Source organism: Lepisma saccharinum, chromosome 16 (assembly GCF_977018435.1).
Source record: "Lepisma saccharinum chromosome 16, izLepSacc3.1, whole genome shotgun sequence".
In the NCBI taxonomy this organism is placed as follows: Eukaryota; Metazoa; Arthropoda; class Insecta; order Zygentoma; family Lepismatidae; genus Lepisma; species Lepisma saccharinum.
Window position 1 is genome coordinate 50,373,942 of NC_139244.1, and position 277,737 is coordinate 50,651,678.

Consider the following 277,737-nt stretch of genomic DNA (forward strand, 5'->3'; position numbering starts at 1 on the left):
GTTTTAACGATCGGAAATTCGAATCTCCCATAAATAGTTCGAGAGACCATTTCTCAGCCCACATGTACTCAGAAATTTATCGCGTGAACAGTCGTTGCCGCCTCCGATTTATCTGATTATCAATTGTTATGTAAAGAGTTACCACGGGAGTTGCGCTATCGAAGTTTATTTAAGAAACGGACCTAGTCGACTGATTGAACGAGACCATCAAGTCTACATGATACCAGAGGTAAACAAACGTTCCTTTATCCCCTTTCTATTACTCTCACCACCCGGCCAGACGAGTCAACCGAAGTGTTAGTAATATCGAATGCTAAAGTGTTGTTATTTCACAGGGGTGAGCCCCCTTTGCTTCTTTACGTGTTACTGTTGTTTCTCCGGGGCACTACCCCAAGTCATAAGTGTACCTCTCCTAAACCAAGCTAATAGCGTTAGGCTGGGATAGCCTAGGTTCGATCCGAAAACTGAGGGTTTTTATACGATTAGAACAAGTTGAAATAAAAGAACGTAAAATCAGACAATTGAAATTTTGTGGCACGAAGTTGGCGTCAAAAAATATTTCTGCAGTGACAACGAACTCTAAATCATGAAAATTCAATCATACCTACGTATTTTCGGATCTTGGATGTCTTGTACACAGTCCGTCCAGTGGGAAAGGTGACTAATGAGAAATGAAAGACAAGACGTTATGGACTGGTAGTTTACAATAACGTTTATACCTCATGAGTCAATACATGCACTGAAGCGGTTGTAGAACTTTGTGAAGCAGTCTTGGTACTCCTGTTTCGGAATTGCCTCCAAAATTGCAGTCGAAGCCTTTTGGATGTCTGGAATGGTGTCGAAACACCTTCCTTTCAACGCCAATTTCAGTTTTGGAAATAGCCAGAAGTCACATGGAGCTAAATCTGGAGAATATGGGGGTGAGTGAGCTCGACTATCCCTTTTTTTGGCCAAAAACTGGCGTACCAACCTGCTCTTGTGCACGGTTGCATTGTCGTGCAACAGAGACCATGAGACCTGACCGAACTTTACGAATCCTAGCCAATAGACGATGCCAAACACCCACGTAATACTCACCGTCCACAGTGTGACCGTCTGGAGTGAATTCCTTCTGGATGATGCCTTTGCAATCGAAGAAAACCGTGATTTTGATTCGGCTCTTCTGCATGCGCACTTTCTTCGGTTTTGGAGAGCCTGGACCATCACGAAATCTTGCATACCACTTAAACACGTTCTTACGGCTCAATGCCTCAATACCGTAAACAGTTTGAATCATTTGAAACGTCTCTGTTGCACTTTTACCCAACTTGAAACAGAATTGAATGTTGGCACAATGCTCCGTTTCCGACCGACGACGTTCAGCATGTACTGTCAGTCACGTATGCGTCGACAGTCGACGCTAGTGCTTTGCAAATTTGCCGGAAGAAAGTCGAAATGTGTCGCTACGTGGTACATATACTTCTCCATAGATGGCACTGCTGGTTCCGTGGAAAAAAAATCAGTCACCTTTCCTGCTGGACGGACTGTGTATTTAGACCATGTCTAACATTTACCTAATCATGATATAAATTAAATGAACAATATCTAAATCAATACACAATTTTAGATTTTTAAACCATCCATTGTTGAGTTAATGAATTCCAATAACTGAAAGGAACGTAAAATATTTGAGCGAGGAATTTTCAAATCCTAGTATTATCTTACAAAAGTCACAGGTTTCCTTTGAATGCATCATAGCTTGTGCTTGAAGATAAATTTAAAATTATTTTTCATGGGTTATGGATGTTCTTTGTGAGTATCCCTTTGTCAATTTCATCGTATCAACACCCATCGTCGCGATTGCCCAGAAGTGACAGAAAAGCGACGTAAAGTAGCCAAAGTCAATCAATCAATCGAAAAATCAAATTGATATTCCAAATTCTGAGGGCTTCCAGGTTGGTGTAGTGGAAACGCAGTCGCATTGTAATAAACAGGTCCCAGGTTCGATACCCGGTGGAGGGACATAGTGGTTCGGATCTCACTTTAAATTGTAGGTCCAGTCCCGATTAGCCTATTTGTAAAACTCAAATATGTAACTCAAACAAGGTCGAAATTTTGAAAAAAATATTACATGATTGATTGATTTGATTTATTTTACTTCGCGTCTTTGCCACTTCTGTCTAATTGCGAAGATGACGATGAATTTTTACATGGTTATGGTAAATATAGGATTATACTAGCCATTAGCCCAGACGACAGAGCCTCGTCAGTATACAAAATGCAGTCCAGGGTGTACTCCGTGGAGATGATATTGTCATTTGGGTTTCTTCGGAAAGGGTCACCCATCACCCCCCTACAAAATCTCATCTGTACTTAGAATCCCTAATAATTCCCCTTACAGTTTCCCAACACAGTTTTTCTTATTATTGTTATAAATCGAGCTCCAATCTGGGTCCACATGTGGATAAAACACGTTGCTGCTTCTCTTGTATCTGTCGCCACGATATTTATCAGGTCAATGAAATACCACGTGACCCGCTGGAGAGAGTCTAGTCCGAGGCTGGCCAGACGGTGCTTCGTCTTGTTGAACGGGCACTACATCACCCCGAGAGAGGTGAAAAACACGAGACCTTTGCGAGAGATCAAAAGAGGCCGCTTCAACCCTTCCAGTGAGAAAAAAAGGCGCGTTTTCTTGAGATACGATTTGTTCTTTCGTTGATTCTCGATTCAAGGGGAGAGGCGCCGATCCCGATGGTTGACTCTTGATGAAAAATCTTTTGATCACTTATAAATACGGTGTTAATGGTTCTCTTAGCTTTTTTTTCAAATACAGTATAGCCCCGATTTTACGTTTCCGGCTTTTACATATTTCTCAGTAATATACATTCAATTTTGATGCTCCCAAGAAATCTAAATGTTACAATATTTTTCCTGATTTTACGTTTTACCCAAATGTAATTTCTATTCAGCATAATCCCTTGAAAGACGTAAAATCAGTAAGTTTTACTGAATAATATTTTGTAAGTATTTATACCAAAGAAGATGTAGAGGAGAAGACTGAAATTCATATAAGGTAAATGTAAAGTTCCCTTTGCACTTTTTCACCATGCCATGAGGCATATATAGGTGGATGCGGGAACAAGGCAGGAAAAATTCCGACCTTAAGTGACCCACACCTGGAATAGAACCCAGTTCTCCCACGTGGAAGTCAAATGTCTTTGAAGGGGATAAAAATATCCCTGGCAGGGATAAAAGTAATTTTCTTTGGCCGGAGATAAAATTGTTAGTAGGGGGAAATCCCCGGTATCCCCCGTTAATTCGCACACTGTTTGTAATCAAGGGGACCCAGGTTCGATACGCGGTGGAGGCACAGTGATCCGTATCCCAATTTAAACTGTGATCCAGTCCCGATTAAAGTGGACTAAAAACCAAAACTCAAGCAGAAACATAATTATGAGATGGGGATTACATGTGACTTGCAAGTTGCGAGGTAGTGATACGAAACTTAAAACATGGCTGCATGTAACCTTCTGAGAATGTGACGCAAGTAGCTACGTGGATGAAGTATATTTAGACCAAGGTTCATTGAAACCTTATTTATAATAATGCACTTAGTTTTACAACAATATCAACATAACGATCTTTGTAAATTGTGTTTCGTCTATTGCTGTGTCACGCTGTATCTATCTGAATTCAGCAAACGCCATCTGTTGATCTTCGACGACAACGAGAATAGGCCTAGTCAGAACTTTCTGATAAAAGCCATTGAAGATACTCCATTCGAGCAGGAACAACCGATTCTTACAGGACTTGCAACTTCGTTCCGAGTGCATTAGTGTATTGCAGCTAGCTATGTGTTCGAGGTGTGTGACTGGAGAATCGATTATTATCGATTATGAGTAAGATTTCATGATTGATGTAGTAGTGAAAACTTGCGAAATTCAATGTAGGTTTCTTTGAATAAGCTCGATTATTATATTAAACAATTTTTTTTTTTTTTTACATTTTCAAATACTATTGGAGTGTAGTAAAATCATCTTTGTTTCACATTTCGTCGATTTTGGTTCATGAAATATATTATTGTGAAGGGTTGCATGTCGGAAATGGCGAAATAATGTAAAAGCAATGTTCCGTTTATTTTTTTAAAGGAGTTTTAATAAGAATATGTGGAGAGCAAGTAAGTGGTTAACTTGGCTTGCAAAATATGTCAGATTGTAGAGGCATATCAACAAGCATATACTGTCCCGTATTTTCGTAAGACATTCGGTAACAACTCGGAAGCTGAAATGGTTTAATGTAGGGCCCGGAATTTTATGTCCTATAAAAGTGTAAAATATGTATGTAATTATGTCATATAAATTGGAAAATATGTCATGAAAAATTACAAATGAAACGCCCCGGGTTCGACCACACACACACACACACACGCCCTCGGCACAACGTTGCAGTTGCGGTAGCTCAGAATAGTACTTGACTGCAACGTACCGGGTTCGACGTTGTGTCGGGGAACATTATTCAGTTTTACCCCTGATGTTAGCTCTTTTCTAGCCGGAGATATGATGTTCTTATACAGTCAGGGTTCGGGTATATATATATACGTATATAATGAAAGTCAGCTTCGACTTAACCAGTTTATTACACTGGGGTGAAATTAGATATTCGCACAAAACAAACTGACACTATCTCCTGATAAGATTTCACTGCACCTTTTCCCTCTTGAAGTTCCAGGTTCGAATCTCCTCTGCAGACATCTTGAAGAGGGAGGACAGGGACCATTCAATTTTTACTCCAGTGGGGAATAAGGGACCTTATTTTTCTTTTAGGGCATTGGGTCGTCGCTGTGCTGACATGGGGACAAAAGGGAATTAATTAAACGACTCAAGGAACATTTAATTCTGCTTTTCTAGTAAAGAGTAATATCAACAAAGCAACGGAAATTTACTATAAGCTTATAATAGATAAAGCTTTGTTAACGTTATTTACTCTAATTAATTACTTGAATAATGCTAAGCTGAAGACAGTAATTAAACACTGCTCTAGTGGATTCTCGTGAACTACGAGAGCGCTGCTTAACATGGACTGCCATCTATACAGGTTAACAATGAACTATTTGAAACAATAACGCTCCCTAGTGAGATATGGTAGAACTACGTTCTCTACCAAGCATAGCAGTGAAATCCTATGCAGAAGCGATAACAAAACCGATAAGATTATACAATGCTATTCAACAATGACAATAAAAAGAACAAATGCGTAACTTTGTAACGATCAAGCAGGATCGTTGCACAAATATGTCAGAAAAATGCAGAAATATTTCCAGTAAAGCCAAAAATATGCACAACAGTATTCTCGAATTTCTCCCATAGCCGATAGAGTAGAGTAGGGGCTGTAATGTATCTAATGTTATTTTTACTTTTGACTGATTTTTGTGAAAAGCGAAAAAGACAAAGAAATGAGAACGAGACTTCTTTACTTCCCGTGCAACAATGAGAGAGAACATTTTACCTCAATAATGTTTGCATGGCTATCAATTGTCGGCGGGATAAAATAGTGGGGTATTATTGTTCTGTACTAAGAAAAAACGGCATCTTTCTTCGTCCGTAATTTCCATATCCTGCCATCGACAATATGAAATATCCGTTGTGCTAAAGCTACGAAGAGAGAAATATGAAATAACCTATTATGTGCGAGAGAATTACGAAATTATACAGAAATATGTCTTATTACAACAAAATTGAAGAAATATGTTGTAAAAATGCGAAATTGGTGAAATATGTCAAAATATGCTTTGTCAAGTTTGTCTATCTCGGCTGATTTTCATTAGATATGTAAATATCTCTCCCCAATAATAGATCCGAAGCTAATTGAAAAATATGTTATAACATAAAGTCCCGTGCCCTAGTTTAATGTAAAATGCTGAAATGATATTTTGTTCCTAAGAGACAGAATTACGAAAAACTGAGCCCCTTTAAAGGTTTTAAGAGCAAGTAGAATATGTCGAAACAGCGAGCATAAATATTTTTTGGACCATTTTTTCCCTGTGTAACTCAGTTTTTACAACAAAACACTATATTGGTTTGCAATACAGATGTAAAAACCAGTTACATCACGTGCGCTTTCCGCCATATTGTACATATGATCGAAAATGCGATACGCGGCATTCTTTGATACACACATACATCCAGTACAAAATTTCAAGTGAGATTCTAGTCCCGTAGGAATCGGTCGTCCCTGATTCGAGAAACTTCTAGAAACCGGAAATGGGTTCAAGTGCAAATGCACTAGGTAACCCCACTGTCGGCTTGACAAAGGCCTTTCAGTACGTGGTTGGGTCCATTAGAATCATGGTGCGAGGCGCATATAACTAAGACATCTAAAGTGTAAAACATGGTAAGTAACATTTTGGTAATTTTTTAGTTGTAAAGTAAAATTTTCCATCCTTCAATGTTCGAGTGAAATTGCCATGACATACAATTTGCATTGGACTCAGTGAAGCCTTGTGAAATTGGTAAACAAAATACAAAATAATTTATCTACAGCATAGCTTCTAATAACCTTTTTTCTTAATGAACTCAAAAATGACCAAAATGTCATTTACCATGTTTTACACCCGAGCTCTTCAATTGATTTATATTAATAGAAAGCAAAACCTACTCAAAATAATAACTAATTCAACTATTTTTGCAATTTATTGACGTCTTTATCCAGTCTAAAAAATAACTAGTTTCGCTACTTAATAAATATCTGACATATATGAAAGTAACAAATTAATATTAATTCCTTTAGTAACATTGTAAATATGTATATCATATAATAATGATACATACGTACATGTGCGTGTGTGTGGGTTAAGATGCTCGGTCATGATTAACACTCAGTTGCCTTAACAATACTATAAGAGATGGAACAAGTTCATCATGAACACAAACACAAAAGTAGTGATTGGGGATAAAGAAAGAAGGTAAATAAATTACGAGACAATAAGAAGAAACGTAATAAGAGATGGAAAAGAAAGGAAGGAAGAAGACAGAAATGAAGAAGAGAAAAATTGAAGGGAAAGTGGCTGAGCAAGGAGAAGGAAAATGTACGGGAGTGAGAAAGCAACGTTAAAAAGATAGAGAAACGAAAAAGGAGAAAAAAGAACTCAAAAATTTACTGCATCAAATATGCAGAGGAGAGTGAATAAACCTTTATATTTGAGTCCAAATGCGGGTTGACTTTTTCGTTTTTTGGAATGGGCACAGCCAATTTCCTGATCATGTCAACAATCGAACTATTCAATGTGTATTGATTGTTGGACGAAGACTATTACAGATACAAAGATATAATTTCGAGGATTGAAAGAATACCAGGTGCTCTATCCGTGACAAAAATATTGAGCCTTCTGTTTACGTGAATATAAATTGTACTCCGTCGGTGGAAAAAAGTCAAATATTTAATTTTAAAATTTAATTTTTATTCCATGCTCATCAATTGGATATGCTTTGCATTGCCATTGGACTGAACATACCGAGATTGCAACACTGTTGTTAAACATTAATTATGGCTGTTCCACAAGTGATAGCAATATTATAGTATATGGCTGAGATATTTCTACATAAACAAGCTTCAATCACAGAATATTTCATATTTTTACAATTGAATTCGACTTACATAAAAACACACGAAAAAACTACACTTTTACGAACATTTTTGTCTGAATAGAGAACAAACAGAGCTAAAATAAATTTGTCTCGCCTTTGTATACAAGTAGACACTTCTGGCTTTCCAATTAGGTATATTTGACTTATTTCCTCCCACGGAGTACAATTTTACAAACACATAAACAGAGGATTCAATATTTCTGTCATGGATAGTAGTACTAATGGGATATTTAATATCGGCATTAATCTGTCCATTTATTAGACAATAGAAACAAACAAAAATGAACATCGGCATCATAGCGACATATTCATTACAAATTATAGCAGATATTGAAGTGACAGTCAAATGAGTTAGTGCCTGTATACCACAAGAAGGATGTTTGGAATTTATGTGCAGTCACTTATGAGCCACCGCGAAGGTCTTTCCACCCATCTGCGTGCCATTGTCGAACTTTCTCCTCTATTTGTAAACTTGCTCTCATGGTAAGCGTGCATAGAAACATTGAATTTTCATTTGCCGAAAAATGTCTATAAGTTTTTGACTTCCAGAAGGCAAGAAATAACTGTTCTTCGATGGTGCATGTGTATGCAGGAGTCGCCATCTTTAAAATGACAAAAATAGTGATGTGAAGCTCACTTGATCAGTGTTGCAGCCTTGAGGTCGTTTGGTAAATAACAGTCGATACTTCATGTAAATTTAAGCAGTTTACAGTCTGTTCTGTAATTTTTGTCGGACTTTTAAAGTTCTTATTTGATTCTCCCTCGCATTTGTGGGAATAATGCCGATATGAATAACTTTTGCAATGAAAACATATTCAAATTATCTGTAACAAATTAACCGTGAATATTCCAGTGTTCTGATAAGTATCCGTGACCATGAGCTGCTCGAACTAGGTTTTCGTGCAAAATATGTTTTCAAGGAGTGTTTCTTCGTTAGCGTTTTGTTTAAATTTTTGTATCTCACATTGTATAAAATAAATTGAATGAACGTGGTGGTAGGTACTGACATAATATTTAAGCATCTCACTTAACGACGTATATTTACCAGAGAATGATGTTGGTTCCTGAAATGCGAGTAAATATCAAGCTGTACCTTTAACATAACTAGCCTCAAATGTTAAAGCAATGACGTTCTTGGCAAATATTGAACGATGATACATTCCCCTTGCACGGAAATTGTCCTACCAAACTTCTGTGTTGTGAAGTTAGCCCCCGTAACCACTTTCCAGCGCAAACAAGTGGTACGCCTGCGCGATTCCGGAAGGAAGGAAGGGAATGAAGCTGCAATGTGAGGGAGGGAAGGGGGAAAAAATCAGAGCAAAAATTTTCAATTGGGTCAGCTTGCGGCAACAGGCCACCTGACGAGGCAAAGTTCAAATGGCAAAGGTCGTCGGCCAAAAAGTCAATAAACTCAAAGAGGCGAAAAGCAAACAACAACCTGTTCCGTTCTTCCGGACAGGCCGGGAAATGGTTTCGACAATGTGGCAGAACCGCAAAAACCGAGGTTTCGGTGCCAGGCGATTGCAATTAAAATTTTAGCGTTTATTTTTCCCTGTTTTAAAAACATTCTCTGCAGTAATGAACCTGTCATTGAAGAAGGCGGTATGAAAATTATTCATGAGTAACAGAAGTTATGTGAAACTGAAGTACAGTCACACAGTGGCATATCCCAATGTCAGATATACCTGCCACGGCCCATTGACGGATCTAGCGTGAGGGACACGTGCCCCTCCCAAAATGGAAGATTAAATATTTTAAAAATTATTGATAGCATTGTTTGAAAACGAACAATGTTTGAGCAATCCTTTTGAAGATCCCGTTTACATTAATTAGTACAAGGCCTCCTCGATGGCGCAGTGGTCGCATTGTAATCAAGGGGTCCCGGGTTCGATACCCGGTGGAGGTGCATACTGGTTCGTTATTCCACTTTAAAACTCTAGGTCAAGTCCCGATTAGCCTTACTGTGCATAAAGTAGACGTAAAACACCAAATCAATCAATCGATAAATTAGGACAACATTTACTGGTCACATAAAATAGTCGACACCGGAAATCAAATCCGGGACACAAGACAAGGGATCAATAATTCCCATGTTTCTGGTAATTTAAGCTCATGAAATGAATTCTCACACTTATCCCTTTCTGTAATCATTGTTGATACAAATAACTAGGGCTCCGAATGAAGACCTATAAATTTCCAAAAGAAAAAGACCTAAAAATATCAAAGAAGAGACCTAAAAACGGAAAAAAGGACGTATAAATGTGATCCGAATTAATTAATAACTTCAGTTTTAATTACATATTTAATGAATAAAAAATACAAAATTCTGGTGATATTGAACACACAGTGCGAAAAAACTATATGAATGAAATGCATATTCTTTGAGTCAAAAATGTTTTTCTCTCGTATCAGGGATGGTTCAAATATAGCTATTTCTTTCTTTTTTTTATTTCTTTACTACAGAAAGGATGTTTAAGAGGTGATGAACTGATGATAATTCTAATTGAGAATGGGCAGTAGTCGAAAGAAGGTGAAGTTGCAAAAAAAGCCGTTAAGACCTTAAAGAAGGCTAAAAAAGGACCAATATGCCAAAAAACGCCGAAAAAGTAAAAAAAGGAGAAATAAAACCCACCCTTTTCTGGCCTACAATGACCCAAAATGAACATATATTGGGCCTCCTCTTCTGACACTAGGAAAACAAGGATTTTCCCTCAACTTCCGAGCACTACAAATAACTAAAAACTAAAACTAAAAATTCGCACATTATATTTCCAGTGTTAATATATGTTGCTATCTTATGTTTACAGCATAATCTGTACCCCCAGAAATAAATTCTAGATGTTACTGACCATACTTACCATTTTGAGCTGTATCAATTATTAGGAATTCCAACGTGAAAATATAAGTTCTGTTGACCTGATGGCGCTCTACACCAACGGTTCTCGAACGTTTTTCTTATTGTACCCTTTAGTCGTAACTAAAGGTCTAATGTACGTTGTTTTCCGAATAGTGGGTTGTGGGGAATTTTTTCGGCTGTCTGATTGGTGGGGCGCTTTGATATGTTGGAGGCGAGAATCTGCAATAGAGCCAAATGGTATTCGAGCTGTATGTGGAAAGATAGTAAGCAAATAAACATTAGTCTGAGAAAATATTAAACTTTATGATTAATTACGATAATAATAATGTGAAACGCGTGTGTAATCTGATAATGTATAAAAACAATATTTCGTTATATTTTTTACAGTTATGAAAAAAAGGAAAGAACAAAAATAAGTTTGTAAACAAACTGTCAAGTACAATTTTTTATTGTAAATCCTCAGAGTTTCTAGTGAGAAGGATGTACCTGCATACCCTGAAACAGTTTCTTGATGTCTGGTTCTGCACTTGAAACTTTTAAGTGGAGATTCGGCTACAAATTTAGTCTATTTCGGTACGTGTTTTTCTAGGTACCTCATGGTTGAAGGACCACTCTTCTTGATTGCGTACCCCTTTCGAGTAGTTCATGTACCCCTGGGAGTACGCGTACCACAGCTTGAGAACCACTGCTCTACACGTTACGCGTTTTCAACCTATGATGAATACATCTGTATAGTCGGAATGATCTGTTCGGTTTTCTTCTTTGTATTATGTATTCGCCCTGTACTCTGCTCATCGTCACATAACACTTGAGGTTCTGTTTCTTTCCTGATGGTTTTCCTATCTTGGAGGTTTTCATTTATTATTCTTTGATCGTTGTCTCACTTCTTTTTATCCCCATAAGCAAGAATTGCACATTATTCTACGTAATAAATGTAGAATAAAGTAATTTATTTCCCTTTTATCTATCTTGAAGACTTTTATTTTAGTAGTTTTCTTCTTTTGTTGATCTTTCTTCCTAAAATATTGGAAGGGGCGAGGACGGTTTACTTTTTCTTGGTAGATAAGACTTAACATGAAGAGGCCATTGGGGAGGTGAAAAGTGGCACAGTCTCCCCCACCTAATCTCCGCCATTGTTCCTAATCATCACTATATTGCAAATATTCCACATTCTCTTTTTCTTATACTCTTATATCCTTAGTCTCTTTGTTATTCCTGATTCTTCTTTGCTTTTTTCTCCTTGCATATTCAGGCTTTATGAAGTATATTGTTCATTGTTCTGGTTTCCTTTTAAATCTTTTCACAACAAAAGTTTAATGTGTATCATATTCTCAAGTTCTCTTTTTTTCCTTGCGATTCATTCTTTACTCACATATAGATATTCTCGTATTATTTGGCTTCTTTCATTAGTTCATCGTTATCTCTTCACCGTCTGTGACAAAGGCTTTATGGCATATTAATTAATTCACCGCCAATCTGCTGGTCTTTTAATTCTCATCTCTTTCTTTGTAAATTTTGAAAGGCAGTGGAGTTTCCTGATACCAGGGTACTTCACTAGGGCTGAAGATGCGAAACAAAGCCCTTTCTCGTTCGGAGCCTTCACGCAACAACGACAAAAACAACAAAAATCAAAGCGCGAGGCTTTCAGCGTTGCCTCGCTGTCAATCAATATCTCCCTGACCTTTCTGCTTGACCCCGAGTGCTTCATCAGTTTCCACGAAGGAAGGAGAAAAAAAAGACGCTTTGACGTAAATTAACGCGGGCCGTAACAAAGGGCGTGGAAACAGGAAACGGCCTACTTTGGATGTTTGTGCGGGGAAATACGACTCGCTCCGTGCTCCGTAATTGCTCCGTCGACTCGCTCCGTTCTCTTCCGTTCAGAGAGAACAGCGGTTGATGTTTCCAATCCTTCTTTTGCCGTTATTGATAGGAGAGGAGCGTTTGAGAACAAGCGAGGTATAAAAAATTTTCATCATCATCATCATCTCCTCTTTCATTTAATTCATGAGCCACGGTGGTGTGACCATCAGGGTGTCTGACTGCCAGGCGGGAGACCCGGGCTCGATTCCCGGGGTAAGTCGGAATTTTCCCGGCATTTCCCCCCTATTAAGCGGCTCTGGGGCTCACCCAGCCTCAAATCAAAGGATACCTGGGGAGAACTCCGGGGGGAAGGCGGCCGGAGCGTGGTGCTGGTTACATCACCCAAATATTTGATTGCATTCCTCTGCTCTGGAAGACATCTTATTTTCGCTTTTTTTCAACAATTGAGTATTTACATTATTATGTGTGTCGTTCCGGTCTCTCAGGAATGCACAGTTTGACCATGATAAGAATGCTCCTGTGGTGCTGTAGTTGCAAAGCTCACGGGCACACATAGAGAAGAAAGATGAAAAAACAAATGGTCATCATGTGTAAAACAACTTGAGAATGTTACGGTGTTTCCCTGGTTTTCTTGCACTGCGTTTTCAAAACCAAATTTCTTTAAGAAGACTCGAGGGAAGGAAAATTATAACTGATTTGGCAGTCCCAATGCAGTTTCTTATAGCAGAAATTCCGAAACTATCAGGAAATTGCAGACATTTGGTCTGCAGTCCCATCTAGTGTGTGGAATTACGTAATTCCCTTCCCATCCGTATCCTGTCCTATACGTTTTGAATTTAGTAGACTAATGCAAGTCCATTGTTTTTATAAAGAAGTGTATAGAACAGGTAATCTGGTAATTTTACTGAACCAAAGGGGGGGGGGCTGTTGGACCCGTTGACCCTTCCCTTAAATACGCTCACGGGGACAGCCCATTTAGATTCTTATATAACCGCAATGCCACATGCGACAAATAACTCTCTAGCATTCATAAACCCAATGGTTTATTACTGGAGAAACCTATGTTTTCTATCTGTGCCTATTCTTTGCAAGATTAATCCATCCTTAATCATCCTTACCAATTTCCTTCAGATCCATTTTTGTATTGATTGATTTGGTTTATTTTACTTTTCTTTTTTGCCACTTTTGGCAAATAGCGAAGATGAGGATGAGTGATGATATTGATTAAGGGACAACTACAAAGATCACCCATGCCCAGACTGTGATTGCAACCCGGGACCTCTGGTGTCGTAGCACGGCGTGGTAACCTAACCATTTCGCCACAGACAGATCCATTTTGATGTCTTGGCCTTCCCACAGATCTCTTGCCATCATGCTACCCAACTAGATTCAGTGGTACATTTTTCAATGTACTACGCTACCAATTTAAGTATGACAAATCTGATTTTCAAGTAGTTTTGAAAACTGTAATACAAATGAAACTTTGTTTGAAGCTCACTTTATGCTCAGGTAGAGTGATTTTGTTTTGCAGGAATGACGCCACGATGACGAGGTAGCATCTCATAATGGATTACATCCGAGAGTTTGACATCCGACTGGAGAAGGAGATGTACTATGCGGGGGAGACGCTGCAAGGTCACGTGATACTGGACACGGTAGAGAACTTCAAGTTAAGAGGTAGGTGCACCATTACATTTTATGTCTTTATATAGAGTGTCTGTTTTGGGGGGATTTTTCTGCCCCCCTCCAAATTAAAGCTCTCAGTTTGCAATGCTAATTTTAGATGAAAGCATCCAATAGTGTGGTAGACAATTTTAGTGTGTTTAAGCTTTCGGAGTTATAGGAGCTTGATTGGAGTAGACTGTTGTAGGATGCAGACGATCTCATCTTCGAAACATTGTTGTGATGGCTGTGACAACTCGTAAGAAACTCTTTCGACAGGTAGAAGATTAATATTTGCCGAATCTGGTTCTTTTTCTGCGCTCCATTTTCACACGCCACTACTATTTTGTTACTGGATTCTTCCAGTTGGCGCATGCGCACTTTGCGTCATTCGTCGTAGATAACGCAGGAAGCATGGGGTACGCGGCTGCTACTGCTTTCTTTGAGCCCCGTATAGTTAGACAACCCTTCTTACAGTTGTAATCGGCGGGAAGGCATAAAAGCAAGGATAAAACTTGGGATACCAGGATAAACAGTCATTCGAGTCTCTCACCGTCGAGCGTTCTACGCTCTAGGTATCATACTCGGTCTTGTCCAGGAGCGGCGCCAGGGGCTGCGAAGGGGTGCTTGCTTAGCCCTTAATTATCTTCCGCACCCCCTTCAGCACCCCTTTTTCAAAACCTATGATCAACCGAAAACACTAACTCATACAATGTCTCATGACGTCGTCCTATCAAGCATTGAAGTGAGACAGCTATTAATGTATACAACAGGCAAGCATTGATCTTACTGTCACGAGCCAGAATAAAATGCTGTGTAATCAAAAACGTCAGCAGTCCCCGGGTAACGAGAGGTCGCCGGGAGAGTCTAGATCGAGAGAGCAAAGCGCGAAGTGTGTTGCGAGTGACAGTCGGTCAGTCTAAAAGGTTCTGGGCGAACCCACTGAGGACACCTTCGATGGACCGATAGAGCGCCACGTCGTGACTCAGCCGAGAAACATTTGAAGGAAACCAGGTACAGTGGTGACACTTTAAGTTCATCATTATCAGTGTTTAGATATCTTGCTGGCTCGTGCGTGATCTCCCCCCCCCCCCTTCGCTTGTGCGGATTCTATTAAATATTGGTAAAGGGCAATGAGCGTAATTTATTCCACTCCTCATACACACATCCTCTTGCAGCAAAGCAGTTTAAACCGGCTAACAGCCTAAAGGTAACATGGTGGTTAGTGCGCCGGTTTTGTCGTAGTATAGGCAAAATAGCTACCGGTCCCCCTTCAATAAGTAAATTAAAATAATTACGTCAATTGAAACAATCACTATGTTTTCTGAAGTCACAAAATTTCCCAACGAGGAGCTCATTAAAACAGCAGAAGAAGTTCTCAGGGATTCGCATGCGAGAAACAATTTCACCGCCCTCGATACTTTTAGTGCAAACAATCCGTTTTTGCAAGTTAGAGCTATGCCTAACACAGTGCTAAGAGACCCTGCCTTGACGTCACATATATCAGAATCACAAATTGTTCACAAGCAGCTCTCTAAAAATCAACAAGTAATTTTTGGTGCGTTACAGGGTAACGTATTTGTCTTACAAAATTTAGTCTCCATGACTCTAGCTCTCCGTAAAGATCACGACGATCTTAGAAATCAGGTACGTAGGGAATTGAACTCTAGGCGGCAGTCAGCACATTCCAGCCCGCAAGCAAGGGGCGTTCAATTTTTCTCTCGTCAGCACGAAGCTCAGTGTTCACAGACCACCGAACCGAGTTCGAGCGATACGCCTCCCGTTCCAACCGAGAGCAAAGTCCAACACAAGTTGTCGTCGCACACGAGCAAGATTAAGATCATAACAGCTGATATCACAAAATGTTTTGGTTTTACCTTGCAACCCTGATTTTCTACCTATCGGCGGAGTAGCTTTCGCTTTTTCTGGAGACTGCGGACAGCAACTGGTCAAGGAACTCCAAACCTTCAACAAAACACAACCTGGTGACGTCAGAGTTACCCCAGCGTACAATCTATCTGCCAATTATATTTTTCATTCCGTCACTCCAAACAACCAAGATCCTATTGCGAAAATGCTATGTCAACTGCCTAAATTTGCTCTTAACTTAGACAGAGATCCATTGCTTTCCCACATCTAGCCACAGGCGCTTTCGGCTTTTATTCAGCAGCCACAGCCAAAATAGCCCTTTCATGTGCGAAGCAATTTTCAGAATATTCTAATGAAATAGACGGTATCACGTTTTGCACTCATTCAAATTCCGACACGGAGATATTTGAAGATGAATTCAAACAGCTGTTCTCGTTTTCGGAACGTAAAGATGAAATGGAAGGACGACATGCAAGAAAGAAGAAACCTAAACAAAAACAAAATAGTAATCTTGTTACTCAGTTACTAGTGCACAGGAAGGTAACGCTGGAATTTCAGAAAAATTCAAGAAAATCACACTTCCTCTAACGAAAATCAACAACCTTTTCTTCGTTGACATAACTGTAGGAAACAAGCAAATACCAATGCTTTTAGATTCAGGTAGTACAACAACTGTCATGAACAGGCAGGACTTACCTCGAAATATCATAGTAAAACAGAAATTTCGTGTCTTAAGTGCTTTTAATAATTCAAAATTTTCAATAACAAACGAAACTGTCTTACACTTCAAATTGGCCGATCAACCTTTCTGCACACGGCACTTCTGTATGAAGGGTCAGGAAACCTCAACATTTTGGGAAATGATTTTCTTACAGCACATAGAGCCGTCACAGACACAAACAGACGAACCTTGCAAATTACTCGTTTTGGCTCCCGGAAATTGCAAAAAGAAAAGAATGCTCAGCAACAAGTACACAAATTATCCAAGATCGCCACGGAACATCTAGAACAGTGTATCCAACCCACCTACACAACACAGGAGGAAGTAAAACTAAATCCTAGAGAACAAGCGGTGGTAAAAGTTCAGCTTATAAATTGTACATCCAGCGACGGTAGCCATATATTAAACCCCATTCCCAGATATTCACCCCCTAAAGGAACTTGCATCCCTACCTCCCTCATGAGTGAACATTACAATTACAATTTTTTCCAATGATCCAGTTACCATTCCGACATTCACGACGATAGGGAAAGCTGATGTTGTCTTGGAAATAATTGGCCAGCAAGAAACGGGAGACACATACGGTCCTGCTAAGGTAAGGACCGAACCAATCTGGAACCCATTAAAGGAAAATAACAGCGACGATGGGAAGCCACATCGATATTTTTTTAAGGAAAATTCTGAAGAACTCCAAAAGCGCATTTCTGAACCTCGGAAAAACTTCGACAAGGCGAAGATCGACATCAACCCAAGTTTATGTGAAGAAGACCGAGATAGAACTGACGCACGAGTTCCCCGATGTTTTTAGTTGGAAAGAAGACGACATAGGAGGTTGCACCCTGTATGAACTGGATATCGATACAGGATATTCGCCACCAGTTTACACTCGACCCCACAGGATACCACCTCATACACTTCCAATCATGCAAGAAGAAATCAAGAGACTGTTACAACAGGGAGTCGTTTCTCCTATTTTAGCGCCACGCTGGAACTCTCCTATCCTGCTTGTGAAGAAACAAAATAACACGTACCGCGTCTGCTTCGACGGTCGTCGGATCAACGCCGTCGCCAAGAAGATACGTTTTCCGGCACCTCATCTCATAGACATCGTAGAGAGGGCGGCAGGTTTCAAATATTATTCATCTATGGACATCCTCTCGGCTTATTTTCAGATACGCCTCACACCAAGTAGCCGTGAAAAAGTGAGTTTTCAAGTGCCGCAGATGGGGACTTACGCTTTTAATTATGCCCCACAAGGATTTGCCACGTCGGGAACAGCGTTAGCGATACCACTGAATTTAGCCCTCAACGTCGTTGACAACCGCCATTTGTTCTTCTATGCAGATGATCTCTTGTCAGTCTCTGACGACGTACCCACTTCCTTGAAGATATTGCGTCACACTTTTGAAAGACTTGGGCTCGCTGGATTAAAATTGGCTCCTAAAAAGGCAAAATTCCTGTACGATGATATTGTCTATCTTGGACACAATTTATCCGAAAAAGGATGCGCTATTTCACCTAAGATGATAGAAACTGTTAAGTCGTATCCGACACCTACAAGCAAGAAGACTTTACGTCAAATTTTTGGCCTGGCAAATTTTTCCCGTCGTTACTCTCCACATTTTTCCAAACAAGCATCAGTTCTTACACAACTGCTGAAGAAGGAGAGACAATTTCGATGGACAGAAGCACAAAACGAGGCATTCAATGCTTTAAAGCATTCACTAATCACGAGCCCAGTATTAGCCAGATACGACCCCTCCCTTCCTATTCACATATACACGGACAGTAGCAAAATAGCTCTAGGGGCTGTCATCGTTCACGAAGATCCCCAAGGAAATGTCAAACCGATTGCATATGCAAGCAGGATACTACATGATAAGTAAAGGGAACAAGACATAAACATGTTAGAACTCTCTGGCATATTTTTTGCTTTAAAAGCATTTCGACACTACATCATTTTCAAAAGATTGATTTTACACACCGATTCCAAATGTATTCAAAATTTACGACAATCAACTACCCTAAAAGGCTGCCTTTGGAGTTTATCACAATTTCTGTCCGACTACGATTTCATTATTCAACATATAAAGAGAACCGACAACAGTGTTTCTGACGCCATTAGCCGTAATACGAGGATCCAAGATGAAACCTTTTCTCCTCTCCTGGAAGATGAAATTTTGTCTGTTTTGAGAACACGTGAATTTGACCTTGCCAAAGAACAACAAGAAGACCTTTTTCTCAAAAATCTTTACCTACATTTAATTAGAAGTCAAGAAGCCGACCCTAAATATGATAGAACCAGCCAGCAATTCCGTCTCATAGATGACATTATTTACAGAAGGACACGAACTTCGGACAAACAGGAAAGATTGCTCACATGCATCCCTCAGTCATTACAAGATATATGGTTTGAACAAGTGCACTCTTCTTCACATGCACTAAATCACTTTGGCTATTATAAAACATATGCCTATGCGAAGGACCGTTATTACTTTCCTTCTCAGAAATCCTTCATCTACAAGAAATGCAAAGAATGTGAACAGTGTGCACGACTTAAGCAGTCCCGACAACCAAAGCACTTCGAACTACAAACAAGGACTTCTCTGACACCTTTCCAAATTATCGCCTTGGATCAATATGGTCCATATGTCACATCAGGAACAGAGGGACATCGCTATGTGATCACGTGCACTGACGCAGCCACGCGTTACGTAATATCTGCACCGACATATTCTCTCACTGCTGAAGTTTTGGCGGATTTTCTGTACACGAAAATCATATTACCATTTGGCTTTCCAGAAAAAATCATTGTCGACCAACTACCAAGCCAAACTTCCGATTTATTTAAAGAACTGGCCAACAAATTCCAAATTGAACTAAGCTTTGCCAGCCCAGGATTTCATCAGAGCCTCGGTTTAGTCGAAAAGACGCAACAAACGCTGGAAGGAATGATCAAATTCTACGTCAAAGCCAAACACACAAATTGATCCGATTTCTTGTCAACAGCGGTCTCAGCTATCAACAACATGCCGCATTCATCTGCTCGATACTCACCTACATATTTGCTGATGGGTTATCATCCCCGCACCTTACCGGATTCTATTTTTCAAACTCCACCGCAGCACGTGAGCAATTATGAACGCCTGGAACATATGAAGCTTTCGCGCCGATTGGCACAAGAAAATCTCCTCAAACGCCACAGAACGGACAAGGCACGACTTGATCCTAACTATTCTCAAGCAGCGCTTAAACCTGGCGATCAAATACTTTTGTGGAACGATCGACGCTTATCGAAGACGTCCAAAGGCAAGTACGAAGGCTCCTCCGTGGTAATCGAGAGACTTGATAAGAACCATTACAGAATCGAAGGAATCAAGCAAGGAAAACGGTTTGAACAAAAGGTAGCGTCGGTCAGGATGAAACTTTACACACCACGAACGGTAACTCTCGATCAACGAGATACAGAGGAAGATAATGTGAATGCCTTAGATTTACATTCAGGAATACAAGCGGATATCCCTCATATTCTAGGAGACCTTTATTTGGAAAAAAATCACAGCTAGTGAACCCTACATATCAGAAGTTGACAACACTGCGACAAACATTGAAACACTGGCAACATAGAACAGCTACTTTCTAACGAAGACGATCATCATCATCATCATCCTTCATAGTTCCTCGCCGCGACGAAATTACGAACAGTGATAGTAACAACTCATCAACTATAAAATCTACCACGCTGAATATTACGTATAAACTATGCTTCTTCTTATAAATTCTGCTATTTTTCATCTTACGGAGGAAACTCTGCACCAATAACTCACAGAACAAGAAGAAAATTAAATATATCTCGTACACGCGACAGCACTCGCCACATACAAGATTGTGCCGATCCTTGGACACCGTGATAACACTTTATGATGTGATTTCACACAGAGTAGAATGGACTTCTGAAGACGATACCGTAACAACACGACCCTCTGCTTCGCTAGCATTTTGTGTACGTAAACAAAAAGCACGTACGAGATGAATATAGCTACTGCATATGGGAAGAGAGCTCACGTGTTCTCACTGTTGGCGAAGAAAATACGATATCCATATCATTCGCTGTAAAATTCTCATTCTGTGACTTTTTAATAATTCATAACTACCTTCATCACGCCAAAATGCCTTTACATTGCATGTATGTACCAACGTCTTATCCACTCTTTCTCTTCATATTTCTTCAATTCATAAAACTTCTTACATATAAACGGCAATATTACCAATATAATTAATATATGACAGCATGTTAACTTCTAAATTATTATCGTGCAGATGTGTCCCAGCTATCGATGAAGAGAATTGAGAGCGCTGCATCGTTAAAAATCAACCAAACTCTCACACAGAAACACATTTGTTTTACTCCTACCGAACACAACTCAACGATTTGGACAGAAATACCATATCAAATTCCAAATTTCTCCTTATTACATCTTCCATTTTCTGACCTCATGCAATATAGTCATTCAAACATCTTTACATTAACTGTTATTACATATTTGATACTCACATTTCCATTTTTTTCTGAAGCCTTTTCATTACATGTTCTGCTATAATCGAATGCATACTATGTGCCTAATCTTATTATTACACCCTGATTAAATTTACCAATTGCTCCTGTTCACGCTCAAAATTTTATTTCATACTAAACATACTAAACACTGATAGTGATCATCATTTGCTGTGTCATCACTAATGTACCTTGTCATAGACATAGGATGAAACCATTTCTCCAGAGTACATCGAGAAGTCATCCATAAGTGACAAGAAGATCCCACACCGAATTAATATTGTTACTGAACTTTCCTCGCGAATATAATTTTGTCACCAATCAACTTTCCAAAATTTGAGGCCTACAAACTTATCTTTCAGATCCAGTGTTAACAGTGATTTTCTTTTTAAGTGTTTTCAGTGTCACATACATGTACGCCAGGAGATGAGATGCCGCCGAGACTAATCATAATTGCCAATTTTGTTACACTCGCTTCGATATACACGACAGAAGAGTGCTACAGTGTTACACTTCAATTCGTGTATTATTATTATCATTTGTAACGTTCTACGGTGCATGTTGATATGACACTACATACAAGCCTACTGCCCTACGACGAATTGTGTTATATACGGGGTGCTTTTTTTTTGTAAATAAAGAAATGAGCTTGCCCCTGGTCAAACTCATTTCTTTTCAGCGGGAGGTGGCATGTCACGAGCCGGAATAAAATGCTGTATAATCAAAGACGCCAGCAGTCCCCGGAAGACAAGAGGTCGACTGAGAAAGTCTTGATCGAGAGGGCGAGGAGCGAAAGTGTCGCGAGTGACAGTGTTAAGTCGGTCCTCTTAAGAGGCTCGGGCGAACCCACTGAGGACACCTTCGATGGACTGACCCTGCGCCGTGTCGTGACTCAGCCGAGAAACCACGAAATAAACCAGGTACAGTGGTGACACTTTGGATTTATCATTATCAGAGTTGAGTTATCTTACTGGCTCGTGCGTGGTCATCTCCCCACTCGCTTGTATAGTCTCTATTAAATATTGGTAATGGGCGATGAACTTAAATTATTCTGTTCCTTATATACATATCCTCTCGCAGCCAAGCAGTTTAAGCCGGGGAACAGCCAAAACTTAACAATAATTTAGTTTCAGTTACAGTAATTTATGTTAATTATTATAATAGCGTTGCAGGAACATGATACTTCAATCTGAAGGGTTTTTTTTAGAGAGAGATCAACACTATTAGCGGGAAAAATATACCTAGTTTGCACGGATCCTTTCAAATTACCAAATATTTATGTTGTGCTAAAATCAAGTGAGAATGAAGCAAGTCGCTGGTATTCATCAGTTTCATTGTCATATTATCATGGATGCCTACTAATATTTGTTTGGTACTTGGTTTAGTGCCTGAAATATGCATGCATGTTTCATGTTCTCTTTATTCTCAAAATCGCACCCCCTAAATTTCATTCCGCACATCAATCCCGGCGCCGCCGCTGGAGTCGAAGGACCTGTCTGGTTCTCCTCTTAATTTTTACAGGGATGCTTCGCTATCATTCGTACTGTGAGTTCTGCAGTAAGTCTAATCCAGTCAAGCGCAGCCCTTCCGTTCCAAAGTCTTCCACACAGACTTGTCAAGCTCCTTCTACAAGAACGACAGCAGCGACTCAGGCCGCGTCAGAAATGTGAAGTTTCTGCGAACAAGGGAAGCTAAGGGGGGATGAAGCTGTTCCCCGAACACATTCAATTTGGATGGAAGCCGGGGGAGGGGCGAACAAGCCCAGACGTGGCAGGGAAAAACTTTCTCCACGCAGTTAAATTAGGTTCTGAAGCCCCCATTCAAGGCAGCGGATCAGCTAAAGGAATGCTTAGGACGAGGGAAAAGCCACGCATAACGAACAGGGAAGTGGAAGAGTTTGCTAAAGCACTATACAAAGTGCTCTTCAGATGCCTGCACGAAGCACAATGAAGTTAGCCCCCGAGAGACTCAACCAAACTGAATCCACTCCAGCAGCTTGTAACTTTCAGCCCTGTACTTTGGCAGCGTCTTTTTTGTTGTAATTTTTACTCACATTCGCAGGGATTTTTTTTTAAATTTCGTGAAAAGATCATTGCGCTTCAGTAAAACTCTAATTAGCATAATTCTTGTCGGAAATATAAAGGAAAGGCGATGAAGTTAGCCACCAAAAATCTCAGCCATGCAACTAATTCAAAAGTTTGCTTCATTTTAATTTTCAGCCTTTACATTGCAACGGTACATTCGGGAGTAAATTTCCTGAGGCAGGATGTTGAACGTGACGACACAACGCACATTGACAACCCGCAGTTCCCACGGTTTAACGGACATCGCTGTAGTCATGCGGTGTTGCCATGTTAAAAAACGTCTTTACTTCGTCGAGTAAAAATCTGTATAAAATCGGTTTTCGCAATGTGAATTGAGCATGGGTTTTGGAAACAGCTGCAAAGAGTTTTACAACAAGACCAAGATCTAATTTGTAGAACTAACCAGCACTAAGAAAAAGTCGTTCCACAAAATACATAAAAAAAATTTGGCCGATTAAAAAAAATGTGAAAATTAAGAATTGTATTTAAATCTACCTGCACTATATTTAAATGTCATCACGATCGCACCACAAGTTTGTTTTTTTTATTTAAAGCATTTCAAAGAGATTGGTCGTTTGGAAAACACCATGAAACGGCACTTTATTGTTCACACGATGATACAAAATCGAAGGCATACTAAAAAACATTCGGTTATCATAGCCTAACGCAGAATTGAATCAGATGTAACAAATTTTTATGTAGGTTAAATCTTAATTGCAGTCCAAACTCGAGTAGTAAGCTTTTGTGGGTGCCCACTACTTTCTTTTGAAGCCCAAAAAACGTTTCAATTTACTATCCTTGATCTTAAGCCCCGCGACAGGTTAACCTTGCAGCAACTTTTCACATATATAGACCCAAACGTGCGCGCAGAAAATAGTTCCGCTGCAATACTGCGGATTTCCTCACTGTCTGCGATATGAACAGCTCAGCTGTTAAGGTGAGACTGGCACGGGGATGCTGAATGCCGCTCTAGAGTGGATTGATACATAAAACCTGCTGCAAACTTAACCTGTCGCGGGGCTTAGAAGGATTTATAAGTGAATTTTCTTCAGGGTTCTGGTGATGAATAAGACGTAAATAATTAACATATGATATGGTACCGTACATCCATGCGTGCGTTCCAGTACAGCAAGACCAGTATTACTGGTCTACAGTACTGCAGCTACATCACTGCAAAATGCCTTTCTAACTTTTATTTCTCATTAATTCTTCCTGATAACCTGAACAGAACCAACCTGTAAGCTCCCAAGTTTGTTCTTTTCTGATATAGTACCATCAACACCCTCTTGTGGCGCGTTGACAAATCATCTTGGCCAGAATATGTCCAGGGAAAGCGCAGATCAACCAAGAGTGTTATACCGTTAGGCTCGGCCTTGCTCCGCAGATTCCTGGGACTGAGTATACATTTAGGAGGAATGGGCTGTGGAGTCGCGGGTTCATTGTGTTCTGGCCATCGCTGAAAGCCTCATAGTTGGATGCATTCGTGATATAGGACTGGTGCTTCAAACACCAAATGCAAATCAAGAATCGAAAGCTAGTCTCACAGATTTATTTATTTATTTATTTAAGCAATTGAACGCGACAGGTATATTACCCATTTATGGCGTTCATTGTACAATAGTTGAAATGCATTTTAACTCAAATTAATGCAATATATATGCATACATAAATATACACATAAGAATAGACACACACACATTTAATAAACATGCAATTCTCATATTCTATTGTTTTTCATTGTTTTAAAATTGTTCGTTTCAGTTTTGAGGTCGAAGAAAATAGATCCACATTGTTTTCACATTTAACAATCTCGTTAAATACCATACGCATACTCCAAATTGGCGATATTTCAAGTGCACTGGTTCTACTGCTTTGGAGGCTAAACAGTTGCTTTCTTGGTCGTAACTTACTTGAGGGGACGTAGAAATCCAGCTGTGACAGGGCGAATGGAGCTTCAGTGTGATTATTTAATATTTTGTGAAGGAAAATGAGCTGGTGCATGATTCGTCTGCTGCTAAGTGTGCTAAGTTAAAATATCTGAGGAGGCTCTCACGGGATTCCATTTGAGGGTAACTGCCATCTAATTTGTATTTTACAAGTCTCAAGAATTTAGTCTGGATTCGTTCTATTTTGTTTACGTCTTGCTGGGTTTGAGGGTGCCATACTACACATGCGTATTCGATTTTGGACCTGACATAAGCATTATAGAGCATCATTAAGCTTTCGACACTTTTGAATTCCTTGCATGTACGCATTATAAATCCCAGAAGTTGATAACCCTTATTTGTTTCTTAAGACTCCGATTGCTTTCTTTAAAAAACATAATATTAGTAATGTCACAGCATATTATTTTCACATGTAAATTCTTTCACAATAAAAATATATCACTATAATTTCTGACACACTTTTTTATGGACCAATAACATTCTCTAAAATTTTGATCCGTTAAGGCAAGGTAATCGTAAAAATACAATTCCACAAAAATTTCGTCGGAGCTGTAAGTAACAATGCCATCTATGTTTCTTTACATGTACTAAATTATATCACCACCTTTTCGTATCAACATAGTGGGAATTACAATTAGTGTGAAGTTCTGAACAATCTAAAGGTGAATTTCAGGACATTCTAAGTGATTGTGAAAGTGTATGAGTTACATAGTTATTCCATACCATTGTTGTGTTCCATACCATTATATTGCACCGGGTTTGTTTTGTGTTGCCCCTGAATTATCAGACAATTTATTTCTGTGTTGTCAGTGCAGAAAGTCACCACGGTCTATACGATGCAGTTGCTGGTACAGTGGGATCCCTGCAAATTGTCCATGACTATTTTTATTAATTTTTTTCTTACATCCTATGTGTTTTTAAGATATGGATTTTTATGTATGCTGGTGCAGAAGTTGTCAACAGCTTGTTTTGAGTTTTCTCTTAATTCCCGAAGCTCTTATTGGGTCAAATAAAGTGCACGAACATGGTGATGGACAATTTGCACGGTAATACTCATGGATCCCACTGTACATAAGATCTCCATGATCTTTTCGTAATGCACCGAACTGTCAACCTCCCTTCCATATATTGCACCCTGGACTCTATTTTGTAAACTAACGAGGCTGGACTGTACAGGGGTACATTATACCCCCCCCCCCCCAACCCGAGAAAATTTGATAGACCCAAGGTGCCTACTGTTAAGAGAACATATTTTCTAATCGCTCAATACAAAAAAGTGTATATTGTTTATAACCATTATCTTCCTCACTACAGAATTCAAACCATTGTTAACCTATTCTACTACATTGTAGTACAGGGTCAACGAAGTAAGTAATAAAGTGTGTTTTATACAGCGTATATTGATACACGTGTAGATTTAATTGTATCTTCTGCAAATATGCTGTATAAGGAAACAAACTGCCGGAGTACTTGTTGAGGCCAGTGTTCTAGTTAGTTCATTGACCTGTGTTCTAGGAAATCCCTTCAAAATGTTTAAAATGTGTGTGGAACGATGGAATCAGATAGTTTACTTTCAGAAAATCACGCTGCAGACGAATGTTCCTCTGTGTAAGGGGGTTACACTTTTCTAAAGAAGTTGTCTCGCGAAATTCGAAGATAAGATATAAATTTGCATCAGCAGAGTATATGGCTGACCTTACCTTTTGAATTTTTCAAATGGAATTTTCCGAAACGAAATACTCCTACAATTCCTGTCTCGTCTACTTTTCGAGACGAGACACGATAGACCAATTTGGGTGGTATAATGTACTTGTACCTCACGTCACGGGTGTTCGAAAAACTACACTTAAACCTCTAGAAAGCGATTTGTTGCAAATAGAGATGGTACTGAGACAATAAAAGTGTATTTCCTCTCAAATTTCGAGACTGAAATAAATCTCTGCAAAATCCAAGCGAGACGATACTTGATGTCCGAGACGATCTCGTTCGAAACTTAGGTAGCATAGGAAGAATTTACTTTAAATAAATTTAAATTGCTGTGTGTTTTATTCAGACATACCATGCATATATATTGTTGATTTTTCAAATACGTTCAAATCCGGGAACTTTTCTAACGGTGGAAGCGGCCCCGGCGCCCACCCAGCGTCGAATAACATGAGTACCTGGGGGAAACCCTGGGGGGTAAAGGCGGTCAGGGGCGTGATGCTGATCACATCACCCCCACTCACGACCGGATCAAGAAAGTGTGGGGCGTTACCCCCACACCCCCTATACGCCTTCATGGCGTGGTGCTATGCACAGAGGAACACTTTACCTTTTTTTGTATATATTATTTATTGTAATCGCAAAGTTAATCCATTACTGATAATTGCGAACCTGTGCTGCCCGGTTTCATCTATTCAGGATAAAATTCTGTATTTCGACAGTTCGCAGCATCGAAGCAAGATGTAAAGCAGAAAAACTTTATTAAGAAAAGTTTTTGCTTTAATGACATGTATATACGTTATGAATGTTTGAGCGGTGATAATGTACGAGGTGTTGCAGAAAAGTAATGAGACATTATTTTAGCCATTAATATTATTATCTATACAAATCAAGGTTTTCTCCTTTAAAATAGTTCCCTTGAGCAGGTACACGCGACGGAGGCCTTGTTTCCATTGTTCGTAGCAGTGCTGGAAGGCTTCTGCTGGAACACCCTTCAGATCGTCGGTTACACTCTTCTGGATATTATCCAAAGTACCAAAATGGCTCCCTTTCAAGAGCCGGGGAAATAAAAAGAAGTCACAGTGACTGAGATCCGACGAATAAGGGGCCTGAGGAACCACAGGAATGCTTCTTTCTGCCAAAAATTCATTGAAGGAGACTGCCACGTGACATGGGGCATTGTCGTGGTGCAGCATCCAAGTACTAAAATTTGATGGACGGTAAACCGGTTCAAATTTAACTCATCACTGATCATTCTCAACGTCAATCGGCGATCTGACCTAACAAGAGACCTCACTCTTTCCACACTGTCGTCCGTTTTTGAGGTTGAAGGTCTTCCCGCACGAGATTCGTCTTCCACTTGTTCTCGGTCTTCTAAATAGGACTTGTGCCATGTGAACGCTTGTGCCCTGGATATGGAATGTTCTCCACGAGTCCTTGGAAAGTGTTTATAAGTTTTACTGTGGAGATTTGCACTCTACTTCGACAGACGGCTGGGTGTCGTGTGGTCTATGTAAAAAGTGGTCACACACAGTTCGTGTATTGGTATAGACAGTGATGACGACGAAGCGGTACTAATATGTGATTTGTGTGTATCTTTAACTGAATTTTTACAGGGTACCCTTTCTACCCCGGTACAAAAGAGACAGTTTGCTTTGTTTGATACATTATTAAAAAATAATAACATGTATTTAATATTCGTAAAGTTTTTCAGTATATTGTAGTTATTAAAGGTATATACCAGAAATCGACTAGTTTTTTATACGTGGGTTCAGTCATAAATTATGGCAACTGTTGTTTTTTTCTCGCGAACAGGGAACATCACGAAAAATCTAAGATATGCGTTTGAAAGTGTATGGAATGTACTTTTGAAAAAAGCCACCAGATCGTGCATGTGAACAACGGTGGGGTAGTAAGCACGTACGCAAGTTCAGTCGGTGAGTGACAGCGTTCGAAAATTATCCTACACGATAACGCGACAGCTCACACGGCGGATATTGTTAGGCGTCGCTTACAGCGGTGGGGATGGAAGGTTCTTCCACACCCGCCTTATTCGCCTGATCTAAGTCCATGTGACTATGATCTCATCCCCAAAGTGAAGAAGCAATTGCGTGGGAAACGAATTGCCAACAAAGAAGAGACCTTAACAGTAATTTGGGGAGGTTGCACATGCAACGGGCAGTGGATAACCAGGGTGAATACTTTGAAGGTTGTTAAACAGTCTAGTCTTGTGTACTTGTTCATGCCATAATAAAACACTGTTGTCGAATGTCCTGTGTTCTGACTCTCCCCTACGAGAGTCTCCTGCATCCAGACTTCATCTGGTGGCTTCATTCGAAGCTACATTCCATACACTTTCAAACATATATCTTAGATTTTTCGTGTTGTCCCCTGTTCACGAGAGAAAAAAAAATAGTTGCCATGACTTATGATTTAACCCTCGTAGTTTAAAATTTAATAGTGTCCTTTTTAGTTACATTGAAAGTTACGTGCCCTATTCTGCCCGGGTTTCCATATATTTCATATACGCGTCTGGATTGGAATTCTTCTCGATGAGGTTAGGTTCACTCATACCCGTTGGGCACGTCTTTGTAATGTGATATATCACCCGAACGACAACGTATGGAATTCCGCCAGAATGGTTTTAACATCAGCATCCGTTGACAGCAAGTGGAGCATAATCTCCCAAGAGGTTTCCAGGCCAGTTAGGAGAGAAGAGACTTCGCCAGTTCCAGCTTTGAGTTCGGGCCTCTTGGCTTTGGGGCGCACACGATCTGCGTCACAAGAGAAGATGGGGAAAATCAACCTTGTCGATTGAAGCTGACGTGACTGGAATGTGACAGGATGGCCTTCCGGACCGAGTCGAGGTAGGTCCTCGGGTTTTTACCTCATTTATTACCGTGACTAAGGCCTGCTTTAGAAGAAGGCATTGCCTTGCTTTCGCTAGCATAAATGCTGCGTAAATGCTTCCAAAAAGCTTATAATACATTTATAGCAAACAGAACTGTGTACGGAAGAATTACCTGTAACATTCCGGTTGGTCGAGATGCGGAGCATTCAGAAAACATTAGATAATACGAGGGATGAACGGAAAAAATAATACAAAATCTGCAAACTCTAGTAGGTATTCGTAAGACGAATACAAACAGACTCACGTGAAAGTGCACTTCATACACTACTTTCCAACCCTTGCTTCGTGCTTGACATCATCCGAGTGAAACCGGCGTCATTGCTGCGCCTACGAACATATCTTGGCTCCTTTGAAGAAGCATCTCGGAAGACGTTGGTTTCACTCGAATGATGTTGTCAAGCACGAAGTAAGGCCTTGGCTTCTACAACAGGACCGCGAGTTCTATGAGACAGGCATCATGAACCTCGTGAAGCGCTTGGATAAATACTTTAACCATTGAGGAGACTATGTTGAGAAGTATCCTTTCACGTGAGTCCGTTTGTATTCGTCACCTACTGGAATTTAGACTTTGTATTATGTTTGTCAGATCATCCCTCGTATAGCTATACAGCAGGAAAGGCATACGTGTTCACGGTTTTCCTTTCATAACTAATAAATTTGGAGAAAGATGTGTAATTTAAGACGAAAGTAGTTTTTAAATTAGATTTAGCCTCGTAAACAATCTGAAGCTCTACACATTTTATTCCAGCACATATTTTTTAACACATTAGTAACCAGTACATATTGATGAGGTATAATGGGTGAAGTTAGAGAAGAGGCTCGATTAATGCTCTCTTCCACTGTTCATTAACCTGCCTCCATCATCGGTTGCCTCCAAGTTATCCCAGGAATGCTCTGCATTTCATATTGCTTCAATACTGAAGTTATACGGGAGTTTACTAAAGTAGCCTCGCCGATAGGGGACTGTTGGAGTAACAACCTCTAGTCCGGCAGGAGTATAAATGCGAAGTCCGGAAGTAGTAGTAAATACCCTATTATAAACTCAAGAAAGTATGAACCCCCCTGAAGCAGATTTGGCTACACTTAAAACAAGCTCAACATGCCCATATGAGTTTTTTGCTCAAGTGTGGAACCCTGTCTAATCCATGATTTTTGTAAAAAAGCCCTCATGGATTCCATGAGAAAGTATGAACCCCCTCAGATTGATGAGGCTATACTTATAAAAGGCACATCTGTGAGATTGTTGTCCATAAATTTGTTAAAAATATGCTCTTCTTGATATTTTTTTTGGCCACACCTAAAACAGCCAAAAACCCACACCCACTCATACATATTTATGTCTGGTTTAAGTTCAATTGGGCACCAGGCTCAATTTCCTTATCTAATATTGAAACAATTCAATATGCAGAGCCCCTCTAGAATTGCTCCGTGACTCTCTCATTTCTTACATCATAAACATATGATTTTTCTCCTATGAGAATAACACTACATATGGTGTCAACAGGTAAAGCCTCATGGAATTCACAGATAATTTTAATGTTTGTCCTGTCATTCACCACAACTTGTTTTCTTTTTGAAGTGTTGATTACAAACATGGGTCTCTGTGCTTTGAATTCATCTGGTGTGTAATACATGTCAGTATTGCCCGAGCCTGGCTGATATTTCAACAGCACTGATGAGAAGGGATTTGGAACTGCATGTAAAACAAGACAGGAAATTTGTTACACTGATGAGAAGAGCCTATTATTGTAGAATTGTTTACTGACAAGAATAATAATTATGAAGAAACACAGTCCCTATCTCTGACAGAGCTATGCTGTGATGAGGTACAGGCTTCAGAAAATTATACCCAAGCAGATTTCAATCTTGCCTCTTCCTGCATACACACAGACCCGAGCCATTTCTATGCAGATTTAAAGTATAATTTTGATCCCCAAGAAATTTTATATAAATACCAAAGCCAAAAATATTAACACACATACACATATACACACACAAAATATACAAAGCACACTGCTGAATCCAATTGATATTTTGTATTAAGCATATAATTTTGTTTTGGACCCCAAGAAATTGTATATAATAAACAACAACAAAAATGCCAAAACAAAAATATTGCAATCAGTGTAATAAGAATATAACCAGCCCCAATTGGGATAAGCACCAAATAAATTGTAATCCAGATAAAAGCAGAATTCTCACAAAAATTTGCCCCAAATGCCATAGAGAATATAGCATGAAATACTTCACATATAAACATACAGATACTTCTTCTGCACAGTCATCAATATTTCCAAACAAAATTGATTGGAAATATTTGTGTGATTGCCCTGTGTAGCTTGGATTGCAAGGCTAAGTTTTGCAATTTTGTAGACCAGGAACTTGACCCTGTGCACCAGAAACAGGCTCTCCACAAATTATGTAAACATCATGGAGCACACAATATATTTTACAATTTTGAGAATCTCAATTTAAATTCAGGAACAAGAGATTTAGATTTGATGTATCTGGAAATATTGAATCTTGAATCAACCTGCAAACAATATTACATGTTAGGCTGGGCTATTTCAACAGCAGTAAATATTTACCAATGTTAAAAAACAATCAGAATAATATCTTCCAGGAAATATAGATACCTGAACATGCAAACATATTTTGAAAGAAGAAATATTGCAAGATACATAAAATCAGACCACCTGTTGGATTGTTTTAGGGAAAAATTTGAAAATCTATCAGAGTATGATTTTTTTAAAGTGCAAAATGAAACAGAGGCAAGATGGGTACTTGACAGTGATGTTGGGTTTGGATATGTGAGCATAGAATTGGGTTCTGAATATGATGATTTTGAATCCAATACATACTGGCATAGAATTGATGCATACCTGTTGTATTGTTGTTGGGGAAAATATGTTGCTTTTTTTACAAAAAGTACTTCAAGTTTAGAAAAATTTAGGTTTTACAAATTTTTCCATGATCATAGAATTTATACAAACAGCAGGTGGCCTGTTGATGACACAACAATTTCCATACTTGATGAGGCAGGAAAATTGGATGTAAATTCTGGTTTATATTTTAATAAGTTGATTATGTACCTGCTTAAAAACAATATCAATTCTGGCTCCTTCAATACAAGATGGATTTAAATAATTAGAGTTTTTACACAAAATATTTTTTATAAATGGAACCTCTACCAGATTATAATCTATTCTATGGAGATTATGTTTATACAGGCCCATATGTTGCAGAGTATCGATACAGGAACAAGATTGAAGTGTTTGTAACAGAGGAGCCTGAAAAGTACAGACACATAAAATCCAGAAAACATCTCATACATCCAAATTGTTGCAGGTTGTCTTATCTTATAGAGGTTTGTTCTGAGTATCTTATCAATTATGAACAGCTCTGCTGCATGTTGTGATGATGAATATCTAGTCCCTAAACCTAACAGAGCTGTGCAGTGATGTTGTTATTGGGAACAGGATTCAAATCCTACACAGATTTATGGATAGGAGTGATTGCCATGAAATTATATCTAGATCCCTGTGCAATAATGCTGTTATTGGGAACAGGATTCAAATCCTACACAGATACAGATTCTTGCTGAGCTTAATAAGTGATTGTCATGGAAGATACTCAATATTTCTGCTGTTATTAGGTACAAAATTCAATTACACAGACACAGATATAATATCTAGATGCATACAGAACTGTGGTTTCTATAAATCTATACTCAATATCCCTATACCTGACAGCTGTGCGGTGATGCTGTTTTTGGGAACAAGATTCAAATCCCACACAGAAACAGATTTTTGCTGGGCTTAGAACTATTATGGATAGGTGATTGCCATGAAATAATACCTGACAGAGCTGTGCAGTGATGCTGTTATTGGGAAAAATTTTAACAGAGCTGTGGTTTCCATACTCAATATCCCTATACCTGACAGAGCTGTGCAGTGATGCTGTTATTGGAACAGGATTCAAATATACAGATTCTTGCTAAACTTAGAACTATGCCATGAACAAAACTGTGCGGTGATATAATTATTGGGAACAAGCTTCAAATCCCCGCACAAATACAGATTCTTGCTGAGCTTAGAGTGAAGATACCAGTGATATAATTAATGGGAACAGGATTCAAATCATGGATAGGTGATTACCATGAAGATACTCAATATTTTTGTTATTAGGTACAAGATTCAATTATACAGATACAAAAATATTCATTAACAGAGCTGTGCGGTGATGTTGTTATTGGGAACAGGATTCAAATCCTACACAGATACAGAGTCTTGGAATTATTATGGATAGGTGATTGCCATGAAGATAGATACTCAATATTTTTTTACATGACAGAGCTGTGCAATTATTGGGAATTGGAACTTAGGTACAAGATTCAATTACACAGATACAGACACGGAAATAATATCTAGTTAACAGAGCTGTAGTTTCCATAAATTTATACTCAATATCCTATACCGTGCAGTGATGCTGTTATTGGGAACAAGCTTCAAATCTCACACAGATATAGAGCTTTGGAATTATTATAGATAAGTGATTGCCATGAAGATAGATATTAGACACAAACACAGTATCAATAAATTTATAATTTAATAGAACTGTGTAGTGATGTTGTTATTGGGAACAGGATTCAAATCATGGATAGGTGATTGCCATGAGGATAGATATTAGATACAGACACAGAAATAATATTTATCCATAAATCTATACTCAATATCCCTATATTTAATAGAGCTGTGTAGTGATGCTGTTATTGGGAACAGGATTCAAATCGTGGATAGGTGATTGCCCTATACCTAACAAAGCTGTGCGGTGATATAATTATTGGGAACAGGATTCAAATCTTACACAGATACAGAGCGGAATTATTATGGATAGGTGATTGTCATGAAGATAGATATTAGACACAAACACAAACAGATACAGAGCCTTGCTTGAAACTGCTGCTGAAATAACATCTAGATGCTTCGACCCTGACAGAGCTGTGTTGTTATTGGGAACAAGTTTTGGAATCTAGATATTTTAATAGATAAAAGATACATACTTAAATCTATACTCAATATCCCTATCCCTAACAATTACAAATCACACAGACACAGAGCCTTGCTCGGAACTGTTGCTGAAATAACATCTAGATGTTTCATCCCTGACAGAGCTGTGCTGTTATTGGGAACAAGTTTTGGAATCTAGATATTTTAATAGATAGAAGATATATTCTTAATTAAATCTATACTCAATATCTCTATACCTAACAATTACAAATCACACAGATACAGAGCCTTGCTCGGAACTGTTGCTGAAATAACATCTAGATGTTTCATCCCTGACAGAGCTGTGCTGTTATGGGGAACAAGCTTCAAACTTGGAATCTAGATATTTTAATAGATAGAAGATACATACCTACTTAATTAAATCTATACTCAATATCCTATCCCTATCCCTAATAATTACAAATCACACAGACACAGAGCCTTGCTGATATTTCTACAAGCACGAAATTGTTGCTGTAACATCTAGATGTTTCATCCCTAACAGAGCTGTGCTGTTATTGGGACTAAGCCTCAAATCCCACACAGATACAGAGTCTTGGAATCTAGAAATTTTAATAGATAGAAGATACATACTTAATTAAATCTATACTCAATATTCCTATCCCTAACAATTACAAATATTTCTACAACATTTACATGTTTCCTATACATAACAGAGCTGTGCTGTTATTGGGAATAAGCCTCAAATCCTACACAGATACAGAGCCTTGGAATCTAGAGATTTTAATAGATCGAAGATATATAATTAATTAAATTTATACTCAATATTTCTATCCTAACAATTACAATCATGGAACTGTTGCTGGAATAACATCTAGATGTTTCATCCCTGACAGAGCTGTGCTGCTTCACGTTCCACACAGATACAGAGGCTTGGAATGTAGATATTTTAATATCCCTATCTCGAACAATTACAAATATTTATACAAGCATGGAACTGTTGCTGGAATAACATCTAGATGTTTCACCCCTGACAGAGCTGTGCGGTGAGGAACAATCTTTAAGTTCCACACAGATACAGAGGCTTGGAATCTAGATATTTTAATAGATAGAAGATACATACTTAATTAAATCTATATTCAATATCCCTATCCCTAACAATTATAAATATTGATACAAGCATGGAACTATTGCTGAAATATTTCATCCCTAACAGAGCTGTGTGGTGATGCTCAAATCCCACACAGATACAGAGCCTTGTAATCTTTAATAGATAGAAGATACATACTTAATTCAATATTCCTATCCTTAACAATTACAAGTATGGAACTGTTGATAACATCTAGACGTTTCATCCCTGACAGAGCTGTGTAGTGATGCTCAAATCCCACACACAGAGCCTTGGAATTTTTAATAGATAGAAGATACAAACTATATTCAATATTCCTATCCCTAACAATTACAAGTAGGGAACTGTTGATAGCATCTAGATGTTTCTTCCCTGACAGAGCTGTGTAGTGATGCTGTTATTAGGAACAAGCTTGGAATTGTTATGGATAGGTGAAGTTAAAAATTGAATCAATATTTAGAATGGAGCCTTGCTGATATTTTTACAAGCATAGAATTGTTCTATGTTGTGTATAGTGTCTTGTTTTGTTGATATTGTTATTGAAATAATAGTAACAGAGCTGTGTTGTGTTTAAGATAAGAATACATACCTGGATCTGTATACATATTTAATAATGTCCCTATCCTTGACAGAGCTGTGCTGTGATGCTGTTATGAGGAACAAGCTTCAGGAAATTATACCTAAGCAAATATCAAAATTTTATGTACTATTGCAGGTGTCATGCTTGTTCCAAGCTTGTTCCTCATAACAGCATCACAGCACAGCTCTGTCAAGGATAGGGACATTATTAAATATGTATACAGATCCAGGTATGTATTCTTATCTTAAACACAACACAGCTCTGTTACTATTATTTCAATAACAATATCAACAAAACAAGACACTATACACAACATAGAACAATTCTATGCTTGTAAAAATATCAGCAAGGCTCCATTCTAAATATTGATTCAATTTTTAACTTCACCTATCCATAACAATTCCAAGCTTGTTCCTAATAACAGCATCACTACACAGCTCTGTCAGGGAAGAAACATCTAGATGCTATCAACAGTTCCCTACTTGTAATTGTTAGGGATAGGAATATTGAATATAGTTTGTATCTTCTATCTATTAAAAATTCCAAGGCTCTGTGTGTGGGATTTGAGCATCACTACACAGCTCTGTCAGGGATGAAACGTCTAGATGTTATCAACAGTTCCATACTTGTAATTGTTAAGGATAGGAATATTGAATTAAGTATGTATCTTCTATCTATTAAAGATTACAAGGCTCTGTATCTGTGTGGGATTTGAGCATCACCACACAGCTCTGTTAGGGATGAAATATTTCAGCAATAGTTCCATGCTTGTATCAATATTTATAATTGTTAGGGATAGGGATATTGAATATAGATTTAATTAAGTATGTATCTTCTATCTATTAAAATATCTAGATTCCAAGCCTCTGTATCTGTGTGGAACTTAAAGATTGTTCCTCACCGCACAGCTCTGTCAGGGGTGAAACATCTAGATGTTATTCCAGCAACAGTTCCATGCTTGTATAAATATTTGTAATTGTTCGAGATAGGGATATTAAAATATCTACATTCCAAGCCTCTGTATCTGTGTGGAACGTGAAGCAGCACAGCTCTGTCAGGGATGAAACATCTAGATGTTATTCCAGCAACAGTTCCATGATTGTAATTGTTAGGATAGAAATATTGAGTATAAATTTAATTAATTATATATCTTCGATCTATTAAAATCTCTAGATTCCAAGGCTCTGTATCTGTGTAGGATTTGAGGCTTATTCCCAATAACAGCACAGCTCTGTTATGTATAGGAAACATGTAAATGTTGTAGAAATATTTGTAATTGTTAGGGATAGGAATATTGAGTATAGATTTAATTAAGTATGTATCTTCTATCTATTAAAATTTCTAGATTCCAAGACTCTGTATCTGTGTGGGATTTGAGGCTTAGTCCCAATAACAGCACAGCTCTGTTAGGGATGAAACATCTAGATGTTACAGCAACAATTTCGTGCTTGTAGAAATATCAGCAAGGCTCTGTGTCTGTGTGATTTGTAATTGTTAGGGATAGGGATAGGATATTGAGTATAGATTTAATTAAGTAGGTATGTATCTTCTATCTATTAAAATATCTAGATTCCAAGTTTGAAGCTTGTTCCCCATAACAGCACAGCTCTGTCAGGGATGAAACATCTAGATGTTATTTCAGCAACAGTTCCGAGCAAGGCTCTGTATCTGTGTGATTTGTAATTGTTAGGTATAGAGATATTGAGTATAGATTTAATTAAGAATATATCTTCTATCTATTAAAATATCTAGATTCCAAAACTTGTTCCCAATAACAGCACAGCTCTGTCAGGGATGAAACATCTAGATGTTATTTCAGCAACAGTTCCGAGCAAGGCTCTGTGTCTGTGTGATTTGTAATTGTTAGGGATAGGGATATTGAGTATAGATTTAAGTATGTATCTTTTATCTATTAAAATATCTAGATTCCAAAACTTGTTCCCAATAAGAACACAGCTCTGTCAGGGACGAAGCATCTAGATGTTATTTCAGCAGCAGTTTCAAGCAAGGCTCTGTATCTGTTTGTGTTTGTGTCTAATATCTATCTTCATGACAATCACCTATCCATAATAATTCCGCTCTGTATCTGTGTAAGATTTGAATCCTGTTCCCAATAATTATATCACCGCACAGCTTTGTTAGGTATAGGGCAATCACCTATCCATGATTTGAATCCTGTTCCCAATAACAGCATCACTACACAGCTCTATTAAATATAGGGATATTGAGTATAGATTTATGGATAAATATTATTTCTGTGTCTGTATCTAATATCTATCCTCATGGCAATCACCTATCCATGATTTGAATCCTGTTCCCAATAACAACATCACTACACAGTTCTATTAAATTATAAATTTATTGATACTGTGTTTGTGTCTAATATCTATCTTCATGGCAATCACTTATCTATAATAATTCCAAAGCTCTATATCTGTGTGAGATTTGAAGCTTGTTCCCAATAACAGCATCACTGCACGGTATAGGATATTGAGTATAAATTTATGGAAACTACAGCTCTGTTAACTAGATATTATTTCCGTGTCTGTATCTGTGTAATTGAATCTTGTACCTAAGTTCCAATTCCCAATAATTGCACAGCTCTGTCATGTAAAAAAATATTGAGTATCTATCTTCATGGCAATCACCTATCCATAATAATTCCAAGACTCTGTATCTGTGTAGGATTTGAATCCTGTTCCCAATAACAACATCACCGCACAGCTCTGTTAATGAATATTTTTGTATCTGTATAATTGAATCTTGTACCTAATAACAAAAATATTGAGTATCTTCATGGTAATCACCTATCCATGATTTGAATCCTGTTCCCATTAATTATATCACTGGTATCTTCACTCTAAGCTCAGCAAGAATCTGTATTTGTGCGGGGATTTGAAGCTTGTTCCCAATAATTATATCACCGCACAGTTTTGTTCATGGCATAGTTCTAAGTTTAGCAAGAATCTGTATATTTGAATCCTGTTCCAATAACAGCATCACTGCACAGCTCTGTCAGGTATAGGGATATTGAGTATGGAAACCACAGCTCTGTTAAAATTTTTCCCAATAACAGCATCACTGCACAGCTCTGTCAGGTATTATTTCATGGCAATCACCTATCCATAATAGTTCTAAGCCCAGCAAAAATCTGTTTCTGTGTGGGATTTGAATCTTGTTCCCAAAAACAGCATCACCGCACAGCTGTCAGGTATAGGGATATTGAGTATAGATTTATAGAAACCACAGTTCTGTATGCATCTAGATATTATATCTGTGTCTGTGTAATTGAATTTTGTACCTAATAACAGCAGAAATATTGAGTATCTTCCATGACAATCACTTATTAAGCTCAGCAAGAATCTGTGTCTGTGTAGGATTTGAATCCTGTTCCCAATAACAGCATTATTGCACAGGGATCTAGATATAATTTCATGGCAATCACTCCTATCCATAAATCTGTGTAGGATTTGAATCCTGTTCCCAATAACAACATCACTGCACAGCTCTGTTAGGTTTAGGGACTAGATATTCATCATCACAACATGCAGCAGAGCTGTTCATAATTGATAAGATACTCAGAACAAACCTCTATAAGATAAGACAACCTGCAACAATTTGGATGTATGAGATGTTTTCTGGATTTTATGTGTCTGTACTTTTCAGGCTCCTCTGTTACAAACACTTCAATCTTGTTCCTGTATCGATACTCTGCAACATATGGGCCTGTATAAACATAATCTCCATAGAATAGATTATAATCTGGTAGAGGTTCCATTTATAAAAAATATTTTGTGTAAAAACTCTAATTATTTAAATCCATCTTGTATTGAAGGAGCCAGAATTGATATTGTTTTTAAGCAGGTACATAATCAACTTATTAAAATATAAACCAGAATTTACATCCAATTTTCCTGCCTCATCAAGTATGGAAATTGTTGTGTCATCAACAGGCCACCTGCTGTTTGTATAAATTCTATGATCATGGAAAAATTTGTAAAACCTAAATTTTTCTAAACTTGAAGTACTTTTTGTAAAAAAAGCAACATATTTTCCCCAACAACAATACAACAGGTATGCATCAATTCTATGCCAGTATGTATTGGATTCAAAATCATCATATTCAGAACCCAATTCTATGCTCACATATCCAAACCCAACATCACTGTCAAGTACCCATCTTGCCTCTGTTTCATTTTGCACTTTAAAAAAATCATACTCTGATAGATTTTCAAATTTTTCCCTAAAACAATCCAACAGGTGGTCTGATTTTATGTATCTTGCAATATTTCTTCTTTCAAAATATGTTTGCATGTTCAGGTATCTATATTTCCTGGAAGATATTATTCTGATTGTTTTTTAACATTGGTAAATATTTACTGCTGTTGAAATAGCCCAGCCTAACATGTAATATTGTTTGCAGGTTGATTCAAGATTCAATATTTCCAGATACATCAAATCTAAATCTCTTGTTCCTGAATTTAAATTGAGATTGTAAAATATATTGTGTGCTCCATGATGTTCACATAATTTGTGGAGAGCCTGTTTCTGGTGCACAGGGTCAAGTTCCTGGTCTACAAAATTGCAAAACTTAGCCTTGCAATCCAAGCTACACAGGGCAATCACACAAATATTTCCAATCAATTTTGTTTGGAAATATTGATGACTGTGCAGAAGAAGTATCTGTATGTTTATATGTGAAGTATTTCATGCTATATTCTCTATGGCATTTGGGGCAAATTTTTGTGAGAATTCTGCTTTTATCTGGATTACAATTTATTTGGTGCTTATCCCAATTGGGGCTGGTTATATTCTTATTACACTGATTGCAATATTTTTGTTTTGGCATTTTTGTTGTTGTTTATTATATACAATTTCTTGGGGTCCAAAACAAAATTATATGCTTAATACAAAATATCAATTGGATTCAGCAGTGTGCTTTGTATATTTTGTGTGTGTATATGTGTATGTGTGTTAATATTTTTGGCTTTGGTATTTATATAAAATTTCTTGGGGATCAAAATTATACTTTAAATCTGCATAGAAATGGCTCGGGTCTGTGTGTATGCAGGAAGAGGCAAGATTGAAATCTGCTTGGGTATAATTTTCTGAAGCCTGTACCTCATCACAGCATAGCTCTGTCAGAGATAGGGACTGTGTTTCTTCATAATTATTATTCTTGTCAGTAAACAATTCTACAATAATAGGCTCTTCTCATCAGTGTAACAAATTTCCTGTCTTGTTTTACATGCAGTTCCAAATCCCTGCTCATCAGTGCTGTTGAAATATCAGCCAGGCTCGGGCAATACTGACATGTATTACACACCAGATGAATTCAAAGCACAGAGACCCATGTTTGTAATCAACACTTCAAAAAGAAAACAAGTTGTGGTGAATGACAGGACAAACATTAAAATTATCTGTGAATTCCATGAGGCTTTACCTGTTGACACCATATGTAGTGTTATTCTCATAGGAGAAAAATCATATGTTTATGATGTAAGAAATGAGAGAGTCACGGAGCAATTCTAGAGGGGCTCTGCATATTAAATTGTTTCAATATTAGATAAGGAAATTGAGCCTGGTGCCCAATTGAACTTAAACCAGACATAAATATGTATGAGTGGGTGTGGGTTTTTGGCTGTTTTAGGTGTGGCCAAAAAAAATATCAAGAAGAGCATATTTTTAACAAATTTATGGACAACAATCTCACAGAAGTGCCTTTTATAAGTGTAGCCTCATCAATCTGAGGGGGTTCATACTTTCTCATGGAATCCATGAGGGCTTTTTTACAAAAATCATGGATTAGACAGGGTTCCACACTTGAGCAAAAAACTCATATGGGCATGTTGAGCTTGTTTTAAGTGTAGCCAAATCTGCTTCAGGGGGGTTCATACTTTCTTGAGTTTATAATAGGGTATTTACTACTACTTCCGGAAGGAAATCGCTCTCATTCGCTTACAGTTTTACTCTGAATCTACTTCGATACACTCAGCGCGGGATAACGGAGGACAAGTTGGTCAGAGCCAAAGTACGGACTCTTGACACGTTATGGACACGACGTAAATCTTTATCTAGGATAGGACTCTACAGGAACTTCAGGCAGGTAAGACAGAGTAGAGAGAGCATTAAACTAGCCTCTTCTCATACTTCACTCATTATACCTCATTAATATATATATTTAAACTTGTCTCACATTTAGATAAATAGATTATAAATTTCGCGGCTCGGTGGCCTAGCGCGTTATATTTGAGCGTGCCGCCGAAGTTGTCGAGTTCAAATCCCGATCTGGGCATGGATGTGCTTTATGAATATCCCTTCATCAAATTCATTTAGCCGACCTCCGTGGCTTATTGGTAATCACAGCGCGCTACGACGACAAGAGCCTTGGTTCGAAATCCTCGCTATTAGCCGAAAGTGGCAGAAGAGCGAGGATAATAACAAAATACAAATACAAAACACGATAATAAATTGCACTTATGTGGACAATTAATACATTCTAACAAACTGTATCATTAAAGTTACGTTAATTCCGGTGTGTAATAGGCGGTAGTACTTTAAAAACGGTCATTTTTATAACGGAAGTTGAATTACAGAGGAAACGAACGGTCTTAGACAGACCGCCATTTCTTAGTCAATGTTCTACAATGCAAAGAACAGTCATCGCAGTGAATTCACTGAACGAACTCTCGTAAAGGGTAAAGCTTAACGACCACTCAGACGCCGGAAAGGCGTCTGGTCTGTTGCGTTCTGTTCCCGCGTCTCAGTGGGCGTGAAGCTTTATCTCTCAACTATACGGTGATTCATGTAAAACTTACACATTTCATTATGAAATGTATGTGAACATGAATAAGGCTAGCTACAAGTTATTTAATTTGGGATGTAGCATGTATGTGGGAATTCAATAACTTTTATGTCAGGGTTGCTACGCGTCTGGAAAACCTGGAAAACAGGGAAATGTCAGGGAATTTTGCATATCGTCTGGAATTTACGTACATTTTGGAATCTGCAAGAGAAAAAGTTGCAAATTGAACAAGCAGTTCACTTCCACTTCTGGATTCGGTTCTTGTGATTCCACTTCCAAAAAAAGATTCAGTTTAGAAACTTGTTCCTTTCGTTCTTATGATTCTCAGTCTTGTGCAAAATTATGGTTCCTTGGAATTTCTGTAATACATTTTCACTTGTATAATACTAGATATTAGAAAGAATATCAAAGTGAAACTTGCAGTCCAGATATCTGATTGATAACTAAAGTACGTTGACAATATGATCATAATTATCGGAAAGATTGGTGAAGATGAGGTTATCGTCTATTATTTTCCTATAGAATTCCTATATGCAACAATAATTTCTCCAGATGACGTGTACTTATAAAAGTGAGCAAAAAAGCAGCATTTTTTACGACACTATAGATCCGCCAGAAAATGAAAAATTGTGTATGGTTTATGAACTTTTTCTGTTGTTTTTATATTGTGGAGATCTGTTAATGGTGAAATAATGTACCTAGCTGTTACCTTAGCCCGAAGGCTAGATGCACATGATTTGTAGCACCCTATACATTTGATGCCGATTGTAATTTTACATTTTACTCTTCGAATTTTCACGTGTTCTTGTGTGTGTAGAATGAAATTTTGCTAAAAAGAAAAAGTTGTGAAGGTGAATATTCATAATAATTAACGGATTATGTAATTGAAAAATACAAGGTTCAAAAGCAAGGATCATGATGATAAACATGTCTGGAAAGATTTTATTTTTGGACTGGAGAACCTGGAAATGTCAGGGAATTTCATAATAAAAAATCGTAGAAACCTTGTATGTCAAATGCTCAAATTTTCTTCACTCCTCCTAAAGGCACCACGTCGTTCCATGTTTCTGCCTGTTCCCTGGAGTATTTTATTGTTCTACTGGTCACATTTCCAGCTGGCGGCTGACCACCATGGCTATTTCTGTCTTTTTCTGTCCCCCAATCGCCTTTGGAGGGTGTGGCTCGATGGGTGGCAACAAACTCGGTTGCGAAGTAAAAGTTGCCCTGAAGCAACGTTGCCAAACGTATTGTATAGCAATTTGTGAGTGATCGTTTCCGAAATTTCATTGTCCAGGACCACGTGTGCAATAGTACCATTAACCCACGTTGATTTCTGTTGCTGATGAAATCGTTATTCAAGAATTCTCTCATTTTAGAGCAGGGTGGATATAAATAATGATTTTTATTTTTTAAAAAAAATCATTATTGTTGATTTTTTTATTTAAATCGGATCCCTTTTATTTAAATCGATTCTTTTATTTTTTTAATTAAAAAAAATGCTTGCATGGTTTCTGGCACCATGCACACAGATATATGTTTCTTATAGAAAGGCTGTTTCTAGTAAATGGCCCTGTAAAATATTTGAACAGTTTGATTACAGCAAATAAAAAATATACGTAAACATAAATTTTTCTGGTTTTGATACTGTAACTACGGAAATGTTTGTTAAGTTTGTTAATGCAACTAATAATAATTTCATTAACGTTTCTTCAAGTGAAATTAAAACATTCTGGATGTGCTATATAATTGTAACTTGAAATATTAACTTAAATAATTTTATAGTCTTTGTACGTGAATTTTGGAGATTTTTTTAATGATAGCTCGAAAAATATCAGCTGCCATGTTTATTTACAGTTTAATGATATTGACACTAATTATGGTTTAACATGGTTAATATTTCGTATATTTTTCTACGCAAAATGTTTGCTATTTTTGCCCATAAAATTATTGAATTATAAATCAAGAGAAATCCTGTGTTTACATTTTGTTTCCTATGAGCTACACACCATCAATGCATATATTTTATTTCCTTTATTTTCCTATCTTAGAACATAATAATCACCATTCAATGATTACGAGAGTAATGTACCTTCACCAAAAGTGATTCTGATATCTAAAAGATCCTTATGTACATTATTCTATAAACTATTTATTTAGAGTGATTTAAATCAGTGATTTTTTCTCCAAGTTATCACTCGACGCACTTTTGTTTTCTATCCCTTTGCATCGTTAAACGGATATCATCATACGAGGGTGCGGAAATGTCCTTACATGAAAACATCCAGGGTGGATCATGGCGGGGCCGCTAAGCGGATTACACATTGCATATCAGCCGGCTTACAGGAGCGGATTAGTTGGGACCGCCCTTCGTGAATTAGCGGTTGCACTGCTTTCCCCGCCACGGAGAACTTGTTTCCCAATTTGCATCCGCGGGCGCTGCGTTTAATAACATTAGCCCAGGGCTGAAGTTATTGGCGTGACCAAGGGGGGACTTGGTGGGGTTCATAAACCCCATCTTTTAGGTTAGTATTCCTAAAAAACGCCAAGGGCAGGTAAATATGGTAAAATGAGGGCTGATTACTACAAAAAGGATAATTAACAACCCCGTTTCGAAAATTCTTGGTACGCCACTGGCTATAGTCGAGGGTATACAGCCCGCTGATTAACCTTATTATATAGCGTATACCTTCAGCTTCAATGCCTGTACTTCAGCTTCAATTCGTGTACTTCAGCTTCAATGCCTGTACTTCAGCTTCAATTCGTGTACTTCAGCTTCAATGCGTGTACTTTCAGCTTCAATTCGTGTACTTCAGCTTCAATCCGTGTACCTTCTGCTTCAATGAGTGTACCTTCAGCTTCAATCCGTGAACCTTCAGCTTCAAGGCGTGTACTTCTGCTTCAATGCGTTTACCTTCCATTTCAATGCGTGTACTTCTGTTTCAATGCGTGTACTTCTGCTTCAATGCGTGTACTTTCAGCTTCAATCCGTGTACCTTCTGCTTCAATGCGTGTACCTTCAGCTTCAATTCGTGTACTTCAGCTTCAATGCGTGTACTTCTGTTTCAATGCGTGTACTTCTGCTTCAATGCCTGTACTTCAGCTTCAATTCGTGTACTTCAGCTTCAATGCCTGTACTTCAGCTTCAATTCGTGTACTTCAGCTTCAATGCGTGTACTTTCAGCTTCAATTCGTGTACTTCAGCTTCAATCCGTGAACCTTCAGCTTCAAGGCGTGTACTTCTGCTTCAATGCGTGTACTTTCAGCTTCAATCTGTGTACCTTCAGCTTCAAGGCGTGTACTTCTGCTTCAATGCGTTTACCTTCCATTTCAATGCGTGTACTTCTGTTTCAATGAGTGTACTTCTGCTTCAATGCGTGAATGTTATTACTGCTTTAAATAAGTTATGCACCTAATTTGAGTTTGTTATGAATTACTTCCTGGATGTAGATACATTTCGTCCAAAATGACTATTACTTGTATATCAATAATCTTTGGTTGAATTGAAATATAAAATACAATCACAACAAAAAAGTTGCACCTACAACCAATTTTATTTATCAAATTAACAATTGATGTTCTTTAGAAAAATGCCAAGCACTTTATGTTACTAAATTCAATTAATCAACATATATTTAAATAGATATAACATTAGATCTGTGCAAGATTAAAAACAAACTAGCTATCTCTAAATATATTTGATAGTGCTGCCATCTTTGAATGTGTAATGACAGTCATCTCAGAGTGCTGTAGTATTTCATAATGCATTGTCAGGTTCTCGTTTTGGTGGAAACTTCAAATTAAATTTGACCTTAACTACATCCACGCTTTCCGTAATTAATGAAACTTTCAGAAAACATCTGGAACTTCTAAAATTGGGTTTCGTATGCAGAATATTCGACGGAACTAGGTTCCAAAGACTGCCAACGAGGAACGGGAAAATTTGCAATTGCAAACTGGAAGACAAGATGAAGTTTCCTTTGCGGGGGAAATGTTCGGAAGAAGTTTACATAACTGTCCATAAAATTGTTTCTTTTTGTCGATCGAAGAATGGAAATATTAAAATTCGCAACTGAAAGAATCCAACAAGAAGAATCACTACATATTAACTATTTTTACACAAATATTTGAACACGATTTTCATGTAGTTGTCTACTTTGTTTAGAATGTGATTTCCGTAATTTTGTACAGGGTGACTCAAAAATAGGTAACCGAAAACACAAGGAACGATTCTACATTTCGGTTACATTTTTTGGGTCGCCCTGTATATGTTTGAGTATTGGATGGGTACAATTGACGTTCCCCTACTGAGAGTCCTCTGGAGTCCGTTTGAAGCATCGGATTGCGATGAAACTTGGTAGAGATGTTATGGAGACAATGGGGAAGCGAATGCTAATGAAAAAATGTTGAAATTTTCACCACCAGGTTGAAATGTGGCGCTGAAATCTGGTGCACAGTGAACAACATCGCGGGAAACCTCTTATAATGTTTTATGCTTCCAAAGCTTCATTCACGTTGACGGAGCGCATACTGAACACTGCTGTACCTACATAAACTCAAATTACTGGTTTCTGTTACTGCAGCACATCAGTGTCACCTAGTGGTAATAGTTTGAACTATTTTTCGTCGAAATTCGCTTCCTAATCGTCTCTATACCAGCGGTTCTCACACTGTGGTACATGAACGACTTGAAGGGGGTACGCGATCAGCTCGGAAGAGAAATGTCGAGACTACCCACACGACATTTCTTGCTGCGGGTGTGTAGAGGAGACTTAATTGTTTCAGGCTTCATAGCTTTAACACTCAACAGGAACACAAGGTTCATTTTATTAATGACACCCTTATCTTCGTTTCATATGTTTTGAAATAACATACTCGTTCCAAGTCTATAATAGACTAAATTTGGAGCTGAATCACCGCTTAAAAGTTTCAAGTACACAACCAGACATCAAGAAATGGTGTCCGACTAAGCAGGAACATCGTTCTCACTAGAATCTCTGAATATTCACAATAAAAACTCCAAAATTGTGCTTGCCAGTTTGTTCACAAACTTATTTTTGTTCTTTAACTTTTTCAAGAACTCCGGAATAAATATATGAAAATTTAATTTTTTTATATACAGAGTCACTCGAGGGAATACGCCCAACTTTTTTTTTTTGAGGTTTATAGCTTCGCTAAATGAAGGAGTGTCGGAATAAAAAGGATGTCAAATGAAAGCTACATGTTTTGTTATTGTTACCTATACGTTTTATTACTGTAAGTCATATAGCAAAAGAACCAGTGAGAAATAAACAGATGAACGTCAGTTTGGGCAAATCACTCCGTGTTCAGGGTAAAATGCCCACCCATTAGGGGTAAAATGCCCAATACAAGGAACAATTGTTGTAATACTTGACATGACATATTTAAAGGAAAATAATACACAGCATTAACTGGAAGATTATTAACGTTTGTTTCGTAAACAGAACATCATTTGTACAGACAAGCATAGCGTTTCTAACAACATTTATTTTGAATTTACCATAGCCTCTTTTACTGTTTACATTTGTAAGAAATTGCATTGCACTTTGGACACATGGACGTGAATTTGATAATCATTTCATGCATCCACATACTACAACGAATACACTGGATCCAGTCACACTGTGGTCCTTTCTTCTCATAATAATGCCCATGGGCATATTGTACTTAATTTCTGTGGGCATATCACCCCACAGTTACAAGCAGAAAATTGAATCACTTGGTTGGGAACTCTGAGCACCATGCGCCACTCTGCAGATATGTTTCCCTGACTCTTGATCTTTACACCAAATATAATTCAGTTTCTCTCTCTTGGGAATATTATTGCACACTGTTAATACAACAACGTCCAAAAAATATTACATCAAAAATTGTCATCTTACCTCGTGAAATTAACCCTGAATGGCTTCAGAATCTTCTCACAAGCTCCAAACCTGCTGCCTCGTCTCACCACGGAGGGCGCTATCAAACAGAAATGCCACAACATTAACGATGCGAGGGGGTGGGTATTTAACCCAGATGCTCATATTCCCCCGAGTGACTCTACCTCTTAGCATGTTTGACATTTTTATTCTTGAAACTAATTACAAAGATTGTCAACGTAGGAACACACAATAAAATAATAAACGTAGGATTCAAATTCGGTACTACGACTTTAACCAATGTCACAAACAATTGAACACTCCTCAATATTATTATGCAATAATTAACACAGAACATTATTATTGAACACTACAAAATAAAATATAATAATCATGAGGTCTCATTTGGAGAGTGAACCCTCTCCCTCTTGCTATATGGGAAAGTTGCTCACTTATTTTGCCCTTCTTTCATTTATTTGTATCTCATTTCCTATTTCCTTGTATCTCCTTTCTATGTTTTATCAGTCCATTCTAACTTTCAGAATCTACTTCCTGTTGTGAGCTACCTCTCGTGTTGATTATTTCATTTATTACCATTTCTCTTTTGTTTTTTTCTTTTGCGCGTGTTTAACACAATGCCTCTGTAGTATTGCTACACTAATTCTCGGGTTATTTCTTTCTGACTCTATCTTCGGAAAGTTTCCTTATATCTTTCTCTCTCCAATTTTTTTGTATAGCTCTTTGTGTTTCTCTCCACACATTCTTTTTATCTCATTCCCTCTCCTCAGTTTTTTCTCCCTCTCTATCTCATTCCCACCTTCATCGTTTATCTTTCTCCCCGTCTCTCTCTCTCTCTCACTCTCTCTCTGTTCATGGTTTTCTTTTTTCTCTGTCTAGCATTTTCATTTCTCTCTCTCTCTCTCTGTCCATGGTTTCCTTTCTTTCTCTGTCTAGCATTTTCCTTTCTCTCTATCTGCACAGCTTTTTTCTTTCTATCCTCTCTCTATTTCTCTCTGTTCACCTGTTTCCTTTTATCTCTCTTTCCACCTGTTTCTTTTCTCTCGCTCTCTCTCTCTCTATCCACTTGCTTCTTTCCTCGCTCTTTCCAGTTCTTTCCTTTTTCACTCTCTCTCTGTCCAGTATTTTTCTATCTATCTATCTCTCTCTCTCCCCAGCTTTTTTCTATCTCTCTCTTTTTCCAGCTGTTTCCCTCCTCTTTCCAACTATTTCTTTCCTCTCTCTTTCCAGCTGTTTCCTTTCTCTTTCTCCCTCTCTCTCTCTCTCTCTCTGTGTGTGTGTGTGTGTGTGTGTGTGTGTGTCTGTCCTGCTTTATTCTTTCTATTTCTGTCCAGCTATTTTCTTTCTCTCTCTGTCCAGAGGTTTCCTCTCTGTCCAGAGGTTTCCTCTCTGTCCAGATTTTTCTTTTCTCTCTTTGTCTGTCCAGCTTTTCCTTGTCTCTCTCTTTCTGTCCAGCTTATTCCTATATATATATATATATACTATTTTCTTCGGCTCCCTTTCTCTCCCAGCTTCCTTGTATCTGGTTTTTTATCTCTCTTGTGTATCTCCCAGTTTCTCTCTCTGTCTTCCCATAATTTCTTTGTAACAGCTAAATAGTACACTAATATAGTCACGTTGGTGAGACGAGAAGAGAAATGAAAGGAAAAATACAAACATTTAAAATAAGGAACATATTCAGATGAAGGTGAAAATATAATGCTAGGTGATGCTCGTGAGTGCTTGCACGCCAGCGACATCTAATGAGATTTTCTCCCCTCCTGAGGCACTCGAATGCGGGTCCTCGTAAGTGAATTTCCGGAACATGGCCGACACGAGGCCAAAAGGCGGATAATGTCTGGATAAATCTAAGCCTGGGCCGTCGGCCGCGGGATGGAGGCTTTGGAAACCCAACCTCCGAGGCTTCCTCCAGTTCCAAGCGACATTTTCTAACCTAACCATCTCGTTACTCTATCGCAATAACATTTTAGAGGCCAGGTTTGTTGACGACTACAAAAGGGGAGACGCTTGTTTGCAGGAAGATGATGATTGGAGCAAGAACGTGTTTACCTCAAAGCCGAAAAGTTATCAAAAGGTTTTCCTTATTGCTTGTGCATTGTGTTAGCTGATCGGGTGAGTCTGGAGATCATTATGGTGGAAGGGGACAAAAGTTGAAACTGCGACCATGAAAGTTCGTCTTGTTAGTACAGGGTCGGTGGGAAGTAAATATTGAAAAACACTTGTAACTTTTGTAAACTGTGCCACATTCGTATGAAACAAAAATTCATTGTAATCCCTGAAGTGGTACAATTTAATTGCTAATTTGTGCTTTCTCCTCACGATGACAAGAGAAGCCCACAATTCTCGGATGTCTTACACTGAGTGAGTGTGTCCAGCTGGCATCCCGTTACAAAGTGTTGCAGTCCATGGTACGGGTGTTTATGGACCTAGTGTTACAGTGGATGCCAAGATTATCAGAATCTGCCATTTCTTGTGCGTACATCCTCCCTCTCTCTCTTTCTCTTGTAGGTATAGAGAGAGAGAGAGAGGGAAAGAAAGAGTTAGAGAGATATTGAAAGAGCAAGAAAGGGAGAGGGAAAGAGAGAGAAGCAGAGAGATATATATACAGGGTGTCATTTTAATGGCGCCCATGGACCACGGAAACGTATAGAGAACATCAAAACAAACAAATTTTCTCAGTAACATTTTTCTCGTTGGCGCATCATTTCGGCGCTACAGTCGTTCAAGAAAGCCCGTTTTACCTCCTGAATGCTGGCAACCCAACACAACATTTGATAGCATTTGTGACGACATATCCCGTCGTGAAGCGATGCGTTCCAGGGCTGCCAGGAACACACATATTCTGTGAAAAATGACATAGCTACAATCAGCCACATTATGTACCTTAAAACAAAACGAGAAAACACGTTCTGTAACCTAACAGGAAGTAAACAAACGATACGAAAAATGGTAGAAAGAAAATAGAATTCAAGTGGAAGTGGTTATATCGAATTTTTGTCTCAGCTTGAATGTCAAATATTTGCAAATCTAGTTACAAAGTTGGCATCTACAATTTCGTCTATCCACTTCGTTCTTCTGATACTAGTTTTCTGTGACACACTGAACAGATGACAAAATAGAAATGAAAGAACTCAAAATTCCAAAGGTAAGCAACACATAATATAATGTATATTCAGGGCATTATGAGGCAAGTAGTAGTAATACAAGCTCCCCGACGTCTGTGTTTATCTACGCACCAGATACACATGTAATAGTTCGCATCTGTATTCACTACTGATTCGTCTTTAAGTTGTTACTGTTGTTGTACGTGTTTTAGCCGTAATGTAACAACGTGAACCTCGGATACTTCCCTTATCAGCACAAAAGTAGCACAAGGCATCTGGACACAAACCTGTAGATATCAACCTTGCAACGAGATTTGCAAATATTTTACATGTAGCTGGGCGTAAACAGCCACAAGTAAGCTGCAAGTCCAATAAAATTTATTGTTGTTGATATTTGACATGTAGGCTGAGACAAAATCCGATATTGACACTTCATTTTGAATAAGTTTTTACCATTTCTCATATCGTTGGTTCACTTCCCCCTTCCCCTGAGATGACTGTTGATCTTCTGGCTGGTAGGCTATGATGTTCGGTCTACTGGACGCGTTTCTTGTTTCGTTTTACAGCTAATAGTGTAGTTGGTAGTTTGTCATTTTTCACAAAATTTGTGTGTTCCTTGCAATCCTGCCGTGCGCTGTTTCACCGCAGGAAATGACGTCACAGATACGATAAAATGTTGTGTTGGGTTGCCAGCATCCAGGCGATAAAACGGTCTTTTTTGAACGGCTGTAGAGTCGAATCGACGCACCAACGAGAAAAATGTTACTGAGAAAAGTTGTTTGTTTTGGTGTCTTCTATACGAATCTGTGGTCTGTGGGCGCCATTAAAATGACACCCTGTATATATATATAGAGAAAAGAAACGCCAAGGGGGGCCAGGAGCACTTCTTCTTTCTCTCTCTCTCTTTCAAGTATTTTCTCCTTCGCTCTCTCTCTCTCTCAAATCCTCTTTTCTCTCTCTCTCTCTCTCTCTCTCTCTCTCTCTGTTTCTTATATTTTCTTTTCTCTCTCTCTCTCTCTCTCTCTCTCTCTCTCTCTCTCTCTCTCTCCCTGTCTCTTATCCCTCTCTCCATGTCTCTTATTTTTCTTCTTCTCTCTCACCTTGTCTCTTATCTTTTCCCTTCTCTCTCTCTCCCTGTTTCTTATCTTTCCTTTTTCTCTCTCTCCCTGTCTCTTCTCTTACCTTTTATTTCTCTCTCCCTGTATCTTCCCTTTCCTTTTCTTTCATTCTCCCTGTTTGTTATATTTCCTTTCTCTCTCTCTCCTTTTATTTCTCTCTCCCTGTATCTTCCCTTTCCTTTTCTTTCATTCTCCCTGTTTCTTATCTTTCCTTTCTCTCTCTCCCTGTCTCTTCTCTTTCCTTTTATTTCTCTCTCCCTGTATCTTCTCTTTCCTTTTCTTTCATTCTCCCTGTTTCTTAAATTTTTCTCTCTCTCCCTGTCTCTTCTCTTTCCTTTCATTTCTCTCTCCCTGTATCTTCTCTTTCCTTTTCTTTCATTCTCCCTGTTTCTTATCTTTTTCTCTCTCTCCCTGTCTCTTCTATTTCCTTTTATTTCTATCTCCCTGTCTCTTCTCTTTCCTTTTCATTCATTCTCCCTGTTTTTTATCTTTCCTTTCTCTCTCTCTCCCTGTCTCTTCTCTTTCCTTTATTTCTCTCTCCTTGTCTCTTCCCTTTCCTTTTCTTTCATTCTCCCTGTTTCTTATCTTTCCTTTCTCTCTCTCCCTGTCTCTTCTCTTTCCTTTTATTTCTCTCTCCCTGTCTCTTCTCTTTCCTTATCTATCTTTCATTCTCCATGTTTCTTATATTTTTTCTCTATCTCCCTGTCTTTTCTCTTTCATTTTATTTCTCTCCCCCTGGCTCATCTCTTTCCTTTTCTCTCTCTCCCTCTCTTTTCTCTCTCTCTCCGTCTCATCTCTTCCCTCTCCCTCTCCCTCTCTTTTCTATTTCCTTTTCTCTCTTCTGTCTCTGTCCGTCTCATCTCTTCCCTCTCCCTCTCTCTTCTCTTTCCTTTTCTCTCTCTCTTTCTCCCTGTCTTTTCTCTTTCCTCTTCTCTCTTATCTCCCCCTATCTCTTCTCTTTCCTTTTCTCTCTCCCTCTCTCTTCTCTCTCTCTCCGTCTCATCTCTTCCCTCTCCCTCTATATTCTCTTTCCTTTCCTCTTTCTCTCCCTGTATTTTATCTTTCCTCTTCTCTCTTATCTCTCCCTATCTCCTCTGTTTCCTTCCCCCCCCTCTCTCCATACAAAGACTCCACAGGGTGACTGAAAGTAACTTCCTATTGAGTTGCTATTGAGCGGATGTTCTTAATTGATATGTGTCGCTTGTCACTTCGCCCTTAGGGAGAATCCACACCGAAGAGACGAGCGACACGCGGCACGTGTCGCTTGAGGATTTCACCAATCGAACGCATGCTTGTGCGACCTGTGATGCCGCTAGGGTGTAAAAGGTTGTTGCTGATTGGCTCGTTGCCATGTATCGCCTGTCGCTTTTTACTTAAAATTACTGACTTCCTTATTCAATGTAAACAGAGAAATAAGTCATTTTATGAGCAACTTCATTGCATAGTCTAGTAGTAACGTCATCGACTTGTAATCCATGGTTCCGCGTTCGATACCCGGTAGAGGCGCATAGTGGTTCGGATTCCACTTTCAACTTAACGTCCAGTCCCTAAGTCAACGGCCTAAACTTGACTTAAAACAAAAAGTAAGAAAACTCACATCGTATTTTACGTCAAAATATGTGCTGTACACATTAAATATGTAATACACCCGGGTTCAAATCCTGGCTTGGGCATGGGTGTTCTTTGTGAATGTCCATTCAGCACATCATCACTCATCCTCATCTTCACCATTAGCCAAAAAGTAGCAGAAAAGCGAAGTAAAATAAACCAAATCAATCAATCAATCGCTGGTGTTTGTCACGATGCCTTGGTTACATACAGTACAATGGGAAAAAAATAGAGCTCAGACGATTGTTACGGCTTAATTTTAAATACGAAGTTGAGAAATGTAGCGTTGTTAAATTACGTATTTGTTGTTCTGCGAATCAGCACTTAAAGTAAGGAAGCGATTAACCTGAATGTAATCTGTAAATTAAAATGTATTTTTCTGAGAAGCAAGATAAAAGAAGGAAATGTATAATAACTCAACTTTTAAAATTTATAACGTTTAATGAATGTATTCATAAAAAGCATCAATGAATGTAACTTTATTATGATAAGAAAATTATGTAACCAACAGGGGGTGCAGAGTAAAACGTTAGGTAAATACCTCAGGTTTTCGTTAGTAAGGGATAGTGAGTTTTTGCACTTCCTGTGTGTAATAGGAAGGAGACTGCCTGTGTGGAACAGGTGTTAGGGACCGTACATCCTGTGTGTAATAGGAAGGATACTACCTGTGTGGAACAGGTATTAGGGACCGCACTTCCTGTGTGTAATAGGAAGGAGACTGCCTGTGTGGAACAGGTATTAGGGACCGCACTTCCTGTGTGTAATAGGAAGGAGACTGTCTGTGTGAAACAGGTATTAGGGACCGCACATCCTGTGTGTAATAGGAAGGATACTACCTGTGTGGAAAAGGTATTAGAGACCGCACATCCTGTGTGTAATAGGAAGGAGACTGCCTGTGTGGAACAGGTGTTAGGGACCACACGTCCTGTGTGTAATAGGATGGAGACTGCATGTGTGGAACAGGTTTTAATATAGACTTTCCTAAATAAATTAATATACCATTCAGTGCCCTTTGAAACTTCGTCGTAGAACTTGAGGTTAACACCCTGCTTCTCTCCCAAACCAAAGTGACTGTATTAACCCATTCCAATAAACAGTTTAAACTATACATCAGTGTTCATGATTCCATGATCCTGAGATGGCTTCAGTATAGGTCTGAAGAGTCCTTGCTCCAGACAGAAAGAGCAAAGGGTTACAACTGTGCAAGGGAAAGTAACAGGATACCGATGCCGATGTGTCTGAAAGTATCGGTTGATATTTATTTACCGGTACCGACCGATACTTTCACAGCATTTTTGGTCTTTCACGGTCTCAACAAAAATGCCTCTCTACGCTTTCGTCTAAATATCCTAAAAACTATGCAAAATTAGAAGATTCCCATTATTTTGCACCAATTTTGTGTGAAAACAATTTTGATGACGTGAAATATTATTTAAAATTCTAAAATGTGTATATTTCAAAGCAAAAATTTGGTCAATTGATGCATACAATTTGAGTGCAATACTTGCACACTATTGTTAATGAATATATTTAATAACTTTTAATTATTACAATTTTCAAGTATTGGTATCGGTATCGACTTTTAGTGGTATCTCTTGACAAGCCTCGTTTCGATACCATCCTTCACTTCTAAACCACGCAATACATTTCAAAGATTTAGGAAGCACCGCACAGACCTTAATCTCCACAAACACACACTGACACAATACGTATAAAGCGCATGCGCACATGGCTGTATCTGGACAACGTAAATGGAGGAAAAGTGCAATATATCAGATCGAAGCCTTTCTCAATACGTCTCTAGGGTTGATTGAAGTCTCCTGGTTGCGAGATCTTGTCCTTGTTACCTTGGAAACCAAGAGAGTGAATCCAATGCGTCAGACGCACTCTGCCTTCACGCTGAGCTTTGTGAGCTGCCTGCCGCTGTCAGAAGACCTCGTACGTCACTTCCGGTCTCCCTTTCCTCAGAGAAGCAAACCCAACTTCCATCCTACTTTGTCTGTGCGCATTAGGCTACGATTCAGTGTTGCCAGCTGACGGAACATTCACTGAACTTGAGTGATTGATTTGCATTATTTTAGTTCGCGTTTCGGCCACTTTTCAGTAATTGCGAAGGTGAGGATGAATGATGAAAAAATGAAATAGATGAAGGGACACTCACAAACACATATGGACAGCACAACACAGGTTCCATATAGAATAATACTGGACATGAGTGCAGACGCCGGAACCTCGTTAGTCTGCAAATTGCAGTGCAGGGTGTATTACGCGGAAGTGATATTAACAATTGGGTGTCTTGAGAAAGAGTCACCCCTTACAGCCCAAGTTCAGAACTTTTCCCTCCAAAAAGCAAGCTGTAATATTCCCATCTCTATTAATGTGCGTATACGAGGGGTGTTCAAAGAGTAAGGACCTCTTTCTTAACTATATTTAAACACACAAACGGACAACACACATTAACTTTTACATCTCATAAAGGACACTATAATCAAGGGTTTATCCAAAAGTTTCCATCTCGGGGTGTAGTTCGTATTTTGGGGTGTAAGAGTAACTTTAGAGCCAAAGGGTCCAAAATTTGTGCCTTTGTGAAAATTTTAAGGGGGTGTTGCGGTGTGTGTACAAATCACTGATCAAAATCAGCAAGAGACCAATAGTTTGATTTTCATAGGCAAAAACAGGGGCGGGCCAATAGCGAGTGAAACGCCCTGTATTATGCAGACAACTTGAAATTAATTAAAGAAGACGTATATTAATAAACTTTATGCCCATGAAGCAGTGTGTATTAGGAAGGCACAACAAATAGTTTCGACTGAAGGTATTCGCGAGGACAGTTCGGGCTAGTTTTTCTAGCCTGAGAGGTTCAGTTCGCTTAGAAACGGAAGGCCTACCACTATAATACAAATAACAGCGTCTGGTGAATGTGTGCGAGATTCTAAATGGCAATGGACAGTCTATAGATGAACTTGACGTGTGAGATACTGTTGCCTTAAAATACAGGTTGTTCTAAAGTCCGGTAACACTTTCAAAAATGTATTATAAATGAACTATTACCATTACAAAGTGACACAGTACATTACTTAAACGAGTAAAGTCGTAATTTGTTTTCGTATTGCAGGTATTTCCTGTAGTATTCCTTGCCGCTAGATGGTAGCAAAGTCAATATGGCACTTTTTGGAGCTGAAAACAGTTTTTGTCTGATACTTTTGATAAACTCTTTGTTGCATCAAAATGTATCAAAACGCAATACAAAACGAAACCTACGACTTTTTTACGTTCAACTAATATACTGTGTCACTTTGTAAAGCTATTGTTTCTTTACAATAACATTTTGAAAGCGTTTCCGGACTTTATATAAACGTTGTATTGTCCAATTGTCTTGCAAAGTATAGCGAGTTCTGTATTCCTCATATCTGTTTACATGTACGTTTTTGCAGTAAATGAAGGAACAATATTTAAAAAGGTAAGGTGTTTTCGAAAGTGAATATTTATTTTTATATTTTGTACCTTTTTAGTGCATATTTGCATGCATACTTTAGTAATTTTAAGTGCATGACTATCCAGGCCTGGTTATTTGTTTCAGAACTTAGAGCTGAACAACGAAAATGTCTGCTGATAACACTTTTGTTTTGTCTTATGTCGCATTTTTAAAAAAAATCTCAATGTCTGAAACTTGCAACAATGGATCACACTGCCTTTGTACTTCTATGGAGGCTGCCTGTACATTACAACATGTCATGGAAGCATATTGGAGGAGGGGGGCGGTGGAGATAGAGTTCCATACATTCACAATCTCCGCCATTGTCGAGATGACGTGATCGGCACCACTCTTCGGTCACCTTTAACTCCTCCCATTTTGGGTAAATCCCAAAGCTCCTAATGTAGGAAATATTCCCACCTGAGAATCGAACCCGGATCTTCCGCATGGTAGTCAGACCCCCTATCGAGTGGTAAGAGAGGAGAAGGAGACCATAAAGACGATAGAAATGCAGAAAGAGTAATCGAGATGTAGAGAAAGGAACAAAGTGAATAAAATGATAACTTGCATTTTCGTGGAGCAGGAACGAACAGTCTGGTTCAGGATACTGATGTCAGACGCGGTCAGTTCTCTTTCATAATCATTCAGATCACTACGATAGTAACAACGAATTACAGTTTCACCTTCTGGAACCAGTACATGATGAATAATGCCTTTGCTGTCGTAAAAAGAACACAACATTGTCTTCACCTTTGATTTTTGAAGCTACATTACCTTGCCTCTTGGTAAATTTAACGAATTCCATTCTGCGATTTGTCGCTTCGTGGGAGGACCGTACCGAAAATTCTCTCTCTCGTCTTTCACAACAATGGAATTCAAGAAATCTTTATTCTCGCAACTATTATTCAGAATTTCGTTCATGAAACTTGATGTTCACTCGCTGCTCCAGTGAGGACACGCTTACACATCTCTCACGACATGGTGGCATAATTCCCAGCTTGCCCATTGCAAGTTCATGAGGTGTTGTCAGGATGTAGATTATGGGCGACACTACACGATGAACACATTACTTCACATATAGAATGCACAAGTGGGACAGCATAAATTCAGTCTCATTACTTAATTGTTGGATGTATAGATAGTGAATAGTAATACGAGGCGCATCCAGAAAGTAAGTTTCCCTATTTTTTTCCCGTGAAAGTAAACATAATGAGCCGTGTAAATTGCGCATGCGCAGCAGAGCTAAGACGTATCAATCATATGCCAGGCGGACAGATCCCGCCCGGCGCCAGTAGCGAGGCAGCTGTGGTCCGAAATGGAAGCTCATATTCCTTCTCCCGCCGCATGCGAGGTTCGGTCGGTGATAAAGTTCCTGAATGCACAAAGCATTGCGCCAATTGACATTCATCGTCAGCTCTGTGAGGTCTATGGGCCGAACATTATGAGTAAGCAGATGGTGCGTCTCTGGTGTCGGCAGTTTTCGGAAGGTCGTCAAAGTGTCCATGATAAAGAGCGCAGTGGGCGTCCGTCCATCATCACTGATGATCTGGTTGAGCTGGTGCGGCAGCGCATCGTAGAGAACCGTCGCTTCACGATTACGGAGTTGAGTAGCCTTTTTCCGCAGATATCGCGATCCGTGTTGCATGAGATTGTCACGCAGCGCCTGCTGTTCAAAGAATTGTGTGCCAGGTGGGTGCCGAAAAACCTGACACCCGAACACAAAATGAAACGTTCAGGAGCAGCACTGACATTCCTGCAATGGTACCATGATGACGGCGATGATTTCCTCGACAGGATCGTCACGGGCGATGAGACGTGGATTTCGCACTTCACCCCGGAAACCAAGCAGCAGTCAATGCATTGGCGGCATAGTGGATCTCCGTCAAGAAGGAATTCAAACAGACGCTGTCGGTACAGAAAGTGATGTGCACCGTGTTTTGGGACAGGAAGGGCATTTTGCTCATTGACTTCCTCCCCAGAGGTGAAACGGTGAACGCTGACCATTACTGTGAAACACTAAGGAAATTGCAACGTACCATTCAAAACAAGAGGCGTGGCATGCTTACTGCAGGTGTTGTGCTCCTCCATGACAATGCTCGTCCACATACGGCTCGGCGCACTGCAGCTGTTTTGACGGAATTTGGCTGGGAGTTGTTTGATCATCCACCTTACAGTCCTGATCTGGCTCAGCGATTTTCACGTTTTCTTGCACCTCAAGAAATTCCTGTCCTCCGGTGAGCGTTTTGGCAACGACGAAGAGCTGAAGACGTCTGTCACACGCTGGTTCCATTCACAGGCGGCAGAGTTCTACGACAGTGGGATCCAAAAGTTGATACCACGATACGACAAGTGTCTCAATTCTGGTGGTTGCTATGTTGAAAAATAGCTGAACCTTTGCTGTATCTGTTGCCAATAAATGGTTTCTGAAACTATGTTGTTTTTTTTAAAAAAAATAGGGAAACTTACTTTCTGGATGCACCTCGTAGTTAATTGGAGATAGTGCAGCGACAGAAAGATAGTAGGTATAGGACAAGAACAACAAGTGACACACACACACACACACAGAAAGAGGGAGGGGCTGGTGAGAGGAAGAGACACCTGACTGTGTTAGAACGTCATGTCTAAGCCAGAGAGACAGAGGGAGACACAGGTAGATAAATAAAGATGAGTAGCGAAAGTCAGTACCGAGGTTGTGAGTTTAACACTGAACATGCTATACCACCGAGGATGAATGATGAAGCACCGAGATAAATGATCGGCAAAACACCCACACATATCTTACTTCGAACTCGTAACGGAGAACGCTAACCACTCCGCCATAATGGTCGGATATTTTCTGATTGTGAATACCGTTCACGTAATCGTTTCCCTAAGCATATAAACATTATTATGTTCCTATATTGTCGTCTCTTTATAAATCCCATCTATTCATCATTTATGCTGTTCGCCGCGATTAGTCTACGAAGATAGAAAATGGCGTCAAATAATACAGGACGATGCAAAAGTCTTTTGACATTTTCCTTATATCACTAATGAATGGGTTTCAGGATGGGATAAAATACACTGTTGTTTTCAAGCAAGATGGTGCACTAGCCCATTTCGCCAGAATCTTTTGGGATTACACTCTGTCCCAGCTAACTGTGGAGCAGGCAAACGAAAACAAGTCTCTACGCAAGTAGTGACGTGAAACGGCTCCACCAATGAACACGTGAGGGGAACGGGATTTTGTGGAGGGGGATAGCGACTGCACTTACCAGCCTTCCCAGCAGCGTGTACTGCCTCGTTCTGGCCACTCGATTTGCCCCACTTCTCTGACGCTATGCGTGACTTTGCGACAGAGAAAACTGAGACAGGGTATACCTCGCTGACACCTTCCCCGGTAGGTGGATCGGCCGTGGCTGATCAAGACTTTGGGAGGCTCGCTCTCCAGACCTGACTCCCCAGGACTTGTTTTCTCTGGGGTTCCATTAAGTCTAAGGTGTACCAAGTAAAGATTAACACCATAGAGCAACCGACACAGTGAATAGCTGAAACAACAGGGGAGATCATGTTGTTGTATGTGTTCCGATCTATGCAAGAGAGGTGGGTGCTGTGTGTAGACTTATAGGGCCACAACATTGAAATGTACTAAGTTTGTCTTCCGTATCGTACCCAAGGCATTGGATAAGAAGTGTCAAGTCTTAACATAGCTGAGAAAGGAATGCTGAATAAGTAATCAGGCAAAGGTCGGGTGATTGACTTGGAAGGCGTATGTGGCATGAGAGTTGGAACGGAGAGAGAATGGACAGTTGGCGAGAATACGAGAAAGAGCAAGGAAGTTGGAGGGACGATTATTGGACAGTGGTGCATGAGGAAAGTGAACTCTAACTGGAAGGTCAGATGTGTGTTAATTACCATTACTGAGAGGACAATCTATGGAATAACATTCATCTATTTGTGAGGCAAGTATTATCCTCTTCTTATCAATATCCATATCGGTTCAGTCGTGGAGAGTACAGAAGCTCAATTACTGTACGTGTGAATTCTTGTGCCATAACTTTGGATGTAATCTTTCGCATACATTATACTTTAGGCTAAGCGAGTGATAACCATCTGAAAGATGAATGATGAGTAACTACACCACCCAATACAATCTAAAGGTTCTTGCTTCCATCCCAAACGCAGAAGTAACATTGAGTTACGGGATGCAAGCTGCGTTACGGGATGTAAGCTGCGTTACGCTTCTATCCTAGAGTACTTTTCATCAATAATGTCAATAAAATGTTTTTGATTAAAATGTCAAGCTACTTTTGAATCACCCTGTATAATACTGATAAAAAATACTGTGCAAACACTGAATTTCATTGATTTCATCATTCAATTTGTTTCGAGATTATACCAGTGTTTTCAAAAATAGCAATTTTCAAAATGTATAAAGTGTTTTGCAAGCTGACTTACATAATTATTTCAGAAGTTTCCTAAGAATCCATAAGAAGAGAATTTGAGCCCCAATTCTACAGATTCGCTATTCTTCCTCTCGCTTCCACATTTACTTTTTTTTTTAAAATGAACACCCTTAAAATAAGAACGTTGCGCCACTGATTTGAATTTTCCCTGTCAGTTGTACACTTACTGATTTTCATTGTGTAACGACGTCTACCTTATTTAATGTGCCGGACGACGTTCTGGCTCTACATTACATTGGTAATGTCAAACCAACAAAAACAATTAAACAAATAAACAAAAGGCAATCATTAACAACATATTTACCTTTTGTGCCAGGGTAAGTGCCATCAGTTGGAGCCCAAGAGATTACATAGGGTAGAACAAATTACACACCACAGGGTTAGTTCTATATATGATGTAATTGCTATAAAAGAGCACATGCATAAACACTTACATTATTGCCCCTTTCATTCATACAGTCACTCACACATTCATATCTCGGCAATCCAAAAGACATGATTAATAAATACAAAAGTAGTTCGGCGTGATCATTTAGAGATAACAACATTGATTAAAACTGTTCTTGATTTTACATATACTCTCCCTTTTCGGGAAACCTAAGTTCGGGTAGGAGCTTAAACCTGTACGAAAAACGCTACTCCTTTTATGTTGTTGTAATTGAAAGTTAATCTTTATATTGTTACTTTTGAGGTTAACTTGGATCACTGTTATATAATTATATAGACAATTTATAGCGTCGTACAATCTGAATGTTAAGTACTTTGGGTAAATGAATAATTGAAAGCTGTACGGTTTTAACAAGATAAAATTATCGTTTGTACAAATTAATCACCGTAATAAGCAATGTCACTTGGTAATTTTTATGTAATTAAGCGAGTTCATTGGATGCCACGACGGGGCGAACGAAGCTTATCCATTTGCACGTTCCATTCACGGCTTACCTTTATCGGCTCTGATTGAAGTACTCGTGCTGGAGATGTGGATGCTTGGCGGCGTGATAAATAGATGGCTTCCGGGCGATAAGATTGGATCTCAGCATCCTCAAGGGTGGCAACTAGGTCGGACGCCTCCCCCCCCCCCCCAGCGAGGCCTTTCGCTGTCTCCACTCCATCGTGATAGTAAACAACCACGTGCGAAAAAAACACAACACGGATCGGTCAAACACACGAAGCGGGTACTTTACGCGGGTGGTTCGCGAGAGTTGTCAACGTTAAACGTCAAAGAAAAACTGTGTGAAAAAGTCTCTCCGCTCGTCTATTTATTTGCTATTCAAAATGTTCGTTAAGGTACCCTCTCTGTCCAAGCCTTGCTAATTCGTCCTCAAATCGTAGCCTCTTATCCTGCTATCTTCCCCCGTGTAATTGGAGTTCTTTGACCCTTCTCCAAAAGCACCTCGAAGGGAGATTACTCTTAGACCGGACCCATTGTAACCTGCACGTTCGCTCCGAAGAGAGCGCCAGGGAGTCTGTAGTTATTGTTATCCAGTCTCGTTGCTTAACCTTTAATATGTGGCTTAATTCATCTCCTATCAAATTCTGCTTTTGGGATTTTGTCGATTATAATCTGCTGCTGGGCTGTCTTAAATTTTCATCGAATCCGATCATTGCTTCCAAAGTTGTATTTTTATGTTTTTTTACCCGAGGATCGGCCTCTTCTCTCGGGAAACAGGCTAGTCCTCCTCACTCCGCAGTCCAAATCTCGGTGAAAAGCCACCATCCAATGCTTGTTATTGCTTATTACGGCGATTAATCTATTTGCCTGATAGTCAGCAAGATTTGATCGTTATAATTGATTCTACTACTTTTCGCTAATCATGATTTATATCAGATCTACACGGAACACTTGATTTTCCTACAACAGTTGAGAATAACGCCTGGTGTTCCGAATGCTCTATTCCTACATGAAGCTGTCTGGCTTCAACAATTCCAAACACTACATAACCCTTACAGACGGTAATGAAATATTAATGAAACTATTGCGAGCAATGCGTAATTATTGATCACAATAATGGCATGTTGAATTATACAGTACAACAAACTCCACTAATTCCAATGTCTGCTATTCCAATTCCTTATGTCACAACATTAAGGCGAATTGCTCTTCAATATAGGTAACTCTTGGATTACCTATAGATGTCGCAATTTACATACAAACGAAGAAACTGTTACACAAGGATCATTAAAATTTCATATTAAATAAGTATTACTAATTAATATGTATGACCCAGGTTTCGTATCACGGTACATTATTAGACCCCATATTTTTGGACACTAAAAATCACCCAAATAGGAAAGCAAATAAGTCACTAAACGTTTTGAAATTTAGTATAAGAACAGAACGCCAAAAAAATCGTGAACGCAATACTAGTACAATAGCATGTGAGGGTCCTCCATTCACAGAAATACTACAATATATTTGTCAATTATTTATTCATTTTCAAAACATGAAAAAGACGTTCGAGCAGTGGTGAACACTGCGCCCAAAAGTGGACAGCGGAAGCTTGAGGACAACCACACACCCACCCCCTCAATATCCATATTATGTATAACTTATCATCGCATTTTTACAATTTTTGTAAATATGTTATTACAAAACTCCTTTTACCTTTCTTCTGAAACCTTTCTTTGCATTCTGAATACTTTTTCAGAATGTTTCAAGTCGAAATGTGTTATATCTAAACCCGGTCTATTCGGCAAGAAATTTTGTTACTTTGTTACTGATATAAAGGTCAAAATGCTCAAAAACTACTCCTGAGCTGAGACCCTTGATAAAATGCTGCTTTTTCACAATGACTGGTATGCCTCTGCGAAGTGGCGGAGATTAGGGTAGGCGTGGAAGAGGCAGTTGCCCTCCCCCACTTTTTACTATTTCTTGTTTCCCCAGTATGCATTTTTAATGCTAAGCCTTGCATAGCAAGATAAAGTAAACTATACTTGCCCCCTCCCATAATATTGAAGCCGAATCACCACTACTGCCTCTGCCGGAATCCTCATAATTACACATGACCAGTGGCGGCGATTTGGTTCTAAACCTGGGGGAACAAGGTGCCAAAATTGGGATTGGGGGGCATGGACAGTTTACTTTCCCTTCGTAGATAGGTTTACCATAGTGCGGGGACAGAATTAGAAAAAATAGAGGTAACAACTGCCCCCCCCCCCTCGTCGCTGCCACTGCACATGACTGTCACCACTACATTCAACCAAACATCTCAGTGTTATATTAAATCGGAAAGCGTAACAGGAAAAGTTTCAATGATAAATGGGTCACTCCATTCTAGGCCTTCCTAAACTACGCACGATAATTCTTATTGGTAGCTTGTAGTGCAAGTGGTGATAACATAGTCCCGGGCTCAGATTCATCATGAGCGTCTATGCGATAGTGCATTTGCCTTTAGAATACACGCTTTGTAGTTTTTGTATTATTCTTACTTTACTGCTAGTATGCCGGGACTAATCGCGACTGTGGGGATGAATGGTGAGTAGATAAAATTGATGAATGGATACTCACAAGGTGTCCAGTCGAGGACTCTAACCTGGAGTTGGCCGCTTAACGTGCTCGGTTATCCAGGAGGATGAAGTATACAGACTGGTTACAAATTTGGCGTATCCGCATTTATTTTCGACACTACGATGGTTATGCCGTTACCCCCACACCCCCTATACGCCTTCATGGTGTTGTGCTAAGCACAGGGGAGCACTTTACTTTACTTCACTACGATGGCTATGGTTGAATGCTTGATATTCACAAGTACCTGGTGTCTTTAGAGTCCAGAACATCAATATGGAGACAGTCATTTTCGTACCACAGACTAATTCTGCGCCATGTTCTGGCAGATGTCTTGGGGAGATTAATACCGGGTCAAGTGGGCGAAGGCATTTTCCACAGCTGCTCGTAACTCTTTCAATTTACGATAACGGTTATTTCTGACTCTGTCCTGGATGAATTCCCAGAGGTGAGGTTGGGATTTATTGGAGGCCAGGCTAAGGGAGCTGGGTACTCTTGCAATCCGCCACCCGGGAAAGGTCTTATTCAGGTAATGACACACTTGCAACGCGTGCCAGAACATGGGGCAGAATTCGGCTGTACTAAGAAGATGACTGTCTCCATACAGATGTTCTGGACTCTTAAACCATCAGATATGTGCCCATATCATCAATTCAACCAAAACTATAAATTAACGGGGGTACGCCCACTTTGTGATCACTCTGTACACTAAATTGTTATTTGATCATCAACGTCAAAGTTTCGGCTGAAACCGATAATGGTTTTACAGCATTGTATTTTTTATCATTACTAATTGTTTCTCAAAACATTGATCTGTTACTCTACCTATCTTACCTGCAAGGATGTATTTAGGGGGTCCAGACCCCCTCCCCGAAAGACTTAACAAGTAAAAAAATTAAATAATTAAAATATGCGTTGTTTAACATTTGTGGTATAATCCAGGACTTCAATTTATTTGAAGGAAGTAAACATTTAGTTTTTATAATTCTTTTATTTAACATTAATTTGATCTCTGTGTGTGTCTAAACAAAAAACTAACGCAGTACAATGACTCTTTTGTTGCATAACAACAACATAATTATTATATTGGGAGACGCTTGACACTAATCTATCCTACCGCGCTGTCAAGGTTCCGGACCCCCCTCCCCCCGAAAGACTTACAAAGTACTAACATTAGCTAAACAATGAAAACGATACGTGTTTAGCATTTGCTGTATAATCGACAGTCATTTATTTCCGCCAAACTTTGAATGACAGTACCAAAGATATTAATCTGAAACTTTAATTTTCGTCAACTGAATCTGGCATTCGCTTTCTGTTATTTAATAAATATTCAATTCTTTATCCATTTGGCACTGATTTCCTTGCCAGCGCACTTGCTTCCATACAAATTTTAGTGATCTTAACTACACGCTACATAATGAATACATGCTTTTATATATCTATTCTTACACCGCTTTTTACATATTAATATAATAATAGCAGTACAATATTAATCTAATATTTATTCATTATTTTAATTTTATGTAATTATAATATAATTATTTTAATTTAAACATTCATATTATTTATTATTATTATTTCTGAGACACTTGGTTCGAACCACCCGCCGAAATAAATTGACCTGTTAATATTCGACTTTTACACTAAAATTCATATCGATATTTGTTTCTGAATCAAAATGGCGACCAAAACATCATGTGATTAAAATTAGTCAACGATGTTCACCTGTCATCTTTAAACACTACAGTTCAGTTGAAAAGGAGCGTTCTGAGAGAAAAGGGATGTTGAACCACTCCATTTGAATTTTAAATCAAATATGAGGAGATGCTCTTCTCAGCATCACATATAAATGAGCAAGCGTCAAGGAACGAAGCAGAAGTAATTATGAATATCAGAATCCCATTATTAAGCAGCCACCGGCAATAAAGTAGGACACCTATATCCTGAAATTCTCCCTTCCCTGCAATGCATTATGTGTGTTACGTAACTCAAGCGCAATGACAGAAATTGCCGTTGGAAATTTCCTATTAAAATCCACTAATCGTCGTAGATTCAGGCGCACATATCAGGGAAAGATTAATTTCAGGATAATAGGTATCCATTTTTATTGGAAAGCACAGCAGGAAAAGTTTCAATAATAGCATTCATCATCATTATTTTGACGTGATGTAAGTTGGCGAATTTCAGCCTTCTTGAATGATTGGTATGGTTAATTTTACTTTTGGCTAATTGCGAAGATGAAAATGATATGATGAAAGGATATTAACAAAAACACCCACGTCCAGCCCTGGATTCGAACCCTGGACCCATGTCGTCGTAGCTCGATGTGCTAACTACTATGCCACGGACGTCGACTACTTTCAGCTTCGTTAAAGGCTATGCTCAATATATGCTAGTGGTTTGTTGTCACCGTGGTATAATGTCCTCTGCAGCTGTCGCAGCCAGCCAGTGAGAGTGGGCTGCTTAAATTATTCATATTATTATTATACGTTACTCATTACTATGGATAGAATTTTTATGACTTAGCATATTTATATTTCATAATGTGATACGGGAATCACATTAGATGAAAAACACCAGAGAGATCGCATCCAGCAACATATTTCCAGCTCTAAGCATCAAAAGAACAAGAATCTGCAAGGAAGTAAATCTCGGCAGCCTCTCTTATGTAGTAGTTATGCTGTCGAATGTGTTTCTGTTTGTCTTGTGTAGTATCGGTGGTGTGTATGTATGTGTCTTGTGTTGTAATTGTGCTGTCTAGTATGTTTGTGTAGTAGTTGTACTGTCTAGTATGTTTGTCTTGCCTTGCGTAGTAGTTGTGTTGTCTAATTTGTTTGTGTTTGTCTTGTGTAGTAGTTGTGGTGTGTAGTTTGTTTGTGTTTATATTGTGTAGTAGTTATGGGGTGTTTGTGTTTATATTGTGTTATAGTTGTGATGTGTTTGTGTGTGTCTTGTGTAGTAGTTGTGCTATCTAATGTGTTTGTGTTCATCTTGTGCAGTAATTGTGCTGTCTAATGTGTTTGTGTTTGTCTTGTGTAGTAGTTCCTCCATTCATATTGGGGGTTAGGCGTAGAGCTGACAACTCTGCACTGTAAAAAGCCATGTCAAGAATCAGCAATATAAGGCCATGGATGTTCCCAAGGTAAAATATTCCGGAGGTAAAATAGTCCCCCGTTCGGATCTCCGGGTGGGGACTACTTTGGGAGGTCCCTGGACTAAGGATAAGATCTACGTTAGGAATAAGGATATTAAATTAGGCACCTGGAATGTTCTGAGCCTTTACCGGCCTGGGGCATTTCAGTGTACAGTTAATGAGATACTTAAGTATAAATTAGATGTAGTAGCTGTCCAGGAAGTTAGGTGGCCAGGAGAAGGGAATTGTAAAACTAAAAATTATACTTTTTTCTATGGTGGTACTGAAAATCATAATTTTGGAACAGGCTTTTTTATAAATAATAGAATTATCTCGGCTCTTAAAACAGTAGAATTTATTAATGATAGGATATCATATGCAGTTTTACAGGGTAGGTGGTGTAAAATTATTTTAATAAACATACATGCACCAACGGAAGATAAATATGATAATACTAAAGATGATTTTTATACAGAGTTAGAACAGGTCTTTGATAAATTTTCTCAGTATGATATGAAAATTCTGTTAGGTGACTGTAATGCACAGATTGGCAAAGAAGAGACATTTAAACCTACGATTGGTAAAGAAAGTCTTCATGAATTAAGTAATGATAATGGTATAAGATTGATTACTTTTGCAACCTCAAAGAATTTAATTGTGAAAAGTACCACTTTTAAACAAAAAGATATCCATAAATATACCTGGTCTTCTCCAGATGGTAAAACTCATAATCAGATAGATCATATTCTCATTGATAAGAGAAGACATACTAGTATAATTGACGTTCGTACACATAGAGGTGCTGACTGTGCCAGTGACCATTATTTAGTAATTGCTAAATTAAGAGAAAGACTCTCAGTGTTAAATCATAAGCAACAAAATCTAAAAGTTCTAAAATTTGATACAGGAAAGTTTACTGATGAAAGAATTAAGAAAGATTACCAAATTAAACTGTCAAATAGATTTGATATTTTGCAGGATTTAAATGATGATGAAAATATAAATGAAATAGACGTAAATAAGAATTGGGAGCACATACGTAATGCAATAGAATCAGCAGCTAAAGAAAGTATAGGATACCATAAACCGATAAAAAGTAAGCCATGGTTTGATAATGAATGTCATAATCTAATAGAAATAAGAAATCAGGCTAGACTTAGGTGGTTAAATAACTCTGATGATACAAATCTAAACAATTATAATAGAATAAAGCGAGAAGTTAACCGAACGTTTAGAAGTAAAAAAAGAGATTACTTGAAAAGCAAAATTAACGAAATTGAAACAAACAGCAAAAATAAAAATATTAGAGATTTATATAAAGGTGTAAATGAGTTTAGAAAGGGGTGGCAACCTAAAGTAAACTTGATAAAAGATAAAGACGGTGATTTTCTTGCTGACCCAAGCGATATTCTAAATAGATGGAAGAACTACTTTAATGACCTTTTAATGTCCATGTAGGAGATAAATCAGAAGTGAATGAAGTACACACAGCAGAACCTTTAGTTCCAGAACCTAACTTGACTGAAGTTAAAGATGCTATTAAAAGGCTAAAGAATAACAAAGCACCTGGCATTGATTTAATACCAGCTGAGTTAATTAAATATGGTGGAAATTCATTAATATGTCAAATTCATAAATTAATTTGTTTAATATGGAATAAAGAAGAAATCCCTCAACAGTGGAAAGAATCCATAATTGTCCCTGTGTTTAAAAAAGGTGATAAAATGAACTGCAATAATTACCGTGGAATTTCTCTACTCTCAACAACATATAAAATATTATCTAACATTCTTTTAACAAGACTAACCCCATATGCTAATGAAATTATAGGTGATTATCAATGTGGATTTAAACGTAACAGATCAACTACAGATCAAATTTTTCACATCAGACAGACACTTGAAAAAAAGTGGGAATATAATCAAAATGTCCATCAACTATTCATTGATTTCAAAAAAGCATATGATTCGGTCAAAAGAGATAAATTATATAATATATTAGTAGAGTTTGGAATACCTAAGAAGCTTGTTAGTATGATAAAAATATGCACCAGTGAAACAGAAATTAAAATTCGTGTGGGTATTAATATGTCTGACAAATTTACAATTCATGATGGGTTAAAACAAGGAGATGCATTATCTCCATTGCTCTTTAATTTTGCCTTAGAATATGCTGTTAGGAAGGTAAAAGAAACTAAAGAAGGACTAAAATTAAATGGTGTGACTCAGTTGTTAGCATATGCAGATGATGTAGACTTACTGGGGGATGATGTGAATACAATTAAGAATAATGCTAAAATATTTTTCAAAACTGCTAAAGAGATAGGTTTGGAAGTTAACAAAGAGAAAACTAAATATATGCTTACAGGCCGAAACCAAGTGTTAGGTAATAATCAAAATCTAATTATTGATAACAACTCGTTTGAACCAGTTTCCAAATTCAAATACTTAGGAGTAATATTAACAAATGAAAATTATATTAAAGAGGAAATAAAAAGTAGGCTTAATTCAGGAAATGCATGTTACTTCTCTTTTCATAAACTTTTGTCTTCTCGTTTAATATCTAAGAAACTAAAAGTTAAAATATACAAAACAGTAATTTTGCCTGTAGTATTATATGGGTGTGAAACGTGGTCCCTTACATTGAAAGAGGAACATAAGTTGAGAGTATTTGAAAATAAGATCCTTAGGAAAATATTTGGACCTAAAAGGGATGAGGAGACAGGTGAGTGGAGAAGGTTACATAATTTAGAACTACATAATTTGTATTCATGTCCAGATATTATTAGAATAATTAAATCAAGAAGACTTAGGTGGGCAGGCCATGTGGCACGAATGGGAGAGGAAAGAGGAGTATACAGGATTCTTGTTGGGAAACCTGATGGTAAGAGACCTGTAGGAAGGCCAAGACGAAGATGGAGGGACAACGTTGAGATGGACCTAAGGGAAATCGGTAGGGATGGAAAAGAGTATATAGATCTTGCTCAAGATAGGGAAAGATGGAAGGCCTGTGTTGCTGCAGGGATGAACCTTCGGGTTTAAGAAGGCTAGAGAGTTAGTTAGTTAGCATATTTATCTTAGTAAGGATGATGTGTTCCCTAAATATGTAGAAATTCATATTGTGAAGAAAGGAATTGAATTAAGGTGATTTTTAAGGGCATATTTTGGCACATTTGGCCATTTCTACGTGATAGAGCATATTTTGATGGATTTTCGGTCATATTCAGCATATTTTCGCTTTTTCAAGAAATGTACAGTCATTTTCCAAGTGGATTTATTCTTACTCCCATGTTCACTCGAGGTTTTTTTTGGACTGCTGCAAAATCTTTTTAATTGAAAATTTACAGAAAGCATTCATTGTGCATTTCAACTCATCAGGGCCCATAAAGTGAACTAAAATTAGTATGTATATGAAAATATTTCAGCATAAGTTAGATATTGGTGTTTGAAACAGTCTAGTTATAAGGGCATATTTTTCCAATTATAGTGCATATTTTGTAAAATTTTAGGTCATAAGAGCATATTTTGGTGATTTTTAGGTCATAAAAATCCTAGCCCTACTCATTATATTATTATACCTTATTCATATTTCTTTTGAAGAAAATCACTCACCCAAATAATAATGATCGTATATTATTTACTTCCTCAGGAATATCCCTATAGCTCATATTTGATGAACATTCTGTAAAATTTTACATACGATCTGTAATTTTAGCTATTGTCACAGCAGATTATTTTGACATATCACTAAAAATTTGACACTTTTTTTATATGGAGTTATGGGACTTTATAAAAAAATATGCTACTCGTTGCAAGATATCAGTAAACCAAAATTCGACAGAAAAAATGACAGTGTCCAAGTAACAGTGCCATCTATGTTTTCGTCACCTTGGTATCTCTTACTTAACAGCCTGCAGAGGAATTATGAAACCATTCAACAAGCTAGTTGAATTGTGGGATAGGTGTGTATGGGAATCACGTTTCATGAAATACGGGGAGAGGGGGACACACCCACACGCACACACATCTGCATTAATTTCAAATCAATATTTAACAAAATTCTTTTTGCAGAGAATATTACAGACATTCACTTTCTATAGGGCCGTGATGTTTTCGTTTTATTCCCCACTCCAAAAAAAAAATCTATGTTAATTTTCTACAGCACTCTGTGATATTTTTCACGGTTTAGTGCAAAATTCGGTGTTATTTATTTAAAATCAGTGATATTTTTAACTTTACTGTTGCTTTTGTGTTACAAATTTTCACTTTGCATAAGTACTGTAAAGTTTAAGTGACCAAAGCAAAAATATAAGGCTTGCGTTTCTTAGAAATGATGTCAAACTATTTCATCTCATCAGCCACTGTAGCTCTTGTCTGGTCTTACGGCGGACGACCTACATGAGCGGAGAAGCAACCAATCCAGCACGATGAGAAACCCAGCAGTCTGTAGAACGAGGTACGCGCAGCACCTCCTCCTTCGACGTCGTAACTCTCGGCACCACCGCTATTGTCTGCGACGTATTCCCCGCTCCCCACTTCCCTTGCCAGCATATAGCGCGCCCGCCGTAAGACCAGACAATAATTATAACTATGAATTATTTACTTTAGTGTATCACCCAATTCTTTGAATACAATCATATTTCCTCCTTTCGATCTCACATAATAAAGTATTAAATTTCATTTTTCAGTTTATAATAACATAGTTTCGCACATCCCAGTAAGTGTTCACAGTAATTGGCGTTGCTACATATCATGAGGCTTTTGGCGTGATGAGAATGTGAGGGCCCCCATCCATTCTTTAAACTTGAAACTTCAATATGAATCTACACAAAATCGTCAGGCATATGTCAGCATAATATTATCAAATTTAAATTTTAAAAAATACTATTAGGATTGACAGTGTTTTTCTATAGAGTCTTTAATGTAAAGCTATCTTTTTTAGTTGATTTGTATCTTTCCATCTCTTGGAAGCAATTTAAGAAAACTCGATTGTAATTTTATTTCAAGTTCAAATCATTATTAATTTCCTTATTTGTTAAAGGATCCCTAAAAGGCTTTGGGCCCACACACCGGTGTCTACTGCCTCTTTGATATATATATATATATATGCAACACTTTTTCGATTTAAGTATGTGACTTGTCGCAACTTAATTTCAGATCTATAACAGGAAGGAAGCTCGTGTAGAAGCGATCTCTCCTTTCATCAAGAAATTTTGACAGTCTTGCACTTCCTATATCTAAACTGCACACTCTACAGAATTCGTAACACGGATTTTTTTTAACCTCGAAAGTTTATTTTTTTCTGCTAAATCAAGTCTCACCTTTTCAGCAGTTGGACATTCTCCACGATTATGAAAACTGAAAACAGACCTACGCCCAACTTCATTAACAATCTCATCTAAGCTAGTTATATTCTTCTCTCTTGTGTAGGGTTTCTGTGGCATCTCCCTCGTTGCCGTGGTGTACGAGGGATATTTTCATTGGTATCAGCACTATTAATGTCACTCGTGGTAACAACAACCCACTTCGCCGAATCAGTGACATCAAACAACTGCACCTGTTTGTGTTGAAACGAAGCTAGAAATGTGACAACGGTGAAAAGGGCAGTGGAGCTCTCATTTGGGTCTCTCTCAGTAAATTACTTCTCCAAACATTGATCAGTTACTCCACCTATCTGACCTACTGATCTTCAACATTTAGACTAAAATTCATGTCGACATTTCTTTCTAATAAAACGTGGGTACCAAAACATAATAGGATTAAAATTAGTCGACGTTAATTATCTGCCTTCTTTAAGGAGTGCATGTCAGTATAAAACGAACTTTTGGAGAGAAAAGAGATGTAAAACTCCCCCTCCCCTCCTACCTGATTAATTTTCAAGTAAATATGAGGAAATACTCTTCTCAGCGTCATGTATGAACGAGGAGGCGTCAAGGAAAGAGGCAGAAGTATTTAAGAAGATCGTAATCCCACTATTATGCACTTGCAGGCAATAAAAATAGACACCTATATTCTGCAATGCGTTGTGTATTCCCTAATTCAACGGCAATGACAGAAATTGCCACTGAAAATTTGCTATTAAAATTCACTCATCGCCGTAGATTTAGGCAATATACGTAACGTACCAGTCAAGAGAGGATTTCAGGACATAGGTACCGGAAAACGCGGTAGGGAAAGTTTCAAGGATTGCATTCATTATCATCTTATCTTGGCGGGATGCAACTTGGTTTGTTTCAGTCTTGGTTGAGGGCAGGAGGAACAGTTTTTGTCCATCTAGACGCGAGTACCCTAAACTGTTCCTCCCCCACGGACCTTTCTCTGCGGGAGACTGTAGAAAGAGAAGCCTGTGCGCTTGATGGTTGTAAGAGGATGCTCTCTTGGAAACATAAAATTTCCGATGGCGTAGAAAAGCACATGAAGGGAAAGAGGATCCATTGAAAATTTCAATTGTGTCAGGAAAATCCGAAACTCCCATTTGATTAGCCGTAACTTAAATTTGAAGCTGTTTCTCAATAAGGAATGTATGGTATTCTGTAAGTACGACTTCATCATAATTTTCAAACATCGTATATAGCCTAATAATCAATTTAACAACTGCTTTTACTTGCATAATGGGGTTTAATTCTTACCCTCTTAAACTGTTTGGTTTTTCTTTTTTGTAGCTATTCTCATTTCCACGGTATTGAAATAAATGCATGCCTGGTGCATAACAGTCACTCCTCGCCTTAAAGGTTATGCCTCTGTCTGTGCCTGTTGTTTGTTGTCTGGTACTTTGTCATGTAGCTTTGTCATGCGTCGGTTGATGTTCCCCGCTACTGACGTAGGTAATGAGAATGGGCTACTTAAATTATTCATTTTTAATTTGAATAAAAATAACTCACTCTATAATAAGGAATGAAAATATGATATTAAACCTTTTCGAGCAGCCCTCATCTCCAGGAAGCTATAGCTTCGGACCCTGTGGCCGAGTGGTTAGCCCATCGCGCTGCAACGCCAGGGGTCCCGGGTTCGAATCCCGCTCGGGCTTGGATGTGTGTGTTTGTCCGAATAATGAGAACCAATGTGAATACCGTGAAACTTGACATGTGTGAAAGATTGTGAAAATGTGAGAATGACGGGGGCATTCTTTAAAAAAAAATATAGTGGTTATCACATCGCACTGCGACGCAGGGTCCCGGGTTCGAATCTCGCTCTGGTTGTTTATGAATGACCATTCATTAATTTCATCATTCATCCCCATCTTCGCAAATTAGCCAAGAGGCACAAAACGCGAAGTAAAATAAAATAAATGAAATCAAATTAAGGAAGCTATCAACTCGGGGCAAGCAACAAGAAGTGACCGTTCATACAGCAGCTCATATATCAACATTCTGTAAATTTTACATATGATTCATAATGTTAGCAATTGTCACAGCAGATTACTTTTACATTTAAATTATTTCCACGATAAAATTATATCACTATATTTTTTTTACGCATTTCTTATGGACAAATTGCTTCTGTAAAAATTCTGCCCGTCGTTACAAGATAACTGTAAACTAAAATTCAACACAAAAATTGAGTGTTTGCAAGTAGCAGTGCCATCTATGATCTCTAACATGTACTAAATTATACCACCGTCATCTCGACGTCTTACTTAACTGTCTGGAGAGGAAATATACAGCCACTCAAGGAGCTAGTTGAATTGGGAGATAGGTCTGCGTGGAACTCGCGTTTCATGAAATCCGGGGGAGGGGGAGAGAACACATTCATTAACTTCAAATCAATATTTAACCATATTCTGTTTACACAGAACATTGCAGACATTCACTTATCTATAGAGATGTAAAGTTTTCGTTTTATTCCCCCATCGAATTCTGTTATTTTTTACTGCAGTCAGTGTTATTTTTCGTGATTTAGTGCATAATTCGGTGTTATTAACATAAAATCAGTGTTATTTCAATTTTACTGTTTTGCTTCTGCGCTTGCAAATTTTTACGTTGCATAAGAACTGTAAAGTTTAAATAAATTTTAATTCCAATGACATAAACAAAACTTTAAGATGATGTAATTCTATTCAATCTTTTCAGTCACTATGAAATATTTACTGAACGGTATCGTCTTTGAATACAATCATATTTTCCCATTTCATTCTCACAGAATTAAATTTCGATATTTTTTCATGTCACCTTTCAGTTTACAATAACATCGATAGTTTTAAACATATTGTAGTAAATGTTCATATATCGCGAGGTCCTGACGAGAATAGAATCCATCAATCTCAATATGAATCGATACAAAATTTTCAGGCATATGTCGGGAAAATATTATCAAAGTTAAATAATAATAAAATAAATTGCTGTTAGGTTTAGCACGTGTCAGGGGCCCCTAAAAGGCCTTGGGCCCATAAACGAGTGTCTACGCTGCCTGTTTGGTATTCGGACACTGTATATTAATAACGTCAATTACTTTCGCTTACATTCGTTTTCAAATATTTCATCAGTGACCCACGTAAAGTTTTATTCTGTTTTACCATTTCAGCCTTTCTCATTCTTTTAGATGCTCCGGATTGCAATTTTCTTTCCACATCGCGATCTCTACCCAACATTACTGATAACTGTAATATCACTACACAATTTATGTTATCTGGATGCACCCACCTACAGTAGCGGACACCAAAGAGCCAATCAAGACGAGCAAATTCTAAATCGCTTCTTACAGTGCACGATGTGACAGCGTTCAGTGTGCGTTGTTGCCTATTGCCAGCGTAAACGGCTACTTCCCAGTTTCAATCACAGAATCGATACGTGAAATTATTTTATTCCTACCATGGACTGTCTCAGACCGTGCTGAATTTATCTTTTACTTTATTTCTCACACCCCTCGAAACACAAGTGGACCCTTCTCAAAACCTTTCAGTTAAGGTGTCACGCTGTCAAGGTCACGAGGTATTGTCTTTGTTTTTTCAAATCTTTTTTTGAATTCTATTTTCGGCGAGCTGTCCGACAGACGTACCATAGTAGCTACGTGTTTTTTTTTTTTACTTTGTGTTCCAAATGGATAATAACTTGAACTAGTTCACATTTTGAAATTGAAATAGCGATCTAAGAGACTCGTAGTTTCTGTGGTTATCAACGTCCATAGTACTTAAGTTGGTAGTAGAAGAGGAAACGATGAAACGAGAAAGTTATTAGGTAGTCGTGGACGGAATCAGACGACGAGGTCAGCCAATATCAAGTTAAGCTACTAGATGGGGTTGGTGATGGATGACCTAAAAATGCCAAAATATTACCTGCAGAATGATCATAAAATTATTAAGAAATAACCTGAAATGGTAACAAATTACCTAAAAGTATTTTTTGCTCTGAAAATGTATGCTTGATTTTTTCACATCTTCATTTATTTTTATTTATAGGATTTATAGTCTCATGCTTATTGATTTAGAGCGATAAAGTTTTAAGATACGTTTATATAATACGCGTAAGTAGGATAGGGACGTCACTATTTTGGAAATATATACTCGTCATACTTTTCAAAATCGGCGCCTTGTACCAGATTAGTTGAATGATTCGATAAGACCAGTTGTTTGATGGTTTAAACTACTGAAAAAGCAAAGAAACTTGAATATACTGTAAATAATAGCCTATTAAATAAATCAATGAAAATAAATAAAGATAAGACAAACATGAGAATAGGGTTTTAAATACCTCGGAATCACCATCAACAGCAATGGAAGAATAGGTGGAGAATTAAATACAAGAATACAAAACACAAACAAACTATATTATGCTATCAATGAGGGGTTTCTAGGAAAGAAAGAAATGAGCCAGAAAACAAAAATGGCAATATATAAATCAACGTATTTACCAACTATGCTATATGGGAGCGAATCGTGGTTATTGACAAGTAGAGAGATACAGCAGATACAGACAGCGGAAATGAAATATTTAAGAAGAGTGGTTGGAAAAACAAGAAGAGATAGAATTAGGAATCAAACTATCAGGATAACGCTAAATTCAACACCAGTGGAACAAAATGTCATCGAGGCACAACTGAGATGGTTTGGCCATGTTAATAGAATGAAGGATGGAAGAATACCAAAGGAAATATGGGAGGCAATATCAAGAGGAATAGGAAAGAAGAGGCCCCAAGGAAGACCACGGCCAACATGGAACAAGAACATTGAGCAGATCCTGACCAGAAGAGGCATTAAATGGGATGAAGCAAGGAAGATAGCAGAGGATCGCAACCAATGGAGAGCTCTCTGCAAAACATCGACACCTTTGGTTAGGATAGGATCCGAGTAAGTAAGTAAGTAATAAGGAATTAAGTGCTAATGGAGTTCCATTTATTTTTTTTCATAAAATACACCGCATGGTTTTTCTGTATGTCATTCACCTTCTTTCATAGTGGATCTTCCACGATAAAGTAGTCTGCCAGCATCTGAAAATTAAGCTGTTTCGCATACATCAGATTATACATACATTTTTTATACTGTGACTAATTTTACTTTAAAACCAAAGATTAAAGCGATAATAAAGGCTTCACGCAAAGTATTTTAAGTTTGCTGGAGGAGAAACAAATGTACCACTATTCATTAACACTCGTATTATTTAATACATTGCCAAATATTTCAGTTAAAAATAATATTGTGCTTTCCATTGGCTCTATTTTCGATTATGGACGAACTTGCTAAAAATGATCTTCTCAGGAAATTTAAATATATTGATGAGGTATAATGAGTGAAGATGGAGAAGAGGCTCGTTTAATGCTCTCTTTACACTGTTCATTCCGTCGACTGCTTCTCGTTATCCCAGGAATGCGCTACACTTCACAATACCTCTGTGCTGAGGTTATACGGGAGGTGACGAAAGTATGCCTCACCGGTAGAGGACTTGAGGAGTAGTAACCTCAAGTCCGGGAGGACTATGAAACATGAAGTCCGAAAGGCCAGTTCCCTCGTTTGACTTACACATTCATTCTATACACTCAGCGCGGGATAACGGAGAAGCGTCAGTCAGAGTCGAAGAACGAACTCTGACAAGTTATGTACACGGCCTGTTAGCTACGTCTAGAACAGCATTCAGCAAGAACAGCGGACAGGTATGATAAGTGTGGATTTCACTCAGTTATATCTCATTTTTCTCTTCATTAACCGGGGCGGGCTATTGTGAACTTTACACCTCTAGTTTTGTCATTTGCTACATCCCAGTGACTCTCGATCCCCGATGTTAATTCGAGTCACACTTCATGGTGGAGATGCGGGGCACACTTCAATATATAGGGTGGGTCAAACTAATGTTACCACTTACATGGTGTTTCGGTTTGGCAAAATGATGTTACCACTTATATGGTGTTGCGGTGGGGCAACGATGGATTGGTCGGCGTGGTCCACTACCATGGGCGGCAAGATTACCAGACCTCACTCCGTGCGATTTCTGGTTATGGGGGATGGTAAAGGAGATTGTTTACGCAACAAAACCGCGGGACATACGACAGTCGTACGCTCTATACCGCAAGACATGTGTTCAAGGGTCATGAACTCAAAGGTTGACAGAATGCTCAAATGTATTCACATTTCTGGTTCACTGGTTGAAAGGGTATATTAAATGTGTATGTTTCTATTTAGGTGGTAACATTTCTTTGCCCCACCCTGTATGTTATGTTGGCAGATGCATTTTAAATTCACGAAACAGCAGACGAGGAGAAAAATAAACCTCAAAAATGAAAAAAATTGAACAATAACGGCAAAAATGGTAAAGATGACCTTAATGCAAAAAAAGGTCGAAAATTGCCAAAAAAAATACTAAATAAAAATATTGTTTTCTGGTTCTAACTGAAGGGAAATGTATTAATATCCGGTTTAGCATTGTTTTCAAGGTTCAGACAAAATATTACTTTTCATCAATTTCCGAGTCATACTGATGAACAATCTGGGTCGTTGTGGATATCAGTTTTTTTCCATGTTCCGGTCGCGGGATTGCTCCGGATTTTTATGTAACACAAAAGTACAAAATACGTACATAAATATGTAACAATAATTGATAAAATATGTACCTAAATATGTATTATCAAAAGGATATGTAGCTAAATAGGTAGTATCAAAGAATATGTGGTAGATATTTATTTTATTTGAACATATTCAACGTAATTTTAAGGACATAATTTGTTCAAATTAAAATTTGTATCAAATTTGTTAACTCAAAAAAACCACAACAATGTGTACCAATTTTGTCAACTATTAATTATTTTTCACATCGCAAATTATTGTAGAGTACGTAAATATGTAAGAGAGCTCTTTCTAACTTTCGAAACAAGTTGTAAGAAAAGAGTCTACAGAAAGAACAATCCAATGACAATGCATAGCTAGATTTGTACTTTCTGTACAAGGGAACATATTATGTAACCATCTACGTACAGGAAAGTGGCTTTCTTGCCCACCGATGCCAAGTTTCTAGGTGCTTTGCCTAAATCTTAAGAGAAACGGAAATATGTAACAGAAGGGGAGAGGGAGGAGAAACTCCAGGATCTTTCGATAAATAACATTTGTTTCTTTTCTATTTTATTTTTGCAGTCAATTTTACTATGCAGTCACTATGAATCTCATTGATTAGAAAATATGACATCACATGAGCTACAAATTTTCTTCATCATGTTTTAGAGATCGATAATACAGGAAATATGTTATTTCATGTAAATTAACAAATATGTAAAAATATGTAACATAAAACTTACGCAAAATTATGTCAGATATATAATTCGACGACATTTTCCTGTTCAAGGCATGTATCTAGAGAGAAATTGAATCCGGGATCTAGTCACCTCAGAAAATGTGTGCAAACTGTCCCCCTATCCAATTTTGCAATTTCTAAATGTTATAAATATCGTGCCAATTATTTTACTTGCAAGCGCCCCTGATATGTTGCAATTAGTGATCTGGTGAGAGTAATTTTTAAAATTACTTCTGTCTTTGAAGTAGACATCGACAATTTATTTTTACCTCTTTAAAGAAAATAATGCTTTCTTCAAGGAAATCTTCCATTCCTATCAGTACAGCTATTTTTGAAAACCCTGCCATCTAGCGACAAAATCGAAAACTAATTATATAGAATCTGCACGGAGGAAACTCTGAAATGGATCTATCCACCGCAATCCCCATTCCCATCAGCAACCTCTGAAGCTTTCAGAAAGATGAAGGGGTGCTTCAGCTTCTCTTTAAACTTTAAAATGTGAGAAATGCAAATGTAAGCAAAGGAGCGATGTCGTAAGTGGCAACGGGATGGACTTCTGAGCTTGGTAATTCTCCAGCTGCAGAACTTTTTAAGAAGTTTTCTCAAAATGTTCTCGTGGAAAGAAGGAAAAATGTATATAATTATAGCAATTAGCATTACAGCGGTCGCGGCGAGAACTTTAGCGGCTTCTGTGAAGGTGATGGTGCTATTACTGCCCCCTCGGGGCCATATTTGTAATTATGCACAGTAGGAGAATGCCTGGAGTGGTAAATTTTGAAAATGAACGCGTTTTCACGTTACTTCCTTTCTTTCTGTGGCGAATTTAACCCGCGATCGGTCGAGATTGAACGACGCGCTGAGTTTCAATTTCAATTAAGTCCCATTTTAATAGTATTTAAAATATTGCCGTCAGTGCTGGATCTACAAGTCGCAAAACCGCGCAGTGCGCGGTGGCCTGGAGAGAATTAAGCCTTTAGGGGGTCCTCAGCCATTGACATATTAGATGGTTCGTTATATGCGTATGTAGAAAATAAACGTAGTTACCTGTGGTTTTGAGCAGTGATGTGCGTCTACGCGTAAACAATGATAGTCTACATTCTACACGTAGACAATTTTATACACGTAGATTACGTAATCTATGTAAACAACATGGCGAAAGGTGATAACTAAGCAAAGGGCACCGTGGAATTTAGAAGAAAATTATACTTCGTATCAGTTGCTGATGTGTGAGGAGAACTTTTCATACTCTTTCTTCCAAATTCGAATAATTTCTCACCTAGGAAGAAACCTAATATAGGAAATATTCTAGTGCTTTATGGGGAAAAGACCACTTTTGCCTCACTACTGCCATCTGTTGTTGCTTTTTGCATACTATTTATCTTCTTCCATAATTGATGATAGAAGATAAGATAAATTTGTTGTAAACAGGATTATTTTTATTTCGTTAAGAACCAATATAGTTGAAAATGTCACTTTCCTTTCATGAAACCCTTGAAAATTAATTTTAATGCACTTTAGATTGTCTACGTAGTATATGTAAACTACAACCCAATGCAATCTACACGTAGATTACGCGTAGACAAGGCATGTAGATGTAAACTTATAGTCTACGGCACATCACTGGTTTTGAGTTGAGTTGAGTTGGTGTTTTAAGCAGAGGCGTTTCCTGAACGCATGCCGTGCCATGCTGCGCATAGGTAAATTGTGGGAAAAGGACAGCTTGCTCTGCGACGACATTAATGAGTATTTCTACATTCTATAGGAGAAGTATTTATTGTACACTAGAACGCTCAACTAAGCTTATATTACATTTCTTGGATCTGAAGTGAAAGAAAGTAATAATTATTTTCCCACAATTGACGCATGCGTCACTTCAGATCCAAGAAATGTAATATAAGCTTAGTTTAGCGCTCTCGTGTACAATAAATACTTCTCCTATAGAATGTAGAAATACTCATTAATGTCGTCGCAGAGCAAGCTGTCCTTTTTCCACAATTTACGCATGCGCAGCATGGCACCGCATGCGTTCAGGAGACGCCTCTGGTTTTAAGTCTACTTTGTGCACAGTAAGGCTAATCGGGACTGGACTTACAGTTTAAAGTGGAATCCGAACCACTATGTGCTTCCATCCGGGACCCCTTGATTACAAGGCGACGACGCTACCACTGCGCCATCGGGGAGGCCCTGTTACTTGTGGTAACAGAAACGAATGCAGTATATGCAGATAAAGTTAAAGTTAAAGTTTCCTGTGCATATAGCACCGTGCCATGAAGGTACTTTTAGGGTATGTGAGGTAGAATCGCCTTTACCCCTCCTCCAAGATGTCATTTGATTTGAGGCTGGGTGAGCCCTAGGGCCGCTTTACGAGGCCCAAGATCCGGCACTGATTGTCATGTCTAGCTGATTTTCAGTGTCACGCGTGACCTGGTAACATTGTAATGAGATGACGTAAGCTGTAGTATGCGAGAGGCCATTGTGAGAAGGAGTGTTGTCAGAGCAGAGCTCGTCCGCGACCGATTACGTTCCTTTTTTAAAATTTTGATTTGTGCATTAGTTAGTCATTACGTCTAGGCTGTTTCTAGTGAGTTTTCGTACCTGCATGTTATTTTTATCGTGTTAATAGAAAATAATAAAACAGTCTAAGTGAATTAATTTATATTGTATAAGAATTCTGGAGCACAGATGGAACTGCCCGAGAGTTCTCCAGAGCAGCTTTGAGGAACATGCGACTTTTGTTCACTTCGACGCTGTTTGAAAATAAATATACATTTAAAACAAAAAATGTAATAAAGAAGAAGGGATATAATAAACAGATCATTTTTACCAGGTGGTTATAATTAAAGTGACTGTGTTCAGAGTGGTACAGCACGGGCTGTAATGAGAGTAGCAGTCTGAAACTTCGTAGATATGCTAATGAAGCAATGCGCTCGCAAATTATGGAAAAAAAGTTCCAATTCTCGCCACCAGGGTAAAAAATGGCGCTGTAAGCGGTCAAACGTGGTATAGTTACAGGAAAAAGGCAGGAAAGATGAAACACAAAAAATAAATTTAAAAAATAAAAATGCTGTGAAATATAGCTGACAAGTAAGGGTGAGCGCTGCACTGATCCGTGACCGACGACGTGAGTCAATCATGCGATAAAAGGGAAAATTGTCATGCCTACCCTCGAACCGAACCAAAATATGGTCATTATTCCTTGTTTATTTCAAAGATTATCTTTTTATAAAGCATTGCAGGAAAATTACTAATCGCGCTGTCAAGTTTCTTAATATGTAATGCAATAGATGACAGGGTTATGGGTCGTAATTGGAGTTCATATTTAAAATTATTTTCCGGTACGTAAACTCTGAGACTACATTCAGAACTGTAATAATAAAGGGGAAAACAGAGTCACGGAGTCGCCTCTTGTAGCCTCTTATACAAATTACGTAAGCATTATTAATTACATGAATAAAGATTCCGGCTTCCCTGTTCGATTCCAAGTATGATCGGTATTTCCTTGATCATAAGGGAAGTTAGGCTCTTGACAAAACTGAAAAGTTGAAATAATAAAAAAAATCAAATAAAAATCATTATAATATTTAATACCGGGTGTCCCAGAAGTCTTTCCCTGAATACAAGCTTTATTCATATCCGCTATATGCAATGTAGAGATGTGAGAGTGGTGCCAAAATGTTGGAAAACTAACCAAGTTTATTTGTTGCAGGTTTCAGTAATGTGGCTGTAGTGTAGCAGTGTCAGTGCCAAGGAATCCGGAATTAATGCTCTTCACATCGGGTGGCATCTTTCCATACAATGTTTCTTGGACTTGACAGGATTTGGGAACGAAGATAAATTCCATTTTTTAAATACCCACTTATTGATGGCAGATATTCTAGACGTAAGAATTCTGTAGATGTGAAAGTTCCTCTGCTCTGTTATTGGTGACCGGGTCTCTTGATACCAGAGGACATGCTGAGCTTTTTCCTGATTTGTGAACATTTCCGGTTTTCTGGGCACAGAGACTGCTACACTACAGCCACGTTACTCAAACCTGCAACAAAAAAACTTGGTTAGTTTTCCAACATTTTGGCACCACTTTCACATCTCTACCTTGCATATAGCGGATATGAATCAAGTTTGTAATCAGGGAAAGACTTCTGGGACACCCGGTATACTGTTTTTAGTACCATTGCAAATTATAAGTATGGTTGTTAAAGGTCGAGGTATCCAAAAATTATAATGGGTTCTATTGGACTCCATAACAGGACCGGAACCTTTTTTCCTCGCACAATTTAAATTTGCTCAAAGTTCCGTATTGTTTCATTTCAATACCGATCCTGGGCCGTATATAAATATATCCGGAAAACAATGTTCCCGAACCGAATTGAAAGAATTTAAAGACAAAAATGTTATTTAAGGCTCAGAATACATTTAAGGGGTTTGATTTTCTCTCCTGGACCGAAATTGAATTTATTTACAATTCCTGGAGCTTTAACAACCAAGATCATAACAACAATGAATACAAAGCAATGTTCACAGTAATGGGGAAACACGGCACATGCAGTGGGGATTTACCACTAGGCTGTCTTAGTCTATAGGCTAGGGTCCGCAAGTCCAGAGGAGAGCACAAAAATGAGATACTGAAGCGGCGGAAGTGACAAACATGACCGACTATTAAAATTCATTATTATTGTGATAATAGCGAAGTAAAACATGTCAAGTCCTTTTACTTGCTTTTTGCATGAAACAAGATAGATGGAAGGAGTTTGTGGTGCTTAAATAACATACCGCAAAGGAATCCACGCTAGGTCACGTATAACCTGACAAGTTAAGTCCCAATATGCGCAGATCGCTGCGGAGCACTTCCTATTACGTCATCCTCACCACCACTCTTCTACATACTGGTCTGGCCTTGAGAGTACCAATGGTGTCAACTCAGCAAAATTAAGCTAAAACAAATATGACAAACGATTTTTACTGTAGATTGACGGTTCCGGCTCATATCAGTGGTTCATTTGATTTAATCCGGTCTTTGAAAATGCGTAAACTGATCGTAAACTGTAGTATTACGCACGCGCGTTAAGATTTATAACGAAGAGAAACTACAGGGCGAATGACTTCATTTTTTTAATGCGACATCGAGCAGTGGCCTGTTTTTCTTTAAAAAAGCCGAGTGGGGTGGGGGTTCTTTTGTTTATCGTACAACAATCACTACGAGAAGGCAATCTGATAACATGCTTGCCTGTGTTCTTTTTTAAAGCATTGAAATGATCTTGCTCTTTACTCTTGACTGCATATTTTTTAAATCAAAAATCAAATCATGCCGGGTCCAACGAAATCCACAATCTGCTCTGGAAAGCCCCTTATAAGACAGGCCAGATAAATTGTTTACAATGTTATAACATATTTGCGAAATCAGAAGGAGTTACATAAACTTAAGTATAATGTTGTCGAGTCCACAACAGTGTTGCCACATGAAGGTAAATTTCCCTTTTGTAGGGAAATTCGCACCGAAATTTTAGCCAAAAGGGAAAAAGGGAATTTCGATGAAAAATACCACAATTGCAGGGAAATTTTAAGGTCATCTGAATACATTATTACAGTTTAATTTTGAATTTCATATCCACATTTTCATTTTATTTAATATTTATTTTGCTATTCCTACTTGTTTTTTTCTTTTAAGTTTATTGTACTTTGCTTTTATGCATCTTTGGATAAATAGTAACGATGAGGATTAACGATTAAATGGATTCCTGCGCAGAATTCAAACCTGGGACATCTGGACAGGAAGTGAGAAAACCGAAATGTGAATTTTTAAAGAATATTTTTTATTCAAAGGAATAACGAATTCAACGGAATACTTAACTAGGTACTACTACTGCTTCCACCAGCACCACTAATAATGCTGCTACTACCACTGCTAATTATTATTATTATTATTATTATTATTATTATTACTATTATATAATTTGCTTAGGTGAAGGGAAAAATTGGTCCAAAAAGGGAAATTTTGTCCGTTGGAAAGGGAAATTGTGCCCTCATATTGTGGCAACACTGGTCCACAAGCGCCGCCACGGGAGTATCCAAATGGATAGTTTCTCAAGTTTTAGAGAAGGAAAAGAGTCGTTGGCGAAAGGTGAGCTGAATTTCTGTACTCCCGACAGGTAGAAAATAGCCCAGGAAAAATCGAATACAAATTTCGTTGAAAATCCTCAGACCATTCCGCTCCCTCCAGATTGCAACACTGCGAACCAACGTCGCCGCGGAGAATGGAGTGGGAAAATGTGGTGTGAGGTGCGCAACAGCTATTTGCAGCGTCTTCTTTTTAAACTTGTCGAATTTAATTAATTGTTCCTCGAAGAAACGAATGTAAACGTTTTGAATTCCAGCAACTGAAAGTTAAGTGGAGGCATATTGACGGTTGAAATGATCAGGAGTGCCCGTCACCCCAAGGCCTATGCCGCACCCCCCCAAGGTAGAACATCCCCCCTATGCCCAATTATTTACTCAGTTTTTTTTGGTCAGAAAAGAATTGCGGACCAATATAATACAGGCATATTTAAGCAATGTATGCTTACTTTAGGTACTGTTTACAATATAGACATTTACATGTATATTGTATATTACTTTGGCATTAATTAAATACCATTTTGTGATAATAACGTCTAACGTTGCACAGTGGTTGCAACAAATTTATTGATAATTTCCTCTTTTTGAACCACTTTTAAAACATCGGACTCACAGGAATGAATTAAAGTAGACATTAGCCACTCATCGGTCATACACGGCCGTAGTCTTTTTTTAATGACTTCTATGATCATTGTGCGTTCTGCATGGCAACCTGTCACTGGTATGGAGATCAGAATTTTATACAATACCTACAAATTTGGAAAGGTCGAAAAGTGGACAATAACAACTGGTCAGACAGTTTGTCTGCTTGACTGACTTTGTATTAATGTGAACAGGACGCCCCCCCCCCCTTTCCGATTCTAAAGGCATAGCATGTGGTGTTCCAATTCATCGCCACGATCACAGGTAGAGTGGAACCAACCACAAGCAAAGAAACCTGCCCAGACCCGCGACTCCTGTGCACCCTAATCCCGCGTGGAGGGGAGGGGGAGAGTGGACCATACTTCCTTATGGCCCGAGCTGAACGGAGGAAGGGAAAGCTGCGCGGGGACTTTTCGTCCAAGGTTTTTTTTCCTTGTGGTCGCTCTTCAGTTCTTACGGCGGGCGCTCTAGAAGCTGGTAAGGGAAGTGGGGAGCGGGGAAGCGACCAATCCAGCGCCATAAGAAACGCAGCAGCTCGTAGAACGAGGTTCACGTAGTACTTATTTCCGCCACGTCATATCTCTCGGCGCCACCGCTGTTGTCTGGTTGGTCTGCGGCGAATTCCCTGCTCCCCACTTCCCTTGCCAGCTTCTAGAGCGCCCGCAGTAAGATCTGAAAAGACCAATAGTAGAAAAACTGTACATAACCATGACTATAAAAATCAATAATAAGTCAATCAAACGAACCCCCCCCCATTTTTGTGTGGAGATATACATAATTTGTAACTAAACTATACAATGTTGTCCCCCCTCCAAAATTCCAATGACGCAGGCGCGTCATGAATCACCCCTGTGGGCACCGCTGGAAATGATCATCGTTGTTTCTCAGTTCGCGGCCAGTGTGGCTACCGTAATGTAGTGTCGGTTCATTTTCCTTTGGTGCGTGTGCGGTGTTATTGTTGTGTGGCGAAATGCATAGTGCAGGTTACACTTCTGAACAAAGAGAAAGATTAGTGATAATCTTTTAATCAGATGCGTCTATATTTTAAAGTTTACAAGTGTTATTAATACTGAGAGTGCAATTAGTGGAAGTGAAGTACCACGATAACAAAACTGTTAATAATAATAATAGTTTATTTTAAGTGTTGAGCACAGTATGAAACCTAATACAGCACCAAGTCAAATACAAAAGTACAAAGTTACACGAATAAAATACATAAGCTGTAGAATAACATAACATAACAAGTTAGCATATTTACACTTCAAGTTACAGTTTTCAACGAGATCTATTATATCTCTGATACTATTAATTCTTTATTGTTATATAATGTTGTGCAATTAACTGTGTATTGTTCTAATAATATAAATAATAATAATAATAATAATAATAATAATAATAATATTTATTTAAGTGATGATAACGATAATAATAATAATAATAATAATAATAATAATAATAATAATAATAATAATAGCCTAGATTGAAATGAATCCGCCTCATGCATTGTTGAAATCGCTTTCGAGAGCAGAGGGGAAACAATGCGCTTGCAGAAGTTGGGCAGGCAGCAGCTTCGACGAACACGGAACAAGGTCCCCCATTCATACTCTCAAGTGCATGACGCGAAGCGTGACGTCAGTGAACCTTCCCGTGACGGGGAGGGGGGTAAACAAACGCAGGAACGTTGACGTCACGACGTTTGTTTGGCGTCTCCAGAGAGTGCTCAAATTTAGCCAAGCTCACCGTCGCATTTTGTTATCGAGTCGGAACTGGAAGTCCACTCAAGGAAAAAATAACTGACGGTGGGTATTTTAGTCACGGAATATTCTTTTCTTCTTTAACTTCCGCTCCTGAATCGATCCTGTAGAACAAAATTATTTTCAAGCAGTTCTCCAGGTTAAGGTTAGCCCTTATTTGAGCCTCGGCCCCAATTTTTTTAAAACAATAAACTGGACGCCAAAATGTCCCTTTTTTGTGACAACGACATATTGGCATGGAGCCAAAACGTGCGAGATATGTACATAAATATGTAGAAAAAATCGCTGAAATATGTGAAAATATGTAAAAATATGTATGCATATTAAAATTTGTAATATGCGTATTATTTCTAATTTCTGTTGCTTTTTAGTTCCCTGGCACAATATTATTATATTTTAAAAAGTTATCTTGAAAAAATAAAATTGTAATGTGTTAAATTACATTAGGAAATTCATAATCTGATAAATTGATAACTTGAATAATGACAGTCACTGTTTCAAGAATTATCAACAGCGAAGAACAATTTGAATTTCGCGGCTTAAATGACATGAAGGAAAAGTAAGGCGACAGACGAGCCATAATGAAATATATATATATATTTTTAATAAATCAAAATTTCTAATGATTGTCCGACAATAATAGCTCCTTACTTAATGAAAGGAAGAGCCAACCTCTGTGGGGGAGTGGTTAGAAGGAATGGTACAACACCAGGGGTTCCGCATTCGAATCACGGCCTTGACATCTGTGTTTCTTTGTAAGCTTCGCTTCAATTCCATCGTATCATCACTAGAGACCGGATTTTAAAGGGAAGAATTTTCCTCTAAAAAGAACCGAAAAAGGGAAAATTATTGGCAAAAAAATGGGGAAAAAAGGACTACAGATTTGTTGCACTCTACTAAAAATACTGTTTTAAATGAAAGCACAATACATACCATTCATGAAAACCTCAATATGCTTCCCAAGGCAGAAATTTATTTTATTTTAAAACATAAACTAAACGTAACGTTTCAACCTTCTAGCAAGGTCTTCTTCAGACTCTGTACCAAGTACAAATGAAACAAAGCACAAAACAGGAATATATATATATATATATATATATATATATATATATATATATATATATATATATATATATATACACACAAAAATCACTCCCCTCCAGACACAAGATTATTAGAAAGTTGTTTCTGGAACATTCCAGCAGGTGGGCTTCCCTTGTCAACTGTACTTTCACCTGACAGGCGATTTAGCTAAACATTTCCTTTCATCTGGAAAGTGGTTGGACCCTTTATCTCTCTCTCTTTTTCCTTTCTTCATTCCTCTTCCTTCTCCTCTCCTCTTTCGCTCTTGTCCTTTTCACTCTTTCTAACACCTTCTTCCATTCTTTGTTTATCTTGAGTCCCCATTCCATTGTGTCTTATTCTCCTTTCTTCTTTATTTCCTTTGTCTATTTATGTTTTAAAGTAAAATAAATTTCTGCCTTGGTCAGCATATTGAGTTTTTCATATCGTGGAAACAAGGCTTAACCCTAGCAGGACCAAGTTCTGATCTGTTACATGCTGGACTAAGGGTGGCATTTTGTGCCACTTTACTATTCCGCTACATTTGTTAGTTATGTTGCACTACTAGTATGTTTTGTTTAATATAAGTCATAGTTTGTATAATTTTAATGTTTGTTAAATTTATTTTTTTACTTTGAAATGTAATGTGGCGGGGCAATATGTAAATAACATGAAATTTGTTCAGAAGATTATTATTGATCTTAAGAAAATATGTAGATTAGCCCGGCATAGCTCATACAAATACAAACACAAGTATTAAATAACCTTCATGCATCTTATGGCCATAAGTAAATGTTTGTTGGGATCCCTTACCTATTATTGTCACTTATGCGATGCACTTCCTCACACACACTGCTCCTACTTTAGATTGAAAAAGGGGGGGGGGGGTAAAAGAGGATTGTTCACGGCTTCAGGTCAGGTTGGCTGATATATCCGGTCACATGGTGTGATCTGCTTCATGTATTGTTCAGTAACCACACGGAAGTAATTCCATTTACACAAAATTAAAACACAGCTCTCCTTGCTGCACTGTACTGTGGGCTGTCACAAATCGCACTTCACCTACTTTGGTGGCCGATGCTCCGGCGACATGTTGTGATTAACACGCGGAAGTAGTTCAAATTACACGGGAACAAAACACCGTTCCTTCAGCTGCACGGTGTTGTCAGCTGCTCAACAATCACACTTCACTTACTTTGGTAACGTGTCTATGTGCATCGCTATATGCACATTCGCCAAGTTTAGCCACACTTCCAAAATACACCTCCTCACTCCTCGCACTCTATATCCTTGTGTCCCGTCTTTCCCCAAAGACGCTCAAACTTCCCCTGTGTTCTTCCAATGTTGCCGGTTTTAGCCTTGTACAGTGGCTCTAACACACACACACACACACACACACAAATACCAAAAAGGAAGAAAAAAACTAAGAAAAAAAAGAAAGGACAACCTAGCCAGTGTAACTTGTCCAAAGAGCCCGGTTCTCCCTTTCGGCATGCCAAGCAAGGGACTGGGTGCGACTTTAAGAAAAAAACTGGTAAACTAACTGATAAAAGAAAAACGAAAAGCCAAAATTATAAAATAAAAAATTAAAAAAATAATAAATTTAGGGTGGCACTACATCTCCCCCCTCAGATAATTAGGATAACGAATATGAAAATAGTATCATAATTATCTGAACCTATTTTCTTAAACTTAAAATAAAGGCTAAAACGGGGGTAATGCCCCTTCTTTCCCCCCGGCTACGCAAAAAAAATAAAAAATAAAAAATAAAGAAACCCACTAAAAGCATTCACAATAGCAATAATCACTCTTATTTAAATGCATTCCCAAAATATTATATAATTGCATTCCTAAAATATGTTTACTCCTATTATTTACAGCCTCCCTTTTCTCCATTAATTCTTATACCCCTGCCTGGTAAACCTCGCCCGACAGGGTGCATGGGAAAAGGGGAGGGGTTTTAGCTTCGACCTTTTTCTCCCTCCTTTCTGCAGGCCAGAGCCTTTTCTTCCCCAACCACTTGGGTTCACGCTCTCGAGGGTCCCTTTGTATTCGGAACAGCAGGTGGTCCTTGTCCCTTTGCCGATGTATAAGGTCGCAGGTTCGATGTATTATACACTCCAGCCTCTTTGTTACATTGAAAGTCCCACAACAAATATGCATTTGGTGCCACCCGTTTCTTTATTTGGAATGGGCCCACGTAAAGGTGCACAAATTTCTTGCAAATTCCCTTTTGCACGTCCGAGAACGCAAATGACTTTCTTAAAACAATATCTCCTGCCTCGAAAGAGGTGAGCCTTGCCTTGTCATATTGCTTCTTGCGGTTCTCGGCCGCTCTTTCTACGTTTTCCTTTGCTCTCAGCAGCTTCCATTCATAGCGTGGGTCATCATTCAATGAGGGCAATTTAAAAAGTTTCTTGATCTCGTCGTCCGGTTTCCTGTTGAAAAACAATTCCACTGGAGCGAAGCCTGTGGAGGTATGAACCGCCAGATTTAAACACTTTACCATATCCGGGATGTGTTCCGGCCATTTCTTGTGGCTCCAATCTATACACAGCCTAAACAAGCGTGAGATCTCTCTCATGCATCGCTCGACGGGGTTCGACTGAGGATGCTTAGCGCTTATAAAGCGTGCCTTTGCTCTTTTGATAATCCCCCAATGTAACCACTGCTTAATTTGTTTGCTTACATCCTCCCGGTACTGGTAAGGAATGGGATACACTTTCTGAGTGAAAGCTTTATCATCTATTACGTCGATTTCATGCTCGTATCCACGGACCAACCCTGGTTTGTTATCAAATATCTCGCGATATTCGAAAAGCAGCTCTCTTAATTTTCCCTTTTGTTCAGAAGTCAACCCTTGCGCCCTTTCTACGCTCTCGTAAATTTGGGTGTTGGTAGCCCTAGTTTCTTCTATCGCGTGGCTCTGTGATTCTTTGGTCCCTCTCTCAAACCTTCTAAACGAATCTAGCGGCTGATCTTTATTCACGGAGTCCCTCTCGTATAACGCTTCATTTGAAATTACATTCACATTGTGTACATCTCCCTCCATTACATTCTCGAAAGATTCTCGTCCTCCTTTCTCCCTAACCACCGAGTGATTTTCTTCACAAAATTGATCTCCCTCTACTAAAAACGCAGGCTCCTTCTCGTGCCGGCAGCTACATCCATCAGCCCCGCACACGTTTCCTGTATTCGGGCCCACAGGACCCATGGTTGACATAACTTCGTCCCCACAACGACAAATAGGCTCCATACAAGAGTAAACTATTCGGAAATTGTGCAACTCCTGACACGCCGCTGGCTCATTAAATGTTGAAAATTCTATTTCTGTGTACCCCTTCTCAGTTCTTAATTTTAAAACATGCTGCTCATAATTCAGGATTGCATGGTTATCCTCCATGAAATCAGTCCCCAATAAAATCGGCTTTACTAAATTTCTTATCACTAAGCAGTTTACATCTATTCCAGTCCCTCCAAAATTCATATTTAAATACGTCTGTGTGATTACTTTTGAAGCTTTAGTCCCGAATGCCGAGACAACTTTCAATCCGCCTACGGTGAGGCAAGGCAACCGTGGGTTAATTTTCAATAGCTCCAGCCATAAACTCTCGCTAATGCATGAATGTGTAGCCCCTGTATCCACGACTGCATCATAATACTTTCCTTCTATAATCACATTAATTTCAGGCAACGACCTTGGGGTCTCTTTTTTCGAGGTCTGGGGTTCCTCTACAAATTCCTTTAAAACCGAGCATACATTCTTCACAGCAGTCTCGCAAGAGTCGGCATCATTATGGCTATCCTGAGACTCCCTTTCTTCGGGTGGACGTAAACAACTCTCAACCTGTCCCGAAAAGCCCCTGCTCAACGTGCTCTCCCCTTGTCATGCTTCGTTGTCAGGAGTGGGAGGCCCCCTCCCACTCTGACTTTCAAAAGTCATGGCGTTAATGTTAGGGAAATTTGTGGGTGACCCTTCCCCTCGGGCACTCCATCCCCTTCCTTCTCCATCGTTGCCAAACGTCCAACCTACTTGTCGGTTCGGGCTCCTTCTTTGTCGCTGGAAACCTCCCCTTCCCCGAGAAGGTTGGTTGGGACGGTTGTCAAATTCTCTTCTGCGTCGGTTGCTGTAATTGCCTCGTGACCGAGCTCCCCTCTCGGAGTTGCATGAGCCTGGGTTCGCCTCCATAAAATTTATGGGTCTAGGACGATGACGTGGGGATGACTGACTCGCAACACCGCAGTTCATTGTTTCCTGAAGTTCTTTTAGTAACCCGAGTAACTGACTGCTGGTGTCGATGGTCAACCCAAGGAAACTCCTCTGCACAAACGGGGGAAGTTGCTTTATCCCCCATCGAACCAAGGCCTTTTCACTCAGGGGTTCGGGAAGGATGGCATTCCTTTCGATGAGTTCCATGTAGTACTCACAATAAGTCTTCCAGCCCCCGGCAACATAGCGGTTCGTAAAAATCTCAGCTTTCAGGCGCAATAATTTTTCTTCAGATATGAAATACGACGCAAACAGTTCCCTGAAGGTGGCAAAATCTCTGCATTGCTTTCTGTTAACGTTGAACCAGCTGAGTGCGGCCCCTTTTAATGACAAGCTCGCCACGCCTACCTGTTGTTCAGCCGGGATTCGAGCCAGGTTCATGTAAGTTTCCAGCTCCATGAGATAAGAGCTGGCTCTCACTTCATTCTCCGAACCAGAAAAGCTTGGTAAGCGCATGTCCCTGTGCAAGTACACATTACTTGGGGTTGTACTACTATCGCTGCTCGCCGCAGGGGATGGCGCGAGCAACTGTTCGCTCGCCTCTCCTGAACCCTGGACTTCGTTCAAGCGGGCGTTTAATGCTTCTATTTCTTCCCTCAAATCATTTTTTAACCGACTTTCATGACGCTGCAAAACCCCATTAATCTGCTGCGCAACATTTTGCCGAACTTCCTCTGCTACATTTTCCTGAAGCTCTGCTACAGACTGCCTTATTTCGGCCGCATTTTGCCTACATACCTCCGGTTCGCACCCGGAAACAGCCGCCAATCCCTCGCTTAAATTTCCTACAGTTTCTTCTAAAGTACTGGTTCTTACGACAAGCTGATCCACAATTTTCCGTGTCCCTGCGCTACCTTTTGCCACATTATCTATCCTACGGGTCAGATTTCTTTCCATTTCAGATTGCGACTTTTCGAACCGACGCGCCTGTTCCTCCATCCCTTCTCTAAATTCTCTCCGTAATTCTCTCATTTCCTGCTTGAAATCCATCATCATTCTTGCGAGGTCATTTAATGTAATCGGGGCAGCTTTCCCCCTTTCAGATTCAGACTCCATACTCCTGTCCCCAGTATTTTCCGTATCCCGTTCTAAATTCCCTACATTTTGTACATCCTCTTCTAAATTTTTTGTGACCTGATTAGCCTCGATGAAACTAGAAATTCGCGTTTGCTCCCTCGTTAAAACCATGATTGTCCCAAACAATACCAAGAAAACATAAAATAACTCTATAAATGCCTTAAAAAAACTATGATAAACGAAACTTACAAAAAAAATGAAAATGACTCACAAAGCATTACTGTTTTTAGTGGATTTCTCCCCTTTGCTAAGAAGAAATAAAGAAAAAGAAAAAAATAACACCCGCATTATTTAGGAAAAAGTAATATTTAAGAAAATTGGCCAAATGATGTGCCTGAATGTAAGGAACTTCCCCTTCAATTTAAATAAAATTTCATCAATCCAGTCGCTTGGGTGGCTTGACAAAAGACAAACCGGAAAATAAGTTTGAAAACTAAACAAAGCATGACTGATACTGGCTACTGACAACATAAATTAGTTGCTGATATCAAGATGAAAATATGCTAATTTTACTGATAAAGTTTTGAACAAAAACTGTCCTTTCTTTTGTTTAAGCCTAAACATCGGTGGTAATCGTGCCCCTTAGTTGGGCTGCCAGATGTGGCGGGGCAATATGTAAATAACATGAAATTTGTTCAGAAGATTATTATTGATCTTAAGAAAATATGTAGATTAGCCCGGCATAGCTCATACAAATACAAACACAAGTATTAAATAACCTTCATGCATCTTATGGCCATAAGTAAATGTTTGTTGGGATCCCTTACCTATTATTGTCACTTATGCGATGCACTTCCTCACACACACTGCTCCTACTTTAGATTGAAAAAGGGGGGGGGGGGGTAAAAGAGGATTGTTCACGGCTTCAGGTCAGGTTGGCTGATATATCCGGTCACATGGTGTGATCTGCTTCATGTATTGTTCAGTAACCACACGGAAGTAATTCCATTTACACAAAATTAAAACACAGCTCTCCTTGCTGCACTGTACTGTGGGCTGTCACAAATCGCACTTCACCTACTTTGGTGGCCGATGCTCCGGCGACATGTTGTGATTAACACGCGGAAGTAGTTCAAATTACACGGGAACAAAACACCGTTCCTTCAGCTGCACGGTGTTGTCAGCTGCTCAACAATCACACTTCACTTACTTTGGTAACGTGTCTATGTGCATCGCTATATGCACATTCGCCAAGTTTAGCCACACTTCCAAAATACACCTCCTCACTCCTCGCACTCTATATCCTTGTGTCCCGTCTTTCCCCAAAGACGCTCAAACTTCCCCTGTGTTCTTCCAATGTTGCCGGTTTTAGCCTTGTACAGTGGCTCTAACACACACACACACACACACACACAAATACCAAAAAGGAAGAAAAAAACTAAGAAAAAAAAGAAAGGACAACCTAGCCAGTGTAACTTGTCCAAAGAGCCCGGTTCTCCCTTTCGGCATGCCAAGCAAGGGACTGGGTGCGACTTTAAGAAAAAAACTGGTAAACTAACTGATAAAAGAAAAACGAAAAGCCAAAATTATAAAATAAAAAATTAAAAAAATAATAAATTTAGGGTGGCACTACAGTAAGTAAGTCATATTTTGTATATTTTTAATGTGTTAAATATTTTTTTATTTGGAAATGTACATCTGCATATTTATTATTAACAATAATAGAATAATACATTATAACTTTATAACACATGTCAGTTCTACATTGTCAGTAAATTACAGTTCCTCAGTATTACTCACTATTATTAGAAATAACACAGTTGTCACAGATCTGAACTTTCATGCAGTGTCTTCCACAGACACATTTACCACAGTCATTGCATGAAATTTTAGTTCGTGAGAGTTTGTTTCTTCTTTCTCCATTGGAAATGCAAATGTAACACCTATTTCCTTTTCTCGAAGCAGTTGCATAAGGCCATTGCCGTAACTGTATTTGCATTCAATCCCTCAATGCTCTTTGCTCTATCTGCTACATGTGGCTCAATCAACTTCAGTTTAAAAATTAAAATGGAGATAAAATTTTCTCTTGAATTTTAGCAAACATCTGAATTGACAATAAACAGGATTTTTAATTCAATTGCTCAAGGCAGTTTCGATTACCAACACAAAAACTTCAAAAGTGGTACTTGATGCCACACCTTGGTCCTGCTACGGTTAATGTTGTTATAATACCATTCATATATAAAAGAGATACATTAAATTTCGTATAAATGTATCCCTTTTTATACATGAATGGTAAATAGCCTATTGTGCTTTCATTTAAAATAATATTTTCAGTGGAATGCAAAACTATCGTCCTTTTCCATTTCCTTTTTTAGAAGGTAAAGTTCAGCGAATAATCTTACCAACCGTTTCGATGAAATCTTCCTTGAAACAACTTACTGCATTCCATAGATTGCTGCCACTTTACCTGGCTTCGCCATTTAACTGACACTCAATACTGTCGTCACTATCACACAGTAAAGTTAATTCTATTCTAAAACAAACTTCACAATAAAAGTCTAAATCTAGCAGATAAGTACACTTTCAACCCTACGGACGTGCGTTTGTTGCTGCGTAAGCCCAGATCGCATTGTTGCAACAATCGTTGCAAGCATAATTCCAACACTCATCCCAACGCGAATTTCGGTTACCACGAGTTACAAACTTTTTTTTAGTCCTTTGCATCATCATATCTCATTTAACACGAACTTACAAAGTTTTTCGTAATTTTTTTCTGTTGTTCCTCTGCCAGGTACGTAAGAAATCGCTCGACAATCTCTATCATCTTGTCAACAATCAACTTATACAGTATTGTAACCAACAGATTCAGATCAACAATGTGTTCAAATGTGTTTTTCTATTCTTTAAAACATAGCCAGTACGGATAACATCAAGTTGCAAGCAGTAAGACGGGAGTCGTGGCCAAGAGGAAGCAGACAGGTATAGATCTGCAAACAAAACTGAAAATCCTACAGGAAGTAGACCGTGGTGCATTGAACAAAACAACAATTGCTGAACAGTATGGAATTGTCAAATCTACATTATATACAATACTTAATGCTATGATGACATACATAATACGTATTTCAAATTGTTAATATGTAGAAGGAACTGTATTGCAAGAATAAAATTTGAGTCCCCGGTTTGCACAAATGTTTTTAACACGAACTCTTGATTTTTCGGTCCCTTGGGATTCGTGTTAACGAGGGTTTACTGTATTTGAAAAGGGAATGTAGGCTGAAAAACTAGTAAGGGATCAGAAAGGAAAATGTTTTAAAAAATGGGGGAAAAAGTGGGGAAAGGGAAGTCAAAACCATGTAATCTTGTTGCTGGAAGATAATTATCAACGCTGTTGTTATTTATTCCATGATCCGTGTTGAAAAATAAAAAAAGACTTCCCTTTAAAATCCGGTCTCTAATCTTCATTTACACAATTAGCCAAAGTGGCAGAAAAGCGAATTAAAATTAACCAAATTAATCAAACACCAGATATAATGCTGTATAATAAGAGGACGTGAAAAAATAAACGTTGTAAGATAGTCAAGGCATAGAGGTGAGATGTGAAGGTAGGGTCCCAGACATTCCGAATCTCGGTCAGTTGAGGTGATGTGATCAGCACACCTTTACTAGCTCTGTGCAGGAAATTTATATGGAAATCTAAACAGAATTAATGGAAGCATTGTCTTCATTTAACGTTTCACGAAATTTAGCGTATACACTGTGGGAATTTTGGTACTACAGCATTTACTATAGATATATTGGCCATAGCTTATAGTACGAGCTGTATTGTATCTTCAGATCCAAGCAATCTATGCCCTCAGAAGATATGCGAACTGCAAGCTTCCCCCTGACACACATAATTTATGACACTAGCGACAGCGACAACTTAAAACACATTTGGGAGGACAAGGTTGGAACCAACATATGTAGGGGAAGCGGGGTAAGACGGGGTGCCGGGTGTTCTTGCCAAATAAGTGGCGCTATTCATCTGACGTTCTTGGAACTTCATCAGCACATAGTACACCGTGTCCATAAATATACTATCATACTTTAAAGTAGTATTACGTCGCTTTGGATAATCGTATTTAAATGAAATTTGTGACATTTGAAAGAAAAACTCAAGTATTTTTGTGCAATATCAGAAATGGACAACAATGAACGAGATCAAACATCGAAACTGAAATAAATTCACTCCTGACAACAATGGACGATGCAGGTTCATTGTTGGATATTTAGCAGGCAGGCAGGTTACATGTGAATGTTTTCCTTTATAATTGTGTTGTTATTACAGAAGATTTAAGAACGTAGTTGGTGTGTTTTATCATTCCACGCAGAGTTTGGTGAAGGTTCAGCGTGCGGATTGAAGTGGTTATGGCGACCCCACAAGAACGTAGTTGGTGTGTTTTAGAATATCATTCCACGCAGAGTTTGGTGAAGGTTCAGCGTGCTTATAGGCGAAGGTTTCAAAATCAGGCTCCTTCACACACGTCAATTTTGAAATGGTACCGGAATTTTGTCGATCGTGGCTGCAAATAAAATATTTGAGTTTTTCTTTCAAATGTCACCAATTTCATTTAAATACGATTACCCAAAGCGACGTAATACCACTTTAAAGTATGACAGTATATTTATGGACACTCTGTACAATATGTCTGGACAGTAGCTGGTCTCAGTTCGAGACGGTGTTCCAGGAAGAACGGAATGTACGTACATTTTTCACCCTCTGTTGCAATAATTCGGCGAACTATTTGCTTATGTAAGTTACAATGGGGTTATTAATGTGAACGCATACTTAAATTATCTGTCCTTCATGCTTGTCGGATATCATAAAAGAGGTCATGTAGTTATTTTCAATTCACACATTTTGTGTTACAATGCTGTAACCTGATAATGTGACGTTGGGCATGATGGGGTGGGACATAACGGGGCACTACCCCAGTTGACAGTAATGTGTTTATGAAGCACACTTCTTGCCTTCTGCAACAACCAACATTCAGCATTAAGCACCTTCCCGATGCTGCCACAACAGAAACAGCTTCAACCCTTTATGTTCAGCCTTCGACATTGCAGATGAGTAATCAGCGCCATCCTCCTTTAAGTTACAAGTCCTCAATTAATTGTGCCTATTCCAAAAGTAGATCAAGAGAACAAAAGATCCTGAAAACGACGTGGAAACACAGCTTTCTTAACAGAATCACCGTACAGAGCAGAACAAACTCATCAAATAATGAAAGCAACACCCAAGGGCAACTTGGTCTTTCCAAAGCCAAGAAATTCAAACAAGGCTCTGCTGTCAGGACTTTTCTGATGAAGGTTGGATCAGGTGCCGTGTTTCTGCACGATGCGATGGGCACATAATTCTTGTGCAGGTGTGTCAAGCGAAGACGAAAACGCTGTTCATGTTTGTGGTTTGTGTGAAACTTAATTGTTTGAGCAAGTTTACACAATTCTACAATTAAAACGTTCACTATGTTTCTATGATTACTCTAACTTAATAATGTTACAATTAAGTGGCATATAGAGCAAACGGTTGCCCGCATGTGGGGCAAGACGGGGCAAAAGCTCTTTTTTTAAAAAAACACAATATATTCCAAATATTAGGCGTGTCTTTTCAGTTTTCACATTCTTAAAATATTAACAAAGAACCAATAAAACTATTTGTGACAATAAAAATCATATCTGATTTCATTTTGTACTTCAAACATGTGGTTAAACATTAGGCAACCTGTCTTGCACCACCTTTCCCTAAATGTATATCCCCATTGTGAATTTGGAGGGGGGTGGCAGAAAGTGCCTCCCCTACCAAAGTCGGGGACTGTGTGTGGCAGTATTACGAGAACGGTGCGAGCAAGATTCCAGCAGAGCTGGTATCGAAATAACCAATATAATTTCCCACAAACCACGTACATTTGCTTATGTACACTGAATTCTTACAGGAGGCTGAGAATAGAAATGAGGCAGTCTAAACTATGGATAGCCAAATTCCATAATTTTGTATCCGGATTTCAAATATCGGATATCCTTATGGGCGTCCAGAAGGGGACAAGGGTGCAAAAAATATATATATTTTACACATATATTTTCATTTCAGCCACAATAATATGTGTCAATTATTGCACGAACATGATAAATTCATATTTAAGCAATGTTTTTAAGGGATGAACACTATTATTGGGGAAAATATGCCATGTTGAACCCCCTATGGAAAGAAAATATCTTCCTTGCCCCTCCCTGGAAAAAATCCTGCGGACGTCTATGGATATCCTGATATCTGGATAATCGCATTGTCTGGATTATCCGCATATTCGGATTATTCGAAATGTATGGATATCCGAATGTGTGTAATATCCGTGCAGTTTTATCGTCTATCCGTTTTACAGGCTATCCACATATTCTTTTATTCGTCATTTTCGTATTTCACTGCACGGATTTTCTAAAAATCCTTCATCAAATCTGTTTCAATTTCAATTTTATTACTCCATGTAAACCATATACATTGGTATTTGGAGGGTTCAGTACAGTTCATATAAAAAATATATATATAATTATAAAATATCTATAATTTACAATCTAGATATTCACTAACGCTATAATATTCCTTATTAATTAATAGTTTCTTTACTTTATTTTTGAAACTTGTCATACTTTCTGCTTTTATATCATTTGGTAAATGGTTGAATATTTTAATTGCCATCTGTTGGGGTCCTTCTTGAACTAATGTAATCTGGTGAAGTAAGGCTTTAAGAGCTGTTTATTTCGGGTGTTATATGTGTGTTCCATTGAACTTCGCAGCGCAATATTTTTTCTGGCATATAATGACATTTCATATATGTACAGAGAAGGGAGGGTTAATATTTTTAATTTCTTAAACAACGTTTTGCACGATTCCCTAGGCTTTATACCTGCTATAATCCTAATGGCTTGCTTTTGTTTTCTAAATGCTTCTAAACTTGCCGGTGAGTTCCCCCAAAATTCTATTGCATAATTTATTAGTGAATGAAACGTTGCATAATATACCTGAATTAGTGAATTTGTTTGAAGTGTTTGTTTTAATAACCTCAGTGCAAATATTTTGGAATTTAGTTTTTTAACTAGTATTTTTACGTGGTTTGACCAATTTAGATTTTCATTTATAGTAACTCCTAAAAAATTTGTATCTCTAACTAATATTACTGGAAGATGGCTATTCTTTACTACATCTTTAATTTTATTGTTTTGTTTAGTGTGAAATAGCACGTAATTTGTTTTCTATTCATTCAATAGTAATTTGTTACTGTAAAACCAAGATTTCATTTCTTCCATTGTTTTTTCAATGTTGGCTTCTAACTCGTTCACATAATTTCCCTTTATTATTGCGCTAGTATCGTCTGCGTACAACAAAATCTTTGTATTCTGTATATTAAATGGTAAATCATTTATGTACAAAAGAAAAAGTAGTGGGCCTAATATTGATCCTTGAGGAACTCCATATTTTAATGTCTTTAGAGTGGATTTGTATTTTCTTACGTTTCCTTCTCTTTCGTGGCTAATTTCAACACATTGCATTCTGTTCGATAAGTATGATTTCATAATTTCAAGCGCGTTACCCCTTATCCCATAGTGTTCCATTTTAGAAATTAATATTTTGTGGTTTACTAAATCAAAGGCTTTTGTCAAGTCGTAAAATATTCCGAGAACTAATTTTTTATCGTTTATACCTTGCAAGATGTTTTCGATTAATGTATGTGTTGCACTTGCTGTGCCTTTATTTTCAATAAATCCATGTTGATCTTTTGATAGTATGTTGTGTTTATTAAGGAACTGTAGAAGGCGACGTTTTAGTAACTTTCCTAGAATTTTGCTTAGCACAGGTAGTAATGAAATTAGTCTGTAATTTTGAACCAGGTTTTTACTTCCATTTCTAAATACTGGGTTGACTTTTGCTATTTTTAGCTTAGTGGGAAAGATACCATTCGCGATACATTCATTAAAGAGATATTCTAAAATGGGTGCTAACAACTCCTTGATTTCTTTTATTACTCTGATTGGAAATTCGTCTCCTACAGTCTTTGAGTCTTTTAAATTACATATCTCCTTCGATATTTCATTTGTTGTGGTTGGTGTTAAAAACATGCTTTCTAGAGTAATAGGTTGTTTGGTAACATGTGTAGTTTTTACGTGCATGATTCGACATGTGTGATCAGAGAGACCGTTCTTAATGTCATATGAGATGTCACCGTGATCGAGATTTGTAAGAACATTGTCAATTGCAGTTTCGGAATTAGATGTTATTCTGGTAGGTTTTGCAATTAAATAGTTAATATTATACGATAAAGTTAGTGTCAACAAACAGTTTCGCGCAGGGCAGTGTGTCAGGATATTCGGATTATCCGGATATTTTGATTATTCGGGTATTGGAATTTTTCGGATATTCGGATTATCCGGATTTTTTTGTTATTTGTATATCCGGATTTTCCGGATATTCGGATTATCCGGATATCCGAATTCTCAGGATATTCGGATTATCCGAATATTTTAATTATTCAGATATCAGAAGTCTCCGGATATTCGGATATCCGAATTCTCATAATATTCGGATTATCTGTTGCATCCGAATCGGATACAGAATAATTTGAAATGCGGATACCCGTTATTGGTATTTTGTGGCCCCGCAGTCTAAACCAGACTGTAACAATAGTCTTTGTGGACCATTGTTAGCACACCTAACGACAAAATAAGAATGAATGGTTTTTTTCTCAAAAAGGTTGTCTGCGTTCCTGACAACACATAAAGTTATTCGTTTCACTTACAAAAATAACCACAGTAGATGGAGCCCCAAAGGAATAAATAAACTATCTCATTGGTATCTTACATTTTAAGACATACCTTCGGTAAATTTAATTTTGAAAAATTATTTTTTTCTTCCTTGTACACTCGTATTTATGTTCGTTTATATTATTTTTTGCAAGTCTTCTTGTTGTATTAGTTTCAAAAATTTACAATAACTGTACATTATACAATTTCCCTGAAATGAACATAGGTTTATAATTGCAAACACATTTGAATTGTATTAGATACCATGCGTTCTTACATGAACTTATGGTTTCATCTAAAAAATGTCCTTTTTTCCCAGAAGGAAGTAGGTAGCTACAACTTGACCAATATAATTGATTGATTTGCTATATTCTACTTCGCTTTGGTGCCACTTTTGGCTAATTTGCGAAGATAGGGATGATTGATGAAACTGATGAATGGACACTCACAGACATCCATGCCCAGGCCGGGATTCGAACCCGGAACCCCTGGCATTGTAGCACGATGTACTAACCACTCCGCCACGTGGGCCGGCTTGACCAGTGGTCCAGGGTTCGAATCCCTGCATGAATATGAGTTCTTTCTTAGTGCCCCTTCCTCAGTTTCATCACATCACACATCCTCATCTTTGCGATTAGCTAGAAGTGGCAGATAAGCTAAGTGAAATGAACCAAATGAACAAAACCACAGACAAGAGAGAAAGGTAAGCGAAAGGTTTGATTGATTTGGTGTTTTAAGTCCACTTTATGCACAGATAGGCTAATCGGAACTGGACCTACAGTTTAAAGTGGGATCCGAACCACTATGTGCCTGGAATCGAACTCGGGACCCTTTGATTAGAAGGCGACGAAGCTACATTGGGAAGGCTCTATGGGAAAGAGAAAGGAGAAGACAATTGACTGTGGACTTTATTTCGCGAGTTTGCCCGACATCATCCTTACCTTGGTTAAACTGTACTCGTGCATTTGGATGCAAAGTTCTGTCGTGTGTATGACCTCGTGCTGGCAAACAAGATTTAGATTTTAGGAAGGGAACTACAGAAATATATTAGGGTATTAGGGGGGGGGGGGGAGGACACAGATGGGCAAACTTTTTGCACACACACACATAAATAGTATGTATATATATATATATATATATATATATATATATATATATATATATATATATATATATATAGCCATATTTGGATGACCACTACGGGACGGCATGGGTTCGATCCCGGGTTCAGTCTCTGGGAATTTTCGGCCTGTGTATAGGGCCGGTGGCAACCAACCATCGTGAGGAAATTGGGGAGCTTCGAATGAGTGAGCGTAATCCGGTCACGGGGACCTACTATAACGGTTGGGGATACGTCGGGCTGACAAAGGAGAGCGTGGGAGGGAGAGCTGCAGCCGGTAGGTACGCCAAGGCCCTTCATGGGCTGTAACGCATAGGATTACTATTATATATAGTCACATAGGGTTTTCCAATAAGAACAATATGATTTTGCAATGAAATAAAATAAGAACTATTTGAGATACAACCAAACTTTTTATATTATTTTGAAGCATAGTTTATTAAATTATGTTTTGAATAACACATCCTTCAAGTGTCCACCTCGACTTCGTGCATACGAGTGAATTCGATGAACCCAATTTTCGATGACTTTGTGCAATAGCTCGGGTCTAATGTCACGAATGCAGCGTTCGATGTTCAATCTTAATGCATCAAGGATTCGTGGTCTGTTTGCATAGACTATAGATTTCAAATAACCTCACAAAGAGTTAAATCAGAACTTCTTGGAGGCCAACTAACAGTTGCATTTCTTGAAATTACCGTTTCACCAAACTGTTCTTGCAATACGTCGATAGTGGCATTAGCAGTGTGACATGTAGCACCGTCTTGTTGGAACCAGATGTTCTCCAAATCAATTTCATTTAAATTTGGTCACAAAAAATCTGTTAACATCAAACGGTACCGCTCACCAGTCACTGTAACTCTCTTACCTCGTTTTGGAAAACAAAATGGTCCCATGATGCCACCATGTCATAAACCACACCGTACAGTGACCTTTTGCGGATGCAAGGGCTCCTCGTGAATCTCTTGTGGATTGTTTTCACACCAAGAACGTCAATTTTGTTTGTTAACATATCCACTTAACCAGAAATGAGCTTCATCTGAGAAGATAATTTTTTTCCCAAAATTATGATCCGTTTCAAGTTGCTCTAAAGCCCAAGCAGCAAAGTCATGGCGCTTACGATGGTCCAGTGGCTTCAGTTCTTGGGTCAACACAATCTTATACGGGTGTAAACCCAAATCATTTCGCAAAATACGCCAGGCTGTCGTATTTCTAAACCCTAATTATTGAGCACGACGAGGAATCGAAAAATTTGGAACCTCTGCAATGCTACCTCTTACAGCAACAATGTTCTCTACACTTCTTACATTTCGACCTCTTGTTGGTATTTTCGTACCGTGAAGAGTAAAATCCCTTTCAATTTTTTCAACAATTCGACGAATAGCAAGCACAGAAGGGCGATTATGTGGACCATAGTTTTCGCGAAGTGCACGTTGAGTATTCACAAAATAACGTCTATTTTCATAAATTTTTGGGATATTAACCAAATGTTCTTAAAGCTTCCTCTCCTTCTCCATGATGAATTGTCACAGTATACTAAACACAAATAACAACTAGTGACAGTTATAACATTTGAAGCATAGTTGCCAGTTCATTTCCAAATCATATCATTCCTATTGGAAAACCCTTTATAATTAGAAGATAACTACCATGTATTTTTCATTTCAGAGGATTCGATTAGTATAATTTCTGCATGAAGATATCATCAATAGATATATTATATACTCTACTGTCAACACAGGGGGCCCGAGTACGAACGTTTGTCTCCGAATTGCGAACAATTCCTAGATTGTCTTAATTGCCAACTCATGAAAGTGAGAAATCGTTCCATGCCCTTATTGCGAACACATGCAACTGAGAAAACTGTTTTCAGAAACAGATAAACTCTGTCTGGAGCAGGCGAACGAAAACAAGTCTATGCGCAGGTAGCGACGCTAGACAGCTCCACCAATGAACACGAGAGAGGGAATGGGATTGCGTGGAGGGGGAACGACTGTAGTTACCAGCCTCCGTAGCAGCATGTACTGCTTCACTCTGTCCACTCGCTTCCTCTCCTTCTCTGCCGCTATGTGCAGACTTGCTCCAGAGACAACCGGGACAGACTATAGTGATGCAGAGATACGTCTGGTTTGACTTCAACTTCGTAAATCTCCCCAAGGCCATTTCACCCTCTCAGTCTGTGGACGTACGAGAATACCGACCTGGATATTGGTGTTGTTTGCGAGCGCCCCTTCATCAGTTTCATCACATCGTCACTCATCCTCATCGTCGCCGTTAGCCAAAAGAAGAAGAAAAGTGACGTAAAATAACCTAATTCAATCTATCTATAGTCATAAAAAGGACGATTAATTGATAACTTTAAAACATTCACTCTAGTTACTAAGCAGCACGTTCTTCATTGTCTCCGAGGAAATTTTTGATATTTCCTTTAATGTGTTGTATATGTTCTCTGCAGGACCCTTTAAAACCTTGCACTTTCTTTCTATCGCAAGGGGACTTCCTTTTAACTTTAATGTTAAGGATTTTTGAAAAGGGATTTTTTCTCCAAGCACTATTATATGCTGATGATATCTTACTGGCTATCAGATACACCTGAGAGACTTCAGCAACCAGTGGAAGAATGGTATGAAGAACAATATAGAAAAGAGTAAGATATTGCGGGTGACTAAAAAGGACAAGGAAAATGAAGCCCTGAATATAATATGCGAAGGGAAACAACTAGAGAAAGTACAAACATATGAATACTTAGGAACTATCATAAGTAGCAATGGGAAAATTTATCAAGTGATAATGAATAGGACAAAGAAGGCAGAATCAGCATATTATCAAATGAGTAACACTTTAGTGGGAAAAAGAGAGATCAGTACAAAAACAAAAATGCAACTCTACAACTCAATTGTAGTTCCCATCATGGGCTATGGCACAGAAAGCTTAGCACTCCAAGATTAACATCTAAGTAAATTTCAAGCAATAGAGATGAAATATCTCAGAAGAACAGTGAGGAAAACTCCAAGAGGCATAATAAGAAATGAAAGAATAAGAGAAGAGGTGAAACAAAAGAAGACAATGACTGAAGTAGTAGAGGAACCCCAGCTGAAGTGGTATGGACTGTAAATAGAATGAATGAAGATAAGAAGGCCAAGCAAGTGATGGAGATGAGGGTTGAGCAGTAAGAAGCAGGCCAAGAAATACATGGGAGACAAAATAGGAAAGATAGGACGAAAATATGGAAAAACTTAGAACGAAATGAGAAGAATGAGTCGAGACCGGACGGAGTGTATGAGATGGACAGAACGAGGTACCCGATGCTTAACGGCATAAGGGAATAAGGAAGAGACGAAGAAGAAGAAGAATTTTTCTACGAACATTCTGTTGTTTGCAAAATTGTTGTATGTGCCGACGTACCCAAACATTTCTCTAGTCATTTTCATGTTAATTCGCGATGATATTGATAGCCTTATAGGAGTGAAATATAGTCCTAACGTAAAGACACTCTCACAACATACAGGGTGTCCGAATTGAAACGCCCTAATTTTAACCGACTGTAGTACCGCAGGTATTGAATGCATTGAAAAGATTTATGCAACAATGAATACACATATGACGTGCAATCAGTAAATTTCTGTATGTGCCCCACGAGTGGCACGGAGAATGTCGAAGCGATACTCAATTTCTTTCCAGGTTGCCTGCAGCATCTGTGGCGTAACTGTCTCAATAGCACCGCGAATCCTCTCACGAAGCTGTTCCACAGTTGTCGCTTTTGTTGCATAGACCCTATCCTTAACATACCCCCACAGGAAGAATTGCAGGGGATTAATGTCAGGCGATCGGGGGAAGGGCAAGGAATTGGACCACCTCTCCCAATCCATTTTTGTGGGAATTCCTTATTCAATATGTTCCGGACTGCCAAATGCCAGTGTGGAGGTGCTCCATTCTGCTGGAAAAGCAGGTTTTGGTGTCGATGTGTTATCTGAGGGAACACAAAATTGTTTAACATATCAAGATATGTTCACCACCTGGAACGATACAAAATAAACGAATCCTGACTATTCATTACCTATTTAAAATTTCCACAGCTAAGCTACCATGTACCACCTACCACGTTGTTCTTGCCTGTATATTATGTTTAATATAAGTTTTTGAAATTAGGGCGTTTCAATTCGGACACCCGGTATATCGCCCTTATATATATAACACTACTATCACACTTCATACTTTAGTCAAAATTTCGATAAACTTCTTCTCCCTGCCTTATTACCTTTAATCAAATAACTTTCACCCCTCCCTTTACACACTTACACATAAACTCACCAAACAACAATACAACACGAGAAAACGTACACACAACGTCACATTTACCCACTCAACTCCTAATACTATCTGAAACACACTACGTACCTAAGAAAACAACCACAAAACCAGTATCATATTAACAAACTGTAAACCGGACTTGTTCTGGACTACAGAACAACCCCGGTACAGTAGGATCCATGAGTATTACCGTGCAAATTGTCCATTACTATTTTCATTAGTTTTTCTCTTACATCCTACGTATTTTTAAGCAATGGAGTTTTATGTATGCTGGTGCAGAAGTTGTCAACAGCTTGATTTGAGTTTTCTTTTAATTCTTGACGCTCTTACTGGGTCAAATAAAGTGCAAGAACATGGTGATGGACAATTTGCACGGTAATACTCATGGATCCCACTGTACCAGATTCTGCGGGGTATATTGTAACTTGCGGGACTGTATTTATATGTATTCTTTGCATCAAATAAAGTCACTAGGAAATTAAAACGGGGGAACCGATATTCCGTGGGAAAAACATGCGGGTGTTTTTAGGTACCAGAATTTAAGCGCATACCCTCGAATATATGCGGGTGGAGGCGGCCATCTTCCGGGAGTTCCCCATTTTATTTTAAAAAGTCTTAACACTTTTCTTATCGACTTGTAAATCTTTTTATATAAATAACCTTCAAATATCCTTCGGAAGACATGTTTCCAAAGATCCTTATTTTTTAAAAAATCTGTCAAAATATTTGGTAAATATTACAATAATGGGTTAGCAACACTGATTCACTTAATCAGACCATCCCGACCCATTATCGTCGAGCTAATGTCTTCTCAAGATAAGAGCATGGGCTTTAAATTTAACGCGCTGGCTCTAGGAGAAGTTCGCCAGACATTAAGCCACGTGTCAAATTCGAAGCAAACTTACGTCAAGCATGATTTCAAGACAGGCAGACTGACGAACTGAGACAACGGAAAAGAAACCTTTACCATGCTGCAAATGGTTAGCTAACCCTGTAATTTATCCTCAATCTTCTTGCTTCGTCGCTTTCCTCTTCAAGAGCTGCAAAATGGAACCACGTATTTAGCCTGCACCACCAAGAAGAGCTGCCACGTAATTATCGTGTTTACTGAAACGGCCGCTTCGCGAATTAGTGGCAGCACAAGACGTCCCTTTCTCGCCTTTACTCTCTCTCCCCCTATCTACACGGCCAATTAACATCCACCACAACTTTATAGCCATTTTTTTATTAATTTGCGAATTTTACTACTAGATGGCAGAAGAAGCTGGACTTTTTATTCCCTGTGCGTGCACCGAAGGACAAACTGAACGCGTAATTTGATGTGGAAGTAAAGCTACTGATTTTCAGTTTCTTTAATGAATATTAACCAGAAAAATCAGAATCTTCAGTAGTAGTGCCCTGCTGCTGTTTGCTCCTGTCTCGGCAGGTATAAATGACACAAATATGATTAAAAGATGTAGACAGTCTTTAGGCAGTATCGAATACGAGCTAAAGGAAACGACTCTGGGAAAATAATATACATGTATAATCGATTATTGGGTGAATTATATTTCTTTAAATGAAATGTAAATGATTTTAAAAGTGGATTAAGAAATATGAGAGATTTTGAGAGTGAATCGATTGTGATCGCGCATGCGCAGTGTTTTAAACCACACAAGGAACGGTTTTCTGTGATGTAGTCATTCAAGTGAAAACCGATAGAACTTGGCGCTTATGACGTTGGTAATCTACCACACTTTTCCGTACTGAAACTTACATATACATATATCTTAAACACTTGTATAATCAGAGGTTTAATCATCCTCATCGCCACTATTGACCTAAAATAGCAGAAAACGACTTAAATTTTTAAAAAAATTACAAGACCCACTGAATTTTAGTATGTTTGGTATTGAAATGAGACCGTATTGCCTCCTGATATTTTATACGATCGTGCAAGGCAGAGACAGCACATATTTTACAGTTTTATAGGACATAACGTTCCGGACCCTACTCATGAATTGATACCACAGCATATGAAAATTTGCAACTCCCTACTGCCCTGTTAAGAAAGGAGCCGTTTTTGACCAGAATGGTGACGGGAGACGAAAAGTGGACCCTTTGCCGCAGCAGTGAACGCAAACGCCAGTGGGTGCCTGAAGGGGGTATGATGGGAACGATGGAGCTCTACCTACACAATGATGTTCTGTGTTTGGTGGCATATGCTAATGTGATATCATCCATTTTGGAATGATTCCACCGAAGCAGATAATCGGGGCGGAGGTCTACTGTCAGCAGTTGGAACGGCTAGGGTTGCATTGCTGGACAGACACCCTGCACTGGTCAATCATCAGGGTGTTCTGATCCACAGGCAACTCCCGCACACACACACCAAGGGGCACCTGTGAGAAATTACAGGAATTTGGATGGGAGAAAATGTCCCACCCACCTTATTCACCGGACTTTGCGCCTACAGATTAAAGTCTCCAAAACAATATATTGACGAAAACCACGGACAAGATTTTGTCGTCAAACACCTCAGCTTTCTTCTAACGCGGTGTTCAAAAACTGGTTGACAGTTGGCAGAGCGAAGTAGAAACATGGGTTGAGTATTATGATGACTGACGTTTGTGTTTCAGGTGTGTCATTATTCTTTTCTTTCTTGTGGCAAAAAAAGGACATTACTTATGGGATGACCTAATACATTTGGACCATGTGGTTTCACTCACTCAAATCTTTCGAATGTGTTCAAATAGATTCAGCTGCGGTGAATGAATCCGTAATTAATGTGATAAGAAATCGGTCAAAGACAATTTGAAAGGTTTTTGGAATAATCGATGTTTATTTTACTCCGCTTTTCTGCCACTTTTGGCTATTCGCGAAGATGTGGATGAATGATAAGATGCTGAAGTTGATGAACGGACATTCACAAAGAACACCCATGTCGAGGCGAAGATTCGAATCCTGGACCCCGACACGCTAACATCCTACGATTGCTGACGCCAAGAATTGAAAAGACTAATACGCGTGTCCGGCTGTCCATTCGCATGTGCACACCCAAATAAATCTCTAATGCAATTAATTTTTATTACAGTTACTCAGTAAACACCACCTCCTTCAAAACGTGTTCCCACGCCACTTCTGTTTACATTTGCTTCCCTGGCTCACCAGCGTTTCTGCCCGAAGTAAGTCTCTCGCGTCGACTGAGACTCGCTCGCACTTCTCACCGTTCTAAGCAAGCGAGCAGAGAAAGCCGATTGGCTCAGATCACAGACCTCTAGGTACATACTGGAAACGATGCGCATCTTCGCTTGCGCATAGCCAGGCGATAGAAATATGGCGGAGCTGCGCATTTTAGAGCTTTTATTATTTTCATATTTCTGAATAAATTATTTGTTCTCACTTGTGGAATTGAATATGTAGAGTCATATCCTTCCTAGTAAACTTAAAAATTACAATCTTGTGTGGTGCAATGACTCACAATCTTCACAATAGCTGTTACAAGTAGAAATATGAAGGTATGCTCGCAGCCATGATAGTATCCCCCGGCATTGAAATGTTAGGCTTCAAGTTGACCCATGTTAGAAGGCCCACATTTCCAGTCTGGTATCTAGATTTCTGTGGCTCAGATAGAGCCTTCTGGCTTCGGCATCGCTCCCTGGTGGCTTGTAACAGTAGGGGCTTCATTCGCATAGGATATTCGTGACCTACAATCACCAGTCATGTTCTTCTGTCACGTAGTGTTGCAATCCCGTCCCATTCGAGACCGTGTGACGTAATCGAGAGCAACTCACAGACAGGCCCGTAGCCAGGCAGAGTACCGTCAGCCCCCTTTGACATTAGGTCATTAGGTAAACTATTTTTGTTTAATTTGTTTGCAGTGAAAAGTGAAAATGCAGACAGCAGCTCTAGACTTTAGAAAGTTCTTTTCTAAGGGAACCTCTTTATCTGTACCTTCGCTGCCCCTTCCACATCTGCGTCAAAGATCAACAGCTCCCAATTTTTTGGGAACGAATGGGAGTTTTATTGCTTCAGGCAGGGGTGGAATGTACTGTAGACACTATGATTGAAAATTGTGTAATTTTGCTTGTGTGATATGAATATCTGTATATCAAAATCAGTTTGGAGTGTATAGTAAGGGATGATGTCAGTAGAAGTCAATTAACACTTCAAGAGATGTTTTATAAGATATAGAAAAACTAGTATTTGCATGATATTTCTAAGTTTTATGTTTTACATTAACTTGATGACCCCTCCCCCCCACACACACACGTAATTTACCTTCATTTAACACTGTTCAACTTTCGAAAATGGACTTGGTCTACAAAGTCCCCCCCTGATAGCCCGTGAGCCCCCCTGGAGATCAATTCTAGATACGGGCCTGCTCGCAGATCATTGTAAATTTAGGAATATTTTTAGAAAACTGACATTTTGGTGGTATCTTCACGTTCTAGCTCTGTTTCGAGCATGACAGGCGCATAAAGCCCCGCTAGTTCTTGGTGTCCTGACTTGAACAAGAAAGTGGAGCGAGCGAAAGGAATAGGAGGGGAAAACAGCTAACAGCGAAACCGGTGTTGCAGAAAATCGTCTTGCATTGTAACAATGTATTTGATGCTGCCTTTGATTTGCATAGCTTGGCCGAGAGAATAATGTCCCTGTGGCGCTGCCGTCGAATTTTCAACCGCAAGTGAGTGGAGGAAGCGTGGGCTATACAATCAGCTGCTTGCATTGTTCTCCTGTTCCTGTGCTGCCAAATTGTGCAGCTCGTTGCAGTGTCAAGTGTTTGTTATCATCCGTACAGAGCGAAAACAGATATTTAACGTTGTGAATTGTTTCACAACATAGCAAGCTACAAAACGAATACGAAAAGCCAGCTTTCTATCTTAAAAAATAAGCTACTTAAATTATTATTTTAAAATCAATATTTTTTTAAAAGTGACAAGTCAGTCATAAAGAAAGACACTGTATTTTGTATGTCTATCAGTCCACCAAATAGTTTTAGTAGTTTCTCAAATACCGTTAACGATTATTAACAGAGATAACGGATGAACATTGTCTAAAATCTGCTTTAAATTGCTCTTGTAGTTTTTATCTACTTCATTCTTGTTACACCCATGTTCAATCCTCATCTATGTTAAAATATATAAGGTATAAATTTGGGAATTTAGATGTTCGAGAATTTTCATAAAACCCAATGTGACTTCAACTGTTTTAATGTACCAACCTTTATGTAACTGACTAATGCCGGTATATTTAAAAATGTTATTACTCAATGCGTGAAGATAGCTAAATTAGCTTCAATAATTTGTCAAATTCAACTAATGGATAAATCAAAGATTTTTATTGTAATTAATGAAAAAAAATGTCATAATTGACAGACGGGGGTGCGAGACTGTGGAGTACAGGTATTTTTTAGTAGTAATATTACTTAATCCTAGCTTTGTGTCGTCTAGTACAGTGGGATGGATGCAGAAGTATATTGGCAAATTGTGCATGACTATTTTCAGTAATTTTTATCCTGCATCCTGACATTTTATTTCCAATTCAAGAAGCTTTTATTGGGTAGAACGAAGAGCATGAACATGGTGATGGACAATTTGCTTGGTAATACTTGTGAATTCCAGTCCGTGATGTGCCGTATAAGTTTACGTCTACATGCGTTGTCTACACGTAATCTACGCGTAGATTACCTAGTTTACATAGACTACATAAACAATCTAAAGTACATTAAAATTAATTTTCAAGTCTTTCATATGCTTTCATGAAAGGAAAGTGATATTTTCAACTATATTGGTTCCTAATGAACTGACAAAAATCCTATTTACAACAAAATTTCTCTTCTCTTCTATCATCAACTACGAAAGAAGATAAATTGTATGCAAAAAAAAAATCAACAGATGGCAATCGTGAGGCAAAAGTAGTGTTTCTCATAAAACACTAGAATATTTCCTACAGTATGTTTTTTCCTAGGTGAGAAATTGTTCGGATCTGCAAGGAAGACTATGAAAGGTTCTTCTCACACGTTACCAACTGATACGTAGTATAATTTTGTTTTACTTCCAAAGCGCCATTTCTAAGTTATCACCTTACGTCATCTGCGTGTATAAAATAGTCCACGTGTGGAATGCAGATTACCCTTGTTTACGCGTAGACGCACATCACTGATACCACTGTACACCAGGCACGTGTGCTGGAGATGATGAATACACCACAAGGTTCACTGCTTGTGATTTTAACAAGAATTTTAACCTCAGATACAAGGTTAGTGTGTCTTCTTGTGCCTTCTGGCATACTAGACCGTGTCGGGAATACTCGACAACGAGAACCCTAAGTATAAGAAGTCTTTAGTGCAAAGTCTTCCCTTATGAATTCAGACTACGTTTTCTTATCTAGAGCGCATTACTCCCTAGCTCCAGTACTTGTGCTTCCTCCGCTGTGATGTATTGGAACTGGTAGTGAATAAACTAATGAAGTCAAAATTCAATTTGGTGTTAGAATTTCCCTCCATTCCTACCCTAAGAAAGGTTTCAGAGCAGACCCTTAAAAGTCTTCATATTCTCGGCTCTAGGAATAAAGGGAAAATAACTGTTCGAGCGTGCCATTCTAGACATGTTCTTTAAGGAAGATATTGAAGTGTAGGAATAACTATTCTTGATAATGGAATTGCCCGTAATCTCACCCCATCTGCTGGAAGCATGCCGCCATACATCGCACGAACATTGTTAAGTAACACGATTACAGTGCCACCATTTTTGCTCCAGGAGAAACCGGAAATGGATCTTCCTCCGCGTGGCGCTACGATCGGCGGGAGAGGAGCTGCCCTGACCCAATCAGGAAGCTGTAGATTGGCGCCGAGCTTCCAATTCAATGAAAATGTCTATGCGGGGGTGGGAAGGGGGCGAGGGCAATAGAAGCACTTCCGTTATTCGAAACTCACTTTCTGAGTTAGCACCGAAACAATTATGTAAAAGAGGACGATGTCTTCCCACGAAAACAGTCTCAGAAAAGGAACACTATGGATGTGCGGAATTGTCATAGAGAAGATAGGGAACAGTAACCAAGCCATATAAGAAAATTTGGAAAAAAGAATAGATTCGAAATGCTGTTGGAGTATTAGATGTGACAATTTGACCTACCAGGCCTGCTAATAGCAACACAGTCGCTCATGATGTAAATGAATGAACACCAATTAATATTTAAATGATGGTGAAGTACTAACCTATATGTATCTCACTGATGGCGGAATCTTTTAAATTTAATTTTTTTTATGAATTTATATTTTTTAACTCGAACAGATTTGTCAAGAAATTTTAAATAATTTAACAAAACTTACCAATGCAATAATTTTTATTATAACAAAAGAAACAGGCAGAAGTACGAGATACAGAACACGGGTATAAATACGCCTAGAATTTGCTATGCACAGATCTCAAGGTACCAGACTGAAGACGATGCACTACTTTAAAAAGCTGTATCTCTAAGTTTATGTATAACTTTCACTTGTGCTGGTTGTTTTCTCTGAAAATGAAAGATCGTTCAATGCTGACCAAGACTTTTGTGCGTAAAAATCGACGAAAACGTGTAGCACGATAAAACGTGCGGAAAATGTAACGTCATTCTTCATTAGTATCCAGCTCCCGGCATGACCAAGGGTAAATTTAAGATGTCACAAGAACCTAGGGCGATGAGGACATTGAATAAAGGGATCGAACACAAAACACAACATCTGCGGACCGAGCGGCCCTATATTACAAGATTAGAAGTGATGACGAACATAATCGCTTGCTATTCTTTAATCTAACAAAGTACTTCCAGTGAAGAAATTATCATTCACTGAATTAGACAGATAATGATCCTTGCTAGTAGTTTGGAAGTTTCAATTCCGTCACTGTGATGGCGACATTAAACCTTTTACGGCATCTCCAAAGAAACGTCTTGGAATTTCTTCTTATTCTTATGACCCATTGGTACGTCAGTGGATGGAAGAAGATATTTCTTTCACGATAACTCTACTGCCATAACAACATTTAAAAGTTTAGTGCATAATGCATAAAGTTCTTGGGTAAGTTAGGAAACAATAATGCAAATGTTCGTTTAAGTGCAACACAATAAATACAGCCGGTGGCCTAGTCAGTCAACCTCCGTGGTGGCGGAGTGGTTAGAACAGCAGACTACGACGCCAGAGGTCCCGGGTTCGAATCCCGGTTAAGACATGAATGTTCGTGTTCGTCTGCCTTGAATGAAAAAGAGATTCGAAATTAATTGATATGAGTATGATATGTGGGGAAGTCTGCCGGCTAGAGGTCTTCCTTAAAAGAGAATAACGTCGGTATGGCGTCTGACTGCCAGGTGGGAGATTACGGTTCGATTCATGGTGTGGGTGATCTAAGATCGGAATTATTCCGACCTTATCCCAGCATAAAGCTGCTCTGAGGCTCACCCAGCCTTGGGTGAGCCTACCTTGGGGTAACCCTAGGGGGTAAAGACGGCCGGAACGTAGTGCCAATCACATCGCCTCCAAAATGGCTGAGATCGAAAATGTGTGGGGTCCTATCCATACATCCCCTAAATGTGCCTTCATGGCACAGTGCTATATGCACGGGAAACTTTAACTTTTACCTTACAATAAATACAGAGATAGTTCCTTACTAATTCGACCAATGACATGGACATTTGCAAAGGAATAAAAAAGTAAATAACAATAGTCGTACATTAATGAAGAAACCGATTGGCTAACTTCGAACTACAGCTATGTTAACACGTACACTAAAATATGCGACATTTTTTTTGGCAGAACTAGAACTAGTTTGGCTCATATTTGGAATGTCATAGTTTACATGTTTACCAATATCTCAAGAACTAATGAAGGCATATGACGCTGATAAATACTGTTACTTTAGGCGATATTTAAAATAATATTTTCTGATAAAATAACGTTCATGAATGTTGACTAGGCAACGCGTCATCTATTGGCAAATACGTAACACTAGACACTCATTGCTTGTAACATCTTCACTGTTCTAAAATTATAAATAAAAATGTTTTTTGGGGGGTATACAAGAAAATGTGGCTCCTGGGTATCATTCTACACCCTCGATTTGACGCACATTTCAAATATTTTCGGGAAAATATTTAGTTCCTCATAACAAACAGTGTTTGTAAATAGCGCGGAAGGTAATTTTTTACATCTACGTGCTACGAAACTTACGTTTTTCTTAAAATTAAAATTCCTTGCGTAACGTCAAAGAGGTTTTTCAGGGATTCTATGATGGCGGATGATGGATTTATGTCACAAGAGCAAATCTGAAGATTTCGGATCATGGATTCATGTCACAGGCGCACGTCTGAATTTTTTCGTTTTCTTCTTGTGATTGACTTGTGCAATGGGAGCATTTGCGATTGCGATATGTTATTTGTGTGATATATTGGCGGGTTGGACATTTCAGACATTGGATTTCATTTATGTGACTTCAGAAATTGGAATTATTTATTTATTTTTGGCAACTGCAGGCCGAAAATGACTTGTGGGATGGGATAATTTGCGACTTCTTATTTTTATGATGGGACGGGAGTGGAGGGTGGTATTCTGTGGAAAAGGACAACAAGGACTTTCAACATAAGAGTTACTTCATTTTTGGACTTTGAAATTTAACTTCGACCCGCAATTCAGTGCCTGTCCTTGGTAAAAAGAGGTAAGTTACCTTCTTAGGTTTAATTTTAGCCTTAATTTTTTATATCTTCATACGTCAATGCGGAAAGCAGTGAGAAATAGTGTTGGGGGCAGGTGACTCCGGCCAATTTCTAACATGCCTTTAAAAGGGATTCTATAAATAAAGACGGGTAGCCGGAGCGTGGCGTAGCGGAGCGGAGGCGCGGCCACGGTAGCGGTAGGGGGCGGTAGGTCAATTATCCCAGGGGCGTAGCCCAGAATGGGTTGGAAATTTGTACTCAACAATTTCAAACGACAATATCTCAACTTCAAACGGCTGTACATTCGTAAATACTTGTTTCCGCTCTCCAAATTTTTGTTCCTCATAATTAGCATCACATAATCTTCATAAAAAAATTAAAAAACTTCCAAAATCGGGGGTGTAGAATGGGACACCGGACCCGAAAATGTATACACTGGAAATGGAAAAATTATTATTATTTAAAATTTCGGAATCGCATATTTCTGACCTTTGTCACGTATCAGTTATTCTCTCTTTCCATGAGCCTGCTGGTTAGGAGTATAGAGTGCAACTCTGTGCCTCACTTATCACACAAGCCACAAACAACGTCCCTCCATTAACTTTTGACGTCAGCGCGGAATGCTTTTATTGTAGTCTAAATGCAGTAGCGTAACTAACATTCTCTACGCCCACCTCTCGCAACTTTCAGCTGTGTGCCTACTCGTTTCCTTTTTTTAAACTTTCCCTTCTAAAATATTAATTCACGCCTACATTTATATTAGATATGTACAAATATTAAAATACATACATGTAATTTCAGTCAATGTAAAAACTGGTACGAAAGGTTAAGACAACATAGCCTACAAACTGTAAAAAAGTATATATTATAATTATATATAAATACACTGTTACTACAAAAAATTACGATTTTGTTAAATGCCCATTACCAGTCCTCAGCATTTTTTGGTGAAAGCAAATTCTTTTGCTAGCTTGGTCAATTCCAGTTTTCAAGCACGCTTTCGAAGCTTAACAGCGGCTGTTCACTCAATCTCACTCTTGTCATTGTGCTTCTCAAGTAATTTTTTATCAATTTTAGCTTAGAAAACTACCTCTCAGCTGATGACGTCAAAAATAGGGTCAAATACAGTATACAGAGTGACCTGTAATTAGATGTATTCCCTGAAAGAGTTTAAAGTAGAGGTAATTTTCAATAAATGGTACAAGTAGTATAAGCCGGAGACACATTAAACTCGTTTGTTATCAAATAAAAATCATTGCTACTTACCTCATATGCATAGCGGAAGATTATTCAAGCTGGGGATCACTTTTTTCCCCATGAAAAAGCGTTATTTTTAACATTATAATCATTTATTGGTCGTTGCTAATTCAGCACGCAAATTTTGACTCACATTGTCTATCGTCAGCTGATATGCAGTATCGTCAGCTGATGTGCAGTGTTTCCAAACTTATGAACCGATAAATGCCGCACAAACTATTCACAAAAGGTTTTTAAGCGATAATTGAGGCTAGACTCTACTTTACGTCCTTATCTGCATGGTGATTGCTTCTTTGCGTTCGCGGTGCGTGATCGTGGTGCGGCACCCGGCTGCTCTTCGGGTAAGTACCTTTTTCTTTTTATACTTTCTGTTCACGATAGCCCCACTATCCATTCACGGCGTCGAGGTATGCCTACGAGGTTAGGTTAGGCCTGTTAGGTTGCGTTCCATTAACACTCATTTCACCCCTAAATATGTGCTTCATCATCTAAAAAAATCCTCAGTACGTTCAATTACGCATATCCGGACAACATCGGTTTTTCTCGATTTACTCCTTCAGGAAATTTTTCCTCGCTTTGGGATTTACGTTGTTGAATTCCTTATAAAATAAGCTTTCCAACGATATATGACACGTATTCCTTAGGAAAAGGACGTAAACTAGAGTCTTACCTTAAATTGGAAAAAAAACAAACCGCTCGCACGTCATCTTGTAAAACTACCGCGTGGTTGCTACACTGTGAGGGGGTTACATAACCAAACGCACGGAACATTTGATTCACGTAGTCAACGGTAATGGCGGCACGAGCTATCACACAACGGAGATGCATGATTGACGAAAAATACCTTATTTACAGGCAAAATACGTAGGAGGATTCTAAAAAACAATATCCCCGGCTTCAGAAAGTCCTCAAGAACACAATTCCGTAAGTACTTTCTCGTCTTTTCTCCTGTAAATTTTAAGAAATCCGTCTCCGGCTTATACTACTGTTACCCAATAAATTTGACTATATGATACCCCGTGCGAAAAGTAGTAGTTTTCGAGATAATCGAACTTTTATTGTTTTTTTTTTAAATACAATTTTCCACATATTGAGAAAAAAACAGCTCATTGTATGGCACTTATTTCAGCGTTTTCCGATAGCTAACAAATAAATGGTTCGTTGAAAAAAAAAAGTTTGTCCCAAATAAAAATCACATGTAAGTAACGGGTGGGTCTAAACTTACAAGTGGTGATAACAAAAATGCACTCTTAGTTTACTTGGCAACGTATTAATAACAAAAATGGTATGACACGAACCGTACAAATTACTTAAATTACTTCCTTGAGTCATCGGCTATCCAACAAGGTACAAATGTTGCCAACATTCACATTTGTGTACAAGAAATAATACTTCATTCATTTTCACGTTAATTTCCTTAGAAGCGCGCTATCTGGGCCGCTGTTACTCACGCTTTGGTTGTTAGCTGTTATATCGTACGCCCACTAGAGGACAATACCTGTCTTATCACGTAAACAATTGATACAAATGTGAATCATGCAGCTCACTAGATGACAGTACCTAAGAGCCTCCGGAAGGAAAGGATTTGCAGGTGCATGCTGCTAGCGAACACACAAACTTGCCCTGTCTTGTTTGTCCTTGGAAGTCGTCAACATGCAAGTGTTGCCAGTGATACCTTATAATCATTTTGTGTTCGAAATTAGCTAAATGAAGGATCCTCAACAATTTAGATTAACTACATGAAAGTTATTGTCAGCTATATATTTTCAAATCTATTTCACTCATCTTGCTGATTTCACAGTCGACTGAAGAAGGGTTTCACTTATCGCACAACACTTGAGCAACATTGTGTTCTGACGTCATGGGAGAAGCTTTTTAATTTTAGTCTAAATGCCTACGTTGTTAGGTGAGGCTGGCTGGCTATGTTTAGTTCTCTTAGCCTAAATAATAATTTTTCATTGTATTTATGAAAATGGAACCTAACCTAACAGGCCTAACCTAACCTTGTAGGCATTCATCGTCTGACGTCAGAACACAAGGTAGCAAAACCGTTGTGCGACAAGGAAGACCCGATTGAATAATGATCAGGGGTGAGTCAGAGGCAACAGCTACTGAGGTGTTTCTCCACGCAAGTTGGCTTATCACTGGCAACACTTGCATGCCAGATTCAAGGACAAATAAGACAGGACAAGTTTGCCTGTTCGCTAACAGCACGCACCTGCAAATCCTTCCGTAACTGTGTTCGCTGAGAGCAAGTGTTCGATACGAGCACGTTCGCTAACAGCACGGCACCGTTTCCCTAATCGCCGTTTACCAGACGCGCGAGTGTTTTGTACGACATACCGGTCCATCCGGGAAACCGGTTCGGTTCGACGACGGCAAGGCGATGCAGGCAGACCTCGCGAGTTTGCTCCTGAAGCGAAGGAGGAAATGCTGGAGTGTTTTCAAAGAGACTGCACTACATCGACGAGAGTTCTGGCCAAACAACTTGGCATGAGTCAGTAGAAAGTGTGGTTCACTTTGCATACTGCACAGCTTTATCCATACCACTACACACCCCGTGCACGCTCTGGAGGAGGGGGACCTTGCCAGGAGGATGGATTTTTTGTCGTTTTCTAATAAACGCTGATCTCGAGGTTCCAGATTACCTCAGCAAGATTTTATGGACGGATGAATCAATGTTCGACCGGAACGGTGTAACCAATTTCCATAATGCGCGTTATTGGGCACCAAAGGACGAGAACTCGAAAAAAGTCAAAGAAAAAGCCAGTCAGAGAAGATTATCATTGAATGTATGGATGGGTGTCATCAACAATCATTTGATCGGGCCATTTTTCCTGCCCCCAAATCTTAAATGGCATCACTTATGAATATTTTTTGAGGAACGAGATGGCAATGTTGTTGGAGGATGTGCCTCTAGCCACAAGACGTGACATGATTTACCAGCATGACGGCTGCCCAGCTCACTTCTGCCTGGGCGTGCGACAGTGGCTGGATGAAAATTACCCAAATAAATGGATTGGCCGAGGCGGCCCGATTCCATGGCCGGCTCGATCCGCTGATATGACGCCTTGCGACTTCTGCATTTGGGGCCACATGAAAGACTTAGTTTACAAGACACCGGTAAACTCGCAAGAAGAGCTCAGGGAGAGGATCTTAACAGCTGGTCAACACATCAAGGACACCATCACATCACGAGTTAAGAGACCAAATGTCCGTAAAAACCTGCGTGCCTGTATTCGTAACGGAGGTGCCCACTTTGAGCATGGCGTGTAATGTTCTTAAATTGTAATGTTCATTGATTCCATTCACATGAAAATGAATGAAGTATTATTTCTTGTACACAAATGTGAATGTTGGCAACATTTGTACCTTGTTGGATAGCCGATGACTCAAGTAAGTAATGTAAGTAATTTGTACGCTTCGTGTCATACCATTTTTGTTATTAATACGTTGCCAAGTAAACTAAGAGTGCATTTTTTTATCATCACTTGTAAGTTTAGACCCACCCGGTACTTACATGTGATTGTTATTTGAGAAAAACTTTTTTTCAACGAACTACATATTTGTTAGCTATCAGAAAACGCTGAAATAAGTGCCATACAATGAGCTTTATCTCAATTCGTATTTTTATGTGGAAGATTGTAATAAAAAAACAATAATAATTCGATTATCTCGAAAACTACTACTTTTCGGACGGGGTTTCATATGGTCAAATTTATTGCAAATTGCCTCTACTTTAACCCCCTTCAGGGAATATATCTAATTAGAGTCACCCTGTATAAGCAGTGCATACGTCAGGAATGCTGCTAGCCAGAATTCTGTTTTCTATCAAGAGGAATTCTGCAACGTCGCCAGATGCGTGGCGTGCATGTAGCCGGTGTTACCGCAGGTAACAGCAAAATGTAAAGAATGAAAAAGTTGTTTCAATAAAATGACAACATTGTTAAATACGTTAATGATCACCGTTGCCGTCGAGTAGATATTGACTAGGACATTTTTTCTGCAGCCGACAGAAGCGAAGAGGGAGACCGTTCCCCTACCCTGAAGAGGCAACAAGGGAGAATAGGGCGCCAATGCAAGGAAAGAGCGGGGAAGGACTTTGGGGCATAGTGTGCTATGGGGTTATTCATATGCCTGTTAAGGGGCCCTGTTGCCGTTCAGACCTACCGGATCAGCCAGTGTTGTCACATCGGATTGGTAGAAAGGCGCTAAATCCCACCTAAAATAGGAATATCATTTCTGTGAAGCAACTAGAGGTAGACTGCAGAGCCAAGGCTGGATTGAACTACAACGGAGACTAGTTATTTAATAAACGAAAATATAGTTCCTTGGTGTGATTCGTGATTTGGACAAACCTTGCTCCAAATACTAAGTTGGCAACAGCAGTACGTACAGCTGGGTGGCTTCCCTTCCACAAAGCAGCGGAGTTCTGTCGTCTGCTCAGTGCTCACCACACAAACGTCAAACTGACAGAGAAAAGTGGGGTTCTTCTTCTTTCCCTTCGCACCTCATTGCAAAGAAACAGAGACAGATGAAGAATTGACAATGGTCTACCACTATTCGTTGGATTTTCGTGGTAACTGTCTCATGAGTGGTAGTTCTTTCTAGGAGTGTTTGTGGCTAAATCACTGTGCTGATTGCAAAACAAGGACGAAATGAACAAGTATCTAGCTCGGAGACATGTTTTCTTTACCGGGGGGGATGGTGATAACGTCTAGCAGGCATAATTGTCGTACTGATAGCCGGTAACACTTTTGAAATAGTCACGCCACGCCACTTAACTTCTTTCTTTTGATTTCAGTTGACACTACATTCCGAAAATAAACAATTTCCGTAGCTATAGTGCAAGATACATCTTCATATTTCTCCCGGAAATTAGTAGCGGATTCCACTAACTGTCTGTCGGTGTGTTCCGTTAGGGCTTAAAAAGGTGAAGCTTTCTTTGATTTGTTTCATGCTCTGAAATCTCTAAAGCACTGGAGCAGAAAAGTGCATTTTCTCGCCTATCGTCTACCCTTCGGCGACGTAATCAATTACTTGAACTATTCAGCTAATGAAGGGTTTCTTCTAATCTGGTAATTTACTGTCTACTTTTCTAGAGATTAATATTTTGTTGCAGTTGTAAGGGCATAAAAATAAAATATGTTTGGTCGATAATATATTTTAACGCCGAAAGGAAAATTCTTTTGAACTATCGGTCTTTCTTAATTTATCATTCTTGCTGCGCCCCCACCCCCCGCACCGCGGTGGTTGCGGGGCGTTATTTACGCCACTGACTAAATGTCTCTGTTGTTAGGCTATGCTTGGTAGGTTTAGTTCTCTTAGAATAAATAATACCTGTTTGGGCAAGCCTCGAACAATTGCAGTGTATTTATGCAAACCTAACAAGCCTATACGAAGATATTTGAGGCTTGTGCGATAAGTGAAGCCCAAAGGGAAAAGGTGCAATGTAGATAAGAGGTGTCTCAACCAGGTGCCAGCAGGCTCGTATCACTCCTTGCTTTCGTATTGAAGCCAGTGGGCGGAGCTTACGTTTGTCTGCGTAAGATGGCCGCATCTACTACAACCAATGACTTAACAAACAGAAGAACATCGCATCGGCTGCTGCAAGCGCACGCGGGCTGGAAGGAGCATGGAATTAGGCTCCAACTACAAACGAAAATTCGAGGTCTACTTTACACTTAAATACTACAAAACAAACTATGACTGGCGTTATTTGCTTATGGAATATTATTCCTTCAGGTTTTCTGTCGCTTCTGTTAGTACAGCCGTGTGTTGAGCAGGCACCATTGCTTCCTAAATCTTATTCAAAAGTACACAAAATTACATGCTTTCTTACGGCGTCTTCGAATGTTATGGTCTGACTTCTCCGGTTCTGTCACGTGACCCGGCTTCAGAAACAGCGCTTAGTGCTTACTCCTCCCCCTTCATGGTCTCAACTGGTGCTGCCATCTAGAACAGAAGAAGGTAATCGAGTTATCTCAGTGTGATGAATGGAACAAGTCATTGGGGTAGTCGTGACTCGCGATAAAAAGGATGAGAATGAGAGAAGAATGAAATAGGGATACGAAGATTGGGATCGAAAAGAAACTAGAAATAAGGAAAGGGGGAATTAGGAAAGAAATCGAAAGAAAGAAAATAGGAAAGTATGAGAACGAAAGAAATAAAATTGAGAAATAGAGGGGGAATAAATGGGAGCGAAAGAAGGAGAGAGTTAGAGAAAGAAGTAGTGTTAAAAAGAAATTATACAAAAATGTTAAATTCAGGACAGAATTCTGAACATAGTAATGAACTCTCTTAAACGTGGTTAGCCAAATAAGATAAGAGTCATTCCATATGAAATCAACACAGCCTACAACCTGACCAACTCCGATTTTCATGAAATTTGGGAAGTTGAAACTATGCATGGAACTTAGTAACTATGAAAACTATAACTATAAAAAAAGGTAAAGTGCTCCACTGTGCTTAGCACAACGCCATGAAGGCGTATAGGGGGTAACGCCCCACACTTTTTCGATCCGGTCATGAGTGGGGGTGATGTGATCAGCACAACGCCCCTGACCGCCTTTACCCACCAGGGTTTACCCCAGGTACCCATGTCATTCGAGGCTGGGTGGGCGCCGGGGCCGCTTCCAACGTTAGAGAAGTTCCCGGATTTGAACCGGCCGGGGATCGAACCCAAGACCTTGAGCATGGTAGTCAGACGCGTTACCGACTGCGTCACCGCGGCCAGTAATTGTTAAATTATTCAAGGTCAAAGTTCGCATAAATTGCTCTTTTTGAGCCCGCTTAGCTAAACTAAATGTGCTGTAACTCCGCCCCTATTTCGCCTAAGAAGCTCAAGTAAAGCTTATTGTACAGGGAATTGAACAAGCTTTCCAGTGATATATAACAAGCCTACCTTTGGATAAAAATATAATTTTGTCACGTGATCTGACCTTTGATCTTGAAAACTCAAAACATGTCATCACCAAAAATCATGATAGAAATATGTTTGGTCCCTCATGCCATACTCTAAAACATATCAAAAAATCATTTTGGGACTGCAATGGGATCAGAAGATACAAAATAATATGTGTAACTATGTGACTGATAAAAGCCCCATTGCATGAACTATGACGAGTCAAATGTCCCTTGCACCCCCTACAAAATGTAAAGGAGTTATCCTGGGTATAATTGGTCATGAAAGAAATAGGTTAGGCACAGGGAGATCCCTAGCCGTGTGTGTCATGCGCAGGTCCGGCATATTGTTGACCGCAATATTGAATTCAACCAGTGGCGGCTCGTGCGGTCTGCAAGGGGTAGGGCACATTCAAAATATAGGTTATATCTTAGAACTAATGGAAGTCATACCAGTGGCATGTAATATATATCGAATTAAAAATATGTAATACTTTAGAAAAGTTTACCTTGTAATTTCATTTCTTGTATAACACGAAAAAAGGGAGAATTAACTGTGTTATGATTGATTGATTTGGTGTGTGTTTTTGGCGGACCTAATTCTTTCGACAACAATTGTTCCTGGTGATTTAAAATTTGACTTTGTAGTATCTCACCTGATTCATTTCGCTTTATTTTCAAGCGCACGGTAACACGTCAGTAAAGAACTGATAACACCAGTTTATGAAAACTTCTCAAAGCACATCGAACCTCGACAAGACTTCCCCACCTCCTTCTTCCAAAGATCCTTTCCTTCGGTAAGCTACGGTAAATGGACCCAGCCACCATCTAGCGGGGAAACCTAAAAACAACGCCCCAAGTGTGGGTCCTGTGTCTCAGCGATATTGTGACAATTCGCAATAAAAACACCCGTAATCCCCCGGACCTCCCCCACAGCTCAGAATGTAGATCATGTTAAAGCATTGAGGCAGGAAGTCCGCAGCGAGAATGTAACCCTTGCTATGTTGCCAAGTTTCGTCCATCCCACTGTATAAAGAGTGCGTGCGGCAAAACAAATACAATACAAGCGTTGCAAACAAGCGTAAATTGTTATAATTGTAGTTCTTTTTAGATACATAAAGGTTGGAGGGGCACGTGACCGTGTGACCTAAGGGTAGAACCGTGCCTGAATTCAACGTAAAAATTTCAAAGGAAAGGGCTAGAATTTCACGAGAAATCAAGTGACGAAGGTTTTTCCAACATATATTTAACCAGAAAAAGTTATTACTGCATGCTTGTAACCATTTTCTCCTTTTCGAGGTGTTAAAAACAAAGCATTAGAATGCTCCTAATGTGTTAGGAACTCATTCAGATCACGCTGACATTTCGGGAGAGATAGAAGTATACGCACCATTGCAGATGATTTTAATCAGCGACATTCACCAAATAGTTGAATAGTGAAAAATATGAAATACGATATTGAAAAAATCCATGCCTGGTGCAAAACTGTCACTCTTCGCCTTAATACATTCTGTTTGCTTCTTTCAGCAATGGTTAATTTCATTACACAATTAGCAGTGGTTTAACACAATATCTATTTTTGCAGCTTAAATATAATGAAAGAAAATGTGCATTTAACATAATGCACTCTGTGAAAGTATTGTCAATATTTTTTTGTATGCCATGCACCACTTCAGTTCTGGAAAAATACTGGCGTGTGGTAGCAATTAAAATTGAACTGATGCTATCTAATACTGACAATACTGATCTAGCAAATAATTTAGACAATCCACACAAAATGAAACTAAATTGTGTTGCACAAGCAATTTGACAATCAAGACCTACCAAGCGAATGGGTCTCCGATTCCCTGCTTGTCCCTGAAATGCGAGCGAAGTGGGCATGTTGACAGGAAGAGGTGTCGTGTACGACTGGTCAAAAATCAGGCGTGTAGCGACCGGTAGCAACCGCTTTTCCGACCTTGAACTGGAGGCGGAAAGTCTGGGTTTCCGAAAGTCCGTTCTTTGGCCGGGCGGAATTTAGGGTCGTATAACAAATATTAATTATTCTTCAGCTGCTTGATGCACGCCGTTCTGAAAGCCTGGAGGATCACTTAATGAATTGTACATGGTTTGTAGCCTATACAAAAGTGATCTTTGTTCTAGGGATAACCTTGGAAAGAAAGAAGTTGTTGAATCTGCTGTTGGTACGTGGGATGGAGATGTGAAGAAGTGGGAAGAGTTTGTTAGTGAAAAGTTGTCCATTCATGATTCTGAAAAGAAATGTCATATGTGACATTAACGGCGAAGAGGAAGATTATTAATCTTTAGAGTGTTTGGAAAGATTTGCAAGGGCTGGACATCTATGTTTGACTATTCTGAGGAAACATTTACTACTTCGTCTGCTTTCACAGGACATTGACCAAATAAAGAAACCATATTCATGAATAGATGAAACGCATGTTACTCTTAAAAACTGAGAAATATAGGAAATAAATGTAGTATTTTATTATGTTTCAAATAATCGATACGAGAACGAGAGAAGACCATTCATGTCCTGTTGGAACGAGACCGAGAAAGAGACAAATCTTTATACAATCGATAAACATTTATTTTTTACTTTATATGTTAATCTTTTTTAGACTTTTTTAGACGAGATTCGAAACTGAGACGGAAGCAAGACTTGACTTTACATGTGGAGACGACGAGACAGTGTGCATGGAACATATGAATTGTTTCCAATTTTAGTTCTTTAGTTAGTAAAATGCTCATACTGTGGGTATAATGGAAATAACACGTGAGGCATTCCTATATCATTGTACCTCTTCTTGCAGCGGTGCGGGTTGTGCTTCGAGGGAAGGCACATGCCGAGTGGAAGGTCGTCGTCAGCGGAGACAGAAGGACCGTGAAGGATGACCAGTACTTCATTGACGACAGGACCATCCTCTGGGGGAAAGGTCAGTTATATATACAGCAGGGGCGTCCTTTTATGGAGTTAGAGCGGGTCGGAAACACTCCTTGGTCTTCAATTCCTGAAAACGAGAGAGACATATGAGTAACTTTCTTATTTTCCTATTAATAATAGCATTTACAATAGCATGTTTATTGATAGTTGAAATCCAGATTGAATAGTTTCTGTTATACACTTTGTAATTTGACACAAAGAATAAAGACACTATATTTATTTACGTATGTTTTTTCTATTGAAAATATTGCTTCTACGACCAATGACAAAAGAAAGTGACTATAGTTAAGGGACCAAATCTAGCCCCCCAACACACACACATTGTCCATTTACTTTCACTTTATTTCTTTGAATAGAAAGTGCATTTTGACGCTTTAACCCTACCTTACCCGAGATGAGGGGGGCTGTCAGGCCCACCGCCTCTATTTTTTTCGATTTTTCAACAATTAATTTTTATTGATAAAAAATTCAAAATAAATTACATTGTTCCCTAGGGAGTTCCCAACATTTCTGTATTACTTTTGTTCATAAAAACATAAATGTAATGTAAATAGGAGGCAAAATGCACTTGGTGGGCATATCAGGTGCCATCTTTGAATGCTTCTTATTCGAGACACTCATGCCAGTAAGAGCGTGCAATTGGTTGGTAATTATGGTAATTTTTGTAGTTATTATAATTAATGAAGAACTACATCTCTCTAAAGGATTAATGAAAAATTATTATGGTTTTTGTGAGTTTTAGTAAGTGGTAAAATATGTGTGTGACACTCTAATTTTTATAATTATAATTAATAAATAGCTGCATATGTATAATCAACAAAGGAATCAGTGATTAAATAACAAAGTAGTTTCTTGAATTTTAATGATAAAGAAAGTGTGGGCCTGTGAGTCCCCCCCCCTCATGTAAGTACGTTTCTCGTACGGCACGAGTAAGCTAGTGTTAAACTTTGCTATCAAAATGCCAAACCACCACAGAATGGACAGGACAGGTATTATCAAATAGCCTGGACGATCTGTAAATATAATTTGTTTGCACGTATTTTATAAATGAATACCACGCACTTTTCGTACTCCCGTGTCAGTACAATTGCCAGCCACCCTCTCCCTACTGTTAATGAAATGCAGAAGCTACTTACTATACTCTAACTTGGTAATTATTGGAGCGAGCGAATGAAAACAAGTCTCTGCGCGAGTGCTGATTCGAGAGGGTTCGGCCAAACAACTCACCAGAGGTGAAGTGAGTGAAGCTAACAGCAGTTTGCAGCAGCGAGCACTTCTCTGCTCCGGCAACTAGCTTTCTTCCCTTCTCTTCCGTTATGCGCGGAGTTGGTGCACAGATTTCACGGCCGAGCGTTGGTGGGCTTCCTATCAGAAATTGTATCCTTGTGCTTTATACAAACCCGCCGAACAGTTATGTAAATTGGGTTGTCTATGTGTACGGCTGAAGATTAAGTAGTTGATTTACGAAGCACAGAGAGAATTCTCAACAATTGCATGTTTCTTTCAGCGTGTGGGGCCTCATCGATGGCGCAGTGGTAACGATGCCGCCTTGTAATCAAGGGATCCCGGGTTTGATTTCCAGTAAAGGTGCACTCACATCAAACTGTAGGTTCAGTCCCGAGTAGGCTAGCTGCGCATCAAGTGAACTTAAAGGAACTTTCTCAAACTTTAAGCGTATAATACGTGTTCGACTGAAACTTTTTGAGTAGCTGTTTTAAATCTTTACGCTACATTGAGACAAGCATGGACATGATCGATTGATATGGTTTATTTTACTCCGCTTTTCTGCCACTTTTGGCTAATCTCCAAGATGAGGATGAGTGATGATGAAATTGATGAAGGGAAACAACACTCACACAGAATACTCATACCCGGTCCTGAATTCGAACCCGGAACCGATGGCGTCTTAGCGCACTGCGCTAACCACTATACCACGGAAATCGGCAGGTATTGAGAAGCAAATTCGACTCGAGACAATTATAGTCGGAATACAACTAGTGAACTAGTAACCGGGTGGTGCCGATAACATGTTGGATCTCCCAATGGCGCAGTGGTAGCATCCTCGCCTTGTAATCAAGGGATTCCGGGTTCGATTCCCGGGGGAGGCACACTGTGGTTTGGATCACACTTTAAACTGTAGGCCCAGTCCCGATTAGCCTTACTGTGCATAAAGTGGACTTAAAACATCAAATTAATCAATCAACCGACAGCATGTTGTCTCATGATGACGTAATATTGGAATAGGGAAGCTAAAGATGAGATTATCCATGATAACCAGCTCCGAAATCTTTTCAGCAGTGTTACATTACATCCAAAAGTTTATTTTAAGTCCATTTTATGATCAGATAGGCTAATGAGCATTGTAAGTACAATTTATAAAGTCAAATCACACTGCGCAATGTGCATTCGCAGGGATATCAACCTTGGACCTGTTGATTAGAAGGTCACATGTTGCTGCATTTCACAGGTATAAAAATGTTATAACTGAACACACGAGATCGAGACTAGATGTTCATATTTCACAATTCTTCTCATGTATACTTCTCCATTTGCTCCGAGCATTGAGTACACTGGCGTGCGTAGAGGAGGGGGCTGAAAGGGCTACAGCCTCTTTGAAATTTTGATTGATTGATTGATTGATTGATTGATTTGTATTATTATACTTCGCGTTTTGTGCCTCTTGGCTAATTTGCGAAGATGGGAATGAGGGATGAAATGATGAAATTGATGAATGGACATTTACAAACAACCATGCCCGAGCGGGATTCGAACCCGGGACCCCTAGCGTCGCAGTGCGATGTGCTAACCACTCGGCCACGGGGTCCGCGTGAAAGTTTGAAAAAAAATGAACATTTTCATATATAAACAGTGAAGAACTTGGGAAGAATCAAGAGTGGTAAATGTAAAAACTCGCTTAAAATTACCCCCCCAATGCAATTTTTGACAGTTGAAAGTTTTAATTTACGAAATATCTTCTTGTGTATGCATCCTGTAACAGTACCGCAGCTCTATGTAGACTACCGTCATTTTGCAATAAGGGTTGTTACACTGTGCTGCAATAGCAAATTTATAACTCAGATGGTATTTTCTCCTTGTATCAGCTCAGTGAATGGCCTGGTCTTTCAAAAAATGGAAGCGGCAAATAAAACCATTCACTACAATAGATTGTTACGAGCTGGTACTACTAAGTCCGTAGAAAAGGGTTCAGAAATATAAACACGTGCATGTCCCATCTGCACAGGTCTGCGTAACGGATGTGGCAAAAACGCTGGGCATCGTCTAGCACCCTGTTTCAGTGACTGCCGTAAGACATGGCAAAAACACACACAATTCCCACCATTCACACTGACCTATTACACACACTACTTGCATTGAAGATAACTGGGAGGTGAAATAATTATATGCAACTCAACGGAATCTCAATTCAAAATTACCCCTGTTTGTTATAACATTATTAGACATGTGAATCTCAAGAAGCATAAATCCCCTTTAACTACCAAACAAGGTAATCAAGGACAGTCTCAGCATAAAAGGACAGTTATAAATTGTAGATATACATATACGTATATTAAAGATTATGCTTCCCATAAATTACTCATTTATTTATTTAACTCCTTTGGCCGGATATGTATATACATACTCTATATATGATATACAAAACGAATTGGTGTACTCGCCAATATTAACACAACGATTCACTCACTCACTCTCTCTCTCTCTCCACACAATTTACATACATGGAAAATATACAGGGTGTATCATAAGTAATAGCTCAAACTGACACAGTTGAAAGTACGCAATAATAAAAGCAAAACGTCTCAGTAAACATGGGTCTGCAAACAAGCCGTCTTCAAGATAATTGCGAATGTGTGGTTACAAGCCGCCACTGACTTCATTGTTTGTAAACGTCGTCCTAGTTGGTAAAATGCTAATAATGTGTGCGAATGTGTGGAAGAAGTCGTCACTGATTGCATTTTGTAAACATCGAGAGGTGGCGTTTTAATCAAATTGGATGGATACAATCAGTACACAGTCTAATCGTACTGTGGGAGTCACGTCAGTTGTGAAAATGGAACCTTACAGCAACGGAGAGTACATGTTACCAACTAGGACGACGTTTACTAACAATGAAGTCAGTGGCGGCTTGTAACCACACATTTGCAATTATCTCGAAAACGGATCGTTTGCAGACCCATGTTTACTGAGACTTTTTTGCTTCTATTTATCATGTACTTTCAACTGTGTCAGTTTGCGCTCTTACTTATGACGATTTTACAAAGCACTATACTCACAGCATTCATTTGAACCACCAGTGTATTTCGTCATCCTTTTTTTCACGTCGTCGCGATTAACCTAGGTACTAAAAACGGAACGACGATACCAAAATAAAGTTCGATACCCAATGGGGGCACATAGTGGTTCGGACCCCACTTTAAACTGTAGGTCCAGTCCCGATTAGCCTTACTGTGCATAAAGTTGACTTTAAAAACCAAATCAATCAATCAATCAATGAGTACCAAAATGAAGTAATAATTTAACTACTTCATTCACGTAGTACTTTAAAATAAACTCTTTGGATAATGGAAGAATCTGATTCTAGAGCTCAACTGTGCAACAAACAAAAAATGTTGTTGACGCTTTCCATTCAATGTCCCGCCGAAGAATTACTTAGCAAAAGCACGGTGTCTGCCAGTTCGAGTGGCAACTTGCTTCCATCCTAATCACGTGCATAGCGGTAAGGTAGATTCGTGAAGGCGATGTCGAATATTGGAAGAAGGGTAACACTGGTGTACACACACACACACACACACACACACACACAAGACAACGGCGACACAGAGAGTGATTCTCGGTTTTTGTGAAGGAAGTTCGCGTGCTTGCGCGAATGAAAATGCGCGTCCCCAACTTGATTCTCCATTCGATAGCCATCTACACTCAGAGATCTAAATTCATCATATCGATTGATGCACTAAAGTGTGTTTTGTAGCTTCTTCAAAGAATCAGATTCGCATTTGATGCATTTTGGTGCATTTTTGTGTGTCGTGAAAGAAACACCAAAGTGCATCATTTGATTCAAGTGAGGATTTCTTTCAGTCGAGATGCACTTTAATGCATCAGCTGAAGCGTTTTGATGCACCAGAATGCATCTTTTTTGATGATGAACTTAAACGTTTCGTCTGAGCTACACAAAGTCATTAGCTCAGACCAAACATTTAAGTGCATCATCAAAAAAGATGCAGGAATGTGCATCAACTGAATCAAATGATGCACTTTGGTGTTTCTTTCACGACATACAAAAATGCACCAAAATGCATCAAATGTGAATCTGATTCTTTGAAGAAGCTACAAAACACACTTTAGTGCATCAATCGACGCATTCTGGTGAATCAATCGATATGATGCATTTAGTTTTCTGTGTGTATAGGGAAACCAACTTGCACGCGAAAATATATTCTGCAACAATTTTGAAACACACACTGTTGACGCAATTCTCACACACTCGCATACTATAGTAACGAGTGAGGACGTGTTGAACGGATAATAAATTAATACTTAATTCTGGTCGCCACAAGCCCTCCTAGAAACCAGAGTGGTAAATGCAAAAAACCCTTAAAAGAACACCCGAATGCATTTTTGACAATTGAAAGTTTCTAATAGGATACGAAATATCTTCTTGTGTATTTAGCTCACCCTAGAAAGCACCTACCTAGGTATACATTATCGACCTTTACATTTCCACTACCTCCCGAAATAATATATTTATGCTGTTCCTACCTACAGTTTATAATAAAGTTCTGTCGACATCCGTGATAAATTTTAAATTTGAAAGGTTGTGTCTGTCTTATTGCTGTACTACAGGTCTATATATACAGGGAGGTCACAAAGTGGGCGTACCCACCTTTGTTTCCGATACTACAGTGGTTGTTGTTGTTATAGCGATGTGATCACGTACCTGATAGTTGAGGACTAAAAGTGGTAAACGTTGTAAGTGCCAAAAGCGAAAGTGTTGGGAAATCGCATCGTTCCGCGCATCAGCCCGTAAGATTTGGTTTGATTTGCTGTTTTAAGTCCACTTTATGCACAGTAAGGCTAATCGGGACTGGACCTACAGTTTAAAGTGGGATCCGAACCACTTGTGCCTCCACCGGGTATCGAACCCGGGACCCCTTGATTACAAGGCAATGACGCTACCACTGCGCCATGGGGAGGCCCGTCAGCCCGTAAGAACGTGCACATTAGTGACCTCTTTACACGCCCTTTGAACTACTTAGAGGGCTACCAGCCACTTTTCACGTTTACCACATTATAAAACATGGCACATTTCACAGTTTAACGTGGAAAACGGTGTTTGAATTATTGTGGCACTTACAGCGTTTACCAATTTTAGTCTTCAGTTCACTTGTCCAGGACATCTTTATGGAGACCTTTATAATCGTAGCACAGCTGAAATCTGGGCTACAGCCGGATTGCGCACACTTTTCCGGTTTTATCAGTGGTCTCTGATAAGCTGTTGACAAGCTGTCACAATGCACAGGATTGCGCACAAAAAAATGAGGCGATGGTGTCAGATGTAAAATGTTCTCAAGCCGTTCTCACTTCTGTTGTGTTTGTTTGTGTGTGTGTGTGTGGACTTGCTTTTGCTGGAAGGGTAGCATTAAATAGTCATAGAGGATGAACCTGATTGGTGGACTAGAATGTAACCTAACCTAATCTAAACTAACTTTTGAGTTTGAGTAAATTGGTATGAAAATTGTATCTTGACTTGCTACTTTTACTGGTCAAATTATATTTTTTATTTAATCCTTAAGAGATTTACTATTTTATTTCTAATTTCTCTCTCTCTTCTTGTCTAAATTAAAAAAAAAACAGTTTTGCGCAAAAACATTAAAGCTATCAAAGTGGCAACGTTCGATCAAAATCTGTGCGCAAAACAGGTCAGTGAGATTTGTGCGCAATTCTGGATCTAAACTGTGCGCAATTTGGTTGCGGCGGAATTCTGCGCCATGTCCTGGCAGATGTTTTGCGGAGATATTCCGGTGCCACGTCCTATCAGCATCAGATAGTTCATTAACGTGACAAGGACGGTACGGCTTGCACTTTAAATCAAGTTTAATGTGTTTCATCATGGTCGAACGATTGCAAATCAACAACAATTAAACATACTTTTCGACGAAAACCCAGGGGTACACCTACTTTGTGGCCACCCAGTACACACACACACACACACACGCACAATATAGCCCTAACATGTATGAAAGTGTGTATGGCATTTAACATTCCGAACGATTTGTCGACACCATTCTCGTCACAGTACAGAGGTGACGACATTAATGCGCATGCGCTTGTGAAAAATAAAATCCATAGCGTCCCATTTTCGTACGATAACAGGAAGACTGTTAAATTCTAGAACTGATGAAAGGTCACTCGCAAAGAACACCCATGAAAAGGCCGAGATTTCAATCCATTGATTGGCAGTTATGGAGAACATTTAGGTTGCGCGGTAAGAGTATTTACAAACCCTATAATGCTGTAGTAGCTCCAGCGAAATGTAGCTTGTGATTGGTTGTCATTCCGGAAGTTAATGCGTTTCATTATCCATTGTTCCTTGAATATAAATGTTAGAGGAAACTCTAGATGGCAGTGTTCAAGTTTATAGTAGACTTGAGAGATCCACCCCAAAGAGATAAGAAATATCTTTAAACTCGGATTGATTTTAGAGCACATTTTTTAAGTTAATAGTTTCAAAGACAGAAAAGCCAAACTCTTTTTAACACTGCTGTGGTCACTCGGATCAGAATAGTGGCCCACTCGTATATTTTCACACGCTACTGCAGTTTGACAACACTTGCACTTGGTTCATAATGAATCTTCCTGGAACAGCTGCGGAACTGTGTCAAGGAACTCTGTTCGTTCTGCCGTTATTTGAAATACAGTAAAACCTCGTTAATCCGGACTCCGATAAGCCGGACTTCGCTTGATCCGGACCGGCAAAAGGCAAAACAAAGAAGAAGCAGAATGCATGGTTTTAAATGTGGCTAGAAGTCAACAAGATAACTTTTCAAAAAAATGGCAGTCAACCACTGATGAAATTCTGTTTCCTGCAGACTTTGTACTGTACTGTATAGTGTATTTAGGCCTATCCCCTTTAAATACACCATAATAAAAGTGTTTTGTTGCTATAAACATAGTGCACTTTATACTGTTCTCTTAAGTTATTTTATTTATTCCGGACTTTCGTTAAACCAGTCAATTTATCCCCCCATTAGTCCGGATTAACGAGGTTTTACTGTATATCCATTGTTGACTTGTTATTAAAGCTCATATTTGAATGGAACACAATAGTGATTCACGTAACCATTGACTGGAGTGTTTTCAGATACGTAGTATGTCTATATATGTGTTTCTAAAATCTGTTATATGAATAAGCAGTGGGTGTGTCCAGACCATCAAAACCAGATTTGTGATTTTTTGGAGAAAGACAATAACAAAAGCAAGATTCTAAGATGTGTATTTTTGTTCGGTTTCATCCCATCCAAATTGAATGCACCAGATTTAGAATTTCCTCCCTCCTGTAATGTATTGAGTGAAAAAACTTATATATTTTTGTTAACTGAACCAGAACACTTCGGAAAGGACATTCTCCCTATAAAACCAGAGACACTTTGACAAATAATGGATAAAAATGAAAGTATTCTGTGGATCATAATAATATACGCAAATATATGCCCAACTTATTGCAAACAATACCACAATGTCTCATTGATATACATTATGATTTTGTATAGCCAGTGATATTATTATATAATTTATCGCTTTTTCAATGGTATATGCAAAGATTCATCATATTGTTCAACAATATTATGCTTTTGATGGATTGAATTGGTTATTTTACTCTACTTTTGGCTAATCGCGACGATGAGGATGAGATTGATAATTACGTGATAATCACTTTGCCACGGTGTTTGGCAATATTATGCTTCTACTGATTGAAACACTTTGTTGCGCAGGCATTTTTGTTCATTTGTTCTTAGTTTTGTAATGTGGCTATGTTATCTTCACGATATTGAAGAGTTTAAAAGTTAAGTTTTGATCAGATGAAAGACAACAGCGTAAGAGACATGCCTGGTTGAGACTCGCACCCAAAGTACAATAAGACAAGACCACTGAATTCAAGAGTCAATGTGCTCAGCATTGGTCAGTCTCATACGTCATTTAGGGCCTCCCCGATGGCGCAGTGGTAGCGTCGTCGCCTTGTAATCAAGGGATCCCGGGTTCGATACCCGGTGGAGGCACATAGTGGTTCGGATCCCACTTTAAACTGTAGGTCCAGTCCCGATTAGCCTTACTGTGCATAAAGTGGACTTAAAACACCAAATCAATCAATCAATCATACGTCATTTAACAGTGAGCAGTGGCGGCGATTTGGTTCCAAAACCCGGGGGGCAATGTGTCAAAACTGGGGGGGGGGGGGCAAAGAGTATATTTCCCTTTGTAGATAAGATTCAGCATACTGCGGGGGCAAAAGCGGCGAAAAATGGAGATGGCAACTGCCCCCCTCGCCCCCCTAATCGCCGCCACTGATAGTGAGTGTCACTACTCCCTCATAAAGAAACAAAATTTTAATGAATGAGGAACTGAGTAATTCATAGCAGAGAAGTTTCAAAAATCCTTACGAGAGGGTGCAAAGATTCATTTCACATTAGCTTGAGGTTTTTATACGAATATTTAGTCTATATTTGCTCTCTCGTTATAAGTTTTTAACTTTAAAATCATGTTTAAAGTAACATTTAATGCTACAGTATACAGGTCCTGTTAAAATAGTAGAAGTTTATCAAAAGTAAACCGACACCCCCAGCCACTCACTTAAATACATAATTCAAAGATACGGTATTGTATTATTTAAAAAATATCTCCAACTATTATGCTTTGGGACACACAGTGCATTGTATTCTCTCTACTTCAGGAAATTATAGAATACCGTGAAATTCATATTGGTTCAAATTTGTCTTTACAAAAATAGTGGAAAATATATATTTACAAACACATTTTATAATAACTCGATGACGCACATTTTTACAGCATATTATGGAGAACTAACGATGTGAGGTGTTCTAACTCGATCTAAGATATTATTTTCTGCATTGCAAAATTATTCAGCATTTTTGTGATTATTTATTCATTACTTTTCACAATTTTCCACACTTTTGGGTTCGTTTAACATATTCCCTGCATTATAAAATCACACCGTTCCATTAAAGAGATCAAAATGCAGAATTTAAAAAAAATCATTCTTTCAAGCCACCAGTTGTAATTACACCCCTATTGTGTATTTACAATAAATACCACGTTCGTGATTGATTATAGAGAAATGTCATTTTAATATTTCAAAATATGGAATTTATCTTATAATACCGTAATCAAATTATTTTCCATGGCTATATATTGATTTGTATCACCTGAAAACGATTGAATAACATTTTTTGTTAGTTTTTCCATACAAAAAACATATTTAATAATATGATTTCAACAATTTGATTACAAACTTTATTACTACATAATTAGCAGTCTGATTTTACCATTATTTTGCTGTAATCAAACAAACAAGGAACGATGGACACGGAACATAATGCGCACAGCCAATAAGAAAGTGTTATATCCCTCTGGTTCTGTAACACTCTACAGATTGTAAATACGCGTACGCTAACTAAAGTCCACTTACTTTTATGTATGAACTTTCAAACTTGCCAGTTAGCATTATGATAGATGCCAGAGATCCCTGGTTTGAATCTCGGATTGGGCATGTGCATTATTTGTAAGTGCCCCTTCCTTCAGTTTCACCACGTCATCACTCATCCTCATCTTCGCGATTAGTCAAAAGTGGCAGAAAAGCTAAGTAAAATATACAAAGTCAATCAATCAGTCAACCACTATGATCTTCCTGTCTAAGAGCAATAGGACAATTAAATTCAAAGAAAGCCAACACACAGCAACTACAATTGACATTTGCATCAACAACGTATAGGCTGAAACATCCTCCCTGTTACCCTGACATGTCCGGCTCTAATTCAATATTTTTGTTCTATTTGAAAAAGGCCTTGAAAGGGCAGAGATGCTGATTGATTGAACTCAATAGTAAAGATTTAGGAAAATTGAATTTTGGAACCAGTGGGAATTGCCTTTAATTGTTGTAATGCATGTTAACAATATAACCATTGGATGTGTTGAAAACGTCTGAAAATGACGTCAGTATTTGTTTAGATCATCATTGTGTAAATTCAAGCCGGGATTTGAAGCCAATGGAGGAATCCAAACGAGCGCTGATTGGTTCTTCGATTGTTTGACCACCCGTTGGCAAATAACGTAATTGTGGAATTCCTGAATTCTACCATCGGAACATTTCCTCAGCACACAACTCTCTTGTTTTAATCCCAGTCCGGAGTGTTTCTCAAAAGACGTTTTCCCCAATCGATAGCAGTGACGTGAAGGCTCTTCACCGTGACTTCTTACCCCCTCGAAAGCTGACAGCTCGTTTTGACGTCATTCACCATGGTTTATGGACCAACCTGAATTTCTAATAAGGTAACTAACTATAAGCGGTGAGATATCAGTTTCATAACTACATTTGGCGTTAAGAAATCCTGGTTCATCTGAATTTGTTTTCTGCGTCTGTATCCCTTTCAACACACAGAAACCTAGCGACAGGGACTCGATCTAAAAGCTTTATAGTTCAGTTATAGAAATACAGGGTGGTTATAAATTATTGAGCTTATTTCAAGAATGAATAACAAAAGAATAAAGTACTTTTCTGTCTTTAATATACCACGTTAAACAGTTTTATTTACAACACGTACAACTTTCCACCACTTTAAATAACCGATTCTTTGGCCACCTCGATCACCCGATATAACACCTATGGATTTCTTTCGTTGTAGGTTTGTCAAAGATAGAGTAGACGCAACAAAAGTTAGTGATATGAAAAAAGTAAAGTGCTCCCCTGTGCTTTGCACTATAGGGGTGTGCAGTTCGGGACCCACACTTTCTTGATCATGGCCGAAGGTGGGGGTGATGTGATCAGCACCACTCCCCTGCCGCCAGAGTTTTCTCCAGGTACCCACTTTATTCGACGCTGAGAATGCGACGGAGCCGCTTGAACAGGTGGAGAAAATCCCAGTTCTCTCCCTCCGGGATCGAACCTGGGTCTCTCGCATGGTAGTCAAACGCTCTAACGACTTAGTTATCCCGGCTCAATTAGTGATATGAGGACCTGAAAATACAAATCACTTAAATCATTCGAGGGATAATGCTTAAATTCTACTTAACACATTGCTGGCACATAATTAATATACGTGGATATACGTGCCACACCTCATGTGGAAGTTATTTAAAGCGGTGGGATGTTCTAAATAAAACTGTTCAACCTGGTCTATTCAAGACAAAAAAAAACAGTTTGTGCAACAACTAATCACATTGTACATTGCCATTAGTGTCACAAATGTGGGACGAACCTGCTTCATTGTTGTGGTTAGCGTGTGTTTACAAATCACTTACATAAAACTTACGGAGGACCATATGTAGTAATATTTCGAATATAAATTCGATTTTGGACGGTTATGCTAGTTGCAACAAAGTTGGCCTTCAACCCGTTGCCAAGGCACACGACGCACCGACTCGGTCCGCTCGAAAGACCAAGACCGGGCGACGCTGCCTACAATTTCCCTTTAGTTTAAATGCCTCGACTAATTCTCAGTACCTTCGGGACATGAGATCCCGCATCCCAGAGTTCTGGTAAGGGTCTGCTTATAAACTTGAACTTACATATCTGTGAAATCTAAACTCTATTCTCATGCACGATAACCACTTTGATGCTTGACTTAACCATCATGACCGCACCCGCGTTCCACTGACCAGTGAGAACGCGCATGCGAGTCACAAGGGAAGAAGCACCTTGACACTGACACATTTGTGGGTCAATAGGGCCTCCACTCCACTGACCAGTGAGAGCGGGACACCCCGTCAAACCAGAAGCTTGCCAGTAAACCAAATATATATAACCATCACCGAAAATAACACAAAGAAGATTCTTAATTTTTTTACAGTAGTTGAAGATTATTAAAATTATACAAACTTCTAGTCATGTTAAAATGCAAACAAAATTACTTTACAACTTCAGTTATCTGGTAAGAAGCTTGATACTAAATAACCATAAAGCCAAGAGCACTCTCTTTTCTGCTACATATCCTAATCCATTCAAGATGAAATACAACAGTAACTTGGTTTCAACAACTGGGTAATAATTTCACATAAAGGTCGAAGTTACAACTGGTATCCAAAATTTTACCAGAACAAAATATATTAATATGTTATTAGTCATAAACTCTATATTCCTGCTTTGATAATCTTTTCACTCTTACATTATGTTCTTTGGAATTCAAGAGGTGTACTACCAACATCAGGGTCTACCTCAAAACATTCATAATACAATAACAGGGAAACCATTCTCTACCCTTTATAAAACCCACTTCGGCCACATACATTACAAATGTCCACGTGGAATTCTCAACATAATAGGGGAACAAATGTCTACCCTTTATAAACGCCGCAGGCTACTCATATCATAAAAGCAGAACAATAGACCACCACTTAAGGAATTTAAAAAAATATATATTCGGCCTATAACTTAATTTAGCTATTCCAATAATTTCTACAACAACCAACCAATAAATGAAACCATTACTTTATCCCAATGTCTGAAGTATTCAGACTCCGAACGGATATGTATCCTATATTCACGAAGATATTAAAGTACACCTTCTGACCAGCAGCGTGCTCTCGGATTAAAACAACTAAGAATAAAATTTATTAATAGAACATCCTGACCAGGAGAATTCCGAATGATTTAGAGTATAGCTACAAAAAAAAAATTAACTAGACGAGAAGATTGTATGACTTAGATGAACCTAGTTTATTTTTCATGATTTAATATCAGAGTCACACTGACCAGTGCAAACTCCAGCTAAATTTATGATAGTTATTTATTCTTGACTATTTAGGTTATATATTTATATAAGAATTAATTATATACAAGCGCGTAAAATCCCTTTAGAGACTGTGCTGACCAACACTAGTCTCCAAAAGTAGCTTCCGGAAAACATCGGACATTGAGTAAGGGAGAGCTGACAAGCCACTCCCCACACAATGCCCGCATTCTCCCAGCTCTGGACCCTGACGCGCGAGGTGACTACCTTAAAAATCGGAAATGTAATAATGAATTAGTGATGGGTCGTTCGTGAACGAACCGTTCCTTTTGAACGACTCCCTCTTGGGAACTGTGAAGTGATCGCTCCTTCGGAGTGAACGAGCAGTTCCTCGTTCCAGGAGTCGTGGGCTTTGCGTTTATTGTTACTGCTGTGTATGTTCTCTGGTTTTCTTGTGGGTAGTCGAATAGTAAACGCAGTTCCCTCTCCCCTAATACGTTTCACTCAAGTTAACTCCAGCAAGTCCTCCCCCATCCCCCTTCACTTCAGCTGCACGAAACCAACATCGGGAGGATTAGGTCGTTCCTTTGAATGGCTGCTGGAGTGAGCGAGCTCCGGTGAAGTGCTTCCCGAAAAGGAACTGCCATGACCCGTGGTAGTTCCTCAGGAGTCGTGAGCTTTGCTTGTATGTTGCTCTCCCAGTCGATGACTCACTTCTACGAACCTGCGAGAGAGAGAGAGAGAGAGAGAGAGAGAGAGAGAGAGAGAGAGAAAGCGCGCCCGAGGTCCCGTCTTTTGTTGCTGATTGTTGATAGTGGTGGTTTTCTGCGTAACTATGCGTGCAACTCTGTTTACAGCAATGCTGCAGAAGCTCAACAATGAGGGAGGGATGGGCAAGTAATTCACTTTTAACCCTTTTTCTGGCATGTTTTCGCAACTCCCATTGCAATGAACTGTAGAAGGAACTTGACAGATAGAAGATCATCATATCTAACTTACGACAACGTTACGTTTCCGTGCTTTTCCATTATCGTAAAGTAAAAGTGGGGCCGGGAGGCGGAGAGAGCTTGAAAAATACGAATGCTATTATTCGTAGTCCAAGGTTTAGCGTCATTTCTTCCATTCTCTTATGGGTGTTTTGTTTGACCGTGTATCCATTTCATTGCATGAAAGTCTGGAAAGGTGGGGAGGGGCGACGGCCACCCTAGAAAATAAATTTCAACCTAAAATTTGTACAATTTACACATATAATTTCATTCAAATCTCAATTTATGTTAATTATTAGAAGGGCGTTACAGGTGCATGCCAACTCAAAATTTTTTTTAAGGAGATTATACTATTTTGAAAGAAAATATGCCTCGTTTAACGCCTTGTAAAAATACCTTGTTTGCCGTTCCCTGGAAAAAATGCAGCGGACGTCCATGTTTAAAATATTTACAATTATTTTTCCTCATCTATCACCAGGCGCTGTAATGCACTGCGACAACAAGGGGTAGGAATTCATTTTTGTAAAGGAAGAGGGGAGAATATAACTTGTCCAACTTTTCCTTTATTAACGGCAACGCTTTGTTCAGGTTTGCCTTCCACTATCCGATGAGGACTTTTGTCCGCTAAGGTTCAATTATCCATTAAAATGTATTTTTATTCACCCTCACCGCCCCCTTCACCCTGAAAGCAGCTCCCGAACCTCCGAACCTCGGTCGGTCAGTCGATTCATTAGCTGTTTAATATGTGCGCGAAGGCGGATTCCTCCACTCTAATTCTTTTCACCCACTCCAGAAGCATTCTCCCACATCCCCTCCTCCGCCCAACGAAGCCAACTTCGATCTGTGTTGGTATGGTAGCGCCTCCTGTGAACTACTCCTTCAACGAGGAAGCTCCAGTGAACTGCCTTTCTAGAAGGAACTGCCTGGTCCGAGAGCAAAGCATGCTCCGTGGCCTCGTAGTTCCTTTGAATGACTTCCAGCGAACGCTTCCTTTCGGTGAGCGAGCTCCGGTGAACTGCTTCCCGAAAAGGAACTGCCATGACCCACCACTATAATGAATCTTTTGCCAGCGAAACGGCTGGTATTTATACTCGCGGGATTGCGCAATTCTATCCCTTGAACAAAAGATTTAGACATAGCCTACTGAAAGTTATTTTTAGCCTAAAGAATTACCCCGTTGAAAAAGAGCATATCGAGAAACACAATGAAAGTTAAACTTACTTACAAAACCGCGCAGCGCCAAACGAAAAAGAACCCATTGTTGATTAGAAAGAAAAATAATGCAAGCTTCAACTTGCTTTGCGTTCTTTTTCGCTTGGCAGAAACTGAGTTACAAATTTAACAAGAAACAAAATATGTATATAAAAAGATTTGAACTCCTAAAGAATTTATACGAGGATGTCAAAAATAAAATTGAAGATCACGAAAATTTACCAAAATTTCTTGATCGTAACATAGTCCATCTCGTAGCTGTATGACATATTTTGCAGGTTGTCGTTCAAGTCATAGAAATGAAAGACCACACTTAACGTTTAACTTCATGTGTTAATTAATTGCACAGAAAAACACTATCACATACACAATGTTATTACATAATCTGCATTATTGCAGGAAGTGTGTTATCTGTAAACAGTAATCGTCCTGATGAACACCAGTGCTCAACACAGCACCTTCCTTTCCTCACTCCAACCAAAGTTCTTTTACTGGCGGGCACAATGTTGCCAACCGCCAAAATAAATGTCTAATCTCACACACAACAGACTCTTATAATTAAAATTGCCTGGAATGGTTTCTAAATGTAAAGGAACAAAAAAAAAAAGGCATTCAGACAAATTATAAACAACAAAGTTGGCCTTCAACCCGTTGCCAAAGCACACGACGCACCGACTCGGTCCGCTCGAAAGACCAAGACCGGGCGACGCTGCCTAAAATTTCCCTTTAGTTTAAATGCCTCGACTAATTCTCAGGACCTTCGGGACATGAGATCCCTCATCCCAGAGTTCGGGCAAGAGTCTGCTTCTAAACTTGAACTTACATATCTGTGAAATCTAAACTCTATTCTCATGCACGATAATCACTTTGATGCTTGACTTAACCATCATGACCGCACCCGCGTTCCACTGACCAGTGAGAACGCGCATGCTAGTCACAAGGGAAGCAGCACCTTGAGACTGACACACTTGTGGGTCAATAGGGCCTCCACTCCACTGACCACTGGATTGTAAAGTGTTTTTGGAAATGTGAGAACATGAAAGAAGTGCAGAGACGATGACGGGCAGAATTCGATGTATGGACTTCTTTGCGGATCTTGTGAAAGTTTGTACCACTGCTTCCATCCCCCTTTCGTCCGATACTGATTTATTCCTGCCACACCGTCCAAGATCACACACAGTTTCTTCCCTCTAAAAATTGTCACGTAATTTCGTAATTGTTACACGTGACGGTGGCGCAGTATCAAATTCTGCATGCCATCGTCTCTGCACTTCTTTCATGTTCTCACATTTCCAAAAACACTTTAAAATCCACTTCCGTTGCTCAACGGAAAGGTTCCCAGCTATCTTGTCAATTACTTGTGACTACTGGCAACTGAACTGAAATTAAAGAAAAACAAATGAATGGCAACAAGCACTAATCATGACAGATCCAGATACAACAAGTTCCATGAGGTTATCTGTAATACTTTCTCTATTATTAACATTCAAATAGTGTAAACCCCTTTGTGGGACACTCTTTATATACAGGATGTCCGGTTTGTATCTGACAGTTTTTAAATAGTTATTATAGTGCAACAATCCGAGCTCTTTGTTAACAAAGTATTGCAAAAGCAATAGTACATTTTTGAGTTTGGTTCAACAAATGTTCATACATGTACAACTAGTTGTGGCGGCACTAGCGTCGCCCAAGCAAAAATGGAGTCGGTACAGGTAAAAGCACGTGTTGCCCGCAGACGTCAATACAGGAGGCGAGCGAATTCCAAGGTCCATTGTTCACGAAGACCTGCACAACAAGTTAAGTTTGTACCATAAAAGGTGCAGTTGTTGCACGAAATTATGCCACATGACAAGCCGAAAATATTCTGCAGAAGATTGATGTTACTCCTCTGTACTTTTTTCTTTTGTGGTACATCAAAGACATGATGCATTCTGGCTAAAGAAAAAAAAACAGGTGATCTAGAAAAACTGCAGGACCGTATTCGGAATGCTCCCTCAGATGCTACAGACCACGTGGAGGGAGATTGAATACAGGATGGACATTCTCCGTGCAACAAACGGAGCTCCTGTGGAGGTATACTGAGCTGTAACTGCTTCCAATAAAACTTGGTGAGCTTGCCTTCAAACTGTATGTTTTTGTATCTATGAGGGTTGCCCAAATGAAACTGAGACTCTTGGTTTTTTTTCTCTAATGATTTATTGGTTGGAATATATGAACATACAGGAAGTAAAAGTGATCCATGGGTGACATATCCTCTACACATAGTCACCTTGTCCATTCAAGCAAGTGTCCCATTGCGTCACAAGGGTATGGATACCCTGAGCGAAGAACGTCTGTTGTTGACTGCGGAGCCAATCTTCAACGGCGTCACGGACTCAGCATCGTTGGCGAACAGGCGGCCCTTCAGAAGTTTTTTTAGTGGCCCGAAGATGTGGTAGTCACAGGACGAGAGATCTGAGCTGTATGGAGGATGGTCGAGGACTTCCCAGCGGAAACGCCGCAGCAGATCACGGCACACCTATGCAATATGAGGCCGTGCGTTGTCGTGCGACAGAAGAACCCCATTTGACAACATGCCAGGTCGCTTACACTTGAGGGCCGATTTCAGTTTGTTTAGGGTAGTGCAGTATGTGCTTGAGTTGACAGTCCCACCTGCGTCCAGCCAATCCAAAAGCAATGGGCTCTTCTCGTCGAAGAAAAATTGAGCATCACTTTTCCATCTCTGATGGAGGAATGAGGCCTACTTGGGCGTGGTGAGTTGAATAACTGCTCGCTGGGCCCGTTTGGACGAATCCATGTTATGAACTTGCTTCTGCACATGTAAACAACACACTGCGCCGTGTCAGACCATACCAGTCTGCTTTCTTACATACAACGCCACCTACCAGAGCAAACACAAAACGCTGTTTAGTTAAGTAAGGACAAAAGTCTTAGTTTCATTTGGGCAACCCTTATAGCTACTCCTTACCATATTAAAATAACACACTTTTAAAGACTGTCAGTTCTACTTCGGACACCCTGTATTTCTTAAATCAGAATTAAGTGAAAATTATTCTTCACTATATTTTCTTATTATAATCATAAATTCACTAAAAAGTGTAGTTTCGCGTTCAATTTTGCAGAACAGGGAAGGGAACTTAACACCGTATGGTTCATGAACATCTTCAGATTGTTATACTTTAAGTCGGATCAGTTTTGCACCTCTGTGGAGAAAAAATGCGGATCTTTAGTAGATACTTCAAAACTGGAATTTCTAGGGAATCGTACAAATTTGAAATTCATGATTGCAAATTCAACGAATTTGCTAAGAACTGTTATATGACACATTTTATTCAAGTCCAGATGTTTGGCGTGTGTATCTCAAACATCGCCTGAGACGTTAATTGTTAGTTTGCGCTCCTAATTTGGTAAAGGAACGCATAACGTATGGCGGGGTGCGGCCAATCTCAGACACTGTAGGTTGCAGGCAACTTTCACGACGTGCGGGAATCCTGGAAGTGCGTTCGTTGCTTCGATTCTAAATCATTATCGATGTTTAAATATTTGCCATATTATGAAAGCCACTTTCTTGCTCTGTACAACTGGGAACTGGGATCGCGGAGATAGGATTTGAGACCAACCATAATTTAACCCCTCCAGTGGCTAGTTAACTTGCCTCAGTCCAACTAAAGCGAATGATTATCCTTTATTGTTTATATCGCTCCTGTGCCTTCTTCTATTGCATCATTATCCTTTATTCCTATTTTTCTTATAATCATTAGCCACTTTTGCGTCTAACTTATTCCTATTCTTTTACAGTTTTCTTAAGCGAGTGATTATCCTTTATTATTATTATCACTTCTATGCCTTCTTCTCTTGTATCATTATCCTTTATTCCTATTTTCCATATAATCATTAGCCACTTTTGCGTCTAACTTACTCTTATCCTTTTTAAGTTATACTCTCAAGAGGAGATATACACTTTTTTTGAATGGTGCTGCCGTCTATAGTTACCCACTTAAGTTGAGGATGTTAAAAACTGTTCAAAATCATGTAAATACAGGGTAACTGGGAAAGAACCAGAGAAACTGAAACTGCATTTATTGCCTCGAGGTTTACTATACCAGTTCGTAAAAGGCAAATCTGCCTCCGTTCTTACAGTTGGTATTCTGAACGCTGTGTCTGTGGAAATCACGGTGTGCATGATGCAACATGCAGTACGGAACTCACCACAGCAACTCTGTATCTTAGCTGATATTTCCTAGCGACGTCATCCTGGTGAGGATAGTGTCGAGACAACACGAGACATGGAAGTGTGTAGGCCTCGTCTCGATATAGCCAGTATGTTGTAAATCATTTCTCTTATATTCTGCCGTGTATACTATTTCAAGTATAGAGTAGAGTCCTCAAAATCGGATCACTTTCAAATGAAACACACATAAAATCGAAAATAGTCATTTTTTTCGACACGAACTGAACAGAATCCGACAGGTACATCATTGCTGCGTATGTTCCTGAAACGCTGTTTTTTACATTTGCATATTAATAAAGTTACATATTGAAAACTAAAGGATCTACAAAATAAACTTTTTGTAAAAATGTCATGCAAACTGGATTACGTGTCCTTGAAAGCGGATCATAGGGTAGTAGCTGAAATATAACTGCAGTGACAAACATATTTGTCCAAAATTTCATAACACCTTTCACTACACAAAACATCTTACACTACTGAATACACTATTCACTACACAAGACACTTTTCCCTACACAACACATGCCTGAATGCCTTTTTACCTTGTGCTCTAAAACATTGGTCATGGTACCACACTGAGCACCGCATGCAAGAAATCCAATCGGTCATATAAGTGTAATTTAAATCTGAGTATAACCGCTCACAAAATCCACACTTGTAGTTACCTTGACTTTCCTCATCAGAACTGGTGGAGGTATTAGTGGAAGAAATGCCGGCTCTCTTTTTCTGTAATGTGATGTTCTGTCGCCGCTTAGATTTTAGCAGAACTTCTGTACTTTTAAATGCTGGTGCAAGGTTTCGTAAATGTTTCACATTATTGGGCGATGTGACATGGGCGTCTTTCTTCTCTTGTTGTTTTCTCTTTCGGGCTGGTGTTGGTGGAAGAGCTCTACCCGAGGACAGTCCTTGAGGGTTTTTTTAGATTCAAAATGTTATGTCTCTTCATAAAATCATAGTACCAGTTCTTTCCTGCAACACCCTTTCCCTGTTGAACGTATGTTTTAAGTTATTGAGTTCCGCATATTCAAAAGCAGCTTTCTCACTTGTTTTCTGGTAAGCCCAAACCCCAGTTTAGAAAGATAAATTAACCTATCCGCCAAATCCTTTTCTTGTTCTTTGACTAGAGTGGGTGGATGCTCATGATCCTTCACTTCCTCTGAAGAAATTCGTCGTTGAAGTGTTGTTTAAGGGACACCGTACAATCCAACAGCCTCTCGGAGCGACAGGTCTTCCTCCTTGCATGCACGTACTTCCTCAGCCATTGCAACTTCAGACCACTGCTTTGTAGGCCTAGGGACGTGTGGTTTGCTCATTCCCCTTGCCATGATTCCCTGCAAGTAAAAAGAAAACAATACCTTCTTGTGCTCAAAATTGTTACACTGTTATTTTCAATATCTAACTATTGTATTTGAATTCCGTAAATGCTATTATTTCTATTCCCGATTTTACTAGTTATAGATCTATCTTTCATATGTTATTAATAGTGTGTATATGTGTGTGTGTGATGGTGTGTGATTGTGTGTGTGTTATATATCTGTGTTTTCCTGTTTTCTAACATCTAATCATACATTCTGTTTACATATTGTGCTATTGTGTGGTGATCCGATTTGCACTACTTTTTATGATCCGATTTAAAGGATTGGTATACGAACTGCAAAGTACCTCCTACACGAGCAACAGCAACAATGACCATGAAAAATTCAATGACATCGTATTTGTGTAGAATTCCTCCTACTTATAGGCCTGACATACAAACATCAACACCTATTACAACAATGCTTACCTTATGAGCAAGTGCTGAAGAAATATTTCACAGCAGAAACACACACAATGGCTCACGTTAACGGTATGTTTCGAATCGCTTTGTTACAATGAATACAGAGTGAATACTGTACCCATTCGCTACGGTCTGAACGAGGCATGTGGCCACTCAGTGAGAATAGCAAAATGCATCACCACGTGATCTGATCAGCGCTGGAGGCAGTAAATCTTCGGGCGATCCGGTTTGCAGGCCGATCCGATTTTGAGGACTCCACTCTACAAAGGTTTAAAAACCTACATGTCAATATAATTTTGTAAACTACAGAACTAAGGCACAAAGGCTGTTCGCGGCAGTATATACACGTTTAAATATATAAATAAATAAATAAAAGTATTCGAATAATACAGTATCCCATGCAGCACAAATATCCAAGAAATGCCCATAGGATATCCACATACGTGCAGATGTATTTCCATTACACGTTCATGGGATATCTCATCTTGGATATCCGGTTATGGATATCCAGAGGATCTCCCTTTCTGGATACCCAGAGGATGGAATGACCATGGGGAAACGAATGATGATGAAAGTAGTTCGAGTTTTCACCACAAGGTTTATATGTGGCACTGAAGTAACAACAACAAGTATTTTGAGTTTATGTCTGTACGGCAGTGTTCAATGTGACCCTGTGAACGCGAACGACCTTTTGGAAGCATAAGACAGGGTGATCAATAGGTGCACGAAGTGTTTCCCGTGATGATGATCGCTGTGCACCAGATTTCAGCGTCACGCTTTAACCTGGTGGTGAAAATTTGAACTATTTTCTATTTCGTCAGCTTTCGCTTCCCCATTGTCCCCATAGCGTCTAAACCTAGTTTCAGCGCAATCCGATTCTTCGAAAGGGCTCCAGAGGGCTCTGAGTTAGACGACTTTAATTGTGGTCACCCTGTATAGTATATATTTACGTGTTATTAAAGACAAATTGTCATACATGCTTTGATATCGGTGGAAAGATTTAAAATTGCTTAGTACTCAAACTCTGTGATGCAGTCTTAAATCGCGTCGTGTACATGCCCATTGTCTGACTCAGCAGTCACGCATGCGCACAAGGTAAGGTGAAAGTTCCTTTGATACCTTTGTTTCTCGTTCGCCACGACGCCAGTTCAGATTGTGATAGTTTGGTACTTAAAACATAGTAGTGAAAAATACGTTCAAATTGGGTGCATACTCTGATTTCATTCAAAAAAATACGCACGGTAACATTTGGCAACTGTGTGCATATAAATCTTATAATTTCATTATTTTATTTCACTTGATTATTATTATTATATTTTTCATTGTTTCAGATTACTGAATATATATGAATATGTACTAAAACAAAAGCAACAAACATTAGATACCTATGTTCAACAATTTATAGGTAAATCTGTTTTTCTTTTTCATTATTTATACATATACGCGTATATACCTATATATTTAATTGTTCTTATTTGTATTGATATGTAATCCTTTTCATGTTTTTATTTTCATTTTTTTTCTCAATGTATACTCTTTAGTCCATTGTATTAATCTCCCAGACAAGGGTCTGTTGTAAGAACGGCCCTAGAGGCCGAAACACGCCCGCTCCAATAAAGGCGATATTATTATTATTATTATTATTATTATTATCATGGATATGCGTGTGAATGTAAAACATTTCTCGGATGTGTAGATAATAATTATGTGTGTGTGTGAGAAAGAGAAGGGGGAGAGGAATACAAGTTATAGACATATGTATGCATGGGATATTTGATATGCGTAAATCTAGTATGGGAATGTTCTTCTAGTATCCAAAATATGTGTAAAAATATCAGGATAATGTCCAGATTAGGTCCAAATCTAGTACGGAATATGTCCTTATCCACAATGAAACAAAAGACATTCACATCACGTCACGTTCACGTAAACAAAATGGCACTGATGTCCGAAACATATCCACAAGTAATCCATGGAATGTGCAAACCATCCTTCCTGGATAACCTATGGATGTCCCTTAACCGGACATAAGGATATCCAGGGAATATCCAATGCATGTGTACTGGATGCCCAGAACTTCAGTACGAATATCAAGAAGGTATCCATTTGCATGCTGAATAGGATACACAACATTTCACGGAACAGACTTTAGGTCATTCAGCCAGCAGCCTTTTCTTAGAACTTTTGTTTTCTTTCACGTGCTTTTTCGATGCTACAAATACTCAATAGATGGTGCACTATCCTGAGCGTATATGAAACCACGAAGCACAAGCGGATTGACTTTCCAATACTATAAACAAATATGTGACTTATGTGTAAATAATCATCTTTATACAATGAGTATAAGTAATAAGTAAATTCTTAAATTAGTTTTACCATTCGCCAACGAGATCGAAAGTCTCGAACACTAGTCTCGTCTAGTCTCGATATATATGACAGGGTGCCTACTCTAGGACCATGATAAAATTTAAGTATAATTCCCGGTTTTCAAGGGAAATTTTCAAAAAAATTCAAGGGCACAAGCAGATGTTTTCTCTATTTCAACCTTGCGTATTACCGTCACTCAACACCCACACACATGCACCAAAGGCGCAACCATGAACTTTTGTCTGAGGGCGGGCGCAAGTACCAGGATAAACGTACAAATAATAATAATGACATTATTATGACTTTTATTATTATTAGTACTTGTAGTGGTAGTGTCAAAGACGTTATCGTCCTCGTAAATTACACAAAAAGAGGGTAGAAGTCGGTGTTAAAGCATTTGTGTTGGAACAAACGATTTTAAACATCTTTTTTTTTCTTTTTTTTTTTTAAAAAAAAAAAGAAACGTTCAATTTCACGTTAATTAATAATGGAAAACAAGTACACAAACTGTATTTTTGAATGGCAGAAAATGCATGATAAATGCATTCCGAATATTATTCATTTGTACATATAACATGTATAACTTTCATGTACAGTCATGGACACTTCTGGGTTGTAACGATTCCATTGAAAGTTAATGGAATTGTTATAACCCAGAAGTGTCCGTGACTGTAAAACATATGTTTAACACATATTCAAAATGGAGTGACGTAAAATAAGAAAATACATGCCAACACTAAATTATGTACGTATACAAAGTTTCTTTAATACACACACACACACACTATATATATATATATATATATATATATATATATATATATCCAATTCATCTATCTCATAACAAACCAACAGCAAAAATTATATAAATTGTCTCTCAAATGTGCACGCTTCTTTTCCTCCCAACAATTGTTCATGCATTTAAGACAAAAACCATTAACAGAAATCTTATTCTCTCTCTGGTAATTTGTGCATTACAGAGTGAAGTGAACAAGAAAATTTTTATTCCATTTTTTTGCAAATTGAAAACAATATTTTATTTAATAAGGCGCAAATAATTTCACGAGGCACCATGGCATTCTCTCTTTTACAACATTTGTCATTTAGATCGTTCGGCGCCCAGGCCTGACTTCCGCCGCTTCCTAGCTACGACTCTGAACTTGACGAGACTAAGAAAAGCAGGTATATTGCTAGCGAAGTGAGCGAGAAAATTTTATGAAATGTATTTTTATTTCATAAAATTTGAAATCGAAGCGGATTATTGCCCCTCTGTTCCCTTTGCAGGTGCCCTTGGCCATCAATGTTTGCCCTCTTGCCCTCTTTAGAATTAATTTCCATTCAAGGTTGTTGGGGTGGAGGCAATAACCCCTGCCGCACTGAGGTTGCGCCACTGATATGCACACACAAATATAGTAACAATATGTAGTGTCTGTGTGGTTCCAATTTAATTTAATTAAACGGTATATTTAAAACATTTAATTTGAGGTCCTTAATTTACATTTGCCATTTCAAATACTCAGACTCCAAATACATCTGCAAACACAAGTCACGCAAATGTTATGGTATATATAGTAAACAGATCGAGAGAAATCTGTTTTATTTTTTACACAACATTATTTTCCTTCCTCGATAAAAATAAAAACTCAACTGTGAAAATCTCGCCTCAGGGCATTTATAAATATGATTTGGATTAATAAAAATTGCAATTTCTAACATCTACGGAGAAAAATTCAAGCAAAATTCATGCATAATTCCCGGAGCCAATAATGCACGCAGAATTTCCGGAATTCAAGGAATTCCCGGTGAGTAACCACCCTGAAGTACTCTTCCGCTGCGGCGCATCACTTTAAGAACCGAAAACTTTCCCAATTAAAATCCAATCAACTGCAACAGGTTGTAAACGTTATTAATCTCCCAACGGTATATTATAGTCAAGTGCACGTACACATGTTTTGGACAAAATCAATAACAAAATGCGTTCCTGAGATGTTGCTTGATATAGGTATGCTGGAAATTACAGGTTTTCCATATTCGTGGAAATACGTCATGCTATACGCAGTCTAACTGATCTTGGTGGTTCCAACTTTGTGATCAGTTCCTTATAGGGAGGAAAATACTTCTAGATTTGTTTCGAAGGTACGTTGACTGGTTTATCTTAATTCGCTCTTCTACCACTTTTGGATAATCGCGACGATAAGATCCAATGGGTGAAGGGACACACATGGACAGAAGCAAGGGCGCCCGCAGGATTTTTTTCTCAAGGGGGCAGAGTCAGAGAACCTTCTTTTGTATTATTATTATTATTACTGCTATTATTGCTATCATTATATATTATTACTACTACTACTACTACTACTACTACTTATTATATATATTTTAAAAATTACATATAATTGTAATTTTCATATTCTGTATATCTATACATATTTGCATAACTGTATACTTAACATATTAATTCAAGTAGGACAAAAAGCTGTTTTTGTAGTTAGATATTAGACTGAAAGCTTAAATGTAACCCTACTTCAATAATAATAATAATAATATGTTGCTGTAACTTATGGCCTGTAAGTCACAAAGACAATATTTTTTGTTGTAAAATATCTCTACAATTTCGCCATTCGAAGTACATTAACTCTTTCAAGAAATCTCGGAGGGGGCAAGCGCCCCCATGCCCCTGCGGGCGCCCTTTGACAGAACACAACACAAGCTCTTCACAGGCTGTCAGTACAGACGTCAGGGCCTCGTTAGTCTTCAAAATGAAGTCAGTGTACTACGTGAAAGTTGATGTTTGGGTGTCTTCAAAGAAAGTCGCTCCTTAAGACCCCCGGAAAGTTGTTAAGACGCCAACAACTTTTATTTGGTTTATTTTACTTAGTTTTTCTGCCACTTTTGACAAATGATGAGAATGAGTGATGATATGATCAAACTGATGATGATGACGCTCACAAAGGAAACCCATGCCATAGTTGGGGTTCGAATCCGGAACACCTGACGTCGTGTGGTAACCACTCCGCCTTGGAGTGCGGCGTATGACGTCAAAACAAACTAAAGTATACGATTATGCATAGTTATGTCATTCAAATGAAGTTAGATGTCAGTTAATTCACTGAGTGTAATAACATTTACAGGTTTAATATAACATAACGGTTCATGTAGCTGAATTTCAATTATGTCCATCATTGATGCAGTCCTTACTATAATAGCTGGCAACACTGATACAATTTACTTGTGACAGCTACAGGGATGAGGCAATACTGGGGGGTTGGTAATGAAAATATATTATCCTGGTTAGGGCTTACAGTATATCTTACCAACAAAATGCTTCTTTATCTATCTCCCTATGATGGTTCTACAGCTGGAAATGGGTCTTCGTGCACCTCCATGTTTATCCTCCAAAAGTTCTTATTCAGTGGCGGCGATTAGGGGGCGAGGGGAGCAGTTGCCCCTCACTTTTCGCCACATTTGCCCCCACACTATGCTAAACCTTATATACAAAGGAAAATCTACTGTCTTTGCCCACCACAGTTTTGGCACTTTGGCCCCCCCCCCCCCAGTTTTGGAACCCAAGAGCCGCCACTGTTCTTCTTAGTTGAAGTGCTCTTATTCATCAGTTTGCCCCAGGAAAAGACGGTTCAGTGAGTAAATGTCCACACCTCGGAACTGTCTATGTCGGGGTTCAGATGTTAAACAGAAGTGTATACTTGCTGGCCCCTGTGGCAGAGTGGTTAGTACATCGCGCTACGACGCCAGGGGTCCCGGGTTCGAATCCTGGCCGGGGCATGGATGTTTGTGAGTGGCCATTCATCAATTTCATCATATCAACACTCATTCCCATCTTCGCAAATTAAGCAAAAGTGGTACAAAAAGCGAAGTAAAATAAAGCAAATCAAATCAAGAAGTGTATACTTGCAATTTTAAGCCTCGACTGAATCCTTAAATTCAGGCAACCGGAAACATGACGGTATAACACATTACATATCATTCAAGGATAGTTCTTAAGGACCATGACCAAAATATCGTTTTCTGCTTCGTTTACTGACACGCATTTGTTTGTTTGTTTGATTGCATTCTTGTTTCAAGTCCACTTTATGTACAGAAAGCCTAATGGGGACTGGACCTACAGTTAAAAGTGGAATCCGAACCACCATGTGCCTGAACCGTGTATCGAACCAGGAACTCCTTGATTACAATGCGACTACGCTACCACTGCGCCATCGGGGAGGCCCTGCATTCTTTTGAGTCTGTCACAGACTCATCTGTCTGCCAATGATAAACAATAATCAATCTAAGAGCAGGTCCTGTTGAAATTGCTTAACAATATAATTGAAAATAAAAAAAAATAAAAAATAGATTCATGTCTATTTTGCGATTATCTTGAAACTATTTAAGCTACATATAAGAAAATAGGTAAATCGAAAGAACTGTGGTTTATCAACTTACTTCATTAGATAAAATTTAATTGATCTACCACTTCGTCGTATAAGAACCAGAGGAACGTAACTCCAAAAAAAATGCGGTTTTCAGTTTTCTTTAAATTTAAGCTCCTCTGAAGAGGTCTTCTTGGAGTCAGATCGACAGATCTCCACTTCTAATCCTTAGGGAGTCAAATATCTCCAATTTACCGACTCTTTTTAAGAGTCAAAGCTATTCCTATGAATCAGTGGCGTGTGCTGAGTCCAAGACCTCCACTAGCTCACTATGACGCGTGGTTATGCAATGGAGGAAGGGAGAAGACTCCTAGTATGCTCATTCTTGAAGTCATCAAAGAAGCCACGTTGCCATCCCAACTGCAGCCAGATTGCAACCTTCTAAGAATTCAGGTTGCCAACTCTTAAGAATTCAGTGTTGCCAACTCCTAAGAATTCAGTGTTGCCAACTCCTAAGAATTCAGTGTCGCCAACTCCTAAGAATTCAGTGTGCCAACTTCTAAGAATTCAGAGTTGCCCACTTCAGAATCGTCATTATCTTCTTATTGAAATTAGGTTTATTCGCAGTTTGTAATAGATTTTTCAACAGTATTCTTTTACTCACTAGGCTCCGCTGGTAGCCTAGCTACCCATGAATATACGCTCCTGTTATGAATACATTATTTTCTCTCTCCTGTAAATTTGATAAATTGCAGTTACGCCCCTCTGGTTCTCACGCGAAGAATTTGTCTGTTTTATTCCATCGTGTCCAATAGATCCATATGGCTTATAAAATTCACGCCAGGAGTTCCGGTTTAGAATTCAAGCCTGGACATGAATGTTGAAAACCATCTCTTCTAATGAGGGACATTTCGTTGAGGGCAATACTTCAGGATAATACTAGAGACTTTCACAATTCGGAACAATATAGTTTATTTACATGTAACTAGTCAATACTTAATTGTTAGTACCCTAATCCTAAGTTATGTAAAGTAAAGTAAAGTGTTCCCCTGTGCTTAGCACCACGCCATGAAGGCGTATAGGGGTATAGGGGGTGTGGGGGTAACGCCCCACACTTTCTTGATCCGGTCGTGAGTGAGGGTGATGTGATCAGCATCACGCCCCTGACCGCCTTTATCCCCCAGGGTTTCCCCCAGATACCCATGTTATTCGACGCTGGGTGGGCGCCGGGGCCGCTTCCATCGTTAGAAAAGTTCCCGGATTTGAACCGGCCGGGGATCGAACAATCCAATCTAATCAGTTAAGTTGTGTAACAAAAGGGAACATGTAAGTCTTCCAAACACTCAACTTAGCCTGTAATCTTAACCTTACCTTCGGAGTTAAGTCACAGTTACAGCTCGGAAAGAGTTTGTGGACACACAACACCACTACCTCTCAAATCTTCAGTAGTTATTTGTAATCTATTGTTGACTTTGCCTAACTACTCAGCCTGTCAATTAGAAGTAGACTCCTTTCCGGTTTCGGTGGCTATCTTCGAAAACAGTCCTATTTCTATCAGGAAGGCCTTGTCACTCAGGCACATCGGCACTTCAAGATACATCTGCAAGGGGTATTCGTCACATCTAGTGTGCTGATATTATATAATTTGCACTTGATGATTGACATTTCATCATATGATCTATACTATATGATTGATTGATTGAATTTAAAATGTTGGGTTTCTCGGTGATTGACACTTTATGTAACAGAATTTTTGGGGAATTCACCGGCAAGTTTAGAAGCATTTAGAAAATAAGAGCAAGACATTATGATTTTAGCAGGAATAAAGACTAGGGAATCGTGCAAAACGTTGTTTAAGAAACATAAAATATTAACCCTCCCTTCACTGTACATATAGGCTATGAAATGGCATTATTTTCGAAAGAAATATAATGTCACGAAGCTCAATAGTACATATTTATAACACCCGAAATAAACAACTTCTTAAGCCATACTTCACCAGGCTAACATTAGTTCAAGAAGGACCCGAACAGATGGCAATCAAAATATTTAATAACCTACCAAATGATATAAAAGCGAAAAATATGATATGGTTCAAAAACAAATTGGAAAAACTATTATTAAATATCCTATAGTGTCAGAAAAGCGACGCTAGATAACAAAAATGAAATGAAATTAAACAAATTTTCAATATATTGGGCTGGCAGAGCGACCTAATAGTGTCTTACAAGTGTCTAAGAAAGTTATCTAACTGTCGTTATCGCTAAAGTTGATAAATTTGATCTTCCAAGACTTGGTTTATTGCATTTTCCTTTCTACATTATGAATCCAAGCTGATTTAGCAATGTAATTAACCTACAGATAATTCATCTTCAATCTGGAATATCTCACCTGGAGAAAACTTTAGTGTGAACAGTGTTTAATAGCACATTAAGCAGATATTCTGAAAAATTGACGTACATGCTGCAAAATACAATTACATGAAAATTTAACCGCTATCATTTTCGCATCCCTGACCAACAACAGCTCGGTAAACACCGCAGTGAAACGCAACACGTGTAGATGGCGTGGAGCTCACCGACACATTTTTCTGAATATCGTATTAATTTCCAGCACCAACATTGTAATTACGCATTATGTACTTAGTGGAAGCTTCAGAAAAATAATTCACTTGTTTTATTCCACAATGCAGTTAATATGTTTGCAACGCTGTTACACATGCGGACTTTAGCGCGTTCACGGTACATACTTTTCACGAATATTTAATTAATATTGAACTACACTTGTGTCGTTACGAATTTGTTTCAATTAATTTCCATAAGCTGTCAAAGGAGATACTAAACAGAAGCACGAATGCAAGTAACGGTTGCGCTAGGTGTATGAATAGACACTATGACGTCTGAACTACATCGAAGCTCACAACGATTGCAAGTTGCAATGGCTGAGTTTAGGCCTAGGCCAGTAGGCGCAATCCTAAGGCCTGACACGTACCCAACCGGGCTGTGTAATAATAATTCTAATAATTTTGTTTCTCTTCTCAATCGGACTTCCCACTTTCTGGCAACAAACAGAAACACCGACTTACTCTACATTGCTAATTTGCGTGTGAGAAAACTCTATCAGTTCAGTTGCTATCATTAATGTTCACTTAATAGCTAATCACAGCAACGCAGCTTCCAAATAATAAACTCAAAACAAACATGGATGATATTTTAATCTTCCACCTTCAGGAAAATCAACTCGCTTGTACCCAAGAAAGAAACAATGGTAACAGTATGGTATAGTGAAAACACATTTCTTCAAATTTACAGGAGAAACTACTTACGGAAATGAGTTTCTGTAGATTTTTGGAAGCTCGTGGAAGTGTTTTCTCCCTTCGTTCAACATATTCGGCCGGTAAATCATGTATTTTTAGACATTAATGTATCTCCGATGCACGATAGCTCTTGCCACCATTAGCGTCGACTACGTGAATCAATGTTCCGTGTGTTCGATTATGTAACCCCCTGTTGGTGTTGCAGCCACGCGGTAGTTTTACAAGATGACGTGTGAGCAGTTTTTTTTAAATTTAATTTTCTGTTTGCCTAACCTAACTGAACCTAACCTACCTTCCGTGAATGGTTTGTGGATCAATTTTCGCTTAAAATCCTTCTGTGAATAGTTTGTGCGGCATTTCTCGGTTAATAAGTTTGGAAACACTGCATATCAGCTGACGATAGACAACTTGAGTCAAGATTTGCCCGCCATAATGTGTGTAACGAAAACGAATTAGCAACAAACAATAAATACTTGTAATGTGAAAAATTACGCTTTTTTCAGTGAAAAAAGCAAACTCCTACTCGAAAATGTTCCGCTATGCATAACAGGTAAGTACAAATGTAAATAATTAGGAAATAAACGAGTGAAATGTTCTTCCTTTCACTATACCATACTGTTAATGAAACGATATCTTCAACCAATATTTGAAGTACGTATTAAAGACATAATTATCAATAAACTTACATTTCACAACATCGTCAATGTCCACAAAAACTAACAATTCCATTATTCCCTTTCGTTCTCCCCCAAGAATCCTACACGCAGGTTGGTCCTCAACCACCAGTTAAAAATTAATGCGTCATACTCCTGGAATCACCGATCACTCACAAAGCCGTTGCAGAGCGGAAAAATGACTAAATCTCAATGTGATTTGAATATGATTCTGTGAAAGCAACTAACAAGAAATTAAAACTTGGAAATAAAAATGTTCAAATTAAACAAAGCCTTACAAGGGCATAAAATGTATAGCCTAAGATCGGTTCTATGAAACTTAATGTTGTCTCGGCAACTTTTGGAGCAACGCCGCGCGTAACCGTAGAGAAGGGGCGAAAGCTAGTCGGCGGAACAAAACTCGGGGGGTTGCTGCAAACGGATATTAGCTGCAGTCGTATTGCCCCTCCATACACTCACTTCCTCTCTCATGCCCGTTTGCACCAACGTCGATTTACTCTCGAGTAAGAGTTAACTCAGAGTTAACCCACGAATCGGCTGAATATCTGTTGCACCAACAGAAACGCCGGGTAATCTGGGAGTAAAAAGAGGGCCAACTTTACCCTTCGAGATCGTCGAGTAAAAGTGGAGTTAACCCACGCTCAGCGGAGTAATGGCTGCCATCTGCAACCGGCAATGTATCACTTCAGAATTTCAAAACTAAATAAATGTTAAATTGGAAGTAGTAGATTCAAACTGTGCATCTCAAAAGCGAGAAATATATAGTATGTTACTGTATATACTTTCGGAGATGTTTGTTGTACATATTCTGCAGTACAGTACATAGTTTGCAAAATTGCACGTGCAATACAAGCATACACATATACACGCAAAAACCAGTAGCAATGTAAACATTAGCTATAAAAAAACGATCGTGAAGGCTACGTTGAGATAGATGCATATTTATATAAATCTACCACAAACACAACTGCAACTCTACTTACTACGATTGCAAGCTGCACTAATACAGTATATCAAAATTTATTCACGTAAATATGTTTTCCCCATCTTTGTTCCGTTCTTGAAATTTTCTCATGTCCGTTGTTTGTCACTGTTTTCGATACCAATATCCAGGTACCGTTACTTACATCCTTTCCTTGTTTCCTACGACACGACGTGTAGAACCTGAACCCCGACAAACACGCCTTCTCGAAAGGATTAACTAATGACGCACTTCCATTTGTATGGCATTTAGGCACTTGCTTTGAGTATAGCTACCCTCCTAGGGTTAATCCAGAGTTTCGTGACTCGCTATGTTCATCGCACCTTACACGTTGGTGCAACAGAAGATGATCGTTACTCGAGGATTACGGATCTTTTTACTCGCAAGTTAGTACAGTGGAATCCATGAGTATTACTGTGCAAATTGTCCTTGACTATATTCAATAGTTTTTTTTTCGTACATTCTATGTGTTTTTAAGCGATTGCTTTTTATGTACGTTGGTGCAGAAGTTGTCAACGGCTTGTTTTGAGTTTTCTTTTAATTCTTGAAGCTCTTACTGGGCCAAATAAAGTGCACGAACATGGTGATGGACAATTTGCACGGTAATACTCATGGATCCCACTGTACAACGTTGATGCAAACGGGCATCAGACGTTCATTGGTCTAGTCCTCTCGAGTGCTAATTGCGCAAAGGATTTGTTTTTGTTGAACGTTGTACAAAAGACACACTTTCCCAACATGGTCAAATTGACTTATCAATTTGTATTTGCTCTGTAGTGAGTAATCTGTGGAGAATGTTCTCCAAGATGGTTGTAGTGTACATTGTTAACATAAGAATACTCTCACTGAAATTAACGAGATTGGGATATGATATCAACTTTATTTGGACACCTAGACATTCTTTAATAGTAGGGAACAATATAGCAGATACTTTGGCAAAATATGTAGCAAATCAAACAATCCAACTACCGCTTTCAATGAAGTTTCCGTTCGTAGTTTTGGAATCACACACTAAAAAAATACTATTTACTGACTGGCAAAGTTTCTGGACAAATACTGGCACTCAATGCGGTAAGCCTACTATTCTATACAAGAAAGAATTCCAAAGGAATGTTGGTTTAAACAGATTCAACTCTCCCGGAGTTCCCTCACAACTATAATGCGGTACACCCAATCTCGTTAAATCACACTATCGCCGTAGTTCACCTTTACAAGAAGAATTTCTGTAACTGTGACTTCACCAGTTTGTTTGTGCAAAGAATATACTGCAACTCCGAACCACATTATATTTCAATGCAAACTTTATGAAACTTACAGAGAACCATTTTTACAGGAATTGTACAGAAGAAGACATCAAGCACCACTGACACTGCCTTGTTTACTGACTTCACCTCCATCCTCTGTAATCTATATTCTTACAAAATATCTTAATAAGTCGAATATAATTCTGTAAAAGCGTAATGAAATTTGGTAACTATTTATTATGAAAGGTATAATTGTGAGTAAATATTATGTTCATACATGTATATAATACCAATTGATAAATTGTTAACTGGTGCATGGATTTTGGCCACAACCAATAAATATTTTATATATACACATCGCGTCGCGGTCGGTCGCGTTGGACATTAATAAAGTGTTAATTAACTGTTAACACGTGTTGTTACTCTTTGTAAATCAAACTCACGGAAATATCTGCGCTGAGGTTCAACAGTTTTCGCTCGCATGATCCACAGATTCGTAGAATGGAGTATAGCCTATTTCTAAATGGGTAGCGCTGCGCTCAGTGTACTCAGGTGAAGCCTGTATTTTAATGGAGAGATTACATTCTCCATAAAATCCCGCTCCAAATGTGCTTACGTGAGTTATTTAGGTTAACCGTTCTTCGGGTTTTGCTTTTGTCACATCATGAATCGAAACGGTAGGTCGCTGCTGAAAAGTAATCGAATCGAAAAGCAACACTCTCGAGTTTCAGAAATCGAAATCTGAAAATGGCAACAGCGCCTCAGCACCGCCGACAAAGCAATTTCCCGCCCTTCCCAGTTTTGAAGAACAAATGACAATCTCCGTCGAATGACATCAATTAAGAGGGCGAGGAAACGAGACTCGTGCCAATTCGGAACCGGAAACCTCCGCTGATGACGTAATTACGCAGTTCGGTTACTCGAGGCCGTTCGGAATTGATTTGCAGCGGAAAATGAGTAGAAGTGGGAGCGTTGGAGGCACCTTTACTGCCTATTCTGGGAACACATGTTGTTGGGGAAGCAGACATTGTTGAGGGCAAAACAATCAAAATTTACTCTTTGCTTAAAACAATGGTAGTGATTGCTTCTACAACCTTTTCAAGCATTCCCATTGGCTGGTAGATTTTTGGGGTAGTAAATAATCTGTGGTGGTTACGTTAGGCTAGTTGGGTTTGGTTCTCTTAGAAGAAGAAGACGAAAATGGTTGTAGCAGCAATATCGACCTAAACCAATACAGGTCCGAAGTACTGTATGGACACAATACGCATAATCCAGGGGCATGCTCTTTTCATCATGCTTCGGACGGAGGGAAAGGGGGATGGATTCGTCACCCCATCAATAATGCAAATTGGGTAATACGCATTAGCCCCGTTTAAAGCCCGTTTCAAAAAACAAAAAAACTTCAAAGTTATATTTTTGTCTTTTCCGTCGAAAGCCAAGGAGGGTCATATGAACCGCTGAACCAATCGGCTTTGTCCAGTAGCCGTGGTGAGGGAAGTTCCCGTGACATTCTGAGTTGCCAAATTTTTCGTTTCCAGTCGTTTTTGAAACAGGTGGAACCCTCAACAAGGTCAAGCACGGCGAAGCCTAATGGTTGCAGCCGCGTAGCAAGCTGCCTCTGATTCCCTGCCTCTCCTTGAAATGTGAGCAAAGGGTTAATGTTGAAAGCAATACGTTCCGTGTACGACTGGGCAAAATTCAGGCGTGTTGCAACACCGCTATTCACCCCTTCCCCCTCTTGAAACTCCCACAACTGGAGGCGAAAGTCTGGGTTTGCTGAAGTTTATTCTTTGTCCGGTCGGGTTTTAGTTCGCTGCACTTTTTCACTCTCTCTGCACTCGCGCGTCTAGTTTGGTTACACAGTGCAACACCGACTCGTCTACTTCGTTGATTTGGTGTCAAGTAGTGTATTTGGGATCTGCACCGTTTGCACAACGTTCTGGAGAGGTGTGGTGCATGAGCACGTGCTGCGAGTTAACTAATCAAATGAACCTTTAAAGCAGCAGACAAGCATTTATTGAATCTTCTGAACTTGAACACAGCTAGTCGTCTACTTGTTTGAACATAATTTCCTTGCATCAGCCTGTCACCGGGATACATCTACAGTCCCGCAGAATTAACTTGAGAGAAATGGCCGCCCTGTGAGTGATGCAACTTCGCTCGAATTGGCTAGAGCGGGAGACTTCCCGCTGTAACGGGCCAACGGAAACTCTAAAGTTCGGGCGCGCGAAATGTTACCAACTGTTGAAAGGACTCACGTGTAGTGACTGAAGCAAGCGAAGTGGCAGTGCATAGAGCTTTCTTTCTGATTTTGTATTTCGTGTATTAGTGAGTGTTCGTGTGTAATTGTTTCGACAGCGCGTTAAATGCATAGAAACCAAATCAGAAGAGGTAAACCATTGCATAGTGATGCAAGGAACATTATATTCAACGTATGTAAATTCTTTCTTAATAAGGGCAACAAATCGATTGCAGCGAACGCAGGTCATAAGGTATTGCGGCTGCCCCCGTACCATGCAGATCTAAATCCCATCGAGTTAATTTGGGCGAATGTAAAAAACTACATCGCTAGAAAGAACTGCACATTCGCACAACGAAGTGTACGCGTTCCCATTGACGAGGCATTCCAACAAGTATCAGTTGAAGATTGGAGGAAAGCGGTCGAGAATGCGCATAAATGGAAAAAAAAATATTGGGTGAAGGACTGTAGCATATCGTTACGATATTGACAATTTCATCATCAATATTGGGAAGTCAAGTCTTCTGTCGAATTCTTCTTCAGACAGTGAACAAGACGACTGCGACATAACAGAGCTTGACGGAGACTCCACGGATGATGACCTTGAGTGTTTTCAAATAACAGATTAAAGGTAAAGAATAACTGTTTATCCATTTATTGTGTAAGATAGAATACTTATAATGCTTATAACTTTCTTAGCATGTCCTCTTAATACAGTGATATTTCCGTTACACAATGTAATTATTTTTCAAATCTCCCACCTCCTCGCTTGAGAGTCAAGCGTTCGCTGTAGGTTGGTACTCCTGCAGCGGCGCAGGCAGACGGTAGCCATTTGTATCAAGATAATCCTGCGGGACTGTAGTGTCTAAAAGTGCAGCGAATTAGATGGGGCCTACTGAAAGTATAAAAAGATCGGCCACAGCGCCGAAGTGGTTATCACAACACGCCACGACGCGAAGGGTTCCGGTTTCGAATCCAGACCTAGGCATTGGTTCTATGTGAGTGTCAATTCATCAATTTCATCACATAATCTCTTATCCTCATGGCCAGGATTAGCCAAACGTGGCATAAAGGCAATGTAAAATAACCTAATTCAACAGAAGTAAAAAATAAAAACAGTGTCATTACGTCACAGGTTGTTAAGTGAAAATTGAAATAATTGGGAGCTTCGTGAAAATGAAAATCTTTATCCGTCATGTCAAGTGTATTTTGAAACATTTGTACATTGTGTAGGATTGCAGTCCACCATTTTGAAACTTCCTGAAAAATTTCGTAGAAATGCAATTTCAGACACGTTCTCCAAAGTATCTATGCAGTATGATACTCAGAAGTTCAATTTTACGGCAGTCACAATCACGTACGTATGGGAGAGCTAATGGGGCTACAGCCTCTCCCGAAATTTTAGAGAAAATAATTTTTCTTTTAATGAAGGTAGTAAATCATCGTAATTCAGAAATTTGTGCCAATTGTAATAATAGTATTCCTATTTTCGACTTTAGTTTAGACAAATTTGTTGAAACACGTTCGTTATAAGGACGATTTATAATTGTATTATTCATATTGAATATTACTTACTAGATTCTTTTGTGTGTGAATAAATATCTTGTAGAACCAAAGAAACATTCATTAACTAACATTAAACTTGAGATATTTACCAGCAGCCAGTATTGACTCACCGAGACGAAGACAGTGTGGCCAGATCGATAAGAGAGAAAATGTTGGCGCCAGCAACTGTTGGTGCTCTAGCAAGGCTGGTCAGTAACCTGGCTATTAGATGTTATTGGCTGCACAGTAAGAACTTATTTGTTGAATTAAACCAAATCGTTTAGTTGAAAAACAAAAACGTATAGTAATTTTACCGAACTACATAATTTTGACTAATGAGTATTCTAAGCAAATTTAGTTTTTTATGTTCCGCATTCCATAAGGTGTTGTGGTAACGTCGTTGCCTTGCAATCAAGAGGTCTCGGGTTGGATATCCAGTGGATGCCCATACTGGACAGGGCATTCCACTTTAAACTATAGTTCGATTAGCCTATCGATTTATTTTCAATTATGTTTAAATTATGGGTATGTCAGCACATAGGCTATTTCTTCCAGGAGATAAGCCCTTAACTAAGGACAGAAGAAACTTAAGAGTGAAATAAATTATCGTTTCAAAAGCTATGTTGCTCAATTTCTAAAACGTAGGTCTTCTTAACAACAAACAAAACAATGCTGTCGCTGAGGATAACATCTTCACACCTAAGTTAGAAGATGAGACTGCAAAGAGGCACTCTGCACACACGACAATCACAAGACAACACGACACCACAGAGGATTATACTGGTCGTGGGCCTAGGCGCCAGAGCCTCGTTGGCCTGCAGGACTACAGTTACTGGCAGTGGCGGCGATTGGGTTCCAAAACCGGTGGGGGGGGAAGTGCATAACTGGGGGGACAAAGACAGTATATTTCCCTTTGTATATAAGGTTTAGCATAGTGCGGAGGCGAAAGTGGCGAAATTTTGGGGGGCAACTGCCCCCTCGGCACCCCTAATCGTTGCCACTGGTTACTGGGGTGTGCTACGTGAAAGTGAGATTGACTTCTTTGTTCCTTCTCAGAACACCCCGATTAGACTATGTGTACGTAAAGTTGACTTAGAACACAAACAAACAAGTTTATTTATTGATACTTTTAAAAACTTAGTATTGAATTACAGATATCTACTAATCCACACACAATGAGACATTGGCGTACGCAAGGGGGGAGCTGATGTGACTGCAGCAAAATTTTCAAATAAAATCGGTAAAGAACTCGGGAAAAATATCAAAGTTGTAAATGCAAACTATGAGATTACAATTTTTGTATTTGAACAACTCTCAGCGCCTCTCAACGTAATATTCCGAAACTTCTTGCGAGAGGGCGTTCACAGTGGGAGGGCCGTGCACCGGTTTTCCTGCCTTAGATGAAGATCTGCTTATATATCTTTATCTGTGGTTAAACATTGTAATTACGAAATATTTTGCACCTCTTCATAACGTAGCTATGTAATATTCATCTTTACAATTCTAGTTCCCTCAGAAAAAAAAAATCCTGCGTAGGCCAAGTGCTATGAAATACAATAGATTTACGAGCAAGTTATAGTATTGCAAATTAAATTGTACAGATATGGATAAAACTATAAGTATAAAATTGGGATAGTTGAGTATTAACAGAAAAACCTTTTATACGTGAATTATTTTGAAAGGAAATGACACGATTCCTTAATGTACTTTGAGATATATATGTGAAATGATTGATCTCTTGTTTGTTATTTTACTCAATTGGTCTACGAACAGATATCATTAATCTCAATTTTCAAAGAACGGAAGAACATGATATGTCAGAAGGCAATATGATATCAACAAATGATACTTCCATTTCTATTCCAACATCTCCCTGACAGTTGATTCCCACTGCTATCCTAAAAATTCCGGTATTAATAATAAACTACTAACTACTTGAAAGCAATATTGCCGGTTTCTGTAACGGAGTGGTCAGCGTATGACGCTACGAAACCAGACGTCAGAGGTTCTAACTTAGATGTGTCATTGTGTTTGTCCCATAACCATTTGATCAGTTCTTCACTCATTCCCATCGTCGCTGTTAAGCAAATAGAGGTAAAAAAGGCGACGTTATCATAACGAAAATGAAAATAGAAAATAATAATAGCGGACTTCGATCTAGAAAGCAAACATGGTGATGGAACATGATGAACTGACCTGTTGATTTAGTAACAGAACATTTGTTGTTGCAACTTTTTTTAAAAGGTGAAAGTTTAACTGCATTACACACCATAAAAATTATGGATTAATTACGTCATGTATAGTGAGGTGAAATAATAACAACACCATAACTTCTTTTGTAAACTTAAAAGTACTGCTGTGTCCGAGCTCATTAAACAGTCGACATGCGATCTCGGCACTGAATGCAATTCTCGTGTTCTGGTCCCGGTCTGGACATGAGCGTTCTCTGTGACTGTCCCTTCATCAATTTAGTCTAATTACATTCTTCCTCATCGTTTTTATTAGCCAAAAGTGACAGAAAAGCGACGATAAATAACAGAAACACAATACAAAGATATTGCCATTGCTATTATGTATTTAGTAACAGTTTCATGGATTACTTGGGAATATAGATGATAATGGTTATCCTTCTTCTTTCCAGACAAGCCAGAGGGCAATGTTCCAATTCTGCTGAGAGGGCTCCACCAGTTTCCTTTCAAGTTCCAGCTTCCGGAAAGCTCGCTGCCCTGTTCCTTCGAGAGCAAATCGGGGACCATTCGATACTATATCAAGGTTGGTAACCCATAATATGACTGTTTGAATGTTCATTTGCATTGTTGTTATGGTATTATTGTTTTGTTCCTTTTTAAGTTTTTACATTTGTATGTATCCGGCTCTGGTGCGACCAAAAATGTGTGTCATTGTTGGTATGAGCACAAATGTGTGTGTGTTCCGTGTAGGACTGAAAATGTGTTTCTTTGTGTCGTTTGCACGATGCACGCGATAGGAAATTGCACTCACTTACCGCGAGTCACAGTGTAACAAAAACCTTCGTCCCTGAAGTGGAGGACCATATTGTTGTGTTCCATAGGCTTGATTCAATTACGGGATGTTTAGTGGAATGACTCTCAGACTGCTATTAAATCATAATATATTCTTGAAACATAAACACTAAATGATTACATAAAGTTTGCCACGATGCTATTTGATGAACGGAATGAAGAACTTCGTATGCTTCGCCATTTGTAGCTCGAGAGTTACTGTTGCTCTGGATTCGAGAGTACGAACAGAAGAGTGTAAAAAACTGCATTGTCCTGCCATCTATTGACTAAAAAACAGACAACATCAAAGAGAGCATATCATTCTTTGATCATCGAACCTGAAAATGTGCTAATGGTTACTTTTAAAAGCTATTGTTATAACTATTCGTTTCACAACTGGTAACACTGTTCAAACTGACGATCCATTCCATGGAAACACTCTTGAGGAAAACATGTCCAGCGACTGAAAACTTCACTTTGACCTGATGAGGCTCTGGAACAACATGTGTGCTGTATTAACTTTGGTTGTAAGTTCATTAACACATAGCATTCTGTTAATCATCCAAAAGGTAGGGCTACAATATGAAGGGAATTGAAAAGTTCCTCCGTAGTGTTGAAATATAGTGTGTGGCTTAGCAATGGGCAGGTTATTGATTGATTGATTGATTTGCTTTATTTTACTTCGCTTTTGGTGCCACTTTTGGCTAATTTGCGAAGATGGGAATGAGTGATGATATGATGGAATTGACGAATGGACATTCTCAAACATCCATGCCCAGGCCAGGATTCGAACCCGGGATCTCGGGCGTCGTAGCGCGATGTGCTAACCACTCCGCCACGGGGACCGGCTAGTGGGTAGGTTAGAACAGTTTGCTACGGCCTGGACATGGATGTTCCTTGTTAGTGTCCATTCATCAATTTATCCATGTTATCACACTCATCCTCATCGTCGCGATTAGCCAAAACAGGCAGAAAAGTGACGCTAAGTAAAAAAAAAATCAAATCAAAACAGAAGTGAGCGGCTAATGGAGGTTGTCGACATGTTTTGACCACGATAACTTTTTTCCTTTTCAATGAATATAGTGTTTGGATCAGTTTTGAGATGTTATTTAATTAATTGTACAATTAATGCCAAATGTTTGATAATCTAGGGGTTTGGACCGGTATTAAAATTGAATTTATGCAAAATTGGCGGACGAACAACATACATGTTTTCCTCATGTATCGAATCAGGAACCCCTAGATAACAAGCCGTATCGTTACGGTCTCCCCGATGGCACAGTGGTAGCGTCTTCACCTTGTAATCGAGGGGTCCCGGGTTCGATATCCAGTGGAGACACATGGTGGTTCGGATCCCACTTTAAACTGTAGGTCCAGTCCCGATTAGCCTTACTGTACATAAAGTAGACTTAAAACAGCAAATCAACCAAATCAACCAACAAGGCGTACCGGGGAAACCCTGCTGTTCTTACAGACTTATTAAAAAAATCACTAACCTTCCTACGTCCTAGCATGAGAAAGCTTATTTCAATATGTATTGGCTTTTTACAATTACCTGTCTTGTATGCATGGGCGTATTTAAGGGGGTCCACCTCCTTTCCCTTTTGGTTCAGTAAAATTACAAAATTTCCTGTTTTATCCGCTTATTGATAAAAATGTCTTCGGACTTATTCTATTCTCCAAAATTGGAGACGTATTGAACGGGATACGGTGGGAAGGAAATTACGTAATTCCACACACCAGATGGGACTGTAGACCAAATGTATGCAATTTCCTGATAGTTTCGGACTTTCTGCGATAAGAAACTGCATTGGGACTGTCAAATCAGTTATATTTTCTTTCTCTCGAGTCTTCTTAAAGGAATTTGGTTTTTAATAATGCAGTGTAACAAAACCAGAGAAACACCGTAACATTTTAAAGTTGTTTGACACAAGATGGATAGAAAAATATCAATACTAACGTAAGTAGCGTGACTTGTGGAATTGTATTCACTAATTGTAGAAACTTTACAGAGTTTACAATTTACTAGTAGAAGATAAATATTTCAGCACGCTCTGCAGTTTCTTTACTGTGTAACCTGTGGGGATTTTGAAATATCTCCACTTCTTCTAACCAAATTGTTTTCATGCAGTTGAAGATTATGTTGGGCACCTCAAAAGTTCAGTTCTGTGAACATGTCAGTATTCAAATAGATATATTTTTAAAAGAAACTAAGAGAGAGTTCTGAGAACTTTAATGGAATTTATTACAAAGCAGAGAAACTACTTAGAGACTAAGATGAAGAAACGAATATACCTAGAGCATCCAGCCGTCAAATCTGAGGGAATAATGCACCAGCTGGGAGCGCAAAAGAATATTACAAGGTAAACCTTCGTTGTCCATTTTTGGACTATTTTATGGTACAATTGTACTTCACGTTTCTCTGAACACAGTCAACACATTGCAAAATTGCAACTGCAACAACTTATTCAGAAATGTTAAACGGCTATCCCTCATTTATTGGAACAGTGTTTCAACATGTTGGATGGCCTGCTTGATAGATTGGATTTTGATAGTCTGATCACACCAAGGCCTGCTACACGTCCCGGCTTTTGCGGGACAATCACAGACTGATACAGTATGTAACATTGTTATTCGTACACATAGAATTTCCGAGGAAAAAATGTAATATCTACTAGTAAATATAATAATTTTCATATGTACCTGGAAATTAATATTAATGAAGGTTTCACCAACAAATGTCAATAAAAATGTATGTTCAAAGTGTATAAAGAGAGCATATAATTTGTGTGAAAAGAGAAAAACACGCTGTTTCATGCAACATTGTTATTCGTACAGGCAAGATTTTCAATCTTCCTCGCATACAGCGCCACCGCTATTCGGGCGATTTCGTGCAGTTTGCAACTTCGTAACAAGTTTGAACATGCAGGCGCGCTCCCTGTCAAGCGGAATGCTGGCATAGGTATTGTTGTAGGCCTATCGTCTATCTATCAGCGTGTTCGAAATGGGCAAGGTGAAGGAACTTAGTTCCGATCTGAAGGATGTTATTATAAATTTGGCCGTTAGAGGTTATTCGTTAAGAAAAATTGGACAAACAGTCAATAAATCACACTCCACAGTTCAATACATAATAAAACAAATTTAGAGAGGAAGGTTCAACACAGAATGTGCCAAGAAAACCAAAAGAGAGACGGTTGAATAAACGTGATGAGCTTTATTTTAAAAAGAGTGTGAGAAAACCCCAGACTAAGTGTTCCTCAGTTACGACCGTTAGTAGGAAATGTTGCTGGAAAGATGATGTCCGACGTGCGTTGTGGAAGCATGGATATCAGATGCAGAATACCATGAAAGAGGCCGTATGTAAATAAGGTGAATCGAAGGAATATACTTTCATTCGCGAAAGATGGACCAGGAATTTTTGGATAGTGTCATATGGTCAGACGAGTCCAAGATTAATATATACGGTCAGATGTGATAAATAGGGTTTGGAGAAAATCAAATAAAGACAATGATCACATTAACACAGTTCCAACAGTTAAACACGGTGGTGGGCCATTAATGATTTGGGGCTGTATGTCGTCTAAAGGTGTTGGTACCGTCCAGTTTATTGATGGTATCATAGATGCATATGTCTATTTGGACATATTGAAGAACAATGTAAAGCAGAGTGCCCAAAAAATGGACATGCCGCCTATCTACAGATTCCAACAAGACAATGACAGTAAGCATAAGGCGCGAGTTAACTTTAATTGGCTAATATGGAATGTGCCCAAACTACTACAGACACCAACTCAAAGTCCAGACTTAAATCCCATTGAGCATTTATGGGCAATTTTAAAGAGGCGAGACCATAAAGCAGACGTCAAGTCCAAACAAGAGTTGAAAACTGTTGTGCAAGCCAAGTGGAATAAAATAAACTCTGAAACATGTCGGAAACTGGTTAATTCTATGAAGAACAGGTGTCAAGCAGTAATTAAAGCCAAAGGATACGCATCAAAGTATTAGAACTGTCAGTCAATTTGCTCTGAATATACTTTTTTCTTTTATATTATTAAGTGTACGAATAGAAAAGTTGTACAAAAAATGGCATGTTTCTCTTTCAGTTTCATTTAATTTATTATTGTCATTGGTTATACAGAATTTTGGTAAGATTTTATGTTCCTAATGATATTAGTTATTGAATTGTAAAGAAACAATTTCAAAAGAGTGTATTTCCTTTCAGATATTAAAGCATTTTCTTTGAAAATCCGTGTGTACGAATAACAATGTTACATACTGTATAATTTGTCCTGGTGTCCCGAATAGTTTCTTCGGGATGCACAAATGTGCTGAAATCGGGTGGTAAAGAAGAAATGATTAAGACTATACTTTCTTCAACTTTATTGATATTTAAATGCGTAATATTAAAATGCTCATTTTAACCATCTCACTGTACATTGAACCGCTCCCTCTCAATAATACAAGAGTTATCGAGTTACAAGAAGATGCTACAAAGATATTTGACTTCACGATAGCGCCGCCGTCTGCTAGCAGCACTGAATTTCAGTTGCAAATTTCTTCCATTGCATAATAAAGCTGTTTACTGTAAACAGTCAGTGCTTGGGTGCCCGCACTGCTCAGTCCGCAGTTCTCAAATAAAGTTTCGATTTGTGAGATAGCAGCTTAAGTTCATTACGGCACCGAAAAGGAATTGCAAGATTAATGATATACTTCGAAGTGGTTTCTGTTTTTTTTCTTTAAGAAGTGTAAAGAATATTATAATGAATATGTACATGCACGCAACTTTGTCAGGTCCAGCCCCCCCCCCCCTCCCCACCACCACCACCACCACGCCGCTCCCAACAAGCTCCCGGTCAGCAGGTTCCTGTATTTTCACTTATGATATAAACAACCCTAATCATACCAAAAGTTGAACCCTCCCCCCCCCCTACTTGAACTATATATACGCCCTTGCTTGTATGCCAAAATATAGTGTGCTTTAAGTTCACATGACAAGGTTGAATAGCAAAGTTCACATGACTATATCTACGCATTACTAATTCTCAAGCTCACAGCAAGAGGCTGTTTATATGAAGTACTCAAGCTTTTGAAATCCTTTACTAGATGGCACTGGAGACGCAGAATCTTTTACCAGACCAAAGACCTTCGTTTGAGACTCCCAATGATTCGTAAACTTCACGCTCTGAGTAGCAAAGACTTCCACTCGAAAGGAACAATCGCTCAACTCTGTTGTTTGAAATTTAGGGCCTGCAGACGCAGCATATACGCGAGTTCCTCTAGCGACTCTAGTCTGAAATATTATCTAGGGAATTGGAAGACTAGGACAATAGAACCCATGCAGCCAGTATAAAAGAAAATATTTTGGAAAACTGCCACGAGCGCAGTTGTGTGTAAGCTGTTTTTCTTTCACTGTCCTTCTTTACAGCTAAATGCTACCGAAACGAAAAGAAGGAAACGATATTTCTTGTGCTTCTGTTCGTGCCAGCCCTTCTTACAAGAAAATAATAAAATTTCCTCCCTTAATTGTACGTGGTTAAGATGCTGAATTCTTGTAATTTCATCTGTTCAAAAGCCATTTTCATTAATTAGAAGTTGACGGTTCGTGGCTAACGAATCGAGACGATGGTAATTGCGAAAGCAGATTTTATTTCCCGCCCATAGCGAGTTGGTTGGTGTTTATTCCCTCCAGTATTCCTGAGCAGAAAAAATACGATCACCACTCTGACCGAGTAAAAGATGATGCTCCAGCTCAGAACGTCGCAATTCAGGAACTGACGAAAGTTCCCAATTCGGGAACTCACGAAAGTCCCCGATTCGGGAATGACGAAAGTTCCCAATTCAGGAACTGACGAAAGTCCCCGATTCGGGAACTGACGAAAGTTCCCAATTCAGGAACTGACGAAAGTTCCCAATTCAGGAACTGACGAAAGTTCCCAATTCGGAAACTGACGAAAGTTCCCAATTCGGAAACTGACGAAAGTTCCCAATTCGGAAACCGACGAAAGTTCCCAATTCGGAAACTGACGAAAGTTCCCGATTCGGGAATGACGAAAGTCCCCGATTCGGGAATGACGAAAGTTCCCAATTCAGGAACTGACGAAAGTCCCCGATTCGGGAATGACGAAAGTTCCCAATTCGGGAAGTGACGAAAGTTCCCAATTCGAGAACTGACGAAAGTTCCCGATTCGGGAACTGGCGAAAGTTCCCGATTCGGGAACTGATGAAAGTCCCCGATTCGGGAATGACGAAAGTTCCCAATTGAAGAACCGACATTTTCACGTGGAAAGATCCCAACTCAAGATCCGCTGCCTCGGGAGGGAAGGGGGAAGCATAGGTTTTTGAGAGGTTCTTATCGTTACTGCACGTTACTCTGAAATACTACGGACCTCGTATATATAGAAAGTCGTACTGTGCTTTACCGGAAGCAACATCTTTTCTCTAATATATTTTGAGTATATTGTAGATCTCTTGCTTCTAGGTTAGGTTAGCAGTTACACAGGAGTGTCTAATGTCAAGTACGTATTTGAAACGTCAATCCATCCTCCCCCCAGACAATTAGTATGTCGTCCTGAGCTGGGAAGACATTTCACTGAAATATCCAACTGGTATAGAGCAGTTCCTGAAATGGCACTGTTTTCATTGGAATTCTCATAGTTCCTGAGTTGAGAAGTCTTAAATCGGGAATAAATCGAGCAAGAAAAGGTAAAGGCCTGTGTATTGAACCACTGTAAAAAGTTGATAGCAGAAATGATTGTCAAAGACAGTCAAATTCCTCTTCCATTCAAGTAACGTAAAATCTTTACCATGACCTTTTTAAAAGTATGTACAGTCATTATGTACTCACCCTAATTGATGTCATTTTGGTAATTCAGCTTTGAAAAATAGTTTTATGGTGTATACAACAATAATTTGTAATCATTGTCTATCTTCATACGCAATAAAAATATTCACATTTATCTAAAAAACGGTTCCGTACGGATTTTGTAAATCAACAGGCAGACCGTTAAGTTTTAACTTTAGGATATTAGCCAAATGTATTACGGTAACTTCTAGCAGTGCGTGCCATGAAGGCACATAGGGGGATGTGGGGTTAGGGTCCCACGCATTCTAAATGTAGGCCATACTGAAGATGGTGTGATCAACACCTTGCTCTTCGGCCTTTACACCTATCTCTTCCCAGGTATACATTTATTAGAGGCTGGTTGAGCCCCAGAGCTGCTCTCTGCATGGAAGAAGAACTTCCACATGAGATCACTTAATCCCGGGAACCGAACTCGTGCTAGCTAGGTTTGGAAACTTTGTTGCCAAGATTATTCATTGTAATACAAGACGTTTATTTGTTAAATAAAGTGATTAAAAAAAATAATTCAGTTTCACACTCGAAGACAACATCGCAAATCAATTAATAAAACAAAATTGCGAATTGCGATATTAACAAAATTTTGTGCAAAATCTTGTGCATAATCTATTTATCCATCTTCTTTATTAATGTATGATTGTGATATGTTTCCTTGCCCTTGGAAGAAGAAACTAGATGGTAATTTAAACGTAGTCGTAATACACTGAATTACAGACTTGTAGAAATATCGATTTATAAGTCCTTCCCACTCAAGTGTACCCCCACATTGTGTACATTCGCCAGGGAAAAGTTAACAATGAACTGTGTTCATCTTTATTGGCACATTTGATGTTACAATGGAAGGTAACAATAGCGAAGTCATCACCTAGCAACGAAATAAATCGGTGACAGAAATGGCTTCGATTTAAGGTAAGTCAATTGATCTTTTTTTTGAACGATGATATTTTGAGCAATGATGAACCACAATATGGCGATTAGGGTGGCGAGGGGAGCAGTTACCCCCGACACACTTTTCGCCACTTTTGTCCCCACACTATGCTAAACCTTATCTACAAAGGAAATAAACTGTCTTTGCACCCCCTTAGTTTTGGTACCTTGCCCCCCGCCCCCGGTTTTGGAACCCAATCGCCGCCACTGATGAACCATATTCCATGCATCTCACATTCTTAAAGAGCTACCTAAAAACGTGGAGGATACCTACCATTCATATTGTTATCGGCTCAATGAGATCATGTAATTTTTCCCTATATGAAGGGTAAAATTATAAAATAGATAACTTGCAATCTTTACCTAGGATTCCAACCTAACATATCTGGCATCATACTCGCTAAGACGAAATTGTAGTTGCTATAACCAAATACGGTAAAGCGATCCCCTGTGTACTGCACCGTGCCATGAAGGCACATACAGATGTGAAGGTATTGATCCACACATTCTCGACTACAGTTCACCTCAAATTTATTTAGTTTATGCGCGCTCCACAAGGTTAAGCCGTAGCGTGAAATTATGAACGCGGGGGATCGTAACAAGGGATGTAACTAGCCCCTCCCGAATTATGATTAATTATGGTAGAGATTTTGGCTCCGTTGGTAACTTTGGTAAGTTACCTTCTTAGGTTTAATATCAGCCTTCATTTTTGGTATCTTCATGTGTCAATGCGGAAAACAATGAGAAATGGTGTTGGGGGCAGGTGACTCCGGACAATTTCTAACATGCCTTTAAAAGGGACTCTATAGATAAAGGCGGGTAGCCAGAACGTAGCGTAGCGCAGCAGAAGCGGGGCCGCGGTAGCGGTAGGTTCAATTACCCCATGGGCGGAGCCCGGAATCGGTAGGAAATTTGGACTTAACAATTTTAAACGACAATATCTCAACTTCAAACGGCTGTACATGCGTAAATACTTGTTTGCGGACTCCAAATTTTTGTTCTTCATAATTAGCATCACATAATTCATAAGAAAAAAAAAACCTCCAACATCGAGGGTGTAGAATGGGATACCGGATCCGAGATGTTTCGTACATGATACGCCCACCCTGGAATTGAACCCGGATCGCCCGTGTGCAATGCCGGATCTACAAGCCGCAAAACCCCGCGATGCGGGGGCCCCGGAGATAAGTAAACCTTTAGGGGGCCCTAAGCCATTGACATAGTCGAGGCTATGCGTATTTAAGAAACAAACTTTCTTACTCAGGAGTACAGGAACGAATACAATATATACAGGTAAATGAAAAGTTAAATTCCATGTGCACATAGCATCGTGCCATGATGGCACATTTAGGGAATGTGAAAGTAGGGCCCCACATATTTTCGATGTCGGTCATCGTGGAGGTGATGCGATCAGCTCCACGCTGCGGCCGCCTTTACTCCCACCGATACCATTTGATTTGAGGCTGGGTGGGTCCAGAGCCCCTTTATGCGGAGACAAAGCCGGAAAAATTCCGACCTTAGATCAAATCAGGCTACAATTTCACGAGAAATGCAGTGGGGAAGGTTTCTTCAAGCTATCTTTAATCAGGAAAAAGTTACGACAGAATTATTGTAATAAATGTATAGTTTTCCAGGTGTGAGAAAACAGTGTACTATATACATCGCATAACCCCTTCCCATTTAAGAATTTTTGAGTTGGGTGGATGTGTGTGGGGGTAGGTAATATTGATAATATTTCCGGGGGGGGCACAAAACTTCTAGATCCGGCACTGCCCATGTGACAGCCAGACTCCATATTGACCGGACCACTGCCGATATTGCCGAATACCTTCTAGATATTCTTGGTGAAAAATATGACGATTGTGCAGAAATTCGGAACTGGGAGACAGCTTGGGTTTATAAAATGAACATATGTGCATATTTCATTTCAGATAAATTTGCAATTTATAATTTAACTTTTCAGGCTAAGTATTTTAACAAAGGTAAGTTTTATTTGTAGCCCAATGTTTTAGATGCGTAATTTGTCAAAGTTTCTTCAAAGTCAATTTATGTTCGGATAGGCTAATCGGGACTGGGCCTACAGTTTCAAGCGGGATCCGAACTCGGGACCCCTCGATTACAAGGTGATTATATTACCACTATGCCATCGAGGAGGACCGTAACTATAGTACAGTAAAACATCGTTAATCCGGACCCCGATTAGCCGGACTTCGCTTAATCCGGACGGGCAAAAGGAAACAAATGCAGAATGCAAGGTTTTAAATGTGGATAGAAGTCAACAATCGCATTCGTTATATTGCTTCGTAACCGACTCCCCTTGCTTTAAGCCAACACACAAATTCTAGCCCTATGCCCTTTAAATACACCATAATAAACGTGTTTTGTTGCTATAAACGGAGTTTCAATGCACTGCCTACTGTTCTTTTAGGTTATTTCAGTTAATCCGGACTTTCGTTAAACCGGTCAACTTATCCCCCCATTAGTTCGGATTAACGAGGTTTTACTGTATATAGAAAACAACATTCGTGTGAACGCTTATGAAATTTCGGGTTCATTACTTATCGCTACCTATTTATAATGTATTATTAGTTCATGACTAAACGCACTGCCATGAAAATAGGCGGCTGGGCAGAATTGCGCTGGTGCCACATATGGGAAAAGCAAAGCGAGAGCGCGACAAAAGTCGCTGGTTCCTGCGCACTGTGTGGCAACGTCGACCAGGCTGCGTTGCCTAGTTCGAGCGTCAGACCCAACTCTCTCCGGGGCACTTTTGTGTCATCCCTGACCTTTCGAGCAAATACTGTCACTTTGCATCACATGGATTACAAAGAATCAACTCTACAACAAGATCTTTCATTAGACATGGCAACAGCGCGATCTTCTCCCACCCGCCTAATTCCATGGTCGTGCGTTTAGTGTTTAAATGCTATCAAACGATGATTACATGTTTGCGTGTGACACATGCAATATGCCTTTTACTTTCAGGTAACCGTGGACATACCGTACACGTCACCACCACAAGGGATGAAATACTTCACAGTGATTGGTCCACACATTGACTGCATGGACGATCAGTATCTGGTGAGTATCTGGTAGCTTTATATCTTCTCAGTATAGGTTATTGCCAGAAAAATCTTCCCTGTATAAACTGAACTTACGAAGTGGGTTTCAGCTGGGTAACGGTGGTCAGCGCGTCGAGTCCCATCGACGCTGTTTTCTGACCTTCTAGACTGGAGTCTGATAGTCTTGCTTTCAAGTAGTTTCTCAAACGGGGTGCACGGCTTTGCGCCAATCACTCTGGAAAATGGTTTGGTTTTGCGCCAATAATTACCGGATCCTTATCTTTCCGTACATGGTTTTGCGCCACTACAGAAAATCGTAATTCAATGACTTAGGTTGGCAAGCATGATTTTCCGTCCCACTTAAACAGGCTGCGGACTGTCACCGAGATGGCGTGGTTAAAAATTATGCACCACCAACCATAAGTATACAAAATTGCACTTGTCAAACTGCAGTCTCTTACAATGGAACCTTTGTGGCATGTGAGATCAATTTCACGTAATGCATGCGTGAAATTGCTTTGCGATTATATTGATCAATGTAAGATTCAATTTTGAGGTATTTTTCTCTTAAAACGCTCCTCTTACGAGCGGGTTTTTCGAGGCCATTTATTTTAAGGTAAGTGTCGGTCTGGAGGTTAATCAATGCATGTACAAATTTGAAAATATCAGGATGGTTGGTGTAAAACATGGCATTCAGTTTACTGTGAAAGGCTTCACATGCATTTGTTGTGCGATAGGCCGAGGCAGAAAAATCTGCCCATGTGTGTGGAGGGTACGTAGAACCTTCTGCAATATAGTTTTCTACCAAATAATCACAGAACTTTGTAATTTTCTCATCTGATGGCTTATCTTCGAACATGTCAATTGCGAAGCAATCAGAGACATCATGGGGAGGTAAGTAAGACAAACCAAAAATATAATTCAGACATTTACCTTCGGGACCTCTTTCCTTGTAAATTTTCGAAAGACCTAGGTTTTTCATTTTTCGCCACCAGGCTTGGCATAGGTGAAGCCTACATCCTACTATAACACATCTCCCACACCATATTTCATTAATGGCACCGTGAATCCCTTGTTCAAAGTCAACGCATATTCTTTTCGGTTCAAGACTACTGCCGCAAACTTGCTCACACTTTAATTTCACAGCATTGAACAACAAAGTATACGTACTTTTTAATTTGTCCTTTAATACGCAGAATAACAGGGGCACATAATGGCCTTTTTCCAGAATATGAATTGTGAACAACTGAGTGAAATGTTTTGTACAGTAGCTGAAGGTCCCATCCATATAAAGACAATCAGCATCGCAAAGATATTTTAGATTTGATTCACAACCGAATACTATTATGTTCTTTACGCTGTCATTAATTAGTACGAAATTCTCACCACGAACAGTCCTTATGGTCTGGTTTTCGACTGCTTCACGAACATCGCTCACTGATTTCGGCAATGGAGGGAGCATATTTCGCCGTGTTCTATACACAGCCTCTCGCAAAAGTTTCTTATCTGTGAAATGTAGCTGATTGATACTTGTAAGCCTTTCTTCGTTCAGCGCCGCGTACACAATGCTTGAGGGTTGTTCATGTAATGCACTTGACGCCTTCCGTTTACATGAACCACGAATTTGTTGAAGTATTAAACTGCGTTCATTGCTATCGTGATTATGAATTATCTTCTCACTTTCAACTATCATGTCACTGTTCGTAATTATTATTGCTGTACACGACTTGTTTGTGCAACGCCACCGAACACGTCCATCTGAATATGCGTAAGCTTTCCTGAATTTATAATTGTCCTTACATATTAAATCCTTACCTCTATTCGATGCCTCTGCGAGCAGTTCCATGGTCGACCGGACCCATGTAATGAAACGTGTAACGTTGAGGTGAAACACAGGGAGGTAGACGAAAGCCACGATCAGTCGTTGCCCTTGAGAGACAGGATTGCCAACCTATACAATTCTTAGCTCGGCTAGACATTCAAGAGTGGCGGAAAACATTCTTGGCGCAAAAGATACTGTGGCACTAATATTTACAATTTGTTCATTGGCGCAAAACAAGCGATTTTGGCGCAAATGCATTGCACCCTCTCAAACTGGACTCGTAAAAATTTTAGAGCTCCCACCGAGAATCGAATCCGGACCGCTTACACCAGAGGCGAGAGCTGTAACTATTCAGCTAAGCGGGAGCAATTCCAAAATTTTCGACTTTTATATTATAGAAATTGCCATAAATTATTTTCATATTACTTTCAACTTTATTCAACTTCGTTACTTTCATTTTCTAATTTACTGCTTATTGCGTTATTTTATTCTTTATTTTTCGTTTCAATTCTTTGTAATATTAAATTTTATTATTATTATAATGTGAACCTTTTGTGGGTTAGGTGGAGGTGAAAATCAATTAATCCAATATCGACTTCCGTGGCAGAGTGGTTAGTACAGTGCGCTGTGACGCTATATATCCCGTATACCTTACTCACGTACATCATATAATCACTCATCCTCATCTTCGTGATTACCCAAAAGTAACAGAAAAGTAAAGTAAAATAAACAGGGTGGATACTCGCCGGGAATTCCTTGAATTCCGGGAATTATGCGTGAATTATTGGCTCCGAGAATTCTCCGTGAATTTTTCTCCGTAGACGTGAAAAATTGCAACTTTTATTAACCCAAATCCCTTTGAATATATACATAATTATAAACGCCCCGAGACAAGTTTTTCCACAGTTTGGCTTCTACTTTTATCGAGGAAAGAAAATAAATCTGCTTAGAAAATGAAACAGAATTCTCTCAATCCATTTAATTTGTTACTGTTCTTTCCGGAGTAATCTATCTGACGGACGAGAGATTATTGCAAGATGAAATATGGAAGTAGATTAGGTAAATTTGAGATTGAAATTCTTGTACAATTAACATTTTTTTCGTAGATTAGCATATATCGTAACATTTGTAACTTGAGTTTGTAGATGTATTTCAAGTCTGCGTATGTGAAATAGCAAATGTAAATTCCCCACCTAAAATTAAATATTTCAAATACACATACCGTTCAATTTGAATGGAATTAGAATTTTTGGATACATTGGACTCACAGAGACCCTTTATAATTTTAATATATTTGCATGTGGGTGGTGAGAGGTGGGAATACGTATTATTGAAGTAGAGAAAACATTTGAAAAGTTCGCCTTGAAAACCAGAAACTATACTTGAATTTTATCATGGTCCTAGAGTGGCCACACTGATCAACCAAATCACTCAATTATATGAAATAGTTTAATAGTTTTATGGTCTATTTTATTCATCGTGGATAGTGGGAAATATTTAAGCCCTCAAATTGGTGTCTAAATCTATGTCACTTTTATATCCAGAATTAATGTAGTATCCCCAGAGAGCTGCATTTGTTTCCAGAGTGCTGGATGCTAATGGAAGATGGAAAGGCCGTTTACCTGATAATCAATAAGCGAGAGGCAGAATAGGGAGCGTAGTGGCGGTAGCTGCTGATAAAAAGTTCCCAGATACAAAATGGAGCCATTAGCTAAAACTACTTTTAATGGCGGCATCTGGTGGCAATTCGTCAGAAACATTTTTTTTTCGTTTCAAAGGAGTTTCCGGAAAAGAAGGCTTCAATGGGGGAAAAAATGTGGATGTGAAATGAGGCAGAACCTTTTGATGCTTGGAAAGAGATGGGGAAAACTTGGAAGTAATATTCAGTAATTGTACGCTGGATGGAAACCTCATTATGGATATTCTAGTTGCAGTCTTCTGCACCATATCGTCTGGAAACTCAGTCTTGACGGTCTATCCTATCCCACAATTCTCAAACACCTTTGGGTCAAGCCCCAGCCTTCGTCTTCTGACGTCAGGTTAAATGCTTTAGTTGTTAGGTTAGGCGTGTTAGATTTAGGTCTCTTTGCATATATTATGCATTTTTGGTCAAGCCATGAAAAATTGCACTGTATTTATGCTAAGAGACATAAACCTAGCATACCTTACCTATCAACGAAAGCAATTTACCCTTGCCTGAGAAGGCTTTAGGGCGGGGCTTGTCCAAAAAGGTGTTTGAGAAATGTGCGATAAGTGAGAGGAAATTGGTTTCCATCGCTAGACGCACGATCGGTCATTTTAACGCTTGCTTTCCGTTATGGACCATATTAGTGTGACGTTACAGCAGACGACAAGTTGGATTTGAGTCTAAACAAATAAAAACGTGTTTTTTTCCCTATCCAAATCCATTGAGTTTCTCATCGCAAAGGCTAACTGAAGAATCGTGACAGCAAGTACGAAACAAAATTGTGATGTGCATCATACATCAATGTAAAGATCAGATTTCGGAGAATATGTCTATATAGTACCTTACAGATGAGAATGTAAAGAATTAATTGCGTAGGAAATCTAGTAGGCTAAAGCGAATGCTCCAAACGCAATCCGACCCAGAATCGCAGCCAATGGAGACAGACTTGAGATCGGGTGAGCTTCGGGCTGCCTTCGGCTGTGCTCGGAACTGGAATGTCCAACTTTTGTATAAAAATGCATGATTTCTTACTCCGGTAATTCTTTACCTTATTGTCTCTAAGGTATGTGTGATATATAGACGTATTCTCAGAAATCTCATCTTTACATTGATATACGATACGCATAATATATATCTTGTTTTATAACTGCTGTCACAATAATTAAAGCTACTCCTTCCGATGTAAAATCCCATTGATTTGGATAGGAGAAATACACGTTTGCCCGTTGTTTAGACTCAAATCCTGTCGTCTGCTGTGACGTCACCACTAATATACCCCATTATTTATTAGTAGGGGGGCGAGTAGAAAATTTTAAAGAGGGATCATAATCCTAAAGCCCGAATTCGATAACCTGTCACAGCACGACATAGCTTATCGTCCAAGAGCGCCCCCAAACGGAACGTCCCAAATGGAAGGAAATTTTCGTCGTCTCCGAATGCGATCTCGTGTCGTTCCGGATGTCTTCGTGAAGTTTCGGAATTCCTAGCACAGGTAGACAAAAGACAGATCTTATAATTTTCCAACCAAGTGTATTTTACCTCCTATTTCCATTACATTTATGTTTTTAAGAACGAAGAAAGTAATATAGAAATATTGGGAACATCCTAGGGAACAATGTAATTTATTTTCAAACAGTTGAAAAATCTAAAAAATAGATGTGGTGGGCCTGCAAGCCCCCTCCCCCCCCCTTCGGTAAGCTAGGGTTAAAATTGTACTCGTATCTGAACCACTATGCAATATATGTCCACTGGGATCGGCCAATATCTGTCTCTTGGCTGCTACATCATGTATTTTTTTTAAGTAAGTTACAACAAACCAGTAATCATAACAGTGACTTCAAGTGAAATAAGTTAGCTGTAATTGGTAAAAAGCCAAAAAGACCAGTCAAAATTTCCGTTGTTTTTTTTTAAAAAAAGCCGACTTTTTTGCAACTAGACTTGAATTTAATGAATAATGAAAAAACATATATATTTTCCTTTCCATCTATTATCTACTTTTATACATTGCCTTCATTTTTTTCCGCATCTTCACATCATAGTTTTGCTTTCACTAAATCGATACTTATCTTCCAACAAATTATTACATTCTCTCATCTTGTGCTGCCATCTGTGATTCTTTTTTGAAACTTTTTTCTTTCCATCTCGTGTTGTTTCCAATATGAAATATCTGGTTTGTAACAACTCTTTCAGAATTAAGATTTTGGCGCTACTCAACGAGGTTTGGAGCCCTGGTCTGACTAAGTGTAATAAAAGGCAGACTGAGAGGCGAAATAAATTAAATACAGAATTGAAAGAGAAAGAAAGATGTAGCAACCTGAGAGAGCAAGACACAAGGGGAATGGAATAAAGAAGTCAAAGACAATGAGAGAGAGAGAGAGAGAGGGTATAGGTGAAATGAAGACAATAAAGCGAGACACAAGCAGGCAGACAGAGAGAGAGAGAGAGAGGAGAAATTTAAGTGAGAGGCAGAGAAAAATAGAGAGGGACTGGTTCACTGTCTGGCAGTGGCGTATTGTCGTGTTGCCGCCTTTACGGCCGTTAAACTAACTTTTCCTTTATATTCTTAACCATTTAGCTTTAATATATGGGTAATTGCTCATTATATATTATTAAACTATTAACCCCTAACAGGAAGAATGATTTTTATTACATAATTGGAAGTATGTGTCTGACAGACACGGAACGCCGAAACTTTGGTTTCCTTAGCAAAGTATTACATAGATTTATTCTTATAATCCAGTATTATAAAATTTATTTCAAAATACATACACAACGCAAGTTCTACGTAAGAAAAAATAACTATTATTGAGAAAAACTTCTTTTTTTATGAAAATGAAATTTTCACACACTTCAAATGAAATACACTTTTTTGTGAACAAAAGTTTTCTTGAAAGTACTGAGCAAGTTTGAAATTTACGTGCTTCTGTCAACCAAACACATCACGCACACTTTCCTGGAACATTCGAGACATACTGGTTTGTCACATTTGACGCACTTATATGCTGTGTTCCTATTCTTCTGAAAAGGACAAAGGCTACTTTTCCTTTTGCGTTCCATTTTGTCACTTTTTGCTAAATGTTGCTCGTCTTCATTGTACGGTGTTTTCTTCCCCAGAACATCCTCGATTGTTTTTTCAGCTCACTCCTCAAATTATGAACCTTCAATTTCATTTCAAGATAAGGTCTCATGAGGTTCATGGCTAGTTCTTTCACAAATCTGTATCTGGAAATACTTGGGCTGTTTTTAAAACATAAGTACAGAATGCAGCTCTTTACTGTACTTATATTTACTAACGTGAAAAATATTGCTAAAGGCCACCGCCGACATCTTCTATTAGAAGAATAATTGGCACACTTTTGATCCAGCGTATCCACACCCCCTTTAGTGCTATTATAAAACGCAATAATTTCTGCTTTCCCTGTCTCTTCATCCAATTCTTTCGAGTGATGCATACTGGATACTAAAATTACAGTTTTATTTTTTTGGGGGGACAAATGAGAATAGCGTGACGTTTTCTTTAAAGCCATAAAGACAAGACTCAACTTCTCTGTTACCAGAAGGCAAGATCCTGGGGGATTTCTGGTTTATTTTTTCTAACAGTTCCCACATATGTTAGTCCTCGGTTTTCAAATTCTTTAACTAGTTCTAAAGAGGAAAACCAGTTGTCAGCAGTTACGTTTCGGTTACTGTTCACTATCGGTTGCACTAAGCGAAGAACTGATCGTGTTGGAATACTAAGCTTCTTCTCCTCATTGCTTAGTCCTACTCCATCAGATCCTTTACCAAAATAAATGTAGGCATTGTAGAAATACGACATGCGGGCATCTGCTAGACAAAGAATTTTAATACCATATTTAGCTGGTTTCTTGGGCATGTAAACCTTGAAGCTGCATTTACCACGAAATGGTACAAGCATTTCATCGATGCAAACATATTCTCCTAAAGAAAATAATTTTTGGCAATTATGCGTGAATTTGGAGAAGATGTCTGAAATGGCTGCAATTTTGTTTGTCTCCTTCCGTATTTCTCTTGTTTCAGGGTCGTCAAATCGGAGGCACAGTAACAAAATTTGGAAACGCTTCACTGGCATAGCTGATCTAAATATGGGTCTAACCATAGAATCAGTAGAAAAGAGGGAAACCATATCCTCATGTCCAGACTTACAAATTGATGTAAGCATAAAAAGAGCTAAAAGTGCCTTTATTTCACACTTATCAGTTGGTCTGTAATTGCTCTTTTGATGCTCTTGGACTTTAATTCCTGTTTTCTCTAATTTTACATTTGTCCACAACACAATATGATCAATAATGTCATCAAAAATTAGAGACCAAATATCTTCCATTTGAGGATTTTCACCTAAATTTCTAACAATCTTTGTCAAGCCTGGAATTCCTCGTATTATATTTTGACGAGGAACACGTCTAGTCTTTGTTGATTCTTTAGATCCCCAAGAATATCTTTTCTTACCTTGAAAGAAAGCCGGAACGTCTTTCTCTTCATTTGTCCTGCAACTTACAGACGAAATACTAGCTTCGAAATTACGACAATCTTCATCATCAGTGGAGAACCATATGTCTCAGGAATGAACGTGGGGTCCACATCGGAATCATCATCAGAAAATAAATCTTCCATCTCCTCTTCTAGCCCGTCTTCTTCTTCCACTTCTTCCAACATTTTGAAAACCTTGGCGCAAAAATTGGGTTCACCAACTTTTGCTACATCGCTTAGTTTCCTTTTCCTAGATGTAGAAGGTCCTTCCTCCATTATAACTAAGTTCTAATCATCAACATCAATAATACTTGTGTGCAAGAAAACTACACTACTGGAAGTATGTGTCCACGGGACACGCAAAAAAACTTACGTTATTGGAAGTATGTGCCTCTCAGACAAGGTAGGTTACAAAAAAGCTCTTATCAGCTAACACACAAGCGCGACCGACAACAATGAATCACACCACTAAACTAAGAAAAAAAAATTATGAAGGTATTGAGGAGCTCGCTTCACAGAAACATACAGGGTTGTCAGCACAACGAAAAAAAAACATGCGTGTCTGTCAGACACATACTTCCAGTAAAGGGTTAACCCAGCAGAACGCACGCTGGATAAAAAATACCCAAAAGAAAAAATATTTCTTAAGTCCGAATTTTAATGGTTTTAACGCATATAAATAGTAACACCTTAATTAATTAATGCGATTTTTATTAATTTAGAAGATTTTAATTGAATCACACAATTGATAAAAAAAGAACATGTTGAAATACCTAACTGAAACTTATGAGAGCGTGTTGGGTGAAACTTGCCCAGGCAGTGTTTTTAGGACACTGCAAGCGGAACTAACGGACTGACATCCGATTCAAGGTCCTGACACTCGGGAGGGTTCGCTGGAAAAGTACTGAGAAGGTTGACCTCAGAGTCCAGTGGCGTATCCTGGATAGAGAATCTGGGCTATCGCACTATGTCATAATCTTCGAATGGGAAAAATTCGATTGTGGGGAAGGAGGGGGTTCTTCTTAATTTTTCTTGATTTTGAAGTGATGTGATATTCTGAAATATTCACGTAGGCCTTGATATGAGATATTTTTGATATTTGAATTGAAAATTTTGGGTGCGTCAGCACTAAGGCTATTTTGCACCCGTCACATTATACGGGGTCCAGCCCCTTATCGTTACACATAACAACTCTAACGTTGCATAACTAAAAGCATAAAATATTAAAATCTTCTGACTTTCGTTAAAAGCTGAGGCTGTAAAGGAGCACTCAGTACAAATAAGGACAAAACACAGGACAACACAAACAAAATTATACTGGCCATGGAACCAGTCGCCAGATCCTCGTTAGTCTGCAGTCCAGGGTGTACTGCGTGGAAGTGACGTTGACTTTTGGGCGCCTACGTGGACGGTACCCCTTACACCCCACGTAGGCCTTGAGGCGAGAATAAAATACATAGTAAACTTCTTACCTTGTACTTCTTTTGGAGTGCCGAGTTGAAGCTTGGGGCCTCCTCGCTGGTGTAGTGGCAATGTCGTTGCCTTCTAATCAAGGGGTCCCAGGTTCAATACTCGGTGGAGGCACATAGTGGTTCGGATCACACGTAAGCTTAGTAAATTGCTCGTTAATTATGTCATTCATATAGTTCACTACACAGCACAGCACATATTATTCACAAAAAAATTAATCCGTGCACTTACTCCCACACTATACAGCGATCTGGAATATACGCCTCTGCCTGAGACAATCATCGAAAGCGATTAAAAAAAATATATTTAAAAATCGACTGGGTAATTTTTACCCATACGCACGTCCTTACAGGTTAAAAAGGCTTCTAAACCAGAATTTAAGTAAATTATTTAACGAACTGTACGCAACTAGTCGTTCTTCATCCCACACTTCTGACGATCGGTTTTCCTCCCCGATTGTACACAGGGAGGGCGACGGTGCCGAAGCCAGTGGCTATTCCAAAACACGTGATCAGTTCCACCGCTGCAAACAGCGTTCGGGGGAGAACACTGCTTGCTCCTTCCTGCTTTCTGTGACGCACTTGGCAGAGGCAGTGATGTTACATGAGGGAAATTCCCTAGGTAAATGGGTATGCAGGACCAATCCTAAGTGAAAAGTTTTTCTTCTTCCAGAATTATAATGTCTAATGGACAACACTAGTCATCTTTTAACGCGGAAATGGAACATCATTTAAAGACCAACGAGATGTTTTTATTCTCAGTAAGACGGAAATTTCTTCCCTTATTTTTTTCGCTCGCAAGGAAACAATGCCTTACTGTAAGTGGAACACGCCTCTGTTGCCACTCGCTTATCGGTAACATTGCCGACATGAAAGAATGCGCGGGCCTCCCCGATGGCGCAGTGGTAGCGTTGTTGCCTTGGAATCACGGGGTCCCGGGTTCGATACCCGGTGGAGGCACAAGTGGTTCGGGTCCCACTTTAAACTGTAGGTCCAGTCCCGATTCGCATTACTGTGCATAAAGTGGACTTAAAACACCAATTCAACATGAAAGAATGCGCTACAATACTCATAGCTGTTACGATTCCGTTTCTTTCTTTCGTCTCTTACCCTCTTTCTCCACCTTTCTTTGTCTATTTCTCCTCTGTTCTTTCGTCATCTTTCTATTTTTCTTGTTATCTCTCTTTGTTTCTTCCTTTCTTCACTTTTATCTCAATCTTTCTTCACCTCTCTTATACCATCTTTCAATCTTTCTCTTTCTCTCTATGCACATCGCGCTACGACGCCAGGGGTTCCGGGTTCGAAAAGATACATAAGTACATACTGACGTTCTTACAATACTGTAAAAAGTGTACCAACATGTTGTGTAGTTGCATAATTGTTTTCTCTGCTATGCTTATTGCGACTGTATCGCATTTTTATTCATGTACGTACATGCATTAGTACTCTACATTATAAGTAATGCGAAATGTAAATCTGTCTTTCCATTATTTCCTGCAGCGCTCTATACTGTATTTAAAGTCAACCCTGTATAAGAAGGAAAACTGTTAAGACGGGAAATTTTGCTCGGAACCATCATGTTCCGGGATAGACAGGTTTTGCTGTATAAATGCAGAAGTGAATTAATATTTTAGAAAAAAAAGTTTTAAAAAAAATCGTAGAGGCGCACAACTGTAAGTTGCGGGGAGGCGCAGAGGGTTAGTTACGCTACTGTTTGTATGTATATTTTTGCTTATTTTTGCATTATTATTCCCATCAGCCTTCTTCTGTCTTTACCTGTGACTCAAACTTGGTGTAATATAATAAGGATACATTACGTACATCTTTCTTTACTGATTCCAATGAATTTGGCATTTCTAGGTGTTCGTTGAATTTTTTCATGTACTGTTCTGCCATCTCTTTTTGTTTTCGTAAGTTAACCTTGTGACTCATTGTTTATCTTACTTTTGTAAATTGTCTGTTTGTATAATGTTAATAACTTTAATAACACTAAAAATGGAAACCTTGGAATTGAAGACCACACCACTTACATTGAGCAATAGAGCCTCTTTTAATACGTCATCACATTTGTCACAATAACGTTTTGCGTGGTGCAGCAGGTGGTTTTTGCAGCAATATCTTAATATGTTTCTGAGAGTTAAACTGATCACTTATGGGCCTCCTCGACATTATGCAACACCGTACTTGAAGCGAGCATCATCCGAGAAAATTTTCTCGCAGTGCGGTCTTGAAGTCGTGGACTGGAAGTGCAAGTGTTTCCAATTGCACTTCGACAGCGTGTCTGCTGAAAGTAACTTCTTTTCTTAGCTTTACTGAACACCAGTGGCGTATGCTGAGTCCCAGATCTGGGCTATCTCACAATGTCACGTGGTCCTAGGCTATGAATAGAAATAAATTTACCAACTCCTAAGAAATCAGGTTGCCAACTCATAGAAAATCAGGTTGCCAACTCATAGAAAATCAGGTTGCCAACTCATAGAAAATCAGGTTGCCAACTCATAGGAAATCAGGTTGCCAACTCATAGGAAATCAGGTTGCCAACTCATAAGAAATCAGGTTGCCAACTCCAGAATCAGCATCATCTCACTGATATCAATAATATTATTTACAATTTCTGATCGATTTTTCTGCTGTATTTCATTCTCTAGACTTCAGGCTTCGCATATAGCCTAGCTAGCGTAGAATATACGCTCCTGCTGAAAACTATCCTCTCTAAACAGGGGTGCCGATCACCCAAGACCGCCCCTAAAATCGTTCATCATAATTCTCCCAAGATAGTTTGGGTGAATACGTAATTGGAGTCTATTTGAATGAAATACGAGGGGCGATCAGGTTGCTCTGACCCTAACATAGAAAGAGCAGCAATAGGGTTTCATTTTTTTTTTTTAATTTTCAACATACTCCCCTGCAACTCCAATGCACTTTTCCCATCGGTGCTCCAACGCCTGGATACCTTGCAAAAAAAAATCTTCCGACTGGTCCTCCAACCATGAGTCCACAGCCCTTATCACCTCAGAATCATCAGAATTTGTTTGCCCACGAATGTCATTCTTCAAATATTTGAACAAATAGAAATCACTGGGGGCCAAATCTGGGGAATAGGGTGAGTGGGGCAACAATTCGAACGATGCATCTGAGATAGCGGCTCTCGCAATGCGTGAGGTGTGGACAGGTGCATTGTCCTGGTAAAAGAGCACACCACGGGTCAACATCCCACGCCTCTTTTTCTTGATGGAATCACGTAATTTTTTGATTAGGTCACTAGTATGTGCCAGTGATGGTTTGGCCTCTTTGTAGATAGCCAAAAGAAGGACACCCTTGCAGTCCCAGAAAGTTGAGGCCATCACCTTCTTGGCTGACGTTTGCACCTTGACCTTCTTCGTTGATGGAGAATGTGGGTGTTCCCACTCCATGCTTTGTGATTTTGTTTCTGGGTCGAGGTGATGGACCCATGTTTCATCCATAGTTACAAATCAGGCAAGGAAATCGTCTATGTCAGCACGAAACTTGTCAAGAAGTTCTTGACTGATGAGCACTCGGGTGCGCTTCTGCTCTGGGGTGAGGTTTCGAGGCACCCATCTTGCAGCAATTTTTTTCATTTGCAATTCCTGGGTAATTATGTTTTGCACAGTGCCATATGACAGGCCACACATCTCAGCAACATGACGGATAGTGACTCTACGATCCTTCAGCACGATATCGTGGACTTTGTTAATGTTTTCGGTCGTCATGACAGTTTTTGGTGCTCCACCTGCATGTTCATCCTCACACGACTCTCTCCCACAATTAAACTCACGACACCATCTCTTCACCATACTGTATGAAGGAGCAGTGTTCCTTAGTGTATCCACCAAGTCCTCATGAATTTTGGATACTGTCCACTTCTTCTTCACAAAATATTTGATCACCGTTCTCACCTCAGTTTTCTCCATTCTGGCACATTGACACAACTTCACTCAGTTAAACCCCTGTAAAAAGAAAACTGTACGCTACTCAGACTTGCAATTCAGATCGAAAGCATATAAAGGATCACTAAACAATAACAAAATAAAAAATCAATCATAACGTCATTCCTTCTATGTTAGGGTCGGAGCAACCTGATCGCTCCTCGTACCATGTTAAACTGTCCATATTTTTAAATTGTTCGATTTTCGAAAAAAAAAAATAGGCTAGCACATTGATTGGTTAAATGTAGTAAATTAAATTATGTAAATATGCATATAAATAGTGTTTGTGAGTAGGTTCATAAAACTCAATTTGAGTATTCACACAAGTTGTTACACAACTTAAGATAAAGATAGAAAATTCAACCTTGGGAAACCAAATGACATGCTCCAGCCGTATGACCGATTCAATTATTGAATAGAGATTCTTAAGCTCAGGGCGATAATATCGGGTGTTCCATTTACAACGCAACCTGGAGTTGGGGATAGTACAACTTTTGAACCGGAAGTGGTATACATATAAACCTTATACCAAATTGAAGCCTTGTTCATGAATATATTTTTAAACCGGGGAACATTGATTGGATTTCATTAGTGTCCACGCAGTGTTGCCAGATGTAACGGGAAGTGTAAATGAATTTTTTTTACAAAGAAAGAAAATGGCACATAACACACATGTACGGACATGCTGTCGGTAATTTGCAGTTTGGTTAGGTGGATTAGCTCGGCATCTATGGCAGTGAAAAAATAAATGTTCATTTCTACCGATAGCCAATCAGATGAGGCGTCTTTAAGGGGGAACTAGGAAAATCGTTGTTTTTAGAAATTAAGACTGTACATTGGCAACACTGCTGGTGTTTCAGTGCCACAACAGGTGTGTTTCGAAACTGTATACATCATACAATTACTGAAAACAATAAAAAAGAAACTTGGAAATTTTCATGAAAATAGTGTTACTTACATGCACCTGGCAACCATGCTATAAGTTAGTTTCTTTATCCGAATATGTAATTGCTGTCAATGTTAATGAGAATAGCTGATTGTGATAAATTCCTGATGCATCGCACGGTGCATCCTACTCATGACAATGTGAAATGTGAACGTTATTCCCTGCATTTCTCGTAGAAACCCATGGTGGGCCAGGATAAGAAGACCATCTGCTGCCTCTGCTGCGAGAAGGGGCCAGTGTCTTTACGAACGCAGCTGGAGCGATCGGCCTACGTATGCGGCGAGAGCATAAAGCTCAAGGCTGACATCGACAACCAGGGCGAGGAGGAGGTCAAGTTGAAAGTCAGGCTTCTGCAGGTGAGTACTAGATTCAGCGGCTTCTTCATGTGAGTAATACAGTCAGCAGTTTTGCATGTGAGTACTAAAGTGAGCGGCTCCTGCAGGTGAATAATAGAGTCATCGGTTTCTGCACGTGAGTGAGTGCTAGAGTCAGCGGCTACTGTAGGTGAGTACTAGAGTCAGCAGCTTCTGAATGTTTGTACTAATGTCGTCGGCTTCTGCACGTGAGTGCTAGAGTCAACAGCTTTTGAATGTGAGTACTAAAGTCATCGGTTTCTGTACGTGAGCGCCAGAGTCAGCGCTTCTACAGGTGAGTACTAGAGTCAGCGCTTCTACAGGCGAGTGTTAGAGTCAGTGGCTTATGCACGTGAGTACTAGAGTCAGTGGTTTATGCACGTGAGTACTAGAGTCAGCAGCTTCTGCACGTGAGTAATAGAGTCAGCAGCTTCTGCACGTGAGTAATAGAGTCAGCAGCTTCTGCACGTGAGTAATAGAGTCAGCAGCTTCTGCACGTGAGTAATAGAGTCACCGGCTTCTGCGGGTGAGTAATACAGTCAGCACTTCTGCAGATGAACGCTAGAGTCAGCGGCTTCTGCATGTGAGTACTGAAGTCAGCGGCTTCTGCATGTGAGTACTAGAGTCGGCGGTGGCGCCATGATTAATCATCTAGGGCTGCTGAGGAAGTGCGGTGTTGAAAGGAAGGAAAACGTAAAAAATTACAGGTGTACTTTTACTAATTCAATCAAAATACAGAGTTGCCGAGTCTAATTATCCTGGAATATTCTAATTCTTTTAAAATTTTGCACCAGTTTTGCGTGAAAAGACGATTTTTGTGATCACAAAACATGCCCTTTAATACAAGGGTTGGATAAAAAGTAATGGCAACACTGCTGTCCCGTGAAAGGGGCGAGTCACAGCGCCACAACCGTTTCGTGGTTGATAAAGGAATGTAAGACGAGGAAGTATAGTGAGTGGGAGCGATTGTATGTTATTCAGTCAAAAACAGCAGTGCTCTGAAGCAGAGGATGAGAGTGCAAGCGCCCTAACAAAATGTTTAGGCAAGAAGAACAACGTCTCTTAGGCAGGCGGTCAACGCAGACTACTACTGCATCATCTTGCAACACCAGCTTCGTCTCGCAATAAGAAGGAAGCGACGGCACGTTCTGGCACGGTGTCCCATCATCCTGCTTCACAATGCAAAGTGTCACACTGCGAACACTGTGACGGCGCTCCTGCATAACCGGTAGTGGGAGGTACTGGAACATCCGCCGTTTTCACCGGTATGAGACCGTGTGATTACGACCGTTTTGTCAAAATGAAGGAACCACTGGGCGGGAAGCACTACGACACGCGCGAAGCCATCATAACGTGCTATAGGGCGGTCACTGCGGGACATCGACAGAGATGGACGCGCTGACGGTGTACGACGCCTTCCATACGTGTGACAGAAGGTCGTAGAGATGAGGGTCGATTACTTTGAAGGAATGTAACACGTGCTCCTCTGCCAATACAGTCAAGTAGCAATTATATCAGTGTTGCCATTACTTTTTATCCAACCCTTGTATAATTCTTGAATATTTTATATCGAACTGGAGTAGATTAATTACACACTGATATTGATTAATATTTTGAAGAACATTAAATTATTACAATTTTCAAGTATCGGTATCGGTGGGAATCGGAAAGAGGTTCGGTATCGGCATTGGTATCGGTTGAAAGTTGTATCGGTTGTATTCATACGTGTGACAGAAGGTCGTAGAGATGAGGGTCGATTACTTTGAAGGAATGTAACACGTGCTCCTCTGCCAATACAGTCAAGTAGCAATTATATCAGTGTTGCCATTACTTTTTATCCAACCCTTGTATAATTCTTGAATATTTTATATCGAACTGGAGTAGATTAATTACACACTGATATTGATTAATATTTTGAAGAACATTAAATTATTACAATTTTCAAGTATCGGTATCGGTGGGAATCGGAAAGAGGTTCGGTATCGGCATTGGTATCGGTTGAAAGTTGTATCGGCTCAGCCCTCAGTTTTGTGTGAAGATAAATAGAAGCAGTAGACAAATTATAACAAATATATTTAAAATCGTTTATCATTTATTTCATTATTAAGGTCTACTCGTAAACAACTTCATATGAATGCTTCATGATATCCTCATCTCCTCTGTACACCCCTGGTAGGATCCAAAACATTACGTCAGCTCTTCGAGGAAAGATGTGCGAAGAATTTTCTCCAATTTCTATGCAGAACACTGACATTATCGTCTTAGACACGGCTGTCTGAGTCTACCAGTCAGCGAGCCTGAAAAGTAAATTTGCACTATTCGGAATGATACGTTAGGCAAGCATGAGAGCGCTAGAGCTCGTAAGATCGGATTATGACCCTCGATTCTGCGAGCCAGCAGTTCTCGGGTCTGCCACCGCGGCGCTGCATCCCCCTTCCTTCCTCAGCTGACGAGTTCATCGACCCGGGAGCGTAGTAACTCCAGCTCGCCAATAGAATCGGCCACAATTTCTGGCCGAGATAGCAATTTCACCCCGAGAACGGATTATTAGAACGGAGCGACGCTTCATTGGCAGCGAGAGTTACGCGAAAGTTTTGATCTGTTTTGTAACAAATGATACCCCTCTCGAGGAATGGATTCAGCTTTTGTTCTAACTCTCAAAACAGCCACGAGATGGAAGCACAGAACACTACTGGTTTCTTTAAAGCTGCTTGCTACCTTGATTTCATTCATGAAGAGTTATTCAAACGGCTATTCCATAAAAACAATAACGACTTTTGAGAAAAACGAAAGGAAACACGGAGTAGGATGATCCTTTATGGAGATTGAATTACCCCGATACACCATTTAAAACGTTTATTTTGGCTAAATAGTAGACCTTGACTATCATGAAAAACAAGCACAAAAATATATGAGAGCCGTTATTCGATATCTTATAAAACCTGCCTGCTGGCGGTTAAATGCGTACTACAATACAGTGTATATTACGAATGAAAATTTTGAGACTGTCTCAAATAATTTTAAGGTAAAAGAAACTAACGAAGGACTGAAATTAAACGGTGTGACTCAGCTATTAGCATATGCAGATGATGTAGACTTACTGGGGGACAGTGGCGGCTGGTGGTCTGGGTCTATGGGTGTGCACCTTGGCCTCGCGTCCAGAAGGAGTGTTGTTATTCCCACCCAATTATTCCTGCCCGTTTCTGCTAATTGCATTTGTAATCCATTTTATGACTCACCTTTCCCTGATAATGAGACGATCGCAGAGTTAAATTTCATGAAAATTAAAAAAAACATAAGGTCCTGTATTACAAAATCGAAATACCCTAGTGATTTTCTTAATCCATCGTGAGAGAAGATGTGATGTTTGGTCTCTTTCGTCACTTACAAGCAGATTCTCGTATGCACTGAATAAAGAATTGAATTGACTGTTCTGTGGCAAAAATACAAAATTAAACTCTGATTACTTGAAATTTTTGTTTAACTTCCAAATACAAGTCAGAGCGTCTAAATGCAACAATTCCTACGACTTCGTGAATGTTTTTGATTCAAACCACTGACATTTTATAAAACTATTTTTCCAGCACCTGTATCAACGTATTCCACTCATCGCATCTGGCCTTACATGGTTGAATACGCTCATCACTACACGCCACGCCCTCTCCCCTTTCTTTCCCTCCCTCCCCTCATTCGGATTTCAATGCTTTGCTCAGAAAAGCGTGAGGTGAGAGAGATCCAATTTCCCTTGCTGAGAAAAAAAATCCTCAACTTGCAATGATGCATGGGTTGTTCTCGACTCCGTCACATGGCAAGTAGTGGAAAGATTGCAACACTACTTGACGAAGAGGGAACAGCGCATGTCCGTAGCTACTATGTCACAATTCTTTGTGCTAAGCGAGTCCGAAAACCCTTGATCCAAGCCATAAGAGCCTTTCTGCATCCTGTACCCACCTTCGAACACAGCCGCACTTCGGTGTGCAGCTGTGTGCATTTCCCAATTGTGTTCATGCTGGTTCATGCCCATTCGATGCGAGTTACTCAGATAGAAAAGATGACGTAAGGAAGAAATTGAAGGTAATGTGGCCCGGGAATATTTGATGTTTTGAAAAAAAATTGCTTTCAATGAATAAATACACTGCCTCTCAAAAGTTATGTAAGTAGAGAGTGAATCATCTGTACTTAGGTGCTTAATCTGTGTTCTTGAAATAGCACAAAGCGAGGATTTCGTGCAAGAATCATCACACTTTCGTTGAAGATGCCAGCATTCTGAAGGGTTTGAGGTGCATTTAAAAGCTGATACGAAGTGTTTATAACTTTTGTAGGATTATTTTTTATAATATTCGTGTTTCTATGGCTGAAAGAAGACGAATGACAGATAGTGAGCGCTGACGTCCTGTCGGACGCATAAGTTAAAATATACAAAACAGTAATTTTGCCTGTAGTATTATATGAATGCGAAACTTGGTCCCTGACATGAGAAGGTTACATAATTAGAAGTATATAATTTGTATTCATTTCCAGATACATAGAATGATTAAATGAAGAAGACATAGGTGGGCAGGTCATGTGGAACGAATGGGAGAGGAACGAAGAGTGTACAGGATTCTTGTTGGGAAGCCTGATGGTAATAGACCTGTAGGAAGACCAAGACGAAGATGGAGGGATTATGTTGAGATGGACCTAAAGTAAATCGGTAGGGATGGAAAGGAATATATAGATCTTGCTCAGGATAGGGACATATGGAAGGCCTGCAGCATGAACCTTCGGGTTTAAGAAGGCTAGAGAGTTGGTTAGTCTCTAACAATTGTTACGGTTATAAATGCCAAATGTTTCATGACCTGTTCATAAAAATAATATTGAAACCCTGACAATAATTTTGAATAACCTTGTATAATATTTTCACATTTGGGACTATGACCAATGTATGAGATCGATATTCTGACCTAAAAATCGTATCATACTGTTTGCCTCGTCCATGCCTTTCTTGTGATATATCACTAAGAGTTTCTTTTAAGCCTTTTTTGCTTGTTGGCTGGTTCACTAACTAAGCCGTTCGAGTAAAATAGCCTAATTTATGAGTCTACATCGCTTCAGAATCATCCTATTTCAAATACAATATTGGCATTTTACATTGACCAAATGCTTTAAGATTAGTATTTCCTTGTATTTATTGATTGATTTGTTGTTTTAAGTCCACTTTATGCACAGTAGGCTAATCGGGACTGGACCTACAGTTTAAAGTGGGATCCGAACCACTTGTGCCTCCACCGGGTATTGAACCCGGGACCCCTTGATTACAAGGAAACAACGCTACCACTGCGCCATCGGGTGGGCCTCAGTATTTCCTTTCTTTTAATTCGTTATTATTGCCTTCATTATTTGGACTCGTTTAAATAAGCCTTTGCACTTTTTTCATATACCTTTTAATCTTGACTCTTGCAGTATGTAGAGTACTTCATAGACCGAGGGGTGCTTGGAGTGAATAAAGAAGTACAGCATATGGTGTTAGAATATCGCGGTGATCCTGTGAAGCCGAACTCGAGGTCAAAGTGGGACTCATCACAGAGCCTAGTGGTACCTGTGATGCCGCCAACCCTCGTTGGAGTATGCCGCCTTATGCAGATCTATTACGTTCTCAAGGTGAGTGAGTTTATTTTTATGATCAGTCCATCAGTCGTTCCATCCAACCATCCATTAATCTACATTCATTCATCCATCCATCCACATACACTGAATTGTCCATTCATCCAGATTCATTGACATCCATCAACACCCATCGATCAATCTGACACGCATACACCCACATCCATCAATCCATTACCATCCATCCATCCACATCCATTGACACGTCAGCCCTCTACATTCATCGACATACGTCATCACCTACCCATCCATCCGTGCATCTAATCAACATCCATTCAAATGTATCCATGGATATTCATCTAATCATTCATGGATATACATACACCCATTCCTAAATCCGTCGACATGCATCAATCCATCCACACCCATCCATCCATCAATCAATCGACACCCATCCAAATTCATCGATATCTATCGATATTCAACCATCGATCGACGTTCACTCACATCCATTGGCATCCAAATATTAATCCATTTATATCCATTCATGGATCCACTCTTAAATCCATCCACATCCACAGGCAGGTCTAACAATCTAATTTCATGGACATTAACTGGCAACAATTCGTCTTCCCATCCATCAACTTCCGTCCGTCCATCTTTGCAACCATCGATCTCTAACCATCCATCGATTAGCATCTATGCATCCATCGATCCATGGACATAAATTCAACTATCCATATCCATTCGTCCATCGAATCAATTCAACGACATATACAGTATGTAACATTCTTATTCGTACACACGGATTTTCAAAGAAAATGCTTTAATATCCGAAAGGAAATACACTCTTTTTAAATTATTTTTTTTACAATTCAATAACTAATATCATTAGGAACATAAAATCTTACCCAAATTCTTTATAACCAATGACAATAATAAATTAAATGAAACAGAAAGAGAGACATGCCATTTTCTGTGCAACTTTTCTATTCGTACACTTAATAATAAGTATATTCAGAGCAAATTGACTGACAGTTCTAATACTTTGATGCGTATCCTTTGGCTTTAATTACTGCTTGACACCTGTTCTTCATAGAATTAACCAGTTTCCGACATGTTTCGGAGCTTATTTTATTCCACTCGGCTTACACAACAGTTTTCAACTCTTGTTTGGACTTGACGCCTGCTTTATGGACTCGCCTCTTCAAAATTGCCCATAAATGCTCAATGGGATTTAAGTCTGGACTTTGAGCTGATGTTTGTAGTAGATTAGGCACATTCCATATTCGCCAATTCATGTTAACTCGCGCCTTATGCTTACTGCCATTGTCTTGTTGGAATCTTTAGATTCTGTAGATCTGTCCATTTTTTGGGCACTTATGCATACATGACACCATCAATAAACTGGATGGTACCAACACCTTTGGACGACATACAGCCCCAAATCATTAATGACGCACCACTGTGTTTAACTATTGGAACTGTGTTAATGTGATCATTGTCTTTATTTGATTTTCTCCAGACCCTATTTATCTCATCTGACCCGTATATATTAATCTTCGCCTCGTCTGACCACATGACACTATCCCAAAATTCCTGGTCCTTGTGGATATGCTCTTTCGCGAATGAAAGTCTATTCCTGCGATTCACCTTATTTACATACGGCCTCTTTCGTGGTATTCTGCCATGATATACATGCTTCCACAAGGCACGTCGGACAGTTTGATCGGACATCATCTTGCCAGCAACATTTTCTACTAACGGTCGTAACTGAGGAACACTTAGTAGGGTTCTCGCACTCTTTTTAAAATAAAGCGTTCATCACGTTTAATCAATCGTCTCTCTTTTGGTTTATTCGGCACATTCTGTGTTGAACCTTCCTCTGTAAATTTGTTTACTATGTATTGAACTGTGGAGTGTGATTTATTGACTGTTGTCCAATTTTTCTTAACGAATAACCTTTAAGGGCCAAATTTATAATAACATCCTTCGGATCGGAACTAAGTTCCTTCACCTTGCCCATTTCGAACACGCTGATAGACGATAGGCCTACAAAAATACCTACGCCAGCATTCCGCTTGACGGGGAGCGCGCCTGCATGTTCAAACTTGTTACGAAGTTGCAAAATGCACGAAATCGCCCGAATAGCGGTGGCACTGTATGCGAGGAAGATTGAAACTCTTGCATGAAACAGCGTGTTTTTCTCTTTTCACACAAATTATATGCTCTGTTTATACACTTTGAAAATACATTTTTATTGACATTTGTTGATGAAACCTTCATTAACATTAATTTCCAGGTACATAGAAAAATGATTATATTTACTAGTAGATATGACATTTTTCCTCGGAAATTCTATGTGTACGAATAACATTGTTACATACTGTAGCTATCGACATCTAGCCATCCATCGACAACCAACTATCCATTGATCGACACTCATTGATTCCATATTCTTCGACATCCATCCATCCACCCATCGATATCATCCATGGATCCACAACCGTCTCTACATCTGTAGACATCCATGAATCTATCCACATCCATCCGCTCATCGTCATTCATTAATCTATCAACATCCATCGACAACTACTCACATCCATAGATACGCCCATTCATTCAAATTCATCACAATCCATCCATCCATCCATCCATATGCTTCGACATTCATGTTTCCTTCGAAATCCATCCAAAAATCCATGGACATCTATCCTTCCATACATCCACCATAACACTCATCCATATCAACAAAAAAAGCCATGCATCTTAATGCATTGATATCCATGGACACCCATCATTCATCCATCCGTGTATCGAGATCCATCGATCCATCCATCATTTGACACCTTCACATCCATTCATAGACATGTATGCGTCCATATATCCATCGAAATTCATCAATATACATCCATTCATCCATCGATACTCATCCAAATTCATCCATCGATCAATCAAAATTGTTAAATCAACACATCGAAATTTATCCATCCATACATACAAAGAGCTACACTTTCATCCGCGTCCAGAAATTTGTCAATTCATCTTAATTCATCGACACCCATTGGCACCCATCCATCCAGTCGACACTCTTCAATCCTTCATCGATATCCATCCGTTCACAGATCCATCGAAATTTATTCATCGACATCCATTCAGTTATACATCTACCCTTACATTCATTCACATCAATAGGTATGCCCATCCATCGACATCATCGAGATACAGATGGGGATGTGGATCTATCATCGACAATCTTCCACCTATCCATATAGATATTAATCGATATCCATCCATCGAACCGTCTGTTCGATGCAATGCCAAAATAATCCATTTCATTTTCCAGTCATGCATCATTCATTCATAATATGCAATATCAATCAATTCCATTTCAGTATATACCATTTCAGTTGCATATCATGCCATGCCGTTCCACCTATCCATATCAGCCGGTCCCCGTAGTGGAGTGGTTAGCACAGCGCGCTGCCAGGCCGGGGACCCCGGGTTCGAATCTCGACCTGGGCATGGATGTTTGTGAGTGTCCATTCATCAATTTCATCTCATCATCACTCATCCCCATCTTCGCAAATTAGCCAAAAGTGGCACAAGTATCGGAGTAATATAAAGCAAATCAATCAATCAATCACAAACTATCCATATCATACCATGTTATTACATCCATTTTCATCCATGCCAATCCTTGCCATACCGTCTCATCCTATCCAATCCATACCATGAATTCATATCAAGTGCCTATTCAACGCCAATATCTTCATAATATATAAAAATGGATGTATGTATGTATGTGTTTGTTCCGGCATAACACTCTAACCCCTGGAGCAATTTCAACCAAACTTGGTACACACATGACTTACAATCTGGAAAGAAATACTGTGGGAGAAAGACACCCCTGTCACCCCTAGGGGTGGGGGTGCGAAGGGGTGACATGTAAAAATAATCGAAAACGACCGATATGTGTGTGGAATCCATAGTTTTCTGGGTCGCTAAGATGAATACTGACACTCCGAATGCCGTTCAACTCTACGTTCAACGCCTATCGACATGGGGGTGAAAAATAGAATGTCAAAAGTGACCTACATTAGTGTCGCATCCATAGTTTTCGGAGTCGCTAAGCTAATTGGTGACATTCACGATGACATGTAAACTGTAGTTAGAATTAATTATTTTCCTGTCTAATAGAAGATTGGGATAAATAAATACCCGGTCAACGCCGGCTAATCAGCTAGTTATAAATAATTTTCACGTTGGTTACTTCTGGTAAAGAGGCATATAAGGAGGAAGTTTTTAAAATTGTGTTTTTGTACAAAAGCGGTTTGGTCAATACATCTCCTTATCCTCCTTTTGCTACGATCCCAAGACCAAACAAGAAATCCTGTACCATCAATTACCACATTAATTACTGTGATGTTTTCAAATACAAAATTTAGTTTCCACATGAATTGTGCAAGATTTAACTCGTGAAAAACTTTCCCATTGGAGTTGGGCTTCCCAGACTCTCAGGCAAAGCTCGTCTGCTGGATACAGCATTTGTCTTCAGCTGCTTAAGCCCGGGTCGTTCATTCCTCGTGCTTCTAGTGAGATGACGTCACTTAATCACATTGCCAGAAGACGTTACAGAGCAAAGGACCCCCTCTCAATTCAGCTCATGAGCTACACGGCAGAGGCATTAGCTGGGAGCAGCAAAGGAGCTCTTTTGATGTAAGAACGCCTCTCGCTCGAAATCCAAGAATTAAGGACAATTTAGCGAGTGTCTCGCAGAAGGGACCCTCGTCTGACGTACATGCCAGACGGAATCTGTTATGAGCTGACACTCGCATCATTTCCTGCTTATTAATCTTACCCACTGAACCTGTTTACAAGAGATTTAAGTAATTAAATATAACTATTTTAACTAAAAATATACGAAGTACTATTATTCTAAAATAGTTAACCGAGAAACTTATTCTTACTCTTGTTACTTCATGTTTTGATTTACTCTTTGCAACTGTACAGCGTCTCTCAAAAGTCTTAAGACAGCGACATTTTAAACTAGGCAACCAAACTTACATAAGGCGCTGGTGGGTTGCGTGTAGAGTTAGGCTAAATTTCAGGGTTGTCACATGCACAAGGATATGTATGAAATACGGGAAAGGAATAAAACAAAGTATTATTTCGAAACGAGAAATACTTTCTGAAAGGAGGAAAAACGATTCTCTACTATTTCATCGCTGATGAGTCTACACAAAGGAAAAGGGGAGAAAGGAAAGGAGAACAAAGGAAGCGAAAGTGGAAGAGGAAAAGTAGATGAGGGAGGAGAAGAGAGGATAGAAAAGGAGAGGAGAAGTAATGAGAAGAAAGGAAAAATATTCGAGGCGAGATGAGGAAAATTGAAAAAAGAGGTGATGAGAGAAGAGGAGATAGGAGAGGAGGAGACGAGAAGAGTGGAGAGTAGAGTAAAAGAGAAAAACAAAGGAAAGAGAAGAAGAATGCAGTGGAGTCGGAAATCAAAATCAGGAGAGCAGATAAGAGGAGTAGATAAAAATGGGATTAAGACAAGAGGCGAGAACAGGAGGGGAGCCGATATGAGATACAGAGGAGGAGGAGGAGAAGAAGGAGAGAAGAACAGAAGATACTGTAGACGAGAGGAGAGAAGAGGTTGTTGCAGAAAATATCGTCTCAGCGTCAAGAATTGATGCATTCATCAAGCTATCGACATAAAACATTCAATAACATTTTGAAATTCCGATCTAATACATTCTCGGTGCGATATGCCTTTTGGCGGAGTTCAGAGGAAGATAAAATTTACCACGTAAGATTTTTCGATTTTACCTGGTATTACATCACTAAAAACATGAATGCAATTTTCATATTTATAAGAATTATCCAATTTTTCTCCATTTCTCAGTTAGTTGAAACGGAGGTTTTATTCTTTAATATTTCATTGTTAATATCAAACAGAATCATTCTATTTTACATGGCGTGGAAAATAAACACAATGGGATATGTCTAAAACTAACGAAAAGTTTCTGCCACGGGAGGGGTTTGAACCTACGACCCTCAGGTTGCCAATCCTTAACGGAAACCACTAAGCTCTTCGTTTCCGAAAGTAGGTAGAAGGAGCTGACGAATGTGAAATGTAGATGCAACTCGCCTTCTAGGGTACATGGATTGTGTAAAGAATACTTAATTGTAACAAAGAAAACGAAGAACGTAAACATTTATTTGGAATTTGCACATGATGAAAACTGTTCACTTTATTCAATATTTGCATTTAACTCGAGTATGCTACTGAGTTGTTGTTTTAAGTCCATTTTATGCACAGATAGGCTAATTGGGACTGGACCTACTGTTTAAAGTGGAATCTGAACCATTGTGCAATGTGATACTGAGACTGGTTAATGTGTCAGTGTGATGTGATATATTTTTAAATTAGCTGTATATATATTTTGTGTACATAGTTGTAGTCGCAATAATTAACTCAAATCCAAGTATAACACCATTAAGCCTTGTTTGTTTCCATGATATGAAAAATTCAATATGCTGACCAAGACAGAAATTTATTTTATAATAAAACATAAACTAAACGTAACGTTTCAATCTTCTAGCAAGGTCTTCTTCAAGCTCTGCACCAAGTAAATACAAATGTACTGTAACAAGATAAAAGAAACAGGACGATATATATACACACACAACGATTACTCCCCTCCAGACTATTAGAAAGTTGTTCTGGAACAATCTAGCAGGTGGCTTTCATTTGTCAACTGTACTTACACCTAAAAGGATAAACATATTTCATTCCATCTAGAATGTGGTTGGACTCTTTATCTCACGGAAAAAGAGCGTGAGATAAAGAGTCCAACCACATTCTAGATGGAAGAAAATATATTTAGACTTTTACGTGAAAGTACAGTTGAGAAGGGAATGTCCCAGAACAACTTTCTAATAGTCTGGAGGGGAGTAATGTTTGTGTATATATATCGTTCTGTTTTGTACCATGTTACATTTGTACTTGGTGCAGAGTCTGAAGAAGACCTTGCTAGAAGGTTGATACGTTACGTTTAGTTTATGTTTTATAATAAAATAAATTTCTGCCTTGGTCAGCATATTGATTTTTTTCAAATCCAAGTTGTAATGTATGCTATAATATTGGTGAAGATGACGTTGGTATGCCCACATTTGCATGTTTACGCGTTTTCGTCATTTCTCATCACATGCATTAAGATCATAGATAAAATAGCCGAATACAATTCGCCCCTGTATACACCACTTTTGTTCAACGTGCACTTCGACAGAAATTGTGTATAAGTAAAATATTTTCTAATTAGTTTTAATTCTTCTTGGTGAAAGTGAAAACGTTTCGAATTTATTTTACAAAAAGGTCAGAGTGAGTACATCAAAATTGCAATGTATAACTTACACAAAACTTGTAAATACCTTGACTGTACATGCTGCCTTAACACACATTTTCTCTTATTTGGAGAATTTACATACCTGTAGAGATAGAACAAAACTTCAACGGTAAATCAAGTTATCCTCAATGCTGCAGGGTTCTTTATACGAAGTTGAGTCAATACTTGCAATAACGTACACACTTGGTCTTGTCGGGCTTCATCAGCTCCATGGTATAATTTTGGACTGCTTAGCTGCTCAATAACGCCATCTGGAACAAGGTGGATTGATCGAAATCAGGTTGATTTAAATAACTTTAAATGAATAATTTACAGAATAATGTACATAATGCTTTTGTAGATATCAGAATGACTTTTGCTGAAAGTACATTAATTTTATAATCATTTAATAGTGTTTAGTAGGCTCTAAGAAAGGAAAAGAAACAAAATATATGTACTGATGGGGTGAAGCTCATACGAAAGGTAATGTAATATGTAGACGGTAAACACACTTAAATTCCCTTGATTTAAGATTCAATAGTTTTTATAGGCAAAAAATAGCAAACATTTTCTGTAGAATAATGTACAAAATACTAATCATATTAAAACATAAATAGTGTCATTACCTTTAAACTATAAATAAAAATGGCAGCTGATATTTTGCAAATTATCATTAAATGATTGCCAAAATTCAGCTACCAAGACTAAAAAATATTTTAAGTTACAATTATAGAGTACATCCAGAATGTTTTATTTTCACTGGAAGATAAGTTACTGAAATTATGTATTATAGTGTCATTAACACACTCAAGAAACATTTACATATATATTTTTTTATTTTCTTTAATCAAACTGTTCAAATATTTTACAGAGCCGTTTACTGGAAAAAGCCTTTCTATGAAAAAACATATCTACATGTATATGTATGGTGCCGAAAACCATACCAGCAATTTTACGCTTGTTTTTTTTTTAAAAAAAGTAAAAAAATCAATTTAAATAAGAAGAAATCAGATTTAAATTTAAAAAATAATCAAAAATGATTTTTTTAAATAAAAATCATGATTTTTATCCACCCTGATCTGCACCAAATCAAAAAGAAATCACATTGATTTTGAGCGCACGCAATTATAGGTGATTACATCTACAGCCACGATAGTTACAACTAATTAACACTTAGCACTTCAAATTAAAACACTCTGTATACCTTGTTTCTAGACACTTTCTAAATGTATTAAAATATTTGTATATTTTCAGGTTAACCTGGAATTCGAGAAGTCTAGCGAGGATCTGCACATGCACTTTCCTATCACTGTAGCCACAGTTCCTTTCAGAATCCCCAACTCCTCACAGCAACTGAACATTCATTACGGTAAGGTCATTGGGTCATAATTATCATAATTTGAATTCTTGTGGCAATATTAAAGTGTAATGCCTTTTTGTATAAATTTAGTATTATGTCTGGCAGAACTAATGCAGTGACTTGAGGTTACGAAAATATAAGGTTTTATACATATTCTTCGTTTTGCGGCCCTTTTCAAAGCGATTTATCCTTCTCCATAAAGGCCCCTGTAGATGGAGGTCTAGAGTGAAGCTCCCTTTAAATCCTGCCCTGATTAAGAATACATAAAGCGCATTGAATAATAGTGAGAGGAGTGCACCAAAAATAAATTTCAATTGTTATACACAGGGTGGCCTAAAAAAAGTAACAGAAAATTTTGAATTGGTCAGTATTTAAGTTAGTTTAGTTTTGTGGCACCCTGTGACTATTTTTCTTAAATATTCCTAATTGACTTGACGTTCAATATGTATATATATATAGCTTTGTAATGTTAGAATTTAATATTTCAATTATGAGGGTCAGTCAGTGGAAAAGAGGCCGCCGAATATCTCGACGTGTAGATGCTGCGGCTCCACGAAACTTCTGCTACTGGAAAGGGGTTCTGTTGTCGCCCGGTAGATGGAAGTCGCGTCGCAGTCTTGTGTGAAGCAGTGCGAGTGTGAGCCGTGTGAAGTGCAGGGACTTGCCGTCCGGCATATCATGGAGGCCAGTAAGGAAGAGTAGGGGATAAGTCGTGCGTTTCCTGGTGACCTCAGTGATATGGCCGACGGCAAGTCCCTGCACGTCTGCACTTCACACGGCTCACACTCGCACTGCTTCACACAAGCCTGCGACGCGACTGCCATCTACCGGGCGAAAACGAAACCCCTTTTCAGTGGCAGGAGTTTCTTGGAGCCGCGGCATCTACAAGTCGAGATACACGAGGTGGCCTGTTTTCCACTGACTGACCCTTATATTTCTGAAGAAGCTCACACGAAAAAGTTGCAAGATGTAGAAGCTGTGCACTGCTTGCCTCGTGCTATTTATTTTAAAAACACAGTATGAAATTAAATAATTCACACCGAAACCTCTCAGCGCTACGTCACTTCCAGTTAATGCATAGCCAATAAAGTGAACTCAGCGTGAGTGTACAAAAGTTTTGTAGTTGTTTTTAGAGCTTTCTTACAATGGTCGTTTTCAGGCACGTAGCCAGGGGCAGGGCTCGGGAGGCTGAAGCTCCCCCCGAAATCCTACAAATATCTAATTAAAATAGTGCATAGTGGAAATTAATTTTGCTTCTTTATCAGGATAGTAGTTGTATTGATGATATTATAAACTCAACAAATGATGAGCGCCCCTCAGCCAGATTTGACTACACTTAAACCTAGCTCAACATGCCCATATGAGCTTTTTGCTCAAGTGTAGTACCCCGTCTAACCCAAGATTTTTGTAAAAATGCCCTCGGGAATTTACCGAAACTACAGTGTACAAATGATGAACCCCCTCAGATTGATTGGGCTATACTTACAAAAGGCACTTCTGTGAGTTTTTGTCCATAAGCTAGTTAAAAATAAGCCCCTCTTGATATTTTTTTTGGATACACTTAAAACTAAGCCCCCCTCACACACACACACACACATACATACACACACACACATACCCCCCTCACCCTCACCCACACCCACCCACATCTACACCTATACATACCCCCTCATACACACACACACACACACACACACATACCCCCCTCACACCCACCCACACACATACCCCCCTCACATACACACACACACATGTAATGCAAGAGCTATTGCATCATGCTGTGCAACAAATTATTATCCAATATTATGCAACAAATTATGATGCAATAGCTCTTGCATCATGCTGTACAACAAATTATTATCCAATATTATGCAACAAATTATTAGGCATGTATTGTTTTCTAATTGCTTAATTATGACATAATATGATGATGTGTTATATTCTGATTGGTTTATTGTTTCAGAAGTTTTAATCCGTGCTTAGGGTATATAAAGAGATTTTGCACTACATATCAGCCAGTATTGTGAGAGTGGCTGAGGAGTACAGATGTGTTGTTACAGTGCTTTTCATACTACAGGCCTGTTTGGTTTAATATATAATTATTCATATTAAATATATTTCTGGTATATTGAACAAAAGGGTTTATATTTTGTATAAAAAATCTGATATTTGTTACATCCAGCTTGTTTGTTGTAATCTACTCATATTTAGAGTCAGGCTTATATCTGTCCCAGCCTGTTATACAAAAATCAATACATAACAAGGTCATTGCCTTTCTAGGACATGCATGTCTGAGCAGGTATTTGTGCTAGGTCAGTGTAGATCAATATTTATTCTCTTTTTCCACTTGTAGGCTATTAGCTTTACAACCTGTCATTAGATAAGCATAGAGTTTTGATTTAAAACCCAAAAAATTTTATATAATAAACCGAGGATAAAAATTAATAATATTAACATATTAAATATACACAAAAAATATACAAAGCACACAGCTGAACAAAATATATATATATTAAGTACAAAATTTTGAATTGAACCCCAGGAAATCTTATATAATAAAGCAACAACAAAAATGCCAAATCAAAAATATTGCAATCAGTGTAATAAGAATATATCCAGCCCCAATTGGGCCAAACACCAAAAGAATTGTAACCCAGACAAATGCAGAACTCCCACTAAAATATGTCCTAAATGCCATAAAATATTTAGCAAGGCATATTTCAATAGACATGTAGGCTCTTGTTCTGCACAGTCATCAACATTGCCCCCACAACCATCTACATCTGGTCTGAAAAGAAAGCAAGAAGCACCTGTTAATGCTAGAGCAGCAAAGCAGCCACGCTATGCACCTATCCATAGTAGTTTTAATGGCCAATTAAGGGATTACCGGTTTGTATCAGAGCCAAGATGTGGTATTAAGAATTTTTTGAACAGTATAAATCCTGATGTGCAGGCAATTCTAAATGCACAAAATGGCTCTTATAAGCTGTCCTCAAATTGTTTACACAATATAAGAAGCCAAATGGCACAAAATTTACACAGCCCCACATAACAGAAACTGTACCTGTATATTCAAATGCAAATTTAGACAAAAAAATAAGCAGTTTGATAGATCAATTGAATATTAAACACACTGAATTTGCTGGAAAAGAGTCAGGATGGAGCCTATGCGGATCTCCACACAAGTTATATATGAATATTTCTGAATTCAGCCCTTTAGAAGGATCTACATATCTGCCATTACCTGCCAATATTAAAAACAAAAGAGCCGTGGTTAACATAGAAAATACCGACCAGAAATGCTTTTTGTGGTGTATTTTAGCTGCTTTGTATCCAGTTTTAAGGAATCCTGAGAGAATAAGTTATTATAAACAGCATGAACATATTTTTGATGAAGCAATGAAGGGCTTAGAATATCCAATGTCTGTTCAGAATATTGATAAATTTTGAAAAAAAAAGGCCAGGGATATCAATGGCAAACAATTATCTATTAATGTTTTTATTTGTTCCACTGGCCGTGGCAATTGCTTAATAGCACCTCTCAGAATCAGTACACTTGATGATGATTCTGCTGTTCCGATTGATCTGCTCTTAATTGAAGGGGATGGCACATATAATTACACTCTGATACACAGTCTTGAAGCTTTAATCAGAAAACAACAAGGCAAATCCAATAGAATATTCAAATTGTGCCGAAGATGTTTAACTATATTTGATGGTCAAAAAATGGTGAATGGGGTTCGGGAAGTGAATGCAGAAATGGCTAAAAACAAATTAATTGAACATTTAAAATACTGTGGCAACTATAAACCTGTTCATATGGTGATGCCAATGCCAAGTGAAAATGCAAAATTCAAAAAGTTTGAAGCCTTATTGGAACACCCAGCATATATAGTCTGTGATTTTGAATCAAATCTCAAACCTCTTGCATTCTGTAGCCCAGATCCTGAGGAATCTTCAATTACATCATATCAATTACATGAACCCTCCAGTTTTTGTTATGTGGTTGTACAGGATGGGGTTGTTAGTAAAAAAGATTTATACACAGGAGCAGATGCCATCAAAAAATTTGCACATAGAATAGAAAATGAATGCCATGACATAGCATCTAATATCTTATTAAAATCAAAACCCATGTTGCCTTTAACAGAGAAACAGATTGAAGATTTCAACAATGCAGAAAAATGCCTGGTATGTGATTCCTAATTTTCAGATATAAATATCAAGGTGAAACACCATTCTCATACAGATGGTAAATTCTTAATGGCACTGTGTAATAACTGTAATATTAAGATCCAGAGACCAAAATTTGTCCCCATATTTTGCCATGGAGCATCCAATTATGATTTTCATCATTTGATCAGGTACGAGGGGTTTGACAAGTAGAATTTAAATATTTTAACTGAAAATGATGAGAAATATATTGCTATTAGCAAAATAATTAAAGTTAATGGTGTTCCTATTCACTTAAGATTTCTTGATTCATACAGAATTTTATCGGCTAGCCTGGCTACACTAGCCACTCAATTATCTGATGATCAATTCAAAATCAGATGTACCACGTTTCCAAATCAGGACCTGAAATTAATTACGCGGAAGGGTGTATATCCATATGATTATGTTACAGATTTTTCTAAATTTGATGAGTGTGCTCTGCCACCACAACAAGCATTTTACAGCAAAATCAGAGGATCTGGAATCACTGATGATGATTATCACCATGCCCAGTTGATGTGGAACAATTTAAAATGCCAGACATTTGGTGATTATCACAATGCTTATTTAAAACTTGATGTGACCCTCTTAGCTGATATACTGCAGGCATTTAGAAAATCTTCCATGCAAAATTATAAACTGGATCCAATGTATTTTTACAGTGCGCCAGGCCTAGCATGGTCTGCAATGTTTTTAAAAACTAAAATGCAATTGGATCTGATCCAAGATCAAGATATGTATCTGTTTATGGAGCAATGTATAAGAGGGGGCATGGTGCAATGCTCTCAGAGATATGCCAGAGCTAATAACAAATATATTCCTGATTATGATCCAGCACTGCCATCAAATTATATACTGTATGTAGATGCAAACAGCCTGTATGGTTATGCTATGATGGATAAACTCCCATATGCAGGGCTTGAGTGGGTTGAAGTTTTCAATATTGAAGATCTTAAGGATTGTGATGACAGTAAATATGGCCTCTTCTTAGAGGTTGATCTGACAATTCCTGATGATTTACACAACACATTTTCTGATCTGCCCCCAATTCCCGAGGTTCAGTGCTCACCTGGCTCTAAACAGAAGAAATTGATGATGACTCTAGAGCCAAAACAGGGTTATGTCTTATATTATAAAAACTTCCAGTTCCTGATGCATCATGGTGTTCAAGTGACCAAAATTGGCAAAGTTTTGAGGTTCAGACACTCAAGATGGTTGTAGCCATATATTGATACAAACACAGAGCTTCGAACATCTGCAATGAGCCAATTTGAAAAATCTTTGTTTAAACTAATGGTCAATTCTGTATATGGCAAAACCATTGAAAATGTCAGAAAACATACTGATGTTAAAATAATTACTGACCCCAGCCTGAGCAAAAAATTGATTGCAAAGCCTAATTTCAATTATAGAAGAATTTATGATGAAAATATGGCACTTTTCAACATGAAAAAACAAAGATTAAGTTTGATAAGCCTATTTATGTAGGGGCTGTGATATTGGAATTGGCCAAATTACACATGTTAAAATTGTATTATGATGTGTTGAAGCCTTTTTATAAGGATCGTGTAAAACTGATGTACATGGACACAGATAGTTTTGTTCTTGATATTCAGACAGAAGATGTTTATCAAGATATGTCACAGCCTGAATTGCTTGAATATTTTGATAGCAGTGAACATACAAGGATTCACCCCACAACAAAAAGGTGCCTGGCAAGTTAAAAGATGAGACACTTGGTGATGTTATTGTGGCATTTGCTGGGTTAAGGGCCAAGATGTACAGCTTTGAAACATGTAGTGGTGCTGTTGCCAAAAAGGCCAAGGGCATTGGCAGAGTAACTGTTGACAAAGAGCTTGAATTTGAAGATTACAAAAATTGTCTCAAATCATGTAGCACAATCAGAACATCAGAAAATAGAATTCAGAGTGTAGATCACTTGTTGACTACAAATATTGTAAGAAAAGTGGCTCTGGACCCACATGATGATAAGAGATGCATTTTGTCATGTGGCATACATACTCTACCATGGGGTCATTGTGATTTGAAAAGTGGGAATCAATGCCCAATTACAGAGCATGATTTGAAATAAATAAACATGCCTATGAACTTATTTGGGTTCAAAAAACAGGCTATTATGGAGCTGCCAACACCATCACCCTCTTCTGATATAATATCTAAACTGAGTGCTTTGTTAATTATTCATCTGAACAGCATACTTACAGATGTTGATGATAAAACAGGTAAAACATTGTACATATTTAACAATAATTTAAATCATTACCAATTACCTGTAGGTGGACAATTACAATTTATTACAACCCCCGAGGGTAATGTCAAGATTTCAATAGGGAGAAATATTTATAGAATTAAGCACTCAAACATGATTTCTGGCACTGTATATACTGTTTCTGCTGGTGACTGCTTATATATTGCGGTCCCGGGATCCTATGACAAGCTTATACCTTTTTTATAGAATTAAGAATTAGATATTCAATAATAAATAACCGCTAAAACAAAAATGCCTAATGATATATTTGGCCATACAAGACATGAAGATCACAGTGATGAGATTCTGATGCTTGATGTCAGAGTCAAGAAATTAAGAAGTGATTTACAAGCTTTACAAACCACACTGAATGCCAGTCTTCAACTAGAAATTACAAATTTGCAATCACAATGCATGGACCCTCTTCTTAAAATTGACTCAGAACTCAAATTATTGCTTCAGAAATATACTGATTTGGCCACATTGGATAATTTTCAAAGTTTAGAAGAAGCTGTAGCAGCTCTTCAAGCCAAATTTAAGACCCAGGCCACCAACTCTGAGCAATTGAAACAACAATTGGAAGAGCAGATTAATAATGTCCAGGCACAGCTCCAAACAATTGTCAAAAGCATAAAATCACAAGAAGATTTTGATCTAGTGATTTCCACTCTAAAAGAACAGATTCAATCATTACAGATGCCTAATCTGGACCCCTTGAACAATGCCATAGCTGAGCTTAAAGAAAAATTGAGACACTTGAAAATTTTATGAACAACTTGCCATCTTCTGATGCTTTGAGTGCAATAACTCGCAGTGTAGCCAACATCAAGTTGTAACTTGAAACATATGAAGATTTTGGAAAAATTCAAAGTACCATAACCCATCTTGAGGGTACAATAGCAGCCGTGCAAAATGATTTGACAAATGTACAAGAAACTCTAGAATCCCGCCTGCCCGGTATTGTAGACACACTTATCAGTGTCCAGCAACAAATCACAAAGCTTGAAAACCTCAACACTGAATCTGAGCTATCTCATTTTCATCACTTGATGGATGATATTCAAACAAAGCTTGAAATTTTACAACAATCAACACCCACTCAGGCAGATATAGCCCTGCTCCAAAATGCTATGCAAAATGTGGCTGATGCTTCTGAATTAAATAATGTGAAATTGGCACTTGAATCTTTGCAAAATACTGTATCAAATCTGCCTACATCACAGGAACTTAAAAATATTAAGAGAGCTGTGAATCGCATATTGAAATCAGAAGATATCAAGAATATTCAGACAGAGATCAAACAACTCACTCAGACAGTGGCCACTCTACCAACCAATCAACATATTAATGAACTGCATGCCCTGTTTGAGGATATCAGAAGACAGGTCCATGATCTTACTGCTCAAAATTCAAAATTGGCAGTTGTTGAAAATTTACAGCAAATTGTAGCTAATATCAAGCAACAGCTAGGGACCATGGAATCCAATCAAGCAAATGCTCTGTCTGTTTTTGCCACCCAGCTACAAGAAATTGTGCAACAATACAAGAAACTTGCTGTGGACATAAGAATCAAGCCGGGGCACGATGAGATTGTTAGGACCATCAATGACCATCTTGAATCTGTAACAAGCAGATTGCTTACAGCAGAAAAAGAAATAACAGGCATAATCGAGAATCCTAAACATACAGTAATTCTTGAATTGTACAGCATCCCCAACAAAGAATATGATTCACCATTTACACCAGGAGGCAAAATATATATGCTGTCCCCTGCACAATTTTATTACCAGTTTTTTGTTGGGGGCACACTTAGACCAATCAAGATCAAATATTGGCTACAACCACAGGCACACCACTACCCTACCTTATCAATAAAAAATGCTGACAACAAACCAAAAATCACCAGTGTAGAGTTAGAGGATTTTACAGATCCCAATACATTAGAAACATCTTATGTTGAAGATGATGGATGGCTCTCTGGAATTTCATATACAAATAGGAGACAAACTGTATTTAGAAAATCCTGTAGTATCAGCTGCTGACACCCTATAGTTGCAATATTCTTGTTTACATATTATGTCTAGACAAATTATAGTTGCAATATTCTTGTTTACATATTATGTCTAGACAAATTATTGTTGATGAATTACACAGACAAGCCAGACATAATTATAAGAGACTGCCAGTAGTCACAAAAGGCATAGATGATTTATGGCAGAGCGACTTGATTGAGATGGCAAGTGGACAGCTGAAAAACTTAGACAAAATCAACAAGGGCTACAAGTATCTACTCACTGTCATAGACACATTTTCAAAATTTGCCTGGGCTGTGCCACTCAAATCCAAGACTGGAAAATGTGTTACAGAAGCCTTCAGGACAATCATCAATCAGAGTGGAAGATCACCGCGCTATTTGCAAACAGATAATGGCAAAGAATTTTATAATTCAGTGTTCCAAAAATTTATTAAAAGCCAGTCAATACAACATTATTCGAGTTACAGTGATCTCAAGGCCTCAATTGTAGAGAGATTCAACAAAACCCTAAAACATCTTATGTATAAACAATTTACACTTCAAGGTAATTATAAATGGTTCAGTATTCTTCCAGAACTACTACATAAATATAACAACTCGGTCCATTCCACAATCAACATGAAACCCTCTGAAGTAACTTCATCTGATGAGCAAAAATTGATCAGTACTGTTTATTATCCTAAATATCAGCCAACAACAAGAAAAGCCAAATACAAGGTGGGCGATCAAGTAAGAATCAGCAAATATAAGCACTTATTCAAAAGAGGCTTTACAAGAAACTGGAGCACTGAATTATTTACAGTGGTTCAAGTTAAACCTGGGACCCTTAACACATATATAATAAAAGACCACCGAGGAGAAATTCTCAAAGGCAGGTTCTATGAAGAAGAACTCACCAAAACTAAACAGCCTGACACATATCTCATAGAAAAAATCATCCGCAGAAAAGGCAACAAGTTATTTGTCAAATGGCTAGGTCTCCCAGAACACAGCTGGATCGAGGCAAACAAAGTGATAATATGAACACCTGGGATGTTATAAAAAGGCTGCCAGAACCTGAACAGCAGAATAAGAGAAATGGCAAGTTGCTGCCTGATAATATTAGATGTCTTATTGTTGGGCCATCAGCTTGTGGTAAAACTACACTAATGATTGATAATTTTTTATTGGCACCCAACTGGTTAGACTGGAAAAACAGGCACTTGTATGTCTTCTCTAAGAGCTTGGAACAATTAAAATATCAGCAGCTGATGAAGCTATATGATGGACTGGATATTGCCACTTTTGAATCAGATGTTAAGCCACTGCATGAATGTCTCGATAATTCTGTTGTTGTGTTTGATGACATTATACTGGATAATCAAAACAAGGTTAGAAATTTTTTTACACAGGGCCGACACAAAAACATTGATTGCTTCTACCTTGCACAGACTTTTTCAAAAATACCCAAGCAGCTGATCCGAGACAACAGCAATTTTATATGTGTGTTTCATCAAGATCATACCAACCTCAAACACATACATGATGAATATGTAGGTGGGGACTTGAGCTACAATAATTTTTCCAAGTTTTGCAGTAGGTGCTGGAACCAGAATAGTTATGGGTTTGTCACAATTGATATGACAAGAACACCCAATAGTGGCAAATACAGAAATAAAATTAACAATTTTCTAGACATTGAAACATATATAAATAACCATGAAAAGGCCAATTATTGATGATCTTAAATTAAGAAATTATCTTGTAAAAAGATTTAAGGGATGGAAATCAGAGAACCGAGGAATCTATGAAAAACACAAACAAACAGAACAGCCTATTATTGATGCTATTAGTGAATTAGGTAAAAATATCAAAACTGTTACAGAGCAAAATCAAAATTTGATCACAGAGCTTGTACCTGTAGCTGCAAGGAACATATTAGATTATCCAATCACCCCACTTTCTAGTATTCATACACCTAGTCCTATTGCTCCTCGAAGAATTGAAGCTACTCAGGATCCTATTGAATTGGGTCTTCTTGCTCAAAAATATTTAACCACACCTAAAGATAACAAAGATGAGGTCTTTGGCTTATATGCTGACACAGAGCGTGATGGTAGCATCATACATAGAATTGGCAATTTCAGAGTAACATTTATGGGAGATGATCTAATTGTATATTTAGAATCTCGTCTTGGAGAAAAAGGTGCTTTTGTTAAATATCCCGGCACACCTGGATTGTGGGAACTGATGACTAGGAAAAGACCTGGCAGCTATACAGATCAAGATTATGAACATTACAAAGAAATATTAATAAAATCAGATGCTCTATACCAGAACAATGATCCCACACAAAAAAGAGTCAAGTCTAGCAGTGGAGCAAAATATAACTTAATCAAGCCCATATGGTCACAGATCAAGACTGGCAGTGGAATCAAACATTACAACACCCTGCCCAAAGAATTTGTGTGGGTTGATGATGTCAGGAAACTTGTAGATAGGTTATTGGTGATAGCTGGGGAGGAAAATGCTGGCAACCACAATTTTTACAATGAAAAGGTTGGAATTATGGACATGATAAGCACCAAATTGTCTAATTTTATAGTGAATGACACTAAGGGGATTGGATACCTTATAAAAATTATTAATACTCTACCACCTAAATTTTGGAATATTTCTGAGGGTCGGGGGCTTGTTAATGACATTATAAACAAGCTGCCATTTGAACTACATATTCCAGGCTATCAGTATTGTGGTCCAGGTACAAAATTGGACCATAGATTAAACAGAGGTGATCCTGGTGTTAATCCCCTAGATGCTGCTTGTAGAGACCATGACATAGCATACAACACACATTCTGATCTTGACAAGAGACATGTTGCAGACAAGAAATTAGAAGAGGCTGCATTTGGTAGATTTGTAAGCAAAGATGCTTCTTTAAGTGAAAAAATAGCAGCATTGGGGACCACCATAGCTATGAACACCAAACAAAAACTGGGGTGGGGGTTGTGAATATGTATATAATAAACCTAGGATGAAGGCGAAGGGTGTTATGTATCAAATACCTTATGCAGGTCTTAAATCTCTTAAAACTATTGATAGTCTTTTAACCAAAAAGCAGCGCAAGAAAAAAAATTCTTGTATTGCCAAGGGCCATGGTATGAAATTGTTGCTTAGTACCCCCCAATTAAAAAAATTACAGCAATCTAGGAAAAAATCACATGTGGGGGGATTTATATTTACTATCCCTGCCATCTTAGCTGCTCTCGGGGCTGTTGGGAGCTTGGCTGGGGGATCAGCTGCCATAGCAAAAACAGTAATAGATGCCAAAAAAATAAGGCAGAATTAGATGAATTGAAGCGCCATTACCTGGCCATTGAGAAACAAGGCAAAGGTGTTAAGAGAGCCATGAATAAGTTTAAAAAAAACAAGAGCCGCTTACAAACCAAGATATTGAAGCTTTAATCAAGCCACTGGGCATCAAAAATTTTAGAGGTGTGTACATGTCTGATTCTTTGCCAGAGCAACCACTCAACAAAGAGTGTGGCATTGTTAATTTGGATAAGTACAAAAATCAGGGCACTCACTGGATCTGTTATCTTAAATATTTAAAAAATGAGGCATTTGTGTTTGATTCATTTGGAGGTGTTCCACCTGAAAATTTAATAAAATATCTAAATTCAGCTAATCTTTATTACAATAATGCCCGTGTTCAAAACTTCAAAGATGTTAATTGCGGACATTTGTGTTTATCTGTTCTTAGATATCTGTCTCAAATAAATAAACCATCAATTGAAAATTTTCAAAAGGCCCTGTGGTATCTGAAACATCATGGGGGTATTCCATCTCACCAGCCAAAATTCAATATTGAAACTCAGATTACATGATGACATAGTATATCCCAAAACAATAGCTCTCAGAGCATTTTATGGCATGTACTTGATCCCTAATATTACACACCACAACAACACAATTGCAGTTGGTGATCAAAAAATTGTCATCACTCCAGGGCAATATAATCTATCTACTCTAAATGCTCAATTACCCAGAGGTATAGTATTAACTCAAAATTCTGTCACTCACAGAGTAGAAATTGTATCTGCTACAGAAACAGTGGATCTGGGTACTATAGGAGAGCTGTTAGGCTTTGAGAACAACACAAAACTTGAACCAGCCATCAATCACACTGCTATTAATATACCTAAATTCTTAGCCATAGAGACTCTGAATATTCACTGTAATGTGGCTGAGGGTATGATCACCAAATCAAATGGCATAGGCACTCACAAACAAACTGGCATTATTGCAGCATTTAAACCTAATTCTGAATTTATGGAGCCCATCATCTACACTCCATCCCCAACATTATATTTTCCTGTGTGCCATAATAGAATAGATTACATTGAGTTGATGGTCACTAATGAAAAAGAAGAATTAGTTGATTTTGCTGGAGCCACAACAACTGCTATCATAGAGATTAATATTTAAATAAAAATACATACAAAAAAATGGAAAATATTGAGAGTTATGAGCAACAATCATTCCCCCCAAACAGGAGGACCTTTGCAAATTTAAATCAACCCAACACAGAGATTGAGGTTGATCTTGATGTAGGGGATGGCTTTATACACCCCCACAGAGCAGATCTATACATCAAATTTGATGTTGTAAAACTCGATGGTACAGATTATCCGGCAAATTCAAATATAAGATTGGTAGATAATTTTGTGCCGCATCTGTTCTCTGAAATTGAGATCAGAAAGCATGGTGTTGTTATAAACAGAGTAGATTATCCCGGCATTATCTCCACAGCTTTGGCCACACTAAAATTATCCAAAACCGAGGCTTCTTACTACAAAATAGGTGGATTTGAGGCTGGTGATAAAATATTATCCAAGAGCCACACAGTGCTGTTCCCCATGCGCCTGTTGCCAGGATTCTTCTCAGATTACAAAGATATTATGTGGAAGGGTGGTTTAAGAATCACATTTAGAAGAGCTGCCAATGATAATAATGCTTTGATGAGGTACAGTGCAATAAACTCTACCGGGGAAGCTCTGCCTAATACCCTACCTGATGAAGGCAAGTGCATTATTCAGACTATGGAGCTAAGAATACCAGTTGTTGAATATGAAGCCAGTTATGCTCTTAAATACAAAGCTGATATCCTAAAAAATCCACAGGTTCCTTTACAATTTTATACATATCAATGTGTACAGAAGCCCGCAACTGGTAGCTATTATGAGTTTGATGCTACAAATTCATTCTCCAGTATACAATACGACATGCCGGATTTTGTGGTGGTACTGTTTCAGACTGGAAGACACAATAATCAGGAAAAAAATTCAAGTAAATTTGATAGCTGCAACATCAAGAACATATATCTTAAAAATGGCAGAAATGAGGTATTTCCTAGAGAAAATTATAATTTAGACATGTCCAAGGATGATTTCCTCAAATTATATGAAGCATTTACAGCATACAAAAGGGTCACTACTGGCAATACTGAGATGTATTACACACCAGATGAATTCAAAGCACAGAGACCCATGTTTGTAATCAACACTTCAAAAAGAAAACAAGTTGTGGTTAATGACAGGACAAACATTAAAATTATCTGTGAATTCCACGAAACACTCCCTGATGACACTATATGTAGTGTTATTCTCATAGGTGAAAAATCATATGTTTATGATGTAAGAAATGAAAGAGTCACAGAGCAATTCTAGAGGGCCTCTGCATATTGCACAATTTGGGCCTGGTGTATAATTAAACTTAAACCCGAAGTAAATATGTATGTGTATGTGTGTATGTGTGTGTGTATGTGAGGTATGTGTGTGGGTATGTATATGGGTGGGTGTAGGTGAGGGTGGCTTAGTTTTAAGTGTATCCAAAAAAAATATCAAGAGGGGCTTATTTTTAACAAGCTTATGGACAAAAATCTCACAGAAGTGCCTTTTGTAAGTATAGCCAAATCAATCTGAGGGGGCTCATCATTTGTACACTGTAGTTTCGGGAAATTCCCGAGGGCATTTTTACAAAAATCTTGGGTTAGACGGGGTACTACACTTGAGCAAAAAGCTCATATGGGCATGTTGAGCTAGGTTTAAGTGTAGCCAAATCTGCCTGGGGGGGCTCATCATTTGTTGAGTTTATAATATCATCAATCCCACTACTCAGGATTAATAATCTTTTATAATTAGTAGTAATACACTGATAAATTCATCTTCAGGGCTTCTTCCCCCACACATATTTGCCTTTCGATGGAGGCTGCTGATAAGGGATGAGCCCCTTCCTCCCCCGAAATAAAATTCTGGCTACGGGCCTGGTCGTTTTCCTTTTAAATCTAAAGATAGTTTAAAAATAACTCGTGCAATTCTTTCAGATGTTGCATGTGACCACGTAGAGGGAGGAATGTACATCGGCCCTGAATTCCAGTTGGGTCAGGTATATGACGGAGGCCAAGAAACAAACGAAACTGTCGTTCTCTACAGACCTGTTTACGTAAACGTCGCAAAGCCGAAATCGAATAATAGTGCAACACCCCACCGTCGCGATAGAACTAACGAGGCTAGTTCGTCTATGAACCTAGCTTCCACGAGTCGTCAACAGAGTGCGGAAAAGCTCCCAGCAGTTTAGTGATATCCAGTGAAAGAAAGAAGGTGGTGTGCAATGGGAAAAGGTTAAGCTCAAAGAACTCACACAAACAGGCCTAAGACCAAGAACAGAATACAAGAACTGTTAAGCTATACCGTTTAAGAAACGCTTGCCGTTATGTACATTAAAAATAGAGGCTTTATTGTAGCTGATTTGTAAGAAGAAAAATACATTTTGTGCTAAACATTGTCACTTTTATCACAATTGTACTATTTTATAACGACCTAGAAAATATATATTAACAAATGGACTATATTCTGAATAAAAAAAAAGTGACTTGTAAGAACGTATTGTGGTGTCAAAGATATCTCATTACTCTCATCTTTTATGACTTCGAAGGCACTGATGGATGTTTTGGACGTTTGCAAATGTTTTCAAGTTCGAAAAAGGTGCGCCATTTCAATGGATGATGAGTGCCTTGGTATATAAAAAAGCTGGGAAGGTTTTTTAATTGAAGCGTTGTATAATAGAAGGACAAATGTGCGAAGAAAATGTAATTTATAGTTTAGATTTACCCTTCCCCACCCTCTCTCGTAGCGCGAGAACTTTGTTTATCGTTGTAAACACATTTAGTTGAAAAGTTTAAGAAATGGAACTGTTATTTAACACATAATTCATTCTCGAATAACATTTAGAAGCTAGAAAGTGATTGAAGTATTTCTGAATTATGATTCAATACAGCCTTTGTGAGTCTTTACTATGAAACAAATGTAAAATATATTCTGACAAATTATATGAGAAGCTTGACACGTATAGCATTTATAAGTAATTTTCACAGTTGTATATTATACTTGATTATATAATAATAATATTGCACCATGATAAACACAATTTGTATACTTCTTGTAAAAATAGCATTTCTTATAACCATATGAACAAACTTCTAAGTTAATACATAATCCCTATAAATGTAAGAATACGAATAGCCTTGTAAAAATTGTTATTGCTAATGGATCATAAAGAGAGAATTTCTAAAAGAATATATTTAGCATATACCTGCAAACATCTTTTCTATTAGTATTTTGTCATGAAATTGATATACATGAAATCGTACAAATATGAAGACCGAGTACCAAAATATAGTTGAAATAAAAGTGTCTTCCAGACAGAAAATGTAACAATTTGCATCTTATAACACAACCTTGTACATGTTTTTAGCATGTCCCAGTCGTGAACATTGACAGCATCAGACACTCTACAAATGTTTTAACCAATTTTTATAGTAAAACGAAATCAATACTATTGACAGCTTATCAAATTATCATTCCGGACAGTTTTAAATTTATCTAACAATGTTTAGTACATATCTTTTTGCTACTGTTTCAGTGTTTAGTAAATATTAAGATCATTCCAAAAAAAATCTCTTCAAATGTTGAATATTTAATAATTATTTTAAAAAATACTAAATTTAGGATAACTGTATATTCATTTATTATAGGTATATTTAACTTACATAATTCGTTAATTATTCATATTTTCAAATTAACTTTTGATAGAATATTATGCTTGAATGTTTTGTTCGTTACTTTTTCTACATGATCTGTGTAATAATTTCAAAACAAAGAAGAGAACACAAATAACATCTGTGTCTATAAATATGCTATGTAAATGTTACTGTCAAATCGTGGTCGATATGTCTTTACAATTCAGTACTTGTAATAAGAAAAGTGCAGCAGTGTATGGGCTTCGAACACTCTGGATAACTGGTTAACCATTAGACCTAACACAAAAGTTTAATCTGAAAATCAGTTGTTTTCATTATTGTTACTGTAAACTATTATTAAATGCAAGAAACTTTTTTCTCTTCCACTTAAAACTTGAGAATTCAAAACCACCTACATTTATAACTTGACAGTTACGCCATATTGATTTTGTTTTCATAGTTGATATTGAGCATTCCTCCACATACATATTACAGAATAATGATGAAATTGTGTGATTTTTTAAGTCTTCTTGATTTATTTTTATTCAGGAATTAGATTTTTCCATCACTTATAGGAATACACTACTTACATTTCTTATTCAAAAAAATTGATGTGTTAATTTTAATTATCAAATATTCTTTATTATTAGAAACTTATTTGTTCATTTCTAAAAGTAAAATTATACGTTTAATTGTCTCTAGTTTTATAACCTCAGTTTAATAAAATGTATACTGCTAAAAAAATATAGTCTTGCATTTACTTAGTATTATATTCTGTAGAGTCACGGTTGCTTCAGGGTTGTAACAATTCTATTGACTCTCAATGAGCTGTACTTGTCATAACTTATATTTGAAACCACGCCAATATTTGGTTCAGCCACATAAACCATACGTTAGAAAATTCTTCATTGTTATTTTTCTTTTAAATAATGTAATTTCTTTCCATGAATTCTTCCTGTTCGTGTTTTGTTCCTGCGAACCTGTATTCGTGCTGCGTAAAAGAGGTGAATGAGGACCATATTCACCCTTTCGATCTCTTCCGTGCCATTATGGCAATTACCCACAATGACGTCTTACCAGTGGCCAATGAGCCTGCTTCTGCAAATTGCAGCTGAATTTTATTTAATGAAACTTGGATGGAATTTCTATGTATAAAACATCTGAGCACAGACAAATATTTCTAGACCCGTTAAGACAGTTTACATTTGTAGATACGAATCTTGCTTGCACACACTAATACGGACTGCCTTGGTTACGACCAACGGCGCAAAATCCGTATGAAATAACAGAATGAGCCCAGTTGCAAAATAAGTGTAACAATTGCAAGTTGAACGCAGATGGGGAAGGAAACTCCGTGGAAATTGTTTTTCTTCCACTTCTATTGAGTGTCTTTATGAGTTGTAACAGTCACCAAACATCACGAACACAAAAAAAACTAACAAAAATATTCATCTTTAAAGCACAGTTTCTACCTATTCCCTCTTTTCCATTTAGATTCGTCAAATCGATGTAGGCGGGCCTTCCAAGTTCAAAGAGTATGCCTTTCAAATACCTAGGACGGCAATGTACATTAATATAAAGTTTTCGGATTGAGACTGATACATTTAGAATGGCTATAAGTAAAGAAAGTAAATGAAGAACATGAACACACTTAAGTTCTTGTGGGTCAGAAATTTTGATGCCAGTATAATCCTTGTCGATCCCCCCAGAAGAGAAGCCTAAGGATTTAATGTGTGGGGAAAAGGGAATCGTCGAAATGGTCCGAATCAAAGACGAAGACAGTCTGGGCCCAGGTAATACATCCCTAAATTGATGGCTACGATATAGATGAACACTGTTCAACTGAAAGATGACAGTAGTTAGTAGTACCATATGAGCTTACAGCGCCACTGCAAATATATTTTCGTCGGTTTCCCGAAGAAAAAAATGTCAAAAGCATTAATGCTCATCGGGGATTTGTCACTTCCGCTTTCAATACACTTGGACAGAAACTGTTTCTTCCATGCATTTATGGTCTTACACGAGGAAGAATCTTTTCCAAACACACTGCGAAGGTTCCACTGCACTTGCTACGAGCACAACTTAACTTGTGTAGGAATATGATCACACTGCTTGCACTCTCTTGAACATAAACTATTTTGACTTCTGCGACTGCAGCGCCGCCACCGCCAAGGTCAAAATCTATTTCTCCTTACTCATCAAACGTATAGTGTGGGTTTATCTTAAAGAAAGGTAAAAAAAGGTAATGTGCTCCCCTGTGCTTAGCACCACGCCATGAAGGCGTATATCTGTTTTGTGAATTATGGCAACGATGTCAAGGTTGTTATAATTATATTAACGATGTGATATGTGTCAGTCTCAATCCGGACAGCCTAGAAAGCATTGGTGGAAAGATACGATTCGTAAAAGGGAACTGTAGGTGTGTTCGGTGACAATGTAGATTCACCTTGTCTGGTGTATTATAGCCTTAAGCTAAGTAATGGTCATAATAGGCTTTCGAATACATTAATATAGCAATCGAAAACCAAATGGTTATAATCCATACTATTAAGAGTACCAAATGTGTGTCTAGGAGAATGTGTGCAAAGCAGACAATGATCTCTTGTTAATAGTGGCAAATTTATAAAGTGCTTACATGTTGGGTGATTTCTGTTTATGTTAAATTGAAGAATGCTAAAAAAAGAATATGTGTTTCATTCCTACTGGTGAATATTGATAAAAAAATGTTGAAAATAACATTTGTTAAATTTCATATTCGTTAATTTGAAACTAGATGCTGTTTCTTGTAGACAAGAATAGAACATTATCTTACTATGGAATACAGAGGATACATGTATTTTGTAAAATAATTTTATTGAGAGATTTGTCGACATGTATATAAGCACCTTTAAATACATTCGTACTTGCTTACAAAAAGTCGAAAAATGCGGTTGTGACTCACGAAAGTGTATCTACTAAGTTAGTGTTAGTCTTACAACACTACTCAAAAAACAAGTTGAATGAATGAAAAATTGTCGAAGAGTTCGTGTTAGTAAGTCATTCTAATGTTTCCTCAGCATCATTAACAATATGTCATTCTTATTGTTAATAATGCTGAGGAAACGTTTGAATTAAATTTAAATATGATGTAAATGCACATCAGAGACCATATTACATATGGATAAATCTAATTGTTAAGTATTGATCAAATTTTCTTGTACTCATTACATGGACTACTCGTATTTCAGATATGAACAAGTATTAAACATTTTATTAATGTTTTCCTTTTTTAAGTTCAAGGTAATAAGGTGGAATGGTGTTCCTGTACCTACAAAAAATTTGAACATGTTCCAGAATGGTTTTGGAAAATGAACATGGCAAATTGTGAGAAAGATGTTGATTTTTCTTCAATAATGTAAATTATTAAATAATTGTATTTCTCAGTTTTGAACTAACTTTTTGTATATATTAAGAAAAGTTGCACGTAACAGAATTCTAGATCAACCCGATCATTAATGTAAATTTGCTGTAAATAATGGCATTTTATAATTTATAATTTCTGAACGGCTAATAATTTTCTTAACTTTGTCGCAAACTATGCATTCCCGTGTATTATTGGTAAATGTCTCGCAAGTAAATTTAAGTAAGACCAGTTTCAATTCTAGGGTGTTCGGAAAAAGGCACATAAGTCACAAACTGCGACTTTCTGTTGCATTCATCTAAGTTACACTGAATCAATTAAAGACAATACAAGTATAATTTCATATTGAGCATGTATAAAGATTCTAAACACTGATATACAGACAATGTATATCGTGTCTGTAATGTTTGCCATAAAATAATAAGCATAAATAACTGTCGGCTGTAAATTGACATTTTTTTGACTAAGTGCTTTTTCCAAAACTAGCCTAGAACTAATCTTTAATGCAACCATTTCTCTATTTTCTTAAAAATTTAAATCCCTACACATTCCGATCTTTCGGATGTCACTACTATAATTCAAGTTATTTACAAGCCTAATATCTGCTTCATCGAAAGATACAAAGTAAAAATTCCAATTGAAGTGTTCATATTAAACAGAAAACCACATTACCTCAAACAAGCTGCATACATACAAAACTAAAAAGTATATAAATTGTAATGCAACTAATACAATTTCCACAATTATCCTACTATGATATTAGAAATGTGCAATTATTATTAATTCAAATAATTAAAATATTAACAAATCTTACTTGCACGTTGAAATAGCTCAGAAGAACTTTCATTTTTCCTGCAATAGTACAATTACCATATCCATGGAAACTTATTGCATATACGACATACAATTGCAATTATATAAAAATATAATTCAAAATTTCAACAGATCACTACTTTGCAATCGTGCACAAAATATAATTATTGCTTAATATTGAGTCACAATATTCGTATGCAATTTTGTTTTTCTCTATTTCTCATGTAAGTTAATGATGACTACTTAAACAAGATTGCGTCAAAATAAGTTTAAGACAATATAACTGCCTGACAGGCAAATCCTAACCATCTCAATCAAATAATCAGGCAAACACCACACTGAATTTGAAATACTGAAACATTTCTCACTTTCTCTTACGAAGTTTGGTTTATTAAAATTAAGTGTTAATGATTATTTGTATTTTATTGTCCACATAGAACACTAACTTTTATTAAACATGGGTTACATATGTGTAATAATAATAATAAATTGAAATATTGCATTGCAAACATTTTTAAATGTAAATTTCGAACCATTATTGCATTTTATATGAAGGGCACAGTAATGAACTAAAATGGACATACCTATATTTCAGATTTCGACTCGAATCCATCGTACTTCTATGATATTTCTAATTCACCTTGAATACCTTTTCTAGATTACTTGAATATCCAGATTAATTTTTAAATAAAACAAAACAACAAAATTTATTTTGCCTTTTCACATAATTATTTTCTTAAAATTAATTGTATCCTCGAGTTATATGTAACAGTCATGTTGATATATGGAGCTATATTTACATTGTACATAGAGAAACATTACAACAATGATAAGCTTACGAGTACATATGTATGGGTCTAATGTACCTCTTCACTGTTTGCTTGAATATATTCACATTGTAGTTTCTTTTGCTTGTCTTCAGGTATAAGTAATCATTGTTGTTTTATCTGTAACAATACAAAAATACCTTGTACTATATATTGTTCTTACTGTTACATGATTTATAGTTCCTTGTAAAGAAATTATCCTATATTATATCGTTATTGAGTGCAAGAACGTTGGGTAATGGATTGGAATTTTTAACAAAGAAAGTAGAATATGTGTATCGATTCTACAGTAAACCATAATAACAAATGTAAAATTACAATTCTAAAAGTAAAAGAAAACTGTAAAGAAGTTCGTGTGTAAGAAACTTGTTCAAAGAAAAAGAAGTCTCAATAAAGAACTGATTATTGTAATTATGTTGTTATTTGTAAAGTTATTTGTAAACATTCTAAATCTTCATAATTTATATTAAATGAGCCATTCTCAGGACGTGACTACACATCTTTAACCAGGATCGTACCCAAGAATTTTTTGAGGGGGCCAAGCCCGAAACTTTGGATCTCCTTCTCTCTCTCTCATATATATATATATATAATATATATATATATATATATAATATATATATATATATATATATATAATTAAATATCATTAAATATATATAAAGAAATTAACTTGCTACATTTATAAACTAGCAATTTAATTCCTTTAACATCTAATTCAAAATGTCAAGATATTAGTGGATAGGTGAAATATTTTTAATAAGTCTTAAGACATAATTTAATTATTGCTCTCTATTAATAATGGTCAATGAAATGTCATACTTGTAAATCTGTTAGTGGTCTCTCAAAAGGAAATATTTCCTTATCAGAGCTGTATCTATAGATTTCAGTGCACAGGATGGGAATAGATTTTCCCGCTCCCTGTACCGGATTTTCACCCCCCCCCTCACACACACACACACACACACACACACTCTGCCTAAATGTAGCTGGCATATTTAGACATTGAAGGGGATGTTGAATCCTATGAAAAGGAAACTTAGCATTCATGAAATGTGGCTAATAAAGGGACAGTCGGTCATGCATCCCAGTTCATCTTCATTCAAGCAGTGTGTGGTATTGTTCGCATCTGCAAATTTGATTGCAAATTGAAGATCTGATGTACTAATACTATGGACAATGTTTTATGTAACTAACTAGGTGGAGGGGCAAAAAATAAGAGACATTAAGAAGACGTTAGTTTCCTATTAAGTTAACATGTAAGTGCTATGTTTTATTTATATATTTATGTACTTTGCGGTAGCTGACGAAAGGACGTGAGGAAATGGAGAGGAAATAACAGGTAGGTCTAATTTCTGTGTTGGGTTCAGTTTCCTTACATATTGGTCTCTTTGTCTCAGCGCCTGGGGGTGACAATCCCCTTCTCCGTTCCTTACTAGTCCAATTTGATCTTAATTATAAAATCTTATCATTGACTGTAGTGGTATGTTTTAACACCATGCTGTTACCAGCTCTAAAGAAAGAGAGAGAGAGAGAGAGAGATATGCAACATTCACACACAGACATACATCATTCCTTGTTCTTTCCTCTTTGTATATGTTTCTGATATTATTGTTAGTAAAGTATGTTTGAAGTCAACACTAATTGCTTATCTTTGTTCTTATAAAGCAGACTCTTCCGTTTAAAAATTTTGAAGGGGGAATTTTTTTAGAACAATGTCGTTAGTGGGAAGGTGGGAGATCCCCCACCTTCCCCGTGGGAATTCGTCCCCTGGATGTAACCACCAATGCTATGGTAGTATTGCAGCTGGACCTACAATTGTAGAGTTGCGATATTATGGTCCAAAGTAAGGGGAAAAAATTCAACTCGGCGATCACTCTCTCGCTGACCCGACAATCAAGCGTACAGTTGCTTACAGAGAAAGGGTGTCACACGGAGTACAGCTTGATGCTTATTGCTTGCATTCAATTCTCAAAAGTATTCGAATAGTACAGTATTCCCATATTAACAATGTTTTCAATTTTCCTTTGATTGTCTTCTATCAGCACTACTGAAGAGCCATGATTTGATTTGATTTGATTTATAATAATGATAATCTTTGTTTAGAAAATAATGTGTTTACATGTTAAATGATACGTGTTCGGAATGATTCTTATAATGAAGAACATGTCTGAATGTGAATTACTACCAATAATAATGAAGAATATTATCATCTCCTCATCTCTGCACATCGAAGAAAAGAAGAACTGCAGTGAAAATGCAGCTCCCAAAGGGCTGCCGACTAGAGCAAGGTCCAGCATATGTCTATGAATTTGCAACAAGCCCCTCCCCCCGCCCCCTTCACTCCAGGCCAGCCGCGCACCGGGTCCAACGCGACGCGACGAGTCATTTTTGTGTCAAACCGACTCGGCGAAGGTTTAACGTGAAGCTCTTATGGGCGGGCGCACGCCGGACGAAACATTTGACTCGAGTCACGTTGCAACAAGTTGCGACGGTCTGGGACAAAACAACGAAAATCTGGGGAATTTGGTCTCGCGAGGAGGATTCAAAGGGGAGCAGGTGCCGGGTTCGAGTCCCGATAATGGAGTTAAGCGTTCGTAGTGTAGATGGATGTCAAAGATATTCAACGTTAGAGTCGTGGTATGAAAAAGTATGCACTTTGCAATTTTGTCTCACCTCTAGAGGCCAATCATCTCTATCTAATAGAGCAGGTGTTCCCAAACGTTTTCGTTTCAAGATTTTTCCGCGGCGCCCTAGTCAGAATGTGGGCCTATTGAACACTTGCAACGCTCACATAGTGTGGTTAGGTTGCTTGCCTTAAGTTAGAAAATAAACACATTTCAAAGTGAGAAATATTTATATGTAAAAAGTACTAAATAAGCACATATTTGGATTCATGCAACGGTCCGATTCTAAAAACCATGCGTAGATTAACAAACAATTCAGTGAATATACTGAAACATTTCGCGGCGCACACTTTGGGGGCAACTCTAATAGAAATCACAATTCCGAAGCAAAATGCAGCAAAACCCTCTATTTTTCTTCCGGGGCAGGGTTCGAACCCGGCACCTCCTGCCCCATAACACCTCTCTTAACCATCGCCGGGACTCGAACCCAGCACCTTTTCACTCTTACGCCCCTTGGCATTCTTTTGAAAAGCCTCTGCAACAACCAGGGATCGAACCCGGATCGCGTTGGTGTCAGTCGGTGATCTTAGCCACTAAAACGTACGCTTAAACCGGATCTTCTACTTATCGAACCAGGCGGTGCACGCTGAGAATAAATGGAAGTATTGGCTGCCCTAAAAAAGATTCCAGTCTTGCGAGGATTCGATCCATCGACCTCTGGAACATGGAGCGGTAACGCTAGCAACCAAACGACGCTGTGACTTCTTGTTTATATTTTTACTGGTACTTGAATAAAACAATGTACTTTGAATATATATTAGAGCACTTGAACGTGGGTTATAATAGCAAATCCAAAGGATTCCACCCATGCGGGAATTCAATGCACGCTCTTCCGACCTTGTGACTTGACACTATTGGCACTCAGCTATTTGACGGTCAAATAGGTATTGCTCAGCGAGCGCTTCTCACTTGATTACTGAGCGAACTTGAACCTTGCTCGCCACAGGTTTGAGCCACAGCATATATCGCTTTTGTGCTTCGATCTCGTGAGGCAAAGGGAAGAAGAGGAAAACTGTATGAGGATGGCGGATGGCCAGCCAATGAGGAAATATTTATGATTAACTGCTTGCGGTATAGCGTAATTACACTATCCAAGTAACAAAAGATAATGTAATATTCCAGTTTTTGCAATTGTATTAAAATGAAAGTGTTGTTTATTCCAAATAATAAATATGAAATAAAAAATACAGGGTGAGTCAAAAGTACTCCGACCACCCCTTATAAAATGAAAGGGAGTGTAGATTGCGGCAATTGGTCATGGTAGTAATATGTTAAGCCTAGGGGGAAACTTTTTGGTGCATGTCATTACAACGTCCGCCATCTTGGACCCAAGTTAATTTCTATAAATGGGAAGGGGGGGCATGTGGGGTATGGTTTTGGGCTACTGGATGCCTGTACACAAATCATCCCTGAGATCAGGCGCGGAGCGTCCATGTAAGCCGTGTAAGCCGGGCTTACACTTTATTAGTTCTAGTAAAATGTATGTAATTATATGGCAAAATTCGTAAAAACTTCAAAGTTCAACTCGGCCCGATACCAGTCTTCGAGATCCTGTTTGTTAGATTGTAACACTTCAGCACCAGGGGATACATGGGAACTCCCGCCTTTTGCTTGCGGAAAGTTGTAAGCCGTCTGAACGTTGCCTTACAAATTTCTGACCGCGAAGGAGCAGTGTCTACCGTATCTGGATGAAGAAGAGCGGGCCAAACCCTAGGTTTGTAAACCTACGGCCACAGGCTTACAGCAGCGTTGCAAACCCCATGTTTAGAAAAAGTGTTGTTCATGAACGTCCGCAGTATTTCTTTCCACCAGGGAGGATTAAGCAAAGTATTTTTTTTTCAGGGGTTGGGGTAAACTAAATATATTTCCCTTCTCAAAATATACTAATTCAATTTGGAGTTAACATTTTTCTGCAACGCCCTTACAATAATTAACAATTTCATTTGACGGAAATGAAATTGTATGTGTGAAAATGGTTGACATTCATTTTTCAGGAAGTGTCTCCTTGCCTTGCCCCTTCTGGACATCCTTGGAGTCGTTTAAACTCCGAAATTATGCTACATACAACTAAATTGTTCTGTGATTTTCATATTATTAATATTAATTTATAACAAAAATATAAATATAAATTCGAATGGTTCAACCAACGGCATGGGTTCGACGTTATACGTGAAAAGTTTGAGAAAATTCAACCACAACGAAAAGTGGCCCTCTTGTTTTATTTATATTCCTAACTGACAAACGACTTTTTAAATTTGTGCGAAATTTAGCACCATTATGCTTGGCTTGGCTTCATTGAATAAGCGCTAGCGAGACACAGGTCCTGCAAAAGGAGGGGCTCCAGCGTTGTCAGGTAAAAATATGAATGGTTGACTGCAAAGGAAATTTGAGCCGGAGGTGCTTCAAGGAGGTTTTTTTTTCCAGGAACGGGGAATTCTGAAGCAAAAATCTAACCGGAAGGGGAAAAAGGAGAAACCTAAAAATGAGCGGGATATGGGAAAACTAGATACACATTGATGTGCTAAATTCTTGTTTCTGTTTTTAGCTTATAGGAGAGCATAAACATCAGAAATATTAAGATCTCTGTTTTCCGTTTATGTATGAACTCAGCTGGTAATAATTGAGCTAAAAAGTGCAAAAATAAATAAATAAATAAATAAATAAATGTTAATGAAAGCTGAAGATTGAACCAATTTTACAAATCTCATGTCAAATGTGAACAAAATATTATTAATTACGTAGTCCGTGATTCAAACACTCTTCGAACAGGGTTCGAAAAACCTGTTTATGATCTTTTAGGTGCTAGATTTGTTTTTACAGTATCCTAAGAAAGCGCTTACATGTCCTTCGATAGAAATTTCTGGATATGTCCCTACAATTAGTGAGCATTTCCTTTATAATTAATATTGTATTTTTTTTACTAAATATAGGGATTTTTTTTATATCCGAAAGGGATATTCCCCTCACAGTCCGAAAGATCACTGTTTTGAGCAGTGACCAATTTTGGATCTGGTTTCTTTTTGTTTCCCCGTTCTTGTTGTCGAGGTCCACTGCGAATTGCGAATTCCATCTATTCAAAGTGGACTGTCGGCCCTGTGCTGTTGTGTGATAGTGAAGTGCATTACTATGGAATAAAACGAGTGTGATTGTGCGGTGGGCAATGGCGGATTACCAAATAGGCCCACTAGGCACGTGCCTAGGGGCGGCAAATCTTTTTTCCAGAATTTCAAGAATAATAAAAAGTGTCTTACGTACACAGTGACAATTTAGACCTATGAGACCAATTTTCAAATCAGCAGTTTGCAACACTTTCGCTTCATACGAAAGAAACGTTGATGTATCGGATTTATGTTATCAAGAAATGTTTCGTCTGCTCTGCCTCCTTCAGGCGCCAATCAATTTGTTTTTAACCCGTGCTGTGGCTTTTATTGCTTACAATGACAATGCAAGCTTCGATCTTCCACTAAGCGTTTGTTAATGGCCAGGCAGGAAAGAAGACTGATTGTTTGAAACTCGCATCTGTAACAATGCCAGTCTTTAAAAAAATAAACACATAATCACTGTTGATAAGTGAGTGAGTACTTATTACTGTATTATCTGGCTGGTGCATTCAGCTTGTTGCTAGTGTGTTTGCGATTTGGTGTTTTTATTTTATGCAGCAGGCAGCATGAATCGAACAAAGTTAAGTGGGGCGGCTTATCGTAAACTTGCAAACGAAAAGCGTGAATACAGTGGACACGTTTTTTAGGCGAAAGGAACAAGTGATTTCCGAAAGCAGTTCAAAAATTGAAGTGGAAGCGGCTACATCGAGTGAACTCTGTGAAAGCAATATGTTGAAAATATTGTGGGTTTAGTGGAGGAAGAAAGTGCACCTGAGGTAGTGTCCCCTCAGTTCGTAGGAGTTCCTGATTGTGACAGTGAGAGTGCAAATTTCGTTAGTGACGATCCTGCCGAGTGGTGTCTGAATGAGTCTACAATTGACATTCTTCTAAGACGTGGAATTAATCAGAATGCAGAAAGCGATTTTTCTAAATCGCAAAGACTCATAGCAGGTAAGACAAGATTTTTAAATAATAGTGTTTTTTTTCGTAAACTTGTAAATGGCGAATCAATTTTGCGGAATTATGGTATATTCGTGCAGCACTGGTGCCGTTTATTGTGCGTCATGCTGGTTGTTCAAGGGCAAGACAAACATAGCAACTCACGGCATTTCAGACTGGAAAAACATTTCAAATATTCTAGCATCACACGAAAATTCTGAAGAACACAAAAACTGGGAGTTGGCGCTCTTAACAAGGCATAAATCTGTTGGGACCTTGGAGAACCATTTTCAATCACATATTCAGACGGAACTTACCTACTAGGTGAGTGCAAATAAGTTACTACTTTTCTTTTGAGAAGGGCGCATATTAAGTTTGTGCCTAGGGGCGGCGAGGAAGCGTAATCCGCCACTGGCGGTGGGGTGGAGAACTTGGTGCAGACGCCGTTATCCAGCAAGGATTTTGCTGCCAAGAAGAAACTTGTGGATGTAGGTAGGCCCACCCCTTCCTTCTCTAGCAGGCATAGTAACAGAAACGAAAAATAAAGTGCGCCGATTTTGTGATTCAGGGTACGAAGCTGATACTTGGTTATGCGGTTGTAAAAAGTATTCTGCACTTTTCTGTTTCCTTCTGTTTTCGTTTCTTTATTATTATTATTATTATTATTATTATTCATTTTATCTAACTTTGCATATTTTTTATTGTTACGTTACTCATTGTGATAGGAATAAGACTGACTTATCAGTTGAAATGTAGGAGATACTTCAGCCTAGCAAAGAAAACACCAATCCCAGAGATTTATCCAGAATTTTTAATTTGGTGAAAAATTCCAGGGAAGTGTTCTGAAAAAATGGGGGGGGGGGGGGTCGATGTGTGTGGATAAATCACTAACCATGTCAGCCCAAAAATAAGCACAACGGGAAATAACCTTCATCATGATAGGCTTACACTGTTGGAAAGGTCACGCTCCTCCACTGCCTGAGATATTTCTTCGTGCCAACATAGCATGGGAGAACCGTTTCAACATATGCACAGCACAAGAAGGACAACATATTGAACACCTTGCGTAACTTTCATATACCCATAACTTTCTTATCATTAAAGTTTTCATAAATCTGACTTCGCCACTGAATTCCTGGTAAAATTCTAGCCCAAAACCATACTCCACAATGAAGTTGAATCCAAGATGGCGGACGTTGTCATGACATGCACCAAAAAGTTTCACCCTAGGCTTAACATATTACTACCATGACCAATTGCCGCAATCTACACTCCCTTTCATTTTATAAGGGGTGGTCAGGGGCTTTTGACTCAACCTGTATACACCGTAGTTTTGGAAAGTTGTGCAAGGGTATGAAGTACGTATAAATTTCGACAGTTTTGTCCACATCAACTATCGCCCAAAATAAACAGCTTTTCAAACACTTAAATCTTGTCCACTCGACGGTCGACGCAGTCACATTTAGCACAGATTATTAAAAGCCACTAATATTTTGATCAATGTGCACAGTAAATTATCTGTTTGTTCAACGAGCGAAAATCTTGCTCAGCGAGCATCGCTCAGGTACTTGACGCGCAATAGGTTGGCAGTTATAACCTCTCGATCACATCATATTATTTTTTGATTTGTGGAAGTGTGCGATTATAAAGAATAAATTTGGCAACGGTGAGTGGACGTCAATTGTGACGTCACTGAAGGGCGCTGATTGGTGGACGAGTTGAGGAGCACGTGCAGGAAGATAACGGCACTTGTCTATCGGCAGCCATGAGAGAGAGAGAGAGAGAGAGAGAGAGAGAGAGAGAGAGTTGCCTTGTCTTCAATCCTCAGTCTAGTTTTCAGTTAAGTATCGAAATTATTGGTTTGATCATTATTTTTTGTGCGTGCATAACTGTTGATAAGTTGCTAATTGATTAGTTGATCATTCCAAAAAAGGGTTAATTTAGTTGAATTTCCACATTACTATTTTCAAGGAAGGAACTCTCTCTCTCTTTCTCTCTCCAAAGCTCTCCCACTGAATGTGTAAGCATGTAAAATAGTATCTTAAGTAATTAAACCCAAGATATATAACTAAGTCACTTATCGATTTGAATAAATGTATTGATAGAATTAATTATGTTGTTCGAATTTTGATTACTGAAAGTTGAGTTACTGTTAGACCGAGTATTGGGGACCTCCTATGGGTCCAGATTCTGGTAAGGGTTAAACCCCGAAAGGCGGTTGTAAGTCAGAGCATGGTTCCGATCGACGGACCTCTGGGTTATGGGGCTTATCAGTCTTAACATCGAGAAGATATAACACTAATGATTTTTTAGCCTGCTTTTATAATTGACATTCAAGGAATAACCAAGATTTGCGATGTCATGCATACGTTTGTTCCTATTCATTTATCGGAACGTATATAATTGAATGGTAGATAACACCATAATGAGCAGAATTTTTCACAAACATTATTTTAAATAAAAGAAAAACCTAAATTTTTGTACACGTATCTACTTTATTCCATTGAACTGCCAATACAATTAAATAACAGAACGCCCTTAACCACAGATTAACTATGTACACTTTGACCATTGGTCCTTCCCTATTTTTTAATTATATGACAACAAATGACAAGAAAACCAAACTTTTACACATTATGTAACCGACAGGAAAAAATTACATATATATATATATGTGTGTGTTGTGTAAAAAAAGTTGATTTTTAATTACGGTTACTCACTCATTATGAACTCACTAATTCTGTGACTTTTATCACAACTACAAAACTGTCATACCAAAATGACATCTCGGTATTGTAGTTATTGAGTTTGTTTTTAAGTCAAATTATGCACAGAAAAGCTAATCGGGATTCGACCGAACTACAATTTAAAAGTGGAATCCGAACCTGTATATGCCTCGGCAGGCACATATCCAGGAATTCCTTTCGGGGGAGGGGCTCAACACCATTTTTAAGGGGTATATAGTAAGAACCTTACAATTGTATGTTCAAGACCAGTGGTGCCAATTGGGTTCCAAAAGGGGGGGGGGGGTGCGGAGGACGGTGCAAGGAAAGTTTACTTTCTCTTGGTAGACAAGGCTTAACATTAAGAGGCCATAATGTTGAGGCAAGAAAATAAAAAATGGAGAGCAACTATCCCTTAAATCGTCGCCACTGCAAGGCTGTCATTTTAATCAGAGCGTGAAATCGGAACATCTTTTACCACTCGACTCCTCTGTTGCCATGCATTAACATTGTGTGCCGGAACCATCTCAGTATGTATGTTTGTCCATTTCTTCTCATCAGACTTAAAAAAACGTCTATGGTATCTTTGAGTGTTTTTACGAAGCTGTTACACATGCACGGGATGGATAATCCACTCGACAATGTGAGATTCAAACTGTGGGCTGCGAACTGGACGCAGACAGCTCTCTGATTCGAGCCTGAACACCATTAATGTGTCTTGTCCTTTCATGTTTGCAGCTCTTATAAAAGCCGAAACCCACCAAATTGTTCAGATTCAAACCTTAGCACTCACAAGTGTTCAAAAATGCCTGTCACATGTGACTGACCCAAAGATGTTCATTTATTTCATTTATATTTATTGTTTAATTTTGTGTTTAAAATGCATTATGATATTTATGTTGTTATCAATTACTATTTTGTTATGTTCCAAAACGTTGTTGAATTAATAAGATGTATAATTAATTATTGATAATGTGAAATTACGATGTATAAATTTCTATACATATTTTGAGCATAGCAACGAAAAAACAAAAGACAGTAGATCAATAAGTGAAAAATATATTGAAATTATATATAGTGACGTCCGAGTTTTCTTTGAATTTAACAAACTGTAAGTAGATTTGGATAAAGATAAATACTAGGATGTTTCGTTGAAGTGTGTGTGAAAGACTTGCTTCAATAATTTGGCGCCTACAGCCAGGATTGCAAAAAAAAAAGAAAAAAAAGGACAATCTTCTGATGCGTGGTGAGAAGTTTGCGCAATGGTAGTTAGATACTTTTAAATTTTATTTTGTCTTGGATTTGCAATTTGTTGAACATGTTGTGAAGACAAAATTGGCGACCCTAAATATTGTACTCAAGATTGTTATTATTCTCTGCAGTCATGGCACATAAAACTAAAGAAACGAAGCCTAGACATTCACGTAGGCTAAAGTCTAATGTTGCATATGAAGGAACCTACTTAAATAGTAGTAATTCTCACGATGGTGACATTTGTGATGTACAGTCAGGTAAGATTGAAGGAGTGGCTTGTTGTGATAAAATCGATAATGACCTGAGGCATGTGCAATGTTTTGATTGTCATTCGTGGTATCATGTATCTTGTTTGAAGCTTTGCGTTACACATTGGACAATTTATTCTACCACGAAGGAAAGGTACTGTTGCAACAAATGTGATCCCAGTTACGATCCTTATCAATTACCAGCTTATTTGGAAAGCATAAATCCTAATTTAAATGACATACTAAACAGCATTAGAAGCATACAATTAGCTGTTCTAAATTCTAATCAGGAACTTAAGACTCAGTTTGAACAGTCTAATCAGGAATTTAAACAGTCTAATCAAGAACTCAAACAGTCTAATCAGGAACTTAAGACTCAGTTTGAACAGTCTAATCAGGAACTTAAGACTCAGTTTGAACAGTCTAATCAGGAACTTAAGACTCAATTTGAACAGTCTAATCAGGAACTTAAGACTCAGTTTGAACAGTCTAATCAGGAATTTAAACAGTCTAATCAGGAACTTCGATCAGAATTAAATCTGTCTAATGAAAATATTCAGGTTAAACTTGACGTTATATCTTTAAAACAAGCTGAATTATCTAGTGCACATACACAGTTATCTTCATAGCTTGATGTCAGATTTGAAGCTGTTAATCATGATATTAGTCATGTTAACAATCGGCTCAATATTTTAATGTCTGAATTTAAGGACAAAATAGATGCGGTTAGTACAGCGTGTTTACAATCAACTACAATTCTTGAATCTGTGTTTGATAATAAATGTCGTAATGTTGATGTCAAACTATCTGAATTTGAAAATGTACAATTATCATTGAAAGAACACGTTCTTGATTATGACCAACGTTTAGATAATCTCAATTCAAATTGTAATGACTGCTCTGCTAATATTGTTGATCTTATATCTAGAGTCACTATTTTAGAAAGTAAAAGCGATGTTAATTCTGATGTACATAAGCATATTTCTCATTGTACAGAAAGGTTCCAACAGTTTAATTCCCAAATTGAAGGTATAGAACAAAATATCAAAAAGCTTCAAGCTGATGGCAAGGATTAACAGCCAATGTTAACGATAATGATGAAGGTAACGTAGACCTTACACATAATTCCTCTGCTCATAATTCTGTTGTTACAAATAGTAATAGTACAACCTTGGTGACAATGAAGTTCGACCAGAAAGGAATACGTGATTAAATGCACAGAGGCATAGGCGGTGGAATGGGTGACCCGCAGAAGTGACGCATGTGTGTAAGAGGAGGCGTGTGAGCAGGCAAGAATCGTGATCCCAGCATGTTGCACCCAAGGTCACGTAAAGAACGAAAACGGGGAACAATACGCGTGACATTGAACTTCGACCAGGCACCAGACCCATACGGAAATTCCAGATAGTGGCGCATTCGACGGAAGCATGACGTCACGGACACGATAAGGGAGTCCGCCGTATATAAGCGCGTGCTGTGCACCGAGGAACCGCAGTGCATCATCACCATGGCCAGGGGCAAACCTATTGACAACACCGTGAGGAGAAGAGTGGTGGAGTTGCAACGGGATGGACTCAGTGAACGGGAAATATAGCGCCAACTGAACTTACCCAAGTCAACCGTCAACTGCATCATCAAACGCCACCAAAATACGGGTACTACAGAGCCAGGCAAGGCGCCCGGTCAAAAACGCCTGCTGAGCGTGCGTGACCTACGGATATTTAGGCGCTATATCCAGACCAACAATCATGTTTCTGTGGCCGAATTACGACTGTGGACTCGAGAACGCTTTCACATTGAAGTGTCAACCAGAACCATTCGCCGTTACCTACAGCGATGCCGTTATCGAGTGTACAAGGCGAAACGTAAACCGTTCCTTTCCATGTTGAACAAAGGCAATCAACTACGGTGGGCACGAATGTACCGGTAATGGACATTTCGGCAGTGGAACAGGGTTTTGTGTACTTACGAATCCATTTTCAATGTTGTGTACGGGAAAATACGGAACAATCATTTGTCGGAAGGAGGAACAGAATGAAGCAAAATGTTATGCACGTCGGGTACAGAAACCTGCGTCAGTGATGGTATGAGGATGCATGACGGCATCTGGGGTTGGCCCACTACACGTCTGTGAGGGTATTGTGAATGCACACGCCTATACACGCATACTGGAGCGGCATCTTCCCACAGTGCGAAGGCACCTGTTCCACAGGCGGCTTCTCATCTTTCAACACGACAATGCCAGGCCTCATACAGCGCGGCTGACAAGAGAATGGTTGACTCGCCATCACGTGCGAACTCTGCCATGGCCACCATCGAGTCCCGACCTCTCTCCCATTGAGAATGTGTGGCGTGTTTTTAAGCGACGTGTGCAACAGAGGGTACCCACGACAGTGGCTGGTCTCATCGCCTGCCTGCAGGAGGAATGGCACCGCATCGATGTGGAATACCTTGAACGACTCGTCCGCAGCATGCCCCGACGCATTGCCACAGTTATTCGCCGACGGGGCGGCGTCACACCATGGTAAACAGGATCCCATTCTCACAGGGGTCGAACTTCAATGTCACGTGTAGATGGACGAAAATGTTTTATTTTGTGTAGACACTATACATTGCTGCGTTGCAGCGGAAATTTATGTTTTCCTTTGTTCCATGTAGCCTGCTGAATAAAATATGTTCAGCATATGCATGTGTTCTCCTTCTTTCACAACACATTCCTATATTTGTGACTGGTCGAACTTCATTGTCACTAAGGTTGTAGAACAAAATCAATTGTTGTGGATAATACAGAATCTAATACATGTAGGAATGGAAGAACCCAGTGTGATATTGGACTCAGTACTTCGTCTAGTGATGTATCAGATGATTCTTCTAAGAAAGTTTCCGGTAACAAGAATGTTACTAACACTCGTGCTCGTAAACATGTCCCTTGGAAGCACAAGTATAATAAATCTGTAAGATCTAGCTCTGACGAAACTTCCGTAAAGAAATTCTGAAGTGACGACGCAGAAGGTCCATTCCCAAAACGAGAGTTAGGTGCTGAGAAATATAACTACACTGATGCTTGCTATCAACTGTTTGGTACAAATGCACATCCTACTTCTAGTTCTGTGTTTACTAAGAATAATGACAATGTTAGTAATGTATATAATAATCCACATTGTCATCTGGATCAAAGCGTTAATTCTCCTTGTATGTGGTGTGATTTTAACCCACAAATATCAGAACCTAACCCACAAAATGATTGTGTTAGTAACATATATCGTGATGCAAGTGTACCATGTTCAGTTTCGAACAATCACGATGATCCTCATTCTTCTGTAAATGGTTCGAGATTGCATAACTGTAGTAACACAGGGTTAAACGGAGCAAATCATATTTGCTATAATCGACCGTATAGTTTGAGAGGAAGAAGTGATCATCCTATAACTAGAAATACATGCAATGGAGAAGGAAATGCAAGAAGTGGACGTTTAAAATTAAGTGAATTATCTCAATTGCCTAAGTTCTCGGGAAAGATAGAGCAACAATCAGCGAGAGAATATATTGAACAGCTGGATAACATATTAAATGTCGTAGGAGTGCCAACAGAAATGAAACTGCAAAGTATTCAACAATGCTTCATTGGGAGAGCTGGTTACTGGTTTCGGACTCATAAATATTATTTTAATTCTTATGATCAGTTTGTACAAGAATTCATTAATCAGTTTGCTTCTTCGGAAGTTATCCAATCACAACTCTCCGTATTGAGGAATCGCAAATACGATCCCAGTGTACATGGAAGTTTAGAGACTTTTGCTTTAAAACTCACTCTAGTTATTGTAATTTGGTTGAAAATCCTCAAGATATAGATGTTGTACAGTTAATACTTAGCCAATTACCTGATAATATTGCCAATCACATTACTTGTCACGAAATTCGTTCAGTAGATCAACTAACTAGCATGTTAAGAAGAATAGATGTAATAAAATTTAGTAGAAAGGGGCTTGTTGTTCTTCCTAATGAAGACAACGAACGTGAAAATATTCCAAAGATTTTTAAGAACTCTGAACAAAATAGAGGCAAGTTAAATGTGCGGCAAGTTAATGTTCGACGTTCGAAGACCACTAGTGTTTGTACTCAGACTCCAACTAGTAGTGAGGTAGATGCCAATGCTGTTATCAATCAAGGTTACGAAAATCGGCAGGGAAACAATCTTCGAGGTCGATATTTCAACAATTTTAGGCGAACCTCTAATAATTATGGACATCATGGAAATTTTACTGCACGAAACAATTATAATAGCTTCAGATCTAGAGACGGAGGACAATTCCGAAATAATTACAGGCAAAATAATTCTCGTTCACCTACAGGACAATTTAATGATGAAAATTTGCTCAATCAATCGCGATTTTATTACATGAATGAAAATCGCAGTGCTAATAATAATACAATGCCATATCAGCGTTTTCCTGCAAATTCAAATTCATTAAATTCTCAACCTGAAGCAGCAAGTTTGGTATCACAAATTAATTCTGATTCTACAAGAATGGCAAATCGTGAACAAAATACTTCGCGAATAGATCAAGTACAAGGATCGATACAGCAACAAATTCCTAACTCTGCATCTTTAAATTAGTTGCGCAGAAGGAAGTGCTTCAGTCCCTCTGCTGTCCTGTTAAGAGGCAACGTTCAATTGATGATAGTGTTAGTGAAGAATATCGTATTAATGTTGTAAATAATGCGAGTTCATCTTTCAAAATGTTTGAAATAAACTTTCTGTTACAATGGTTCGACGATGAACCCGACTGGACTTTTAATGAGGATGGTGTTCCTATTCCTGTAACGGAAGTTCCAATCATACATGGACTCATATGTAAATTACCTATTACTTGTATAATAGACTCTGGAAGTCAAGCAAATGTTTTAAATTACGAAGTTTGGTGCAAAATAACATCATTATTGGTAATCTTAGATTAGACAAGGTTGAAGATATCAGATTGTCTGGATTTGTTGGAAGTAAAAGGTGCAAGATTGCTGGTTGCAAAACGATAAGCCTTCAAATTGATGATGAATATTTTCCTATGGAATTTTTTATTATAAAGGAACTTAACGCTGATGTTATTTTGGGAGTTCCATTCTTACGAAAGTATAAGGCTATAGTAGATCTCAGGTCACAGCACATAAGTTTAGTAAGTTCTTCAGGTAAGGAAATTTGTGCTTCATTAAATAATGAAGATTCTAATTTGTTACACTCTAAATGTGATGAATATTGTAGCTCTACGATTAAGAATGAACCTCAATCCAAAGCAAATAAATTGAAGTGTTGTGGATTGTTAAATTATGTGCCTGTATCAGATATCGAATACATGCCTTCTAAGAGCGACATTTACAATAAAGTTTTTGAAATTAACGACATAAATGAAGTACAAAAACAAGATTTACTTTCACTTTTATGGAAGTATCATAACCAATTTTCCGATAGACCAAGACATGCAAATACCTGTATCTACTGCACCATATCCCATTCCGATTTCTAGAAGAAAACCTTTGGAAGAAGAACTTGCCAAATGGGAAAGTTGGGGCATAATTTACCAAGAATCTTCGCCATATTTAAATCCTTTGCACATAGTCCCGAAACAGGGGGGTCTGTGGAGGCCAGTTGTGGATTTTAGGAATTTAAATAAGCATGTTATTAGTCCGCAAGTTAGAGTGGAACCAATCAATGAAATGTTGCAACTCTTTTTGGGAGCGCAGTATTTTTCTTCTATTGACTTATCTTGTGGATATTTTCAGATCCCGTTAAGTCCGGATTCATATATTTATACTGCTTTTTCATATCGTGGAAGACAGTATATTTTTAGATATCTTCCTTTTGGTATAAAGTCTGCAGTTTCTGTTTTCCAAGACAGAATGAATAAGATATTCACAAGGGAATTTAATGATTACGTTGTTTGCTACTTGGATGACCTCTTGATCTTCAGTAAAACTTGGCAGGAACATTTACGGCATATAGAAGCTGTTATTCAGAAACTCAAGGAGGCTAATATGTCAATTAAGTTTTCGAAGTGCAAATTTTCATGTAAGGAAATTTCTTTTCTTGGCCATATAGTTTCTGGAAGCCAAATTAAAGTTGATTGAAGCAAGAATTCTGCAATAATAAATTTTCCGACACCTAATAACAAAAGAGCTCTTCGTAAATTCCTTGGCTTGGTCAACTGGAGACGAAAATTTATAAATAAATTTGCAGAAACTGCTCAGCCTCTTTAAGAACTTCTGAAATCTGATGTTCCTTGGATGTGGAAGGAATTGCATTCAAAGGCATTTGAGAAGTTACGTGAGTTAGTTATATCTCCCGAGGGTTTAGCACAACCTGATTTTTCAAAACCTTTCAACATAAATGTAGATGGCTTGAAGAAGGGGATCGGTGCGGTTTCATGGCAAAATAGCGACACTTCAGGAGAGGATCTCAAATTATACAATATGCAAGCAGAGTTCTTCGCGGTAATGAGGTGACTTATAGTACGCACGAGATCGAATGTTTGGCAATTCTTTTTGCTTTTGAAAAATTTTATATATATGTTGCCGGAACCAAAGTTAATTTGTATACTGATCATAAATCATTGTCATGGCTGGAGTCTGCGAAGTCATTAAATCAGAGACTCAACAGATGGTCCTTAAAACTACAAGGATTTGATTATTCCGTGCATCATATACCTTAAACTTGTAACCAAGCTGCCGATACTCTTAGTAGGTATCCTGATTTATCTACAGGCGTTCCTCTCATCAATGAATTATACATTAATTATTTGAATCTAGATATTGTTGATGAGGACACAGTTGACTTTTGGAAGGAGAGTCAAAGACTGGATCAATGCTGTTCTGAAATTATATGGCATTTAAAGGAAGGCAATACTCCGAAAGGATCCAAAGAGATTTACACATTCCATGACGGTCTTCTGTTTCTGAAGCACTTTCCAGACGATAAGTGGAAACTGGTAGTTCCAAGGGAGTTGGTACCTAAAATTTTACATCGACTTCACGATAAGCAAGGACATTTTGGATATTTTATGGTTCATAATAAATGCAAAGATTGTTTTTATTGGCCAAAAATGAAAGATACTATTAAGGAATATCTCAGAAACTGCTTAACATGTGCAAAGACTAAGCAGGCAGTCTTAAAAATTGATAAAGAAATTTTGCATGTACGTACTACAACCCCTCACAGTATGCTTTCCATAGACCTTATTGGACCTTTACCGAAATGACAAGGTTATAGTTTTATTATAACAATAGTGGACGTTATGTCGAAATTTATAATGGCCTACCCTTTGAGAAAAGCTACAACCAAGGAAATTATAAATAAGTTCCAACTGCAATATTTTTATCACTATCCACTTTCTAAAGTAATTTTGTCTGACAATGGATCTCAATTTCGATCAGCTAAGTGGAAGAGTTTTGTGGAATCGAATGGAATAAAACATGTTACAACTTCAGTGTATTCACCTGTCGCCAACCCAATTGAGCGATACAATAAGGAAATAATCAGGCTACTAAGACTATACACAAAGGATAATCATCAGCAGTGGTTTAAACACTTAAGTGTAATCATTGGACTTTTAAACAGTTCGGTATCTGAGGTTACAGGATTTACGCCGAATGAATTGTTTCTTCATGATAATGTCAAGAATACATTATTTCATCAAATTAATTGGCCATCTGAACTGGAGAAGGTGACATGGCAGAATAAATGTCTAATGGCAAAAACAAGAATGAAGAAAAGGGCTATAACCAAATCGAAGAAAGAGGATGGAAGGAGTATCACAATCGCAGTCAACGATATTGTTCTTGTTAAAAACCACGAGAAGAGCAGCTTTCTTAATAAGAAAATTAACAAATTTCTGGATTTATGGTTAGGTCCTTACTTAGTTAAAAATGTTAAGAACAATTATGTGGAACTTATGTCTCTAGATGGGAAGAAATCTGTAAATAAGCAAAATTTGTCTAATGTAAAGAAGTTTAATTGTTCAGCCGACAGGAAAACAGAGTTGCTTAAATTTGCCTAAATAATTCTTGAATGTAGTTAGGTTAAGGTAACTACGGACACTTCTACAATGAAAAATGTTGGATATTTGCATATTCAAGAATATTGTCTTTAGTTTAATGTACTGAATGCATGCAACAAAAACAAAATGAATATGTCAGTCAAGTTTGATTCACGGAGATCATAGTGAACTGAATTAATATTGTTTGAAAAAAAAAATGTTGTAATTTAAAAATGCAATGTTCACAAGTTTGTAACTAAATGTAAAATTTTCGATATTTACCGAACTTAAATAAGTCGAAAATTTTTCACCCGGAAGGGGTGCGTATTGTGACTGACCCAAAGATGTTCATTTATTTCATTTATATTTATTGTTTAATTTTGTGTTTAAAATGCATTATGATATTTATGTTGTTATCAATTACTATTTTGTTATGTTCCAAAACGTTGTTGAATTAATAAGATGTATAATTAATTATTGATAATGTGAAATTACGATGTATAAATTTCTATACATATTTTGAGCATAGCAACGAAAAAACAAAAGACAGTAGATCAATAAGTGAAAAATATATTGAAATTATATATAGTGACGTCCGAGTTTTCTTTGAATTTAACAAACTGTAAGTAGATTTGGATAAATATAAATACTAGGATGTTTCGTTGAAGTGTGTGTGAAAGACTTGCTTCACACAGCTTCCGCTGTCTTGTCATATATCGGCACGAAACAAAGGAAGTCTATTCGAATACACGTGAATCACGAAACAATTAATGCACAGTGAAAACCCTTCCGTTCCCAACACATCTAATGTTTCGTCTCCCAGTATGATCAAATGCTTACTCATTTATCTCCAGTAACGTGCCCAAGGGAGGGTTGGTGAAGTCATAACCCCATTTGACCCAGTATTCCTTTTTTTTTTTTAAAAAAAGGGGAACGTCAAAGACAGGAAAAAAATGACAAAATCAGGACTGACCATCAAAAATAGTATGCGTAACCCCTCTCCCTTCCGAAAATCCTGGGCACGCCTCTCTTTATCTCGGACACATTTTTTAAAAATCAACTCACCAGAAGTTTTATATCATTCCGTATTGGAGTTTGAAGTAAGATGCGTTCTTCCTGTAGGTTTGTATATGATCCTTTAGGGTGCTGTCGTCTGCTTGCCTTCACACCTAACTTTGACAAGGCCCTAATTTTCCATACTTGTGACTTGGATTTTCAAGACTTAGGAAGGTTTCAGACCGAAGGGACACGCGATACATGTCGATTGGAATGGGCCAATCAACAGCAACGTTTCACACCGTAGCGACTCAAAAGCTAGCACAAACCTAATATCGACTTGTGAAATCCTCAGGCGACACGGTGTGAAATCTCCCTTATTAGGCCACTGTCATTGTCACCTCGAAGTAGTAGCTATCCTCAACCGGTGGAAATGCTCCTCAGTTTTCTTCTCTCTCCTATATTTTCTGTGCTTGTTCACTATACAGGCAACACCTTACGATTTGATATACACAGGACATGTACTATGTAGACATTTTATCGAAAAATCGGTTGAAGTCAAGGATGGCTAGGTGGCTCAGTTGGTCGAGTCTGCAATTTCTCTTCTCGACATTCATAAAATTTTCGGGTGCCTCTTTATGGTAGTTAAGTGTTTGAATGTGTTTCGAACCCAGTAGGCTTAAACAAAAGTATTTTTTTATACCATGAAATTCTCGGACTGCATATACGGAATTTAGTTCTGTGAGAGAGAGAGGGGGGAGAGAATGAGAGAGGGAGAGAGAGAGCGAGAGAGAGGCAGGTCTTTATCTCTTCGGCCCTCTAACCGATCTAGCACCACACTGAGGCCCCGGAAATTCTGCTGTCGCCCATGTCTTCATTTTCGAATCACTATATCTTATAAAGCAACCAGAGGACGCTGACTGATCTGATCACCAATCGACTGTATGAATTGTCACACTTACGTCTGAAATATCATTAACCGAATTCTTTGTACAGATCAACCGAAAAATTGTATCCGCGTATTTATATCCTCATTATATTCTAGAACGTTCCGCAGATAAAATGATTCGTTAATATCTATTGCCAGTAGTTGACTCCTTCTCTCATTCAAGAACGTACCCTCTCCCGACTTCCAGAGATTATGATTGATTAAGTTGGTGTTTTAAGGCCGTACTAAAGGCAATTTTGTGGTAATTTTTCGATAATAGATGGCAGCACCGTTTGCCATGGCAACCGAGGGCCGGGTTGCCAGGTCTCCGCGTAAATATAACCAAGATAGATACATACAGGTTGGTCGATTAGGGTACTCGATGTGATATGACGCCATATTGGTTAGAGGTGAGTTAATGGATTAAAAAATAGTAGTAAATCAGGGAAATTGATAACCATGAGATTTTAGTTATATGTTCTTATTACAGAAATAAGCAATATAGCCTATCATCAGTGGAAGGTAGTAATAGTCGAAATATTAATATAAAATCCGTTGTTTTATATGAAGTATTTACAGGGAGTCCATGAAGTCCTGCAAAAAACTAAAACTCTATTATAACTTTTTTAACTGTTGCGTTTAACAATACACATTATTTTGGGTGAGAAGGGTGGAAGTTTAAAGTTTTGTTCTAGCCACACTGCTCAGTGACGCTTGCACTGGTAATCACGTGATCATGTGACTTAAGATGGCGTCCATCCAGGAAAAGGCACAGTGTGTTCTGTGGTTTGCAGAGTTAAAATCTTGTGTTTCAGTGCAGAGAAAGTTCCAGACAACATATGGGAAACCACCCCCAGCAAATTCAAGTATCAGGAGATGGTATGAAAAGTTCAAGGCAACGGGAAGTGTAGTTAATTCAAACACGAAACTAGCCAAGTGAGAACAGTAATTGAAATAATTGAAAACATTTTGTGAATTCGATTGAAGCAAATGCTGCGTTGGGGGGGGGGGGGTTCAGGGGCTCGAGAATCCCCCGAAAGTTGTCGGTTTACACTAGATAAAATGAGGCTTTTTGTTTTCTTGTGTGTGTGTGAAATAAAATAATGTGACGAAAATTTAAGGAGAGAAATAATTATCGAGGCAAGTTAAATTTTTCTAGAACCCTGTAATTGATAATAGCACGTATCCAAGGTGGGGATAAGGGGGGGTCCCCCCTCAGGAAATGTTTCAGTTTACACTAGATGAAGTAGGTTTTTGGTTTCTCGATAATTTGAGGAGAGTAATAATTATCTAGGCAAGACAGAAAATGTTCTATAACCCTGTTATTGATAATAGCATGCATCCAAGATGGGAATCAGGGGGGAGGGTCGAGTCGCTCCCCAGGGAAATCTTTCAGTTTACACTAGATAAATTAGATTCTTGAAACCTTCGACGATAATTTAAGGAGAGAAATAATTATCGAGGCAAGATAGAGAATGTTCCATAACTATTTTATTGATAACATCACGCATCCAAGGTGGAGATCAGGGGGGGTCGAGCCCCCGCAGGAAATCTATCAGTTTACACTGGATAAATTCGTTTTTTTGGCTTCTTGAATAATGTGACGATTATTTAAGGAGAGTAATTATCGAGGTAAGACGGAAAATGTTCTATAAGCCTTTTATTGACAATATTGCAAGTAAACTTTTCTTGCGCTTTCATTGTTGTAGTCGCAGCGAGCGCGATCATTGTGTAAAGATTTGTCATCATTTGGAAGCTGCACAACAAAGCCTGCCACGAGTATGACGATTCTTTGTATTATTTATTCTTTGGAAAGCGGGAAAGGAAACGTTCTTAAATAAGAGATGGAGTCGAACCACTGGTAATATTAACGAAACATTTTATCTGCGGAACATTCTAGAATATAATGAAGACATAAATCCCCGGCTTGAATTTCCCGGTTGATCAGTACAACAGAATCGGTTATTAATTCGAAAATTAATTTCCTTATCAAACCACCACTTTACATGACCAACCCAACGCATACCGCACTGTAAGCAAAAGCACAGCAATTACAGAAATAATCTGAAACAGATATCAACCCATCATTCCCAGTTCAATTGTTGTACGGCCTGGGTGCATTATTACAATCATTAATATTTAATCAACTACCAATTACAGATAAATAGTACGTACACATATATATATTTGACAACGGACATCAATAAGCCAGTACAAACCCCAAAAATTAATCAAAAACTTCTCCTCTTTCTCGTACGTGTTTCAAAGACACTTAAGTTCCCTTTTATTTAACTAGTAACCTTAGATACATGTATATCCCAATTATTGTTCTGATTCTAACGCATTTTTAATGCTACGTTAAAGGGGGTTAATAGGGATGAACAGTTCTGCAAGAATTAGCGGGTTCAAAGAAGGATTATACTTTATTTTTACGAATTCTAGTTCCATTAGTTGCGATTTTGCTTCATTGGACAAACGTTAAATTAACACGCAAACGTTGCACTGCAGGATCGAAGAACACGACCTGCATGTTCATTAATTTGGTCCACGCCTGCTCACAAGTAGTATAATTGGCTATATAACCAGGACCACTTATAAGTGTAGGAAAGAAGAGGTTATTTGATTGAACAGCCCGATTTGCCTACACTTAAAACTATGCCAAGAGGGGCTTATACCCCAATTCTTCAGGTGTGATATGCTCTGAATTTTTAAGAACTTTGCATTCTAGTGTAGAAAAGATGAAGCCCCTCAGACAGATTTGCCCACACTTAAAACTATGCCAAGTTCCCATATCATTTTATTGTTTATAGTGTGTTTTTCTGTCAAAATCCCAGGAGACCCAGTAGAGTGTGGTGCATAGCCCCATGGTTTTTATTGCCTTGTAAACAAGAGCTCTGGGTTTGAATCCTGATAAAATATGAGGCCTCCCCTGATGGCAAAATGTTAATATTGTTGCCTTGTAAACAAGAGGCTCGGGTTTGAGTCCTGATAAAATGTGTGAGATTGAAATACGTGTGGCAAAATAATATGTCCACACGTGAGATTTTGAGAATAATTATTGCTAGTTGATATACAACTGATAGCTCCCAGATCAGAAACCTGGTAAAGTGTGTTGTACAACAGCATAAAAGTGCAAAATTATTTTATATTGGGGATCACCCGAGCCTAGTTATTGCTGTTGTCTGGGTATAAAAGCATCAGCTCAGCCACTAACTGCTGTTATAATTGTTTTGGCATAGTTCTGTTTTTTTGGACCAAGAAATTTTATATAAATAAACACTAAAAAGGACAAATCAAAAATATTGCAATCAGTGTAACAAAAATATATCTAGTTCTAATTGGTCTAGGCACCGGCATATTTGTGACTCTAAGAAAAGCAGAAAGGCCACAAAAATGTGTCCAAGATGTCATAAAATATTAAGCAAGGCATATTACAAATGGCATAGGTGTAATTCTTATGTACAGTCATCAACATTGCCCTCACAACCATCTACATCTGGTGTGAAAAGGAAGCACGAAGCACCTGTTAATGCTAGAGTGAAGCAGCCACGCTATGCACCACCTATCCATAGCAGTTTTAATGGCCAATTAAGGGATTATCGGTTTGTATCAGAGCCAAGATGTGGTATTAAGAATTTTTTGAACAGTGTAAATCCTGATGTGCAGGCAATTCTAAATGCACAAAATGGCTCTTATAAGCTGTCTCTCAAATTGTTTGCACAATATAAGAAACCAAACGGCACAAAATTTACACAGCCCCACATAACAGAAACTGTACCGGTATATTCAAATGCAAATTTAGACAAAATAATAAGCAGTTTGATAGATCAATTGAATATTAAACACTCTGAATTTGCAACAAAAGAGTCTGGATGGAGCCTATGCGGTTCTCCACACAAGTTATATGTTAATATTTCTGAATTCAGCCCATTACAAGGATCTACATATTTGCCATTGCCTGCTAATATTAAAAACAAACAAGCCGTGGTTAATATAAAAAATAATGATGAGAAATGCTTCTTGTGGTGTATTTTAGCTGCTTTGTATCCAATTTCAAGGCATCCTGAGAGAACAACTTATTATAAACAATATGAACACAATTTCGATGAAGCAATGGAGGGTTTAGAATATCCAATGTCTGTTCAGAATATTGATAAATTTGAAAAAAAGGCCAGGGATATTAATGGTAAACAATTATCTATTAATGTATTTATTTGTTCCACTGGCCGTGGCAATTGCTTGATAGCACCTCTCAGAATCAGTACATTTGATGATGATTCTGCTATTCCGATTGATTTGCTCTTAATTGAAGGGGATGGCACATATCATTATACTCTGATACATAATCTTGAAGCTTTAGTCAGAACACAACTAGACAAATCCAATACAATATTCAAGTTGTGCAGAAGATGTTTAACTGTATTTGATGGTAGAAAAATGGTGAATGGGGTTCGGGAAGTGAATGCAGAAATTGCCAAAAACAAGTTAATTGAGCATCTGAAATACTGTGGCAATTACAAACCTGTTCATATGGTAATGCCTAATCCAAGTGAAAATGCAAAATTCAAAAAGTTTGAAGCCTTGTTGGAACACCCAGCATATATAGTCTGTGATTTTGAATCAAATCTCAAACCCCTTGCATTCTGTAGCCCAGATCCTGAGGAATCTTCAATTACACCATACCAGTTACATGAACCCTCCAGTTTTTATTATGTTGTTGTACAGGATGGTGTTGTTAGTAAAAAAGATTCATACATGGGAGCAGATGCCATCAAAAAAATTGCACATAAAATAGAAAATGAGTGTCGTGACATAGCATCTAATGTCTTATTAAAATCAAAACCCATGTTGCCTTTAACAGAGAAACAGATTGAAGATTTCAACAATGTAGAAAAATGCCCGGTATGTGATTCTGAATTTTCAGATACAAATATCAAAGTGAAACACCATTCTCATACAGATGGTAAATTCTTAATGGCCCTGTGTAATAGCTGTAATATTAAGATCCAGAGACCAAAATTTGTCCCTATATTTTGACAAGCAGAATTTAAATATTTTAGCAGAAAATGATGAGAAATATATTGCTATTAGCAAAATAATTAAAGTTAATGGTGTTCCTATTCACTTAAGATTTCTTGATTCCTACAGAATTTTATCTGCTAGCCTGGCTACACTGGCCACTCAATTATCTGATGATCAATTCAAAATCACATGTGCTTTGTTTCCAAATCAGGACCTGAAATTAATTAGGCGGAAGGGTGTATATCCATATGACTATGTTACAGATTTTTCTAAATTTGATGAGTGTTCTCTGCCACCACAACAAGAGTTTTACAGCAAAATCAGAAGATCTGGAATCACTGATGATGATTATCACCATGCCCAATTGATGTGGAACAATTTAAAATGCCAGACATTTGGTGATTATCACATGGCTTATTTAAAACTTGATGTCACTCTCTTAGCTGATATACTTCAGGCATTCAGAAAATCTTCCATGCAAAATTATAACCTGGCTCCAATGTATTTTTACAGTGCGCCGGGCCTAGCATGGTCTTCAATGTTTTTGAACACTAAAATGCAATTGGATCTGATCCAAGATCAGGATATGTATCTGTTTATGGAGCAATGTATAAGAGGGGGCATGGTGCAATGCTCTCAGAGATATGCCAGAGCAAATAACAAATATATTCCCGATTATGATCCAGCACTGCCATCAAATTATATACTGTATGTAGATGCAAACAGCCTCTATGGTTATGCTATGATGGATAAACTGCCATATGCAGGGCTTGAGTGGGTTGAAGATTTTAATATTGAAGATCTTAAGGATTTTGATGACAGTGACTATGGCCTATTCTTAGAGGTTGATCTGACAATTCCTGATGATTTACACAACATATTTTCTGATCTGCCCCCAATTCCTGAGGTTCAGTGCTCACCTGGCTCTAAACAGAAGAAATTGATGATGACACTGGAGCCGAAACAGGGTTATGTCATATATTACAAAAACCTCCAGTTCCTGATGAAACATGGTGTTCAAGTGACCAAAATTGGAAAAGTTTTGAGGTTCAGGCACTCAAGATGGTTGAAACCATATATTGATACAAACACAGAGCTTCGAACATCTGCAATAAGCCAATTTGATAAGACCTTGTTTAAATTGATGGTCAATTCAGTGTATGGCAAAACAATTGAAAATGTCAGAAAACATACCGATGTTAAAATAATTACTGACCCCAGCCTGAGCAAAAAATTGATTGCAAAGCCTAATTTCAATTATAGAAGAATTTATGATGAAAATATGGCACTTTTTAATATGAAAAAAACAAAGATTAAGTTTGATAAGCCTATTTATGTAGGGGCTGTGATATTGGAATTGGCCAAATTACACATGTTAAAATTGTATTATGATGTGTTGAAGCCTTTTTATAAGGATCGTGTAAAACTGATGTACATGGACACAGATAGTTTTGTTCTTGATATTCAGACAGAAGATGTTTATCAAGATATGTCCCAGCCTGAATTGTTTAAATACTTTGATACCAGTGAACATTCAAAAATTCAACACCACAACAAAAAGGTACCTGGCAAGTTAAAAGATGAGACACTTGGTGATGTTATTGTGTCATTTGCTGGGTTAAGTGCCAAGATGTACAGTTTTAAAACATGTAGTGGTGTTGTTGCCAAAAAAGCCAAGGGCATTGGCAGAGTAACTGTGGAAAAAGAGCTCCAATTTGAAGATTATAAAAATTGTCTCAAATCCCAGAGTTTAATCAGAACATCAGAATCCAGAATTCAGAGTGTGGATCACTTGTTGACTAGCAATATTGTAAGAAAAGTGGCTCTGGACCCACATGATGATAAGAGATGCATTTTGTTACGTGGAATACATACTCCACCATGGGGTCATTGTGATTTGAAAAATGGCAATCAATGCCCAATCACAGAGCATGATTTGAAATAAATAAACATGCCTATGAACTTATTTGGGTTAAAAAACAAGCTATTATGGACCTGCCAACACCACAAGCCTCTTCTGATATAATATCTAAACTAAGTGCTTTGTTAATTATTCACCTGAACAGCATACTTACAGATGTTGATGATAAAACAGGTAAAACATTGTACATATTTAACAATAATTTAAATCATTACCAATTACCTGTAGGTGGTCAATTGCAATTTATTACAACCCCTGAGGGTGATGTCAAGATTTCAATAGAGAGAAATATTTACAGAATTAAGCACTCAAACATGATTTCTGGCACTGTATATACTGTTTCTGCTGGTGACTGCTTATATATTGAAGTCCCTGGATCCTATGACAAGCTTATACCCTTTTTTATAGAATTAATAATTAGATACTCTATAATAAATAACCACTAAAACAAAATGCCTAATGATATATTTGGCCATACAAGACATGAAGATCACAGTGATGAGATTCTGATGCTTGATGTCAGAGTCAAGAAATTAAGAAGTGATTTACAAGCTTTACAAACCACACTCAATGCCAGTCTTCAACTAGAAATTACAAATTTGCAATCACAATGCATGGACCCTCTTCTTAAAATTGATTCTGAACTCAAATTATTGCTTCAGAAATATACTGATTTGGCCACATTGGATAATTTTCAAATTTTAGAAGAAGCTGTAGCAGCTCTTCAAGCCAAATTTAAGACCCAGGCTACCAACTCTGAGCAATTGAAACAACAATTGGAAGAGCAAATAAATAATGTCCAGACACAGCTCCAAACAATTGTCAAAAGCATAAAATCACAAGAAGATTTTGATCTAGTGATTTCCACTCTAAAGGAACAGATTCAGTCACTCCAGATACCTAATCTGGACCCCTTGAACAATGCCATAGCCGAGGTTAAAGAAAAAATTGAGACACTTGAAAATTTTATGAACAATTTGCCATCTTCTGATCCTTTGAGTGCAATAACTCGGAGTGTAGCCAATATTAAGCTGCAACTTGAAACATATGAAGATTTTGGAAAAATTCAAAGTACCATAACCCATCTTGAAGGTACAATAGCAGCAGTGCAAAGTGATTTGGCAAATGTACAAGAAACTCTAGAATCCCGCCTGCCCGGTATTGTAGACACACTTATCAGTGTCCAGCAACAGATCACAAAGCTTGAAAACCTCAATACTGAATCTGAGCTATCTCATTTTCATCACTTGATCGATGATATTCAAATAAAGCTTGAAATTTTACAACAATCAACACCCACTCAGGCAGATATAGCCCTGCTCCAAAATGCTATGCAAAAAGTGGCTGATGCTTCTGAATTAAATAATGTGAAATTGGCACTTGAATCTTTGCAAAATACTGTATCAAATCTGCCTACATCACAGGAACTTAAAAATATAAAGAGGGCAGTGAATCGCATATTGAAATCAGAAGATATCAAGAATATCCAGACAGAGATCAAACAACTCACTGAGACAGTGGCCAATCAACCAATCAACATATTAATGAACTGCATGCCCTGTTTGAGGATATCAGAAGACAGGTCCATGATCTTACTGCTCAAAATTCAAAATTGGCAGTTGTTGAAAATTTACAGCAAATTGTAGCTAATATCAAGCAACAGCTAGGGACAATGGAATCCAATCAAGCAAATGCTTTGTCTGTTTTTGCCACCCAGCTTCAAGAAATTGTGCAACAATACAAGAAACTTGTTGTGGACATAAGAATCAAGCCGGGGCACGATGAAATTGTTAGGACCATCAATGAGCACCTTGAATCTGTAACAAGTAGATTGCTCACAGCAGAAAAAGAAATAACAGGCATAATCGAGAATCCAAAACATACAGTAATTCTTGAATTGTACAGCATCCCCAACAAAGAATATGATTCACCATTTACACCAGGTGGCAAAATATATATGCTGTCCCCTGCACAATTTTATTACCAGTTTTTTGTTGGGGGCACACTGAGACCAATCAAGATCAAATATTGGCTTCAACCACAGGCACACCACTACCCTACCTTATCAATAACAAATGCTGATAACAAACCAAAAATCACCAGTGTAGAGTTAGAGGATTTTACAGACCCCAATACATTAGAAACATCCTATGCTGAAGATGATGGCTCTCTGGAATTTAAAATACAAATAGGGGACAAATTATATTTAGAAAATCCTGTAGTATCAGCTGCTGACACCCTATAGTTGCAATATTCTTGTTTACATATTATGTCTAGACAAATTATTGTTGATGAATTACACAGACAAGCCAGACATAATTTTAAGAGACTGCCAGTAGTCACAAAGGGCATAGATGATTTACGGCAGAGCGACTTGATTGAAATGGCAAGTGGACAGCTGAAAAACTTAGACAAAATCAACAAGGGCTACAAGTATCTACTCACTGTAATAGACACATTTTCAAAATTTGCCTGGGCTGTGCCACTCAATTCCAAGACTGGAAAATGTGTTACAGAAGCCATCAGAACAATCATCAATCAGAGTGGAAGATCACCGCGCTATTTGCAAACAGATAATGGCAAAGAATTTTATAATTCAGTGTTTCAACAATTTATTAAAATCCAGGCAATAAAACATTATTCGAGTTACAGTGATCTCAATGCCTCAATTGTAGAGAGATTCAACAAAACCCTAAAAAATCTTATGTATAAACAATTTACCCTCCAAGGTAATTATAAATGGATTAATATTCTTCCAGAACTTCTACAAAAATATAACAACTCGGTCCATTCCACAATCAACATGAAACCCTCTGAAGTAACTTCATCTGATGAGCAAAAATTGATCAGCACTGTTTATTATCCTAGATACCAGCCAACAACAAGAAAAGCCAAATACAGGGTAGGTGATCAAGTAAGAATCAGCAAATATAAGCACTTATTCAAAAGAGGCTTTACAAGAAACTGGAGCACTTAATTATTTACAGTGGTTCAAGTTAAACCTGGGACCCTTAACACATATATAATAAAAGACCACCGAGGAGAAATTCTCAAAGGCAGGTTCTATGAAGAAGAGCTCAGCAAAACTAAACAGCCTGACACATATCTCATAGAAAAAATCATCCGCAGAAAAGGCAACAAGTTACTTGTCAAATGGCTAGGACTCCCAGAACACAGCTGGATCGATGCAAACAAAGTGATAATATGAACACCTGGGATGTTATAAAGAGGCTGCCAGAACCTGAACAGCAGAATAAGAGAAATGGAAAATTCCTGCCTGATAATATTAGATGTCTTATTGTTGGGCCATCTGCTTGTGGTAAAACTACACTAATGATTGATAATTTTTTATTGGCACCCAACTGGCTAGACTGGAAAAACAGGCACTTGTATATCTTCTCTAAGAGCTTGGAACAATTAAAATATCAGCAGCTGATGAAGCTATATGATGGATTGGATATTGCCACTTTTGAACCAGATGTTATGCCACTCCATGAATGTCTCGATAATTCTGTTGTTGTGTTTGATGACATTATACTGGATAATCAAAACAAGGTTAGAAATTTCTTTACACAGGGCCGACACAAAAACATTGATTGCTTCTACCTGGCACAGACTTTTTCAAAAATACCCAAGCAGCTGATCCGAGACAACAGCAATTTTATATGTGTGTTTCATCAAGATCATACCAACCTCAAACACATACATGATGAATATGTACGTGGACTTGAGCTACAATGATTTTTCTAAGTTTTGCAGCAGGTGCTGGAACCAGGACAGTTATGGGTTTGTCACAATTGATATGACAAGAACACCCAATAGTGGCAAATATAGAAATAAAATCAACAATTTTCTAGACATTGAAACATAAATAAATAACCATGAAAAGGCCAATCATTGATGATCTTAAATTAAGAGATTATCTTGTAAAAAGATTTAAGGGATGGAAATCAGAGAACCGAGGTTTTTATGAGCAACACAAGCGCACAGAACAGCCTATTATTGACGCTATTGGTGAATTAGGTAAAAATATCAAAACTGTTACAGAGCAAAATCAAAATTTGATCACAGAGCTTGTACTTGTAGCTGCTAGGAACATATTAGATTATCCATTCACCCCACTTTCTAGTATTCATACACCTAGTCCTATTGCTCCTAGAAGAATTGAAGCTACTCAGGATCCTATTGAATTGGGTCTTCTTGCTCAAAAATATTTAAGCACATCTAAAGACAACAAAGATGAGGTTTTTGGCTTATATGCTGACACAGAGCGTGATGGTAGCATCATACATAGAATTGGCAATTTCAGAGTAAGATTTTTGGGAGATGATCTGATTGTATATTCAGAATCTCATCTTGGAGAAAAAGGTGCTTTTGTTAAGTATCCTGGAACATCTGGATTGTGGAAACTGATGACTAGGAAGAGACCTGGCAGCTATACAGATCAAGATTATGAATGTTACAAAGAAATATTAATAAAATCAGATGCTCTATACCAGAACAATGATCCCACACAAAAAAGTGTCAAGTCTAGCAGTGGAGCAAAATACAACAATTTAATCAAGCCCATATGGTCACAGATCAAGACTGGCAGTGGAATCAAACAATACAACACCCTGCCCAAAGAATTTGTGTGGGTTGATGATGTCAGGAAACTTGTAGATAGGCTATTGGTGATAGCTGGGGAGGAAAATGCTGGCAACCACAATTTTTACAATGAAAAAGTTGGAATTATGGACATGATAAGCACCAAATTGTCTAATTTTATAGTGAATGACACTAAGGGGATTGGATATCTTATAAAAATTATTAATACTCTACCACCTAAATTTTGGAATATTTCTGAGGGTCGGGGGTTGGTTAATGACATTTTAAACAAGCTGCCATTTGAACTACATATTCCAGGCTATCAGTATTGTGGTCCAGGCACAAAACTGGACCATAGATTAAACAGAGGTGATCCTGGTGTTAATCCCCTAGATGCTGCTTGTAGAGACCATGACATAGCATACAACACACATTCTGATCTTGACAAGAGACATGTTGCAGACAAGAAATTAGAAGAGGCTGCATTTGGTAGATTTGTAAGCAAAGATGCTTCTTTAAGTGAAAAAATAGCAGCATTGGGAACCACCATAGCTATGAATACCAAACAAAAACTGGGGTGGGGGTTGTGAATATGTATATAATAAACCTACAATGAAGGCCAAGGGTGTTATGCATCAAATACCTTATGCAGGTCTTAAATCTCTTAAACCTATTGATAGCCTTTTAACCAAAAAGCAGCGCAAGAAAAAAAATTCTTGTATTGCCAAGGGCCATGGTATGAAATTGTTACTTAGCACCCCCCAATTAAAAAAAATTACAGCAATCAAGAAAAAAATCACATGTGGGGGGTTTCATATTTACTATCCCTGCCATCTTAGCTGCTCTCGGGGCTGTTGGGAGCTTGGCTGGGGGATCAGCTGCCATAGCAAAAACAGTAATAGATGCCAAGAAGAATAGGGCAGAATTAGATGAATTGAAGCGCCATAACCTGGCCATTGAGAAACAAGGCAAAGGTGTTAAGAGAGCCATGAATAAGTTTAAAAAAAACAAGAGCCGCTTACAAACCAAGATATTGAAGCTTTAATCAAGCCACTGGGCATCAAACATTTTAGAGGTGTGTACATGTCTGATTCTTTGCCAGAGCAACCACTCAACAAAGAGTGTGGCATTGTTAATTTGGATAAGTACAAAAATCAGGGCACTCACTGGATTTGTTATCTTAAATATTTAAAAAATGAGGCATTTGTGTTTGATTCATTTGGAGGTGTTCCACCTGAAAATTTAATAAAATATCTAAAATCAGCTAATCTTTATTACAATAATGCCCGTGTTCAAAATTTCAAAGATGTTAATTGCGGACATTTGTGTTTATCTGTTCTTAGATATATGTCTCAAATAAATAAACCATCAATTGAAGATTTTCAAAAAGCCTTGTGGTATTTAAAACATCATGGGGGTATTCCATCTCACCAGCCAAAATTCAATATTGAAACGTAGATTACATGATGACATAGTATATCCCAAAACAATAGCTCTCAGAGCATTTTACGGCATGTACTTGATCCCTAATATTACACACCACAACAACACAATTGCAGTTGGTGATCAAAAAATTGTCATCACTCCAGGGCAATATAATCTATCTACTCTAAATGCTCAATTACCCAGAGGTATAGTATTAACTCAAAATTCTGTCACTCACAGAGTAGAGATTGTATCTGCTACAGAAACAGTGGATCTGGGTACTATAGGAGAGCTGTTAGGATTTGAGAACAACACAAAACTTGAACCAGGCATCAAACACACTGCTATGAATATACCTAAATTCTTAGCCATAGAGACTCTGAATATTCACTGTAATGTGGCCGAGGGTATGATCACCAAATCAAATGGCATAGGCACTCACAAACAAACTGGTATCATTGCAACATTTAAACCTAATTCTGAATTTATGGAGCCAATCATCTACACTCCATCCCCAACATTATATTTTCCTGTATGTCATAATAGAATAGATTATATTGAGTTGATGGTCACTAATGAAAAAGAAGAATTAGTTGATTTTGCTGGAGCCACAACAACTGCTATCATAGAGATTAATATTTAAATAAAAATACATACAAAAAAAATGGAAAATATTGAGAGTTATGAGCTACAATCATTTCCCCCAAACAGGAGGACATTTGCAAATTTAAATCAACCCAACACAGAGATTGAGGTTGATCTTGATGTAGGGGATGGCTTTATACACCCCCACAGAGCAGATCTATACATCAAATTTGATCTTGTAAAGCTCGATGGTACAGATTATCCGGCAAATTCAAATATAAGATTGGTGGACAATTTTGTGCCGCATCTATTCTCTGAAATTGAGATCAGAAAACATGGTGTTGTTATAAACAGAATAGATTATCCCGGCATTACCTCCACAGCTTTGGCCACACTAAAATTATCCAAAACCGAGGCTTCTTACTACAAAATAGGTGGATTTGAGGCTGGTGATAAAATTATATCTAAAAGCCACACAGTACTGTTCCCCATGCGCCTGTTGCCAGGATTCTTCTCAGATTACAAAGATATTATGTGGAAGGGTGGTTTAAGAATCACATTTAGAAGAGCTGCCAATGATAATAATGCTTTGATGAGGTACAGTGCATTAAACTCTACCGGGGAAGCTCTGCCTAATACCCTACCTGATGAAGGCAAATGCATTATTCAGACTATGGAGCCAAGAATCCCTGTTGTTGAATATGAAGCCAGTTATGCTCTTAAATACAAAGCTGATATAATAAAAAATCCACAGGTTCCTTTACAATTTTATACATATCAATATGTACAGAAGCCCGCATCTGGTACCTATTATGAGTTTGATGCTACAAATTCATTCTCCAGTATACAATATGACATGCCGGATTTTGTGGTGGTATTGTTTCAGACTGGAAGACACAATAATCAGGAAAAAAATTCAAGTAAATTTGATAACTGCAACATCAAGAACATATATCTTAAAAATGGCAGAAATGAGGTATTTCCTAGAGAAAATTATAATTTAGACATGTCCAAGGATGATTTCCTCAAATTATATGAGGCATTTTCAGCATTCAAAAGGGTCACTACTGGCAATACTGACATGTATTACACACCAGATGAATTCAAAGCACAGAGACCCATGTTTGTAATCAACACTTCAAAAAGAAAACAAGTTGTGGTTAATGACAGAACAAATATTAAAATTATCTGTGAATTCCATGAGGCATTACCTGATGACACCATATGTAGTGTTATTCTCATAGGTGAAAAATCATATGTTTATGATGTAAGAAATGAGAGAGTCACAGAGCAATTCTAGAGGGCCGACTCAAACACAGAAGCCCCTTGATTACAAAGAAATAATACCAACACTTTGCTGTCAGGAAAATTTTTATATATATTACTTACCCAAATTTTATAGCACCTCTGCTCGTGGCAGGAAAGCTCAAATATAGCACTTCTGCTCATGGCAGGAAAACTCAAATAAAGCACTTCTGCTCGTGGCAGGAAAGCTCATATCAAACAGCACTTCTGCATATTGCAGGAAAGCTCATATCAAACAGCACTTCTGCTCGTGGCAGGAAAGCTTTTATATATATTACTTACCCAAATTTAACAGCACTTCTGCTCGCAGCAGGAAAGCTCAAAAACAGCACTTCTGCTCGTGGCAGGAAAGCTTTTATATATATTACTTACCCAAATTTAACAGCACTTCTGCTCGTGGCAGGGAAGCTTATATCAAACAGCACTTCTGCATATTGCAGGAAAGCTCATATCAAACAGCACTTCTGCTCGTGGCAGGAAAGCTTTTATATATATTACTTACCCAAATTTAACAGCACTTCTGCTCGCAGCAGGAAAGCTCAAAAACAGCACTTCTGCTCGTGGCAGGAAAGCTTTTATATATATTACTTACCCAAATTTAACAGCACTTCTGCTCGTGGCAGGGAAGCTTATATCAAACAGCACTTCTGCATATTGCAGGAAAGCTCATATCAAACAGCACTTCTGCTCGTGGCAGGAAAGCTTTTATATATATTACTTACCCAAATTTAACAGCACTTCTGCTCGCAGCAGGAAAGCTCATATCAAACAGCACTTCTGCATATTGCAGGAAAGCTCATATCAAACAGCACTTCTGCATTACAACAGAGCTCATAAACAGCTCCTGTGTATTGCAGGAAAGCTCATATCAAACAGCACTTCTGCTCGTGGCAGGAAAGTTTTTATATATATATTACTTACCCAAATTTAACAGCACTTCTGCTCGTGTCAGGAAAGCTTTTATATATATTACCTGCCCAAATAACACAGCACTTCTGCTCGTGGCAGGAAAGCTTTTATATATATTACCTGCCCAAATAACACAGCACTTCTGCTCGTGGCAGGAAAGCCCAAATACAGAAATATGCAATGATTATTCTGTAAGTTACAGACTCGGGCTTATATTATTGCGACAAGACCAAACCTGAATTACATTTAGGTTTGCATGACAATATCCAAGAAGCCAATATTATTATTACTAGGAATTTCCTCTTTGAGTTAATAATATGATGGATGGCAAGTAATTTTCCCTGAAAGGGGCACAGTGTAGATAAGAATTTTCTCTTTGAGTCCCATGACAGATGACATGTAATTTCCCCCTGAAAAGGCACAGTGCAGGTTATATTTCTTGCATGCCAGCAGATATAATCTCCCAGGCGTACAGAAAGAGGCCAATATTCTCTTTACTAAGAATTTTCTCTTTGAGTAAATAATATGATGGATGATATGTTATTTCTCTCTGAAAAGGCACAATGTAGATTATATCTGCTGGCATGCAAGAAATATAATCTCCCAGGCGTGCAATAATTTATTGCTGGCCGAGACATAGGACTGATCAAAGATTAGAAAAAACATGCAAGCAATTAATTATGTTTGCCCACTCGTCTCTTATTGTATTGATCGGGCAGTTCAACAGCAATAACTAGGCTCGGGTGATCCCCAATATAAAATAATTTTGCTCTTTTATGCTGTTGTACAACACACTTTACCATGTTTCAGATCTGGAAGCTATCAGTTGTATATCAACTAGCAATAATTATTCTCAAAATCTCACGTGTGGACATATTATTTTGCCACACGTATTTCAATCTCACACATTTTATCAGGACTCAAACCCGAGCCTCTTGTTTACAAGGCAACAATATTAACATTTTGCCATCAGGGGAGGCCTCATATTTTATCAGGATTCAAACCCAGAGCTCTTGTTTACAAGGCAATAAAAACCATGGGGCTATGCACCACACTCTACTGGGTCTCCTGGGATTTTGACAGAAAAACACACTATAAACAATAAGATGATATGGGAACTTGGCATAGTTTTAAGTGTGGGCAAATCTGTCTGAGGGGCTTCATCTTTTCTACACTAGAATGCAAAATTCTTAAAAATTCAGAGCATATCACACCTGAACAATTGCGGTATAAGCCCCTCTTGGCATAGTTTTAAGTGTAGGCAAATCGGGCTGTTCAATCAAATAACCTCGTCTTTCCTACACTTATAAGTGGTCCTGGTTATATAGCCAATTATACTACTCTCACAGATTATTTACGCGTGAGTATCAAGTTTATAGCAAGAATAAGCATTTTAGCACAAGGACCGGCAAACATAATTTAATTCAAGTTCACGCATACATGTGCCCAAATTCCTTTCTTCCTTTTTGTGTAAAAACTCGCATTGGTTCACTTATTCTGTTCAATGCACAAGGGGGGGGGGTGTGTGAAAAACAAGGTCTCGTCGCCTTAATGTAAGATGAAACGGAACGTTAAATACAGCAAATGTACGGCAATGTGTTTTTGCATTCCTAGTGCACAGCGTTGAGTTTACGTACCTAACAAAATGTTCAGCCCAAAAGCCATATGACACCGTGCTCCATTTGTAGCCCTTATCCTCTTTTGCAGTGTCCCATCGCACAAGTGGCCCAAATGGCTGGCTTCTATTCGACACGCAGCATGGCTAGGCACGTCTCTCGCTGACGAGGAAAGATATGTAGAGACAGCAAAAACTGGTTGTGTGCCGTTTCGTTCCTGGCGATCGAGAGTGTCTGACTGTGTGCCGAGATTTACGGCAAGCCGGCTAGTTTAGAATCTGCCGCTAGAGGCAGCACATGGGGAGCTCTCAGGGGCGACGCCATCTGATGGCCGAAAATTGAACCCATGAGCATATTATCATTCAATTTTCTTTTATGGAAGGTTTACGAATGTAAAGTATTCGAAAACGTTACACTTTCAAAAGTAACTTCTCAAAAGTTTCATCTGTATTTGATTTGGCAAAACTTCAATTCAATTCTATCTAGCTTTCCAGAAGTGTATGCCGACGTTCGTGGCGTAGTGGTTAGCACAGCGCGCTACTAAGCCAGGGATACCGGATTCGAATCCTGGCCAGGGGTTGAGTGTTCGTTGTGAGTGTTCCTTCATCAACTTAATTCTATCATGACTCATCCTCGTCGTTACGATTAACCAAAAAGTTACAGAAAATCAATGTTAAATAACTACAATGAAATCTCGCCACATACAATGGAGTAACTGAAAAAGAGTAAATCTTTGGCATTTACTTTCCCAAGCTCGATCAAATAGAGCGGGTCGTTCAGGGCTCGGAGACTGAAGCTCCACCCGAAATTCTACAAATATATAATTTAAACACTGTATAGTGGAAATTAATTTTACTTCCATTAAACATCTTGTATAATAACTTGTAATGTACTGAGAAATTCATCCTAGGGGATTCTACCGCCCCTCCTGACACACATAAGTTTTTCGCTGCTGCCTTCCTCGATATAAAATTCAGGCTACGGGCCTGGGACCATTAGTAATATTTTGCAGGAGGGCCCAACATTTGTAGAACCGACACTGTTTGTTTGTAGTAGTAATTTCAAATTAAAATTCATGGCATATACCCTTAGCCAAAGTATAGATTGGAGCACGTGCAAGAACGTTTGGAATGACGGAAACTGTACCGATCTAGGAAGCAGTACTTTTGCAAGCTTAGCAACTAACCCACAGAGCCCGTCAGAGCAGTATCTTACGAAATTCGCCTTCAAAACATCTTCAAGTATTGAGGATCCTGCTGGAGGCGTTGCATCTCGTATTATGCGCTCTGATAATTACTTGCTGTAACGTAGGCTGGAAGAAGTTTCGCATAAGCTTCTACTTTCCAATGCCGCTCGGTTACATAGCCATGATGATCCATGGAGTCACTCTTCCAGGTGCAGCGAATGGGCTTAGAGCATTCTTTGTACCTGAAATTAAGGAACTTCTTAGCGTCGGAACATGGGTGGACGCAGCAGTCCAAGCGCTGTTCACCGTCGGGATCGGACACGGCACTGCGGTTCATCGAGCTCGCTTCAACTAGGTGAATCACAATTGCTGGTGTGAAGTGTTCTGCGTCCCTGGTCTGAGTACGGCTGTGAGCGTGATCTTGGGACTCGTGTTATTTTGCGGCTTGGGCTTCTTGCAAGCGCAGACAGGTATCCCATTCTTCTTCCTGGCAAAGGACGGAGCAGTGATGTTCTCTATTTATCCTGCGATGATAGCCACCATGCCTTTTCCCCAGCTATGGAACGTGCTGGTGTTTGCCTCTCTCGGCTATACCGCACTCTCTTGGATAGTGATACAACTTGACGCCTTCCAGTGGAGTCTGTACGATGTTTATCCCACTCTGAAGAAGGACAGATTGCCTCGCATCATAGTCACCGTGTTCTTTATTTTCCTAGTCTCTGCATTCTGCATTCGAGAAAATGGCATATACTGGTTCAAACTGCTGGATACCCACGCTACGCCGACACTAGTGATCATCTGCATAATGGAAGTGCTTGCATTTGTGTTCATATACGGCATGGAAAAGTACGAAAGACTTTTGAGTTCGTTCACGGTGGAAGGACAGTTAATGGATTATGGTGGCTGTGTTGGGTGGTCATAACTCCGGTAACATTACTCTGCGTCTTTGGTTCCTTCGTTGTCTGCAGCAAACAAATTTCATACGGGGCAGAGCTATTCCCCCTTTGGACTGTAGCAGCAGGGTGGGTGGCATCGTTCCTTACAATAGTTTTCATTCCAGCGTACGTTATAACGAATGTAGCAAACATGGGCGGGACACTGCTACAACGGTTGCGAAATCTCATCCGTACATCGCCGCAGTTCGCACCAGAGTATGTAATGGATGCAAAGTATTGGAATGAATTCTGCAGATCGTATTCACCCGGCACAAGGTTTGCAAATGGGCTGTATCGTTATTTCATTGGAGATCACATGATGTGGATATTGAACGAGGAGAAGCGACGTTATAGTACCTTTTCATGTAGTGTATATACGTATGTAACACGTTAGAATGTATCAAAAGTGGAACATATTCACTATTAGCGTTGCATATCCAGCTCCTTGCGGGACTGGAGACGCACCAAACATTTTGATGTACCCGCTACTAGTGAACTGTGCTACCACCGTTCCTAGGTGGAACATAAGTAATCCACAAATGAGGATGAAGATTAGGTAGGGGATGAGGAAAGCTCCTCCTTTATGAACGTAACACAGGTAGGGGAATCTCCACACGCCACCGATGCCGATACACGGGCTGAGGTAGGAGAACAGCACCTCCATCCTTTTTAGGTAAGTCTTGGCTTCGGCGGGATGTGCGTCGGGTTTCATCCGCTTGATTCTTCGGGTCTCGATCCGGATTCGAAGTTCGGAGATTATTGACCGCGAATAGTTGCTTATGGAGTACGGCTCAACAACGTCTGCGAACTTAACCACTCTTGGGGGAACGTCTTCGGTCTTCTCCTCGGCTTCATCATAAGAGTCGTGGCATTCTTTGTCGGCCACTCTTCAGAGGAATCAATTTTGACCTGGATTTCCTCAGCGGACTTTGAGAAGGGCTGAAGGGCCAGCCTCATCACTTATACAAGTACAGTCTCGGTAACTCTCTCGGACTCGGTAGCTTTATCTGTCTCTCTAACTGCCTCGGTCTCTTCTAGGCTTGGCAGCGATTGCTCTTCACTTGACGTGTTAGCCATATCTTCACTGTCTTTTTTATCTTTTGCTCGTGAATATATCCTTCACTATTTTTTTCATAATCTTTTTTTTGCTTGTCACAAAATATACATTTAGTGCTAATCTTGTTTTTCGCAGCACTAATTCCATGGAAACACTTCTATTTTTAAAACATCAACAATCAGGAATATCCAAGGCATTGCTCCTTCCTTGTGCAAGCAAATTGACATACCTTCCATTGTTTCGAACAATTTATGTCTGGAAAGAAAATAGAAGGGAATTTTCAAGCCTTATCAATCGGTGACAGTGGCTTTAATACAATTAACATATTTTTAGTTTACCAAAAGATACTTCCAGTTTCAAACTCTTAATCCGAAATAAATAAATACACACACATATACGGGCACGAATTTCTTTAACAATAGTATTTCTGTTTGGTTGTTTATTGTGTTCTCTTGCTTTTTTGCTTTTTACTTCTTAATTAAAGTAAGTTGCTTACGTGTGCATTAATATTCCCAACGACTTTCATTTTCTCTTTGATCGTAAATTCCTTTTCATAAGATTGAATTGGCCTACTGTGAGATTATTAGCATCTAGGTATTTCGAATAGGTTAGGCTAGTACATTTGTTGCATTAGTATTTATGCACTTTCTCTCTTTGCTTGCATATTTTAATGCGAAAAA

At 38.5% G+C, this 277,737-nt stretch overlaps 1 protein-coding gene and 1 long non-coding RNA gene across 2 annotated transcripts; one reads left to right on the forward strand and one right to left on the reverse strand.

Annotated features, from left to right (window-relative positions):
* The first annotated feature begins 13,865 nt into the window (after positions 1-13,865).
* LOC146000071 (arrestin domain-containing protein 3-like) lies at positions 13,866-230,003 on the forward strand. Its single transcript, XM_083137399.1, has 8 exons — positions 13,866-13,977; positions 132,034-132,156; positions 173,722-173,852; positions 184,872-184,967; positions 199,484-199,663; positions 205,103-205,300; positions 213,886-214,000; positions 228,875-230,003. Exons 1-8 carry the CDS (start codon positions 13,866-13,868, stop codon positions 229,126-229,128), a joined length of 1,209 nt encoding a protein of 402 aa, XP_082993525.1. The 3' UTR covers positions 229,129-230,003.
* Positions 128,153-165,131, reverse strand: LOC146000072 (uncharacterized). Its single transcript, XR_014443472.1, has 3 exons — positions 165,083-165,131; positions 132,022-132,231; positions 128,153-128,275 (listed from the first exon to the last, which is right to left on the reverse strand). It is a non-coding gene; the product is annotated as an uncharacterized LOC146000072 (long non-coding RNA).
* Positions 230,004-277,737: the final 47,734 nt, after the last annotated feature.

Bases quoted from the DNA above. Each gene is read 5' to 3' on its own strand.
- LOC146000071 (XM_083137399.1), top strand. From the start codon at position 13,866: ATGGATTACATCCGAGAGTTTGACATCCGACTGGAGAAGGAGATGTAC. The intron at 13,978-132,033 runs GTAGGTGCACCA...CTCTTCTTGCAG, and splicing joins AGAGAACTTCAAGTTAAGAG to CGGTGCGGGTTGTGCTTCGA. The intron at 184,968-199,483 runs GTGAGTATCTGG...CATTTCTCGTAG, and splicing joins GCATGGACGATCAGTATCTG to AAACCCATGGTGGGCCAGGA.